The sequence below is a fragment of the Salmo trutta genome, chromosome 3 (assembly GCF_901001165.1).
Source record: "Salmo trutta chromosome 3, fSalTru1.1, whole genome shotgun sequence".
Lineage (NCBI taxonomy): Eukaryota > Metazoa > Chordata > Actinopteri > Salmoniformes > Salmonidae > Salmo > Salmo trutta.
The window spans coordinates 51,935,191-52,220,616 of record NC_042959.1 but is presented as its reverse complement, the minus strand read 5'-3'; the positions used below and the strand labels follow the sequence as shown (position 1 = coordinate 52,220,616).

Sequence of the window (285,426 nt, the reverse complement as noted above, 5' to 3'; positions counted from 1 at the left end):
AAAGGAACAGTGCAAGCTCATACATTCCGAGGGTGCTTGGTTATGGTCAGATGAAGGATTAGTGATACATTGCCTCTACTACAGTGCATTCAGAAAGTATTCAGACCCCTTGACCTTTTCCCCATTTTGTTACGTTACAGCCTTATTATAAAATGAATTACATAGTTTTTTTCCCCCCACCCTCATCAATCTACACAAAACCCCATATTGTCAAAGCAAAAATAGGTTTATAGACATGTTTAAAACTTTATAAAAATATCACATTTATATCAGTATTCAGACCCTTTACTCAGTACTTTGTTGAAGCACCTTTTGGCAGTGATTACAGCCTCTGTTCTTCTTGGGTATGATGCTACAAGCTTGGCACATGTTTTTGGGGAGTTTCTCCCATTCTCTGCAGATCCTCTCAAGCTCTGTCAGATTGGATGGGGAGCATCGATGCACAGCTATTTTCAGGTCTCCAGAGATGTTCGATCGGGTTCAAGATCGGGCTCTGGCTGGGCAACTGAAGGACATTCAGAGACTTGTCCCGAAGCCACTCCTGCATTGTCTTGGCTGTGTGCTTAGGGTTGTTGTCTTGTTAGGGGAACCTTCAACCCAGTCTGAGGTCCTGAGCAGGTTTTCATCAAGGATCTCTCTGTACCTTGCGCCACTCATCTTTCCCTCAATCCTGACTAGTCTCCCAGTGCTTGCCGCTGAAAAACATCCCCACAGCATGATGCTACCACCACCATGCTTCACCATAGGGAGCCAGGTTTCTTCCAGACGTGATGCTTGGCATTCAGGCCAAAGAGTTCAACCTTGGTTTCATCAGACCAGAGAATCTTGTTTGTCATGGTCTGAGAGTCCAAGCGGGCTGTCATGTGCCTTTTACTGAGGAGTGGTTTCTGTCTGGCCACTCTACTATAAAGGCCATATTGGTGGAGTGCTGCAGAGATAGGAGAACCTTCCAGAAGAACAACCAGCTCCACAGAGGAACTCTGGACCTCTACCAGAGTGACCATCGGGTTCTTGGTCACCTCCCTGACCGAGGCCCTTTACCCCAGATTGCTCAGTTTGGCCGGGCGGGCCCAGCTCTAGGAAGAGTTGATGGTTCCAAACTTCTTCCATTTAAGAATGATGGAGGCCACTGTGTTCTTGGGGACCTTCAATGCTGCAGAAATGTTTTGGTACCATTCCCCAGATCTGTGCCTTGATACAATCCTGTCTCTGAGTTCTATGGACAATTCCTTCGACCTCACGGCTTGGTTTTTTGCTCTGACATGCACTGTCAAATGGGAGATCTTTTGTATAGACAGGTGTGTGCCTTTCCAAATCCTGTCCAATAAATTGAATTTACCACAGGTGGACTCCCAGGTTGTAGAAGTATCTCAAGGATGAAATACTTAGGTATTTCAGTTTTTTCTTTAGCAAAAATTGCGAACAACCTGTTTTCACATTATCATTATGGGGTAATGTGTGTAGATTTGAGGATCATTTTTTAAAATCCATTATAGAATAAGGCTGTAACGTTACATAATGTTGAAAAGTGAAGGGGTCTGAATACTTTCCGAATGCACTGTATGTACAACATGCAATTGTGGCTTTGCAGCAGTCCAATAAGTGGCTGTTTTATCCTTTACAAAGAACAGCTGTTCTAAATGGACGTGAAAGGATTTGAATGAAACTACAGTAACTTTGGGCCCTAAGGTTTAAACCATGAAATTAATAACTGGTATGGCAATATCTGATTAGGAATAACTCTAGGTTTTGTATTTATTTTAGTTGAAAATGGACATAAGCATTTTAGAAGCAATCTCTGTTGGACAATGTTTTAGATGCTCGGTTGGACGATGATTTTAAGCTGCATGAATATACATAAAAACAATACTTTTACCAAAATATTTACTACTTATGCAAGTCATTCCAATAATAACAAATATCTATTTCCATCTCACATGGACCCTAGACAGTCATTTAAAGTCCAAGTACACTCATCAGTAGTATTAGCTGCATGACTTTTAATCAAATTAACTCTTGCCTGTCAAAATACATCTGGCATTTGAGGTTGACAGCCTTTTTTTTACCTGCAGTGTGGTACTTAACAACTAGAGCAGTAGGTCTATGATAGGAATGATACAGGCTTTTTAATGTTAATGTCAGTGCTGAAATTTGTACACACACATTGTAACTTTCCAGTAGGGGGACAAAGCTTTCTAGCGTATTCTTAATGATTGCCATAAGACCTTAATAGTAGACCCTCTATGTACCGTTATGTTTTTGTGTAGCGTTTCAGTTTCAGTTACATTTCTGAACTACATGTTGCATTCTGTACAACCTCGATGTAATCCAATGGAGGATGGATATATCACAATGCACTGCCTATGGATTCACGTTATGCGAGGCAGTCAACGTGAGAGCAGTCCAGAGATTGGCTTGGAGCAGTCACGATTATGTTTATCATTGTGTTAAAGGTCCAATACAGCCACTATTTGTTTCTCTATCAAATCATTTCTGGGTAAGAATTAAGTACCTTACTGTGATTTGTTTTTGTCCATTACAAATGAAAAACAAACAACTTCTCAGAAAATCGCAATTTCTCAAGCAGTCATTTTGCTAGGACTGTTTGGGTGTGGTCTGAGTGGGGAGATGAAAATGTAAAACTAGTTGTTATTGGCAGAGGGGTTTGAAACTCTTATTTGTATATGAACTAATTTACAGCCTGGTGGTGTCACCAGGCAGGCCACAAGTCTATCCCACCAAAACAGGCTGGAATGTCAGCTGGTCTTTTCAAACAGGTCTTACACTAAAAGGGCATTATCATTTTCACAGTATTATTCCAAGCTCATAGCGTGGATATACAGTGTTCGTGTTTGTGTGTATAACACAGGCAATTCACGTTTTTGAACGCAGTGAGCCTTTAACTCTGCCTCTGGTCTGTGAAAGTGTGTCACTGGGTTAAAGTGACTCTCAAGCGCCCACGCAAGTGGGAGTGGCTGACAACTGGGTCACATGGTTAACACTATGTAGAACATTGAGTACAGAACAGTCATCGTACAGAACAGTCATCCGACAGGGGAGTTCGTCCAGCGTTCCTCATCTTGTTACAGATCTTTAAATATACAAAAACTATTCGGGTTGTATTAGATGCAATTGAAAAGTCGCGGGAACCTTTTGACTGAAAGAAGAGCAGAATTTGTTTTGTCCAGGATACTGACAGTGGAGTGCAGATAATTATATTAATGCTACAAATATTTACTACAGTAATGTAGTTGAGACTAAAATAAGAAACAGTGTTGAGATTTAGATGATCGACGCTTTGAATTTGAATTTAACCGCGGTGCTACTAAGGACAATAGCACTTTGCAATCCTTACAGAAAACATCCAATTGACATTGTGAAACAGGCGAGTTATTGACAAGACATTTAGTCAGCATAGGTCGTTTCTCTAAAGATTCTCAGAATCGAGGTGCCTGCAGACATGGGCTCAATCAAGCCTGGTAAGACCGGCTTTATTATCCGTGCTATTACAATGTTACAATGTATCTTGTCATGTAATTGAAAGTGTCCACCTCTCGCTACATTGACCAGTTACTTTGTTGCAAATGTGTTTGTTACAAATCTAGTGTTACTGTTGCTGGCAATAATTAACGTGTCGTTCTAAGCATCTGTTCTAGAAAAAGCTTGTAAAATCTGGCTAATATCTGACTACATTTTATTTAGTTGTGTGATTTTTATAAGTTATATATGGACCACACTTAGAAACCTTCTAATAGATGATTTAGCTTTTCAGGTCTGCTTATTGTCAAGCCATGTATATTGGTTAGGAATGCCACTGTGCCACCGTGTTTTTTGTTTTGACTCTACAATGTTCTGCTTTGCTTCACCTCACATGGACCAAGCTGCCTAGCCATGTGCCAATGCTTCTCGACTCTCACTGCTCATTGGTCGAGAACAGGCTGTGACGCAATCATTGCATAATTCTGTTCTGAGTCCAAGCTCGAGGGCTGTATGCAGGTCCACGTGAAACTGAAAGAAACAATTTTGGTGACCTAGATTTGCTCTCTTAGACATGACAGCTCCACATGTGGGTGGGTTTTGGAAGCGAATAGTCATAGCTGGTTAGGTAATCATGGCCAGGTCTTCGAGAGCATTAACTACATTTAGGGCTACATAGTATAATATATTAATTTATGTTGATTTTGTTTCTGAGCCTCCTGTACACCAAGCAACAGGTGAGTTATTTTCCTAGCTGGGCTTATTTAGCCCATTTTTAAGCATATGGTTTAATAATGTCAACATTCTTATGTAATAACGTGATTTAACACCAAATGACTACAAGAATAACTTTGCTTTTGACAGAAACTAAAATACGATATATTATTCTGCCCTTTCAAGCAAAAGAGCAGTAACTGCTCATAAATGGAAACTTTGAAAAATGACTACAGCGTTTTTTAATTGTCGAGACAAATTAATTGTAGTCAGATCATTGGAGATGTTAACTGTTGTCTTTTTTCCGTTTAATTTGTATTCATATCAATCACATGTATTTATAAAGCCCTTCTTACATCAGCTGATGTCACAAAGTTCTGAATAGAAACCCAGCCTAAAACTCCAAACAGCAAGCAATGCAGGTGTAGAAGCACGGTGGCTAGGAAAAACTCCCTAGAAAGGCCAAAACCTAGGAAGAAACCTAGAGAGGATCCAGGCTATGAGGGGTGGCCAGTCCTCTTCTGGCTGTGCTGGGTGGAGATTATAACAGAACATGGCCAAGATGTTCAAATAATCACAGTGGTTGTAGAGGGTGCAACAGGTCAGCACCTCAGGAGTAAATGTCAGTTGGCTTTTCATAGCCAATCATTCAGAGTATCTCTACCACTCTTGCTGTCTCTAGAGAGTTGAAAACAGCAGGTCTGGGACAAGGTAGCACGTCCGGTGAACAGGTCAAGGTTCCATAGCCGCAGGCAGAACAGTTGAAACTGGAGCAGCAGCACGGCCAGGTGGACTGGGGACAGCAAGGAGTCATCTGGCCAGGTAGCCCTGAGGCATGGTCCTAGGGCTCAGGTCCTCCTCCGAAAGAAAGAGAGAATTAGAGAAAGCATACTTAAATTCTCACAGGACACCGGATAAGACAGGAGGAATACTCCAGATATACAGACTGACCCTAGCCCCCCGACACAAACTATTGCAGCATAAATACTGGAGGCTGAGACAGGAGGGTTCGGGAGACACTGTGGCCCCGTCCGACGATACCCCCGGACAAGGCCAAACAGGCAGGATATAACCCCACCCACTTTGCCAAAGCACAGCCCCCACACCAAGTATAGCCCACGAAGATCTACCCCACGGCACGAACCCAAGGGGGGCCGCCAATTTGGACAGGAAGATCACGTCAGTGACTCAACCCACTCAAGTGACGCACCCCTGCTAGGGATGGCATGGAAGAGGACCAGTAAGCCAGTGACAGCCCCTGTAATAGGGTTTGAGGCAGAGAATCCCAGTGGAGAGAGGGAACTGGCCAGGCAGAGACAGCAAGGGTGGTTCATTGCTCCAGTGCCTTTCCGTTCACCTTCACACTCCTGAGCCAAACTACACTCAATCATAGGACCTATTGAAGAGATGAGTCTTCAATAAAGACTTAAAGGTCGAGACCGGGTCTGCGTCTCTCACATGGATAGGCAGACCATTCCATAAAAATGGAGCTCTAAAGGAGAAAGCCCTGCCTCTGTTTGCTTAGAAATTCTAGGGACAGTAAGGAGGCCTGCGTCTTGTGACCGTAGCATACGTGTAGGTATGTACGGCAGGACCAAATCGGAAAGATAGATAGGCGCAAGCCCATGTAATGAGTTGTAGGTTAGCAGTAAAACCTTGAAATCAGCCCTATCTTGAAATTGACCCTGACGGCAGTTACTGCCTTCTTGCTTGGTACACCCACTGGAATTATGATTTCTTTTTCACACAAACTTGAGTTCATACATTTATTTGTATGTGGCTGTCAATGTCATATAGTTTGATACTTGTATCAACAAACAACAATAAATAATGCCATGTTAAACTACAGTAAATGCTGCCCAAAGCTTAGTGATTCAAGGTAAAAAGCAATAACTGAGGTGAGCGATTGCATTTACTGCTTTTTTTCCTTGGTTTCACTAACTACTGCAAACATGACATCCCATTTTATTTGAAACACATTTTGTCCACATGATAAATCATGTATTTAATATATAAAAAATGTCAACAAGTCATTAAGGTTTCGAGGCTGACGTTTGGCAACTCGAACCTTCAGCTCCCTCCACAGATATTCTATGGGATTAAGGTCTGGAGACTGGCTAGGCCACTCCAGGACCTTAATGTGCTTCTTCTTGAGCCACTCCTTTGTTGCCTTGGCCGTGTGTTTTGGGTCATTGTCATGCTGGAATACCCATCCACGAGCCATTTTCAATGCCCTGGCTGAGGGAAGGAGGTTCTCACCCAAGACTTGACGGTACATGGCCCCGTCCGTCGTCCCATTGATGCGGTGAAGTTGTCCTGTCCCATTAGCAGATAAACACCCCCAAAGCATAATGTTTCCACCTCCATGTTTGACGGTGGGGATGGTGTTCTTGGGGTCATAGGCAGCATCCCTCCTCCTCGAACACGGCGAGTTAAGCCAAAGAGCTCCATTTTGGTCTCATCTGACCACAACACTTTCACCCAGTTGTGCTCTGAATCATTCAGATGTTCATTGGCAAACTTCAGACGGGCATGTATATGTGCTTTCTTGAGCAGGGGGACCTTGCGGGCACTGCAGGATTTCATCTCCTTCACGGTATAGTGTTTTAACAATTGTTTTCTTGGTGACTATGGTCCCAGCTGCCTTGAGATCATTGACAAGATCCTCCTGTGTAGTTCTGGGCTGATTCCTCACCGTTCTCATTATCATTGCAACTCCACGAGGTGAGATCTTGCTTGGAGCCCCAGGCCGAGGGAGATTGACAGTTCTTTTGTGTTTCTTCCATTTGCGAATAATCGCACCAACTGTTGTCATCTTCTCACCAAGCTGCTTGGCGATGGTCTTGTAGCCCATTCCAGCCTTGTGTAGGTCTACAATCTTGTCCCTGACATCCTTGGAGAGCTCTTTGGTCTTGGCCATGGTGGAGAGTTTGGAATCTGATTGATTGCTTCTGTGGACAGGTGTCTTTTATACAGGTAACAAGCTGAGATTAGGAGCACTCCCTTTAATAAGAGTGTGCTCCTAATCTCAGCTCGTTACCTGTATAAAAGACACCTGGGAGCCAGAAATCTTTCTGATTGAGAGGGGGTGAAATACTTATTTCCCTCATTAAAATGCAAATCAATTTATAACATTTTTGACATGCGTTTTTCTGGATTTTTTTGTTGTTATTCTGTCTCTCACTGTTCAAATAAACCTACCATTACAATTATAGACTGATAATTTCTTTGTCAGTGGGCAAACGTACAAAACCAGCAGGGGATCAAATACTTTTTTCCCTCACTGTATATGGAAAAGAAATGTTAAAGTGCATACAAATTATTACAGAAACACATTCGTTTTCACATTACACTGTAAAGTGTCATGTTTTGAAGGTACACCATTCAGTAATTTAGGTCAAATGGAAGATATTTGCGATTTTGATTAGGTTTTGTTGTATCATGTAACACACCTTATCACCCTGTGCCCAAAGTCTTTAAATAAAGTATTTTTGTGAGTATTAGTGTTTTTGTTCAAACATTTTCTTCAATAGTGGGGACATGTATGACCCTGGCTGGGACTGCAGGCTTTACTGTACTATTTGGTATAACTGTACACACCCATAGAGCCAACTTGTTATGTAACAGAGGTGTTATTCAATTGCCAGGAATGAGGTAGTAAAAACAGGTCAAACACCAGGATGAATAAACGAAGGGGGTAAACGGCCTGGCATAAGTCCTGCTCTATATTGGGTGTGGCAAGGGCAAACAGGCAGATGTTTTATCAGATTTTATGGCTTATATTATGTTTATATATGGTTTATTATTTACCTTTGACCTAGTTGGTCTATTTCCATCACTATTATAACCTTACTCTGACTTACAATGGGGTAAAAACGTAGAATAATATTTTGTGTCCCTCTTAGTTGTAACAAAATATTAAGACATCAAGATTATCACGTCAATATTATGTTTTTGATATGACGTATATTTGACTTATATTCCACTAACCTTTTGTGTTTTTTTTTCCTTCTCCCCTCAGGTGGTGTAATAGCCTACATCTCTTCTGGCTCCGCCTCCAGCCCGGAGTCCTGTTTGAGTGACAGCTGCAGCAGCGGCTACCTGTGCTCCTCTCCGCCTCATCCCTCACTGCCAAGCCGGGCAGTAGGAATCATGGTGGACATCGCCCGCCCTACCACAGCCAAGCACCCACGTAGCCACGGCACAGACAAGACTGGGCGATCCACCTCCGCCAAGAGCAGCATCACCAGTGAGTGAATTTCAGCCCTGGAAATACATTCAGTATGGCAAGGATACTAGATATATTCAGAATGACAAAGGATAGGAAATGCATTGTATGAGTTGCCACACTAATCCAGGTAATAGGTGCAAGTCTACATGAGTCATCATCATGTACAGGTGGAACAGTACATTTGTTAGAGAGGTGTGAATTAGTAGTAACATTGCGGTGCGTTTCTCCTTACAGAGATCAACGGCATGGTGTTGTTGTGTAAGGTGTGCGGCGACGTGGCCTCGGGGTTTCACTATGGCGTCCACGCCTGCGAGGGCTGCAAGGTAAGACTAGTCCTGACTGCTTCTCATGGAATGCCACACTGCCAGTCCAAGGTTTCGTTCATGTTATTCAATGGCTCTGTGTCGTAAGTGTTTTGACAGTGTCATTCGTGTTTTAACTAGGTAATAACCGTGCACAAACAATGTTTTCTGTGATTGATTGTTCTCAGGGTTTCTTCAGGAGGAGCATCCAGCATAGCATCCGGTATAAGAAGTGCCTGAAGATGGAGAACTGCACCGTCATAAGGATCAACAGGAACCGCTGTCAGCAGTGCCGCTTCAAGAAGTGTCTGGCTGTGGGCATGTCTAGAGACTGTGAGTCTCCACTTTTAAATGTACATAGAAAATAATAACGGATTTTCCCCACAGCGAAATACAATGCTTAATAGTGTGAGGGGTTTCCTTTTACAAGTTGGATGGATTGACTGACTGTAGGGATATCTGAGCCCTTTATTAGTGATATATGTACTAATGTGTGTTATATTTGATTTCCTTCTCCAGCTGTTAGGTTTGGCCGCATCCCAAAGAGAGAGAAGCAGCGCATGCTGCTGGAGATGCAGAACGCCATGAACAACATGATGATGAACAACAACAGCCAGCTCCACAGTACGCTCCACGGCACCCAGAGCCCACCCTGCCCCATGGAAGGGCTCCCCAATGACGCCAGCTCCTCTTCACCCGCCTCTTCTTCCTCATCTATCTCGTCTTCATCAGGCTCCAACCCTTCCTCACCCTGTTCCGCTCAAGACTCCATGGAGACCGGCTCTAGCTCCGCCTCTTCCTCTTCGTCGGATAGCGGCGATGACGAGGTTCCTCCTTCCAGGGTGTGTCACCAGGGCACATTCGCGTACCGCCGTGAGCAGCAACAGGCCATCAAAGAGGAACCGGAGGAGTCACCTTCGCCGGTCGCCGGGGAAACTGTGAAAGACAGGAGAGACAGCCGCATGGAGGAACTGCAGGAGAGCTGGAACCGCTGCAACGAAGACGCCAGGGGTTACCAACCTAGTTGCAACAGCCATCAACACGTCACCAACGGTCCCTACCGGGAAGAGAGAGTTGTATACCAGCAGCAGCCTGCGCAGCTAAACAGCACCCCCAGTGGTAGAATGCCAGAAGACTCCTACAGCCTCCATCACAGGAGCCACAACACAATGCACAAAGTACAGACCGTCTCCAATGGTTACTGTGGACCATCATACAGCCTACAGGACCACAAGACAAACTTGGTGAGTGTCCTTTTATCATTTAATTAGCCTTCGTTGAAACATTGAGGAGATTGAAGGTCTCTTTACAAAATGTTACAGTAGAAATGCATTGTATACTGCACACCTGAAATTACCCCATAACCATGCCTAAAGCACACATGGAAAAGACCTAAAAACGCCTATCCTCTAAATCCCCTCCATTTTGTTTCTTCTGCATTATTACTCCAGTATCCTGTTTTCCATAACTGAGGGCCCTGTTCTCATCTCTCGTCACCCCAGGTCACTCCTAGTCTCTATGTGGACCCCAGCCAGCGCAGCCAGGAGATCTGGGAGGAGTTCTCCCTGAGTTTCATCCCGGCCGTGCGCGAGGTGGTGGGGTTTGCCAAGAGAATCCCGGGCTTCCGAGACCTCTCCGAGTACGACCAAGTCAGCATTCTCAAAAACGGAACGTTTGAAGTAAGAATCCCTGGACTCTCTGATACCAAAAAATAGATATTTCCCAACTCTGGCTGTCGTGTTCCAACTGAACATTGCACTCTCTTTAACTCTGAGTGTTGAATTGGCTACATATATTACAGTCTGTAGATATGTTATGGTAGAGTATCAGTGCATTTTAACTCAACATTGAATTCTCTCTAACCCAGTTAGGTGGGCATTATCACTGTTGAATTCTGCCAGTATGTTGCCCGGTGCTAGTCACCATAAACCCCCGTTCTAACACACCCTCTCTCCCACCTCGCTCTCTCCAGGTGCTTATGGTGCGCTTCGCTTCTCTGTTCGACATGGCCGAGCGCACTGTGACCTTCCTGACAGGGAAGTGTTACAGCTTGGAGCTGCTGCGCTCGCTGCGGGCCGGGGAGCTGCTCACCTCCATGTGTGACTTCAGCGAGAAGCTGGCCGCTCTGCAGCTGGACAAGGATGAGATGAGCCTCTTCATTGCCGTCGTCCTCGTCTCCGCCGGTAAATAACACTGTCCCTGTAAACAGTGTCCTTGTAAAACACAGTGTCCTTTTAAACACACTGTAATTGTAAACACACTGTCCTCATATCACTGGCTGACTGGTTGGCTGGCTGTCTTCTAGCTGACTGGTTGGGTGGCTGTCCTCTGGCTGGCTGGCTGTCCTCTGTCTGACTGGTTGGCTGGCTGGCTGACTGTATTATGGTCCTGTGTCTAAAATGGCACCCTATTCCCTATATAGTGCACTACTTTGGTTAAAAGTGCCATTTAAAACGCAGTCCTGTACATACCATTCAGCCACTGGTGTTAACACACAATACTTATGTGTATGATTAAACCTAAAGCATTCTTTAATACTGACTGTTCTTATGCTCTGTTCTGTGATCAGATCGTTCGGGGATCCAGGACTTGAAGTCAGTGGAGGCGCTGCAGGACACGCTGATCCGAGCGCTGCGGAGTCTGATCATGAAGAACCACGCCAACGAGACTACCACCTTCACCAAGCTGCTGCTGAAGCTGCCCGAGCTGCGCTCCCTCAACAACACACACTCTGAAGAACTGCTGGCCTTCAAAGTGCACTCGTAATGGGGCACTCACAATAGGGCTCATCTGACTCCTAATACCCTCCTTCCACACTTTAAAACCAGGACTGACTTCCTCTGCCACTCCTATTCCAGGACCAAGGGGAGACCTTGGGGGACCTACCGTTTGCAATCAACCAACTCAGTGTATTTCACCAGAATGTATTGAGAAGTTCTTCTTTTGGACTATGTTGATAGGGACAAAGGTCAAAGAAGAGAAGATACTGTACTCTAGTCATAGGAGAAGGCTTGAGAACTGAGCTATTGCACAGACACTGTGTGAGAGGCTTGTTGTTTTACCAAGTTAGAGGCACCTTTCCTTTCTATTTTTAAATTGAACAAATGAAGAAATACTATACTGGCTTTTTGAAATGATGAAGTGCAGAACTACTTGGTTTTGTTTGTTAAAACCATTTAATTACAAAGTGTATTGCTCACGAGCAGTGTGAATGTGGTGATTATGCTATCTATTGGATGTTTCGAACGACGCGCAATATCAATTGGTCGCTGTTTTCGACCCAATATGTTTGATAAAAGCCCTTTAAGACTCAATGTAAACATCTATATCAAAAAGAATGCTTGATTAATCAGATAATTGCTGCAGTTGCATGGCTATCCTTAAGTGAACAACTTGACGTTGTCGCTCCCAACCCTCCGAGGAAGGAGTCATTTCTTTATTTTTGAATTGTTCAACTGCATTATCATCTTTACTGTCCTTTGTGTACATAGGGTATTTCATTTGTCTGAATATTTGGAATATTTTATTTTTGCCTGTCTTTGTCAGCTGCTTCTACCACCCGTCCTTCTGGGGAGTTGTTGATAGTACACTTTTTCAGCAACGCAACTTTGCACATTGTGTTGTGGACTGTCGACCTCCAAAATCTCACATGCCAGCACAGACCCACATCATGTACGCATGATGTGGACACGATGATACTGAAGTGTCCCTTAACTGATTCCCCACCTTCCTCACAGTGAGGAGTTACTGGGTGGTTTTGACTTTACCTCCTGGCATTTCAGCACAGCACTGACTTTTAAAATTGATATTGTTTCCCATCTGTAGTTTTTTTTGGAAATGTCTGTATTTGTCTCCTTTTACTGACAAGATTGCAGTTTGTAAATAGATAGTTATGCTATATCTATAATATATGTATAAAGTAGTATAAATAAATACAAGTGAAATTATTTACGGTCTTGAGTTTTTTGTGTGCAATATGTTTGAAGTCATTTTGTGATCTAATATGAGCGTCTATGAGGGGTAAAGCATTAAGAACTGTAGGTTTGTGGTTAGTTACATTGCGATATCATTTGTAGGGGTACTGTATTGTACAGTGATTTTCCATATTACAAACCAGGTCCAATTAATTGGCTTAAACCACAGGTGTCAAACTCATTCCAAGGAGGGCCGAGTGTCTGGTGATTGATGAAGGTCACTAATTAGTAAGGAACTCCACACATCTGTTTGTCTAGGGTTTAATTGAAAGGAAGAACCAAAAACCTGCAGACACTAGGCCCTCCATGGAATGAGTTTAACAACCCTCGCTTAAAGTGACCACCCAACTCCGTAACCAAAATGTGGACCTGAAATGCAATGACTAAGGTTCCTCCACAAGGGTGCGCTGTCCACATTTTTATGTCGTACCACTATTTCCATGGTGGAAACTGATTTCAATACAGCGTAGAAATGTGCAGATGTTTATTTCAGCAGAGGAGCTGCCCAGAGATCAACAGAAGCGGAGTCTTTGTAGCTGGTTTATACGCCAGCCAGCTTAACGGATGCGTGAGTGTAAGGTAAGTAACAAAGTACACTCAATTCAATACAATTCTGACTTATGAATAAGTTATAGCTTGTATCTTAATGGGTGTAAGACCTTGCATTAAAATGCCCCTGAAGAAGCAATAATGAGCATAAATTATTTTTGTATATTTAATATTTGTGTAGTTTTATGGACAGTGATAGTTAGAATGTAGAAGGGAGACAGGAAGAGCTGAGATGGGATTCATACCCAAGTCGCCAGGGATATATGTGTTTCGGAGTCAGGGAGGCCAACCATTACGCCAGACTCCAGTACAATGAGCATCAATTCCTCCCTAGAATAACACATTTAATTTCAGTGTGCTCAGAGAATGATGTTTTACACATAGTATCAAAAGGTATTGTGCCCCACACACACACACACACCGTCTGTCAGGCTGTCATTGTAAGTACGAATGTGTACTTAATTGACCTGCCTTATAAAATAAAGATTAAACAAACACTGTCTGATCAAACAAAAAGCAAATGCTGAAAGACTCCATACAGTTTTTAGCATAAAGGTTTACCAAATTCTAGAGCGCTTTTGGTTGACGTCCTGAATAGTTGTCCAGCACCAGCTAGCTAGATTTACATTTTAGTCATTTAGCAGACACTCTTATCCAGAGCAACTTACAGTAGTGAATGCATACATTTCATACATTTTTTTTTTCTTCCATACTGGGAATCAAACCCACAACCCTGGCATTGCAAACACCATGCTCTACTAACTGAGCCACACGGGACCATGCTTTACCCCTCAGGCTTTCCTAGAGTTTCCCCTCACCACTGTTGAATTAAAGGGATACTTAAAGAAAAAAAATACCAGCATTAGCATTATTGGGCTAAAACAATGTATGTTACAACCTCAAAGTATCTTGAAACATTGTAGTTGTATGGTCAAGTGCCACAAAGAAGAACATAGGCAAATTACAGTTGGCCTAGAAGAGAGCAGCACGACTGGCCGTAAATGTACACAGGAGGGCTAAATATTAATAGCATGCATGTCAATCTCTCCTGGCTCAAAGTAGAGGAGAGATTGACTGTATCACGACTTGTCTTTGTGAGAGGTATTGACATGTTGAAAGCACATGTTCAAACGGCTAACACACAGCTCAGACACCCATACATACCCCACAAGACATGCCACCAGGGGTCTCTTCACAGCCCCCAAGTCCAGAACAGACTATGGGGGGCACACACTACTACATAGAGCCATGACTACATGGAACTCTCGTCCACATCAAGTAACTCAAGTGAGCAGTAAAAACAGACCAAACAACACTTCACGGCACAACGCAGACTGTGAAGAGACACACACACACGCACACACGCACACACACACACACACACACACACACACACACACACACACACAAACAAACGCACTCACACTCTAACATGCATTCGATTGTGGTATTGTGGATTTTATATTGTAAATGTGTAATAATAGAGAAATAATGTATTGTATGATGTATTGTTTTATATATGGCGGTTGTTGTGTTTTGTTGAGCTGTAACTGTTTTAACCCTGTTGAGACCCCAGGATGAGTAGCTGCTGCCTTGGCGGCAGCTAATGGAGATCCTACTAAATACTAAATGAACAAAGTTCTTCATAGAACCTTTAAAAAAAAAGGTTATACATAGCACAAAAAAAGGGATCTGCTATGGTTACAAGCCAAATAACCCTTATTTGGCATTATATAGAATGCTGGATTTCAAAGAACTCTTCTAAGAACGCTTTCCCATAATGCACCCCACCCGTCCTCATTCCTCACCTCACCTGACCGGTACCTAACCAAAAACAGACTTAATGCGTCGCACAGTCATGTATAGAGCCATGTCATCATGGAATGCTCTGCAAAAAGAAGTTACTGCAAATCCTGCCTGTTTGGCCCTGTCAGCAGGTATCTTTGGATGGGGCCACAGTGTCTCCTGACCCCTCCTGTCTCAGCCTCCAGTATTTATGCTGCGGTAGTTTATGTGTCGGGGGGCTAGGGTCAGTCTGTTATATCTGGAGTATTTCTCCAGTGTCCTGTGTGAATTTAAGTATGCTCTCTCCAATTCTCTCTTTCTCGCTTTCTTTCTTTCTCTCTCTCGAGGGACCTGAGCCCAAGACCATGCCTCAGGACTACCTGGCATGATGACCCCTTGCTGTCCCCAGTCCACCTGGCCGTGCTGCTGCTCCAGTTTCAACTGTTCTGCCTTCGGCTATGGAACCCTGACCTGTTCACCGGAAGTGCTACCTGTCCCAGACCTGCTGTTTTCAACTCTCTAAAGACAGCAGGAGCGGTAGAGATACTCTCAATGATTGGCTATGAAAAGCCAACTGACATTTACACCTGAGGTGCTGACCTGTTGCACTCTCGACAACTACTGTGATTATTATTATTTGACCATGCTGGTCATCTATGAACATTTGAACATCTTGGCCATGTTCTGTTATAATCTCCACCCGGCACAGCCAGAAGAGGACTGGCCACCCCTCATAGCTTGGTTCCTCTCTAGGTTTCTTCCTAGGTTTTGGCCTTTCTAGGGAGCTTTTCCTAGCCACCGTGCTTCTACACCTGCATTGCTTGCTGTTTGGGGTTTTAGGCTGTTTCTCTACAGCACTTTGAGATATCAGCTGATGTACGAAGGGCTATATAAATACATTTGATTTGATTTGAAAAGCAATACATCTGATTAAAAAAAACATATTGTATCACAGAACCTCTCCTCGTATTAAAGATCTAATTTAACTGTATTGTATATAAGAATATATATATGTATATATGAATAGTGTGTAAATAGTATTTTTGTTGGTGTCTTTAAAAAAAAGTAATATCTTATGTTGTTCTTGTCTATAACAGTTCTGTACTTTTTCATGTATTTGTAAGTTTTATGTGGACCCCAGGAAGATTAGCTACTGAGTGTCCTAAAAAACTAAACTAAACCTTGTCCCCAGGCTAATTGCTACAGCTGGCTGGTGGAAGAGACTACCCCTGACCTGACGTGACCTGCAATAACCTCACCTCACCTTCTACACACTAAAAACAAATGGTTCTATAAAGTGCCTAACAAGGGTTCTTTAGCTTGTAACCACAACGGAACACATTTTGGTGCTATATGGAACCTTTTTTTGAAGGTTCTATAAAGTACCATGCTCATCAGATTCTCAATGGAACCTGTATGTCACGCTTGTCGTCGGTGAAGGAGGACCAAAACGCAGCAGGTATGTGTATGCTCATCTTGCTTTTTAATAAATACAAAATGAACACCAAAATAACAAAGAACGAACGATCAACAAAAACAGTCTGGTAAGGCACAAGGCTAAACACAGAACAATCTCCGACAAAATACAAGACAAACACACCCAACTAATATAGGACTTCCAATCAAAGGCAACACCAAACAGCTGCCTTCAATTGGAAGTCCAACCCCAATTAACTCAACATAGAAACACACACACTAGACTAACCATAGAATACATGAAAACCAAACAGTGTCCAAAAACCCCGGAATAATTAAATCAAATGCCCCTTCAACAAACACACCACCCCGAACCACATAAAACGAATACCCTCTGCCACGTCCTGACCAAACTACAATACCAATTAACCTTATACTGGCCAGGACGTGACAGTACCCCCCCCCTTAAAGGTGCTAACCCCGGAAGCACCTTAAAAAAACAAAAAACAAACCACAACCCCAAACAACAAAACAAAATTTCCCCTCTACTAAAAGGGAGGGAAGGGAGGGTGGCTGCCGTCAACGACGGCACTGTGCTACACCCCCCCTCCCCAACCCACCTATATCAGGAGGTGGCTCCGGTTCTGGCCGTTCCAGGCAGTCGGGCCACTCTGGCAGCTCGGGGCAGTCTGGCCAGTCTGGCCGCTCGGGGCAGTCCGGCCAGTCTGGCCGCTCGGGGCAGTCCGGCCAGTCTGGCCGCTCGGGGCAGTCCGGCCAGTCTGGCCGCTCGGGGCAGTCCGGCCAGTCTGGCGGCTCGGGGCAGTCCGGGCAGTCTGGCGGCTCGGGACAGTCCGGGCAGTCTGGCGGCTCGGGACAGTCCGGGCAGTCTGGCGGCTCGGGACAGTCCGGGCAGTCTGGCGGCTCGGGACAGTCCGGGCAGTCTGGCGGCTCGGGACAGTCCGGGCAGTCTGGCGGCTCGGGACAGTCCGGGCAGTCTGGCTGCTCGGGACAGTCCGGCGGCTCGGGACAGTCTGGGCAGTCTGGCGGCTCGGGGCAGTCTGGGCACTCCGGCTGCTCGGGGCAGTCTGGCCACTCCGGCGGCTCGGGGCAGTCTGGCCACTCCGGCGGCTCGGGGCAGTCTGGCCACTCCGGCGGCTCGGGGCAGTCTGGCCACTCCGGCGGTTCGGGGCAGTCTGGCCACTCCGGCGGTTCGGGGCAGTCTGGCCACTCCGGCGGTTCGGGGCAGTCTGGCCACTCCGGCGGTTCGGGGCAGTCTGGCCACTCCGGCGGTTCGGGGCAGTCTGGCCACGCCGGCGGTTCGGGGCAGTCTGGCCACTCAGGCGGTTCGGGGCAGTCTGGCCACTCCGGCGGTTCGGCGCAGTCTGGCCACTCCGGCGGTTCGGCGCAGTCTGGCCACTCCGGCAGTTCAGCGCAGTCTGGCAGCTCCGACGACTGTTGACTGGCGGGCAGCTCCGACGACTGTTGACTGGCGGGCAGCTCCGACGACTGTTGACTGGCGGGCAGCTCCGACGACTGTTGACTGGCGGGCAGCTCCGACGACTGTTGACTGGCGGGCAGCTCCGACAACTGTTGACTGGCGGGCAGCTCTGACGACTGTTGACTGGCGGGCAGCTCTGGTGACTGTTGACTGGCGGGCAGCTCTGGTGACTGTTGACTGGCGGGCAGTTCTGGTGACTGTTGACTGGCGAGGCTGGGTTTACGCACTTGAAGCCTGGTGCGTGGTGCTGGTACTGGGCTTACCAGATTGTGAACAAGCACCTCCAGGCTAGTGCGGGGAGCAGGAACAGGACGAGTCGGACTGGGTTGACGCACTTCCGGGTTCGCACGAGAGACAGGAGCTGGAAACCCAGGGCTATGGAGGCGCACAATCGGTCTTGATCTTACCTCCTGCACAACCCGCCTTGGCTGGATGGAACTAGTAGCCCTGTACGAGCGGGGTGCTCGTACAGGGCAGACTGGGCTGTGCAGGGGCCTGATGGTAGCCGTGCGTAGAGCGGGAGTTGGGTAGCCTGGTCCTCGGAGGCGTACCGGCGACCAGATGCGCTGCGCAGGCATCCTCCTACCAGGCTGGATGCCCACTCTAGCACGGCACCTGCAAGGGGCTGGAATAACGCGCACCGGACTGTGCGTGCGTATGGGTGAGATAGTGCGCTCCTCAGCGAAACATGGCGCTCTCCACCCCATACGCTCCTCCATATAACCACGGGTAGCTGGCTTCCGGCTCTTCCTAGGCCTAGCCAAACTACCCGTGTGCCCCCCCCAAAAAAATATTGGGGGTGCCTCTCGTGCTTCTCCCTCAGCGCGTCCATGGCCTCGTACCTCCGCCTCTCTGCCTTGGCTGCCTCAATTTCCCACTGCGGGCGGCGATAATCCCCAGCCTGGTGCCAAGGTCCGGCCCCGTCCAGAACTTCCTCCCAGGTCCATTTCTCCCGCCAGTCCAACTCGAAGTCCCTCTGCTCCTTCCTCTGCTGCTTGGTCCATAGTTGGTGGGAGATTCTGTCACGCTTGTCGTCGGTGAAGGAGGACCAAAACGCAGCAGGTATGTGTATGCTCATCTTGCTTTTTAATAAATACAAAATGAACACCAAAAGAACGAACGATCAACAAAAACAGTCTGGTAAGGCACAAGGCTAAACACAGAACAATCTCCCACAAAATACAAGACAAACACACCCAACTAATATAGGACTTCCAATCAAAGGCAACACCAAACAGCTGCCTTCAATTGGAAGTCCAACCCCAATTAACTCAACATAGAAACACACACACTAGACTAACCATAGAATACATGAAAACCAAACAGTGTCCAAAAACCCCGAAATACTTAAATCAAATGCCCCTTCAACAAACACACCACCCCGAACCACATAAAACGAATACCCTCTGCCACGTCCTGACCAAACTACAATACCAATTAACCTTATACTGGCCAGGACGTGACACTGTATGGTGCTATAACGAACCCTTTCCTATGGTTCTACAAAGAAACATAAAAAAGGTTCCATATAGCACCAAAAAAGGGTTCCGCTATGGTTCTAACCCTTTTTGGGGCTACAGTTGAAGTTGGAAGTTTACATACACTTAGGTTGGAGTCATTAAAACTCATTTTTCAACCACTCCACAAATTTCTTGTTAACAAACTATAGTTTTGGCAAGTCGGTTAGGACATCTACTTTGTGCATGACACAAGTCATTTTAACAACAATTGTTTACAGATAGATTATTTCACTTATAATTAATTCACTGTATTACAATTCCAGTGCGTCAGAAGTTTACATACACTAAGTTGACTGTGCCTTTAAACAGCTTGGAAAATTCCAGAAAATTATGTCATGGTTTTAGAAGCTTCTGATAGGCTAATTGACATCATTTGAGTCAATTGGAGGTGTACCTGTGGATGTATTTCAAGGCCTACCTTCAAACTCAGTGCCTCTTTGCTTGACATCATGGGAAAATCAAAAGAAATCAACCAAGACCTCAGAACAAAATTGTAGACCTCCACAAGTCTGGTTCATCCTTGGGAGCAATTTCCAAACACCTGAAGGTACCACGTTCATCTGTACAAACAATAGTACGCAAGTATAAACACCATGGGACCACGCAGCCATCATACCGCTCAGGAAGGAGACACGTTCTGTCTCCTAGAGATGAACGTACTTTGGTGCGAAAAGTGCAAATCAATCCCAGAACAACAGCAAAGGACCTTGTGAAGATGCTGGAGGAAACAGGTACAAAAGTATCTATATCCACAGTAAAACGAGTCCTATATCGACATGATCTGAAAGGCCACTCAGCAAGGAAGAAGCCACTGCTCCAAAACCGCCATAAAAAAGCCAGACTACAGTTTGCAACTGCACATGGGGACAAAGATCGTACTTTTTGGAGAAATGTCCTCTGGTCTGATGAAACAAAAATAGAACTGTTTGGCCATAATGACCATCCTTTTGTTTGGAGGAAAAAGGGGGATGCTTGCAAGCCGAAGAACACCATCCCAACCGTGAAGCACGGGGGTGGCAGCATCATGTTGTGGGGGTGCTTTGCTGCAGGAGGGACTGGTGCACTTCACAAAATAGATGGCATCATGAAGAGGGAAATGATGTGGATATATTGAAGCAACATCTCAAGACATCAGTCAGGAAGTTAAAGCTTGGTCGCAAATAGGTCTTCCAAATGGACAATGACCCCAAGCATACTTCCAAAGTTGTGGTAAAATGGCCTAAGGACAACAAAGTCAAGGTATTGGAGTGGTCATCACAAAGCCCTGACCTCAATCCTATAGAAAATTTGTGGGCAGAACTGTTAAAGCGTGTGCGAGCAAGGAGGCCTACAAACCTGACTCAGTTACACCCGCTCTGTCAGGAGGAATGGGCCAAAATTCACCCAACTTACTGTGGGAAACTTGTGGAAGGCTACCCGAAACCCAAGTTAAACAATTTAAAAGCAATGCTACCAAATACTAATTGAGTGTATGTAAACTTCCGACCCACTTGGAATGTGATGAAATAAATAAAAGCTGAAATAAATCATTCTCTCTACTATTATTCGGACATTTCACATTCTTAAAATAAAGTGGTGATCCTAACTGACCTAAAACAGGGAATTTTTACTAGGATGTAATGTCAGGAATTGTGAAAAACTGAGTTTAAATGTATTTGGCTAAGGTGTATGTAAACGTTCGACTGTATATAGAACCCTTTTTATGGTTATTTATAGAACCAATCTCAAATTCAAAGGTTCTTTGTAGAACCATATAGGGTTTTTTATTCTGGTTTAATAGCCATATTATATTGTAAAACGTCTGTAGGTTTTAATATTGTGTTAATTAACAAGTTGAATCAGGTGTGCTAGCTCTGGAAAGGCTGCGGGTCCCTGAGGAGAGAATTGAGAACTACTGACTTAGTCAACCGTTCTCAAATGCCACAAGGCCATACGTGAATCTTTCAGGAGACACCGTCACTGGACATAGTCATAAATAACATGTACTAGCATAAAACAACAGATTAGATCAACTGGAATGACACTCACTCACGGTTGCACAAAAAGAGCTGTGAACAAACCACGCCCCACAATATTGGAATGAGACGCTCTACATTTTAATTATCACTAAAAGAGGAAATAACCCTTTTTTGAAAAGCAAATAACCATTGAAGGGCCCAAAGGATTATTTGAGTCAGTATGGTTCCACATAGAACCATCACCCCTTCCCCAAAAACCCTTGATGAAGCCTCATTTGTTTGATGTGTACCTGTTTGATTATGCCCAGGTATGAGTTTGCAACACAGGAGGTTGGTGGTACCTTGATTGAGGAGGACGGGCTCAAACGTAATGGCTGGAACGGAATTTATGGAATGGTATCGAACTCATCAAACACATGATTTCCATGATGTCATTCCGTTTACTCCATTCCAGTCGTTATAATGAGCCGTCCTCCCTCCTGTGGTTTGGAGCTTTTCTACAGGAAAACATACATCACTAACAACTCCTCCCTTTTCAGGGTTCATCCCAGCGCATGCCTTCCCTATGACTATTACTATGTGAACTTGCCCATGACCTGGGCCTAAGCACAGAGCTACTGCGGACAGAAGTATATTGACCTGGCCACCATAGACAACATGGAGCATATGACTACACTGAATAACATTACAGCTGATTATACTGACTTGGCCTAGATAGGAGTGTATGATACCATAACGAACTGGACATGGTCATTGGCTAATAGCCCTGGTGAGAAAGATACAAGGTTTCTAAACTGGTGGACCAGTCAACCGAATAATAAGCATAGCGATCAGCACTGTGTAACGATAGAGAGGAAAATGGGGATAGTAGAGACTGGAATGATGTGTCCTGTAGTGATCGAAAATCCTTTGTCTGCTGTGATGGTCAGAGCCATACACAAATGGTTCGGTCAAATCAACAGCAACTGCGGAATGGTTTCCACTATGGAAATTATACATTGTATTGGGACGAGACGGGATTGGGGTTGGGATTGAATGTCCTAGTGTGTCATTTAAGGAATTTCATTTTATTGTTCGTTTTACAGTAAGAGTATAATGTTTATCTCACTGTATACATAAAACAAGCAAAATGTTTTCGGAGGTTTGGTAACAAAATCGAAATACTAAATTGATGTGTGCAGTGGTTTCTCAAGTGTAGTCTGCAAATTGTTGTTAGCTTGTGTTGTATTTAACCATTTGTGTAAGTAATTATGTAGTTTGTACAGCTGCTTTAGATTTTTTTAATGTTTTTGGTTCATTACAATGTTGGACAATGATAATATAGCTTAGCCATTTCCAATGAAACAATTGTGTCAGACACTTTGGAAACATCCTTTGAATACTCTGCTCTGTGTCACATGACCCATGCTATAATCCATGCAACTCATCTATCTACTGGTGTAGGATCTTCATTTGATCACTCTTTTTCTTTCCTGCACCACAGGAAATGCAGATGGGCTTCACAATTTACATAAATTCACTGAAAATCTGCACTAACACATGGTTATATTAACAGTATAGCACTTTTTATGTAGCTAATAGACTAACCACCCATCAACCAACATTATGGACTAACATTTCAAATCCTGTTGCTGCAGAATTATTTTGCTGTGGCAATACCGGTCAAATTTAGATCCTACATCTGAATGAATTGTCTTTTACAAATGTGGGGCAAGTGCAGATGAATGTCAGCTTCCAGTCTTAATTCCACATAGATTATAGTTACAACATGGTCCCAAAACAGAGACAGTATGGATGTCCTCAATCCACCATTGCCCACAGATGCCCCATTTTGAATAACCATGGCAACCATACATCAATCAAGAAGATGGTTTTCCTTTGTTCGCTTCTTAATAGGCCTGACACTATCCCTTTAGAAAATCAAACACCCATTTAAAAAGAGTTTGATTGAATGTTGGCAGTTTTAAAGCCACTTTGTCCCTATCATCCTGTTGCTGGTTGTGTAACAGCCTGTATAAAAGATATATAACTCCAATAAATAACTCTTTAAAGATGTGGTGAGCTGAGTGAGGGCTAACAACAGGCTGTAAACAGCTAAAAAGCAAAGCTAATATTAAAGAAAATGTTGCCTTCACTCATAGTATCTCTTTTCCAATTCTTCCCTTTTTAAGGGTGGGAAGAAGAGTATCTGTCATTCCTTCCAGAACTAAGCTATAAGGATATTCCCTAGGCTTTGGCATGGGATGGGTGCAGTGGGACCCATCATTCAGGGCAGGTGGGGCAGAGCCCCACAGAGCCCCACATTTTGAGCCCCACATGTTTAGCAAAATATAATAATATTTCTTTGGGCTTGCCTGTTTTGCATGTTATTTTGGCATTAATACGTGTCACATATCAGTTTGAAAACAATGTAAAAAATATTTACAGTATATCATTGAGTTCATAAAGCTGCATACAAACATGTTTTATTGAGTAAGGCAGCTCCAAAATGCAGGTGTTTCAGCCTAGCTCAGTGCTTTCTGTGGTGATGGAGTGAGCCAGCAGAAAATAAACTCAGCAAAAAAAGAAACGTCCTCTCACTGTCAACTGCGTTTATTTTCAGCAAACTTAACATGTGTAAATATTTGTATGAACATAACAAGATTCAACAACTGAGACATAAACTGAACAAGTTTCACAGACATGTGACTAACATAAATGGAATAATGTGTCCCTGAACAACAGGGGATCAAAATCAAAAGTAACAGTCAGTATCTGGTGTGGCCACCAGCTGCATTAAGTACTGCAGTGCATCTCCTCCTCATGGACTGCACCAGATTTGCCAGTTCTTGCTGTGAGATGTTACCCCACTCTTCCACCAAGGCACCTGCAAGTTCCTGGACATTTCTGGGGGGAATGGCCCTAGCCCTCACCCTCCGATCCAACAGGTCTCAGACATGCTCAGTGGGATTGAGATCCGGGTTCTTCACTGGCCATGGCAGAACACTGACATTCCTGTCTTGCAGGAAATCACGCACAGGATGAGCAGTATGGCTGGTGGCATTGTCATGCTGGAGGTTCATGTCAAGATGAGCCTGCAGGAAGGGTACCAAATGAGGGAGGAGGATGTCTTCCCTGTAACGCACAGTGTTGAGATTGCCTGCAATGACAACTTCAGTCCGATGATGCTGTGACACACCGCCCCAGACCATAATGGACCCTCCACCTCCAAATCGATCCCGCTCCAGAGTACAGGCCTCGGTGTGACGCTCATTCCTTCGACGATAAACGCGAATCTGACCATCACCCCTGGTGAGACAAAACCATGACTCGTCAGTGAAAAGCACTTTTTGCCAGTCCTGTCTGGTCCAGCGATGGTGTGTTTGTGCCCATAGGCAACGTTGTTGCCAGTAATGTCTGGTGAGCACCTGCCTCACAACAGGCCTACAAGCCCTCAGTCCAGCCTCTCTCAGCCTATTGCGAACAGTCTGAGCAATGATGGAGGGATTGTGAGTTCCTGGTGTAACTCGGGCAGTTGTTGTTGCCATCCTGTACCTGTCCCGCAGGTGTGATGTTCGGATGTACCGATCCTGTGCAGGTGTTGTTACACGTGGTCTGCCACTGCGAGGACGATCAACTGTCCGTCCTGTCTCCCTGTCTTAGGCATCTCACAGTACGGACATTGCAATTTATTGCCCTGGCCACATCTGCAGTCCTCATGCCTCCTTGCAGCATGCCTAAGGCACGTTCACGCAGATGAGCAGGGACCCTGGGCATCTTTCTTTTGGTGTTTTTCAGACTCAGTAGAAAGGCCTATTTAGTGTCCTAAGTTTTCATAACTGTGACCTTAATTGCCTACCGTCTGTAAACTGTTAGTGTCTTAACGACCGTTCCACAGGTGCATGTTCATTAATTGTTTATGGTTCATTGAACAAGCATGGGAAACAGTGTTTAAACCCTTTACAATGAAGATCTGTGAAGTTATTTTGATTTTTACAAATTATCTTTGAAAGACAGTGTCCTGAAAAAGGGACGTTTCTTTTTTTGCTGAGTTTAGGAGCATTGCGCTGTGATTGGCTCAGTGTTCTGTCACTCATGGGAACACTACGTCATCACGAAGTTTAAGTCCTTAGTAAGGGTAGACATCCAAAATTTCAGCCCTTTGGGTCCTGCCATAGAGTTATATTACAAGTGCCCTTCCAAGAAGGCTCAAGGTCATTGGCCACAGATAAAATGATGTCAAATCACGTTATATGTACAGTAGCTTTGATTGGACTGATCATGTCAACATCTTACTTTCAAAGTCTTAGCTAGCAGTCATCATCATGAATCAAGTCGACAATCTACTGGCAAATGCTTTGGAATCCTTGTCATATAAAGAGAAATGATGAAGAGAAATGATAGATAAAACATATCGGTGCTCATGGGCCATTGGACCTAAACATTACACAACAAGTTGGAAATCGCAAATTTAACAATGAGTGGTTTGTAAGGAATCGTGACAGTGGCTAACCGCAAGCATTGCAACTGGGAAGTCGGGAATAAACGAGCTCAGACTGGTAAAATACATTTTGAACGGTCATCCAACTCGGAATTGGACCGCCGCGCCACCTTCCTGTTCAAGTGAGCACAGCACAACAAGGTGAGTCCATGTCTTATATGCTGCTGCATAAATGATGTAATATGCCAGGAAGATATGTATACTCACTGTACATAAGAAAGTAATAATAAGTGTATGTTGTGTGTAAACTGTTAGTAGCCCATGTGCCTCACCCTAATAATTTGGTCTATTTTCACCTCTTAATTTCGCCTAACGTTACTGTTTTGACTTAGTTGTGCACATGTAGCCTATAACCTGTTTTTGAGAAATATCATCATCTAACATTGTAAGAGCGTTCATTGTCTGCTTATATGCCCCCTTTTTTTTCCTACGGTTCTGACTTGGTGTACAGGGAAAATACTTTAAGAGCAGCCCATGTTCTGCATTCTGTCGCTGTACATTTCAAAAGTGCTGAACCCACAGTTATAGTCTTAGCTCGCTCATTAATGTCTTAATCAGAATTACGGAATGCCTCTATCCCATCATCGTTCCCTTATGCCATAGGTTGTACATCTCGATTGTCAGTAGAAACCACATTTGTTTAAGCAAGTCAGCCATATCAGCTATGTTTTTGAAAAAGGCAGTAAACGAGGCTGAATGAATTGTTTTTCTGCCAGACAAGGCTCCGCTAATAGCCAGGTGTTCACTCCATTGTGCTGGAAAGAAAGCTCTGCTGTTGGGACAGCTTTATGTAGGCCCTAACAGTTTGTGGGCACCGCTTGTCACCGTTATAGTGCAATTATTGTATTGTTTAGTGTCGTGGGGTGTAGTGGCTTTTGAGTTTGCCCCACCAAGATTTATATGCTAAAATCGCCACTGGATGGATGTAATGTAGTCTGATGTTGAACAGCAATAACATGCCAATATTTAGTAAATTATACTAGTTCATTGATGATGCAGTTTATGTGGGTAATGAGTTTGTGTAATTGGAACAGATGTATTGGATAATGTGGGAAGAGAAAGAGGACAGTCAGTGCCATATACAGGACCATAGTTATACAACAATAATAACTGATTCATCAAAAGTAAATGTACTGTGATATCAATGTTTCACTGGGATCTGAGTAGCACTGGGGGAGGGTGCATTGTGACAATCTAACTATGGTGTTAAGGTATGGAAAGCTGCTTCCCATATTAGGGCATCCTTATCCAATCAGTGCGGATTTGCTAGTAATCTGCACTACTGCACTCCTTTGAGGTGAAATTTCACAGCTATTTCACATGCGTGGGAAGACAGTGCTTATCTTGGTAGAAAGAAAATAAATTTGTTTTTTACGCTCATCCATTGGTAGATAACATGTCACGGAAACATATGGCATTTTAATATATAAAGTGATGAACAGACCCTGGTATTTTTTTTAACCTTTATTTAACTAGGCAAGTCAGTTAAGAACAAATTCTTATTTTCAATGACAGCCTAGGAACAGTGGGTTAACTGCCTTGTTCAGGGGCAGAATGACAGATTTGCACCTTGTCAGTTCAGGGATTTGAACTTGCAACCTTTACGGTTACTAGTCCAACGCTCTAGGCTACACTGCAGCTCCACAGTGGTGCTGAAGCATTTTTACAGAGAAAGAAAGTGAACGGGGATGTATGATGGAAAGGGACAGATTGAAAGCAAGGGAGTATATACTAGCAGCATACCACCCTGCATCCCACTGTTGGTGTCTGAAGCTAAGCAGGGTCGGTCCTGAGTCTGTCCCTGGATGGGAGACCAGATGCTGCTGGAAGTGGTGTTGGAGGTCCAGTAAGGGGCACTCGTTCTTCAGGTCTAAGGCGATAATACAAATAATAGAGGTTTTATTGTCACATACAATGCCATAGGGCAGTGAAGGGGACATTGCCCTCCATAGGGTGCCGTCTTTCGGATGGGACATTAAAACAGCTGTCCTGAATCTGTTGTCACTAAAGATCCCATGGCACTTACTGTAAGAGTAGGGGTGTTAACCCCGGTGTCCTGGCTAAATTCCCAATCTGGTCCTCATACCAACATGGCCACCTAACCATTCCCAGCTTCCAGTTAGCTCATTCATCCCCTCTCCTCCCACTGTAACTCTTCCCCAGGTTCTTTTATTTTTTTTCAATTATATTTTATCTAACTAGGCAAGTGAGTTAAGAACAAATTCTTATTTACAATGGTGGCCTACCCTGGCCAAACCCGGACGACGCTGGGCCAATTGTGCGCCGCCCTATGGGACTCCCAATCACGGCCGGATGTGATACAGCCTGGATTCAAACCAGGGACTGTAGTGTCACCTTTTTCACTGAGATGCAATGCCTTAGACCGCTGCGCCACTCGGGAGCCCAGTTGTTGCTGTAAAAGATATGTTCTCAGTCAATTTACCTGGTAAAATAAAGGGAAACTTGAAACTTCGAGAGTGAGAAAGGGAGATACTGTAAAGGGAGAGGGAGTGAGGCTGCCTGGGCTGGGTGATGGGGGCCAGCAGGCTGCAGGAATGCTCTGCATGCCTGTCCTCTGAATGACCCCTCCTCCCTGGAGTGTGGGAGATACTGGGTAATTAGCTTCCTTTAACACTGGAGCTATGGTCCCGTGAATGGGGTTAGCAGTGGCATTGAGGGAAACTATTAAGTGTATTTACCTGTAAAAAACTCATTCTAACATTTTAATATATATTCTCTGTCAACCCCCCCATCCGGTTTATATACATTCCCAGTTGATATTTCTGAGTTAATCCCCCACTCCTCCTATTTTCTTTGGTTTCATTTCCAGTTGATGTACACTGCAGTTGGTGCTGTTATGTTGAAATTTAGCAGATTCTTTTCCCTTTTTCCCCCCATCTTGATGGCCTAGTTTATCTCTCCTGCACTAGATTTAATTATGGTGCTCTCTCTCAGTGAATTTGTCTTCCATATGTCAGGAATGAGAAATGGAAGAAGACATGGATTAAGAAAAACGGAAGCTAAAGAGTATCGATTTTCCAGAGACATGGTAGTTTAGATAACAACATGCTAATACTGTGACATCCTCCATATTCGTTTCATTTTAGACTCATGTCATTTTATTGAATTCCCGAGCGTCCCTTTAAAAGCGACAGTTGAAGGGGCCTTTTCGGACAGTTACAGGTTCTGAATTTGCTTTAACCACCTTTTTGCTTACAAAACCACACATTCTCATGGAAAATATATTCTTAAAAACAACTACGCAAATCAGCTTTAAAGTCACACACTGTAAGATGCATAATAATGTAATGGTGTGCCAAAGGTGTGCAGTCTTTTTGGTTAGGAAAGTTATACTACTCTCATTTAAGTATTTAACGTGTCATATCTGTTCTTTGAAATCAAGGGGTATAATTCTTCATTTTAAATTCATGTACATCTTACAGACTGGGGGTTTAAGTTTCCTTATCTGAGAATGCCTTGTTATTTTAGCTTTTACTTAAAGCAGAGGAATTATGCATATTTCAAATTAGAATCAACATACCTATACAGACCTTTCCTTTCTATTTCATTCCATCGCTATCTTTAGCTCAAAGCTCTATCGTTTTCTTATCATATATTTCCTGCTGATGTGAGAGCTTAGAGAATAGCCTTTGAAGTCTTTATTATGACACTGTTCAATATTTGAACTGCTTATCTATCTCACCCACCTAAGATTTACACCTACAGAAACATTTAGTTCCATTTTTAGGTATAGATGACACAATTGGCTTTACTGTGGAAAAAAAAGAGTAGTGCCTAGGTCATTAATATTATGCCTACTTCCAGATATGAAAGACAGCCTAACTTCCACTTATTCAAAGGCTGAGCTGTAGATGATTGGAGATGGTTGCTAGATAGCTTACATGTTGAAAAGTATGCTTTTCCAAGTATCTATTTTATTTTATTCGTTGCTGTTCTGTTCTATTTCATGATATTCTATCGTATCAGACTTCTAAAATACGTGTCATTTCTATTGTCAGTAAAAAGTGTGAAATCAATGAAGAAATTCAGAATCCTACAACTTGCTCGCACACTGTATTTCTACCACCATTTGACCTAACATTCTACCCAACATTCTACCTATGCACAAAATATTGACGTCCATCACATCTGGTGAGGGAATCCTTGTATTTGGTGATGTCAGACAGTGTTTGGGTCATTTGAAGGTTAGCGGCCGCCAAAAAGGTTCATGGAAAGTTCACCAGCATATATTAGGTAATTCAATCGGTCCCTGTGACATAACTAGTATGAAGTGGTTGTGTAGAGACAGCGTAACCCATTCGTCAATAAATGGGAGCTAAGAACTCCAAACCAAACGTTGTTATGTAAAATAGCCTACTATTCTGTTTTATCGGGTTTTCACAAGGACTGACTATTTTGCTGTGCTCCCTGAGCGCAATGGAAGCAAATCTTTTTTGATAAATGCATTGATGGAAATCTTCTCGCGCATACAGCTGTAGATATTTTTTTGCATCGACTCAAATTAATAAAATATAATTTTGGTCAATTACAAACTTTTAACAAAAATGTCCATCATACGCTTGACTGAGAGGGAAAACAGAATCCTACTTGGGCGTGCGAATTAAGGACAGTTGCATTCCATTTGTTCCATTTTTACGTTTCATTAGATCCTGACGCATCTTGATAAGGACTCGGCCTTCCGCTTATGTTATAAAAAATAAACATGTTTGACTATATGGATTTTCTCGCAGTTGGTCCAGGAGAAACGCTGGACTTCTATACTGCAAGTCCTTGTATGCTCCAGGAACCATCTCTAACCGCATGCTTCACTGGACTAACAGAAACGGATTGGCAAATTCATCGGATCGCGCAATGTAGGTGAATCTTTATTTTGATTTGGTCTATTTGAGGATTTAAGTAATTATCCCTCAGTTGCCAACTGTTTTACTCTACACTAAATAAAAAAATATTTGTTGTGATCATGATACACCAGGAAATACTGAACGTGGGACTTGACATGATACATCCAGTTCTATCTTCTTCTCACACCTTTGATGCACTATTTATAATATAGCCTATTCCTTGCGTCAATTGTTCGTACATTGTAGCCTAAACTGTTCCCTGTGCAGTCCTGTATCGTTGCATATTTAATCCAAAGACAATGCAAACATATTTATTTAGGTCATGTTGTATGTAGGCTACCATCTTTTTTTCACAGGCTGTAGTTCAAGGTATTTCTTCACATATCTTTCTGAATATGTAATTGATGTCATATATCTAGTTCAAATGAACTAAAATAAATATTATTTCAGATATAGGGCTTACATCAACTTCAATATATAAGCCTGCACAGTAAAATCCAGCTTAAACAAAAAATAACACACAAAACCATTTACGTAAGCCTACACATGAAAGTTTATGTTAAAGGTGCAATCTGCAATATTTACTGCTTTTTATGGTCAATTCAGTTAATGATACCCATTGAATCTTGAAGAATAACTTCCAAATGCCTAATGTGTTTAGTACAAGTGTATTACACCACTATAACCCAAAATATAAGGTTTCTTTTTTTTACTTTTACATTTGTAAATAATGCCTTTGTAAACAATATGTAGCTTCAAAATATGTTTCAAACTATAATGTTGATATAACTGTCCTTGCATCCATAGCTTTATTGATAATTGGACTGTGGTTACATTTCTCCAGCCCAATCCCTCAGGTTTATAGCAAACCAAGTGACAGGGCTGCCATTTGGCTGAAAAAGGAATGACAGATTGTGTCTTTAAAGCTTTGGAATAGGGTCAATATCATTGTTATTTTACATGTGCACATTGTTTGCTTTGTTGCAACTGATGATTGCATTTATTTAGTTTCGGTAAGCCTACCTCCTAGTTTATGGAATGAATTCACCGTTGTGCAATCAATCAGTATACTTACTTGTTATCCTAAATCAATAATACATGGATTATTACTGTGAATCCATTGATAATGAATTGGCCATAAAATCTGCACTCTTATTTGACTCGTCACACCTACTACACTCACTGTTCCTCTGTATTATATTTTTTATTTAACTAGGCGTGTCAGTTAAGAACAAATTCTTATTTACAATGACGGCCTACCCCGGCCAAACCCGTACGACGCTGGGCCAATTGTGCCCCACCCTATGGGACTGCTAATCACGGCCAGTTGTGATACAGCCTGGAATCGAACCAGGGTCTGTAGTGACACCTCTACCACTGAAAAGCAGTGCCTTAGACCACTGCACCACTCGGGAGCCCATTTCCTCAACTAGTTGTTGATATTTACAGATCAGATTAGGAAGTCAAATTCCATTCAGATACCTTTGGTTTCCTCTATCTGATGGTTGATCTAGCTGTCTCTTCGGAGGTTTTCATTTAGCCTAACACCAGTGTGCTTCTGACAGTCAGTCTCAAGGGCTTCACAGGACATTATGCTCCTTATATTTTCTGCGATATCAAATCCGTATCGAAGGCAGCACCAAAGCCTGTTACAACATTAGACCTTCTCTGGCAGCGCTCAGTGTTTTGAGATGGAGGAGCATGTCGACCGAAGCCCATGTGGTCAGTGGTCAGGACGGTCACTGGGGGTCACCGAGGGTTCATTGGATGGTCACCAACAGGAGGTCAGACGAGACCCAGACTGCTTGGCTTGTCTCCCTCACAGCAAAGTAGTTGTGGGGAAACTCTGCAAGCAAAGCCTAATAATATATTTACCTCATTCATCACTTAGGCTATTCTACAAGCACATTAATTTTGTATGATCCAGTGATGATATCCTAATAACTATAATTATTGTTCCTGTTTACAAGTGTAATGGAAAGGGTATTTGGATCTCACTGAGCAATTAGCCTCATGTTGAGTAGCCTACTCACAACCACAAAAATTCCCTCACCACAGATTGCCTTTACTTTCAGCATCTAGCCCCCAAAAGTCCCCCAAAAGACCTCAGTGAGAGTGTGATAGCATTGTGATAGCATTGTGATAGCATTGTGATAGTATTGTGATAGCAATGTGACAGCATTGTGATAGCATTGTGATGGTATTGTGATAGCATTGTGATACTATTGTGATAGCATTGTGATAGTATTGTGATAGTATTGTGATAGCATTGTGATAGTATTGTGATAGCATTGTGATAGCATTGTGATAGTATTGTGATAGTGTTGTGATAGCATTGTGATAGTATTGTGACAGCATTGTGATAGTATTGTGATAGTATTGTGATAGTATTGTGATAGCATTGTGATAGTATTGTGATAGCATTGTGATAGCATTGTGATAGTATTGTGATAGCATTGTGATAGTATTGTGATAGTATTGTGATAGTATTGTGATAGCATTGTGATAGTATTGTGATAGTATTGTGATAGCATTGTGATAGCATTGTGATAGTATTGTGATAGTGTTGTGATAGCATTGTGATAGTATTGTGACAGCATTGTGATAGTATTGTGATAGTATTGTGATAGCATTGTGATAGCATTGTGATAGTATTGTGATAGCGTGCACTTTCCTTTGACATAGTGGAAGCAGATTGTGGCACACATCTTAAAGCTTTACTCTTTACCAGTTTCTCTCTTAAATGTTGGTGAGCGCCTCCCTCCCCCTCCAAACCACTTAGTCTAGTTTAATATTCCACTGCTTCATCATCAGTCAGTTGCTCTTGTGGCATCCTCCGCCATTGTTTTGCAGTGGAGAGAATACTTGCTAATGGGTGTGTTCTCTTGTTTGACCCGGCGAGGGTAGGTTCAACTGGAGGCCATGGGTTCAAGGGGATGGATATAAGCAATTTTTCTATTTTTGTCCCCTCAATTTGGCTTTTTTAGTTATCTGTCACTGGCCCTATGTGCTTTAACGGTGGAGGTGATAAGAAGCCAGCAGGGATGCTTGCCCTGTCGCAGTGGAGGCTCTCTTTAAAACTGAAGAGATGTCTTAAGAGTGTCTGCTGTCGTCATTTTCCCACAAAGTATGCCATTGGAATAGTATGACTGTATCTTGCCTCCTCTTCACCCTTGCGCTCTCTGTGAAAAGGACGACACAGAAATCTTAAAAGAATAACTGAACATTATCTCAGTCAGATACGCCGATCAACACAAGGCCTCAACATGTCCTCGGGAACACAAGTGGACTTGGAACCATGGGCTGTCATTACATATGTTCTCAACTCATCTACAGTAAATTCGTGAATCGTTTTCCATAGAGATAGTTCTATTGCTGAGTCACTCAGTACAATGTTTACTGGCCATCGAAAATTAGTACTTGTTCTCTGATAAAAGATGCCCAAGCGCTTTTCTGTTTGGTTAAAAAATAACAACAACAAAAAAGATTGAATGCTATGTTGCATAGTCGTTTTGCAGAATGTTTACTGACCATAGCAATAACAATTGGTCCTCGAATAAAGAGGAGGCCCAAAGACATAATCCAATTTGATATTTCAACAGTTTTTAGGGATTTAGTACTGTTTTACTTCAACACATTACTGATTGAAGAACATGAAGCTCCATAAATTCGATGTATGACTGCATTTTCAGCAGCTGCATTGGAATTTTCTCCTTCTCCTAGCTTTGTCCTAATATTACTTTCCTCTCCTCCTTGTCTTCACGTTAGAGAATTTTGCGAATTAAAGTGACAGAAAAGTGATGAAAACTCAGTCACAGCTTATGATAGAAAGACGATAAGGAAAGGAGGCTATTTCAGAGTTTATGCAGTGGCAGCCCTCATCTCACTCCCAACACTCAGTGCCTGTCTTTCTTCCCAGCGCCTCATCATCCCTCTCTCCCTCTCTTCCTCTCTCCCTTTATCCCTCCTGTGTGTCAGCAGCTGTGGAAACCCAGAGCTCCAGCTCAGAGGACCTGTTCGCCAGTCCTCTCTCACCTCCGCCCCCTCCTCGCACCTACAAACCCTGCTTCGTGTGCCAAGACAAGTCTTCAGGCTACCACTATGGCGTCAGTGCTTGTGAGGGCTGTAAGGTAAGGGACCGGACTGATCATGTACATATCTCGAGAAACCCATCTGACTGCTCAAATGATGAATAATTCCACCTTTTTCCCATCAGCGGTTTCAACGTGTTCACCATGTTCATTTCTACTTTGGAGTTCAATCCAAGATCTAATTTACCTGTGATATGGATAATGGATATGTAAAGCCAGAAACTGCAACAGGCGCCACACACACACACACAATTCCCACTATTCTCTGGGGTTCTTAAATGTCCCCCCTCTACCACTCTTTGATGGTCCTTGGCAGTGAGCTATAGTGAGTAGGAGTAAACACAATTGTTCATGAAAGTTAGGCCGATTGGCTTTAGCTGAATGCTCGGGCAACAGAAGGCTCCACAAAGAGAAGGTAAATAATTGATGGGCAGCGCAGTGAACAAGACCAAGAGCGTGGAGGAGACCATGACTACAGATAACATTCTCTCCTCTTCGTCTTTCAGAACAAGATGAAAGGCAATGATCCTAATTATAGATTACGTGTGAGATCACATCTGTGTTAGAGATGAGAAGTGGCGTTTGTTACAGAGTTGTCTCGCTGACTGTTTAATGCAGAAAGTGAGCATGGGGCTTATCTCTCTGATCACCTTCACGAGCGTGCCCCGGAGGGGGACCTCGTATAAGCAGCTGCATGAAAGAGATTTGTCGATTGTTTGTTTTCTCAACTGTAGCAGGTGGAAAGTGGAAATGGCATACTTTAGAAATATCACTTGGTATCTGTTGATACACGTATTGATCTGACCTGGCATATCTATTTAGATGTTCAAATTAAAAATCTTTTTTTTTTTTTTTACTCTAAAAGAAATATAGCATATAGATTTTTTTTTACATTTTTAAAAAATGTGTATTTAACCTTTATTTAACTAGGCAAGTCAGTTAAGACCAAATTCTTATTTACAATAACGGCCTACCAAACGGCAAAAGGCCTCCTGCGGGGACGGGGGCTGGGATTACAAATAGAAAATACAACTTCTGTTACCCGGAAGTAATCCAACTTACAATATAACTATATAACGTTACTCAACCTACTGTATTTAACCCTAAAGAGTAGACTCAAGGCCACCAGGGACTGTTTGACTGCCGTGTTTACCCAGAGCAAACACTAGTATCACTAAAGGACCTGAATCTTGGCCCTGATAAACAGCTCATGTGTCGGGATCACACGGCACCAGTCAATACTATTGACTGACTATGGACCGGACACGGCGTCAGACACAGCACGTGTGGTGTTACCCTAATACCATTGATGTGTTTCACAACATGATTCCGGTTGCATTTGGCCTGTTGTTTTTTTTCTTCCTCTAATTTCATTGTGACGGCGTGATAACAGTCATTCATTGTATATGAAGTATTTACATGTCGCTTTTTTTTTCTTTGCATATGGAAAACACATGTTGATGTTAAAGGGATACTTGTGGATTTTAGCAACGAGTCCCTTTATCTACATCCCCAGAGTCAAATGAAATCGTGGAGACCAAAATTCCGAAGTGTCCCTTTAACGTCCTCGTTTTAGAAGGATATATGTATTCAGAGGGTGATGTAATAACATTACTACGCCACCTCCAAAGTCATTAGAGCTCCTTTCAGACGTCTGTAGAATGTTAACTGCTGGTAGCTGAAAGTACAAGGGAGATGTCTTCTCTATTGAAAACATATTATTATCCTTTCCGTTGGTGCCTCCCAGGGTTTCTTCCGTAGAAGTGTCCAGAAGGACATGGTTTACACGTGCCACCGGGACAATAACTGCATCATCAATAAGATCACCAGGAACCGCTGTCAGTACTGCCGGCTACAGAGGTGCTTCGCCGCGGGCATGTCCAAGGAGTGTAAGTGTCAATAACATTTCAGTGTCTCCATTCAACCACTGAAGAGCAACATTTCTAAACAACGCCCAATCCACTGGATTATACGCCAAAACTGCAAAACACTGCTATGCAACATTCCCAAACTTTTTCATAAAACTCTTACCCAAAATACTCAGTGCCTTCAGAAAGTGTTCACACCCCTTGACTTTTTCCACATCTTCGTGTGTTACAAAGTGGGATTAAAATTGATTGTGACAATATGTAACTTTTTGGGCGAGCCGACCAAATTAACATAGAAATGTGGGTTCTAGATATATCATTCCACTTGAAAGCAAGTCTAAGAAGAGGTAGATCTGTTCTATGTGCGCTATTTCTATGCGTCCCGTTCTTAAGTTTTGTTTGTGCATCTTTTACTTTCGGTTTTGTACACCAGCTCCTAACAGCTGAACAATGATTCTCTACACTATACTATCTTATTTTGTCACATAAACTGAAATTAAGCGAACTATTAGAGTTGTAGCAACCAGGAAATGAAGGATCGATTTTTGCATAGTGCATCTTTAAATGTCACTTTTTGTCAACGAACTACACAAAATACAGTGAAATGTCAAAGTGGAAGAAAAATTATACTTTTTTTTTTACTTAATGGAAAATAAAACGCTCATATATTTTGATTAGATAAGTATCCAACCCCCAGAGTCAATACATGTTAGAATTACATTTGGCAGCGATTACAGAGTCTTTCTGGGTAATTTGACTTAAATTGGCTTGAAAATCTACGGCAAGACATGAAAATGTCTGTCTTGCAATGATCAACATCCAACTTGACAGAGCTTGAAGAATTGAAAAAAGAATAATGTGAAAATATTGTACAGTCCAGGTTTGCAAAGCTCTTAGAGACTGTTTTGGAATATTTTTTATTCTGTACAGGCTTCCTTCTTTTCACTCTGTCATTTAGGTTAGTATTTTGGAGTAACTACAATGTTGTTGATCCATCCTCAGTTTTCTCCTATCAGAGCCATTTAACTCTGTACCTGGTTTAAAATCCCCATAAGCCTCATGGTGAAATCCCTGAGCGCTTTCCTTCCTCTCCGTCAACTCCGTCAAGGACGCCTGTATCTTTGCAGTGACTGGGTGTATTGATTCATCCAAAGTGTAATGAATAACTTCACTATGCTCAAAGGGATATTCAATGTCTGCTTTTTTTACCCATCTACCAATAGGTGCCCTTTGCAAGGCATTGGAAAACCTCCCTGGTCTTTGTGGTTGAATCTGTGCTTGAAATTCAGTGCTCGACTAAGGGACCTTACAGATAATTGTAATGTGTTGGGTAAAGAGATGGTGTAGTCATTCAAAAATCATGTTAAACACCATTATTGCACACAGAGTTAGTTTTATCTCAACAAAATGTGGAAAACGTCAAAGGGTGTGAAAAGTCTCTGAAGGCACTGTACCTAAAAACCTGTCTAATCATGTCAATGCTTCTGCTGTCCGAACGTTTTCCAAGAAAACTAATTCCACCTCCGCTGTCCAAACACATGAAAGCACTTCAAACACCATTGCCCAGAAGGCCACTGACCCAGATACAATCTCTGTTGTGGGTAGGGGGATGGTGTCATGGTGATGGATGCCTACTACTCTGAATGTCATTCATCTCTTCTACCCAGCATGTCGGCATTACATAAATCCATCAGCACATGTATCAGCCTTGTGGCTGGTATGTAACGGCTACTACTACTACTATTACTGCACCATCGTCTGCCGTTGTCACTGATTGGTGTGTAATGCAGCCCCGAGTGAAGGGTTTACACAGTGATTGCAGGAAGTAGGGCAGACTAGAGTGGATTATCCATTGACTGCACAGATCCGTCTGAGGCGTGTGTTTGTCTGAGGAGACCAGGTGCAGATCTCCCTGAGATCCGGCTCAGTAAAATGAGAGGCCTGTGTTGAAAACCAATGGTTGAAGCACGTTGACGTGATTTATAGATCAGTCGGAAGGTAACGTGACTATTTTACATTACTTACACACTCACTGGTAAATGTGCACGGCTTGTTTAGAAAAATATGGTCATTTAACAGACTCTTTACTGTTAACACCTACAATATATTCTACAGGTGTTGCCCACAAGGGAAATCACACCAGAGGTATTGTGTTACAAGCACCGTGATCCAACCAACTTAGCTGTTGCAAACAATTCAATTTCATTTTTTTTTGTTCTTGACTTATCTCCGTTCATATTTCATCCTCTCTTCCCAGCTGTCAGGAATGACCGGAGCAAGAAGAAGGAGACTCCCAAGATGACCATCATCGAGACATATGAGCTGACAGCAGAACTGGGCTGTGTAGTGGAGAATATCTGTAGGGCTCATAGAGAGACATTCCCTTCCCTCTGCCAGTTGGGCAAATACACTACAGTGAGTCACAACCACTGACATGTCAGCACCGTAGATATAAATGACATGTGTCGTGGATAGTGTTCCATTTCAGCCGGTGTCTGTTGAGGCTCAGAAACACTATCCCTGTACCATAATCCATTCATCTAAATGGAACATACTGGTTGTATTGTTGAGATAATACTCGGAACTAATTGCTCTCTCTTTCTCTCTCTCTCTCTATTTTTCTTTTCCTTTCTTTCTTTTCAATTCACTTCACTGTCAGGGGAAACATATGTTTACATCGCCAAAGCAAGTGAAACAGACAATAAACTAAAGTGAAATGAACAATAAAAAATGAACAGGAAACATTACACTCACAAAAGTTCCAAAAGAATAAAGACATTTGAAATGTCATAATATGTCTATATACAGTGTTGTAATGATATGCAAATAGTTAAAAGTACAAAAGGGAAAAGAAATAAACATAAATATAGGTTGTATTTACAATGGTGTTTGTTCTTGCCCTTTTCCTGTGGCAACAGGTCACACATCTTGCTGCTGTGATTGCACACTGTGATAGTTCAACCAACACATATGGGAGTTTATCAACATTTCATGTTTTCGCTTTCTTTGTGGGTCTGTGTAATCTGAGGTAAATATGTGTCTCTAATATGGTCATACATTGGGCAGGAGGTTAGGAAGTGCAGCTCAGTTTACACCTCATTTTGGGGGCAGTGTGCACTTAGCCTGTTTTCTCTTGAGAGCAAGGTCTGCCTTCGGCAGCCTTTCTCAATAGCAAGGCTATGCTCACTGAGTCTGTACATAGCCAAAGATTTCCTTAATTTTTGGTCGGTCACAGTGGTTAGGTATTCTGCCACTTTGTACTCTCTGTTTAGGGCCAAATAGCATTCTACTTTGCTCAGGTTTATTTTGTAAAATCTTTCCAATGTGTCAAGTAATTCTCTTTGTTTTCTCGTGATTTTCTCTCTCTTCATCCCCATCCCCCTCTCTCTGCCCCCCTTCTCTCTGCCCCCCTTCTCTCTCCCTCCCTCCATCTATCCCCCCATTCTCTATCTCTCCTTTACCCCCCCCCCCCCCTCTGTAGAACTCAAGCTCAGACACTAGGATCCAGTTGGACCTGGGGTTGTGGGATAAGTTCAGTGAGCTGGCCACCAAATGTATCATCAAGGTTGTGGAGTTTGCCAAACGGGTTCCTGGCTTCACCGGCCTGACTATAACTGACCAGATCACCCTCCTCAAAGCGGCCTGTCTGGACATTCTGGTGAGTGGTGTGTGTGTGTGTGTGTGTGTGTGTGTGTGTGTGTGTGTGTGTGTGTGTGTGTGTGTGTGTGTGTGCGTACTATATGTTTGTGTGTGTATACTGTATGCGTGAGGGGATATATATGTGTGTGTACTGTGCTGTTTGGTGCAGACACTATGGATCTGCTGTTCCATTGTCTATCAGCCACGGTGTGCTGTTTGGTGCAGACACTATGGATCTGCTGTTCCATTGTCTATCAGCCACGGTGTGCTGTTTGGTGCAGACACTATGGATCTGCTGTTCCATTGTCTATCAGCCACGGTGTGCTGTTTGGTGCAGACACTATGGATCTGCTGTTCCATTGCCTATCAGCCACGGTGTGCTGTTTGGTGCAGACACTATGGATCTGCTGTTCCATTGTCTATCAGCCACGGTGTGCTGTTTGGTGCAGACACTATGGATCTGCTGTTCCATTGTCTATCAGCCACGGTGTGCCGTTTGGTGCAGACACTATGGATCTGCTGTTCCATTGCCTATCAGCCACGGTGTGCTGTTTGGTGCAGACACTATGGATCTGCTGTTCCATTGCCTATCAGCCACGGTGTGCTGTTTGGTGCAGACACTATGGATCTGCTGTTCCATTGTCTATCAGCCACGGTGTGCTGTTTGGTGCAGACACTATGGATCTGCTGTTCCATTGTCTATCAGCCACGGTGTGCCGTTTGGTGCAGACACTATGGATCTGCTGTTCCATTGCCTATCAGCCACGGTGTGCTGTTTGGTGCAGACACTATGGATCTGCTGTTCCATTGTCTCAGCATACGTTTGTGCTGAAGACAGACACAGTGGTGGTGGGTTCAGACAGAGTGTTACCGCTGAAGGCATGTTTTATTCTCTTTCATCTCCCCATATCTTCTGGTTTTCATTGTCAACTCTGCACCATCAAAGGTTGGTAGATTCTCACTAGCTGCACCATGGTGATTCACTCACGGCTTTATTTTCTCGATGGGAACTCTTTAATCTGAAATCAAAGCGTTATCATGTTTATTTTACATTACTGAGGTGGTTTCTAATGAGGCGTGCAGGGATAATTACTGTGCAGAATGATGGTGATTTAGGCCGTTTGTGAAACTTGACTCAGTGCCTTGCTGTGATGGTCGTTATTTAAGCTACAGATGTTTTTTAAGGAGTTTTGGAAGATCTCCCTCTTGATCTGTCTATCTCTATCTCTCTCTACCTGATCTGTCTCTCTCTTTCTCTATCTCTCTCTACCTGATCCCTCTATCTCTTTCTCTATCTCTCTCTACCTGATCTGTCTATCTCGTTCTCTTTCTCTCTCTACCTGATCTGTCTATCTCGTTCTCTTTCTCTCTCAACCTGATCTGTCTATCTCTTTCTCTATCTCTCTCTACCTGATCTGTCTCTCTTTCTCTATCTCTCTCTACCTGATCTGTCTTTGTCTATCTCTCTCGACCTGATCCGTCTATGTCTTTCTCTATCTCTCTCGACCTGATCCCTCTATGTCTTTCTCTATCTCTCTCTACCTGATCCGTCTATCTCTTTCTCTATCTCTCTCTACCTGATCCCTCTCTCTTTCTATATCTCTCTCTCTACCTGATCTGTCTATCTCCTTCCCTATCTCTCTCTACCGGATCCCTCTATCTATCTCTCTCTACCTGATCTGTCTATCTCTCTCTACCTGATCCCTCTATCTCTTTCTCTAGCTCTCTCTACCGGATCCCCCTATCTCTATCTCGACCTGATCCCTCTATGTCTTTCTCTTTCTCTCGACCTGATCTGTCTATCTCTTTCTATTTCTCTATCTCGCTCTACATGATCTGTCTATCTCTTTCAACCTGATCTGTCTATCTCTTTATCTCTTTCAACCTGATCTGTCTATCTCTTTCTCTATCTCTCTCTACCTGCTCTGTCTATCTCTTTCTCTATCTCTCTCTACCTGATCTGTCTATCTCTCTCTACCTGGTATGTCTATCTCTTTCTCTATCTCTCTCTACCTGCTCTGTCTTTCTCTATCTCTCTCGACCTGATCTCTATCTCTTTTTTCTTATGCAGACTCCATGTAGGTTTGTGTTTTACCTTTATGCTTCTCTCTCTCTCTCTTTCTGTCTCTTTTTCTCTTTGCCTGAACTGTCCTCTTCTTGAACATGCATCTCACCATGACCTTTTTCTATACTGACTGTACTGTCCCTTTCTATACTCTCTGTACTCCCCCTCATGTCCCCTCTGTCTCTTGTAGATTCTGCGGATCTGTACGAGATACACACCTGACCAGGACACTATGACCTTCTCAGACGGGCTGACCTTGACCCGTACACAGATCCACAACGCTGGCTTTGGCCCGCTCACAGACCAGGTGTTCACCTTCGCCGGCCAGCTTCTGCCCTTGGAGATGGATGACACAGAAAGTGGCCTCCTCAGCGCCATCTGCCTGGTGTCTGGAGGTACTGCAACTAGCCATAGCTTCTGTACAGGCAGAATGTTTTATATTGAACGTGAACTATCTTTTTTTGTTGTTTTATGAAGGGATGTACTTTTAGTATTTACTCCAATATTTACTCAAATAAATTAACCTCATTGTCATTTTTGTGTATATATACATATAGGCCACGTAGAGGAGTCACACAAACAAAATAGATGAGCTGAATTAGCAGTAGATGAATGATGTGTCGGTGTCACACTGACAATGTCTCTCCTGTGTCAGACCGCCAGGACCTGGAGGAGCCGTCTAAGGTGGAGATCCTGCAAGAGCCCTTACTGGAGGCCTTGAAAATCTACTCCCGGAAACGCCGGCCCAGCATGCCCCTCATGTTCCCCAAGGTCCTCATGAAGATAACCGACCTGCGCAGCATCAGCGCCAAAGGTTAGAGGTCAACTCCCTATCGGCCATGACACTTACTTTGACCTGAACTACAAACCTCTTGGCTTCATGACTGTTATAACCAGGTGTTATGGCATATTGTGATTTTACAACACCAGTGCACATCCAACCACATCCAAGGCTCATTTAAGGATGTAGTGTACAGAGAAAAGTAGAGAATCGGGTGACCTGTGGATGTCGGTGTAGGCAACAAGTCTAGTCAGTGTAAAAACCCTTTAAGACATGCTGGGTGGAAGTGGGTTAAATAGGAAAAAAGAAAGGAAATCTGCCACTGATGAGAGTGATATAGTTAAGCGATATAGTTAAGAGACACTTTGACTACTCTATAAAGTGTAATTGACATTTTCCCTTCTAATTACACAGGAGCTGAGCGTGTGGTGACGTTGAAGATGGAGATCCCAGGTTCCATGCCTCCTCTTATCCAGGAGATGCTGGAGGAGATGGAGAACCTGGAGAAGCAGAAGCAGTCTGAGGAGGAGCAGAGAGCAGACAAGAACATCACACCCACACACGCACCCTCACCATGTCCACACAGTACATAGACACTGGCCTGTTTGCTTGAAAACCTTACGAGAAGAAAAAATATACCTCCAATGGGATGTCCCGGAAAGGCAATGATGAGGATGGTCAAATGTGAACAATACCAGTGAAAACAGTGTATTCAGACTTGAATATATAAAGGGAATTGTAAATAGAATCATGCTACAGTACTTAGTTGTGATGTACATACAGAGAGCAAAAGAGAATACTCATAACTGGATGTGACTGGAGATATAACAGGACTAGCCTGTGTGTTGGTCAGTATCATAAGGTGCTTAGAAGATGGTTTGAATACATACAGTGCATTGCAGTACTAGAGATTAGCTTAACGTATTAACCTCACACAGAGCCTTTCTATACGGATGGGAGTGGAATTCATGTGAATTGTGAATAGACATTCCATTGTGGTGCGACACAGGGGCAAGGGCATGACAATGCATTTTTCAGAGGTCATTACTGGTTGCGTGTGGGTCACAAGAGATTTTAAAACAGGTTCCTATTCTAAAGTAAGGGGCTTCATGTTTCCATTATTTCAAGTCTTGCATGATTGGCTTTGTTAAGTAAGTGCTATTACTCTCACCATGTCAACATGTATTCTACATACCATTGTATGGTTATGTTTATCTCTATGATGAACGGCATGGTGCTTTTTTTTGTGATACTGATTATGATCATATTTCAGGTAGTTATTGGTCTATTAAAGTCTTGAAACTATATATACCCTGGGTGTGTCTGACTCATTTAAACAAAAACAAAAAAATATTTACACGATCCAGTGCTCCATACAACGGTTGATACTGCCCCCTGTGGTCTTTGTGGAGAATGACACTCAATTGCCTCAGTGGAAAAACTACTGTGTAAACACAATAATATGAAAGATTCAAGAGTGGCGCAACATAGCTTCAGCATGTAAATCAGCTAGAAAGATGTGTCGGCATCGAGTAATTGTCTCTGGCCCCCTCCCAGTTAGGGGGAGGGATAAGCTGTACAGCAGAGTCTCACAACTCAATCGCTGGTTAAAAACTGTTTTCTGTCCCTCCCAAAAGATAGAATTTGAAAATAATTGGCCCTCTTTCTGGTACTCACCCACAAACAGGACCAAGCCTGGCCTGTTGAGGAGTGACGGACTCCATCCTAGCTGGAGGGGTGCTCTCATCTTATCTACGAACATAGACAGGGCTCTAACTCCCCTAGCTCCACAATGAGATAGAGTGCAGGCCAGGCAGCAGGCTGTTAGCCAGCCTGTCAGCTTAGTGGAGTCTGCCACTAGCACAGTCAGTGTAGTCAGCTCAGCTATCCCCATTGAGACCGTGTCTGTGCCTCGACCCAGGTTGGGCAAACTAAACATGGCGGTGTTTGCCTTAGCAATCTCACTGGAATGAAGACCTCCATTCCTGCCATTATTGAAAGAGATTGTGATACCTCACATCTCAAAATAGGGCTACTTAATGTTAGATCACTCACTTCCAAGGCAGTTATAGTGAATTAACTAATCACTGATCATAATCTTGATGTTATTGGCCTGATGAATTTACTGTGTTAAATGAGGCCTCACCTCCTGGTTACACTAGTGACCATGTCCCCCGCGCATCCCGCAAAGGCGGAGGTGTTGCTAACATTTATGATAGCAAATTTAAATTTACAACAACAAAAAAAACTACGATTTCGTCTTTTGAACTTCTAGTCATAAAATCTATGCAGCCTACTCAATTACTTTTTATAGCTACTGTTTACAGGCCTCCTGGGCCATATACAGTGTTCTTCACTGAGTTCCCTGAATTCCTATCGGACCTTGTAGACATGGCAAATAATATTCACATTTTTGGTGACTTTAATATTCAAATGGAAAAGTCCACAGACCTACTCCAAAAGGCTTTCGGAGCCATCATTGACTCAGTGGGTTTGGTCCAACATGTCTCCGGACCTACTCACTGCCACAGACATACTCTGGACCTAGTTTTGTCCCGTGGAATAAATGTTGTGGATCTTAATGTTTACTACGTTTGCAATCGCAAAAAATGATCTGCTCAGACCCCAACCAAGGATAATCAAAAGTCGTGCTATAAATTCTCGGACAACCCAAAGACTCCTACATGCCCTTCCAGACTCCCTCTGCCTACCCAAGGATGTCAGAGTACAAAAATCAGTTAACCACCTAACTGAGGAACTCCATTTAACCTTGCGCAATACCCTAGATGCAGTCGCACCCCTAAAAACAAAAAACATTTGTCATAAGAAACTAGCACCCTGCTATACAGAAAATACCCGAGCTCTGAAGCAAACTTCCAGAAAATTGGAACGGAAATGGCGCTACACCAAACTAGAAGTCTTCCAACTAGCTTGGAAAGACAGTACCGTGCAGTATCGAAGAGCCCTCACTGCTGCTCGATCATCCTATTTTTCCAAGTTAATTGAGGAAAATAAGAACAATCCAAAATGTATTTTTGATACTCTCACAAAGCTAACTAAAAAGCAGCATTCCCCAAGATGGCTTTCACTTCAGCAGTGGTAACTTCATGAACTTCTTTGAGGAAAAGATCATGATCATTAGAAAGCAAATTACGGACTCCTCTTTAAATCTGTGTATTCCTCCAAAGCTCAGTTGTCCTGAGTCTGCACAACTCTGCCAGGACCTAGGATCAAGGGGGACACTCAAGTTTTTTAGTACTATGTCTCTTGACACATTGATGAAAATAATCATGGCCTCTAAACCTTCAAGCTGCATACTGGACCCTATTCCAACTAAACTACTGAAAGAGCTGCTTTTTGTGCTTGGCCCTCCTATGTTGAACATAATAAACGTCTCTCTATCCACCGGATGTGTACCAAACTCACTAAAAGTGGCAGTAATAAAGCCTCTCTTGAAAAAGCCAAACCTTGACCCAGAAAATACACTGCTCAAAAAAATAAAGGGAACACTTAAACAACACAATGTAACTCCAAGTCAATCACACTTCTGTGAAATCAAACTGTCCACTTAGGAAGCAACACTGATTGACAATAAATGTCACATGCTGTTGTGCAAATGGAATAGACAACAGGTGGAAATTATAGGCAATTAGCAAGACACCCCCAATAAAGGAGTGGTTCTGCAGGTGGGGACCACAGACCACTTCTCAGTTCCTATGCTTCCTGGCTGATGTTTTGGTCACTTTTGAATGCTGGCGGTGCTTTCACTCTAGTGGTAGCATGAGACGGAGTCTACAACCCACACAAGTGGCTCAGGTAGTGCAGCTCATCCAGGATGGCACATCAATGCGAGCTGTGGCAAGAAGGTTTGCTGTGTCTGTCAGCGTAGTGTCCAGAGCATGGAGGCGCTACCAGGAGACAGGCCAGTATATCAGGAGACGTGGAGGAGGCCGTAGGAGGGCAACAACCCAGCAGCAGGACCGCTACCTCCGCCTTTGTGCAAGGAGGAGCAGGAGAAGCACTGCCAGAGCCCTGCAAAATGACCTCCAGCAGGCCACAAATGTGCATGTGTCTGCTCAAACGGTCAGAAACAGACTCCATGAGGGTGGTATGAGGGCCCGACGTCCACAGGTGGGGGTTGTGCTTACAGCCCAACACCGTGCAGGACGTTTGGCATTTGCTAGAGAACACCAAGATTGGCAAATTCGCCACTGGCGCCCTGTGCTCTTCACAGATGAAAGCAGGTTCACACTGAGCACGTGACAGACGTGACAGAGTCTGGAGGTGCCGTGGAGAACGTTCTGCTGCCTGCAACATCCTCCAGCATGACCGGTTTGGCGGTGGGTCAGTCATGGTGTGGGGTGGCATTTCTTTGGGGGCCCGCACAGCCCTCCATGTGCTCGCTAGAGGTAGCCTGACTGCCATTAGGTACTGAGATGAGATCCTCAGACCCCTTGTGAGACCATATGCTGGTGCGGTTGGCCCTGGGTTCCTCCTAATGCAAGACAATGCTAGACCTCATGTGGCTGGAGTGTGTCAGCAGTTCCTGCAAGAGGAAGGCATTGATGCTATGGACTGGCCCGCCCGTTCCTCAGTCCTGAATCCAATTGAGCACATCTGGAACATCATGTCTCGGTCCATCCACCAACGCCACGTTGCACCACAGACTGTCCAGGAGTTGGCGGATGCTTTAGTCCAGGTCTGGGAAGAGATCTCTCAGGAGACCATCCGCCACCTCATCAGGAGCATGTCCAGGTGTTGTAGGGAGGTCATACAGGCACGTGGAGGCCACACACACTACTGAGCCTCATTTTGACTTGTTTTAAGGACATTACATCAAACTTGGATCAGCCTGTAGTGTGGTTTTCCACTTTAATTTTGAGTGTGACTCCAAATCCAGACCTCCATGGGTTGATAAATTGGATTTCCATTGATTATTTTTGTGTGATTTTGTTGTCAGCACATTCAACTATGTAAAGAAAAAAGTAGTTAATAAGATTATTTCTTTCATTCAGATCTAGGATGTGTTGTTTAAGTGTTCCCTTTATTTTTTTGAGCAGTATATAAAAAACTATCAGCCTATATCGAATCTCCCATTCCTCTGAATTTATTTTGAAAAATCTGCCTTTTTGAAGACACACAATGTATTCGAAATCCTTCAGTCTGGTTTTAGACCCCATCATAGCACTGAGACTGCACTTGTGAAGGTGGTAAATTACCTTTTAATGGCATTAGACTGAGGCCCTGCATCTGTCCTCGTGCTCCTAGACCTTAGTGCTGTTTTTGATACCATCAATCACCACATTCTTTTGGAGAGATTGGAAACCCAAATTAGTCAACCCGGACAAGTTCTGGCCTGGTTTAGATCTTATCTGTTGGAAAGATATCAGTTTGTCTCTGTGGATGGTTTGTCCTCTGACAAATCAAATGTAAATTTCGGTGTTCCTCAAGGTTCTGTTTTAGGACCACTATTGTTTTCACTATATATTTTACCTCTTGGTGATGTCATTCGGAAACATAATGTTAACTTTCACTGCTATGCGGATGACACACAGCTGTACATTTCGATGAAACATGGTGAAGATCCAAAATTGCCCTCCCTGGAAGCCTGTGTTTCAGACATAAGGAAGTGGATGGCTGCAAATGTTCTACTTTTAAACTCGGACAAAACAGAGATGCTTGTTTTAGGTCCCAAGAAACAAAGATATCTTCTGTTGAATCTGACAATTAATCCTGATGGTTGTACAGCCATCTCAAATAAAACTGTGAAGGACCTCAGCGTTACTCTGGACTCTGATCTCTCTTTTGACGAACATATCAAGCCTGTTTCAAGGACAGCTTTTTTTCATCTACGTAACATTTCAAAAATCAGGAACTTTCTGTCCAAAAATGAGGCAGAAAAATTCATCCATGCTTTTGTCACTTCAAGGTTACTACTGCAATGCTCTACTTTCCGGCTACCCGGATAAAGCACAAAAAAAACGTCAGTTAGTGCTAAACACGGCTGCTAGAATCTTGACTAGAACCAAAAATGTTTATCATATTACTCCAGAGCTAGCCTCTCTACACTGGCTTCCTGTTAAGGCAAGGGCTGATTTCAAGGTTTTACTGCTAACCTACAAAGCATTACATGGGCTTGCTCCTACCTATCTACGGTCACAAGATGCAGGCCTCCTTACTGTCCCTAGAATTTCTAAGCAAACAGCTGGAGGCAGGGCTTTCTCCTATAGAGCTCCATTTTTATGGAATGGTCTGCCTACCCATGTGAGAGACGCAGACTCGGTCTCAACCTTTAAGTCTTTATTGAAGACTCATCTCTTCAGTAGGTCCTATGATTGAGTGTAGTCTGGCCCAGGAGTGTGATGGTGAACGGAAAGGCACTGGAGCAACGAACCACCCTTACTGTCTCTGCCTGGCCGGTTCCCCTCTCTCCATAGGGATTCTCTGCCTCTAACCCTATTACAGGGGCTGAGTCACTGGCTTACTGGTGCTCTTCCATGCCATCCCTAGGAGGGGTACGTTGCTTGAGTGGGTTGAGTGACTGACGTGATCTTCCTTTCTGGGTTGGCGTCCCCCCCCTTGGGTTGTGCCGTGGCGGAGATCTTTGTGGGCTATACTCAGCCTTGTCTCAGGATGGTAAGTTGGTGGTTGAAGATATCCCTCTAGTGGTGTGGGGGCTGTGCTTTGGCAAAGTGGGTGGGGTTATATCCTGCCTGTTTGGCCCTGTCCGGGGGTATCGTCGGATGGGGCCACAGTGTCTCCCGACCCCTGCTGTCTCAGCCTCCAGTATTTATGCTGCAGTAGTTTGTGTCGGGCGGCTAGGGTCAGTCTGTTATATCTGGAGTATTTCTCCTGTTTTATCCGGTGTCCTGTGAGAATTCAAGTATGCTCTCTCTAATTCTTTCTTTCTCTCAGAGGACCTGAGCCATAGGACCATGCCTCAGGGCTACCTGGCCAGATGACTCCTTGCTGTCCCCAGTCCACCTGGCCATGCTGCTGCTCCAGTTTCAACTGTTTTGCCTGTGGCTATGGAACCCTGACCTGTTCACCGGACGTGCTACCTGTCCCAGACCTGCTGTTTTCAACTCCCTAGAGACAGCAGGAGCAGTAGAGATACTCTGAATGATCAGCTATGAAAAGCCAACTGACATTTACTCCTGAGGTGCTGACCTGTTGCACCCTCGACAACAACTGTGATTATTATTATTTGACCCTGCTGGTCATATATGAACATTTGAACATTTGAACATCTTGGCCATGTTCTGTTATAATCTCCACCCGGCACAGCAAGAAGAGGACTGGCCACCCCTCATAGCCTGGTTCCTCTCTAGGTTTCTTCCCAGGTTCTGGCCTTTCTTGGGAGTTTTTCCTAGTCACCGTGCTTCTACACCTGCATTGCTTGCTGTTTGGGGTTTTAGGCTGGGTTTCTGTAGAGCACTTTGTGACATCAGCAGATGTAAAAAGGGCTTTATAAATACATTTGATTGAATAATCTAAAGCCAAACATACAAACAGGATTCTCCACAGCAACAGATTTATTTCCCATGTAATGGAAATACATGCAATAGTTTCTATTTTCACACAGACCTGAGGACACGAATACCTGTCTGTCGAAAGTTAAACATAGGTAGAAAGTGCATCTAGCTTCACCTGAGATTTCCTCAAAGCATAGCTGTTTAGAAACAAATTAAAATGTACAATTAATAACGTTTAACATAGAATATCATCTGGAAGTAGACTATTTAACTGTGCAAAAGTCCTCAACAACAACAACAAACAAGTCATTGTATAGCGACATTAGGAACATGCCGTCTGATGCAGGTCAGACAATACCAGAGATAAAGCAGTAAAATCCCTATCCTGAGTCTACTTAAGAGTTAAAGAAAGTGTAACCTGAGAGAGAGAGATCACAAAATAATCACACAAACCTCACACAAGCACACAACACTGAGAAAGACCCTAGAAACTGTACAGATTTGTACATATAATCAATGCATGAGTACATTAGCTCAGTGCAAACTCAAAGAGGAAAAACTGCAAGTGACCATACAGCTTTAATTTCCTAGGCCATAAATAGTCCAATATGCATATGTTTTGGAGAAGTATGACTGCTTTCTTTGACCCGAAATCAGTACTCCTACCCTATTTGTCTCTGTTTGAGCCTTTCGTGAAACACTTCACTTTTATGCAGACTGTGTATCATTGATCTACTTCCTTCTCAAGGTTATCAGCCTCTCAAAGAAATGTAGTGCTAGCCCATTTTGACAGTGTGACTGGAAAACATTAGCATGCTAATAAAGATATGCTTTATAAGGGTGGTGGTCACTTGTTTGTCCCTGTTGCACCCTGGTCAATCCTCATTGCGTTGTAGTATCCATTCTCCTCCAGAACCTCCTCTATAATGGCCTGAAATAAAAGATCACTTATAGCATTCATATTTCCTAACCAGTTTCTCAGTTCCAGCCAGACATAGACATCCACATGTCCAGAAATATGTCAACTACAACAGGCTATCCTACTGTATTTATTTCTATACATAAAAAAAACAAATACTAACCTGCATTTGCTCATAGCTGATTCCCTCCTTGAGATCACCATTTTCCATATCACCTGTAGCACAAAGTTACATTTTAGGCTTCTAAACACCTAGACAAGAGTTATAGCGACCCCCGTGGGAGACAACGTGAGAACACAACACTCATCATGTAGCTTTGGTTCTTGGCTCAGTATTCTGTTAGATTGCTACGTTTAACCAGTATGCAATAGCACTGAGGTTAGGGTACCTTGCTTGCAGGGTTGGGGGGTAATGGATTACATGTAAGGGATTACAAAAAAAACGTTACCAGCAAAAATATTGTAATCAGATTACAGATACTTTGGAAAAACTAGATAATTACTTCAAGGATTACTTTTAAATTCAGAAAGGATGTTTGTGAGAAAAAAAATCTTTGACACTTCTCTGTTTTCTCAATGACGTTCAAATCAGCCTTGAAAAAAGGTGCAAGTTTAAGTTTGTTCCACCTGAGCGAGTCTGACCACAAGTCAGAGACCACTATGATGACACACCAAATGGGTTTGATGGATCGCAGGAAAAGAGCAGGAATAAGCAGTCCAAGCTATGTCTTCCAATGGTGCGACTGCTGTCGGCATCCAAAGCTGATCCAACTTGAAGGAAAGGATGACAGCAGTGGTGTAGTCTACGGGGATACGGATATCACTTGATATCTACATAGCGCATTGATGTGAATCACACTGCTGCTCTCTTATTTAGCTATTGTGGTTGTTGTGGATGGCTGTTCACAAACCTAAATGTGTATTTGAATGGTTGAATGGTTGAATTTAAGAAGTTTAAGCTGCCTATCAATCATTGTTTTTGAAACCAGTGGACAGCCAGTGAAAAAAACGTAGAAACGCCTCATGAGCTTAGTTCAACTGTCACACTCCATGAGAACCAAACATATAAGCTTGTTTTACTCCAATGTTTGTAAACACTGTATAGCCTCATAACATGGTTAAAACGATAATTGTGATATCATGGATAGTCAGTCCTTGCATCCGTAGCTCTGTCTATTAATCTGAGAGTGGTTACATTTCTCCAGGCCCATCCCTCAGCTTTTTACCAAAACAGAGGCGGGGCGACCGTTTTGTTATTGTTTCATCTGTGGATTTAAACAGCTGCATATTATCAGGATATCAAAGTGTCACCAACAAAAAGGTAAACAATAGGCCTATAGCAAATGCAGCATATGGCATTCCTTTTACACATGCAAATAGCACTTTTCAGGAGTGCTCAAAGCATGCCATTCCAAGAGAGCAGAATTTATTTTTCAACTCGAATCAATAAGCCCAATCAGTCCTCCATGATAACAATCGTAAATCATAAACAACAGAGTAGGGCTGGCTAATAAGTCCTTAGTTTTGGGGTCATGCTCAGGTAAAACAATTAGGCTAATCTATACTTCCACATTTCCAAGTCCTATTCTTGAAGATCCAGGGTGTAAAACATTTATTAGAATGACTGGAATTCTGATAGACTTTGGTTTTAATGTAAATATATAATCTAATCATATTATTATATGTAGTAGAAAGTGATTAGTTAGAAGAAGCCTACATAACCAACCCATAGAGTAAAATGTAACATCCAAGTAACTTACCCAACTCTGCTTGCTTGGCAGCACCTAGATGGTCTCCTCCAAAAGACTGGACCAGAGACCACCAGTCTGAGCTGGCAGAGCCTGACTCCATTAGCTCTGGAGACCCCTGGAGCAGCTGGAAACAAAATGGAGATCAACACATACGGATTTAACCCGTTAGATGAACTAGACTAGTATATAGGCTTACAATGCCACGCTGACTACTGCAGCGCAACTCCATAGTTGAGGCAGACCGCTCTAACGTTGCTGTAAGTTCCTGGTCTCTTGTACTTACCTTGTTAAGCTCCACCTTGAGATTGTAGGGACTGCTTTTGTAGTGGAACAGGGACTTTTTGAATCTCTCAATCGCCCGCCGTTTGACACTGTGCTGAAGAGCTGGGGGAAGCTGGACATAAAATGGTTAAAAACAGTACGATTTAAAATATAATGGCTCAAATGTCTAGACATTCTGTATACACCAACCAACTGGTACATAGTTGTCATTATTATTACCGGAACTCTAAAGCAAATGAAAATTAAAGTACATATAGACTTACCTGAGTGATGTAAATGATCTTATGCAGTTGTACCAGGAGTCGTTGGACGGGATCATCGATCTGCCGAACCTTCCTCTGAGACACATAGATTCCTGCTGACACTATGAAACCCACATGTTTATCAGTTGAGTTGAACCCACTTAACCAAAGTTGAAGGAGGAAAGAAGAACATCCTTCAAAATGACCCAGTTTACCTGGTCGAGGTTTTGGCTTCGGAACAGCAAACTCACCACTGAGGAAAACAGGATGGTTATTTTAGCCCTTGACTGACAAACTGTTGTCATGACACAAACAGTATAGGCACTCTTCAGATGAAATGATGATATGGGTAACATTCAACAACATATAATATATCAGAGTATGATCGTATATAGACTCACCCAGCTAAGTTTGGTTCATCTACCACGGAAGCGCTGACGCTACTCTTTATCGGCCCTTTAACAATAAAAAAAGATAAATTTATTCCAATCCAAACATTACACTTGGAAATACTCCTAGTAATTGAATGATCTAAATTCAAGTGAGCATTTTGAATTCAAGTGCTCACCAGCGTCTTTATACCCCGAGACAGTGGAGATGTTGGTATGAGAGGGATCTAGATCTTTATCTGAGCCATTATCTATATAAACACATAGATCATAATCAACATGGTAGCAAATGTTTTATGAGAAACATTAATTACGGCCATATAATCCAAGGAAGATTTACCTTGGCTGTGTATTTTTTTGCTTTGGTTTGAGCTGTGGCCTAAAGAGAAGTATGGTACCATGGACTCATCAGTCCTACTAGTGGTTTTCTCCTGGTCTTTAGAGGAGTGGCAGCAGCTGACCCTGCCCCTATGGCTCTCCAGGAAGTACTTCTGTGCTCGCTTCCTGTCTCGCTCCGCCCTCTTCTCCAAAGCATTCTGGGAAGTATACAAACTGTCCATGAACCTCATCATGATGTCAGAGATCTTGGAGCTGACTTCCACGATGTCTGGACGCAAGTCTGCGTCAGCTGTCAGGCACCTGAGGGGTATTATGGGAGTTATTTAGGTAGTAATCAGATAATGTAGCATCTTATCAAGCATTGTCCATCATTGATTTGAGTGATGCAATGTGTGATCACTGCCTGGTACGGCAATTGCTCTGCCTCTGACCGCAAGGCACTACAGAGGGTAGTGCGTACGGCCAAGTACATCACTGGGGCTAAGCTGCCTGCCATCCGGGACCTCTACACCAGGCGGTGTCAGAGGAAGGCCCTAACAATTGTCAAAGACCCCAGCCACCCCAGTCATAGACTGTTCTCTCTACTACCGCATGGCAAGCGGTACCGGAGTGCCAAGTCGAGGACAAAAAGGCTTCTCAACAGTTTTTACCCCCAAGCCATAAGTCTCCTGAACAGGTAATCAAATGGCTAACCGGGCTATCTGCATTGTGTCCCACCCACCACCCGACAACCCCTATTTTTATGCTGCTGCTACTCTCTGTTTATCATATATGCATAGTCACTTTAACTATACATTCATGTACATACTACCTCAATTGGGCCGACCAACCAGTGCTCCCGCACATTGGCTAACCGGGCTATCTGCATTGTGTCCCACCACCCGCCAACCCCTCTTTTATACTACTGCTACTCTCTGTTCATCATATATGCATAGTCACTTTAACCATATCTACATGTACATACTACCTCAATCAGCCTGACTAACCGGTGTCTGTATGTAGCCTCGCTACTTTTATAGCCTCGCTACTGTATATAGCCTGTCTTTTTACTGTTGTTTTATTTCTTTACCTACCTATTGTTCACCTAATACCTTTTTTGCATTATTGGTTAGAGCCTGTAAGTAAGCATTTCACTGTAAGGTCTACACCTGTTGTATTCGGCGCACGTGACAAATAAACTTTGAATTGATTTGATTCTTTGCTATCCACATCAAAGATATTTAAGTGAAACATAAATGAATTAACTTTATCATATTTGTATACTTCTATACTGTATTTATACTTACCATTTAATCATGTCTGTGACTCTCTCTGAGAAAATGCCTTCCACCACTGGTTCATAGACTGCCTCCACAATCTACCAAACACAAACCACAGTTTAGCAACAATAGCCCTAGATACATAGAGAACCTATGTGAGTAGTGTGTGTGTGTATACGTGCGTTTGCGTGTTACCTTGGTGGCGAGGGAGAGCATGTTGCTGCTGTAGAATGGAGGCCTCAGTGTGGCCATCTGATAGAGGATACATCCGCTAGCCCAGACATCAGCCTTCTCCCCATACGGCTCACTCTTCACTATCTCTGGACTACACACACACACACACACACACACACACACACACACACACACACACACACACACACACACACACACACACACACACACGCACAATGGCAGTTGTAGAGATCATTCAAATGATATTGGAGTGTCAGTAATGAAGCTTGATAAAGGCAGTCGTGCCTTAGAGACGACCTACTTCATCATCAGGACAGATCTACCTGAAATCTCCCCTGAGTATGAGTAACTATTATACACATAACTCACCAGGAGTACAGTATGGTCCCAACCACTGATGTTAGCTTGCTGTTCTCCTGTTTCTGTTTAGCCAGACCAAAGTCAGCTGAAATGGATTCAGGTCAAATGTTTTACCGACACGTATACCTTCAGGCATAAGGACATGATGTACGTAAAATGAATGATAAGTGGTTTGCGGAAGATTTTGACTCATTCATATTTACGTGTGCCTCTGGTTTTAGTACAAGATGCCATGAGGAGGGAGAAATAGAGCATGAAAAGGACAACTGTGATTGACTGACTGATAGTGACTTTGTCCCTCTCTCCCAGCATGACGTTATTAGGAGTGAGGTCTCGGTGGACGATCCTCTTCTCCTTGTGCAGGTACCTTAAAGCCAGACACATCTGAGGAATTTCATCGGGAGAAGAAAAACAAGGACATGCATTCTTTAGTAAACAACATCATAGCATTGATTGATTGATTGATTCATAGCAATTATCCAAGAGAGAATTCAAAGTCACAGTAGCTTTGTTGTCAGTGTTGTCAGACACTTACCTGGATGAATATGTTCCAAAGTCTCTCCTCTGTGAATTGCTGCTCCTTCTCTTTCAGAGAGTTGAAATGGTCCCAGAGGGGAACACCTTCTATCAACTCCATGACAATGTACAGCCTGTCACCTGAAACAGTGTTCATAGCCATTTATAAAGCTGATATCTTAATAATGTTAACTCGCTGCTTTGTGTGATGTATTGTTGTCTCTACCTTCTTGCCCCTTGTGATGTTGTCTGTGCCCAATAATGTTTGTACCATGTTTTGTTCTGCTACCATGCTGTGTTGCTACCATGCTGTGTTGTCATGTGCTGCTGCCTTGCTATGTTGTCGTCTTAGGTCTCGCTTCATGTAGTGTTGTGTTGTCTCTCTCGTTGTGATGTGTGTTTTGTCCTATATTTATATTGTATTTATTTTCATTTTTAATCCCAGGTCCCGTCCCCGCAAGAGGCCTTTTGCCTTTTGGTAGGCCGTCATTGTAAATAAGAATTTGTTCTTAACTGACTTGCCTAGTTAAATAAATGTTAAATAAAAAATACAGAAATTAAAAAAATATTGGTGTGTGTCTGACACTTACCTTTCAAGAATGTCTTGTAATATTTCACAACATTTGGATGGGTCATCTTCAGGGAACAGAGAAAAAAGGCATGAGTGCTCATCATTCAAAAAGAAGTACTGACTGGTGTGTTGTAGGTAATACTGTATATAACCACATGGTAGAATATCAACAAACAAAAGCTACGTGTGAGACATGAACTACTGTATCTGGCTGATAGTAAACCAAATGCTAACCTGTTCCTTAATGATGGTGAGCTCAGACACTATCTTCTCCACGTTGCTGTCTCTGGACTTCTTATCTTTACCAAAGGCAGGGTTGTGGAGATTCAGTTCCTTCAGAGCCAGAAGGTTCTGACCACTCTGTTTCCTCACCTGTCAGCACAACCGCACACAACAATCAAAACCAGATAGGTAGAAAATATACCAGAAAGAATGTTAAAGACATGTGTGGAGTGATATTAGTGCCAAAATACACTTCAGATTCAATTTCTTTTGCCACTAAAATCCCTCCATAGTCATGCCAAATGGTACAAATTCAAACTCAAGCATGTAGAGGTAGCAACATTCTAGTGATCATGAGTCCTTGAAATCAAAGCACAATCAGACATGCCACATCAATCACAACCACATTGTAATGGTTGTCATGTGTCCACTCATACATGCACGTTAAGGTTGGCACTGATGAATGGCTCAGTGGGAGGCTCTACCTTGAACACACTGCCGAAGGCCCCAGTGCCTAGATGGTCCAGTATGGAGTAGCCATTGATCACTCTCAGAGGAGGGCGGTTCTGGTCGACAGTCTCAATATTCTCCCTCAGGCTGTCCAATTCCTCCTGCTAAAGGCAAGCCAACACACGCCAGTAAACAATCCTCACAGAGTGGAGTAGGGTAGTAATGACGGCAGAGAATAGTTCATGTAAATAGTAAATTAATCATTCTTCTGATTATACGGGGCTTTACATTACAATTTAAAAGGAGACAGGAGAGGGCCCTTGAATGTACAGGTAACTGTCAAAATAATGGAAACACTTGAGTAAATGAGGGATAAAAAGTATATTGAAAGCAGGTGCTTCCACAATAGAGTTCCAGACACTTGTAGAATCTATGCCAAGATGCATTGAAGCTGTTTTGGCTCCTGGTGGCCCAACACCCTTTTAAGACACTATATGTTGGTGTTTCCTTTATTTTGGCAGTTACCTATATGTTACGTATAATCGTCTTTACAGTATAGCAGTTTTCTCACAGTGTAGAGAGAAACTTTTGCTTGAAGTGCTTCATAGACAGTGATGTCTCTCACATAATGTCCAACATCAATGAACAGCTCAAATAAATCTGTAGGAAAGAGCCTGAAACATGATTTTTTTTTAAATACATTTTCTGAAAGAAACAAATATGTACATTGACTTTAAGAAACAGTGTCTTATGTCATCACCTTTTAAACAGATGTCGGTTACATTCCATGCTGAAGAGGAAACGTAGGGTCCGAAATGCATAGCACTGTCAACATCAACAATAACATAATGACAATCATTGTAGTATAAGGGCAAACATGACATGATAATTGTAATTACACCATTATGTAATGCATGTGTAATACCTGTAGGGATATTGCTTTTGGTCCATTGAGAAAGCTTTGTGGCAGAATCAATTTCACAATTACATAGACCCCATTCTCCTGACAAAGCAAAGGGAAGGCATTTCAAAAATGCCCTTTCCACTAACACAATTCTGAATCAATATCATAGTTGTCACGTCCTGACCAGCAGATGGAGCTGTTATAGTAGTATTGGGGTCAGGACGTGGCAGTCTTGTGTGTGTGTGTAAATGTTCTGTGTTGGTCTTGTGACTCCTGATCAGGAACAGCTGGGGATCGTTGTTCCTGATTGGGAGTCATATATGTAGGAGTATGTTTGTCACTTGGTTTTATGGGTAGTTGTTTTGCACTGCGTTTGATTAGCCTGCAAACTGTTGCTGTCGTGTTATTTGTTTTGTCAGTGGATACTTTACTACTTTTTTTAAAATTAAATATGAGTATTCACATACCTGCTGCGCCTTGGTCTTCTCTCCATGACAACTTATGTGACAATAGTCCTATATATTGTCCAGTTCATTGGCCGTTCTAATGCCAGCCAACACTCTGTTTCTGTTTGTGGCTAGGTGCCCTTACCTGAACCACCTGATGTGCAGTGGTGTCATCCAAAACGAGCTCAGTCAGAGCCGCACAGCATGCTGCAATAAAGACAGACATTTACACAAGATCATGTTGAACGTAGATCAATCTATAATATCTATAGTCAAAATATCCAACATGTCCAGTGTATGTTCCTACCTGACTGTAGAGACATGGTGTCGTCCACATCCTCCTGTAGACTGAGCTCCTCACTGACGTGCTGTCTCTGGATGCATCCCGCTGCATTGGCGCTGCAGAGGGCCTCGATAGAGGAGCGGTCCGAAACGTACGCCCGCTCACTGGAACAGACAACATACAGTACATTACGGAACCCTACTGGTCTGAGTTGCATACCACTTTCTCATCATCTGAATTTCCTCATGGTCATAATAACCACCAACCAATGTTTCAACCACTGTCTTTGACCCACTAAACTCTCGAGTAAGTCTTGACAATACTATATTAGCTTAACCAGAGGTTGCATACCATTTTCCCATAATCACAATTTACTCAAGGTCATAATATGCACTAACCTAGGTCTCACCCAATATACTGCGTTTGACCCAGTGAACTCCTGAGTAGTCTATGCTCTCCATGAACTTTTATGATACTTCTTTAGTCTATCCAGAGGTAGCCTCTCACCTGTTGAGGATGTGGAGCAGCTGTTGCACCCCTCCCCAGGTGCGTATCTCGGCGCTGGTGTCTGGCTCCTCACACAGCTGGACCAGGACCCACACTACGCTCCACAGCAGCTTCAGGTGCTCCCCGTGCAGCAGGCTGAGCAGCACCGGCAGGCCCTCGCACTCCCTCACCTGCTCCCGCACCTGCCGCACCGGGGAAAGCAGCCGCAGCAACTCTGCACTCATCCTGAAAGGGACACAGAGAAAAATGGATATGCAAAACACATATCAAAGCAAGACATTGGAAAGTGCATCTTATTGCTAGTGATATAGTGAGTGATGTTGTTGATGGGGGTGTTATTGTTATTTTGAAGCAACTTTGTTGTGCAAAGATGAACGCATAGAGTGTGACTGATTAGGGAGGTAGGTACTGTACCTTTTGGACAGTAAGTCATAATCTTGTAGTATAACAAGAAGATTATCCACGATTGACAACTCTCCTATCTTCTTCTTGCATTCTGAACTAGGGGATAGATCAAGTGATGTATTTAAGTGTTAGCTACAGTGTATACTTTGACTAAAGGTATGCATGATGTCCCAAGGTCCCTTTATAAGAGCAGTTACCTCTCAGCCAATGAGGTGAGTGCTAGGAGGGCACCTAGTAACACGCTGCTGTCACGTGTTGATAGGAGCTTTACCAGGGTCTGAGCATGAGCATGAAATCTTACATCATTATATGCTCATTAGTTACTACTTTCCAAGACAGAAAAAAACAAAAACCTATCCACAAGTAATGGGGAGCAGACATTGGACTAACAGTCAGTTAGGAGTACAGCTCTTCATGTAACACAATCCCACTGTATATTGTATGAGGCAGTGAAATTTGTTCAATTGTTTACCTTATGAGCGCCACTCTCAATAACCCACTGCCTTTGGTCCTCCACTGCAGACAGTTTCTGAAACATATCTATTCAGGAATGAAGAGACAAGGAACAATAAGGAAGGACATTGAGGGAAATACAGGCTACTTTTTGGGGGGGGATTTGATAACTCACACGTCATGGTGACCAACTTCTCCATGGCAAATGTCTGCTCTCCACACCCCAGATAACTGCTGCACACCAACTCCATGTACTAAAGAGGGAGGAAAAGGGATAGAAAGTGACAGCTATAAAAAGCAACACAGGACTGTCAGACTAGAAGGTTTTTTAAATAGATTTAAAGTACATTTACCCTTGCGAGAAGATCGACACCTTGGAGTTGATGAAAAACTCTCTGAAAAGAGAGGATATGATGAGAATTAAAAAGATACCTGAAATCAGAGTGTTGAATTGTCCTAGTTGCTTGTCAGGTTTTTGTCAACAAGTCAAAAGAGAAAGGCAGCACGAGTCATATCTATTTTACATCATACGAAGTTGAAGGAAGAAAAGGCCCATCATTTGTTTTACCTGATAAAGTGGTTCTCTTACAAGCAATCGTAGACAGATGAGCACTCTAAGGACAGACTCAGGTGGTGCATGGTCGACCCAGTCACTACAAAGGAAGTACACACACAACTGAGCAACTTTCAAGACCTTCATCAGCTGCACAAAAATTGTTGAAACCATATGAAACTACCTGCACAGTCTGTTCTTGACCAAAGAGGTAAGGATCTCCAAAAAAAGCTGATGTTGAGGATGACTGTTGAAACAATGTTGATTTCTGTATGTTGCACTATTAGAAGGAAAGATGTGTAAGAAAAGTTAATTATGTGATCAATCATATTCAAGGAATCCTAAATGCATTATTTAGGGATATACCTGAATTTCTCCAGCTCAGGATCTTCAGAGGTTATGTGAATCTGACTCCTATTGTTGATGGCAGTATTTGGCTGAAGAGTGGTCTGGGATCTTCCTCCACTGTTGCGGACCTTACATGACTGACTCAATACTGCCACCTGGAATGTCAGGCAGACAAACCTGATCACATCATACTGTACAGTCGTGGCCAAAAGTTTTGAGAACGGCACAAATATTAATTTTCACAAAGTCTGCTGCCTCAGTTTGTATGATGGCAATTTGCATATACTTCAGAATGTTATGAAGAATGATCAGATGAATTGCAAAGTCCCTCTTTGCCATGCAAATGAACTGAATCCCCAAACAACATTTCCACTGCATTTCAGCCCTGCCACAAAAGGACCAGCTGACATCATGTCAGTGATTCTCTCGTTAACACAGGTGTGAGTGTTGATGAGGAGAAGGCTGGAGATCACTCTGTCATGCTGATTGAGATCGAATAACAGACTGGAAGCTTCAAAAGGCAGGTGGTGCTTGGAATCATTGTTCTTCCTCTGTCAAATATGGTTACCTGCAAGGAAACACGTGCCGTCATCATTGCTTTGCACAAAAAGGGCTTCACAGGCAAGGATATTGCTGCCAGTAAGATTGCACCTAAATCAACCATTTATCGGATCATCAAGAACTTCAAGGAGAGCGGTTCAATTGTTGTGAAGAAGGCTTCAGGGCACCCAAGAAAGTCCAGCAAGCGCCAGGACTGTCTCCTAAAGTTGATTCAGCTGCGGGATTGGGGCACCACCAGTACAACTTGCTCAGGAATGGTAGCAGGCAGGGATGAGTGCATCTGCACGCACAGTGAGGCGAAAACTTTTGGAGGATGGCCTGGTGTCAAGAAGGGCAGCAAAGAAGCCACTTCTCTCCAGGAAAAACATCAGGGACAGACTGATATTCTGCAAAAGGTACAGGGATTGGACTGCTGAGGACTGGGGTAAAGTCATTTTCTCTGATGAATCCCCTTTCCGATTGTTTGGGGCATCCGGAAAAGCGCTACCATCAGTCCTGTGTCATGCCAACAGTAAAGCATCCTGAGACCATTCATGTGTGGGGTTGCTTCTCAGCCAAGGGAGTGGGCTCACTCACAATTTTGCCTAAGGACACCGCCACGAATAAAGAATAGTACCAACACATCCTCCGAGAGCAACTTCTCCCAACCATCCAGGAACAGTTTGTGATGAACAATGCCTTTTCCAGCATGATGGAGCACCTTGCCATAAGGAAAAAGTGATAACTAAGTGGCTCGGTGAACAAAACATTGATATTTTGGGTCCATGGCCAGGAAACTCCCCAGACCTTAATCCCATTGAGAACTTGTGGTCAATCCTCAAGAGGCGGGTGGACAAACAAAACCCCACAAATTCTGACAATCTCCAAGCAGTGATTATGCAAGAATGGGGTGACATCAGTCAGGATGTGGCCCAGATGTTAATTGACAGCATGCCAGGGCGGATTGCAGAGGTCTTGAAAAAGAAGGGTCAACACTGCAAATATTGACTCTTTGCATCAACTTCATGTAATAGTCAATAAAAGCCTTTGACACTTATGAAATGCTTGTAATTATACTTCAATATTCCATAGTAACATCTGACAAAAATATCTAAAGACACTGAGGCAGCAGACTTTGTGAAAATTAATATTTGTGTCATTCTCAAAACTTTTGGCCACGACTGTACAACACAAAATAGAGGGTTCGACATTCAGCTGAACTGACATGTCCTTACCTGGTGTCTGTGAGCATTAGTTTCAAGCAGGGACAGTAGTTTCCTGAGACCATGTGATTCTCTAAAAATGTAACATTTTGGTCAATCCTTTTATTCCAGTCAAAACAGGGTATCAGTTGTGTGCGAATATTTTAGTTGAAAATGTCCCAAAAAAACTAGGCCTATTTTGACATTATGTATGTGCAGTATCTGAATTGACTGAAACTGAAATTACTTCAATACATCTTACTTGTTGTCTGGTCCCTTTAACTTCTGGAGTAGTTTGTCTGCTCTTCTCACCTTTTTAACTGGGTTGGGCATTATACAAATTCCCTTCTGCTTCCATGGGTCATACCTGAGGTACAACTTCTGATAATTGACACAATATAACAATGTATTCAATATCATGGCATTTGGTACATTGTAACTGCTCTCAATATACAAATAAGCATAGTCTGTTTTAGAAACATTAGCCTAGCGGTAGCTAGTAACACTGAACAACAACAGGTGCGACATAGTTCAGGAATAATGCAGCCATCCACTACAAGGAACACAAAACAAAGGAGAAACATGATTCCTTTGAGCCAATGAGCAGTCCCTTACCCTCCTTCACCATGGCAAATATGTAGGATACACCTGTTATTTTATTATTCTTTTTTTCTTTCAAGCTTGTTTTCTCCTTCAAGGTTGCAGTTTATTCATGGGCATATTATGGGAAAGTATGTGCCCGAATTGGAAAAGGTCATACTGAAATTGATGATAGTTTTAACCAATAGGTGGAAGCAACATTATTATGTGGTAGTTTCTATGGATACAACTGACGCCTTTTCGCATTCCGTCACCAGATAATTTTGTTTTTGGAATGTAGTTGTTTCTTGTTCCCCTGTTATTATAGCTCAGTGGGTGTTCCAGTTTCACCAAGTGCATAAATAAACACATTAATACAAAATAACTGTAAATTAACAAGTAGGTTAATAGCTCTTATTTTGATTAATATTTATTTTTCATACACTACTAACCTGTGTGCATCGATCTATATGCAAAATAAACTTCCGATTTTGGAAAGTTAAGTAGATGCAGAGTTTCTGTCTGGTTTCTGTTGATGGAAAATAAACAAGATGAAAACAGAGATTATCTAAACTTTTAGCAAAAATGTAACACTTTTGTCGCGATAGCATGTGGATAACTCAGGCAATGAACAAACTACCGCGAGATGTTTGGTCCTTAATTTTTGCTATTCATAATCTCAGTACGCATTGTATCTGGCGTACTCTCCGTCGTTCAGGTGTGACATTACGTCGGCCATAGTACGTAGGTATGCGCTAGTGAGAAGGGGAATGTCGGGTTGTGAATGATCGGTTTCTGAGCGGCAGCAAACGTCAACATTATGGGTGAGCCTACTTACTGTATCAAAAATGTCCGAAAACTGCTTTGGAAATTACATTTATAGCTTGTTGTATCAGAATGGCTATTTTAAAGTAATGGTTGTTCGTGGCTTTCTAGTTGTCTGAGTAACCAACGCCCAGTCGTCCCCCCACCAGTTGTTGGATGAGTTGCTAGCTGGTTAGCATTAGCTTAGGCATTTCCTGTGTAGTTATTTTGTCCCTCATCACGGATTACTTGCGCCAATTTTACCTACCTAGTGGTTCATTCCAAACGCTAATGTTTTATTTGATGTATTTGGTGTTTGTTAAGTAAACTCAATCGGGGTAACTCTAGCTAGCTTTTTTTTTTTATTGTGGCGATAACGTCATGTTCACCACTTAACGTTAGCCAGCTGGTTTGCTAGCCTGCGATTCAGAAAATGCTAACGCCATGTCCTTACCCTTAAATTAAATTATTGTCCCAGTATTCACCGAGCAAGCCATTGTTTATTGTTAATGGTTAGCTAGCAAAACAATAATGTCAAGCAATGTATTTACTTCCAGCTACTTCAAACACTTGATTTTCCCATGAGTGCTACACTGAAAAATAGATTGAAGTGTGTGTGACACCATATAGTGTAGAAAACAGCAAACCAGTATGTTCTGATAATCTGAGGGAAGGGGACAGATGAGGATAAACACTCGCTCAAACCAACACAGTTAGATTCTCAGACCTTGGATAGATCTAAGGACAAGTCAAGTCTGAAGATGGGTATCTTTGGGTGTCTGCCTTTTCAAATTGGTTTGGGGGTAGGACCAAATCAAAGCGAGCCAGGTTTTTTATTAAAGAAGGCCTATTAAATTGCGATGAAGATACACTCATGACTGTATGACAAAAAGGTGTACTCCTCTCACCACTTCCTTCAATTGACACGCTAACTGAAACGGAAACCACACTAGCTAGCATAATCGTGAAGAAAGATTTGAATACCTGTCCCAGACCTGCTGTTTTCAACTCTCCAGAGACAGCAGGAGCGGTAGAGATACTCTCAAAGATCGGCTATGAAAAAGCCAACTGACACTTACACTTGTTGCACCCTCGACAACTACTATGATTATTATTATTTGACCATGCTGGTCATTTATGAAAATTTGAACATCTAGGCCATGTGCTGTTATAATCTCCACCGGCACAGCCAGAAGAGGACTGGCCCCCCCTCATAGCCTGGTTCCTCTCTAGGTTTCTTCCTAGGTTTTGGCCTTTCTAGGGAGTTTTTCCTAGCCACCGTGCTTCTACACCTGCATTGCTTGCTGTTTGGGGTTTTAGGCTGGGTTTCTGTACAGCACTTTGAGATATCAGCTGATGTAAGAAGGGCTATATAAATAAATTTGATTTGATTTGAATCAGTTGCCAAAAACATTTTCCGTGTAACAGTGTAAAGCAGTGGATGCTTGTGGGAGGACGGGCTCATTGTGATAGCTGGAATGGAATATATGGAACAGTATCAAACACATGGAAGCCAGGTTTGATGCCGTTTCTTTTATTCTATCCATAACAATGAGCCCGTCCTCCTATAGCTCCTCCCACCAGCATCCACTGGTGTACAGATAGTGATCTCACTCATACCATGCATGGACATAAAGAAGACATACAATTTGAACGATAATTTCGCACAGACATAGGCTTTCAATTGAAAACATTTGAACAACAGTCCAAGGCTAAGGGCATCAACAGAGATTGGGCTCCGTTATACCCCATGGCAAAGCCAATAACATTGTATCATACTATCCAACTCTGTGATGTTATGCTTGCTAGACTAAGCACACATGATTTATCCCCAGGCTTTACAGTTTGTGAAATTGATTCTGAAAACAGAATTCTTTGTTAGGATTATTACTGATATTGATTGTTGTCGCCTGTGTTCTCTCCTCTGGCTCTTACCTCACTTTGGACCACATCGCATGATTATTTCCATAAAACAGCTGTAAGTATGGATGGATTGGTCAGTTAGGCCAATGTTTATTTGCCTTCTTATCAGAATTACTTTCCCATAATTTTTGAAGTAATCTTGGCCTGTTACATAACATTGCAAACGCTGTGGTGGTGATATTGTGCTCGTATGTTACTTTCCAGCAACAAAAAAATCTGGAGGGGTATGTGGGCTTTGCTAGCCTTCCCAACCAAGTGTACAGGAAGTCGGTGAAGAGAGGCTTTGAATTCACCCTGATGGTTGTGGGTAAGAAAATGCTATTCATATATTGAGGTCATGGTTCAACCGAGTCATGTTTTCAGTCATTTCAGTTCACACTACAGTTGACCAGTTAAAGCTCTGTATGGTAAGTTTACATTTGGAGAAAGGAATAGTTATGTGCAAGCAAAGTGCATGTATGTGTGTGGTTTTAACCACCTCTCAGTCGGGGGAGGGGAGATAACCTCTCTCGTTTACTTTTTTCCACATCTGCCTGCCTTTTTTAAAATAGCATTGTTTTGATTGGATTTATTAAAAACTGCGCAGTATTCTCAAAAATACGAGAGTGCCTTTGAAGTACTTGGATGCGGTCGTTGAACTCGGCCAGGACCTTCATTTGCTAATCAGTCACTGTTTGGAGGGAAAATGTTTCTTTGGGTCAAACCATTTCCTGTGGTCGGCATAGCAGAAGTTCTCCCTCACTGCTAAGAATAGTTCATCTCGCATTTCATCTGAACAGCAGCCTCTTTCTGAGCCAGTCATGGGTTTTATCATTGATCAGTTTAAGAAGTCAGGCTACACTGGTCATTCTATCTAAACATGTCTGCCTTGCCAGGCATTCGCATGCAACGGGGTTCCTCTTAAACAAGTCACCATGATTTACCCTGCTGTTTAAAATGTCCTTTAAGGCAGTGTGTTGGATGGTGCCCAAGTTGGCTGTTGGGGCCCAGAAAAGCCTTGAAGATTTTGCCAGCCTGATTGTTGCAATAATAATACGTTTTTTAAAGTCCTATTTCTGTGAATGCAAACGCATCACAAACGATGCATACTTTGCATATGTGAAGCAGGCTAGTTTATATAAATACACCAGTGTTTTCCATGTAACAGGACAGATTGCCGTGCTGCGCTCAACAAGGCATAGTGCGCTGTGCCAGTCACCGCTGATAACGCTAGCCCTTTCTCACACTACCAGTGACCTAAGCCAGTAGGGACATGTGGGCGCAAAGCTCCTCAGGACTGTGTAGAGGAGCTAGCTCTGCCTACTGCTGAGGCAGTGTATATGTAACAGTGTGTATGTAACAGTGTATCATTTTGTATCATCACATTTTAATACAAAATCTACAGAAAAAAAGAAAATGGTTGATTGATATTGCTGAATTAGCAAACTGTCTCGTACGCTGTTACATATACACTGCCTCAGCAGTAGGCAGAGCTAGCTCCTCTACACAGTCCTGAGGAGCTTTGCGCCCACATGTCCCTGCTGGCTTAGGTCACTGGTAGTGTGAGAAAGGGCTAGCGTTATCAGCGGTGACTGGCACAGCGCGCTATGCCTTGTTGAGCGCAGCACGCCAATCTGTCCTGTTACATGGAAAACACTGATGTGTTGATATAAACTAGCCATCCATATTCATAGGAGTATGAAAATGGGCATTTAAATGCACGTTGTCAAGTGCAATCACTCAACACAGAAACGGTAGCTCTCAACTCTCAATACTGTGGCCTGTAAACAGCAGCTAGTTGGCGATCGAGGTCAGTGCCAGTGGTCATTTCCACTGCCCTAATGATTTCATTCCCCAGGAGCATGGAGACCAGGCACACAATGGCTAGCCACGCTAGAGAAACGGGACCACACAGCCGGCATGATAAGAGGCATTCTCTAGCCACGTTCAGACCAGGAGCTGTTGTCCTAGCCCTTTACACAATCATTAGATGGATGGTCGTCTTGGACAAATGTCAATGGCCCTCAATCAAAGACATGACCTTTGATGGGATTTATTGGCTGGGCTTTATTAGATGCTTCTACAGTACCCTGGGATGCCTTTAAAGTTGCATGAATGGCTATCACACACTGGGATGTACCTGATTTCAACATGTATGGTTAGCTGTTTATAATGTCTTTGAATGTTGTTCTTGCTGATATATATATACTGTGCACACTAGGCCGATGTGTTGATTTGAATTGCATCGATTCAGTCATTTGAAATGACAATGATCCTAATGTGGCAACACTGTCATTATGCTATATGAGCCATGCTAAAAATAGATTGTTTTATTGCAACTGTTTTTGTTTTCTTCTTCTAGGTGAATCAGGATTGGGCAAGTCCACGTTGATCAACTCTCTGTTCCTAACAGACTTGTACTCGTCAGAATACCCTGGGCCTTCGCACCGAGTCAAAAAGACTGTACAGGTAGTTTACAACACTTCTGCTTAGGGGTCCTGGATTCTCTTGTTGAATATCCTTATTTCACTGATGACCATGTTAGTTTTCCTCACTGTTGATACCTTGGCATTTAAAACACATTCTGCGATACGGAGCAGACTAAAGTATTCATACCCCTTGACTTATTCCACGTTTTTGTGTTACAGCCTGAATTTCCTCACCCATCCACACACAATACCCCATAATGACTTGTTTTTATTTTATTTTTGCCAATGTATTGAAAATGAAATACATTTACGTAAATATTCACACGTCTTTGTCAATACTTTGTAGAAGCACATTTGGCAGAAATGTACAGCTATGAGTCTTTCTTGGTAAGTCTCTAAAAGATTTCCACACCTGGATTGTGCAACATTTGCCTTTTTAGTATTTAAATCTTTTCAAAGCTCTGTCAAATTGATTGTTGATCATTGCTGGACAACCATTGTCAGGTCTTACCATAGATTTAAGTCAAACTTGTAACTCGGACACTCAGGAACATTCACTATCTTCTTGGTAAGCAACTACACTGTAGATTTGGCCTTGTTTTAGGTTACTGTCCTGCTGAAAGATGAATTCATCTCTGTGTCTGGTGGAAAGCAGACTGAACCAGGTTTCTCTTTAGGATTTTGCCTGTGCTTCGCTTTATTCAGTTTCTTTTTTCTATCCTGAAACTCCCCAGTCCTTAACGATTACAAGCAAAGCCATAACATGATAACACCATTTTATGCTTGAAAATATGGAGAGTGGTACTCAGTAATGTGTTGTATTGGATTTGCTCCAAACATAACACTTTGTATTCAGGACAAAAGTGAATTGCTTCACATTTTTTGCAGTATTACTTTACTACCTTATTGTAAACAGGATGCATATTTTAGAATATTTGTTTATGTACAGGCTTCCTCTGTCATTTAGGTCAGTATTGGGGAGTAACTATGTTGATCCATCTCCGATCACAGCCATTTAAATGCTGTAACTGTTATAAAGTCACCTCTCCGGCAACTGAGTTAGGAAGGACGCCTGTATCGTTTTAGTGACTGGGTGTAATGATACAACATCCAAAGTGTAATTAATAACTTCACCGTGCTCAAAGGGCTATTGAATGGCTGCTTTCAATTATTATTATTATTTTTTACCCATCTATGAATAGGTGCCCTTTGCGAGGCATTGGAAAACATCCCTGGCCTTTGTGGTTGAATCTGTTTGAAATTCACTGCGCCATTCAAGACGTTTCAGCTTTTCATTTATTTAATGTAAAGAATTTCGAACAACATTATTCCACTTTGAAATTATGGGGTATTGTGTGTAGGCTTGTGACCAATTTTTTTCTCACAATATAATTCATTTTAAATTCAGGCTGTAACACAACAAAATGTGGAAATGGCAAGGGGTGTGAATACGTTCTGAAGGCCCTGGATGTCATTTAGTCCAGAAACTTGCTCTACTTGGTCTCCAAAACCCAACGTGATCTCCACACAGATGCTCGTCTGTTTTTCTGGTTCCTCTGCATAGTTGGGTAATGGCACGGTGTTAGACTGCATGTTGATACAGGCAGCTAGAATTAGCGTCACCCACCTGCCTCAATGTTGTCTTCCTGAGAGGTTGTTTTGGTCCTCTTCTTTCCCTTCATTGGGATTGGCAGTATGCTCATTTCTTCTGTGTTGTTGCAAACACTCTCTTGTGGAGACAGGTGTTGGCTCAAGGCATTGGGTCCTGCATTCTTGTCCAAAAGTTAAACAACCAGAAGTGTAGTGGGTGCTTGATATTCTTCCGACGGTTCTTAGGAAAGTTGTATTGTTCACTGTCATACACCAAATATGAACAGTAACAGTATGCATTTAGACAAGCCAACTATTGAATGCTAATATAATTCTCTGTTTCCCAGGTGGAGCAATCCAAAGTGTTAGTAAAGGAAGGTGGTGTCCAGCTCCTGCTCACAATAGTCGACACCCCAGGATTCGGCGACGCTGTGGACAATAGCAACTGGTACGCAAAGTTTGACAACTCCTCCATTTTGGCTCCAGTAAACGCATTGATCTTGACCCATTTGACGTCAGCCATTTCAGCTCATAGCTTGCGAGCAGGTTTCCAGGATGTAGCGACCATTTTTGGCTCAATGTGTGTGGGTTTGTTTCCTCCCTGTGGCTGTGTGTACCGCACAGCTGGCAGCCGGTCATCGACCACATAGACAGCAAGTTTGAGGATTACCTCAACTGTGAGTCGCGGGTGAACAGACGACTGATGCCCGACAGCAGAGTGCAGTGCTGCCTCTACTTCATCACCCCCTCGGGACACGGGTGAGTCTGGGTGGGAGGGAGGGAGAGAGGTCGGACACTGTGAATGAAGGGGGAGGGCGTCTTGAAATTTACTCAGATTTCACAAGTGTAAAGTACAATACCCCGTATTAGAAATTCCAATACTTTTTGGCTACTGCCTCTTATAGGCTTTTTTTCCACTCTTTAGGGTTGTTTTGCAGTATACATACATAGTTGTGTTTCATATGACTGTTAGTGCTAAAGGGCATTGGCCATCTGTCAGAGAAGGCTGTGTGTGTATCGTGGCTGTGGGGTAAATGGGGTGTGTGCATGCGTTCACTGTTCATCTTCTGTTCTACGGGGCGTTGTTTTTACAATCCCCCAGTCAGTGTTGAGACAGGCTCTTAGGATGAGCAGCTTATGCTGGCCTCTCACACACTGACCCCTCACACACACACACTCTCCTCACAGCACCAGCTGATATAAGCTGACTCGCACTCGAGTGCCTTGCACAGTGACACTCCTCACGGGAAAGTGTTCTGGACACAGTAGTTATTTGTGTTGTCAATGTTGATAAATGACTTGTTTGTTTACACTACTAGAACTCCATTGTAAACAATGTTTTATTAGTTAATAGATGTAAGGAAAGAAATGTGAGCTTGGTGGTTTGCTATGAAAATAGTGGACCTGTCAGGAATCTGTTCATCAGTACCCCTACCCCACCATTTATGGTATTAATGTACATTTTGTCACGTCTCCCTCCAGACTGAAGCCTCTGGATATTGAGTTTATGAAACGGTTGCATGAGAAGGTGAACGTCATCCCACTGATCGCGAAAGCAGACACTCTCACCCCAGAGGAGTGCCAACGGTTCAAGAAGCAGGTCAGTGGGCTCTGTCTGGGCGGGCTGGGCATCAAGGGTTTACACAGACCAAGACCTGATTGTTGCAGATAGAAATAGACTGATTGGGCGGTTTCCCATTCCACATACTACTCTGACGATGCCCTCTAAATTACCCCTGGGCAGTACAGTCTGAATGGAGTTGATACCACATGATAAAGAACAGTCTCACACGTCTTGTGTATGTTCATAAAACATACTGAACCTTCCCTCAGATCATGCGGGAAATCCTGGAACACAAAATCAAGATCTACGAGTTCCCAGAGACGGATGATGAGGAAGAGAACAAACTGGTGAAGAAGATCAAGGTATGACACAAATGTACCGCGAGTAGTTGTAAGCACCATGCGTGCACCAACGAACTTAGCCATTTGAACTGTTAGGCACTTAGCTACATCAGTCCCGCCTGGATATTGGGATCGCAATTGTTTTTGCAAAATCAACAATTCCCTGCTTATTATGCGAGGCTGTGCAAATTACCAATCACCGCACTATTACCACATAAAACAGTAAAATAATTGCAATATTACCGCATATAGCTCTCCAATCACTGCACACAAAAAAAGGGTGCTGGACATTTTAACCAATAATGCACTTTTACTGCATAAAATGGTTCAATCAAGCAGCACGTCAAACTTTTTTCCAAATTGGTGGAAATCATCGCAAATTGCCATGCAAAACATCCGAATTGCTGCAGCAAAACCAAATTTTTTGGCCCACAACTAGTCTCTCACAAAATTCTGGAGGGGCTGTTGCATACACACACACACACACACACTCGTCTCACACACCATTGTGTTATTTTGCTTGCAGGACCGTCTGCCCCTGGCCGTGGTGGGCAGTAACACCATCATTGAGGTGAACGGGAAGAGGACCAGAGGACGACAGTACCCATGGGGAGTGGCAGAAGGTACCAGGCATGATGGGAGATGAAGTTGGGGGAAAAGGGAACATCTGTTAAGAGGCTCCTTTTGGAGAGAGGTTTAAATATGTATTGATTGTCTTTCCTTGCAGTTGAGAACGGAGACCACTGTGATTTCACCATCCTACGAGACATGCTCATCAGGTACAGACTCAAAACATGAAGTTACAAAAATGTATAGAAAATGGGGAAATTACAATTTATTTAATTTTTGTAATGTTGTCAACCACATTGACCATAGCCTCAACTTGATAGGTTTCTAAGACTTGTTTTGTTGCGTACAGAACCCACATGCAGGACCTGAAGGACGTGACCAATAACGTCCACTATGAGAACTACCGTAGCAGGAAGCTGGCGGCCGTCACCTACAACGGACAGGACAACAACAGGGTCAAGGGTCAACAGTCGACGAAGTGAGTCCAACAGCTACCAGTGGTTCTTTATTTAACAAGGCACAGCCTAACTCTTTTTGATTCAAGGCATATTTTACCTGACAGATAATCTACTGGACATCTGAGACATTTGAAATGTTTTATCATATTGATGTGATATTTAGGCTGTATATAAATGGATGTTATTGTCGTAGTGTTCTTTTGGAGTTTTTTTCCCCCCAATATAGGTCCATCATTCCAAATGCAAGTATTATAGCTTAAAGGGATACTTATGGATTTTGGTAATGAGGCCCTTTATCTACTTCCCCAGAGTCCGATGAACTCGGGGATACCATTTTTATGTCTCTCTCCGTGCAGTTTAAAGGAAGTTGCTATCTAGCACAATGCTAACTAGCGTAAGCGCAATTGCTAACTAGCCTTGCCCATAGCGCAATGACTGGAAGTCTATCTACAGATGCCCATGGACTTCCAGTCATTGTGCTAACGCTAGTTAGCGGTGCGAGCCAATGCTATCTCGAACTTCCTTCATACTGGACACAGAGATATAAAAATGGTATCCACAAGTTCATCTGACTCTTGGGAAGTAGAAAAGGGCTTGGTTGCCAAAATCCATAACTATCCCTTTAAATTCCACACTGCTGCTCTCACACCTAAGACCCTGTTATGTACACCAACCACGCTCCGCATCGTAGCCCTTTTACTGAGAGACACCCTCACACACTGCGGTTCCTAACGCACAGCTAAGCACCAAACACATGCTACTAATGTAAGGCTACTACTGCACACTACTACTACTACTACACACCGTTTCATGCCTCTTGAAAAGTGGTTTTGTTTCTTTGTGAACTTTTCCTTGTTTACCGCGAGAAAGTAGATGTTTCGTTCTTAGTGTATGTTTTTGTTAGTGCGGTCAGTCCGTTTGAGTATCTCCGTTGTCGTAGTGCATGATTTCATCACAGCATGCTAAGTGTGTGTTTCTGTTTTTTTAGACATGACACAGGTGAAGGCATGTAAGTGGTCAATTTATGTTTCCTTAGATCATTTTTTTTTTTTTAATATACCATTTTCCTCCCTCCCTTTCCTCGTGTTCCTCTGTCTGGGTTCTCTTTCTCCCAGTTCAAGGTGTTGTTCTTCTCTCCTTTCCTCCCCCTTATGTCAGACAATGTCTCAAGGAACCCTGTAGATGCCAACATTGAGAAGTCAACTGGGAATTGATAAATATGCATATTGCATTGCAAATACTTCAAATGTAATTAGCGTAGTTGGACTGGTGGCTTCTTCTCACTTTCAATTGAGTTTACTAACATTTAGCTAAGCTAACATCCCAAAGCACCACTTTTTCACTACAGTTACTCACTAGCCTCTGCTAACAGCTTAGCTAACTCAACTCCGTGATTGCTTGGTGCTGGTATTTGAGTCCCCTGCTCCAGAGCAAATTGGGTTTCTTCTTCCCTCTGCTTTTCCACACTTCAGTCACCACATTGTTGGGTCCTACCATTCCTTTCATGCATAGATCCTTGTATGTACCAATTCCCTGTAAGGAAATGGGGGTGGCATTACTGTTCGGATTGTTCCACTGTGTTGGTGATGGAGGGGGTCGGTGCACTGTAGGACTGGTCTGACTGTTTGCGTGCATACGTGTGTGACCCTGCAGGAGCCCCCTGGCTCAGATGGAGGAGGAGCGGCGGGAGCACGTGGCCAAGATGAAGAAGATGGAGATGGAAATGGAACAGGTGTTTGAGATGAAGGTCAAGGAGAAGATCCAGAAGCTGAAAGATTCCGAGGCTGAGGTAACATCAGTCACGTTGCCTTACTAAACTACTGACCCCTACCGTATGGTTTGACTTCTTACTTCCTGATGCATAAACGCTCACTTTTTGGTGGGTGTTGATGCACTGAAAGTCTTAGTGAGACAGTGAGTGGGGTGTGTGAGCGGATGTTTGACTAGTTCTCGTGTGTGAACTTCACTGCCCCTCTCTGAAGTGTTACATTTCCAAATGCACACTTATTTAACCAGGATAGTCCTCTTAGCAACAATTGTCAGTTATTCAGTGAGTCACAGTTGTGAGCATGTCTTTTCAATTGTTTTCAAAATGTCTCTTCTTCTGCAGCTGTCGAGGCGTCATGAGCAGATGAAGAAGAATCTGGAGGCCCAGCACAAGGAGCTGGAGGAGAAGAGACGCCAGTTTGAGGATGACCGGGCCAACTGGGAGGCCAATCAGCGCCTGGAGCAACAGAGACTGGATGCCTCCAGGTAACACTGTCTGTCACACACCTGAACTGTAGTGGTGACTTTGGTTGTTACAAAAGTAGCTCTATTTATTGTTGTCTGTTGGATAGAGATAAAAGCTCAACTGGACACAAAAACAACTGTCTGTGCAGGACGTAATACCAGCGTGTCCCACTAGACGTCACTGTTGTATAAGCATATCTCAACCACTGCATCATTATATTGCCTTATATACTATATTCACTGCAACATGATCTCCTCTACAGGACTCTGGAAAAGAACAAAAAGAAGGGGAAGATATTTTAGATAGTCTGCAGAAACACCAAGTTGTACTTGTTGCCAGCTCGGACATCCGTGTGTGGCACCAAACCAACACCAAAGCTCTTGTACAGCCCAGCTGGGTCTGCATGTACTGTCACAATGACCGGAAGAGAGCTGCCTGTGGACTTCTCCAAGGAATGTGTTTACCTTAACCAAACTTACCGTCTTAGACAGGCCAAAACCATATATAACTGAATACTGCCCAAGGTTGCAATGTCTATTTAACAACTGATGTCTACAGTTTTATGCAGAGCAACAATCATGTTTCAGTGGTTTTATTCGTTTACATGCACAAAAGATCTTCCATGATGTGGAAAAGGAAATGGCATTTCCAAAATCCTTTTTGTTTAGTAAAGTGTAACAGATAAACCTCATACTGAACAGCTCCCCATGCAATGTAGCCTAGCAGGAAACAACTGTCTCGGTCTCTCAATAGGAGGAATGGGAAATCTAAAAGAGGCTAAAATGCACCTTGGGCTTTTTTTTTTATGGCTGAAGCTTTTTCCAAAATGTAACGCTTTCTTCTGTTTTTAGCAAATTTCACTAGCCTTGGACCACCATTAACTTCATAAATGTTAAATTTCAGTTAGTTTATTTTTATATATACACCGAGCCAGCTAAAGTCCTTTTTTTTTTTTTGTATGTAAGAATTCTTATGAAGATTTGACCCGTTTCCGAAGAGGATTGACTGTTTAAAATACATTCAGTAGTCGTACAAAGAGCAAAAAAATAAATGAAAGGAATATTTCTGTAACTCCACATGTCATCAGATTAAGTGGGAAAGGAAAGTCAATACCGTATTTTGCTTTGGCTATGTACTCCATCTGTATTTTTTATTAGTATTGTACAAAGTCACTTAATAAACATGTGATAGACTTGCAATGCAATGAATGCTGCTAAGAGATGCATGTTGATACTGCATTACTACGTTCAGAATACCTATTATGTAGGCCTACTGAAATGTAAACAGTTTAAATGTGTTATTTATTTTGCTCTGTCGTTTAGTATTAATCTGCTTTGTCTACACCATATCTCCAGAGGGCAACATGGGTTTCCTTTTCAGCGTTTTCTCAGTTTAGTGGTTTCACTTTTGATGTAAGTATTCTGCCACATTACATGCACAATATGATTTTTTTTCAGAGCACTAACAGGTTATTTGCCTGAATAGTTTTGACATTTCACACCACAGTAATATGCATATTCCTTAATTTTCTAAAGCAATTTTTGCTAGTAGTGTTCATTTGCTGACTCAAAATGTTTTCAAAACATTGGACATCATGCTTGACTGAAACAATAATGCAAACACATGTTCAGTGCATCCTGGTACACACTTGATTCTTTTGATGTAAAGTTGTATGTAGTTGCTTTGGAGATCCATTAGAAGGAACCTGCAGGAAAAACGGTAATCAACGGTATGTCCTAAGAGGGGAAAAAACAATCACTCAGATTGAGTCATAGATACACTAAATGCTGGTATTTTACCTTGTTCTTCTGAGCTCCTTTTACCCATCAGTCCAGCAAGACTCAAATTGTTGCCCTGGAAAAGAGGTGAGAGTAGGGCTATTTCAGAATGAAATAAGGAAATCTCCCACAGTGATCCCATTTTGACGTTACACAGCAGAGCCTCCTTGGTGGTTTTCATACCTTCTATCATAGAATTACATATTTAATAAGATCTCTGTGCCTTATTAATATCTTCATAATAGTAGCCTCAGTAAAATTGAATTGAAATGGTCATGGCGGCAGGGTAGGCTAGTGGTTAGAGCGTTGGGCTAGTAACCGAAAGGTTGCAAGTTCAAATCCCCGAGCTGACAAGGTACAAATCTCTCGTTCTGCCCCCTGAACGCCGTCATTGAAAATAAGAATTTGTTATTAACTGACTTGCCTAGTTAAATAAAGGTAAAATAAAAAATTACCAACAGTGTCTAATGCATGCAACGCTTACCTGGGATTTTGCTGCAAAGAGTGGAAGGGAAAAAGCAGAAATGCAGATGAGCTTTTATAGAAATAGAATATTATATAAAATATTGAATTATTACTAGGACGTAGTTAGCCTACCAGAGCCTCTTTTCCCCAAAGAATTGGCGTGACTCAGGTTTTCGAGTCATTCTTTTCAAGATTTCTTTATATTGCTCAGATAGTTGCCATTTCCTCTGAATAAATAAAAAACACAATTTGGCTTATTCATTTGATAGTAGCCTAGGCTAATCATGAGATGGTTATTATGATGCCCGTGGCTGCTTCCTAAACAGTCCACATTTACAAATATACGGACAGTGCTGAAACATATTTTTTTTCCAATTTGAGAGAAGTGTCCTACCGTTTCATTGTCTTCTCTCCAACTGTCATCCAAATATTTATTTTGGCTAAGGACAGTTGCCAAAACGAGGGAAAATACCATAATGAGTAGAATTATCTTCATTGTGGTAGCAGGTGTGCTGTGCGTAAAGTTGTTCCTCTTCGTGCGTTTATTTTATTTGATGAGAGTAACTGTACTGATAAAATCAGACCAATGGCCTGAATAAATACTGAATTCCTATAATATCAAGAGTTTCAAAGATGCAGCCTCCTGCAATATCACACGGAGCAAATTTAAACAGAGAGAAGTGCGTCTATCCATTGGCGCGACATTACAATCGGCGCATCTGTGCGCGCCGGTGTTTTTATGCAGAGCTGAAGTGGATGTCAATGTCAAGCCGTTTTGTTGTAACATAATTAGGTCGCATTATGAATCAGTAAGTCTGTCTTTGTGTTTCAATTTCTGAAGGGGAAAACCACTTGCTTCTGTTCAACAGAGGTCTAAAATCTAAATGTCTGGAACAAGGCTAGCCTACTTTTGGCACTGTGCTGGACTCGCAATCAATCAATTCCATCCAGAAGTACGACATATACAAGTGACGTCAAAACGTCATATTTAATACATGGCAGCCTATTTATAACGCTTTTTAATGACACAAGCCGCTTTATATAGTATAAAAGAAACACAAGAAACGTTAAACAACAAGTAGGGAGTAGGACTCAATAAAAAGAGTGTGATGTGTCAGAATGAGCGAGAAAGCAGGTGTGTGTGAGCGAGAGAAATAGACGAGTATGCGTGCGTGTATGTGTACAGTGAAATCCTTGAACCAAGCATAAGCATAAGCACACATACAGTAATAATCCTTGCGTCTGTAAGACTTTTTAGCATTTATGAGGCGCCGTACAAGTGCACGCGCCCACTGCATAAATCCCTTGGAATTAACAAAGAAGTACTCGTCCTTATATCGTCTGTCAACTCCCGGCTCAATGCTGTCACATTTCTTTTTTTAAATACATATTCTGCATTTACATAGCAATGACCCAATATACTGCTGTGTACATATTGATTTAGAAAACTGTCTGTGGTCCATTTAACTTTCATTTTTGACTATTATTATTCTATCCTGGATAGTTCAGAGTTCTCAAGGTGTCATCAGAGTTATTTAATGACAGATGGGCCATGTATTTATTCTTTTCTTTGTTCATCTTCTGGAAGTGATGTATTTATTGAAAGGTTAATTACAAACAGGGTGAAATATGCCGGTGATTGTCAAGAGACTTGATGTGCGATATGATTGGCTGATGGGTTCCTGGAGCCAGATGAAACACCAGTTGATTGATGCAGGCGATGGGTGTGAGCCTGTCCCCTCCGCTGCAGGTGCTGTTGCCTGGGCTCCTTTTTCACCAAGGTCGGTTATGAGACAGAGAGAGGGATAGGTGGAGAGATTGTGGGGAAACATTTAGCTGCCATTTTCCAGGATTAACAGAACAGTTGTTATACAGTTGTCCATAATGTTTCCCATAGAATTTGAGAGGTTGTGTAAAGACTCACAAACAGACTTTCCATGTGCTTGAACTCGACACGAAGGAACACATTGACATTGTTTGTTTCCGTCCCCAGGTGAAGAACATGACCAAGTCCAACGCCACAGGTGTCCTTGTCCATGCACGTCCTGGAAACCCGATCCTGGATATGAACTGTGTGGGAGACGAACGTTCAACGCCACTAGGCATACCTGCTGCCATAGTGCATCGGGAGCCCTCTGTAGCCCAGGCTCGTAGGTAACTAACACTGACTGAATGACTCATACAGTGTTAGGTCAAGTTGCTTTCCTCACTTAACTCACTGGAAGCCATGCTTCCTCTAAGGATGAAGTGTTCTCTCAGTAGTCTTAGATGGATTACTCATGGAAATTATCTATCGACTCCTGACCTGATGAGATATGCGAGCAATGGTCAATAGAACGTACTGTGTATGTTATTTTACACTTGTTGATTGTCAAATTCGCAACCATGAAGGAATATTGGACCAAATAAAGTGAATATATGGATGTTTATATTCTATGTTTTGTAGATATGGGCACATGGTGACCGTATCCTTTCAGAGTACCCCATCTCCAAACTTCTTCATTGGCATTGACCAGCAGGGGGCACTGTCTGAGATGGGCTGGTTCCTCTACCGTCCTTCAAGTTCATCAACTGGCAGGCCCAGTGGTAAGCAGCAAGCACACTATGGATTCCCCAGTTATTACCGAAGACATCAGGAATTCATATGTCAGGAGTATGCGAAGAAAGAGAAAGATGTTCAGCTATTTGGTAACTATAACCACTCCTTCATAGGTTTGATTTCTATGAGGGGCTTCAGACTAGCCTGGGTGGTCCCTGTGTTTGAGGAGGTCCAGATTCAAGGACAGAGTGGAGCAGTAGCCACAATCAGTGTAGATGAAGGGGGAGACAGGTTAAATAATGATTTTTAAGCCTTGAGAAAATTGACACATGGATTGTGCATGTGTGCCATTTAGACGGTGAATGGGCAAGACAAAAGATTGAAGTGCTTTTGAACAGGGTATGGTAGTAGGTGCCAGGCGCACCGGTTTGAGTGTGTCAAGAACTGCGATGCTACTGGATTTTTCACGCTCAACATTTTCCCGTGTTTATCAAAATGGTCCACCACCCAAAGGACATCCAACCAACTTGACACAACTATGGGAAGCATTGGAGTCAACATGGGCCAGCATCCCTGTGGAACGCTTCCGACACTTTGTAGTCCATGCCCCAACAAATTGAGGCTGTTCTGAGGGCCAAAGCACCCCACTGCTGTCCCAAAGGGGTGCAACTCAATATTAGGAACGTGTTCCTAATATTTTGTACACTCGGCATTTATGGTTGTGCCATACACTAAGTCGACAATAAATGCATCAGCTTTGAATATAATTAGAATTTGATAATATTTCAAAGGAATTTTGACTTTGCCATTTCACTGTGTCGGTAGACATGTTGGAATTTGACATGCTGGAGTTGGACGCGTTTCCGTCCTGTCCCAGCCAGAGGAATTACTCCCACTGGGATCACACTGTGCAGCTGTTTGTGTGCTGTAACGATTTCAGTCCCCATTGCAACATGGAGATGGGGCGCTGTATAACAGCCTTCCAGCAGGTACAGTCTGTGCATTTGTTGTCACATGACATTGATACCATTTGACATGAGTCCCCAAAATGCATTTTGGTATTCGTTAAGATCACTCAAGAAGGGCAAAGCTGTTCCATTTCCATTGACTTCCATTGATCTTTTTTATCACCATATCAAATCATTTGGGGTGGCAGCGTAGCCTAGTGGTTTAAAGCGTTGGACTAGTAACTGAAAGGTTGCAAGTTCGAATCCCTGAGCTGACATGGTACAAATCTGTCGTTCTGCCACTGAACAAGGCAGTTAACCCACCGTCATTGAAAATAAGAATTTGTTCTTAACTGACTTGCCTAGTTAAATAAAAATTCTAGTTAACAATGAAGTAAGTACCTTACTGTGATTGTTTTCAATTAAAAGGGTAAAAAATAAAACTAAATAGCTTCTTATTAAGGAGCAATTTCTCAAAGAAGAATTTTGCTGGGACTGTCTGGGAGTGGTCTGAGGGGCCTAATGGGAGGGATATGTAACCTGAAAACTAGCACTTATTGGCAGAGGTTCGAAACTCTTTTTGTTATTGGTCTACTGACTTATACCACCTGGTGATGTCGCCAGGCAGGCCAAAACACCCGTGCAAAACAAGCAGAAATTCCAGGCAGTCTTTTCAAACAGCTCTTACACTAAAAGGGTATTATAATAATCTTCACAGTTTTACAGTATTACTTCAACTTCATAGTGTGGAAATATATACTGAACAAAAAAAAAATCAACAATTTCAACTGAGTTACAATTCATATATGGAAATCAGTCAATTGAAATAAAGTCATTAGGCCCTAATCTATGGATTTCATATGACTGGACAGGGGCGCAGCCATGGGTGGGCCTGGGAGGGTATAGGCCCACCCACTTGGGAGCCAGGCCCAGTCAATCAGACTGAGTTTTTCCCCACAAATGGGCTTTATTACGGACAGAAAAACTCTGCAGTTTCATCAGCTGGTCTCAGACGATCCCACAGGTGAAGAAGCCGGATGTTGAGGTCCTTGGCTGGCGTGGTTACTCATGGTCTGCGGTTGTAACGTACTGGACGTACTGCCAAATTCTCTAAAATGACGTTGGAGGTGGCTTATGGTAAAGAAATTAACATTAAATTCTCTGGCAACAGCTCTGGTGTTTATTCATGCAGTCAGCATGCCAATTGCACGCTCCCTCAACTTGAGACATCTGTGGTGTTAATGTTCCTCCCCCAGAGGCATTGGGCGCTGGCTCACTGATGTTTCTCCTCTGGTGCCTCTGTTGAACAATGGGAGATGTACCTTCACCATGAAGACTGTGTCTTGGGCCATGGTGGTGTCTCTGAGTCAGATTCAGCCGCACAAGTCACTCAAGTAAGTTATAATGCCTACATAACAGGGTCACAGGTGTTAGGGCTCCCGAGTGGCGCAGCGTTCTAAGGCACTGCATCTCAGTGCTAGAGGTGTCACGACAGACCCTGGTTCGATTGCAGGCTGTATCACGACCGGCCGCGATTGGGAGTCCCGTAGGGCGGCGCACAATTGGCCCAGAGTCATCCGGGTTTGGCAGGGGTAGGCCGTCATTGTAAATAAGAATTTGTTCTTAACTGACTTGCCTAGTTAAATAAAAATAATAACATCTGCATAACACTGTCATAAGACATTCATACTCTACACTTTTTAATTAGTATTTTACTGATCATTGTGTATCAGAATTCTTCTCTAAAACACATGTATATTTTTTTACTGTATAGAAAATGCTAAGTGATGGTTAGGCAATAGGACTGACTCTTTCACTTTAAAAACCCCAACATTAAATAGGTTTCCAGTATGTGGGTATGCCATCCTGTTGTGTACAGTTCTACTAGTGACAAAGCAATGGACAGAAATCACTCTTCTTGAGCAATTTAGACCATTTCCTCCCTCTTTCATCATGGGTAGAAAAAGATGTGTACTTCCATCCTAAGCAAAGTGTTATAGAAAATAACAGGATGTTTGCAAATAGTTGCTGGAAAGTTGTCCTGGCAAAGGACAACCCCCCTATGAGTCTCGGTCACGACAGATTAGTCATGGAGAAAAAGTACTCCAGTATCAGCCTTTTCTCACTACACCAATGCAATACCGTCTAAAGACAGTATCATTACAGTATCATACCGTATTTCTTATATGGTAATAAGTAACAAGATGTACTCTTCAAACAGATGTTAGAACTAGATTTTCCTCTTGTTATAGACAATCACTCATACAAACTGTACCCCTTTAAGCTGATGTCATTGTACAGTGGAGGCACCTTTGACAAGGAATACAACAAGAGATCCCAACCAATCAAATTCACTGTCCCAGCCTCAACAAAAAAGGTATGATGCAGAATTGATATTTGTTCTGTTTACATTCACTCATAATAAAGGGTAATTGTCATATACTGCATGTTCTTACATTTTTTAATATGCCTTTGTTTTAGTTAGTGCTTTGGCCATAATGTGGGTAGAAACTGCTTTACAAATCAAGTTATTATTGTAATCAGTCATTGTATGTACCATATTGTGTTTTAGGTGGAGTTGTATGCTGTAATCCCAGACCACCGGAACAACGAGAACAGCTGCGGCGAGTTCTGCGTGACATCACACCACTTCCTCGTCAACGGAGCATTCAATCACGCTCGTATTTTTGACTCGGCAGGTGGGAAATGACTAACGGTCAAATTTAGTCATGCAGATTCATATAATCTTCCCATAGTCTGGGCCATAGTTACATTAGCATGATGAGGTTGTATTCCTCTGGGGGCAATTAAAATGAACCGCGGGACGATTCTTTTTTCTAATTGGATGGACTGGGGGGTGGAACATTATTGTTTTTACACCGTAAGTATGCCCAAATAGATATTGTATTTCCCAATAGCATAATCATTTCATACCTTGATTACATTGAGACACGGTCACATAGGTCTCTTCATGTATTCGTAGGAATACTTGGCAACAGATTTCCTAAATTAAAGGATTTAGCTAAATTCCTGGAAATGTGTATTTTTTTGCCCAAACACAAAAATTATAACATGTACAAAAAATAAATGTTTACTGATAATTTGGCCTGCATGCTTCCTGTTGCTGAGCCCTGTCCTCGGGCGTTTTCCTGCTTGTGTCCCTGTTCTATTCTTGTTTGAGTGAGTCAGGTGTGGGCCATGCATTCTGTTCCAAATGAATGTAGATACAACCACATCACTGCATTATACTGCATTTACCATGTTTTTAATGCAGCATTCTTTAACGATCCCATTGTCCTGACTGTTTCCCGGGGTTGTGTTATTCTCCAGGTTCAGCCCTGGGATGTGCCATGCGGGTGTGAGAGGGGGCAGTGCCCAACGAGCATGGCACCTGGCTGTACGGCCGTGGGGGCTGGTATGATGGGCTACAGGTCAACCCCTGGAGGATTGACATCACCACACAGGTATAGAACTGTCACCAGACCTCGTCATGAAAAGTTGCCCTTGCGGTTCGTCATCAGAAACCTCTTTGTTTAGCTAGCAGTGGATACGATCGCATGCAACTTCGAATGCAGCTCATGCAAGTTAACAAACACGTAATCAGATGGTTATCGTCTGCAACATCACAGATTAAATCACCATTAGAGCTAGTTAAAGCCAGAAGAATAATGCACTTGTTGAACATGGCTATAGCCATCAGTCTTGCATGTTTTCATGGTCATCACTTAGTCACTGTTAAGTTTGTCAGGGTCCTGACTTTAGCGTCGGATATCCTGCTACATAGCTTTTTGGTGTGGGGATGCGTGCGCATCACTCGAACGTGACAATTGCTACTAAACGAAAAATGGCTTTATACGTCCTTTCCATAGAAATATAATTTATCATTAGCTCTATCTAATTTAATCATTCAATTTCTATGGTTCTTTCATCCTCGCCTCATACTGGATTGATATTGAACTATGAAATGATGACGTAACAGATTTCTATTTTCCAGTTTCAGAGCACAATGTTGCCACCTTCAAATGCATACTAAATAGGCATTATTTCACCATGTAAACAAGACCATAACACATAGCCTTTGTAAATTTGCATGCCTTTTTTGTGTTTTAGTTATTTCTGACATTAAAAGAGTTTCAAGACAACAATTTTGCTAATCTTCTATCCCGCATACTGCAGGGTTTTTGACGGAAAGGTTAAGCATTCAATTTCAAAATGTTTGCTACAGTAGGCATTTGTCCCTTAGTTTGCAGTGGAGTGCCCTTCATGAAATTAGCCTATTAGATGAGTACAGCACTTGATCACTCATGAGTCCTTGGAAAGGCACACATGACCCTTTCTTTCCAAGGCTTCAGTTATATTTTATTCATTTGATAGACACACACATCATTTTCATGGCCACTTCATTTAATTACCACAGGCTTAATTTGTAATCCATGGATATTACAGTATCGGGGCTGTTGTTTATGTTTGTTTGATTACTATAGTGTTTCTCCTGAGGCCTTGAATTGTTATTTCTTGTTGTCTTTCTCAGCTGGACATGAGTGGGATTGAAGCCGATACTCTGCTCTACTTTGGCCTTTACAGTGGACAGGAGCCCAATCCGTCCCAAGACCCTGACTACATTGTCATGCTCTCTTATCTGGTGCTCTACAAGTTGTCTCCCTGACAACCAGGTTGTCTTGAATGTGAATTTGAATGACTGTGATTGATGCGAATGAAAACCAATCATGATAAAATACTTATTTTCTTATCAGACTGGCACTTTTATCCAGTAATATTGTAGCCTATTCTATGTTCGGGTGTGTCACCAACTTGCACTGTTTTCCCACTCAAGAGTTTTCACTCGAAGTTCGATACAAAGAAGACGTCATCTTGAATATCTCATTTTGCTCTTCAGAAAAGTTGAAGAAGGCTGCTTAACCTGGTCAATTGTGTGTAACTACACAAACGTAGCTTTTAGTGTCAAACTTAAACTTTCAGGTGATGACAAGACACTTTTCCTGACGCAAGATCAACCACCTTCTGCTTCTTCAATTATGCAAGTATGTCTTTTTGAACGGTTCACCTGTAAAGGTTGGAGGAGTGGGGGTTGGTTACATTTGCAAACCACAGACACGAATGCATTAAACAGTGTAATATTTCACAAAATGTTCAAATATCTGGATGTTCAAATTAACAACATTCTCTTTGTTCATTTACTTAACTTTAATGAAATTGTGCAGTGTTATAAACAATAATATCCAGCAGTCAGTTTTCATACAAATGAGTTACTTATAGAACAGTTAATCAGGATAAAGGTTAGTGTTAAGACCTGCCACATTTGCAACATTACCATTTAGTGTTCAACAGTGTTTTTGGAAATCAATACGTTTCGCACTGCCCTTATTACTCCATCTTGAACATGAATAAATGTAATGGTTCCCTCACTCTATACTTCTTTCAAAAGCCCTAAGTCTCATTCACTTACAGTTACCTCCAAGAAATGAGGGCGCTTATGTTAAAACAAAGACCCACATATACAGAGTTATGTAAATAGCTTATTGCCCCTGAGGGGATGAATTCAATTTAATTCAAGTTAAATTGAATTGGTGCCATGTTACCGCCAACAGTTCCAAGACGAGGGAATCCGAAATAACTGTGATCGAACATTTGGTCCCAACATCACCTAGTACTCTCTCCGACAAGTTTTCTATCCATTTCTATCCACATGTCAAAGTATTGGTGAAGCGATAAGGCACTGATATTGAAATTGACCCACCTTTGACCCAAATATATCATGTCTTATCAATACAGTCAAGTAGATTTATAAGCATTCAAAACAAGTCAACAAATGTGTGTATGTTAGACCTTAACACAGGTGTTTTTGCAGCTCTTCTCCGACTCAAATCGGTTTTGGTTTCCCTGACAGCCTCCGAACCAGAACTGGGCACAGGCATTAGCCGTAGTGTCATAGTACCACTTCACAAAGTAATCCCTGCAAGGCCCGGGGTCCAGAATCTGTCCACATCTCTCATCTGGGGAAAAAAGGAAGACAAATGGGGGACATTGCTTTTACTTGTACTGCATAGCGTTCAATGAAATGACAAGAATAGGAAATGGGGAAATATCAGCAAAGGCTACACAGTAGTTTGAGCTCTGGAATAGTGCTATATCCTATCAATCAAATCACCTGGTATTAAAGCATCCTGGGACAGAGGTGGAGAGGTTGGGGGAGAGGTTGCGGGGAGCCCGGGTAGCTTTACTACGGGATGGGGCCTCTGGGTGGGGGCCTGGGAGCCCGTCGTGACCACACTGTGGGAGGGGTTCTTCATCTCTGACGGAAGAAGGAACTCTGGTAGGCGCTTGAAGGGTTCCCTGTCAAAGGATGGTACCCTGTAGGTCTCCGAGTTATCTCGGTCCCCGATCTGGGGGCCCTGTGGGATAAAGACTCTGTCTGACTCTCCTGGTGGACCTGGCTGTTTAACAGAGGGTAAAGAAATGGATATATGTATTTTGTACATCTGCTATAGTATGTGATTGCAATCAAAATCTTGACACACAGGTCCATGTATGAAAGCATTTGCAAATGAACATGTGCATGCACACACACACAACACACACTCAATTCATGGCTGATTTAGCAGAAATTCAAGTTCAGACACTATCCTTATGTGGGGCCTTTTTAGCAATCATTTGGTTATGGTGAGTTGTCCTAATTTTCTTCACAATACTATATTTTACAATGACATGATATATTGTACTGCAAAGCTTAGTGACGTCCGTAAAGCTCAGTAAATGTGCAGCCCTATTCTGATCATGACAGAACCATTATGTAAAGTCGAAGTGTTGTCATTCTCACCACCATCTGTGTTTTTGTAAAGTCTCCATTGAAAGTGGGCGTGTCAGTATCAGTCCTCTCTGGGGTTTCCCTGACAATCCCGGCTTGTCCAGGGGTTCCGGGAGAGTATCTGGAGCTAGGGATGGAGCTGAATTGGGCCCCGCCATCACTCTCACAGATCCGACTCAGCAGCTTGCTCTCAAGGGCTGGACGATCCAAGACAAGACAGTACCCCAATATTATTGGGACTAGGCATTAAGACACAGCTATGTAAAACGTACAGATATTTAGGACTGCATTTTCTTTGGCTAGTTTTAACAGCACAGGTGTTTCTCTGGCTTTAGAAGTATTTAGGCCCACATTAACTATTCAAATATAACTGTGGCTTTACAAGATGTTCCTTAAAGGGAACATAAACTTCAGTAAGGATGGACATCATAGTGAAAGGTACTTCCTGCTTACCAGGAAGTGTCCTGAAGTCATCAATCAGGTAGACGTGTTCCTTGTCTGGGTCAGAGGCCATGAGGTGGAGCTCTTTCTTAAACTCCTCGTACAGTGGATCACTCTGGTTCACCACCCCGATGACAAACGTCTCAATGTTACTGCCATTGGCCTCTTTCACTGCCTCCTCCAGCCTCACAGAGTCCCTCTCGTCCGCCTGTCCATCTGTGATCACTATGGCCACTTTCCTCACCCCGAGCCTGGCCGCCCGGAACACCTGGTTGGCCTGATGGATGGCGCTGCCCGTAAAGGTGCCTTCGCCCAGGTAGGTCATAGTGCGAACCGCCTTCTTCACCTGGTGGTGATAAATATTTATAACATCTCTGATGTAGCCTGGTCCCAGATCTGTTTGTGAGGTCTTATGTGAAAATGACCATAAGAGTTGGCAAGACAGCACAAACAGATCTGGGACCAGGCTACTGTACTGGAGAGTAAGATTTTTCAATTTGGACGCTTGAGAGAAAATCACCTTGCATTGAACTGTTATGTCATATGAATTGAATGTTATCATTACAGAGGCCTCAATAAAGTTTTGAGAAATATAAAACTGAGATAGTCTTGACCTGGTCCCGGCTGGCTTGCTGGTGCAGACTGACCACCACCATGTTGATGTGGCTGTAGAGGACCACCCCGACGCGAGTGGTCTCCCGGCTCACGGAGGCACGGTCGACCAGAGCGTTCACGAAGTCCTTAACCACGTTGAAGTTGTCAGGGCCCACACTCTCTGAGCTGTCAATCACAAAGACCAACTCCAGTGGGCTCTCACGGCACTTCACCCCACAACCTGGGGAAAGAGAAAGATTCATTGAAAGTCTCTGCAAACAGCCATTACAGGTATGGTATTGTACCTGGTGTGTGAATTACCACATTACCACACTAACCACATATAGATCTGACCAGTTTGATGACCTCCTCTCTCTGTAACAGATGGTAAAACACTTTAGTGTCTAGTCATTGTAATACTACAGTACGGAGGTACAGTGTACAAAACAGACTATACTTACTGTTAGGCCAGCTTCCCCTTTTTCTCCCAGTCTGCCCTGTAATTCAGGAGGTCACTCAATAACAAATATATACATCTGATAATGTCCATGCTTTTTCCAGATTTATAGTAAGACTAGTACCAAAGGTCCAGGAGCTCCTGTCTCTCCAGTCTCTCCACTGTCCCCCTTTCTGCCTCGTTCGCCCACAAACCCCCTGTCTCCCTGTAGGAACAGCAAAACGGAATCATTTTTCTATAACTTGGAAAGCATTATAACTTTGTCAAGTTCAAGACCGTTTGTGAGACTGGATTTGGTTCTGGCTGCCGAGATTAGAGATTGGATAACATCTCTATATTTATTAAGCTACATGTTATGTTGTTTGTGTGGAGGTTCTTACCTTATCCCCTTGAATACCCTGTCCTGGGGGCCCCCTGGGGCCCGTGATCCCCTGGAATCCTGAGTCCCCCTATCAGGCAAAATCAATTCAGCATTTTGACCTGTGGAAACACAGCACTAGTATATGCCTGGCTGTACCATGACCTAACATGGCTTACTAAACGGTCCTTTAACTGTACCTTTGGTCCTTGAATGCCCTCTCCAGGCAGTCCCTGGGGACCCGGTGCTCCAATCTGACCAGCTGACCCCTGCAGAGAGAATCATGTCATCTTGATGCTCCGCCAGTCATATGGTTCCTATCAATCTTGCTCAAATCATTGATATCCTGTGTACTCCAATCATGATGGCTAATTTCTCCTCCTACACATTGATAAAATAATTATTATTGGTCTGAATAGGATTTATGACCTTGGGACCCATTAGCCCAACTCCTGGTGCTCCAGCTAGTCCTGTGGGGCCTGGAGTTCCCCGGTCTCCCTGAACAGAAAGATCCTCAGGTTAAATACTCACATAGAGATCTCAAAACAAACACATTAAGTTGCCCCTATAATTGGGTTAAGGTTATTTTGTGACCTAAATAGAGTTTATGCAATCATTACACCGGAAAACTCACCTTAGGACCAGGTAAACCTTTTCCTTCTGGTCCAATCTCACCTGTCAGTCCTGGTACTCCAGGGGCTCCCTAATAAGCATGACAGAACATCCATTCATACAGTATACATACTGAATAGTCAGCATAGATCAATGAATATGATCATAATACTAGAGAAAATGGGGATACTTACTGGGGTTCCAGGAAGGCCTTCCCCTTTAAGCCCAGGTGGACCAATGGGCCCTGGTAGCCCTCTCTCACCCTAAAAAGTGAGAGTGGTTTCACACCAATGGTCTTATGTGGTTCATTGGACATTTGAGAAATACTTGCACCTCCCAAATCAAACTGAAAGAAGCTGAATCAAATGACCTTCGGTCCAGTGATTCCTATTCCTGGTTCACCAACATGTCCGGGTGGGCCTACTGCACCAGGGTCCCCCTGGACACAAAACAGCCCAACATAAAACAGAACACTGACATCATCCTTAAGATATGGTAACACTTTAATATCCTAATAAAGTAGTAACCAACAGTGTTGTCAGTGTTCCTTCTCACCAGAACTTACCTTGATTCCGGGTAACCCCCGCCCAGGTGGTCCATTTGTACCTGCTCGTCCCGCACTTCCGGTTTCACCCTGAAACATGAAATATTTTATAACAGCAGAACCAACCATGCTTTGGGTCAGTAGTGTTGGGCATGACTGTTGTGCATGTGCTTACCTTGGCCCCCATTGGCCCCACAGGCCCTACTGCCCCTAGCTGGCCCCTGGAGCCCCGCTCCCCTCGGTCCCCCTGAGAGAATAGTCACAGCTTGATTTCAGACACTCTTTTCCATACATCCTTTGAAATAGTGAAAATGCTTTAAGATAACTGATTTGTACCTTTTCTCCAGGGACACCTTTTCCGGGTGCCCCATCAGGTCCCCTGGGCCCATGTAACCCAATGTCACCCTGATACCATGTGAAATAAATACACAATACTGTAAACAATGAACACTGTCAGTTGACAGACTGGCATTAATGTACTGTCCTAGTGATAATGACATTGCATCACAACACACTGCCCACCTTCTGTCCTATGTCTCCATCCTCTCCAGAGAGGCCCGGAATACCAGGTAACCCCTCCGATCCTGGTTCTCCCTAGAGGAGCATTTACAAATCTCTATTAACACAGTTTTACTTCATCTGGTTTAAATACTGTCTTACTAAATCATCAGACTTACTTTAGGTCCTGGCTCCCCAACACCGCTCTCCCCTGGGATTCCAGGCTCACCTGAGAAGCCTTGGCTTCCCTGTAGAACAAACAGTATATGTGACATCATATTTACTAAAGGAATATACTGTACGTTTGCGTCTTGCATTCAGATCTAAGACTTCCGTTTTTGCCTGACATTAGACTCCCTTTGATCATGTGACATTCAACCTTACCTTTTGGCCCATAAGTCCCACACCTGGATTCCCTCTGGGGCCTGGAGGGCCAACTGGCCCTTGGTTCCCCTGAAAAGAAGGGGACATTAGAAGAAAAGGAATATGAGTATAAGTATGTGTGAGTATACAGTGTGTTTGAGAATAGACAAATTGACATTATACAGAAGGATCTGACTGCAGTTGAATCAGAATGTACCTTTTCTCCTTGAATTCCTGCCCCTGGCATTCCCACCGGTCCTTGTGATCCAAGCTGTCCAGGATTTCCCTGAGAGAAACATAAGACCACCCATCAAATGTCATTTCACTGAAGGAATATGGGATCATTCTCAATGGATCATTGATCATTTATCATCATACGGACCAACATAAGACCTCAACATAGTAATGTCCAATAGTCTTAAACTTGCTTTACCTTATCACCTTTGACCCCAACACCAGTGAGACCACGCTCACCTCTGGGGCCCTCGTAGCCTCGATCCCCCTGAAAAAATAGATACTTGAGTCCACATTGATTTAAAAAACATATGACATATTAATAGCCCGTTGTACTTACACCAGACCTCCTTCTGACTTTAGGATGTGTACAGTTATACCTAACAGTATAATGCTCGGACACTCAAATATTTGCCCACCTTTGGGCCAGGGAGCCCCTCCCCAACAGCTCCCTGGTTACCCTGAGCTCCAGCAAGTCCTGGGGGTCCCTGAAATAAACAGTCTCATCATTTTAGACCCTCAAACAGTTTCAAAATGTACTGTCCAGTAAATGGAAACATTTAGTTTTGTTTTTAGATTACCATTGTCAAATCTGATCATATGAATCAGAGGTAGAAGGATAGGGTCATGTATAAAGTTCCCATAGCGATCACTGTTTAGGTATCCAAAGCTATCATCTACAGTAATACTTACTGGCTGTCCTGGCTCTCCAATTCCAATGGGACCAGGGGTTCCTGGTCTTCCCTGAATTCCTTTGGCCCCCTGAGAACAATGACACATTTCAACATTCATGTTATTTACATAAACTGTAAATGTATAGCATAATCTCTGTAATTGTTATTATAAGGTTACCTTTGGACCTGGGAACCCAATGCCAATGTCACCTGCTGGTCCAGATGCACCGGTGGTTCCTTGGTCCCCCTGTGTTAGAGGTGTACGATCACTGTGTGAATGCGTCAAAACGCCTACTGCTTGAAACCCACACCACCAACAAGTTAGTCATAAAACGCTTCTATTCCAAGTTCACACTGTAAGAGAAAACCCTTCCCTGGTGCTTCTCCACAGAGGAACTCCATCCATTCCAACAGAAGTCTACGAGGATGGAAAATGGCAATAAAATGCAGACAAAGGATCTTCATGGGATTCAATAACGCATCTCAGAATGGCATTTACGAAGAATACAGCAGTCACTTGTTCCTGCTACACATTATGTTCTTCATTGTGTCAGATTTTTAATTTTTTTATCGCTAAATAGCTAAATGGCTCTAAATCACTCTTGATTCCAAGGCCTTCCTTGTTTGAGAGGTCTGGTCAATGTCTGACAGAAAGTGAAGGATCGGTATTTAAATAGAAATGGAGAGCAAGGTCAACTCAGCTCTCATGGCTTCTCTGGCCAAGCAACACACTTTGACAATAGAGATGCTGTGTGAAAATGTGTTTCCATGTAGGAAAGTGTCATACAGTAGCACCCATGAATGTAATTGGCTGATTTCCTAGCACCCTTGAATGTCATTGGCTGAGAATTAGCGTGCCTACTTTAGGTCCTGTTTGGCCCTCCGGACCCTGGTCCCCGTGTGGTCCGTTAACACCCTGTGGAAGAAACCAAAAAAAATCCAGAAATGGCCTTAGTGAATAAAAGCACAATGAAGTTGATTTATATAATGCACTGGTTCCATTGCAGTATCCTAACAGGTCCATGTGAAATGGGTTTGAAATGGCGTCTACAACAGCCTTTTTTCTCACTGTACAGTATGTAGCTACTGTTTGAATAGAATTGATAGCCCAGAAAATCTAACTTATCCCTGATATCTGCCAAATCTATATTGTGAGGAGGTGTATTTTACATTTTACAATGTACCAGTTAGTAGCTGTTTCTTACAGTTGAACTAATGCAATACAAACGCACAGAACTATACAGAACAGAGCAGTAGTTTCGTTCCATTGTCAGGGCCTGGTGTCAAAACAACACTATCACTGATACCATGCCAGACGAGGGGCTGATAGTGAGGAGGAATAGTGCCACTGAACTGGCAACCCTGTCCTAGCAGCTAATCCTACGACATAAAGTCTGCTCCTGGAAAAGAATAATATCCTGCAAGCCTGGATTCACTGCTTTAGATACTCACATTAGCATCAGGATTAGGCATAATCCAAAATTCACATTCCATAAGTGCATGGGTGGGAAAACGACAAACTCAACTTCCATTTTCCATATTTGAGAATGAAAGGGAATAAGGGATGTCTCTGACTGACTTAGATGTCGTCTGTTCTCAATGCCTGTACTCATTTTCACCCTGTCATCAAACAACATCTCAGTTAAAAAAGTACTCAGCCCTTGCTCTAAAGTGCATCATTCATTGAGAATCAATGAACCTATTCCAGATGAACATACTGTATCATATGCATTCATGATTAAAACAAGGTCCTAAAAAGATGTGTTAATGTGTTGAAGGAGTGTTCTAATAAAAACAACAATGTTACATTGTACCTGGTCTCCTCTGGGTCCCCGTGGGCCAGGAGGTCCTCCAGGGCCCTGTAAGATGACAAGATGACATCATGCTTCCGTTGGCACACATACTGTAGAATAGATCACAATGTTGATTGAACCAAAATGGCGCAGTAATCATTGTACTTACTTCATCTCCTTTTTCCCCAGGGGTGCCACAGTCTCCTATCTGCCCCTGAAATACAGCACAGGTTCAACCAATCATTGGCAAAACACTTTAAACCAAGACAATTGTATTCTGAAATGTCTTGAAAGATGTCTCACCTTGTCACCTTTATAACCAGGACTGCCCTGTAAAGTAAGAACAACAGTGTTCAACACCCAGTACTGAAGGTATCTCAGTCAACTATGGACATGTGGCGGTTAGATGGAAGTTAATTAAAACAGAATGCCTCAGAAAATAATGACAGAATAAAGAAATACATAGTATACCTCAAGACCGTCACTTCCTGGTCGACCACTGACTCCCGGTTCTCCCTTGTAGAATTGTGACAGTGTTATAAATGTGAGATCAGGATTGTATGTAGATCACTGAGGTCATTAAAATAGTGAGAATCACTATTTTACATTTACATTTAAGTCATTTAGCAGACGCTCTTATCCAGAGCGACTTACAATCTTTTTACTACTTACCCTTGATCCTTTTGGACCAGACGGTCCTTCATATCCTGGATCTCCTTTTTGACCCTTGACGATACACAGTAAGTTAGTATATGGAGTCTTTGTTGAATGAGAGTATTCTGTATTTCTTACAAGGTTTTTGTTTTGTTTTTGTGTGGTGCGTCAGTCATACTGGGTTACTGCATAATCCTTACTGTAGACCTAGACGTTCAGTTGAAAAACATCTAGTGTACTCACTGAGTTTCCAGGAGGGCCTCTCTCCCCTCTTTCACACAAACACACTTTAGCCTGTGGACACTGATACAATGAAAAGAATACAAAATCAATCTTATCACTCCACCTGCTACTTCCAGTGGCATTGTAGTGTTTATTGTTTTGAAGTACTTACCGCCTCAAGCGCTATTGCACCCTGGATGGGGAAAAAATACAAGAAGATTGTGTGAGATTTTTACCTAGAAACAATTCCAACAGTACCACTATTGATTGAACATTGTATTGTACCTGAGCAAGCCTGTACATGAACAATGGTACAGAATAAAACAACAGGGGGTACAGGCGGTAGAGAGCTAGATCACTTCCTGTCAGTTTTGCTTAATAAAGCTGTTCTCTTTTAAACCTCTGCTAATGATGAATATGAATTGAAAAAAACTATGATGGATTTTTGGAAAATGTATAATTTATGCTATTGTTTTCCCATAGACAGGTCTTGACCTCATTTAGAATATAGACAAATCTCTGTGTTTATGGAAAATGCATATTAGGGGAAGAATTCCCCACACAGGAACAATTCTGCCATTGAGGTTTGAGCCCCCGCTTAGGACACAGACATGATAACAAGACAAGTTTATCTGAGGAGCTCAGTACTGTTGGACAGTGATGTTGTGTGGCAACTAACTTAGTTACCCTCACTTTGTACCCTGACAAACCTCTGGAAAAAGCTGTGAAGTTCTCATACTCAAATAGAAAAGACAGTGTGCAAGGTACTATCATACCCTTTTCACGCTACAAACAAATGTACCCAAACCATACTGTGCTGGCCTGGTTAAGCATACCAATCATCTTCAACTTGAGTGTAGGGTGACTTTGATAACAGAACACTCACCAACTCTTTCAGTAACTTCTCCTCTAGCTGGGGGTCAGTGAGACTGTGGACGAATTGCTTGGTCGGTGTGCTGGCGATAGCCCGGAGTTTGGCACTGTTCTGGCTCTGGCGGGCCAGGTCCGACAACCCTACAGCAAAAAGCTTCACGCCACTACCCTTAGCATCCGCCGCTGCTCCGATCACATCAGGGTTCCTCGGATGATCGGCACCGTCGGTCATGAGCACCGCCACCCTGACGCTGTCCTCCTTGGTCTCCTGGGTGAAGAGCTGTGTGGCGTTGGTGATGGCGTAGGTGGAGTAGGTACCATGGCCAATGTAGGCCATGGAGCTGACTCTGCTGTGGAACACATCCAGGTCCTGCCAGGCAGTGAAGCTGTGCTCTACAGACACGGAGCTGCTGTACTGGAGAGCAGCCATCCGGAGCTTTAGGGTCCATCCAGACAACTGGAGCATGGTGAGACGAGTGCTGAAATGCAGAACAAAGGACTTCTGCTTCTCGAACAGGAAGGTCTTGGCGCTCTCCGAACTGTCCAGAATGAAGGCCACCTCCATGGAGCATGTTGTCATGTCTGGGAGAGGGATGCATACATGTGTTTTACATGGAGATCGATTGGATAAACTTCAGGCAAATGTCAAAAGCAAATGAACATTTATACTGAAGAAAAATATAAATGCAACATGCAACAATTTCTAATATTTTTGCTGAGTTACAGTTCATAAGGAAATCAGTCAATTAAAATAAATGAATTAGGCCCTAATCTATGGATTTCTTTCTATTAAGCCTGCTTTGCTTAATAGAAGGAATTTGAAATGATTTCTACTTTGACTTTTTATACTTAAGGTTATTTTAGAAATTACATTTACTTTTGATACTTAAGTATATTTAGAACCAAATACTTTTAGACTTACTCAAGTAGTATTTTACTGGGTGACTTTTACTTTTACTTGTGTAACTTTCTATTAAGGTATCTATACTTTTACAAGTATGACAATTGGGTACTTTTTTCACCACTGATTTCACATGACTGGGCAGGGGCGCAGCCATGGTTGGGCCTGGGAGGGCATAGGCCCACCCATTTGGGAGCCAGGCCAACCCACTTGGGAGCCAGGCCAACCCACTGGGGAGCCAGGCCCAGCCAATCAGAATGGGTTTTTCCGTACAAAACGCGTTATTACAGCACAAGGTGCACCTGTGTAATGATTATGCTGTTTAATCAGCTTCTTGATATGCCACACCTGTCAGGTGGAAGGATTATCTTGGCCATGAATAAATTCTCACTCACAGGGATGTAAACACATTTGTGCGTCAGTGTCTGAATAATTATGTAAATGTGTATTTCAGTTTGTTATTTTTTGAATACATTTGCAAAAAAAATCTAAAAACCTATTTTTGCTTTGTCATTATGGGATATTGTGTGTAGATTTATTAGAAGATTTTTATTTTTTTTAAGCAATTTTAGATTAACGCTGTAACAAACAACATTTGGAAAAAGTCAATGGGTCTGAATACTTCCCGAATGCACTGTACATCTACTTAGAGTAAATCACTGTTACAATGATTTAAACATTTAGACAATGATAAATTAAAATCTTCCTGTTGGCTGAGAAAGTTGTTTGACTTCTCCAGCAGATTGTGCACCCTTTTTACAAAAGACAGAAACACCTTAGAGAGCAACTGAATGTAATAAGACATTTTTCCTCTTGAAAACGGCCTATGTGCCATCGATATGAGTCAGAAACATTTATTCTAGTGTAAATAGGATAATTTTCGTCATTAAGTCAGTCCAAAACTAAGATTTGCGAGATAATTTAGGAAAAAGACGGTATGACACGATGGTTAACTGTTATTCTCAGTCGCATTTCCTAATGAGGAGAATTGAAACCGAGGCTAAATCAGTAAGTTCAGCCCCCCACATGCACGGGGTATTTCAGATATAATGTAGCCATATAGATACAAATAATAACGGATAAGCCACGGTGACTGACCATCATCACTAACATGTGGACTTCATTTACCATTTGCTCCATCTCTGAGGACACTATACTTTCCTTTTCTTCTTTTCTGGCCTATGGCCTCGTGAAGAAGTGCCAACAGTAGAAGGAACAGAGCCACTCCTTTCCCCATGCTGTCCTTTCTCAACATTCACACCCTAAACATAGAGAAAAAAAACATATGTCTTATTCAAGTGTGACATCGTTCTATATGGCAGGTGTGGAACCGATTTCCTCCTCAATCAGGATCATTCTTGATTCTCACCCCAATTGTTGGAGCACAGAATCAATGTACAGTACATGAGCCATCTGCAGTCACTGTATCAACTATGGGCTGAAGCTGGCAACATAAATGTACTTTATGAATTCCTGTAATGTTGTCAACTATTTATACAGACCAACTAAAACAACATGCCACATCATTTATGTTTTTGTTTTTTTTTTGCCTAGAAAAGAAAGTCATCAGTGTAAAGTAATCTATTTTCATCTTTTACATTCCACAAGAGAAAATAATTGCCGAACTACTTAGAAAGTTGTCATTTGATTTGAAAATGTGGATTTGAATCATCTTACCTTAGTTCTTATTTAAATACAGCCGCCGGTTTTGGTCATAGTCATCTGGAATGGTTTAGGAAGCAGCATCTCGTCCTGATCACCACTTCGGACTAGTCCACGACGTGAAGTGCGATGTCGCTTAGGGATGGACAGCGCTCCGTTCGTCTGCAAGAATGTGTAGATTATTGTGCGCTACACGTCACTATGTATTATCTTCATGTATCTTTATGACATTTCCCAGTTTTACAGACTCACAGACACTGCATAATTTGTAGTCACCCATGGGACGTGTGTGTGAGCAATACAATTTGATTTAGTAGCGCGCGTAATACTGTAGCTCTGGGCAGCGTAGACACGACTGTCATGAATTCCTTACAACGTATTATGCTTAATTAAGCATTATAGAGGTGTAAAAAGCTGAGGATAAAAAGTTAAAACACGTTGTGGTTTCTTTAAACATTTCACTTTCCCCACAGTCTACGTTTGAATCCCGTTATTTGCTATTTAGAACTGTTTGTAACCTTTCTGCATGGTGATTGTTTGGATGTTGTACATAAAAATCCCAACTGGTACATGTTATGAAGATTTTCCTCTTCTCCACTTGCACGCCTACTAACTTGAAAAACAGACATGGTGTTTTTTTTCAATAGATAGAACCAGAACACAGGCTCCCCCGCATGTTCAAGAATAATTTAATAACGCCCACGTGGAATGAGACTTAATTTGATTTACAGTAGGATAAGGCCAACCTGTCAGTACTATGGTAAATTAGGGCTAACTTGTTATGTCCCAACTTGTTTTCTGCAGGTTTGATAAAACAAATACATAATTTAGTGAAAAATAAGGGGGCTGAATTTGTTTCTCTTTCTCAAACTTTTCTGTGGACCCCTTGCGCTTCCCTGCGGACCCCAGTTTGAAAACCCTTACATCACATTTGAGTCATTTAGCAGACGCTCTTATCCAGAGCGACTTACAGTAGTGAATGCATCCACTTCATCCATTTTTATTCCCCCCCCATACTGGTCCCCCGTGGGAATCGAACCCACAACCCTGGCGTTGCAAACGCCATGCTCTACCAACTGAGCCACACGGGACTTGATCACCTAACAGATATAAAAGCCTATTAAACATGCATATCTACTATTACAGTATAATATAAATGTAGTAGTATCCCAATATCATACATCTTTGGTTGTAGCGCCACCTTTAGGAATTGACAGTGCCGTGTTCCCCAAAAATCGAACGTGTTTGTGCGTAATCGGAACTTTCGAATAGCAATCTGCTTTTTCCGGGGAAATATTTTGGTGTAACATGAAAACAAGCACGGCTTAGGGTTGTGGTCGCCACTAGTTACCACATCCACAAAACCATAAAGGCCGCCTATTTCTACAATTTATCTTCTTAAAATGTGAGTTTAAACCTAACCACACTGCTACCTTTATGCCTAACCCTAACCTTAAATTAAGATCAACAAGCAAATGTTTTCATGACATTTTACGATATAGGCAATTTTGACTTTGTGGCTGTGGTAACTAGTGGACACCCAGTTTTGTTCATGTTGACATGTCTGTAAAAATGTGTAAGTTTCTTTCAATATTTTTTAAATCTTTATTATTAGAAACACAATTTACTCATATTTATTTGCGGTTGATCTGTTTTCTTGACACTGGTACTTCGGGAAGCTAATCTTGCGATGTCATCAAAATTGTAGCTAGCTAGCCAGATAACGTTAACTAACTACTGTAACTAGCTAAGTTAGCACACTTTCATTTTTTTTTGCTAACAAATCTGCTACAAAGTATCCTATATCCACATTTTGTTTAATTAACTATCTAGCTAGATACAATGTTGCATTAACATCTTGCAATTTAGGCCTATCGTTATTTTACGCCTTGGGATTGCTAACTAAATGTTAGCTGTGCCACTTGTCACATGTCACTAGCTAGCAGTTAGCGACCTAATATGTTGCTCCCGTGCTGCACATAATGGTAGCTGACTACATTGTGACAACATTTGTACAATATCTTCAGCTGAGTTTATAGAAAGTATGCTCAACATATTCGTTTATATAAAGTAGGCTAAACACATTCATTTGTCACTAATAGACTACTTGCTAGCTGTCAGTTGGTAACTTTCAGCTGTACTGTAAATGCTGTTTTCCCCCAGTATACCAAGTTGTAAACCGCAAGAGAATTCTCCAGGACAGCTCTTCCATTTGAACAATGAGTGGCTCAAAGCCAGACATTTTGTGGTCTCCCCACCACGCGGACCGCTATGTCATCTGTGACTCAGAGCTTGGACTGTACCGCATCGGACCTGTGGGGAGCGGCGAGACCAAAGCCGGAGCTCTCCCCCTCTCTGTGGAGACCGCCGCTACCCTATTAGCGATCAACTCTGACACCCCATACATGAAATGTGTGGCCTGGTACCCAAAGCACGAGCCTGAATGTCTGCTAGCAGTTGGACAGGCTAACGGCAGGGTAGTCCTCACTAGCCTAGGCCAGAGCCACAACTCTAAATGCAAGGAGCTGATGGGGAAGGAGTTTGTGCCCAAGCATGCACGTCAATGCAACACCCTAGCCTGGAACCCTGTGGACAGCAACTGGCTAGCCGCCGGGTTGGACAAGCACAGAGCAGACTTCTCAGTGCTCATATGGGACATTAGCAGTAAGTTCTCCCCAGAGGCTAGTGTAGCCGCTGAAAAGATCCGTCTCTCGTCAGGAGACACAGACTCTGGCCTAGTGGTGACTAAGCCCCTGTATGAGCTAGGCCAGAACGATGCTTGCCTGTCCCTCTGCTGGCTGCCCCGTGACCAGAAGCTGCTCCTGGCTGGCATGCACCGCAACCTGGCCATCTTTGACCTGCGCAACACCAGCCAGAAGACCTTCGTCAACACCAAGGCCATACAGGGTGTGACAGTGGACCCCCACTTCCCTGACCGCGTGGCCTCCTTCTTCGAGGGCCAGGTGGCCATCTGGGACCTGCGCAAGTTTGAGAAGCCAGTGCTCACGCTCACCGAGCAGCCCAAGCCGCTTACCAAGGTAACTTACTGTATGCTTTTTTTGGTCTGTTGTGAAATTCTTTTGTCCCCTGCCATCCGGTGTACAATCGACTTGCACATATCAGAAGTATACTTTTTGTGTGATCGCATAATGCATAATTGAGCTATAGCCTACATGTTTTGGATGTAAGGACGTACAACTCACTTTCCTTTCATTCCCAGGTGGCCTGGTGTCCCACGCGTATGGGCCTGTTGGCCACGCTGACGCGTGACAGCAACATCATCCGCCTTTACGACATGCAGCACACGCCCACGCCCATCGGCGACGAGACAGAGCCCACGATCATCGAGCGCAGCGTGCAGCCCAGCAACAGCCTCATTGGCAGCTTCGCCTGGCACCCCACTTCCCAGAACCGCATGGTGGTGGTTTCGGCTGCCAACCGCGCCATGACTGACTTCACAGTGTTCGAACGTATCTCTTTAGCCTGGAGCTCCACCACTTCGCTCATGTGGGCCTGCGGCAGGCACCTGTATGAGTGTGCCGAGGAGGTGGGAGGGGAGGGTACAGTAGAGAAGGACATAGCCACTAAGATGAGGCAGAGGGCACAGTCCAGGTACGGTCATGATACGGTCCAGGTGTGGAAGAACCATTTGCTGGCCGGAGGGGACGACCCCCAGCTCAAGTCCCTGTGGTACACTCTGTTCTATATCCTTTATTACACTCAATCTCAACTGGACCTCAAAGCCAGTTCCACTGTGTTTTTTCATTGTTCCCCTCTAATCAGGGACTGATTTAGACCTGGGACACCAGGTGGGTACGATTAATTATCAGGTAGAACAGAAAACCAGCAGGCTCCGGACCTCGTAGGGTAAGAGTTGAATAACCCTGGTTTATTACGTTACTGGTGCTTACTAATATCTAAACATATCTAGCTTTGTGTGATTTATGTGCTGTTCTGTTTATTTTAGATAAAGTAGTCCCTGTGTGAGAGACATGCCTGGCGTTCTGCTTGCACTGTGGTGATTCATTGAATTATCATTTGTCTCTGTGTTCATACACCTGACATACTGGATAGACTAAGTTGCTATATTGTATGTCACTGTTTGCACTGTGGTTCTTATGATGTCTCAGCGTTCCGTTTCCTATGTAAGTATCACTCATGAAGCAGTACACTGAAGACATGGAGCAGAAACAGCAGGGGAGCAAACAGGCCCTGGTCTACTCAGGCATCAAGAATATAGTCAAGTCCAGCTCAGGTAAGCAAGCTAAAGATATAGATCATCTTTAGGCCTATATCTAGGCTAAATATACAGGCTGAACCCTTGAAAGTATTATGCAACACTGCACATAGGTACTGTAAGTTATACAACTCTTTTTCAGTGTTTCTCCTAGGTTTTTCTTTGCGTTGGAGCAAAAAAAGCCCCTGAAGTAACATTTGTATGTCTGTTTCTCTCTACTCCACCAGGCACTACAGAGAACCGGCGGTGCTGGAGCGGCTCAGACCGCCAGACGGACGTCCCCAGGTTCCACAGCGAGGAGCGCAGCCTTGCCCTTCGTCTGTGCGGCTGGATCAACCGAGGCCCCGACATCAACGTGGAGCCCTTCCTGCGCTCCCTGGAGGGGGAGGGCGAGTGGGAGCGTGCGGCCGCCGTGGCCCTCTTCAACCTGGACATCCGCAGGGCCATCCAGATCCTCAACAAGGGAGCCTCCGCTGAGAGAGGTACTGGCGTGGAGTCATCTGGGACAGGGCTATGTAATGCATTTTTTAAGATTCTTTGTAAGGGCTCAAGAACTTGTTTGCAATATACACTGTATGTACTGTACACAGCATAAAGTGTGCTACTAATTACTGCCTGGTCACAGACTGACAGGGAGACTAATTAGGTATTGAGTGTTAACTTTACATGCATTACTCTCCTGTGCCCTTGTTGCCTGAGGTGTCACTTCCATCACGTCACAGCAAAAGTACCATAACATACTGCTGGGATTTCACCACTGTAAACAAAAGCAGTATACAGTCAGAAAGTATACCCACCAATATTAGGTTAGGATTTGGCTGTAGTGTACAGTGGAAGCTCATAAACCAAGCTATCCAAGCAAAATAAACCAAACTTCCCCACCCTTCCTTCCTCGCAGGGGACCTGAACCTAAATGTGGTTGCCATGGCGTTGTCCGGCTACACGGACGAGAAGAGTTCCCTGTGGAGGGAGATGTGCAGCTCTCTGAGGCTGCAGCTCAAGAACCCCTACCTGTGTGTCATGTTTGCCTTCCTCACCAGTGAGCCTGGCACCTACGACGGAGTACTGGTACGCTGGGAAGGGGGTAAACCATTGACATAAACTGGGTTGCCAGATTCATATGTGCATTATCCAATCCTTTATAACATTCATTATCATGTTAGGTTGAAGTACAAAGGGCTACAGTACCTGAATTGTCAAAAGGGGCTAGGGACCACGAGGGGGCCTCAGTGAGTTTTCAGGGAAACTACAAATGAATCCTAAATATCATCAGCAGCATGAAGAGGGCAGTGTTTGACATAGTAGTTTGAAGATTCCAACATTAAAAAAAGTACAACTTAGTCATACAAACCTTGTTGTGTTTCCCTCCTTAGTATGAGAGTAGTGTGGCTGTAACGGACCGAGTGGCCTTCGCATGCATGTTCCTTAACGACGCACAGGTAAGACCTCCAGCAAAACACACGACAACCTACACTAAATAGACAATCTTTTTTTTTTCACTGATTTACCCCGTTTCTATCTATTGAAGGAATGCGTTTCCTTTTCTCTGTGTGTTGTTATGTAGCTGCCTCGCTACATGGAGAAGCTGACCAGTGAGATGAAGGAGGTGGGGAACCTGGAGGGGATCCTGCTGACGGGGCTGACCAAAGACGGAGTGGACCTGATGGAGAGCTACGTGGACCGGACCGGAGACGTCCAGACCGCCAGCTTCTGCATGCTCAAGGTATGGTCGGAGCAGGGGCTGAATAGTCTTGCGCTGCCCGACATCACACTGTAGAACGGTTGAAGTCGAGGCAACGGGCTGACTTACCTTGTGGTTCATACTAACTATGATCACCTGTCCCGTGTTGGCTAGAATTAGACAGTTTTGCTCAAGATCGATTGTTGGATCTTTTCCCCAAGGATTTTCCCACATTCAGGCTTCTAGATTTGTTGAAATGTTAAGATTTGCTGGGGTTCAAATTCTTAATGATGCTTTGTCACTGTAAGGGGAGCTTCATTACCAAGTGTTCTTCCCTCCCAGGGTTCCCCAGGGGAGGTGGTGAAGGACCCGCGTGTCCAGTGCTGGATCGAGAACTACCGTAACCTGCTGGATGCATGGAGGTTCTGGCACAAACGGGCTGAGTTTGACATCCACAGGAGCAAGCTGGACCCCAGCTCCAAACCACTGGCACAGGCAGGGAAAGGGAACACTGCACTAAGAGATGGGGACAGTTGTTCATAGTTATTCACGTCTCTGTCTTTTGGTCTATCTGTTCATAAATCTTCACATGGAGGATGTGACTGAGTGACCAACTTGCTTGCAGGTTTTCCATACATTTAAAACACAATAATGAATATGATTATCCTGATTAATAAGTGATGCTAGTTGTTTATTTGTTATTGGTCAGCCAGATAATGATACACTGTATTGGACCCGTACATTCATCTCTAGCTTTATAATCTTAACAATGATCTCGATGCTATAACCTATTCATGTTGGCTTCTGCTTGCTCTAATTTAACCTGCCAGTCCTTATCACACTTGACCTTTTGTGTTGTTGCCTGCTGCAGGTGTTTGTGAGCTGTAACTTCTGTGGGAAGTCCATATCGTACAGCTGTTCGGCCATGCCCCACCAGGGCCGCGGCTTCAGCCAGTACGGGGTCAGCGGCTCGCCCACCAAGTCAAAGGTCACCAGCTGTCCCGGCTGCAGGAAGCCCCTCCCCCGCTGTGCCCTCTGCCTCATGAACATGGGCACGCCTGTGTCCAACTGCCCAGGTACTGGACATGGTATGCTCCACAGATAGGCTCTGGGTGGAAGTTGCCTGTAGCCACAGATCTAGAATCCTAACCATAATCATTATGGGGAGAGAATGGAAAAACTGGTCATGGATCAGTGTTGAAGGTCAACTTTACCCTACTGTCACAGTTCTGCAGCCAGTCTAACTTCCTTATTACACACCCTATTATGCAAATAGGAATGCAAGTGCATACACACACTTTAGGGTAATTGAGCGAGAGAAATGCATACATACAGTATATTAGCTTGTGATACAATGTTGTAGTATCACTAACTAATACAAATCACACAGAAAATTAATTAAGCAGATCATGAATGTGATGATGATTGTAGATACTGATCTGTACTTTAGTTGGCTTATAAAACATCAACTACGTTATTAATAGTAATTTAGTTAACCTGTATAGCGCTTTTCATTACGGAAAATAATCTCAAAGTACATAAAAAGCAAAACAAACATTCACATTTTATGGTTTAGATTAGATGTGTGTAGTCATACAGCTGTTGTTTTTTTCCAGGCACGGGGAAGTCAGACGAGAAAGTGGATCTGACCAGGGAAAACAAATTGGCCCAGTTCAACAACTGGTTCACCTGGTGCCACAACTGCCGCCACGGCGGCCATGCAGGTCACATACTCAGCTGGTTTAGGTAAGAACATTACCGGAACGTTCAGATAACATTTTCTGTATCAGAGTAGTTTTGTCAACAGAATGCATCATAGGTCTTGTAAAATGTCCTGGCAGTGTGGTGCCAGGACAACAATCTCTCCTCAATGTGAGCACGACAAAGGAGCTGATCGTGGACTACAGGAAAAGGCGGGATAAACAGGCCCCCATTAACATTGACGGGGCTGTAGTGGAGCGGGTCGAGAGATTCAAGTTCCTTGGTGTCCACATCACCAACAAACTATCATGGTCCAAACACACCAAGACAGTCACGAAGAGGGCACGACAAAACCTTTTCCCCCTCAGGAAACTAAAAAGATTTGGCATGGGTCCCCAGATCCTCAAAAAGTTCTACAGCTGCACCATCGAGAGCATCCTGACCGGTTGCATCACTGCCTGGTATGGCAACTGCTCAGCGTCTGACCGTAAACGCTACAGAGGGTAGTGCGTACAGCCCAGTACATCACTGGGGTCAAGATTCCAGAACCCATATAATAGGCGTCTCAGAGGAAGGCCCCAATAATTGTCAAAGACTCCAGTCACCCAAGTCATAGAATGTTCTCTCTGCTACCGCGCGGAAAGCGGTGCCGGAGCATCAAATCTAGGCCCAAAAGGCTTATTAACAGCTTCTACATCCAAGCCATAAGACTGCTGAACAATTAATCAAATAGCCACCTGGACTATTTACATTAACCCCCCCACCCCCTTTGTTTTTACACTGCTGCTACTCACTGTTTATTATCTATGCGTAGTCACTTTACCCCTATCTACATGTACAAATTACCTCGACTAAACTGTACCCCCGCACATTGACTCGGTACCGCCACCCCCTGTATATAGCCTCGTTATTGTTATTTTATTGTTATTTTTTTATTTTATATTTGTTTTACTTTAGTTTATTTAGTAAATATTTTCTGAACTCTATTTCTTGAACTGCATTGTTGTTTAAGGGCTTGTAACTAAGCAGTTCACTGTAAGGTCTACACCGGCGCATGTGATTTGGTAGCTTTGTGAAAAGTGTCACACTTTCGATGGTTTGTGCATTTTTTAATGGTTGTTTATTGATTAACCTTTGGTTGTCCTCTCTGTTCCCCATAGGGACCATACAGAGTGTCCAGTGTCGGCCTGCACCTGTAAGTGCATGCAGCTGGACACCACAGGAAACCTGGTGCCTTCAGACAGCCACTAGAGGGGCCTCTGGTAGGGTCCACAGCCTAACCACCAGCCTAAAACTTGCCTGTGCACTCTCACTACATTACGGCACCCACCAGTCGACACACCCCAGACTAAGCCAGGTTGCTGGGTACTGTTCTGGACAGGCCGCTTGAATTGTGTTGACACTGGGTGATCGCTTGAGTTGAATAAAAACGTAACATCTTTTCATAATCATATGGTAAGAGAGGCTAGATGTGTTACTGATGAATCAATGAATGTCTTGAAGGATTGTGGCTTGATGCTTACTAATGACATTAAGGAGATCCTTAAAGGGATATATTATAAAGGTTGTGTTATAAACGGCCTCATTTAACCAAACCTGAATCAGGATGATCCTTTAATTCCTAGCATTAGCATATAGCCTTCATTTCCCCTATGCCTTTAATCAGCCAGCAGGTAAAGGATGTGATTGTGTGCCAATATATTGTAGCTATGTTTTTTTGACCTATATTTTTTCAAGCTTTCTTTCTAGGTCACAATCAGACCGAGATATCTCGAAAAACATTGACAAAGTGATGAAAGAAGGAAGTTAGTTACCCCAGGCAACAGAAAGAGAACAAATTGACAATGCTCTCTCTCTTCTGGTTACACTGGCCTGTGCCACTCTTCATCTCACATTGTATGTTAGGGCTTACAGTGCAGGGGCAGGGAGGGGGGAAGTTGTCTGTGTATTCACCTCCCCTCTCCCGGCCTGTGTCTTGTGAAAAGAGGCAGAGAAAAAACAGCAGCTGCTCGGCACTCCAACAAGACCCTCCAGATTGTTCTCTTCATAAAGAACTTCAGCTGCCGGAACACCACTGAACACCATTGACTCAAAGAGGGCGAGAGCTGGAGAGCGAGAAGGCTCTCGGTTCTCTCTCCCCGGGCAAAAATCGCGCACACAATATGCATACTACACATCAATCCGGGATGGGTGTCCAGACGTACTCCACAGGGACGGCTATGTGTAAGCTGCATTGTAAATGTGTTTTTCTTTCTCTGCCACCCCCCCACCCCCTCCCCCCATTGGACTCTACTGCTTCGACTCGGGGAACCATTGTAAGTGAGAGGGGCCTGCACCCGAGCTGGCTAAATCACTTAGTCATGGAGTAGGGAGGGGGGCATGCGAGCTACTGTATTCTGTTTTTCACCACTGTCAGCGTCGGATGTTTTATGGTGTAACCTTTTTTTGAACCATAATGGAGTGGGGTTGGCAAATTCAGTAGGCGTGTACCGTTCTGAATAAAAAGTTACTTGAACTCAAGTCTCTTAAAAGTGTTTTTGCATTTGCCTTTTAAAAACAGAATTGTAGTAACTAATTGCTTCAATCTTTGGTGGAAATGTATGCTCTTTTAATTATAACTTTAGGCCTAAATCTTTGGTATTCTCTATCATGTATGATGCAACTGTTACCGTTTTGTCTCATATTTACATTTGTATAGAGGAAATAAAATACACAGTGACTCTCCAGTAAATATCTAGGGTGTAAACTCACAAGTCCTCATAAAACATATACATATAGGGACTATGCAAATTTGGTTTGAAAACGGTGAGGATCATATTTCATCAAATCGTGTCTTTGTCCGAGAGTCAGGTTTGTCCAACAACATTTCGTCCATATGAATTAATGTCATTACATCACACATTATGTATTTAATTGTACAGGTAATTACACAAATATTGTAAAGTGAATTTTTAAAACGAAGGTTTTGAGAAAAATTGGTCCAATCCTTATAATACATCGATGACGTTATTGGCTGAAAGTACAGTCGATAGACATCATTGGACCAATGAGTAATGTTACTGTATAAATCAGCTGTCCAACCACATGATCAGAATGAAAGACTGCAGCCCGCCCAGGTTTATCAGCCAGTAGTCTTGCGGATACAACTGTCATTTACAGTGGACATGGGGACGGTAGGGAAGCGCCAAAGATTAGGGAATATGTTTAGCTAACTGTAGAAATTAAGTTTGTAAAACAACACATATTTAAAGTTATCGACAAACATGCACAAAGAAGACTTGTTTTAGTGTTCTTCAGGTAAGTTATTGCAGTAGAATTCGCCTTTTCAAGATGCAAGATAACTGCGAGATTGCTGCAAAATGAGCTCGAGCAGCATACGAGCTAAAATTAAAGGAAGTTTATCTATCCTCTGTTTTTCCAGAAGCGGATATCTTGGCGATTTTTTTCCTGAAAGTGATACGAAGCAGCAGAATGTCCGTTCCCACCAACTCGCTTCAACAACAGTCCACAGTCAGACGTAGCAATGCAGGGTCCCCCAGTTTATCCAACAGCTGCCGTTTGCACCCCATCCGTGCTACCGTGCCCTACCAGCTCCTACGCGGGGGCCAGAGCAGCCCGACACGCTCTCTGTCTCTCTCTGTTGGAGGCAACAATGGACCGACAAATAGCCGCGGGTCATCTCCCCCAAGTGCGACACTGAATCTTGGAGTAAATTGCACTGGCGCCACGAGACAGAGACTGTCTCCTGAAAATAGGGTCTCGCACTCACCTGACCGGGGTCCAAACTCACCCATTTGTAGAGGTAAAATATTTTTATATTATCCAGCTACCACATGCTACAATATAGATGTATTCAGGATAAATGCATAATTTTGCTTGCTCTTGGTGATGGTCAAGAGATTGCAGGCCTTTTTTATTCCTGTAATACAGTGTTTGCTATGCATTTTATAGCCTAATCCATTTTTTAAATATTGATGGATTAATGAGAGTGACTGGGCCCCATTCAGTCACCTTGACATGGAAAAGGGCCCTAGGTTTCTAAGGTAAGTCAAACACATGATTTGTCTTTTTTCCGATTTAGGATTCATATAATCAATAATTTGTAAACTATTGGTCCTGTGTGGCTCAGTTGGTAGAGCATGGTGTTTGCAACGCCAGGGTTGTGCGTTCGATTCCCACGGGGGACCAGTACGGAGAAAATAATGTATGAAATGTATGCATTCATTACTGTAAGTCGCTCTGGATAAGAGCATCTGCTAAATGACAAAAAAAAAAAACTCACTAGCATGTTGGGTGTTGATTAAATATATGGCCCCAGAGTTACACAAAAGGGGAAGTAGGCCCATATGAAGGCCTACTACTACAGTACATCACTAATAAGGAAGCTTATAGTGTCCTCTCCTCTTACACGCCTGCTGCTTCTGGACTATTGACAGAAAAGGGGAGGAGAGCATTGGCAGCAAGACATGCTTATGGGTTATACAGGGGTCATAGACCCTGAGAATCGTTGTTGAACGAACAGTCAGGTTACAGGTGTATGACCTACTCCCTTTCAACTGTACTGTATTGTACACATCGGGAACATATTGTGAGCCCTATGTTATGGAGAATGGAAGTGAGTGGTGTGACATTTCATGCCTATTGGTTCAGCCTGAGCCGTTGTTCCTTTCAGGTGATAAGGAAATGGAGGGTGGACTGAAGGGGGAGATGGAAGACTAGACCACTCTAAATCCTGTTTCTGAGACAGGCTCTCCTGCCAAATATTGATGTTGCCACAGGATGTTGCCGTGAGATGCTGGCCTTCTAGGCAGAGTTCCTCTGTCTAGTGTCTGCTCTTTTGCCCATTTTAATATTTTATTTTTATTGGCCTGTCTGAGATATGGCTTTTTCTTTGCAACTCTGCCTAGAAGGCCAGCATCCCGGAGTCGCCTCTTCACGTTGAGACTGGTGTTTTGCAGGTACTATTTAATGAAGCTGCCAGTTGAGGACTTGTGAGGCATCTGTTTCTCAAACTAGACACTCTAATGTACTTGTCCTCTTGCTCAGTTGTGCACCGGGGGCCTCCCACTCCTCTTTCTATTCTGGTTAGAGCCAGTTTGTGCTGTTCTGTGAAAGGAGTAGTACATTTCTCAGAACAAGAATAGACTGACGAGTTTCAGAAGAAAGTTCTTTGCTTCAGGCCATTTTGAGCCTGTAATCGAACCCACAAATGCTGATGCTCCAGATACTCAACTAGTCTAAAGAAGGACAGTTTTATTGCTTCTTTAATCAGAACAACAGTTTTCAACTGTGCTAACATAATTGCAAAAGGGTTTTCTAATCATCAATTAGCCTTTTAAAATGATAAACTTGGATTAGCTAACACAACGTGCCATTGGAAAACAGGAGTGATGGTTGTTGATAATTGGCCTCTGTACGCCTATGTAGATATTTACAGTAGCCGTTTCCAGCTACTGTAGTCATTTACAACATTAACAATGTCTACACTGTATTTCTGATCAATTTGATGTTATTTTAATGGACAGAAAATGTGCTTTTCTTTCAAAAACAAGGACATTTCTAAGTGACCCCAAACATTTGAACGGTAGTGGAGATGTATTGTTAATCTTTCATTGTCAAACGGAAATATGGAGCTATTTTTATTTGACCGTTTCCTCAGAATTGTAGGCTATTTGCAGCAAACACACTGAAGGGAATTTGTGGTGAATTTGTGATTTTATTCTTCAAGGCATCTGACAAATTTAAGGTTAAACATTAAAGTGGACAATACACTGTGTCCTTGTCAGCCATGCAGCTTTGTGATTGGAACATTGGAGAAGTTAACTAGTGGGAATCTTCATTTCAGTCAGTCATCCTGTTCATTCGCATCACTCATCTCATCTGAGCTAGGTGGTGGGGGAAGGGTCGCAAGAACTACGGGCCAGGGTGAAGGCCATGGTGATGATCATCTCATCTGAGCTAGGTGGTGGGGGAAGGGTCGCAAGAACTACGGGCCAGGGTGAAGGCCATGGTGATGATCATCTCATCTGAGCTAGGTGGTGGGGGAAGGGTCGCAAGAACTACGGGCCAGGGTGAAGGCCATGGTGATGATCATCTCATCTGAGCTAGGTGGTGGGGGAAGGGTCGCAAGGACAACGGGCCAGGGTGAAGGCCATGGTGATGATCATCTCATCTGAGCTAGGTGGTGGGGGAAGGGTTGCAAGGACAACGGGCCAGGGTGAAGGCCACGGTGATGATCATCTCATCTGAGCTAGGTGGTGGGGGAAGGGTCGCAAGAACTACGGGCCAGGGTGAAGGCCATGGTGATGATCATCTCATCTGAGCTAGGTGGTGGGGGAAGGGTCGCAAGAACAACGGGCCAGGGTGAAGGCCATGGTGATGATCATCTCATCTGAGCTAGGTGGTGGGGGAAGGGTTGCAAGGACAACAGGCCAGGGTGAAGGCCATGGTGATGATCATCTCATCTGAGCTAGGTGGTGGGGGAAGGGTCGCAAGGACAACGGGCCAGGGTGAAGGCCATGGTGATGATCATCTCATCTGAGCTAGGTGGTGGGGGAAGGGTCGCAAGGACAACGGGCCAGGGTGAAGGCCATGGTGATGATCATCTCATCTGAGCTAGGTGGTGGGGGAAGGGTCGCAAGAACTACGGGCCAGGGTGAAGGCCATGGTGATGATCATCTCATCTGAGCTAGGTGGTGGGGGAAGGGTTGCAAGGACAACAGGCCAGGGTGAAGGCCATGGTGATGATCATCTCATCTGAGCTAGGTGGTGGGGGAAGGGTTGCAAGAACTACGGGCCAGGGTGAAGGCCATGGTGATGATCATCTCATCTGAGCTAGGTGGTGGGGGAAGGGTTGCAAGAACTACGGGCCAGGGTGAAGGCCATGGTGATGATCATCTCATCTGAGCTAGGTGGTGGGGGAAGGGTCGCAAGAACTACGGGCCAGGGTGAAGGCCATGGTGATGATCATCTCATCTGAGCTAGGTGGTGGGGGAAGGGTTGCAAGGACAACAGGCCAGGGTGAAGGCCATGGTGATGATCATCTCATCTGAGCTAGGTGGTGGGGGAAGGGTCGCAAGGACAACGGGCCAGGGTGAAGGCCATGGAAAAGGGTGACATTCCACCACATGATCTTTAGGTTCGCACTATGACATCATCCCCACACCAGGCCTTCCCAATGGTCTCAACAAAGAAACTCCCCCTCCCTGTCAAAGTGCCAGCTGTGCTGAAATGGCCTGCCTCATTGTCACACGTCCCCAAACTGCAGAGTAAGAGTAAATTGGAAAACAAGCTTGTTGTTAAACCTAGAACCCAGCCCAAAATCTGTCAACTTTGGTAGAAAGTTCACTATTTTTGAAAAGGTTGATTAGAAAATAGTGAGGGGGACCGTATGCATGCTAAAAGCCAGGAAATTATCTTACTTTATTTTGCTCTTGAGAGTCTAAATTTAGCAAAGTGGAGAGACATTGGAAAATCACTTGGGCAAAATTTGCATGCTGTGTTTGGAGAACTTTGGCTAGGAACAATATTGATGGAAATCAACTCTCCTTTCCTCAGATATTTTACCCTAGGTCATTGGGTTTACTTACTTAGCCAAAATATTTTGGTTGATATGCTCAGACTTGGCTGACCATCTAGGCTTTAGAGCCTAGGTGGTGTGTAGTGGTATCGAAAAGGAACACTGCATATGCACTGAGACAAGGAACAGATTGAATGGAGAATGTGGACCCTGGTCACCTGCTTTACCCCTCAGGAGCTCTTTGATATGGAAATCAAGGAGCTCTCATTGACTTTCAACAATCACAAAGCATAATACTGCTTACTAGCCTATGCTTTCGCCCATTTCCTCCGTCATGTCTCCCTGCTTTAGAAAACAGGGCATTTCTGTGTTTGGGTCTTTACTGTGAGTTACTGCAGGAGGAATGTTGAGTGAATGCAGGCCATATTGATGTTAATTATGGTGTGGTTGTTTATGAGTTCTTATGTGGGTGGTGTGTGTTTAACTACTTTGGCTGAGAGAAGGCAGCTCCCATGACATCAGACTGAGCTTCAGCACAGTCATATTAGTTAGGCCTAGTATATATCACTGTAGAGCACTGATAGTCAATAAGGTTAGCAATAGAGCCGTTTATGGAAAACAACAAGACGTTCCGGGGTCAATTGCTCAGTATGACAGTGTGGGTGTGTCCTATCCTGACCCTTGCTCTCCCCTCGCTCCTGTAGGAGAGAGGTCCAAACTGCAGGTGCGTAGCTCCAGTGCTATCCGGCGGACATCTTCCCTGGACGCCATTATGGGGCCGTACCTCACAGGCCAGTGGCCTCGTGACTCCCACGGACCCTACCCTTCCTGCATGAAAGACAAAGCCACACAGGTAACTGTAGGCCAAAGGAACCCTAAAAGCTAATGATGCACATCATAATCATTTATTTAAAAGCATATGTTTTCGAAATAAAATTTCTCTTCAGAAAAACACGTACTGGGTTTATTTCGACTACAATTTTCCTGGGTAGCAGCCCACACATCAGCACTCACTATTCTGGTCAACGTGATTGATCGTTTAATGCCGTTTGAGAATGGGCAGATTTTTGTGGTTATGAACCCATATTGAATATGTATGATGATGGCAGGGCCATTGACCATGGCCGCGCTGTCCGTCCTAATAGAATCCTTTCATGTGGCTGAATGAGCGCCGCCCAGCCTCATTTACATGGCTTCATCCTTTAACCCTTCATTCACCTTGGGGCTCTTTGTTTAGTCTTCGGAATGGGAGTGGCCTCCAGGTTCCAGTAGCTACATATAGAATCAACGTTCCCCTAATGATGGTGTGGACTGCTTCACTTAAACCACTTCCATTAGGAAAAGCACAAACTCCCCAAGTACAGTCACAGACTAGCTATTTCCTGTTAACAAGATCTCCCAATACCCCAAATTGCCTGTAACACTACAACAGCAAAAAACCTGGGACAAAAAGTCTTTGTTGTAGCACACAATCCAGAGACGGGCTCTTTTCAGAGCTGTAATGTAGCACTCTGTGGAGGTGAAGTTGTTTGCACCTGTCCCTCAGGCGATGGTTGGGGCTAGGAGAGGAATCCCACTGCTTACCACCTGGCCCTCGTGGCTGGCCCGTCTGCCTTTGTGTGGGAGTGAGGAGCGGAGGGCCATACATATGGTAATCACTGTTCCGGGATAGATCTGTCTGCCCTAGACCCTGTGGTTACAGAACACAGAGAATGTCTGTATGAAGATTAAACAGACACACACACACACACACACACAGGCATACCCACAGACAGACAGACAGACAGACAAACAGAGTGCAATGATTTAGTCTGGTGTGTGTGTGCACACATATACACACACACACACCAGACTAAAGACTGTCTTAATCTTTGTTTTTAGAATTGTGTTACACAGGCAGGATGTGGACGGTCTATTATCAATGACAATAAACTCAGCATGTTTTACTTCTGAGTTGTCTAAAGTGAGGAGTTATGCATTACAACTCTTTCCGTGTTCTTCAAGCAGCTTGAATCCATAATAAGCGTTTAGTCAAAGATATTTATCTATTCTCGAAAATGTTCCTCATGTTCTAGACGTGCATACTGTAAGATGGCTGTAGATGAGAAGACCAACAAGGCCACAGAACCAGAACGTAATGCCCTCATCAACTCAAATCAGACCAAATGATAGCAGTGGCATTCTGTACTCTTGCCTCAGCATGTAAACTAAACAAACCAACTTGAATGCCATTGTAAATCCATTGACGTTCACTATCCCTGCTGGGAAATCAAACAGGATTTGAAGTGGGGTGAGAATCATTTAACATGGGCTGTAGACTGTGAAAGTAAATTACGCTAACTTTATCTCACCCAGAGCATTATCTGGCACGACACCTGGCACACAACCCCACAAAACACACAAGGCAGACCGGGAAGTGCAAAAACTAAGTCGATAAAAGAGCCTTGAGGTAAACAAAGCTGGGAGCTCTGTGAACAAATCAAATCAAATGTTATTGGTCACATACACGTGATTAGCAGATGTTAATGCGAGTGTAGCAAAATGCTTGTGCTTCTAGTTCCGACCGTGCAGTAATATCTAACAAGTAATCTAACAATTTCACAACAACTACCTTATTCACACAAGTGTAAAGGAATGAATAAGAATATGTACATATAAATATATGAATGAGCGATGGCCGTGCGGCATAGGCAAGATGCAGTAGATGGTATAGAGTACAGTATATACATATGAGATGAGTAATGTAGGGTATATAAACATTATTTAAAGTGGCATTGTTTAAAGTGACTAGTGATACATTTATTACATCCAATGTTTAATTATTAAAGTGGCTAGAGATTTGAGTCAGTATGTTGGCAGCATCAACTCAATGTTAGTGATGGCTGTTTAACAGTCTGATGGCCTTGAGATAGAAGCTGTTTTTCAGTCTCTTGGTCCCAGCTTTGATGCACCTGTACTGACCTCGCCTTCTGGATGATAGCGGGGTGAACAGGCAGTGGCTCGGGTGGTTGTTGTCCTTGATGATCTTTTTGGCCTTCCTGTGACATCGGGTGGTGTAGGTGTCCTTTGTGAGTGTTTTTGGTGACAAGCCAAATTTCTTCAGCCTCCTGAGGTTGAAGAGGCGCTGTTGCGCCTTCTCCACCACGCTGTGTGTGTGGGTGGACCGTTTCAGTTTGTCCGTAATGTGTACGCTGAGGAACTTAAAACTTTCCACCTTCTCCACTACTGTCCCGTCGATGTGGATGGGGGGTGCTCCATCTGCTGTTTCCTGAAGTCCACGATCATCTCCTTTGTTTTGTTGACGATATTTACCTGACACCAGACTCCGAGGGCCCTCACCTCTTCCTTATAGGCCGTCTCGTTGTTGTTGGTAACCAAGCCTACCACTGTAGTGTCGTCTGCAAACTTGATGATTGAGTTGGAGGCGTGCATGGCCACGCAGTCATGGGTGAACAGGGAGTACAGGAGAGAGCTGAGAATGCACCCTTGTGGGGCCCCAGTGTTGAGGATCAGGGGGGTGGAGATGTTGTTTCCTACCCTCACCACCTGGGGGCAGCCCATCAGAAAGTCCAGGACCCAGTTGCACAGGGTGGGGTCAAGGGACAAGGTCTCAAGCTTAATGACGAGTTTGGAGGGTACTATGGTGTTACATTTTTTTTTTAAATTGTACCTTTATTTAACGAGGCAAGTCAGTTATGAAAAAAATCTTATTTTCAATGACGGCCTAGGAACAGTGGGTTAACTGCCTTGTTCATGGGCAGAACGACATATTTTTACCATGTCAGCTTGGGGATTCGATCTTGCAACCTTTCGGTTACAAGTCCAATGCTCTAACCACTAGGCTACCTCCTGCCTAATGCTGAGCTGTAATCGATGAACAGCATTCTTACATAGGTATACCTCTTGTCCAGATGGGATAGGGCAGTGTGCAGTGTGATTACGTCGTATGTGGACCTATTGGGGCGGTAAGCAAATTGGAGTGGGTCTAGGGTGTCGGGTAGGGTGGAGGTGATATGATCCTTGACTAGTCTCTCAAAGCACTTCATGATGACGGAAGTGAGTGCTACGGGGCAATAGTCGTTTAGCTCAGTTACCTTAGCCTTCTTGGGAAAAGGAACAATGGTGGCCCTCTTGAAGCATGTGGGAACAGCAGACTGGGATAGGGATGGATTGAATATGTCCGTAAACACACCAGCCAGCTGGTCTGCGCATGCTCTGAGGACACGGCTAGGGATGCCGTCTGGGCCGGCAGCCCTGCGAGGGTTAACACGTTTAAATGTTTTACTCACGTTGGCTGCGGTGAAGGAGAGCCCGAAGGTTTTGGTAGCGGGCCGCGTCAGTGGCACTGTTTTGTCCTCAAAGTGAGCAAAGAAGTTGTTTAGTTTGTCTGGGAGCAAGACATCGTGGTCCGCGACGGGGCTGGTTTTTCTTTTGTAGTCCGTGATTGACTGTAGACCCTGCCACATACGTCTCGTGTCTGAGCCGTTGAATTGCGACTCTACTTTGTCTCTATACTGATGCTTAGCTTGTTTGATTGCCTTGTGGAGGGAATAGCTTCACTGTTTGTACTCGGTCATGTTTCCGCTCGCCTTGCCATGATTAAAAGCAGTGGTTTGCGCTTTCAGTTTTGCGTGAATGCTGCCATCAATCCACGGTTTCTGGTTGGGGAAGATTTTAATAGTCACCGTGGGTACAACATCACCGATGCACTTGCTAATAAACTCGCTCACCGACTCAGCGTATACATCAATGTTGTTGTCTGAGGCTATCCGGAACATATCCCAGTCCACGTGATCGAAGCAATCTTGAAGCGTGGAATCAGATTGATCGGACCAGCGTTGAACAGACCTGAGCACTGGTGTTTCCTGTTTTACTTTCTGTCTATAGGCTGGGAGCAACAAAATAGAGCAGTGGTCAGATTTGCCGAAAGGAGGGCGAGGGAGGGCTTTGTATGCGTCGCGGAAGTTAGTAGCAATGATCCGGAATGCTGCCAGCCCGGGTCGCGCATTCGATATGCTGCTAAAATTTGTTTTCAGATTAGCTTTGTTAAAATCCCCAGCTACAATAAATGATCGTAAGGAATTCTAGGTCAGGTGAACAAAAGGACTTGAGTTCCTGTATGTTGTTATGATCACACCTTGACTCATTAATCATAAGGCATACACCCCCACCCTTCTTCTTACCAGAGAGATGTTTGTTTCTGTCAGAGCGGTGCGTGAAGAAACCGGGTGGTTGTACCAACTCTGATAACGTATCCCGAGTGAGCCATGTTTCCGTGAAACAGAGAATGTTACAATCTCTGATGTCTCTCTGGAAGGCAACCCTTGCTCGAATTTCGTCTACCTTGTTGTCAAGAGACTCGACATTGGCGAGTAGTATACTCGGGAGGGGGGAGCGATGTGCCCATCTACGGAGCCTGACCAGAAGACCGCTCCATCTGCCCCTTCTGCGGCGCCGTTGTTTTGGGTCGCCTACTGGGATCCGATCCATTGTCCTGGGTGGTGGTCCAAACAGAGGATCCGCTTCGGGAAAGTTGTATTCCTGGTCGTAATGTTGGGAAGTTGACATTGCTCTTATGTCCAATAGTTCTTCCCGGCTGTAAGTAATAAAACTTAAGATTTCCTGGCGTAACAGTGTAAGAAATAATACATAAAAAAACTAAATACTACATAGTTTCTTAAGAACGTGAAGCGAGGCGACCATCTCTGTCGGCGCCATTACACTGCTTTTTGCAAAGTTAGCACTTAGCATTGGAAACATTCCTTTCACTATTCATTCAGCCCTCAATGTTTGGCTCTAGCATCAAACACCACAGCAATACCATAGCCATGTACAAAAACACATCCGCCATCCAGCATAGTGGCCTCTTTATTGGAGCACAAGCACCCGTTTAAACCGTTTGTCCTTTCTGAAAAGCAATGTGCCAGTAGCCATAATGCTTCACTAGTGTTCTTCATATTACATATCATAGAGTGGGTCTTTTGTGTAACGTTGTGCGTTATAGAGGATGTTTTGTTTTTCGACAAGGGTCAAACGTAAGGCAGTACGAGGACATTGACATTTAAGATGCTTCGCTTTACTGTACTGACCACGACTCCATGGAGGACCAATGTCACTGTTGATATGCATAATCAAGGGGAAGTGCATCATGGTTGCATACATGCTTTTGAAACATCCTGTCTCTTTTTTTGCATATATTTTACATAAGTTAACCATTTCATTATTTATGTAAAGGTTGCATTCTTGTAGACACTAGGAGCACTTTTCTTTATCCGCTCTAGTGGAGAAAGAGCAGCCATTTCCCACAGACTTACAAGCTAGTAGTTAGCATGTAGTATGTCAGTCACCAGCCACAAAGTAGCCTTTGGCAGTCTGTCCTAATGTGGATTGTCATTAAAACGGTAAGGATACAACTTTAAGTAGTAGCTATCACACATGCTATTACTGTTTTGTGCTTCTGGTGAGATGCAGCCATCTTTATCCCGCAAATACAATTTTTGACTCATTTGATTGTTTCCAGATGTGTGCATCTCTGGCGAAGGCACAGGGGCGATGATTGCTGTCACCCACCTCTCTAGTCTCTCAGTCTTCCTGAATTCCATACAAACGATGGGGATTGATGTGGGTGTATTTGTTTATCCACTGCTTAGAGTATGCATATTTATATGTGTGTGTGTGATTCAGACACCTGGTCTGTGGATAGAGGAGGCTGGAGGGGAGCAGGGAAGCCCACACCAGCGGTCAGCCTCCTGGGGCAGTGCAGACCATCTGAAAGAGGTAGGTGCCAGACTCAACCTTCCTAACATATATAGCCTAGCCTACACACTCTCTGCATAACCTATGTCCCTAGCCAAAACAACTGTACGGAGCGCTATCCTATTATTTGTAATCTAATACTGTAACCAATGTCAACACCATAACTCTCTGAGGAGTTAAACGTTAGACCAGAATAGCTGGTCTGTCACAAAACATCCAGCGAGAGTTGTATTGTTGACGTTATTGGATCTGCGCTGTATGTGCATAGTCAACTATACTTCCAACAAGTTTTTGTCAGTGCTTTGAGGTTCAGCCATTACTTGAAATGTGTTTTATTTGTCAGGATACGAGGTTCAGTTAAATATTATTCTCCTGAAGGTCGGTTTCCATGCGCGTAGCCTGGCTGAATTAGTGGCTAGTTGGAGACCACATTGAGCTATTAGTTCTCTACCTCTTCCAGACCACAGTCTTTATTTAACCTTCCTTTCCCTCTGTAGTCTAGTCCGTTGCATCTCTGCAGGGTGTAACAGCCATATCATTTCCCTCTCAGCTTGGCCCTGTTGATACTCCAGTGACAAGGATGAACCTTATCTAACTCCATAAAGGCCTCGTCCTCCTGCAAACAACCCATATATAAGCGTGTTCCAGTCTGCTGGCTTTTGCTCAAGAGTAACACAGCAAAACAGTTTGTATTGAGGCTTCTGAAGTGGACTGACTTACATAAGATAGGCCTGTTGTTAGATGAGCGATAAACACTAACTGGATGGAATGTTCTCTCACTATGTTGAGATGTTTCTTTTTGTTCTTGATATGATTATGATGATATGCTACTGTACTGTATGTGCATGTAGTAACATATAGCGACATATAGTACATGTTTCTAAAGATACTAATAATCTAAGTTGATCTAAGTCGCCCATTGTAGCATATAAAAGAAGCAATAGGTACATTTGGATTTGACATATAGTCTTACATATTGTCAATGAAATGTATTATTTTAGCAGACCCAGTCATATATAGCCAAAGGCCAAATCCTCCCACCCAACAGTGAGTGGTACTATGCAGACGAGATGGGGGAGGGGGAATCAATACAGTAAGAAGGTGTATTAAAATCTTATCCTTCAAGGTCTGGATTTTCTGTTCTACCTGATAATGAATTGCACCCATCTGATGTGCCAGGTCTAAATCAGTCCCTGATTAGAGGGGAACAGAAAAACACAGTGGAACTGGTTTCCAGGTCCAGAGTTGAGTTTCAAGGCAGTAGAGTATCGCAACATTGTTTTTGGTCGTTTTATATCGATACTGTTGACTCGAAGTATTGATAGTGGTTAGAGCGTTGGACTAGTAACCGAAAGGTTGCAAGATCGAATCCCCGAGCTGACAAGGTACAAAAATCTGTCGTTCTGCCCCTGAACAAGGCAGTTAACCCACTGTTCCTAGGCCGTCATTGAAAATAAGAATTTGTTCTTAACTGACTTGCCTAGTTAAATAAAGGAAAAATAAAATAAATAAATAAAAATAAACAAAATACAAGATAGCGTTAGCTAGCGCTAATCAGGTGTACCTACCCAGAACTCTGGTATTTATCATCCTATAGCTAGTTCTTCATCTTTTTCATTGTTTTAAATGGTGAGCCAGCATGTTTTGAGCACTTTTACCTCCAAATCGAATTTTGTCATGGCTTTCTCTTATCCGTCTGCAGCAGACATATAGTGAGCAATATGTTTGGAACGTCATATATATATTTTTTTATTGCAATAAAATCGCAGTATCCAATCGCAATACATATACAATCGCAATACATATACAATCGTGATACATATAGAATCGTGATACATATAGAATCGCAATACATATCGTATCGCTCACCTAAGTATCGATAATATCATATTGTGAGGTCCAGCCCTTTAATACACTAAGCTTTACACTGCCCTGTTCTTTCTCATCTTCAGAAACCTCATATGGATTGCCTTGTCACTATTGACTCCTATCATGTCCTCTCAAAGCAAGTCAATCTAGACGAACCACACTGTATTGTTCTATAATAACCTGTATGGATGACATGGTACTGTTCTATAATAACCTGTATGGATGACATGGTACTGTACTATAATAACCTGTATGGATGACATGGTACTGTACTATAATAACCTGTATGGATGACATGGTACTGTTCTATAATAACCTGTATGGATGACATGGTACTGTTCTATAATAACCTGTATGGATGACATGGTACTGTTCTATAATAACCTGTATGGATGACATGGTACTGTTCAATAATAACCTGTATGGATGACATGGTACTGTTCTATAATAACCTGTATGGATGACATGGTACTGTTCTATAATAACCTCTGTGGATGACATGGTACTGTTCTATAATAACCTCTATGGATGACATGGTACTGTACTATAATAACCTCTATGGATGACATGGTACTGTTCTATGATAACCTCTATGGATGACATGGTACTGTTCTATAATAACCTCTATGGATGACATGGTACTGTTCTATAATAACCTGTATGGATGACATGGTTCTATAATAACCTGTATGGATGACATGATACTGTTCTATAATAACCTCTATGGATGACATGGTACTGTACTATAATAACCTCTATGGATGACATGGTACTGTTCTATAATAACCTGTATGGATGACATGGTTCTATAATAACCTGTATGGATGACATGATACTGTTCTATAATAACCTCTATGGATGACATGGTACTGTTCTATAATAACCTGTATGGATGACATGGTTCTATAATAACCTGTATGGATGACATGGTACTGTACTATAATAACCTCTATGGATGACATGGTACTGTTCTATAATAACCTGTATGGATGACATGATACTGTGCTATAATAACCTCTATGGATGACATGGTACTGTTCTATAATAACCTGTATTGATGACATGGTACTGTTCTATAATAACCTGTATGGATGACATGGTTCTATAATAACCTGTATGGATGACATGGTACTGTACTATAATAACCTCTATGGATGACATGGTACTGTTCTATAATAACCTGTATGGATGACATGATACTGTTCTATAATAACCTCTATGGATGACATGGTACTGTTCTATAATAACCTGTATGGATGACATGGTACTGTTCTATAATAACCTCTATGGATGACATGGTACTGTACTATAATAACCTCTATGGATGACATGGTACTGTTCCATAATAACCTGTATGGATGACATGATACTGTTCTATAATAACCTCTATGGATGACATGGTACTGTTCTATAATAACCTGTATGGATGACATGGTGCTGTTCTAAAATAACCTGTATGGATGACATGATACTGTTCTATAATAACCTCTATGGATGACATGGTACTGTTCTATAATAACCTGTATGGATGACATGGTACTATAATAACCTCTATGGATGACATGGTACTGTTCTATAATAACCTGTATGGATGACATGGTACTGTACTATAATAACCTCTATGGATGACATGGTACTGTACTATAATAACCTCTATGGATGACATGGTACTGTACTATAATAACCTCTATGGATGACATGGTACTGTTCTATAATAACCTGTATGGATGACATGGTACTGTTCTATAATAACCTGTATGGATGACATGGTACTGTACTATAATAACCTCTATGGATGACATGGTACTGTACTATAATAACCTCTATGGATGACATGGTACTGTTCTATAATAACCTGTATGGATGACATGGTACTGTTCTATAATAACCTGTATGGATGACATGGTACTGTACTATAATAACCTCTACGGATGACATGGTACTGTATTATAATAACCTGTTTGGATGACATGGTACTGTTCTATAATAACCTGTATGGATGACATGGTACTGTTCTATATTAACCTATATGGATGACATGGTACTGTACTATAATAACCTCTATGGATGACATGGTACTGTTCTATAATAACCTGTATGGATGACATGGTACTGTTCTATAATAACCTCTATGGATGACATGGTACTGTTCTATAATAACCTATATGGATGACATGGTACTGTTCTATAATAACCTATATGGATGACATGGTACTGTTCTATAATAACCTCTATGGATGACATGGTACTGTTTTATAATAACCTGTATGGATGACATGGTACTGTTCTATAATAACATGTATGGATGACATGGTACTGTACTATAATAACCTATATGGATGACATGGTACTGTTCTATAATAACCTGTATGGATGACATGGTACTGTACTATAATAACCTATATGGATGACATGGTACTGTTCTATAATAACTTCTATGGATGACATGGTACTGTTCAATAATAACCTGTATGGATGACATGGTACTGTACTATAATAACCTGTATGGATGACATGGTACTGTACTATAATAACCTCTATCGATGACATGCAGGGAAGGGCATCCTATAGAGTAGACAAACTCTTTTTGTTTACTGTATAGCCAGGATTATAAGATCAGCATTAAAAGACCTCGCCTTAGTCTGCATTATAGAACTGATTATGTTATGATTATATAACCAGTACAGAAACATAATAACCCTTTGACTTCACTTACGTATTGCTTTGTACCTTTTCTAAAGGCATATTCCATTGAATTATACCTCAAATATATATCCTGGTGGTCCAGTCTATTTGTGCTTTAGCCAACTTCTCTCTGCCATGTATGGCATGAAACAATAGAAGTGTTGGCTACACAGCACATGCAGTACATTCAAGGCTACCTTGAATGTCCATTGAGAACCATTCATTTTCTCCGAGGTAAACCCCTTCTTTCTCCAGCAGATTGCTAAACTCAGGCTGCAGCTCCAGCGCAGTAAACAGGTCAGCCGCCAGAGCAAAGACAGAGATCAACAGCAGGGACTACACACCAGCACCACATGCCATCCCCAGGTGAGTTATACCCTACTGCTGCCTCCCTGTGTCTGCCACCCAGATCACAGGGCATGGTAGCATGGTACTAGTATGGTATCTGCCACCCAGATCACAGGGCACGGTAGCATGGTACTAGTATGGTATCTGCCCCAATGCTATATTCACAGTGGGAGTGTCACCGTACCACGTACAACTTTAAATAAATGCAGTACTTATTATGGATAATACTTGATTGTAAATGTATAGACTAGGGTTTTGGTAGCCTGGGTGCCAGGCTGTTTCTGCTTCAGGCAACATGTCCTTCCAAAACAACAATGTGGGTCTGCTGTAATGCAGAATTGTGCAGCACAATTCAAGCAATTGTTCATATATATATATATATATATATATATAAACTCAGTAAAAAAAGAGACGTCCCTTTTTCAGGACCCTGTCTTTCAAAGATAATTCGTAAAAATCAAAATAACTTCACTTCATTGTAATGGGTTTAAACACTGTTTCCCATGCTTGTTCAATGAACCATAAACAATTAATGAATATGCACCTGTGGAACGGTCATTAAGACACTAACAGCTTACAGACGGTAGGCAATTAAGGTCACAGTTATGAAAACTTAGGACACTAAAGAGGCCTTTCTACTGACTCTGAAAAAGAGAAAGATGCCTTAGGCATGCTGCAAGGAGGCATGAGGACTGCAGATGTGGCCAGGGCAATAAATTGCAATGTCCATACTGTGAGATGCCTAAGACAGCGCTACAAGGAGACAGGACGGACAGCTGATCATCCTCGCAGTGGCAGACCACGTGTAACAACACCTGCACAGGATTGGTACATCTGAACATCACACCTGCGGGACAGGTACAGGATGGCAACAACAACTGCCCGAGTTACACCAGGAAAGCACAATCCCTCCATCAGTACTCTGACTGTCCGCAATAGGCTGAGAGAGGCTGGACTGAGGGCTTGTAGGCCTGTTGTAAGGCAGGTCCTCACCAGACATCACCGGCAACAACGTCGCCTATGGGCACAAACCCACCTTTGCTAGACCAGACAGGACTGGCAAAAAGTGCTCTTCACTGACGAGTCGCGGTTTTGTCTCACAAGGGGTGATGGTCAGATTCACGGTTATCGTCGAAGGAATGAGTGTTACACCGAGGCCTGTACTCTTGAGCGGGATCGATTTAGTGGTGGAGGGTCCGTCATGGTCTGGGCGGTGTGTCACAGCATCATTGAACTGAGCTTGTTGTCTTTGCAGGCAATCTCAACGCTGTGTGTTACAGGGAAGACATCCTCCTCCCTCATGTGGTACCCTTCCTGCAGGCTCATCCTGACATGACCCTCCAGCATGACAATGCCACCAGCCATACTGCTCATTCTGTGCGTGATTTCCTGCAAGACAGGAATGTCAGTGTTCTGCCATGGCCAGCGAAGAGCCCGGATTTCAATCCCATTGAGCACGTCTGGGACCTATTGGATCGGAGGGCTAGGGCCATTCCCCCCAGAAATGTCCAGGAACTTGTAGGTGCCTTGGTGGAAGAGTGGGGTAACATCTCACAGCAAGTACCGGCAAATCTGGTGCATTCCATGAGGAGGAGATGCACTGCAATACTTAATGCAGCTGGTGGCCACACCAGATACTGACTGTTACTTTTGATTTTGATCCCCCTTTGTTCAGGGACACATTATTCCATTTCTGTTAGTCACATGCCTATGGAACTTGTTCAGTTTATGTCTCAGTTGTTGAATCTTGTTATGTTCATACAAATAGTTACACATGTTAAGTTTGCTGAAAATAAACGCAGTTGACAGTGAAAGGACATTTCTTTTTTGCTGAGTTAATTTATTTGTATGTATATATATATATATGTGTGTGTCTGTGTGTGTATATATATATATATATATATATATATATATATATATATATATATATATATATATATATATATATATATATATGTATATATGTGTGTATGTATATGTATGTGTGTGTGTGTGTATATATATATATATATATATATATATATATGAAATTAAAAGCTATTTTATCATGTATACTTGCATGCCTTTTGGTATGTCATAGAATAAAGCAAAGAAGCTGTGAAAAGAGATGAATTATTGCTTCTTCTACGAAGAGATTCTAGAATGGCCTGGACACATTTGTTGGTACTCCTTAGAAAAGATAATAAATAATTGGAGTATAGTGATATTTGAAATGAATTTGTTTCTTTAATTAGTATCATAGTATCACACGTCTCGGATCTTGTAATCAGTCATTCAGCCTATTTAGATGGAGTAAAGTAGTCACCGTGCTGTTTGGTATCATTGTGTGCACCACACTTACCATGGACCAGAGAAAGCAAAGGAGACATTTGTCTGAGGAGATCAGAAAGAAAATAATAGACAAGCATGGTAAAGGCTACAACACCATCTCCAAGCAGCTTGATGTTCCTGTGACAACAGTTGCAAATATTATTAAGAAGTTTAAGGTCCATGGAACTGAAGCCAACCTCTCTGGGTGCGGCCGCAAGAGGAAAATCAACCCCAGATTGAACAGAAGGATAGTGCGAATGGTAGAAAAAGAACCAAGGATAACTGCCAAATAGATACAAGCTGAACTCCAAGGTGAAGGTACTTCAGTTTCTGATCACACTTTTTGAGCGAAAGTGAAGAAGACCCAGGAGGACTCCACTTGTGAAAGAAAAACATAAAAAAGCCGGACTGGAATTTGCTAAAATGCATATTGACAAGCCACAATCCTTCTGGGAGAAGGTCCTTTGGACAGATGAGTCAAAACTGGAGCTTTTTGGCAAGTCACATCAGCTCTATGTTCACAGACGCAAATATGAAGCTTTCAAAGAAAAGAACACCATACCTACAGTGAAACATGGAGGAGGCTCGGTTATGTTTTGGGGTTGCTTTGTTGCGCCTGGCACAGGGTGCCTTGAATCTGTGCAGGGTACAATGACATCACAAGACTATCAAGGCATTCTGGAGCGATACGTACTGCCCAGTGTCAGAAAGCTCTGTCTCAGTCGCAGGTCATGGGTCCACCAACAGGATAATGACCCAAAACACACAGCTAAAAGCACCCAAGAATGGATAAGAACAAAACATTGGACTATTCTGCAGTGGCCTTCTATGAGTCCTGATCTGAATCCTATCGAACATCTATGGAAAGAGCTGAAACTTGCAGTCTGGAGAAGGCGCCCATCAAACCTGAGACAGCTTGAGCAGTTTGCTCAGGAAGAGTGGGCCAAACTACCTGTTAACAGGTGCAGAAGGTACCCTGAGACAGCTGGAGCAGTTTGCTCAGGAAGAGTGGGCCAAATTACCTGTTAGCAGGTGCAGAAGTCTCATTGAGAGCTATAGAAAACGTTTGATTGTAGTGATTGCCTCTAAAGGTTGTGTTAGGTTAAGGGTCCCATAATTTTTGTCCATGCCATTTTCATCTCTTTTACTATTTACAATATTATGTTGAATAAAAAATCTGAAGCAAAGTCTGATTTCTATTAAATATGGAATAAACAATGGTAGACGCCAATTACTTTTGTCAGTTTCAAGTTATTTCAGAGAAAATTGTGCATTCATCGTTTTTTGTAGAGAGGTACCAACAAATTTGACCACGTCTGTATATATATATATATATATCTCAATAGATGTTATATTTGATTTAAAGAGCTGAGTCCCTATTCTGACCAGAGACAGAGATGAAGAAGAGGAGGAGACGTGTCTGGGCATGCCCAGTTCCCAGTACTTTCTTGACCTCACTTTAATGTCATTTAACTTAAAATTTAACCTCACATAAATCACATTCTATAGCGATACCATACACTGAAATACTGGGGAGAGCATACAATTGACAAGATGTCTGTTTAAAATGATCATAGAAAAGCTACAAAACATTTCCACCACCTAACAAAATATAATTGAAACCTTGGTTTGCCATGTTTTCCAGAATAAGGTGGTTTCTACAGCCCTGTCGAACATCCCAGTGCCAAAGTCCCTCATATCGAGAGTGCCTAGCAGCGTGGAGGGCATCAACCACGAGCTGGAGAATGTGTTCATCAGAGAGGACTGGAAGCAGGGAATACAGGTGGGCACACACACTGTATTCACACACACACACTGATTTAAATTGCTGAGAGTTGAGTAGAGCTGTAAATTGTGTGTGAAGTAGGGCAGTAAACCTTGACAGGTTAGCGAAATGGGTCTCCCTGAAGCGTGTGCACACACACACATATTTACGACCTGCAGCGCAGCAAGTCTTCCTCTGCTCAGAATCAGCTGTACCCAACAGCACAAGCAGAAGGGATCTGCACATTTTCATACAGTATCATACATTATCATCTGCTCTGGTATTCGCTTTTCTGCTTGTCATTCAAATACGTCCACACATGCTGGCGTTTACACGCATTTTGATAATAATGAAATGAACTGAATGCATTGAATTAACTTATGTACGACGATCAATAACAACTGTGAATTATATAGTGCCCTGCTGTGGTTCTCGCACTCCTCTCATCCCTTCATCCCTTCATCCTTTCCCTCCGTCTCCACCTCTGACCTCTCAGGCTTTGGACGTGTTGGACGGCCGCCGCGCCCCCTTTCAGCCTCATCGCTACGGCAATGGCGGTGACACACGTGACACGGACACCCAGGCCCCCTCTAGTGGCGGTTCCAGCCCCTGCCCATTCACCCCTGACCCCCTCCACTCCCCAGAAGGCAGCCCCTGCTCTGCAGAAGAGCTTGACAAAGGTCGTCCATTCAGATGTATTTTCTGGCTTGCATGATCTATTACTGTAGTTCAAGGCACACATTCAACAGTCTCCAGCCATTGCATGTCTCAGGAGCAGAGTAGTTGAGCGGTTGGAAATCCCGCTCACTGCTCCATGTCCTTTCCAACCGCTCCGCTAAAAAACGTTCTATGCCTACGGGGGAAAAAAACTCTAGTTCCAAATTCGCGCCATTCATTAAAATCACAATTTAACCAACACCCATCTATTTTTGTGAATAACTGGACCTACCGATTTGGTTTTTAAGTGGATTTGAATGTTAAACAGCATATAAACACTCTAAATAGGTTAGGAGCCAGACAGGGAGCCTAAGAAGGAACATGAATTATTTAGGCTGTATTATTTCAAGGCTATAGCCTACAAAGAAGCACGTTGTGAAGCATTTGCGAATTCCAAACGATAGGCTGCCAGGGACATAAAGCGCGCAGCATTTAAACAACATTTTGTTGTATTAAATCATTATAGTCTATAGATTGTGCATTTAGGCTATGACTTACTTCGAATTAAATATAAATTAAAGGAAAAATGACTTGTTAGTGCTTTTGAATTCATTTTTAGAAACGAGAGTTTGGCCAGTCTGTGGGTTCAGACTCATGCGATGGTGCCCGGAGAGCCGGCCAGCAGCGGATAATATCCTCTCCACACTTGCAGAGCCACTGGGGATGATAAACACCCTTTTGGCCACTCTTGCCAGGCTGGGCAGAGATGCAGAGTTGTTTTTTAATGTATTTTTATAGGTAGGCCTAAAGGTTTTTAGCCTAAATAACCCAATCAAAACGGAAAGCTCCTTGAACGTGGGAATATGCCAGGCCTATTGGGCCAAAATCAATGCTGGCCTATTGTATAGATAATAGAACAAAAATGAACGAAACATTTAAGAGATCTGATTTTTAGTTTAGAAATACTTTCTACAATGATGCACTTAGTTATCTACCCACTTTATTCCTTTCTTTTAGCATGTGCACGTAGTAAGTACACATTATACTTTTGGGATAAGTGTCTTTTCAGATTCCACAATGATTCTTTAGTTGTGGACACTACAGCACCTCACTCCTTCTCTTGCTATTGGTCCTCATCGTTGTAAGTCACCATGATTTAGCACCTGTGTGTTTTATCCGTTTTTTATGAAAATGTTTAACTCCGTGACAGTAGCTGAAGCATGGGGTTATTTATTCGCAGCACACAAGTAGACTACAAATGCATGCAGGGGCGGGCATGCCCTGAGCTCGTGCTGTGAGCGCTACTGGAGCGAAATTGGAGCGGGCGAGAAGGACAGTGCTCCAGCCTTTGGGAATCTTGCTCCACGCTCCAATCAAATTGGGCATGCTCCGCTCACATCCTCTGCTCAGGAGCCTAGTGATCAGGATTTGGTTAATGATAAATGGCTCACGCTGTATTAATACTGTGCCGTATTATGTGAATCACCTCATTGTCTTCTACAGGAAACAGATCTCTCTAGCACATGTTCCTTTATAGGGACATAAGATCACCACACTGACCTGCTTACATGTTTCATTCTGTTTTCAGACAGCGGCTGCGGCTCTCCCCTTCCCAAGTTTGCCACCTCTCCCAAACCCAACAACAGCTACATGTTTAAACGGGAGCCTCCGGAGGGGTGTGAGAGGGTCAAAGTGTTTGAAGAGATGGTGTAAGTCTTCTTCACTACGTCGAGGGGTGTTTCTCATTCGAATGCTTCTCAACTTCATAGTGCTACATGTTTTAGTTTCTTTTTTAAATTGGTCTGATAGTGTCCTTATGCTACTGTACAGATGTAGGATCTTCATTTAGTTCTCCTGCAACGGAATGATCAAATTAAGACCCTACATCTGTAGGACTCTCTCACTGTAGGTGTTTCATATACACACTTTGGTATGTGATGATAAAAAGATGAAGACATTCTCCCTCACTTTTCCTCCCCAGGTCTGGTGTCTCCAGAGGCTTCCCTCTTTTTTCATGCCCAGACAAAAACAAGGTGAACTTCATCCCCAGGGGCTCCGCCTTCTGTCCCGTCAAACTCCTCTGCTCCTCCCACTTCACCACAACCTCGCCCAGCCCTGGTCTCCATGGAAGAGGCAGCACGTGGCCCGAGGACGCCATGACACCCGCTAGTTCCACTACTCTGGCCTCCACTAACTGGAGCTCGTCTATAGGCACAGACATGGTCAGTAGCTCAGACACAGGCGTAGGCACCGACACAAGCACAGAGAACAGCACAGACAGTCTGAGCCCAGACACTAACACAGACACAGGTGAACTGACAAGCACAGCAGTGGTCCCAGGTGGCCTGTCTACAGATCCCTGCTCCACTACACACATCCTTCTTACCAGCTAGTTCTCAGGTACAGTCCAGATTATGAGCATTAGCCTGGTCCCAGATCAGTTTGAGCTGTCTTGCTAACTCCTATGGTCGCAATGACCATAGGAGGTAGCAAAACAGCACAAGAGATCTGGAACCAGGCTAGCTGAGTATGGCTCTTTAACCCAACATTAGCCAGCAAGGAGGGCCTATCCTTACTAACCTAGCCTTCTCTTCTGAAAGGTGTGGCAGGCAACATCCTCCAGAAAGACTTGTTTTCTATTCAGAGGGTAGATTCGATTGTTTCATGTATTGTGTTCTTTAGCAATCAGCTTTATCAAAATCAATTCAAGAAACGGAGAAAAAAAAAGAAGGGAATTAAGCAATGGGCAAGAGAGAAACATATTTTATTGAATTTTTAAAATGTTTATCTAATCAGCTTATTTAGCTGTTCTGTGTTGCTAGCCAATATTACAGCATGGATAAGCTTTTTAATATAAAATATCATGCCTGTTTATATTAAAAATCCTATTGGGATGTCCTACAGTTACAATACAATGCTCCACTTTTTCCTGAATGTTTACACTTATTTCAGGTCTCAATCCAGTTTATGTAAACACATGACAAAAAGCTAAAGAAAGACGATCTGAAAGTGACCAAACAGCCAGCTACAAAGCACAGTGTCCCCACATAGCCTTGTTTCAGGTCCCCTGAATAACCAATGAACTCAGGTCATTTGGAATGTACTACGACTCATGCATGAACTTTGACGTTGCCTTTCAGGGTTCATTCATGACATTACTCCTAAGACATTCCATAGTCTTTATACAAGTGCTGATTCTAATCTTTCAACACGACATATTAAAGGATTGCCATCGATAGAAATGATAACTTGGTGCACGGGAAATCTGTAAAGATAATTTCAAGTGCTTAAGAGACATTCCAGAGGTTATTATATTGTAGCTCCAAGATATCAGCAGTATTAGCTTTCAGAGCCTGTTCAACCTCCCTAGTGATGAAATTGATAAATATGAGCGTGTTACTGCGATGGAGCTGTCAAATCGGTGAACAAACGCTCCTGTGATCATTGCCACGAAGCCACACCCATCCCACTCGCGATAGAAGTTCAGAAAGAGAAAGTGTAGGCTATATAGAAATAATGATGCTCAAATTGAAAATCACTAAACAAAATGAGAACTTCTATCAGCCTAATCGAGGTTTAGATTACATCTCACATTCCAGTGTTCGAACTTGTAAACAAGGCTACATGGGATTTCTCTCAATGCATCTCCATGCAGCCAATGGCAATGTTCGCTTTAAGTGTAACGCCGGGAGCCGCTTGTGGATTTGACAGCTCTAATTCGGGTGTTGGCTAGTGCGCATCTGATAGAATCTAGCCCTAAAAAAAATTTTAAGCATCAACAACAAAAAAATTGGGAAAAAAGCAAAGCCCGAAAGTTACTTTTTTTAAAACTAAATAGATAAGCAATCAACAAACACTTATAATTCTGTCAAAATCGGAATTAACATCGAGGCTAATGAGATATTTTCAAAGCACTTAATTCCAGGCAGGATAATAATCAACATATAATAATATTACACAGTACTATATAAAATGTAAAGCAAATCAGATAAATGTTGAGTGCAATTCCACAAATCTGTTAAATAAACTGAGTATCTTAGTGTTGATTTGACGTTCAGTATGGAGTAAAATATTTTATTAAACTGTGTACAAGGGCTGGATTCAATCATTGTCGCGGAAGTTCCGCGGGAAAGTCGCCTTTAAATATAAAATCGAGCTATAACATGGACCTCCCCCGATTACTTCTACGATACGGATTGAATCCAGTCCCTAAGTGTATTATGTATCTTCAGTACATTACGTTAAAAGCCCTTCGCATTAATATAAAAAAATATTTGAAGTAAAAACAGGCAAAACCATTTGCAAAACAAACATATGCAACACAATCCACTCAAACCTAGATGTATATTTTGTCGGTAAAGATGACCGCTGCTCGATGACTAGTTTGAATCATACTAACATTATTTTCGAAGTTCAGCAAGGCTTGCCATGTTCGGCACTAATATTCCATGCCTGTGTATTTCATGTTTTATATGTAGACCTTGTGTTTTTACAATAAAGTAAGCAATAAAATCACACTTGATGTTTGTCTACATTTTTTAAAGCACTAGCTTCACATTATTTTAGATGTATTAGAACCCCTGTAGCTTATTAAACCCCGGCTTCCAACAAGACAGGATTTTGGAAGGCTGGCCACGTGAGACTAGGGGCTCGATTCAATCCGTATCGCCGAAGTTCAGCGCTATAGCACAAATGTAATTTAAGGCAATGTTCCTGCGTTCGCAGAGACTGCATTCACGGTAAACACTGCATATGTCATCTCAATCAGAAATGTTATTTCAAGCGTGCTAAGGCGCTGAAATGCTGCGATACGGATTGAATTGAGCCCTAGAACCCCTTAAAACCTGGCTTATTAGTTTCGTTTCGTGGTTCAGAGGAAGCCTACAGTGACAGCATATGCCTCAGGGATTCATAGTGAGATAGTAGAGAATGCACACATCCCACTATCTATTCAAAGCTAATTAACCAAAGAGGAAGAATACAGTCTTGTGGTAGTTGGAACCTGACAATAGAGGAACAGCATAGCTTTGCAGCATTCAAAATAAAGCAACAATACATAAGACAACAGGAATAAACAAGGCTTTAATGTAAATAAGGGCAATAGTTTAATTCTAATAAGTTAGTCTCATTTAGCAACATTTTTACTGACAAAATCAAAATGCACGCTTCTTCAGCACTCAACAATTAATAAAATGTAAATATCATTCTCTAATAATTTTGTTTACACACTTAAAACCAGTCACCAATTACAACGTGTATTCTCGCTCTTCCACAGGTTGCTCTCCAAGCAATATAATACAGATTGTGTACTTGAAAAGGTGCAGCTAGTTAATAAATGTACACCTAGGCTGGGATTCAATCTGAGGCGTGCTATAGAACAGACTAAGGTCATTTACGCTTAAGCCGACGTGCAGTGGTTACGGTGAATAGGATTTCCGCAAACGTCTGAGAAAATGTCTTAAAGGCGCATTGTCGGCTGTCTAGTGCGCTGCTCTATAACGCTCCTTGAATTTATTCCAGGCCCTAAAGACAGGGTATCTCAAACAAATCAAACGTTAGATATGTTATTGTCAACGGTAACATATTGTGAGTACAATCACACACACAACTAAATAAGGAATACACAAAACATGCAATAAACGTATGATATCACAAAACTGATACATATTGTACCCTTTCATACTGTATACTGATTTACTTATTGTACCCTTTTATACTGTATACTGATTTTCCTATTGTTGAGATGGGTGTAAAGGCCTCATCATTGTCACCACCAGAAAGCTTACAGGCATACGCGAATGACAAGGCAATAATTCTGAAAAAGCTCATCCTGAATCCTTCGTATATCTTTTGGTTGTTGAAAGCATCTACTCTGTGACAACTTAACTTATAAACATTGATAAATCATGTCAAACATAAAAACACATAACATTTGTTTTCTTTTGGAATTCATGATATCAAGCTCAATTGATTGATACAGTAAATGCATCATTAACAGCTGGTCCAGGGTCAAATGGTTGTTTAACTCAATGGTAAGGAGTAGGACAGGGGTTGAGAGAGATGACCCTAGAACAGATGTGAACTGCAAAATAACCATAACCTTGTTGTGCATTATGCTAACTTATAGTGTAGGATCCCTAGACGTGAAGCAGGTCTATGCGTTGTGAAGCTCATGCTCCTGCCCACTCCTGCCTACTGCGTCCGGGTTCGACAGAGGGTCCAAGTCGGCGAACAGGTTAAACCAGGCTGAAAGGTCTTTGGCGGTCTCTGGCGTCTCTGTACAATCAGAACCAGAGGTAAACCATCTCGCACAGTAAACTTGGATGTTGAACGGTAATGTCTTGTTTAATACAGGACTTCATCTGACTCAGACATTGTGCTATTCCTGGTAATATTTATACCCAACAAGTACTCCGAAAGCGCTCATAAACACATGTTCTTGCTGGAAACACATTTTTTTTAAACATTTTTATGAGCTAAACCCTTTCTTTCAATTCTATTCATATGTTTTACTCGTTTGGCCCAATCCTACCTCTCGCTGCTGTTGGCCTAGAGGGGTTCTGATTGGCTCCAGATGATTGCTCTGTTGCCTGGGAGATGGGCTGTGGAATGCTCGTGGCCCAATCTGGAAGGGAGATGGAGATTTAGACCCATCTTGTGGGGATACACATCCTTGCTTGATCCAGGAGACAATAAATTACTTTCACACAGAACTTTTGTGCAATAGACAAGAATATTACAATTATTGAACACTGCATGTCTTTACCAAATCTATGCATGTTCTCCAAAATACAATTGTCAGTCCATAACCATTTCAAAAGGTCAAATAAGGGGTACTTATTTATATTTGTCGAGTTTCACGCATGCACAAGTATGTATGCACAAGTATGTATGTATGTATGTATGTATAAGTGTGGTGTGAAATGGAAACTTATTTAATAATAAATTTAGATCCACATGAGGTTTAAAGATTACATTTCAGTATGACTGTTCACTTCACTAGCCCACACGGTGAATATAGACAAACACAAAAACAGATGAGGGACTAGTAGTCGCTGCCCAGACCCAGAGAGAAATGGAATGGAAAGAGATTAGCAATTAGCTATGGGTAAGCAAATCAAATAGCCAGTGTCAAATAGCCAGTGCCTATTACTTATACAGCTGTAGTTTAAAAAAATAATTTTAGGGCCACTTTTCTCTCAGTGTGGAAATAGTTACGCATGGTGAAAAAAAAAAGGTTTATTTGTTGAAGTGCTTATTCAGAGAGAAGAAAAACTGTCAAGGCTGACTGCACAGCCCTAATTATGTCATTTCTGGGCTCATTCATAAAATGTAACCAACCACAGGGTTGAATTTAATTACGCCAATAATACAAATTGATTCAATTGTCGCATGCTTCATACTCTGGTCAGGGCTTTCTCCTCAATTTAATCAAGGATGATCTTTTACATGCTTTCTCTCCACAAAACCCTGTGTTTTGGAAGAACTACACGGGGATGTTTCACATGGTTTGTTTTTCAATGAAGAGCAATGCAATCTGACCAATGAAGAAATATGCACAACAGTGTTGTATGATCTACAGTGTTTGACCTCTGACCTGAGAGCGAAGATTGGAGATTGTTCCTGCTCCTGTTCTGGTCCAGGAGGTGAGATGGGAGGAAGATGGAGGAGTCTTCCTCCTGCTGGGGTTCCACTAGGCCCCCTTTACTAGTGGCTCCGCTCCCCTGGTCCCCCTTACCAAACACCTCCTGCCACTCCTGTGAGAACTCGCCCTCATCCAGAGACGTGCTGCCCAGAATCTCATTTAACAGGGCCAAGCTGTCCCTCTCTCCACCTTCCTCCTGCTCTTGACTAGAGAAGGCTGAGAGAAGATCCTCAGGCCCTGGAATAACCAATCAAATACTGTGTTATTTAGAGGTGGGCAGTGGGGCCTAATAATGGGTAGTTGATTATATGTTTTTTTGAGGTGAAATAATTTCACATGATCTGTTGATATATTTTTCTCTGGTATTCATTTAGGACACATACATTGAGGTGGTGCTTCTGTACATTACCTGTCATTTGTCTATTAAGGTCAATTTCTTCAAAGAATTGTCCAGAAGGTGTCTTGGTTTGAGCTGCACAGGATGAGAGTGAAAAGTGCATGGTAACTTGGTTTAAGGCCTAGATTCAATCAAATTAAGCGTTAACCCAGATTCCATGCAGCCAATGGCAATGTCCGTGATAGGCATAATACCGGGAGCCACTTGAGGATTTGACAGCTCTAACACAATTCCACCTCAGACTGTCAACACAACAGCTATCTGGGTGTTGGGAATCTGATTTAATATAGCCCTAAATCCATCAATATAGAACAAGTGTGCGTTACAATGGCTTGTAAATTAGTTGAAATATTCACAAATACACCGTTGTCCGTTACCTTCTTCATTGGACTCTTCATTGGGATCTATTGAGATAAGTCTAAGGACAACAAAAAAACATGTTACATGTAGTGTACAGTATAGGATCCTGTGTAGCCTAATGTAAGACTTTAAATTAATTCTGTCATGTTGTACGGATTTCACTTACTGGTCATCTGCAGTCTCCTCAAGATCGGTCTTTGTTATGACTTTCTTCTCCCTCTTTTTCTTCGATCCCTGAGATGACAGTTTATCCATGGGGTCTTGGAGGCTCTGGAAGTAGAAGAATGACATACTGACAACGTCACAAGACATGACACTGACAACACCACCTTGTGCGTTCATCTAAGTGAGGCCTTATGGTGAAACACACCGTTCTTCGTTATTGTAAAGTAAAATACTGTACGGACACCTTTTGAGTATATCATAGATATATATAAACGGACTGTTCACCGTTTCCAAAATCCTGACAAAGATAAATACAGCTTTCAGAGGGATAGGACTCCTGAGTGACGCAGCAGTCTAAGGCACTGCACCTCAGCGCTAGAGGTGTCACTACAGACCCTAGTTCGATTCCAGGCTGTATCACAACCGGCCTTGAATGGGAGTCCCATAGGGCGGTTAGGGTTTAGCCGGGGTAGGCAGTCATTTTAAATAAGAATTTGTTCTTAGCTGACTTGCCTAGTTAAAGGTTAAATGAAATAAAACAAATATGATAGAGGCCTCCCTCACCTTGATTGTAGAGAACTCATATTGCTGGCAGCCCTTAAAGCTCTCATGAATGGCAGCCATAGTGTGAGACGTCTTCTCCCAGAAGTGCAACAGGGTGGTCTGAAACACACAAATACATATTAGCAGAAGGCTGTAGCCAACAATTACTATTATGCAATAATTGTTATTTTACTTTCTGTGCATACACCACTCCTTGATATTCTGGTGTACCTGGTATGTGGTTAAAACATGAGAAAGCAGATTGCAGCGGCTGGCTCCTAATAAATCGACTTTCTGGCAGACATCATTCTTCAGTTTGTCAAAGCTTGTTTTAGTGGTTCGCACCTGCACTTGAACCTGAGATGAGAGGAGATATTACTCAACAGAAGGAAGACAGGATCATAACATTGAATAAAGATCACACATGAGAATACACAGATGTTGCAACTGAAGTCTTTCTCACTCAAGATAACCCTTGAGTGCAACCAACACAAAACATGCCTTTCCCCTAGTTCCCATGAATCAGCTCCATACTAAAGAACACAATCACACACAAGTTTACAGTAAATTGCACCATCTAGTGGTGAATATAACAATTTCCATTTTCTGTTTGATTCTATGAAATTCTGATTTAAATTCACTCTAAAGAAACAGGTACAAATGCTTAATCAATCTGGCCCACCGACTTCATTCTTACTGTTTAAACGGTCCTTCGTCCTGATACGATTGAGACCTCTCTCTAAAGAGAGTATGCTAACCTTGCGGAATTTCTCCATCTGTTTGTGTGTGTCTGGATCGAGCTCCTGGGATACGTCCTTCATCCAGAGCAGTGCTCCACGGTATTCCGTCCTGGACTGTTCCATGCGGTTCACCGTCAGCCAGGTGTCAGAGATGGCCCGGTATCGGAAAGTCTCCACCTCCTGGTAGAGGCGAGACAAAGGACTACGCAGCGACAGCCTGAGGGGGGACAAAAAGACTGTCGTCAACAGAGAACAAATCCACTCATCCAAATGAAGTGCAGCTGACACAATGTGGATGAGTGAGTGAAGAGCAGCAGCTGGACGAAAATATACATTTAGAAAGATGATTGTCTGTTCACTTTTTTCCCCCTGTTGTTAACCTTATTTCTGCTCCTGAATCTTTTTGACTGGGTTATTGTCACTAAAGCTTAAAGATGGAGCGGCAAACAGTAAGTCAAAATTAACTGATAAACCTTTACCTAAACATGGATTATCATAGCACTCTCTCAATGAGTCATCAGTTTCTATTCAAACACTCTGGGTACTGTGTTGATACAGTACAGGCCCATGTCTGTCGGAATACAAAGCTGTCACTGTATGCCGTTTTCTTTCTCTTTTTGTCTCTCTACACAGCAGACTCCTAGCCTGTCCCTTAGGAGCCAATTGACGCAATCTTCTACCTTCTCCTCTGTAAGAGGGAGACTACCATCATAGGCAGCATGAGTTTCAAGTTCATTTTCACCATCAAAAAAAAAAAGTACCTATATAAATATGGCATTCCATGCATCATCACATTTGCAGACTTACGTAAGATAGCCTACTATTCATAATGTGATGAGTAGATTGAATAGTCATGATATAGGCTAATAATATAACTCAATCACTGTTCGCAAAAAAAGACTGTTCAATGCACAGCTGAGCGCGTAGTGACGTAGAGCTATAGGCTATATCAGATATGTTTCTTCTTTCTTTGCACGGGAAAAAAATGTGGCCTTTCATAAACACATTTCATGCAATTCTACTACACTTTATAAGCAGAATATTTTTCATAAATACGACTAAAGTTACAGGGTAACCTACTCTGCTGAGAATGACAAACATCAATAAAAATGGAAAGAGACACAAATACTTACAATATGACGTCCATCTAACCCAGAAGAGGTAATTATTGTCCAAAAACAAAAACTTCCAAGTGGCACTAATCAGTGAAAACTCACCGGGGATATATAGCGGATGATGCTGATAAGTGTGTTCGCTCAATTATGTTGAGAATTTTGATATCTAAAAGATGGTATTTTCAGCGTTCTCTTTACAGCAATAGCCATTTGCTTTCAAAACGATGTTTTCCCGTGATTGGATTTTGAAATGTTGCAATATGCCTGGCTAGGCCTCTGCGTTTCACTGACAGTCGTAACTCAACAATCATCAATTTGGTATTTGCCGCACAAGCTGCAGAAATTGCGGGCCCTTCCCGACTGTAGGCAATGCGATTTAAAACAATTCACAGCCAATCTTTTTTTACACTTAGAAGATGCTCTTATCCAAAGCGACTTACAGGTACAATTAGGGTAAAGTGCCTTGCTCAAGGGCACTAAACACATTTTTCACCTAGTCGGCTCAAGGATTCAAACCAGCGACCTTTCAGTTACTGGCCCAACACTCTTAACAGCTAGGCTACCTGCCACCAATTTTAAAAGAAGATAATGATCCTCTGTGGCCAAATCATGCTTTCTGGTGTAGTAGCCTATTTTGAATGATTACATTTTTTTGTATAGACAGGAGTAGGCTAATTAGGCTATATCATTTTGCCAATTTAATTCTCCTAGCCTTATGGACACGCCGCCTATGACTACTATCCTACATGTCTGTTTCACTACACTAGTAGTCTGTCTTGTCTCCTCTGGTAGAGGGAGACAGACATGCAGGATAGTAGTCTGTCTCTCTATCTTGTAATGTGAGCCCCCTATTCTCTCTGTCTATCTATCTACACTGCAATATCCAGTGTGTCGGTCTGTCCTCTGGTAGTGTGGTCCAGGTACAAACCTCTGCTGGGAGGAGAAGCAGAGGGCCTTCCCGGTAGCCTGCATGATCTTCCCAGCCCTGGTCCGGTCCTGGGAGCCCTGTGAGCGCAGGAACCGCCCCAACTCATTCTCCTCCTGGGATAGAACTGAAGAGGAGGGATAGAACCACATGGTAGAACTCAGAAGATTGAACAGGGCTTTAGAATCCGGGTCCAGAAGAACCTTGGTTATCCAGATGTAACTGGGTCCGACATGGAAGCGGGTGCCGGATGTGAGGGTGGAAAGACTCACAGCAGATTCTTCTCTGGTACTGCTCGATCACCTTCAATAGCTCCATGCACGTCCTCTGGACGGAGTGAAACACCTACAATGCCATGGAAAAATGACTTATGCCAGTCAACAAATACTTATGCATTTTATGCAAATCTTGAACAATCATCTGCCTATGTTATGTGATGAACAGAGGTTGATACTTGATATTGTCAGCTCAGGTCTTTGGTAATTGGCACAACAGTTGTCTGTATCCATGACAATGTATCCATGACAATGTATCCATGACAATGTAACAAAACAGATTAGAAGCATTTGATCTGTGAAGCTAACCTCCAGTTTGCCATCCAGGTCTGCGTCTGACGCCACGACATGTTCGTCCTCTTTCTTTCCCGTGACCTTGATGATCTTCTGTTTGGTTTTCCAGTACTTTTGCTGGAACTTGTTCACAACAGACGAGTCTTGGCTTTCAATAAAGCGGTCAAAATACTCCCGCGAGTAGCCACCACTGCAATGACATCCGAAACAGTCAAAGTCTTGTTACTTTATCAACCATAAGGCAAAGAACAAATACATTTGTGATGTTAATTAAAAGATGGTGAGTGTTTGTGTACTCACTAATTTCCCCTCTCCATTTTGTCAGGTTACCTGTAACGTAGGTTATGTGTTATGTCATGGCTTTGCAGGCCAACTTCAACTCCATTCACCAGGTAGGTCTGGACCAATGGTGTTCACAGTGGACTAAAACTGTACGAGTTTCTACCTGCCCATTGGTTGAGGTCAAATATTAACCAAAAGTAGCTACTGTGAAAACAAAGTTGACACCCAACACCATTTTGAAAAGTGCACCTGCTGCCGTGCTTGTTATCCTTGACAGTCATGGGCATGTTAGTGGACTCATTATCTTGCTCGATAGACAGTTAAAAACAAAACAATTAATTTTTTTAATTGAGAAATAGGTAGGATGGATATATATATTCAATAACCATTTACAAAATTAAACAAGGCTCAACCTATCTTGCTAGTCTAGTCTGTAGGCTAACAGTGCAGACCTGAAAGGGCCTGGCAATACTGTCACGATTCAGCAGCCTCTGATAATAAGGTACCTGGTTTTAGGCCTGTCGCTGACAAGGCAAGCACGCACCTTGTTCAATACATTATCATCATCAGATAGCCAAGGATAATGCCATAACAGAAGATGTATAATAAGATGATTCCTGCATATGAATGAATGCAATGTCCGGTTTACTCGGCCGCCGTACCAGAATAAACAGAACGCTTCGCATCATCAGCGTATGTGAACCAGACTGCCCTCTCCATATTCTTATAGCCGCCAATAAACGCCTATTGACCAAAAGCAATTAATTTACATTGAAAATCACATACCTTGCTGTGTTGATAGCCTACCATTCAGCTATACCCAACGTCCATACATTTATTCTACTATTATTGATTAGGCTACACAGTGTAACCAGCATCTCATTCTGTTGAATACAATCCTTGCGCTGAATGATCGATGACGTCATGTAACAACGCACCAAACTCGCTCCCATAAAAAGGGTGCAGTCGCGTGTGTTGATCAAATATTTGGGATTAGCAAATAATACGGAAGGCGACAGGTTTGCATGAATTTCCTCCCTGCAGTACATAAGTGTTCGTCGTGAGAAAAAAAATACGTTACAAATAATGTTTTGGGTGGAAACAATTTGCATACATTTTTTATTGTAGGCCTATGTGAACTGTTGTGGCCTTATGGACACGGTTGATAGTAAATATGAGAAATTACACTAAATGGGGACAGTAGGTAAAAATAGCTTGATGCCCACTACAGAGGACATTTACTAACAAGCTCCTATTTAATGTGGAAAAATAATAATATTACACTGCTCTGAAAACTCACCTAACTATTCCTACAATATGTACATGTTAAGCTCTGTTTATACCTGGTTCTAACTTGCATCCTTTGTCCCTCATCTTCAGACAGGTGCAGACGATTAAAAGATGCATTGTGATCGGACTTTCCAGACCTCGGAGGTAGTCAGGCACGCATTGGTCGAGATCCCCTGCTCAAACGTTGCATGGGCATCAACCAATGGTTGTGTGTTACGTCATCGACTGACAGATTGTCATAACGTATGATGTGGTTAGCTGATACCTAAAATACATGTTCTTTCCATGTAAGATCTGGCAGCAGTCAGCAACGCCTGAGGATATGGACAGTGAAACCATTTAAATCATCATGATCCCGCCTGCTAATCACTGCCAGGTGACACAATTGATTTATGACATCATTATCTGTCTTAAAATAAATAAATACATATTATTGAAGAAGGCACAGCCATACCGTAACGTTGGTGTTTTACTCAATAAATTACTGGGAGTTTATATAGAATGTGCGACACTCAAAATAATTGTATCAGGGTGTGCTCCAGCGATGCTTTTTATTAGATCAATATCTGTTTTTAAATAAATAAATATTATATATTGAAAGAATAGCTGCCAAATAACTTTCATACAGGGAGGGACCAGGAAATCTGGTCGCAATGCAGACACAGTGGACTGATATGAGACACATTTTAATACCACGTGTATACCACAGGAGGTTGGTGGCATCTTCATTTGGGAGGACGGGCTCGTGGTAATGGCTTGAGCTGAATAGGTGGAATGGTAGCAAATACATCAAACACATGGTTTCCATTTGCTCTATTCCACCCATTATTATGAGCCGTCCTCCCCTCAGCAGCCTCCACTGGAGTAGACATATTTACCACCACAAAGTGTCTATTTACCATCTATTTACCACCACAAAGCGAAGCTGGCACTAAGACCGCTCTCAACCAACTCTATAAGGCCATAAGCAAAGAAGAAAATGCTCACCCAGAAGCGACGCTCCTAGTGGCCGGGGACTTCAATGCAGGCAAACTTAAATCAGTTTTACCAAATTTTTACCAGCATGTCACGTGTGCAACCAGGGAAGAAAAAAAATCCTAGACCACCTTTACTCCACACACAGAGATGCATACAAAGCTCTCCCCCACCCTCCATTTGGGAAATCTGACCACAATTCTATCCTCCTGATTCCTGCTTACCAGCAAAAACTAAAGCAGGAAGTACCAGTGATTCGCTCAATACGGAAGTGGTCAGATGACGTGGATGCTACACTACAGGACTGTTTGCTAGCACAGACTGGAATATTTTCCGGGATTCATCCAATGGCATTGAGGAATACATCACCTCAGTCACCGGATTCATCAATAAGTGCATCGATGACGTCATCCCCACAGTGACTGTACATACATATCCCAACCAGAAGCCATGGATTACAGGCAACATCCGCATCGAGCTAAAGGCTAGAGCAGCCGCTTTCAAGGAGCGGGAGACTAATCCAGATGCTTATAAGAAATCCCGCTATGCCCGCAAACAATCAAAGCGTCAATACAGGATTAAGATTGAATCCTACTACACCGGCTCTGACACTCGTCAGATGTGGCAGGGCTTGAAAACAATTACGGACCACAAAGGGAAACACAGACGCAAGCTGCCCAGTGATGCGAGCCTACCAAACGAGCTAAATGCCTTTTATGTTCGCTTTGAGGCAAGCAACACTGAAGCATGCACGAGAGCACCAGCTGTTCTGGATGACTGTGTGATAACGCTCTCGGTAGCCGATTTGAACAAAACCTTTAAACAGGTCAACATTCACGAAGCCGCTGAGCCAGACGGACTACCAGGACGTGTACTCAAAGCATGCGCGGACCAACTGTCAAGTGTCTTCACTGACATTTTCAACCTCTCCCTGACCAAGTCTGTAATACCTACATGTTTCAAGCAGACCACCATAGTCCCTGTGCCCAAGGAAGCAAAGGTAACCTGCTTAAATGATTACCGCCCCATGAACTCACATCGGTAGCCATGAAGTGCTTTGAAAAGCTGGTCATGGCTTACATCAACAGCATCCTCCCGGACACCCTAGACCCACTCCAATTCACATACCGCCCCAACAGATCCACAGATGACGCAATCTCAATTGCACTCCACAACGCCCTTTCTCACCTGGACAAAAGGAACATCTATGTGAGAATGCTGTTCATCGACTACAACTCAGCGTTTAACGCCATAGGGCCCACAAAGCTTAGGGCCCACGTAGGGCCCACAATCACTAAGCTAAGGACTCTGGGACTAAACACCTCCCTCTGCAACTGGATCCTGGACTTCCTGACGGGCTGCCCCCAGGTGGTAAGAGTAGGCAGCAACATGTCTGCCACGCTGATCCTTAACACTGGGGCCCCTCAGGGGTGTGTACTTAGTCCCTTCCTGTATTCCCTGTTCACCCACGACTGCGTGGCCAAACACGACTCCAACACCATTATTAAGTTTGCTGATGACACAACAGTGTTAGGCCTGATCACCGACAACAATGAGACGGCCTAAAGGGAGGAGGTCAGAGAACTGGCGTGGGGGGCCTGGTGTCAGGACAACAACCTCTCCCTCAACGTGAGCAAGACAAAGGAGCTGATCGTGGACTACAGGGAAAGGCAGGCCGAACAGGCCCCCATTAACATCGACGGGGCTGTAGTGGAGCGGGTCCACATCACCAACAAACTATCATGGTCCAAACACACCAAGACAGTCATGAAGAGGGTACGACAAAACTTTTCCCTCTCAGGAGACTGAAAAGATTTGGCATGGGCCCCCAGATCCTCAAAAGGTTATACAGCTGCACCATCGAGAGCATCCTGACCGATTGCATCACCGCCTGGTATGGCAACTGCTTGGCATCTGACCGTAAGGCGCTACAGAGGGTAGTGCGAACGGCCCAGTACATCACTGGGGCCAAGCTTCCTGCCATCCAGGACCTAAATAATAGGCGGTGTCAGAGGAAAGCCCATAAAATTGTCAGAGACTCCAGTCACTCAAGTTATAGACTGTTTTCTCTGCTACCGCACGGCAAGCGGTACCGGAGTGACAAGTCTAGGACCAAAAGACTCCTCAACAGCTTCTATCCCCAAGCCATTAGACTGCTGAACAATTCATAAAAATCGCCACCAGACAATTTACATTGACCCCCCCTTGTACACTGCTGCTACTTGCTGTTTGTTTGTTACCTATGCATAGTCACTTCAGCCCCCACTTACATGTACAGATTACCTCAACTAGCCTGTACCCCTGCACACTGATTCGGTACCGGTGCCCCTGTATATAGCCTCGTTATTGTTATTCTTATTGTGTTACTTTTTATTATTACTTTTTATTTTAGCCTACTTGGTAAATATTTTCTTCTTCTTGAACTGCACTGTTGGTTAAGGGCTTGTAAGTAAGCATTTCACGGTAAAGTCTACATTTGTTGTATTCGTCGCATGTGGCAAATAAAGTTTGATTTGATTTGATTTCTGAAAATGTGGGCACAATCAAAATGTGAACTAGATCAGGACAGGAGGGGGGGGGGGGGGCGCTAGAGAGCGTGCTATGGAGTAGACGTGCTTTGCTAGAGCTCGGCTCTATTTTGAAACAAATTAATATTTATCTTTTAAACTCTCACAACCTATAACTTCAAACACTGACAATATGACAAAGGCACCAAAAAAGGGGGCGCTAAACAAGATAATTTGAATGAGATAGACAACGAACCAATTTCAACATCACCGACCCACGAGGAGTTAGCTGAAGATGCTAGCTCCCAAGAGTTCCCCACAGATCTTACTCAACGTGACATACTGGCTGCTATAAACTCACTAAGCAAGAAGGTGGACATAAGGTTGGCTGATATTTCAAAGAGTATTGGGACTTTGACTGAAACTGTGAAGGCAACTAAGGGAAGGGTGCATGAGGTTGAGCAGACGACAGTCGATCACGAGGCCAGGCTACAGGACATCGAGAACGCAACGCTCAAAAATGACAACAAACCCCTGAAAGCCCGATTGGAAATGCTTGAGTCGCATTCAAGACGCCAGAACATCCGAATATTTGGGATCCAGGAGGACACTGAAAAAGGGAAACCCACTGAATTCGTCTCGGGGCTGCTACTGGCATTGCTGGGGAGTGAACACTTCAAAACGGCCATCCTGATCGACGCGTACACAGATCACAGGCAACGAAGCCGGCCAAGGGCGCGCCACCAAGGCCATTCATTGTACGGCTGCACTATCCCCAGACCAGGGATCTCATCCTCAAGCGGGCTAGTCAAAAGTTCCCCCTTAACTACAACGGAGCCAGGGTGTCTTTCTACCCAGATATTACTTTGGAGGTGAGGAACCAATGGATAGTGTGATGAGTTACGCAACAAATGCAAGGCGGCCAACATCAGACATGAATTCCTCTTCCCAGCCCGGTTTAAGGTGACAGTCGAGGGATCAACACGTACGTTTGACAGCCCAAAAGAGGCCGATCTGTCTTGTCAAGCAAGTTCCCTGGCTGAGGATACAGAACGGCTTGGTCAACCGGCTAAATGACCAAATACAGGCCAGGAATGTGTTTGAATTTCCTGCCTATATCTTTTCGATCAGAAATTGGGACTTATATGATGGGTGAAATGTTGTGCCTTATATAGCATTATTTAGCCTATCATGTTTTACCGCCACTCACCCCCCTCACGTGAGAGTTAAGTGTTATTTAATATTAGTTTATATGCGTGTTATGTTTGTTCCTTATATAATGACAAACCGGGGCGTAGGTTTAACTACTTTTAATGAACATATACTTCAGCTAGAAAACTTCATGTTTAGCCATGCAAGCGTTAACCAGCTTTAACCAGCTGCTTCCCGCATAGCCTGCTGGGTAACGTAGTCTAAATGCTATTAACACGTAACAACACAATGCGGAGCATCTGTAGATGACGAGTTAGTTGAAGCTGTATGTCTATACACCCTAATGTTTGTGTGTTAGTCAAGGAGTGCTTCGTTTGGGGAAGTCACTCAGTAAAGGGACGGGAGGGGGGATGGGGTCTGTGTTTTATGTTCACATTTATTAATACAGATGGCATGACAAGCTCCCGCACGGAGGGACGTTTTTCTTTTGGGCTTTGTATGACAGCAACAATTTGCTCTAAAATAAGAAATGCCACATAGTGACGGAGCACAGAGTAGACCTGGTGGAATAAAGATAGTCAGCTGGAACTGTAATGGCTTAGGGCATGTCGTGAAACGAGCTGCGGTTTTTTCTCATCTTAAATCACTGGGGGCTGACATAGTGCTTCAAGAAACTCATATTAAACGCTCCACTCAGGCCAAGCTACGAGTCGGCTGGATCGGTCAGATATACCAGTCTAACTTTGATGCAAACGCAAGAGGGGTAGCAATCCTGATAAGGAAAAACATTCCTTTTGTTTACTCATCCTCGATTTCAGATCCTAATGGTCGGTATATTATTGTGGCTGGTACACTGAAATGGAAACCAATAAACTTGGTCAATTTATATGGACCCAACTTCGATGATCCATTATTTTTTCAAAGGGTATTTAAGGCCATACCAAATATCTCGGATACAAGTGTTACTGTTGGAGGTGACTTTAATTGTACGTTAGATCCTCTTTTAGATAAACAGTTATCAAGGTCACTTCAACAATCAAATGCCAGTGTCTGTCTAAATACATTGATGACAAACCTTAACAGTGTTGATTTTTGGAGGCTGATGCACCCAACAGATAGGGATAATTCATTATTTTCATCAGTTCATAATTCATATTCCAGAATTGACTAATTTCAGCAGCTGCGTCGGTTACCGATCACCCTATTCTAATTACGGACCACTCTCCTCTGTCCATGGTTGCTGAAACTCGACCATATGTCGACAGGTCGGCGACCGTGGCGCTTAGACGCATACCTGTTGAAAGATGAGGCTTTTTGTCAGTATTTGAAGGAGCTGATTGCCTTTTTCCTCGGAGCTAACGACACGGGGGATGTTGACGACTCCACCCCTTGGGAATCTCTAAAGGCTGTGATTAGAGGTTACATTATTTCTTATACATCAGAGAGGAAGAAACGCGCCAATACTAGGCTGAGAGAAATTGAAAGAGAGTTAGGGGAACGGAACGTTTTTAGGACGAATTCCTCGAATACAGGCCCTGAGAAGATCACAAAGTTGAAATATGAATACAATACCATCCTTTCGAAACGGGTGGGCTCTTTACTTGCTAGAACGCAACAAAGTTATTTTGAACTGGGTGACAAACCACATAAATTATTAGCAAGACAGCTAAGGCATGTACAGGCATCTAGAGCTATTCACAAAATAAAAGACAAGAAGGGTAAAATAGTAACACATCCGCAGGATATTAATAAATGCTTTGCGCCGTTTTACTCAGAGCTATATCAATCAAAATGCGATGCTACTGATCCACAAACTATGGAACGCTTTCTCGCTGAATGTGAACTTCCTAAACTAGACAGGGGGGCAACTGCTGCACTCGATGCTGGGATAACTTTAGAGGAAATGAACACAGCGATAGCACAATTTCCAAACAGCATGGCCCCTGCGCCCGATGGATATGTAATAGAATTCTATAAGAAGTACTGCGCCAGTCTAGCTCTACTTATGTTGCAAATGTTTAACCTCTACGGGCCACGGGGGCAGTATTGAGAATTTTGAAAAAAATATGTGCCCATTTTTAACTGCCTCCTACACCAACTCAGAAGCTAGGATATGCATATTATTAACACATTCGGATAGAAAACACTCTGAATTTTCTAAAACAGTTTGAATGGTGTCTGTAAGTATAACAAAACTCATATTGCAGGCAAAAACCTGTGAAAAATAGATTAAAAAAAATGAGAATTTTGTGACTGTACTATTTAGTGTCATTGTTTTAAAGATACCACAGTGAGAAAGGATTCAGTTCGCAACTCCTACGGCTTCCACTAGATGTCAACGATCTTTAGAAAGTTGTTGGAAGCATCTGTCATGAATACAGACCGAATTAGAAAGCTTACAAGTTGACACGTCATCACTTCATTTTTTGCGCCTGCGCATGAATCTGAGAAGAGTGTCTTCGTCATTATCGTTTATTCTAGACACTTGATAGGTTGTGTGAAAATATTACTGATGTTTACTGATGTTTCACGTTAAAAATGGACCAAAAGATGAATGCTAAACAACGTTTGACATGTTTAAACAAACGTAAATAGATTATTTACTAGGTTTTCTTTAGCTTTTCGACGTGACTTTACACTGCCCACCTCATTTTGTGGGAGCCTACTGAACGCTAACTATTTGGACATAAATTATGAACTTTGTCAAAAGAAACCACATTTGTTCTGGACCTGGGATCTCTGGCAGCGCCTTCTGATGGAGATAATCAAAGGTAAGGGGATATTTAGAATGTTATTATCGATATTAGATGATGCTAATGCTAACGGTATAGCTTAGCTTAGCATATAGCTTATTGTTGTTAGCATAGTACCCAGTTTATGCAAAATGTGATTTCCCAGTAAAGTTATTTTGAGATCTGGCCATTCGGTAGCAATTACGAGATGATAATATATTATTCTTTGAATGACAATATTATAATTTACCAATGTTTTCGAATAGTAATTCCGTGATTTGTAATGCTGGATTCACTGGGAGCATTCGAGCCGAAAAAAATTCTGAATTTCACCGCGACTGTAAATGCTGTTTTTGGATATAAATATGAACTTGATGGAACTAAAAATGCATGTATTGTATAACATAATGTCCTATGAGTGTCATCTGATGCAGATTGTCAAAGGTAAGTGCATAATTCTAGCTAGTTTTCTGTCTGTTGATGCCCTTCTTTGAATTGGCTAAACATTACACGCAGCTATTGTCAATGTACTCTCCTCACATAACCTAACTTTATGCATTCTCCGTAATGCCTCTGAAAATCGGACAGCGTGGTTAGATTTAGGAGATATATCTTTCAAATGGAGGAAAATAGTTGATTATTTGATTATTTGAAATGATTACTCTTGCAGTTTTGAATTCCCCGCCATGGTCACATGACAATGAATCCCAATACCGGGATAAGATCGGGATAAGATCCTCAACAATCCAAAGACAATGCCAAACTCCCGCAAACACTGTATGAGGCTACAATAGCACTGGTCTCGAAAAAAGATAGAGATTCCATGGAGATGCCGTCTTATCGCCCCGTGTCGTTACTCCCCATAGAAAATAAGGTGTTGACAAAGATATTGGCAAACCGATTGAAAAAATGCACTGCTCAAAAAAATAAAGGGAACACTTAAACAACACAATATAACTCCAAGTCAATCACACTTCTGTGAAATCAAACTGTCCACTTAGGAAGCAACACTGATTGACAATACATTTCCCATGCTGTTGTGCAAATGGAATAGACAACAGGTGGAAATTATAGGCAATTAGCAAGACACCCCCAATAAAGGAGTGGTTCTGCAGGTGGTGTCCACAGACCACTTCTCAGTTCCTATGCTTCCTGGCTGATGTTTTGGTCACTTTTGAACGCTGGCGGTGCTTTCACTCTAGTGGTAGCATGAGACGGAGTCTACAACCCACACAAGTGGCTCAGGTAGTGCAGCTCATCCAGGATGGCACATCAATGCGAGCTGTGGCAAGAAGGTTTGCTGTGTTTGTCAGCGTAGTGTCCAGAGCATGGAGGCGCTACCAGGAGACAGGCCAGTACATCAGGAGACGTGGAGGAGGCCGTAGGAGGGCAACAACCCAGCAGCAGGACCGCTACCTCTGCCTTTGTGCAAGGAGGAGCAGGAGGAGCACTGCCAGAGCCCTGCAAAATGACCTCCAGCAGGCCACAAATGTGCATGTGTCTGCTCAAACGGTCAGAAACAGACTCCATGAGGGTGGTATGAGGGCCCGACATCCACAGGTGGGGTTGTGCTTACAGCCCAACACCGTGCAGGACGTTTGGCATTTGCCAGAGAACACCAAGATTGGCAAATTTGCCACTGGCGCCCTGTGCTCTTCACAGATGAAAGCAGGTTCACACTGAGCACATGTGACAGACGTGACAGAGTCTGGATACGCCGTGGAGAACGTTCTGCTGCCTGCAACATCCTCCAGCATGACCGGTTTGGCGGTGGGTCAGTCATGGTGTGGGGTGGCATTTCTTTGGGGGGCCGCACAGCCCTCCATGTGCTCGCCAGAGGTAGCCTGACTGCCATTAGGTACCGAGATGAGATCCTCAGACCCCTTGTGAGACCATATGCTGGTGCGGTTGGCCCTGGGTTCCTCCTAATGCAAGACAATGCTAGACCTCATGTGGCTGGAGTGTGTCAGCAGTTCCTGCAAGAGGAAGGCATTGATGCTATGGACTGGCCCGCCCGTTCCCCAGAGCTGAATCCAATTGAGCACATCTGGGACATCATGTCTTGCTCCATCCACCAACGCCACGTTGCACCACAGACTGTCCAGGAGTTGGCGGATGCTTTAGTCCAGGTCTGGGAGGAGATCCCTCAGGAGACCATCCGCCACCTCATCAGGAGCATGCCCAGGCGTTGTAGGGAGGTCATACAGGCACGTGGAGGCCACACACGCTACTGAGCCTCATTTTGACTTGTTTTAAGGACATTACATCAAAGTTGGATCAACCTGTAGTGTGGTTTTCCACTTTGATTTTGAGTGTGACTCCAAATCCAGACCTCCATGGGTTGATAAATTGGATTTCCATTTCTTATTTTTGTGTGATTGTGTTGTCAGCACATTCAACTATGTAAAGAAAAAAGTATTTAATAAGATTATTTCATTCATTCAGATCTAGGATGTGTTATTTTAGTGTTCGCTTTATTTTTTTGAGCAGTGTATGTTTCTGACATCATACACCCTGACCAGACAGGTTTTATCCCGGGCCGACATATATACTACAATTTGAGACGCCTTTTCAACGTAATGTATCATGATCATAAAGTTGAGGCAGTGGTATTAGCTCTTGATGCAGAGAAGGCTTTTGATCAGATTGAGTGGAAGTATATGATGTCAGTTCTGGAGCATTTTGGGTTTGGAAATGAATTTATTAATTGGATAAGAATTATTTATGCACACCCAATGGCGTCCGTGGTAACCAATCAAGAAATGTCGCAGTCATTCCACCTGTTCAAAGGCTGCCGACAGGGACAATCTACCCCATTTAGAACAGTGATGGACAAGTTCACATGCCTTGGCATTGTAGTGACAAGAGACCTTGATCAGCTATTGAAAGCGAATTGGGTCATGAAAATTTATCAGCTTAAACAAAATATAGATTTTGGAAAACTCTGCCTATTTTTTAAATTTATTTATACCTTTATTTAACTAGGCAAGTCAGTTAAGAACAAATTCTTATTTTCAATGACGGCCTAGGAACAGTGGGTTAACTGCCTTGTTCAGGTGCAGAACGACAGATATTGTACCTTTTCAGCTCGGGGATTAAATCTCGCAACCTTTCGGTTACTAGTCCAACGTTCTAACCACTGGGCTACGCTGCCGCCCCTATCTCCTTGGTTGGTCGTATAAACACTATTAAAATGGTTGTCCTACCCAGGTTTCTTTACCTCTTCCAATGTCTACCCAATTTCATACCACAAAGCTATTTTAAGAAACTGGATTCAATAGTAATTCCATTTTTATGGGATAACAAGGCAGCCAGAATTTCAAAGAAGCATTTATGCAGGTACAAGATAGAGGGGGGCTTTGGCCTTCCTCACTTTAAACTGTATTATTGGGCTGCTAATCTGAACATTGTGTCTTTCTGGAGGGAAAGTTTACCTGAGATGTGACAGAATGATATGCCTTCATGGCTTTTGATTGAGCAGGCCTCCTGTCAACGTTCCTCACTCCCTGCACTTGTTAATAGTCCATCATATGTGAAAAAAAGCCACTAATGGCTCTAATCCAGTCATTTGTCATACTCTTAGGATCTGGAAACAGATTAGGCATTTTCTTAACATACCCACTGTATACATTGTCAGCCCGATTTGCCAGAATCATGCTTTCCACCCTGCATTGGATGATATGGTGTTTTCACAGTGGAGGGAGAAGGGGCTCACAACAATTGGTAATTTATACATGGATGGTCAGTTAGCTTCATTTCAACAATTACAGGGAAAGTTCAACATGCCAACAACACATTTTTTCAGATACCTCCAAATCAGGAATTTCTTAAGGACACATCCCACAGTATGGCATTAAGACAAATAATCCTACATTAGATAACCTGATCCTTGGCAAACCCCATTCAAAAGGTTCGGTCTCTAGACGGTATGATCTGCTACAGGCCCACATAGAGGTATCCACAGACACTATTAAAAGGGCTTGGGAACAAGAACTTGGTTCAGAAATCTCAGATGAGGACTGGGTAGAAGCTCTCAGGAATATAAACCACAGTTCAGTGAATGCCAGACACAACCTTGTTCAGTTTAAGGTGATACACAGGTTACATTACTCAAAAGTGAAACTGCATAAAATATTCCCGGACACCTCACCACTGTGTGAGAGGTGCAAGCAGGATGAGGGGACGTTGACCCACTTATTTTGGACATGTCCTAAGTTACATGCTTACTGGGCTCTCATTTTAGATTACTTCTCTAAAGCCTTCGATAGAGTTCTCGCCCCAGATCCATTGATCACTCTGTTTGGTTACAGTTGAAGGGAATAACCAGGAGGGGAAGGCTGTCTCTCTTTGTACTCTATTAGCCAAAAGGTTCGTATTGCAATTTTGGAAATTGGAGACTGTACCTACCTTTGAAATGTGGTTACGGGATTTAGGGAATGTAATACATATGGAAAAGATACGATACACTACCTCCGATAGAAGTCCATTGTTTTACAAAATATGGCAGCCGATACTGGCTAAATGGTCTCGTCCCGCTTCATAACTGGGTTGATGATCAGCTGCTACTCTGTGCTGTACTCCACTCAATATTTCTTTTTGGCTTAACTACACTGCTTGTAATGACTATATGCTGTCTTCTTATACATGTACCACCTAATAGGATTTTGTTTTATTTTGTGTATGTGTGAGTTAAGTTTTGTCTTGTCATCTAAATTGGCCATCCCATTCAACAGTACAATGAATGTCAATGTTTGTATTGCTGTCTTTTTTAATAGATTTTGTTATTGGAAAATAATAAACATATTATAAAAAAAGATCAGGACAAAGGACACATTACAGCACCAGGTATAAACGAGGCTTCAGAAACAATTTGAATATCAAAGTCACAAACATTATAATTACACAATTACACACACTTACCATAAAATGTGCTAATTGTGATGCTAACCATTTTGATGAACCAGGAATAAGAAATGATCAAGGTGACACCCCTACACATGTGATATCATTGAAAAGCCCAGAATGTCCTCTCAAAGGTAAAACAGGACCTAACACAGGGGCATGTATGGCCATAGAGCTAAGGAACAAAAATTAATGTCCATTAGAGAGGACAAAAATGAACTGCTGGGTCTCAGGAGGATATGACATCATGACCCTATGATGAATTGATTAACAAATAAATACAAAATATAGTCAAGGGACAGCCCTTTGAAAGACAATGAGAGCGAGAGAAAGAGAGAGATGTGAAGAATGCAACAACCTTGGAATTTGTTTTAGAAACCTAATCCAACCAAAAACAAAGAGACCCAGAAAACCTTAATTAACTTATGCCTTCACTATGGGGAAACACTGACACAGTACATAAATACCCTAAGAAAAAAAAGGAACAGCATGTCTGAAAACAGTTCAATGTGATTGAAGAATCCATAGAATTAAATCACTTCTGGGAAAATTGGAACACACTAAACAAAAAACACAAAGAGCTATCTATCCAAAACCACTTCTCCAACCTTTTCACCATATGACAAAGAACCAAGAACAAAAACATGATAATTTACAAAACTTAGAATCAGCTATATGTGCCTGCTCTGCGCACCCAGTCTCCTGTGCGTCTCCCCAGCCCGGAGTCTCCATCGGTGGGCCGCAGCCCGGAGTCTTCAGCAGCGGCCCGCAGCGGCGGTCGGCAGTTCAGAGCCTCCAGCGATGATCCACAGTCTGGTTCCTCCGGCGACACAGAAGCGGGGGGATTAGCGGGCGGTGTGGGGGCTATGCCCCGAACCAGAGCCGCCGCCAAGTATAGATGCCCAGCCTATAGGTTCAGGTTTGCGGCCGGGAGTCCGCACCTTTGGGGGGGGGGGTACTGTCACACCCTGACCTGAGAGAGACAGTTTATTTCTCTATGTTGTTAGGTCAGGGTGTGGGGTGGGCATTCTATGGTTTATATTTCTATGTTTTGGCCAGGTATGGCTTCCAATCAGAGGCAGCTGCCTATCGTTGTCTCTGATTGGGAACCATACTTAGGCAGCCCATTTCATTTACATTTTAGTCATTTAGCAGACGCTCTTATCCAGAGCGATTCACAGTAGTGAATGCATACATTTCATACCTTTTTTTTTTTTTCTCCGTACTGGTCCACCGTGGGAATCGAACCCACAACCCTGGCGTTGCAAACACCATGCTCTACCAACTGAGCCACACGGAACTTTTCCCTCCTTGAGTTGTGGGATCTTATTTTTGTACTGCTTTGTCAAGCCTGCAAGACGTGATGGTCGTTTTTCCATTGTTTATTATTTTGTTTAAGTGTTCAGAGTTCTAATAAATATCAAGATGAACACATACCACGCTGCACCTTGGTCTACTCCTTTGGACAACCGTTACAGGAATCTACGCCAGGAAAAATCCTCTGCAGTGTCATCAACAGCCGACTCCAACATTTCCTCAGTGAAACAATGTCCTGAACAATTGTCCAATTGGCTTCTTACCGAAATATCGTATGACAGATCACGCATACACTTATTGACAAACAAACAAACAAAACAAAAGCAAAGTATTCTCATGCTTTGTTGATTTCAACAAATCTTTTGACAACATTTGGCATGATGGTCTGCTATACACATTGATGGAAAGCGGTGTTGGGGGAAAAACATATGACATAAAATCAATGTGAAATTGGCAATTAAAAAACACAGATTTATCTCTGGGCCATGGGTGAGACAGGGCTGCAGCTTGAGCTCCACCCTCTTCAACACACTGTATACGGTATATCAACAAATTGGCGAGGGCACTAGAATAGTCTGAGGCACCCGGCCTCACCCTACTGGACTCGGTAATCAAATGTTTGCAGATCATCTGGCGCTTCTGTCCCCAACCAAGGAGGACTTACAGCAGCACCTAGATCTGCTGCACATATTCTGTCAGACCAGGGCCCTGACAGTGAATGTCAGTAAGACGAAAAGAATGGTGTTCCAAAAAAGGTCCAGTTGCCAGGACAACAAATGCATATTCTATCTAGACACCATTGCCCTAGAGCACAGAAATAATTTTACATACTGTACCTTGGCCTATGCATCACCACCACAGGTAACTTCCACAAGGCTATGAACGATCTGAGAGACAAGGCAAGGGCCTTCTATGCCATCAAAAGGAACATAAAACTCAACATCCCAATTAGGATTAGGCTAAAAATACTTCAATCTCGACTTTGTCCCGGTCCTAACAAAACTTGTGCCAATATATCCTCCAAACACCGGCTTCTCAGGCATTATCACTTAAATAGAATGCCCTCTATGGTTGTAAGGTCTGCGGTCCACTCACCAACCAATAATTCACAAAATGGGACAAACACCCAATTGAGACTGCATGCAGAATTCAGCTAAAATATACTTTGTGTACAACTCAAAACACCAACCAATGCATGCAGAGCAGAATTAGGACTATACCCACTAGTTATCAAAAACCAGAAAAGAGCTGTTCAATTCTACAACCACCTAAAAGGAAGCGATGCCCACACATTCCACCACAAAGCCCTCACCTACAGATAGATGAACCTAGAGAAGAGCACCCTCAGCCAACAGTGGCTCTGTTCACGAACACAAACAGACCGCAGAGCCCCAGGAAAGCAACACAATTAGACCCAACCAAATTGTGATAAAGAAAAAGGACAACTATTTGACAAACTGAAAAGAATCAACCTAAAAACAGAACAAAATGGAATGCTATCTGTCCCTAAACAGAGAGTACACGGTGGCAGAATACCTGTCTACCGTGACTGACCCAAAATGAAGAAAATCCTTGACTATGTACAGACTCAGTGAGCATAGCCTTGCTATTGAGAGAGGACACCATAGGCAGACCTCGCTCTCAAGATGTCACGATTGTCATAAGGAGTGGACCAAAACGCAGCGGGAAAATGTATACTCATCTTCTTTTTTATTTGAAGAAGGAAAAACAAAATAAACACGTATACAAAAACAAACGACTCCAAACAGTCCCGTCAGGTGCAACAAACACTAAACCAGGAAATAACTACCCACAAACCCCCATAGAACAAACACCCCTATAAATAGGACCTTCAATCAGAGGCAACGAGAAGCAGCTGCCTCCAATTGAAGGTCAACCCAATCAACACCACATAGAAAAATACCAACTAGAAATAACATAGAAATACACTAACATAGAACATAACCCAAACAACCCGGAACCACACTAAACAAACACCCCATGCCACGCCCTGACCAAACTACAATAACAAACAGCCCCTTTACTGGTCAGGACGTGACACAAGAGACGACAGGATACATCTCCACTGTCCAGAAAATTAGGTAGAAACTGAGCTGCACTTCCTAACCTTCTGCCAAATGTATGACCATATTAGAGACACATATTTCCCACAGACCCACAAAGAATTTGAAATCAAATCAAATTTTGATAAACTCCCGTATCTATTAGGCGGAATACCGCAAGGTGCAATCACAGCAGCAAGCATTGTGGCCAGTTGCCATAAGAAAAGGGCAACTAGTGGAGCAAAAACAACATTGTAAATACTTATTTATCTTCCCCACCTATTCGTACTACAACTATTTGCACATTGTTAAAAACACTGTACATAGCTGATGATATAACACTTGAAATGTCTTTATCTTTTAGAAATTATTTTGAGTGCAATTTTTACTGTTAATTTCTAATCGTTTAATGTTGATTTTGTTACATTTCTTTAGTAACACTTATGTTTATTGTTTATTTCACTTGCTCTGGCAACGTAAACATAACCAATAAAGAAGAACCATTGAATGGAGAGAGTGAGAGAGAGAAGGGAGAGAGAGAGAGAGAGCATAAAATTACAACAGAATGTGTCTTTAAATTACTAGCGCACAATGTTTTCAGAAGAAAGAGAGGCAACATCTGTACTGTGATAACATGGTTTCCATCAGCATACTGTACAGTAACAGACTATGGACTATCAAGGAAGTAAATAGCAGATATGCTGTGGTAACAGTTATGACCATAGGATGGCAGCAAAACATCAAGGAAAGGAGAAAGAATTGTCCCTCCCTTTCCATTGAAGCACTGACCAATAGATGTGATTGTCTCATCATGACAATAGTCCATTCAAGTATAGTTCCTTACATTGCATACTATTATGGAGATGATGCCTCATCAATTCAATGACAAAGATACAATGAATAACAATTTGTTGAATCCTCATTGTGAGTTTCAACATCATAAGCCTACCAAAAGGCTGATGACTGAACCAAATAACCTTTTTTATGTCTGTATCTATGTAATGTATATTTGTGTGCATCTATATCTATGTAATGTATCTTTGTGTGTATCTACTGTATATCTATGTAATCTATCTTTGGTATAGATACACACAAAGATACATTACACAGATATAGATTACATTGATATAGATACACACAAAGATGCATTACATAGATACACACAAAGATAGATTACATAGATATAGATACACACAAAGATAGATTTCATAGATATCTTTGTGTGTACACTACTACAAACGTTTGGGGTCACTTAGAAATGTCCTTGTTTTTGAAAGAAGAACACATTTTTTTGTCAATTAAAATAACATCAAATTGATCAGAAATGCAGTGTAGACATTGTTAATATTGTAAATGATTATTGTAGCTGGAAATGGCTGATTTTTTTATGGAAAATCTACATAGGCGTACAGAGGCCCAATATCAGCAACCATCACTCCTGTGTTCCAATGGCACGTTGTGTTAGCTAATCCAAGTTTACAATTTTAAAAGGCTAATTGATTATTAGAAAACCCTTTTTCAATTATGTTAGCACAGCTGAAAACTGTTGTTCTGATTAAAGAAGCAATACAACTGGGCTACTTTAGACTAGTTGAGTATCTGGAGCATCAGCATTTGTGGGTTTGATTACAGGCTCAAAATGGCCAGAAACAAAGACGTTTCTTCTGAAACTCGTCAGTCTATTCTTGAAGAGGCGACTCCGGGATGCTGGCCTTCTAGGCAGAGTTGCAAAGAAAAAGCCATATCTCAGACTGGCCAATAAAAATAAAAAATAAAAAAACACAGACAGTTGACAGAGGAACTCTGCCTAGAAGGCCAGCATCCCGGAGTATCCTCTTCACTGTTGACATTGAGACTGGTGTTTTGTGTGTACTATTTAATGAAGCTGCCAGTTGAGGACTGTTTCTCAAACTAGACACTAATGTACTTGTCCTCTTGCTCAGTTGTGCACTGGGGCCTCCCACTCCTCTTTCTATTCTGGTTAGAGCCAGTTTGCGCTGTTCTGTGAAGGGAGTAGTACACAGCGTTGTACGAGATCTTCAGTTTCTTGGCAATTTCTCGCATGGAATAACCTTCATTTCTCAGAACAAGAATATAAGACAAGTTTCAGAAGAAAGTTCTTTGTTTCCATTTTGAGCCTGTAATCGAACCCACAAATGCTGATGCTCCAGATACTCAACTAATCTAAAGAAGGCCAGTTGTATTGCTTCTTTAATCAGAACAACAGTTTTCAGCTGTGCTAACATAATTGCAAAAGGGTTTTCTAATGATCAATTAACCTTTTAAAATGAAAACTTGGATTAGCTAACACAACGTGCCGTTGGAACACAGGAGTGATGGTTGCTGATAATGGGCCTCTGTATTCCTATGTAGATATTCCATAACAAATCAGTCCTTTCCAGCTACAATAGTCATTTACAACATTAACAATGTCTACACTGTATTTCTGATCAATTTGATGTTATTTTAATGGACAAAAAATTTGCTTTTCTTTCAAAAACAAGGACAATTCTAAGTGACCCCAACCTTTTGAATGGTAGTGTATCTCTATAATGCATCTTTGTGTGTATATACAGTATGTAATGTTTGGCACCATGCACTTTAAGGGACCACAATTTATTTAACTAGGCAAGAACAAATTATTGTTTACAATGACGGCTTACCGGGGAACGGTGGGTTAACTGCCTTGTTCAGGGGCAGAAAGACAGATTTTTACCTTGTCAGCTCAGGGATTTGATCCAGCAACCTTTCCGGTTACTGGCCTAATGCTCTAACCATTAGGCTACCCGCCACCCCAATGGAAAGAACTCCTTGACTTTCTGTTGTGTCATCCCTGTCAGGTGTTTAATATGTACTGTAGGTACTGTGTGTATATGTCTTTTTTTAATCTGCCAAATAAAATCAATCAATCAATCAATTATCGATGGATTTATAACAATTATATGTGTTTAATCACTTATTTGCTTTTATGTAAAGAGGTCATTCGCATTAAAGATGTAAAAACTTTGTGTTATGTGAATCTATGCAAAGTATAATCTACGAACACAGAACCAAATCTACCTAAAGCTCTACTCTGTCATACTCTTCACACAAATCATAATATGTCTCCTTTCCACTTCATTTAAACTTCTCTTTTCTCTAAGAAGTTCCTAGCTTGACCTCTGACTTCACTGGAGGGCTCTAGGCCAGGCTTGGGCTAATCTAGTAGTGTCTCATTTTAATCTTTATCTCCAACATTTCCAATAATTACTGATGTCCTCCACCTTATCTGTTCCCCCAACTGGTCTTGTCTCAACATTCTGGATCTTATCAAACCAATTGGTTCTACTTAAACTACACAAGAAAATAGATCATGTTAAAAGAGTTTTTTTTGCAATAAAATTCAATCAGGATAGACTCTCAGAGAATGGTTATCGATTTATGAAGATCTCAATCAGACCGAGGCTTCTTAACTGATTGATTCTTTCTGTCTGACAAGTGCCATTCTCCGACTGCAGCTTCTGTCCCCACACTTGAGGATAATCTCCATTAAGATCTTGTGTCTTCCTTGTCACAGTCTTGTTCTTTGTTAAAATACTTCCCTCTACCCTCTCACAGTCTCTGCTACATTAGCAAATGTCACAATTAACGAATAATTGAGCAAATTGGGTTGTTTCTGCAACAAACAAACGCTGTATTATTTCCCAGTACACTGGGTCAACATGAAAATGAAAAAAGCTGTTTGTCACGAGAGAGGTTTCCACTCCTCCAGATTCCCTGACCCCCAAATATACTATTCCTGCCTTGATAAGACACTAACAATTGCCCAATTGAGTTTTCTCTCTGCAGTTAAGCTTGATGATAAGGAACCATGGCATTTACTGAGAACCACAATGCACTGCTCTTATCTCTGTATCTGCTGTACAGTAAAGCTATGTCCGGATTTGATGGGAAACAATTTTAGATTGTTTGTATAGATTGGTTGTTTTTATTAATCCATTGGTAGGGAGTCACCATTCCACTCTCAATCCTTATCATGATGAACCTAGGCTTTATGCCAAATTAAAACAATACAAATGAGATGTATAAAAACCTAGGCCCATATTTTACACAGCACAATTAACCACAAGACTCTCCTGACCATTCTGTTCACTTTACCAGCCTTGTATCTTTACTCTTACAGATGGAGAGAGAAGACCTGATAAAGGCTTTATGCCAAAACCCAGTGCTTTTCAAACATTTCTTTCTCTCTAGAGTAAGATTTATTTTATTTTTTTAACCTAAACTTCTCTGCCCATCTTTGTGACAAAGTAGTGCCTGTTTCTCTCTACCTTTCCTCAGTTTGTCACTAGAACATGATCCAGATTCCAAGCCGAACTCCTCAGTGCCAAGTCATGATTCATCACTTCTTCTGCTTGTGTTTGAAGATTAGTCTGTAGCACAGATACATCCTCACTGGGCATCCAGGCAGCTTAGAGGCCAAAATCCATAATCCCTTCCCCTTCATGGGAATTGTCCATGCACTTTACTATACTGCAATACGGTCCCATTTTCAGCAGGCTTTCAAGTCCCAGCCACTGACAACCAGTGATGTGTATGTTGTGTGTTTCACCAAGTGTTGATTTTGGAGGGTTAGATTGGGATATTGTACTTTGGATCCCCTACGCATCAACAGTTAATTGTTGTCGGTTACTCTCGGAACAGATGTGACAAGCACTCTTAATGTTCAAACTACTCAATAATATTTGCTTTTAATAGGCTGAATGGCATTGAAACCGCGTCCTGTTTTTATAGTTTCTCTGAATTTAACTGTACAACAAGTAGCATAAGCCTTTGTCAGGGAAAGTAAAGCACTATCTGTTAATGCCAGTGCCTGGCTAGTTCCATCCCTACACTGTTCGGCATGCTATGTGGCACTGAGGACAGAATTCACGTTACTGTGTTGGCACAGAGTTTGACTCATTCAAGGTTATGCTTTGATTTAATGGTGATGCATTTTTTAAGTGCATCATCCCTCTCTCTCTGCGTAGCAACTAGTCCATCTCTGTCACAAACACTGCCTTTCCATCTCACCTTTAGCGGTAGAGGTAAGAGGAGTGGTTCTAGAGATATAAATCAATTGAAAATTAACCCCCAGCTCAAAAACATACCGACCCTGATTGTTTCATTGCCAGAATATCCAAGGCGGGGTAGCAGCAGAGTAGTTAAAAGTAAACATGGCACCGTATGCATCAACTGGTCATGAATCATAATTACCTTTATTTACATGTTTAGATGTTTTTTTTTTCTCCTGTAATTGAAATGGGGCCAAACATATTCAGACAAAGGAGCTGGGCTCAGCCTCTTCTCCTCTCGCTGGCAATACGTAACGGTAGCAGGGAAATACAGCTACATTGTCCCTGCTGATTGGAGGGCTTGATAACGCAGACGGTGGGTAGAGGAATGTGTGAGAGGCATGTAATCCGCTTAAGCCTCATGTAACTTACAGGAGCCAATGGATCCTTAACTTAAAAAAGTCAATACTTACTTAGGTGTCGGCTTCGGATCACACGATTTCACACTTACCATTGATGCTACATCAGAACGATTCAGCCCTGCTTAGTGTAATGTGCAAATATAATAGTGCAGAGCCAGCTGTGCAACTATTACGCTAAATTGGGCCATTATCCCTATGATCAGAATGTGAATTTGATTAATACGGTCAAAATGTCCAATAGAAAATGCTTCCTCAAGTCACATTTAGATAGCCCTCTACGGAACATTTGATTCATGGCTTGATTCTCTTTATTCTATTGAAACAATAGGTTGAGTAATAGTTGACCTGCTTTGAGTTACAGTGAAAACTGTTGGAAATATCCAAACAGAGTTTGAAAAGTGTACCAGCTGACAACACGGACATGTAAAAATAGCTTGAGAAACTGCCTTAATGAATATAATGTGAGAATCTGTGCTACTCTCTGGAAGCCTACTGTTCCAGAGAGTAGCACAGACAGATGTTCATGTGGGAGTCCAATTGCACTCAAATTATGTCAAATATGAATTCTCTTCATACAGTTAAACGTTGAATAGAATTACGTCCTTCTCCAAATGGCAACAATTTGCCTGGAACTGAGTGACAAAAGTTTAGCATGTCAAATATTGCTGCACGAGCAGTTTGACAGGATTAACAGAGCGTAAACTTAATTTGATGTTGCCACAATTCATTCTATTCATATGGGCTAAATAGTATTGTTCATTTTGCAGCATATTTAGGGGCGAACTGTTCATACCTAGTTCTGCCCAGGGGCATTAATCCAGACTAATGAAACGATCCTATCCTCTGTGGCTTTTTAATCTATTCACTGGGAAAGTAATTGACAAACCACAGTATGTGCATTAGGATAGCTCCGTCACCAAAGGACAGCTGTCACTGAAGCAATTAAAAATGACAAAGTTTAATTCATTCTCTCTAGTTTTACCTGATATGAGACGTTCACAACGAGTGAGCTTTCATTTCCAGGATAGTAATGCCGTTTGGACGACAGCAGTTCATTTGTAATTCAAAAAACCACAAGCCATTGTCTGATAGTGCTTTAATATGTCAGCATTTCACACAGAAATTAACACCACAAAGCAAAACATAACATGAATCCTGCGAATAACATAACAAGATACGAAATTACATTAATGAATTACTCTGGAATTAGATGCCATTTGCACATACACAGATAAGTCATTTGACATCCCATCTGATTATCTGTTTATGAGTGATATGCTATTTGGTCACCAATATAGACGTCATATCAGATAAAGAGCTAGGCTAACCAAGTGTACCTAGCCCTACGCACAGTAAGTGAAGGACTGCAACAAGCATGATACTTAGCAGGCTTTTAGCTTAGCTTCTTGAAAAAAGACCGAGACACAATTAATTACGGAGCCAACTACCTCTGACACCAGGAGAGCCGGATCCCAATAACGTTTTTAATCCACCTAAATGTCAAGGCAACATTTACAGGTCTCCTCCTCCTCCCAGTCTTGAATGGCTGCCAAAAGGCCAGTGGTTAGTCATCTGTTTACTCCTGCAGCTGCTGGGTGTCATTGGGAGTCTGAAGGAGAAATCCCCTGATTCTATCTGCCATTTGTGACAGTTCCCCCAGACCACATTAATCAGGAAGTTCTCTGAGAGCAGGAGGAGACCGGAGGCTTGGCGTACGGCTATGGCCCAGGACAACTGCACCAACGGACTGGATCTGGGATGGGGATAATTCACTCATCAAAAGCCTTGCGTTAATCATGCAGTAGTATATTACAGATAGAGGGTTTCATTCATAGAAATGGTACCAGATTGAGCTTAGACTCAGAACCAAGCGCAACTATCGGACATGGCCCATCTAAAAGAGTGCTATTGAATTCATACATATATTTCAAAGAAATAATCATTTGCCAAAACTCAAGTACAGTATAGTGTATTCCACAAAATGAAGACAAAGAGTGTTCAGTTTGGCAACATATTTAACTGATCTTATTCAGAAAAAGACACTTTATAAAAATGGAAGACGCACTCAAATAAAATAATCTGAAACATTTGTCATCCAGTAGCCATGATGACAGATAACTGCTCTCAATTTACGAGTCAAATGTTAATGCTTATTTCTGTCAGCTTTGTTCATTCACATCATAAATCCCTGTTCACACTCTCTTATCACATAGGCCCCTCTCTTCACAGGAAACAAACCCTATTTCTTATGAAGTACCTTGTCAAATCTTCATTTCCATTTTTCAGTTGTGTCAACAACAAACGAGTCTGTGTGCATGTGTACAGTACTGAGGACCCTGCAGTAGTTGACTAGTTAGATGCACAATGCAAACCACAGAAAGAACTACACCTCAAGGTGCCTATCAACCTCATAAAGGACTTCTATTCCAGTTGTGTATCAGTGTAATTCCCAGACATTATTCTCTCACACAGGGATGACAATCACAGTGATGGTTCTCAGAGATGTTTCACAATCAGCTACAAGCATCACATTTGCATAATGAAAGCTTAATGGCCAAATCGAATATCCAGTATCATTATCGTATAGTGTTATTACATCATCATCATCCAGAATTTGCGTTATTGATGTCAGAAGTGGTTGTTATAATGTGTGGAGAGATGCCCCTGCAGTTTAATACATGTCCTCTGGCAAGCAGCACATTTTATGCTGTAACTTCCTTTGATTTCCTTGATTTAATGTTTTATAGCGAACAGAGTGGGGACTCTTTACTGTGTTTTTTCCTCATGGGGCAAACATAAATGGTTCTTTTTTAAATATTGAATTACACTTAGATCCATAATGAATGAAAGTCCTTCATTGAGCTGATTTACTCCACATTAACTTGTGTCGGATAGGATATAGCTGATGGGAAGAGATTGCTATCAACATGGCATCCATATCAGAGCTGAAAACCATTGCTAGCATTTTTTTTCTTTATCTACCGAAAACAATGTACACTGAGCATACACCACATTAAGAACACCTGCTCTTTCCATGATATAGACTGACCAGATGAAAGCTATGACTCCTCATTGAATCAGTGTAGATGAATGGGAGGAGACCGGTTAAATAAGTATTTTTAAGCCTTGAGACAATTGAGACATGGATTGTGTATGTGCGCTATTCAGAGGGTGAATGGGCAAGACAAACGATTTAAGTGCCTTTGAACGGGGTATGGTAGTAGGTGCCAGGTGCACCGGTTTGTGTCAAGAACTGCAACGTTGCTGGGTTTTTCAACACTCAACAGTTTCCCGTTTGTATCAAGCATGGTCCACCCCCCAAAGGACATCCAGCCAACTTGACACAATTGTGGGAAGCATTAGAGTCAACATGGGCCAGCATATCTGTGGAACGAATTGACACCTTGTACAGTCCATGCCCTGACGAATTGAGGCTGTTCTGAAGGCAAAAGGTGGTGCAACTCAATATTATGAAGGTGTTCCTAATGTTTAGTATACTCAGTGTATATCTGTAGGAAAAGTTGTACACATTTTTATAGAGTTGCTCTTATTAAATGTGATGTTGATGTTTCAATAATTCACTGAGACTGAAAAAGAAACAATTTGAAAGGATCTGTATTTCTGGCTGTCATACAGATACAAACACGTAATGAAATAGATGGCAAGCCTTAATGCAGTCGGACACTTTCCTTCACTGTAAGTCGACACCTACCTATTTAATTTTCCGCTTTGTAATCACCAGTGACAAACAGAAATGGACAATGAGAGAAAATGAAAAATGCTATTCCATCAACACACAGAGTTCAATTAGAAGATCGAAACAGTATCTAATAGAACAAAGTGGGCTTGATCAGTTATTATTTACATAAGGACAAATCTTCAGCGAGGGCTCCGGCTGAGTACTTTCTTATAGCTACTATAGAGGGTCAAAATACATGAGGAAAAAGTATGCCAAGCCAGGAAATGTTGCGTCCTAAATGCTCGTACAATGGCCATAGGGAAGGTCTGCTCAGTGTAGCGATCTCACAAGCAGCAGGGAAGCATTAGCTTTAATAATACCTTTTAACAGTTCTGTTCCGACAGTTAAGCATCCCCCCCGTTCTATTGAGGGCCGTGCCAGCCTAGCTCAAATCAACTGACACCTCTCAGGAGCGAATGCCCTGTCTGTCTCTGTTCCTTTCCCTTAGCTGCTCAGCCAATCACCCGGTGGGGAGGTAGGGAGTATCGCTGTGGTAGTTGTAATCCGGACACACTTTCTGCACCAGCTTGTAGTCGGTGCTGTAGAAGGAGATGTAGATGCAGATGACTTTGAAGGGCTTGGAGCACAGCCAGGACACATGGCTCTGGGTCTGCTCCTGAGGGCAGCTCTGCGAGGGGTCGTGGGAACACAGCGACTTCCTGGTGCCCTTCTCCACCTTCTCGTACTCCACCCTGCAGTTGAACAGCTTGGTGTCTTTGGGCTCGAGGACCGTCGACTGCTGCAGCTGGAACTCCACGGCCTTGGTGGGCGGCACCAGACCCACCGACACGTTGCCCTGGCCCGTCGCGTTGTGGCGGAAGTAGACGCTGAACGTGCCGTTGCCGTGGTCTACGATCTTCCCGGTGATCAGCAGGTTGAGCTTCACTGTCTTGATGTTGGAGTGGAAGTCTCCCCAGCCGAACATCTTCTTGAACTTTCCTGTCTTGACGATGGGTCTCCTCTTGGATCGGGAGCGGGGGTCTTGAAGGCTCGAGGTGTTGTGGAGCCAGTCCCAGAGCTCCTGTTTAGAGTACGGTTCCAACTTGTCATAGTTCAGATCCAGGCCAGACAGGTTCTTGTCATAAAAGGTCTGGGAGAGCAGGTGACTGATGGATAAGTCCTTGCTGGTGTCTGTTGTCCAGAGGTCCTTAGCTCTTGACTTTGGGCTCTCTGACTTCAGAACGTCTGAACTTCCAGAAGCAGACGAATGGGCACTTGTAACCTGTGGAAAACAAAGAGACAATCCTATTTCAATGATGGAACACAACAGGCATGCCGTGAATGGCTTAAACCGTTAAAAAAATAAGCCTGCTGTGTAGGATAAAAAGTGATATATCCTTGATATGCCATTGTTTTGTTTTATACCAATAGATCATACATGAACTGTAGATCTGAAATGGCAATAAAATCAATACCCATTTGAAATTCAGTGACGCTGAAGGTCATGACTAATGGATATAGAAAGAATATGAGACAAATTCAGTGCATAACACAATTGCTTCATATGAACACAGTGTCTTTTATCAAGAGTAAGGACATTCCAATCCTGCCATACATATAGATGAATGAAGCGTTTATTCAGTAGCCTACAGACGTGACGCCACACCAGACTATTACCCCCTGAATGTTCCCTGAACGGTTGATTGATGATTCCTTTACTCTGTCCCTCATAATAATACAGATGAGAGGGCTAAGATTCCCACTGCACTTCACGAAGAATGGTGACAGTGATGGCCTAACCCCATCTGTGGAACGTGACAGCAGATCTGTCTGGGCAAAGTCTTACATGTTGTACCTTTACCTCAGATCAATACTAGGAGAATAAGGTCTTCTCTCTTTCACAAAGTTCACAGGATGATATTGCGGTAGGGTAGTCTGTATATTGTAACAGTTATAGTGTGAATGCATGTTGGATTTGGACATAGAACACTTCATTTGAAAAATATCAAATCTTCTTATTTTTTGGTGCTCAAGCCGAATTTCAATCTCATCTTTGTTTTGGGCCAAATTTGACTTCATATCCATGAACAGTGCAAAAAAAATGTGCAAAAACCTAATTATAAATCTGCCAACTTGATTTAATTAGACATTTTTCTTCAACAATGTGTTATAAAGGGGGCACTATTTATGTATTGCTCACTTTAGTAAACTCTGGTTAAATAATCGCATCCTTATAACGCACATTGTTGAAGAAAAGTTTGAAATTAAGTCACACTGCGAGACTATAATGACGTTTATGGTATTTTTTGCACTTTGCAGAATTATTTTGTACTAAGAAAATGTCGCTGCAATGTTCTTTAACTTGTACATTTGCGTTCTACCTCTGAAAAAAATAGGGAAGGTTGAGTGGTTCAGTTTCATTGAATAGGAAGTATGAACCATCATTCAAATAAGCCCAATTTATTTCCCAAGGCTTTCTCTTTCCTGATTCATTAGCAGTGGGCTCTCCAATGACCAAATGAAATATAGCTTTCATAGAGCTGTAATTACCTGTGCTGCTAAATGACTGAAGCTCAATCTCAATGGATTCCCCCTACTCGGATTCCCCCTACCATTTTTTCCCCTCGTTTAACCTTTATTTAACTAGGAGAAAGACTCAAGGTTAAAAGCATATTTCGCGAGGGCGACCTGGAAAATAAAATATTGAGTTTTCCCTTTAAGGATCTCACAACATATATCCCATTTAGTTGATTCAGACATGTTTCTCCTAAGCAATCATATGCACAATTCAATTTCAAAATGTTTCTTGAGAGCTAGCTTAGTCCTTGCTGTCTTGTCATGACGGTTATTATACTGGGTTCAACACTGACGTGCAATTAGCTTTCATCTGAAGCACCTGACAGCCTGCGCAAACTGTCATGGTCGGGATTAGAGGGCTCCGTGTCACATTCGCAGAGACCCCAATTCCCGGATTATAACCAACCTGTAATCCACACTACGAGATTAGGCAAATCAAGGCACTCCTGACTAAACCAACATTTCCATCAAGGCAGCCTTGTCTGAGGAAACAGAGGAAAGGCCAAGATTACCTCGCTCTGTTTGAGAGCATGTGAGACAGAGAAGACAGAATATTATTATTTTCCCCGCTGGTGTTAAATGGAGGTGGAGAAACGGATTGTCACCGACAGCTATAATGGGGTGAATTTGAAAAGTTTGAGGCATTGCTCATTAGACAGTTCTAAATCTCACCTGTGGCCTCAAACAAACCAGAATTCCTGCACATGATTACACAAATACTGGGATGATTCTATCATGGAGGACATACCCTGTTTAAATACCCTACTGAGTCCTATTGAAAATACCCATAGACATAATGTGGTATACACAGTAGATGGATGTACCTGAATGTTATCTCTTCCTGTTAAGGAATCCTTTCCCTAGAGAGAGGAAGATACAGGCTGGTACTGTACACTAGCTTCCCTTGTGATAAGGAGGATATGCTATAGGTTAAAACCCCAATATAGCCAAAAATGTCTTGTTCTGATAAGACAACCTTGGTAGCTAAAAAAACACCTAGGAGAGACTATTAAAAATGTGTGAGCTTTCATTCACTGAAATGGTACTGCAGCTGGAACTCGTGGGGGGGGGGGGGGGGTTATGGGGCAGACTTGTTTCTTCCCACAGACTGTTACCATTTTCGCCACTAAATTGAGTGAATTCTGGGTGCTGCGATTAGCCGACACTTCCGGTTAAACAGTCATTAGAGCTGGAATGGTTGGAACCGGCTATCTCTGTCCATAGCAACAATGTCCACTGGCTTCCAGTTGAAGCTCGCATCCGCTACAAGACCATGGTGCTTGCCTACGGAGCTGTGAGGGGAACGGCACCTCCATACCTTCAGGCTCTGATCAGGCCCTACACCCAAACAAGGGCACTGCGTTCATCCACCTCTGGCCTGCTGGCCCCCCTACCTCTGAGGAAGCACGGTTCCCGCTCAGCCCAGTCCAAACTGTTCGCTGCTCTGGCACCCCAATGGTGGAACAAGCTCCCTCACGACGCCAGGACAGCGGAGTCAATCACCACCTTCCGGAGACACCTGAAACCCCACCTCTTTAAGGAATACCTGGGATAGGATTAAGTAATCCTTCTAACCCCCCCCCCCCTTCCCTTAAAAGATTTAGATGCACTATTGTAAAGTGGTTGTTCCACTGGATATCATAAGGTGAATGCACCAATTTGTAAGTCGCTCTGGATAAGAGCGTCTGCTAAATGACTTAAATGTAAATGTAAATGTAAATGTCGTCCATCTTGTTTGGGTAGTTTGGAGTTGTTTGTTTACCATAACAAAATTGCACCATGTTGATGAATCAACATGAATCATGGCCATTCCACCCATTCTATTTAGTATATAAAGGATCTTCACTGACATGACATAATTCCCTTTCAACTCTCAGCTACCATATGTGCCTCAATGAATCTCAGAGAGCACTGGTCAATCAGAACCATTCAGAATCTGTGAATCCGCAGGGACATGATTCCATCGTTCAGTGAGCAGAACGGAATTGGATCTAAGCGCAGTAAGACTGTACACATCTCCAGGGATATGTTTTAGGCCAGATGTGGCCTACTCTTCTCCTGGAGAGCTACTCCCCGCAGGGTTTTGTTCAAGCCCTAATCTAACACTTGATTCTACTAATCAGTAGCTCTCCTGGGGGAGTTGGCCTTCACTCCTTTAGGGGATCGTTTGGTTGTGCTGATATCCAAATTGATCTTGGAATATTTAGGATTTTCTTTCTCTGGTGTTTTCATGGATCAGCTATAGCATTCTCAGAGATGAACAGAGATCAACATGAAATCACCAGAAAGTTCGGTCTCCATGTTACCCCCACTGTTACCTGAGGGGGTCAAAGATTATGGGCTTTAGAGTGAGGCATCAAGACATCTCAAATAGGTGTGAAATAGAATGGTAGACTATCAAATGTAGCACACATAGGGCAGTATTATCGCCACGAGTTTTGTACAGGATGAAAACGGTCAGCAGTTGGACTGAGGGTATTACCGTGGCAACAAAAAAAAATAGCCACTATTTTCTCCAACTCACCCAGAGGATAAATACATAATCACATTATTTCACACACGAGTTGGTTCAAAGGCGTCCAAAATAAGTTTGCGAGGTTCCCATGGGTCTGTCAATCTGTCGAAGGAGCTCGAGGCTTGAGCTTAGGATGCGCCGAGCACGAAACAATTATGAGCACCCCATTAAAGCATGGCGAAGCAATTTGGAGGCGAAGCCTGGAAAAAACATTCACATCAAGTGGTACTATTGAGAGTAAACACTTTCTGTACATCCAACACTTCATGTTTACAATACTGTAATGACATTTTACAGTAATATAGTATTAGTTTAATATGATTGCATCATAATCCACTGAATAAAAGTGTTCCTTAAAGAGAAGGCTTCATTAGTTCAAGGGATAAAATGATTAGTGAGCCTAGTGAAGTGTGAAATTGAGTTTATAATTTTCAAGACTTCGAATTCAATTCGATAATGGGAATCGTATAAATAATTATTAATAATTGACTTATTTCAATCACTATGCAAATTAAGTGCTGATAACCCAAGGTAACTATTGAAGATTATTTTAACTTAATCCCACAAAGTTGACTAATGTGTAAGAGACAATTGGGCCTGTTTCTCTTGCTTGTCTGTTGACAGATTTACCTCATGCAGGGTTACTATGTACCAGAAGATTCACACAATCGGGGTGTGAGAAACTGTGATGGCAAAACAATGAAGATATTATGTCAAGCTTATCAAAAGGTGAAATGTCAAGCATTATTACTTTTCAACTGAATTGAGTGACTCAAAATGGGAGATTCATCTGAGTTGATTGATTAAATTAGATCTACAACAAATCGGGGAATGTGAATGACAAAATGTTTCCCTCTGCGCCTAACACAATAGTACATCTACTAAAACAATAGATGAGTAGGTAAAGATGTAAAGGGAAATTTCACAATTGTTCATCTTCATATTCATCATCTCCAGCACCACTCCAACATCAACATATGTGAAATGGTGCATTTCTATGTTTTGTAGTGAAAAACGATAGAGGAAGATAAGTGTTTTCAATGACATTATCAGTGTGCATCGTGTGATTTTAATAAATTATTAGTATGCATTGCCCACTAATTGTCTACTAATTGGATGAGGATGTCATTGGAAAGACTTATCTTCCTATATCATTTTCACTACAAAACATAGAAAAGCGGCATTTTCACATATGTTGATGTTGGGGTGGTTCTGGAGATGATGAATAGGAAGTTGTAGTATGGTGACATTTCCCTTTAAGAGTAAAAGCAAAGACTGGTGCTCTCCAATGTGCTGAAAAGTATACTCAAAATATATATGCAGCATATACATTTACCAAACACTTGTGAGTAAAAAAGTCTTTGGAAAAATGCTATGGCACAGGCAACATCTGTACATTTAGCTGGTAGCTTTGAAAGATTTCAAAAGAGAGAAAATTAGATTTTTACTAGATAATTGACAACAAAAACTCAACTTACCATAGAAATGAGTGACAGGAGAACAACGCACCAACATGTGGACTTCATTCCTCTTGGTAGACCTTCACTTTTCATGCCTACCTGTACGCAAAACCCTTTCTTGAAAAATAAATCAAATTGACTTGGTAAAAATGCCACAACTAGAGATAAATGACAAAGGGAAACCCGAAAAAAGACCCTGGAGCAAATAGCAGGGATCAAGCTTCAGATTGACTGAGGGCTGAAAATCAAATGCTCTGTCTATGTTTTGTCTATTGGAAGATGTGAATGATACGTTCTTTGATGCAGGATTAGTGGCGGTGTTGCGTGAACGGTACTGCTTGTAGGTCTGATTGTCAGTGTTATGTGATGTTTTATAGAGCGAGAGAAAGAGAAGAGAGAAAGAGAGATAGAGAGAGGCAGGAAGAGAGAGAGAGGGGGGGGCGAGAAAGAGTGAGAGAGAGAGGCAGGAAGAAAGCGAGAGAGAGAGAGAGAGAGAGAGGCAGGAAGAAAGAGAGAGAGAAAGACAGGAGAACGAGGGCGGGATAGAGAGAGGTAGGAAGAGGGAGAGAGAGAGAGAGGGGGTAGAAAGAGAGAGAGAAAGACAGGAGAACGAGGGCGGGATAGAGAGAGGTAGGAAGAGGGAGAGAGAGAGAGGTAGGAAGAGGGAGAGAGAGAGAGGTAGGAAGAGGGAGAGAGAGAGAGAGGGGGTAGAAAGAGAGAGAGAAAGACAGGAGAACGAGGGCGGGATAGAGAGAGGTAGGAAGAGGGAGAGAGAGAGAGGTAGGAAGAGGGAGAGAGAGAGAGGTAGGAAGAGGGAGAGAGAGAGAGAGGGGGTAGAAAAAGAGATAGAGGGAAAGAAGAGACTTCAAGAGAGCCTTGCAGTATAACTTTTCATTTGTGTCTAGAGAGACATCTAGTGGTACAGCTAACATAATGACAGTACACTAGAAAGACATCAATCAACATTTTCACTGTAACTTAGCATGTTTATAACACTTTCTTCATTTATTTTTAGTAATACTGCCGATACAATCTCTACAAAATGACGGAGTCTTATCTTTTTGTACAACACACAACTTGCATCAAGAGAACCACCATCAGTAATATCATACACCCACTTTGCAATATTCAAACTAAACATTTGTGTGCAATACAAAATAAATGTACACATATGTTGATCTTTTTTTTCTCCAAAAATTCAAAAATGTTATTATTTAAAAGGAAAACTGACCGAAAAAGTAAACATTCTCCTCATCAGCTGCTCTTCCAGCTATCAGGCTGACTGGTCGAATTCTGCCACTGCAGAACAGCGGCGTCATGTTTCCTTTGTATTCATACGCTGTAATGAAGGCTGCTTAGACGGACCTCGATATATACAGAATATATGATGTGATATTGTACGCCGGGAGAACGACTGCATCGTTATAACATGTCTAAGGGCACCTATGATATGGGTCATTGTGAAAAAGGACATTTTAAATAGTCTTAAGTCAGAACTGAAAACCACTGTCGTGTTCCTAGAGCCTTTGTCCTACAAAATGGTACTGTTTAACTTCTAAATTCATCAGTCATTCATTACATGAATCAATGACATACAGTTTAAACCTGTGCTGCACCCATTATTAAATATGTTGGTTTCATGAATGTATATGGTACTGTAGATAGCTGATCATTGACAATAAGGCAGAAGTTAGGGTTGCGTGACATTAGAAGTTAGATAAAAAATACAATAGTAGTCACACACATCGTTTTAGCTTTAGAAGGGTTTTGTTTTTTTGCGAAAACAAGTTATCTAAAAAATAAGAAAATCCATTTACCCATTTATCTTCCATGTACATATGGGCTTTGTTTCATATTTAGAACATTTAAACCATTGGAAATATCTCATTGTAAGCAAGAACAGAATCAATGGTCCTCATTTAAGTAGTCTTTTCGATTTCATCCGGGCATAGAGAGGGACAATACCAAACAAACTACAGTATATCGACCACAAAAGATACTGGACCAAAAACAAAACGAGTTGTGACAAAATAAAATCTATACATATTTACTATTGATTCACACCCCCCTGTGTTATAGAATGTGGACATCATCTCCAGTTTTCATGTATCCATGGCCTTGAAAATGCCTATTATTTTCACATTTTGTTTCCAACTGCATATGGTTGTGTCTTAAGAGAGGCAATGTTCTATGGCAATACAACGTATAACTCATCATGTGCATATCATGCTGCACTAATATAGTGCAATAATAGTGCCTGAAACAAAGCAAAAGGGAGACAGGCAATAGATCCAGTAACCAGGGATTGTTTCTCATCTTGTGTTCTCTGTCTGTATATGTTTATCCTTCAAGATAGGCCTCTGTCTAGGAATCAACCGGAAACCAAAAGTATCTCTTTGTTTGTGACCGAAGAAGGAGATTTCAGTCAAAATCCAGAAAGGAAATGAATCCAAGCCTTTTTATGGAGATTTTCTCCCCTTCCCTGCGGTGACTTTTGGCAACGTGCGAACCGTCAGTGCATCCTAAGCCTCCAGCTACTCAACGTTTCAGTGACAAGCAGAAAAACACGGCAAAGAAATGAGCTTGTGCTGTTTGTGTTCAAAGACAGAAAAGTTTGTCTCTTCGCAGCAGCCCTTCCATTTGAAAGCAAAAAAGGGCAAACAAAAAAAGGCATTTTCCTCGTAGTGAGTGGAGGCTGTGAAGGCTTTTGTTTAAGGAAATATCACAAAAGAAAATGGAAAAGGAGAACTGCTGCTTGAAATGGACTAAACCCAAATACGTCTAAGTGGAGAAATGTTTCCTCAATTCCAATCTCCATTTAACTCATGAGGACCCAAAATGGATTCAAGATGGCCGTTGGTCTTCTTCTGATCTGCAGATGAAAACATCCCTGTCCGTCCTATGATGGGATATGTCTCTTTGTTTTTACGGCAGGTGTGGCAGGTCTCTAGAGGACTAGGCTACCCCAGAGTCCTACATGTCAGCGTCCCCGTCATAGGCTAGGGTGAGAGGTTTCAATCGGTTGTTCATTTGCCTCTGTCTCTTTGGTTTCTTTGGCTTTTTGCTAAGAGGAAGAGTAGACAACATGTTACTACCCTGACTTACAATCTGTACACTACAGTGCAAGTAATACACCACCAGCACTAGAAAGTGGCTATTACTATTATGTCAGATCTAACATATCGCTGCGATTGTTCCAAATGAATGATATCTCTATAAAACGGACATTTCGGAAGACATGGGCATATCAAAAAGATAAAAAGCAAGTTAAAGGTATTAGTATGTTAATTTGCATTAATATCTGTGGCCATGCTTCACTTGACTTCTATGGCTCTGAGCTATAAAGTACCTTTTGTATTGGCTCTGACAGTGCAAGAATATTACAGAGCTATTTAGCAAACATCACCATCCTAGGAAAAGAGAAGCACTATTGCTGTCCTGCAATCGTTAATGCCTCAAAAAGATGCACGCATAAACGCTTACTTCTACTGCATGTGTCCATATTTCTTGATGGTAACGTGAACGTGATCATCCTCAACGATTGGTGTTTCGTGCATAACAAACGTGAGCAACATAATACATGTGTGTGACAATGTATGGTAAATAGAGGATAAACAGGGATGAGATGGCAGAGGGGATTTGATAAACGCAGGGGAATGTTGCTCCTGCTCCAAAATATAGTAGCTATCTGTCATGGCCACCAGAGGGCAGTATGACATCATCATTGTGCGATTTTACATTCAAGAAAAGAAATAAGTCTACAGGAAAAGGCCAGAATGAGTCTTAATAGGGGTTGAATAAGTCAACGGTGGTCACATCAGTTGTCACTAAGCCTGGTCACAGATTTTGTTCCAGGCCAACACTAACACTTCTGAGTTAACTAATCTTCATCTTGAGATGTTGATTAGTAATTGGGTGTGTTAGGGTCTGGAGACCACTGCCCTAATGGTTTAGGTTAATGATTTGGTGAAGGTAAGCTCATCCTAAAGTCGGAAGCTTACTTACGACCAGGTTCTATCCGGAGCCTACCACCTACAGTATGAGGGACCCATAGAAGGTGATTTCCTGGGACATCACCTGCACTAGCAACTTCACACAGCTGGTCAAGCGGGACATGTCATGTGACACTGGTGGAGGGGTCACAGGTCAGCGGTCAACGATTGGCACTGCAGCTACTCGTAGGGCCGCCTCTTTTTCCTCTTTAGCCGCTGCCCTGGCCGCTGCTTTGGCCGCTGCCCTGGCCGCTGCTTTGGCCGCTGCCCTGGCCGCTGCTTTGGCCGCTGCCCTGGCCGCTGCTTTGGCCGCTGCCCTGGCCGCTGCTTTGGCCGCTGCTTTGGCTACTGCTTTGGCCCAACTCTTGGCAATCGGGGCAGGTATAAGTCAACTCATGTGCATTTTGGCCCATCCAGACCACCGTCCCATTGGCGTTGGACTCAGTGGCCTGAAGACGGCGGAGGACACTGTAACTGCTGCTGGCGACAGATGGCATGAAGAAAACAAAACAAACAACAAAACAATAAATAAACCAAAAAGATGAGGGGGGATGAACCGACTAACGACTAAATGAAAAGGTTCAAAATCTAATCGGACCAACAACAACAAAAAATCACTACGGGGATTTTTAATGAACGATGAAGGGACGGATGAGTAAAAAAAGACAAGAACAGAGCGGACTCACCAAGCTAGGTATATCATAGACACTATGAACATGAGCAGTACCAGGGCTCCCGCTGCTACACCATATACCCACATCTTCAGCTTGCCATCTGTGGAGGAGGGAGAGCTGTCAGTTCAGCTGGCTACGCGGCTGACTGTGTCCGTAACACAATCAGAATTGGGAAGAATAATTCATTTGTCAAGCACTTTGCCCACTCATCAAGCAGAACTGGATTCTGGAAGGAACACAAGGTTGATGATGGCATCCTTTTGAAAGAAGTCTTCAGAGCTTCCACTTAGTTCCGCAATTTACAAAATGGACATGTTTTGTAGATTAGCAATGCAAGGCAACATATGCCAGTTTTCATTCATTTCTGGCGTTGTAAATGTTGATCTGAACTGTGCTTTGAAGGACATGTCTAGACAGTCTCAATCTGTCGAAAATACTAGAAGCCCAAGTTCCACTTACTGCCTCAGTGACATGCAGCACTCTAACCAGAAAGCACTATGGGGTTAACCAAGCATGTTGGTCTTTAGAAATGTTAAAGCAGTTAATATTAGCTAAGAGCATACAAGAAATTAGCATAATACATAGTATCTCCTGTATTGGTTACAATCCTGCTGCAGCATCTAACCAATCATCAGCCAAGTGCTTCCTTTTCATTTCATGCACTTATTTAGCAATGATGAAAGAGTAGCAGAGAAACATTCCTCTGATCCAAACTGGTCCTCCCATCACTTTACATTCTTTCTATATTTACTATTGTCAGAAGTGTGTGCAGAAATGTAACTCTCATAAACCAAAAGCCGTAAAAGCTATTTACTGTGGTCGACGTAGCTGCACCTGGAATAAATAATGCCCCCGCAGCATCGATCTAATTTTCGTGGGTTTACTTTTTGTACCCTGCACCTGCAAGTTACTGAACGTGTGTTCACTACTTCTAGGATAGTCACGTAGCTGGTTCACCTGGTCCAAAGGGCTGCAGGTACCAGGTGCGTCCGGTGCGTCCTGGCTGTATGGTGGCAGGCAGGGTGGGGTTGATGGCACGGCTGGTCTTCACGTCAGTCTTCTTGTCCCCGGCTGTGGGGATCTCCAGGATGGGTATGGGGGTGCAGTGGTCCAGCTGGCCACTGGAGGACATCACCTCGGTGTAGCCCTCCTCGCACATACACACGCCAGCCTGAAGAGGGCAGTGTTACACAAATACAGTTCACTGCTGTGTTTGAATATGCTAGTATCTGTCAAATCCTTGCTTCCTCTGTCCTTGTTTCCTCAATTCCTTTCAAAGCTAATTGGAGGAGGAGGTCAGAGGGAGGGACCTTGGATCCTCTCCTTTGATGCACTTTGAAAGGAATTGAGGAGACAAGGATGGAGGAAGCAAGGATTTGACAGGTGTTAATGCTTTCAGACACAACCACGGTTGTCAGCTTGTCACTATCTGGCCATGCTAGAACGGACTGAAGTGCAACGCGTTCAGAACACAAACCTAATCTGAACCACTTTCACTCACATACATTGACTACCCGTGAACAGCTCACCTCAGTGCACAAGGACATTGGCATTTGACACGGCGGGTCACAGGAGTTGTTGTCGTCCCCTGGAGGATTGATAGGGGGGCATCCTCCTGTAGGTCAAAGGTCACCAAAGAAGGATCAGACGGCATGTGATTGGTCAGATCTTTAGGCTTTGATGTCAACTCTAATAAGGCGTATGGAAAGAAGTGCATTAAGGCACGCACCATTGAAGGTTTAGTAGTGCCTACCTGTGACGTTGAGTCCATCAGAGCGCTGACACCAGGTGACGCGAGAGGAGCCTGACCACGTGCCGCTCATCCACTTGTACTCAAAACACTCCCCATCTGTAAGAGCACAAGACATAATGATATCGATGAGCCATTAAGCCAGGTACAGAACAGAGCCACATTTAATTCAGATCAGTTCTACTGAATTAAACGGAACTTAATCGAACAGAGGGGTGTGGTTCGATTTTTACATTCTGGATGAACGGCTCAGGCTTTTGCTAGATGGCTTAGCATGAACGCTGTTAATGTTTTATCAATATCTCCATCAGTGCTCCAAGTGACCCATAGTCTGTAGGGAGCCCTCTGTAACTAATCACCTGCACAACCAGTTCAACTCTATCGTAAATGAGCAATCTAACTAAGAATTTAGATTTTTCTCTCAGTGCTCGCTGGCTACAGTATTATCGCTACAATCACTACAATAGATTTTTTATCATCCGTCAGGGCATAATGATCTGGGCTGTTTCTATCTCTTTCTCCCTCTCCCTCTTCCCTATATTGCTTCCTCTACCTCTACCTCTCCCCTCTCTCTTTCACTCCTCTCTCTCCTGTTTTTCCTCTCCATCCCATGTATCGCTCCATCTCCGCCTGTCTCCCCTTCCCCTTCTTGTTAAAGAGCGCTGGGCCACCCCATCCCCTCATGGGCCCATAGTGATGCTTATAAACCAGGTCATCCCAGCGACGGCTTCCGTGGGGCGGCCGCAGCAGTGTGTGAGAAAAATAGGGACTCCCCAGCCAGAGCCCAGGGGGACGTAGTGGGGGGTTGGGGATTCACATAACACTGTATGCTCTAGTCTAGTCCAACCCATGAATAAAATGCCTGAGGGACCATGCTAGTACTGTACAAAAACATGAGGAATTTGTTTTGCCACATTTTGACCTAGTAAAATAAATTCCTCATGGGGAATGTTATTTGACTTCGGTGAAAACATAAAACATGGGTTGTATTCATTAGGCACCAAATGGAAGAAAACGGACTGAAGTGGGAAGGGACTACCTTAATTGTCCAATAAAAAAAAAAAAAAAAAATTTTTGTCTTCCGTTGCAAAACACTTTGCTCGTGTGCCCTAATGAATACAACCCTGTTTTCCCAATCTCACCAGTTCTCACCAGTGCAAGGTCGGGACTCCCAATCCTGGTCAGGACACAGCTGGACGTTCTCGGGCTCCTGGGCCATGACGGCTCGCGAGCGCACCTGGACAGAGCCAAAGTCCACGCCGGCCCCTTTGGCACACACACTCAGACACGGGCTCCAGTCAGACCACTCCATCAGGTAGCATTCACCTACAGAGAGAGAGAGAGAGAGAGGAGAGAGAACCACACAGCTGTTAGCTTCTTTGTTCCATTTGGAGTGATATACCTAGAGAAACAGAGCAAGAAACACAACTAAAGCTAACCAAGTCAGGCTTATTAAACTCTTCGGGTTGATGAACATCTATTACAGCTCAAAGCAGATTGTTGTTGAAGTGATGTATGGGTACATCTGCATATAAAGGAGATGATAGGAATTCACAATGTGTTGTGCTGTTTTTTTCTCTATGCTTTTCTTGTACAGGAATAGGTTTAATCTAGAGCTATGCTGCCACCCACACTGTACCATGAGGCACAATATAAAAAAAACAACACATCTACATAAGACAGGAGCGCTGTATACAGTTAGCTGGTTGTTTACCTGGACAGGGCAGAACACAGGTCTCCTTCAGTATGATCAGTTTGTCTCTGTTGACAGCCAGTTCCAGACCCCCACACAGCTCCTCCTCCACCATGCTGCCCTCTCCCTCTCCGGAGCCGTCCGACACGAAGCACGACAGGTTCCGGTAGCGAAGTCCCGCTCCACATACCACCTCCTGGGGGAGACAGACACACACACAGAAGCATACACACACACACACACGCACGCACACGCACGCACACGCACACGCACGCACACGCACACACACACGGAAAAGTCAGATCATATCCTCTGTGTAGGTTAACTGAGTAAAAGAGTCAACGAGAGAATAAGACAGTGTGTGGTGTAGCCTACCTCCACTCTGCACTCAGACCAGGGGCTGTACTGCCACCTGTAACAGGGTCTGACAGGACAAGGTTTCCACTGCTCCAGCTGAGAGGGACAGGGGCGCCCGTCTCCCTGGGACCCCTGCACCACCACCCTGCTACGCCACATCCTCCCTGGAACACAAAAATGCAGTGACATCATTAATGTGAGACACTCACTGGACAATTAGTCTTGTACAGAAGTAGGATCTTAATTTGATCACCCTGTTGCAGGACAACTTTCCTGCAACGCAGTGTAGTGTATTCGAGGTTTAAAAGGCTCCTGAAGTTTGTAATTTTCACTTTGAAATTTCAGACTTCATTTTTCCCCTTATGAAAAAATCTATCAACACCTTCAAAAATGGCCATGAATTATAATCCAGATAATAATTCACATTTCCGGTTGGTGAGGATTATTTTCCCGCTGAAGCTAAACTGACTCAAGTGAAGATTCTACATCTGTAGTAGTTACAGTATCGCGTCTACCTAAAGACGTGTAGAAAGTCTGCAGACGTAGGGACTATTTCATTCAGAAAGGAAGCTTTGACTGTGATTTACATCAACATGTGACTGATGTCTGAATAGGGAGATGCATGAGCTCGGGCTACAAACCAAACGCAGCAGTGATCTCCGTCTAGACAAACGCAAGACAATGATGCGTTGCTCCCTCCTGTATTCTTTTCCTTTCTTTTGAATGGAGCAGTCTGCTAAAGTTCATCCTTTGTTTTAATGTCAGGTCATTCACCATTCAGTGCATTCAATTGGCAAAGAAATGTAATTACAGTATGGGCCTACAAACAGTTATTGTGTGTATTTATGTACATGTGTATTCGTGTGGACTCCTGTGCGTCTTTGCGTGTGTGTTACTACATTATTTATAGGTTGCTGTATTAGTCGTCCCTAACTACTTGACAAAGGCAGCTCTTGAAAAAGCCTGCTACACTGTTCTGTGCTCCAGCCATATTGATTACCTCTCTACTTCCACTCTTCCACTTGAGCAAAATGACTTTTCCTTTCTGTTCTGACAACTACTGCCTTCCTTTTATATAACACCAGTACAGCACCATATGAGGTGGTGAAGTCTCTTATGTGTAATGGATCTGCTGCGCTGCAGTTTGAGTATTTGTAAGCTTTCTTGATTCTAAAGGGCTTTGCAATGTGATGTATACAGTAGATATACTAAGAGTGCATCATCGCAGATGAAGTATAGGCATTAAGTGAGCTAACACACACACACACACACACACACACACACACACACACACACACACACACACACACACAGGGATTGTGATTTGCTGTAAAACACTGGTACTTCATGTACTGCAGACTCAATTTCCACCTCTCCCTCGCATTCATTCCTCTCTTTCCACTGCTCTCGTAGAAATCCATCTCCACTGCTTCCACGCCACATGCTCTTTCAAACCCCTTACCCTTTCTCCGTCTCTGTTTTGCAATTGGTCACACATAACAGCTCCTTTTCCAACACAGAGCCAGCAATCCTCTCCCTCAACCAAACAACAAAGAGCACCTGCTACCCTTATCAGACAGTAAAATACAGCATTCTCTCTCAGACATAATTCTACCTCACACCCTGTTCTAGCCAACAGGACATCCTCTATAGATCAGGTGAGGATCCCCATTGCACCTTTAGCCACTATTAAAACACTTATCTCTTGCCTGTGATTTAGCTGCAGGTGCTAGAGGCTACAGGCTGGCTGTTACTTCAAAGGGCTCCCCACAGAGCCGCTAGCAGACAGACATAATAGGACAGAATCAATTGTCTGATGCCGCACAACAAACAAACAACAAAGGACAGAGCAGTCACTTTACAGGGCGATGTATGAGGCAATCTCTCTCAGTTCAATGAGCAGTCTTTTTTTTTGGGGGGGGGGGGGGGTTCTCCCAACCCATTAAGAGTGTGATGTGATGTGTCTCAAATGGGCCGATGTAGTTTTTTTGGTGCAGACGGAGATCCCCGTGATCGTTGGTCATCTGACAGCGGAGAGGAGCTGTTGATCTAACATGGGTTGATAGCACAGCGAACGTAGGGAGATGTGCATTCTATTATGTAAGGAATTGGTTGAACGGAATAGAGTGAGATTGAAGACACTGTATGGCTGTGTTTTAATGCCGTTTGTCTGGTTTGCGATCTTTGTTTTTTTCCCCAAACCATGGCCGCCTGAGATATTCTGGGATTTCAGCTTGAATAGGATGTTTGTGGCAAACAAAGCATTCAATTGCAGAACATGCAAACGTTCCTTCTCTAACTCATGCACTGTATCTCATATTGAACCAATATTCACATAACCACCAAGATGAGTCTGGTTTGATGACCCTCAGGAGAAGTTAACCCATTTAAGTGTCCTTCACTTCTTCTTCTTCTTGATCATCTCAGACGTTCAGCTAGGAGCCGTTGACAGAATAAGGATATAGGAGGAGCATCAGGTCTTTGCCTTACCATCCAGCCCACACGTGTGCGAGCATTCCGACCAGGCCGACCAATCAGACAGCTGGCAGTTGACGGGACACTCCACCACACAGGAAATGTTCATCTGCCACTTCCTCTCCAGGCTCAGCTATGAAAGAGCGGGATCATTATCACTCAGTAACAGTATCAGTCACAACACCTATCATAGTGGGGTTTTGCAACAGACTGGTACAGCCAGCCCAGACCCATTACTTCTTACCTCTGTCTGACCCCTAGGTAAACAGCCTATAATTCCCAGGAGCTGCTGGTTCTGTTCTGGCACAAGATGGGCACCCGGCTTGTTTAAACCCTATTATCCCTGATTGAGCCGGACTGAAACTGGGCCATGGGTTCAATAGCAGTGAGGTTAGTTTTTCCACTACAGCCTGCAAGGGACAATTTCAGAGCGTCTGAATGGATTATGAATGAACTGAGTTGAATCTGATGGGGCAACAGCAATCCTCATGTGTAAACACTTCTAAATGTTTTATGGAGATGCTGTACATGCCTGTCATTTTATTTGCCTAGAATCACTTGTGGCTGATACTGATCCATATTATGTTACTGCTGCTCTGCTGAGCTAAATTAGTAATACTCCAAGGACACACAACTTCAAAATATTGACAGTACAGTTGGTTCAGTTACTCTGGAAACAGTCCAATTTCAATATCACTAGTATTGACTTTCATCATAGTGGACCTGAATGAGGGCAAGGGTTGTAATCAGGAGTTGAGGATAGAGCGTTTAAGAGGGTCTCACCTCCTTACAAAACTTGAGGTCGACAGACTTGCCGTCGCTGCGTACACAATCCAGCATCCGCGTCTTGATGCCATTCCCGCACACAGCATTGGCACTTAGCTGACATGTGCTCCAGTCTGAGGGGAAAAGGCAGATCAGTATGAAAGTCACACTCAAATTCAAGACAAACTCACAAACATACACTGAGTATACTAAACATTAGGAACACCTTCCTAATATTGAGTTGCACCACCTTTTTCCCTCAGAACAGCCTCAATTCGTCAGGGCATGGACTCTACAAGGTGTCGAAAGCGTTCCACAGGGATGCTGGCCCATGTCGACTCCAATGCTTCCCACAGTTGTGTCAAGTTGGCTGGATGTCCTTTGGGTGGTGGACCATTCTTGATACACACGGGAAACTGTTGAGCGTGAAAAACCTAGCAGCGTTGCAGTTGACACAAATCGGTGTGCCTGGCATCTGCTACCATATGCTGTTCAAAGGGACACATTTTTTTGTCTTGCCCATTCACCCTCTGAATGGCACACATACACAATCCATGTCTCAATTGTCTCAAGGCTTGATTATCCTTCTTTAACTTGTCTCCTCCCCTTCATCTACGTTGATTGAAGTGGATTTAACAAGTGGCATCAATAAGGAGTCATAGCTTTCACCTGAATTCATCTGGTCAGTCTATGTCATGGAAAGAACAGGTGTTCTAAAATGTTTTCTATACTCAGTGTACAGTAGGACCCGAACCAATAATTTATATATACACTAGATGGCTAATAGGTGGCGCTGATTTGAAGCCACCACACCACCATTTTACTACCCTGCCCACCGTTGTAAAAATAAGCTATAGAAATTCATTTGAATTCATTTCTACATTCGTTTTTACCAAATTGATTCTATTACAGACACCTTAATGCATACTTTGAAATTATATTATGTGAGCTAAACATACAAATAATAATAAAATAAATATGCAAAAACATTTTCCTTAAAGTACAATGTTTTGATAGTAAAGTGTTGCTGTCCCAACTACAATATTTAAATACTTACATCCATGTAATTTTGTCCTTGAAACATTTAATAGAAATACTGTAAAGAGTTCCCTTATATTCATACGGAGGACTCGTTCTTCTGGGGAGTACCAATATGTCCGACCGGTACCTTCAAAGCCTTTCATTGGCCAGTAAACAGCATCCATAATCTAGTGTTTATATACATCATTGCCCCAAACCAGACTTGAGATACACGTGCAAAGCTTCAATCATTAGGCAAAGGGTACATTTGATGTTAAAGCCTGTTTAAGGCAGTGCCAACCCCAAGCCCTTTTCTAAAGATAGGATATTTACTCAGTTGAGTTTGATGGCAGTTGATAAGTTTGGCAACAGATGCATAGAGAACACCTCTAACACTTGAACTCATTAACTGAACAGAGTCATAACCGCTTGTAACACCTGCTCTGCCGTGCTTTTGACAGCTGAACTAGGACACGTGACGGAGGAGCACGTAAAAAGATCAAGAGAAATGGCCACGCCTATTTCAAGAGAAGCGGTGGAATTGTCTCACTTGCATAAAAAGAAAGATACCTTAATAGAAAATGACTCAAGTAAAAGTAAAAAGTCACCCAGTAAAATACTACTTGAGTGAAAGTCTAAAAGTATTTGATTTTAAATATACTCAAGTATCAAAAGTAAATGTAATTGATGAAATATGAAAAGTAAAAGTATATTATATTAAGCAAACCAAATGGCACACTTTTCTTGTTTTTTTAAATATATGTATAGTAAGGGGCACACTCCAACACTCAGACGCCATTTACAAATAAAGTGTTTGTGTTTAGTGAGTCCGCCTGTCACGCCCTGATCTGTTTCACCTGTCCTTGTGGTTGTCTCCACCCCCTCCAGGTGTCGCTTATTTTCCGCTTATTTTTCTTGTATGTTCAAGACAACCAGTGTGGTTTTGCCTGTGCGCCTGCGTTTCTATCCTCTTTTACTAGTCCTCCCGGTTTTGACCTTTGCCTGTTTTTCTGGACTCCGTTCCCACCTGCCTGACCATTCTGCCTGCCCTGACCTCCAGCCTGCCTGCCATTCTGTACCTCTGGAACTCTGAACTGGTTTGGACTTTTTGCCTGTCCACGACCATTCTCTTGCCTACCCCTTTGGATTGTTAATAAACATCTTGGACTCTAACCATCTGCCTCCCGTGTCTGCATCTGGGTCTCGCTTTGTGCCCTTATACCGCCAGATCAGAGGCAGTACAGATGACCAGGGACGCTCTCTTGATAAGTGTGTGAATTGGACCATTTTCCTGTCCTGCTAAGCTTTCAAAATGTATGGAGTACTTTTGGTTGTCAGGGAAAATATATGGAGTAAAAAGTACATCATTTTCTTTACAAATGTAGTGAAGTAAAAGTAATCCAAAATATAAAAAGTAAAGTACAGATACTCAAACTTTACACCAAAACGTAGGTGCTTTACACCGCTGTTCAAGAGAGACATCAAGTTGTGTGTTGTGCCCTTTCACATCTCCCATCACTAATTTTTCAGACACCACCTTGACTTTGCAGTTCAACCTGTTTAATACAGACCCAAAATAAACGAGCCTCTGAAGTGAAGCATATCATTTGAATCCAGAGAAGTTGGAGTCCCAGAGCCCCCAGTCAAATAACCATGTGGCTCTAGTTAATGCCAGGAAGCCTGTCTACTGCTGAGGGGCCCGGGGATCATTCAAACGCCTGCAACACTCTGACAAAGATGAGTGGCTGTTTTTAAGCGGCTGTTTTGAGAGCTCAACTCCTGCTGCAAAGCTTTGTGGCACTCGGGGGAGTCGAAGAGGGAGATTGTGGAGAGAGAGAATGATTCAGACAAGCAGAGGCAAGATGGTTCCTGGCAACATGAAATAGAGCATTTCCAGTAATGATCTCTACTGGTATTTTATTTACATAGTTACTGTGTGGCCCTGAAAGGCCTGGGTGCCTCTGGGAGCGGAGCGCTACAGATTAGCAGTGAAGTGAGCAACAGACAGAGTGGAGAGGGAGAGAGAGCTACGATATTGAAGATAACACTACAAATCTCTGGAATCACAGAGGAGCCACCAAAAAAGACTGTGCAGTTTAATTGGAGCAAGTAGTTTTGGAGTAGCACTAGATAGAGTATGCTGCACCAAGAGTGTGCAATATTAATACGCTACCTTATAGTGTGTATATAGATTTTTTTTTTAAACTGTATTGGTTGGGTAAAGTTATTTCAGTATGAGTAAAAGTAGAACACTTATAGGCCCAGTGCAGTCAAAAACATGATTTTCCTGTGTTTTATATATATTTCCACCATATGAGGTTGGAATAATACTAGGAATTTGTGGAAATGATAATGCCCTTTTAGTGTAAGAGCTGTTTAAAAAGACCACCTGAAATTTCTGCTTGTTTTGGTGGGATGGAGTCACCACTTGGTTAATAAATTAATATACCAAGAATTTGCTCATGCTAAGAAGCTAGTTTTGTTTCTTTTTGACCATTTTGATTGAAAACAGTCACATTAAGGTACTTAATTGTTACCCAGAAATGATTTGATATTGAGGTAAAAACGGCTGCATTGGGCCTTTAAGTACCAGTGTAAGTAGATAACCACTAATGAGGGAACGTAGCTACTTATAGACAAACTAAATGGAAGATGTCAAAGTGAGATGTTCTGCGATTCATTCGTTTTTTTTTTTACCTGTGATGTTGTAGAAATAGTGAAAGCAGTTCAGGTTCAGACTACATGGCTCCTTCTCTGTGGTGTCCGGACATTGTCTCCCAGCTCCAGGTGACCGGATGGGGTAGGCTGTCCGTTTCCTGCTGTTGTTGTAACTGCATGGCTGAAAAGTAGGCACAATTTCACGTCAACAAGGAGGGGTTGAGCAAAAAGGTGGAGGGTCGTTCATTTTTCTTATAGCGTAAATGATATACAAATCCATATTGCAGCAAGTGATAAGAATTCTACGTAGACAGATCACTGAGCTGGAACTAAGCCCTTTTTCAATGGAGAGCCCTTGCCGCCGCGATGTCCATATTTATTGAACATAAAAGTCGATTCAACTGTGTGAATTTGCAGGCTTCTGGATTATTTCCCAGTTCTTTCTCCCAGTTCTTTGTCCTAAATAAAAGTGGATTAAAATTCCATGTTCTGATGTCATGCCATTCCCAATTCCCAGGGCTGCCAACTTTTCCACATCCTCTCTACTGGCATTCCTAGAATATGGGAATTCTTAGAAATTTTGTGGAAAAACGTTGAGGATGCTTCTCGAATAGATTTTCCATCCTAACATTCCTTCCATTCCATTTACACAGTGTGAGAGTGGAAAAAACACTGCCTCTGGAATATCTCCATCGCTGTAATGTTTTATTCGTCATGAATAAAACATGGAACAAGTCCCGCTGGTACCAGCACGACTCCATGTTGAGATTGGAATTGTGGGAAGTCAGCATGTCAAGCACTTAAAGAGAATGGGGTGTGATTAACAATGGCTGGTGCCCTTTCAGGAAAACAGCAGGTGACGTCAAAACAGTTCAATCGCTCTTTTACAACCAATGAAATGTGTCAGAGGGGGAGGAGTGGACAAAGGCAGTATCCCCTGTTACTGCGGTTAACTACTGGACTACTGGTAGCCTCACAAGTTCTCAACTGGCAGCTTCATTAAATAGTACCCGCAAAACACCAGTCTCAAAGTCAACAGTGAAGAGGCAATTCCGGGATGCTGGCCTTCTCAGGCCAGGCAAGGATATGCATATTCTTGGTACCATTTCAAAGGAAACACTTTGAAGTTTGTGGAAATGTGAAAGGAATGTAGGAGAATATAACACAATAGATCTGGTAAAAGATAATACAAAGAAAAAAACAACCGTTCTTTTGTATTTTTTTTGTACCATCATGTTTGAAATGCAAGAGAAAGGCCATAATGTATTATTCCAGCCCAGGTGCAATTTAGATGTTGGCCACTAGATGGCATCAGTGTTTGTGCAAAGTTTTAGACTGATCCAATGAACCATTGCATTTCTGGTCCAAATTTTGTATCAAGACTGTCTAAATGTGCGTAATTTGTTTATTAATAACTTTTCATGTTCAAAATTGTGCACTCTCCTCAAACAATTGTATGGTATTATTTCACTGTAATAGCTACTGTAAATTGGACAGTGCAGTTAGATTAACAAGAATTGAAGCTTTCTGCCCATATCAGATATGTCTATGTCCTGGGAAATGTTCTTGTTACTTACAACCTCATGCTAATCGCATTAGCCTATGTTAGCTCAACCGTCCCGTGGAAGGGACACCGATCCCGAAGAAGTTCAGAACAACAGTTTTCAGCTGTGCTAACATAATTGCAAAATACTTTTCTAACGATCAATTAGCCTTTTAAAATGATAAACTTGGATTAGCTAACACAACGTGTCATTAGAACACAGGAGTGATGGTTGCTGATAATGGGCCTCTGTATGCCTATGTAGATATTCCATAATATTCCAGCTACAATAGTCATTAACAACATTAACAATGTCTACACTGTATTTCTGATCAATTTGACGTTATTTTAATGGACAAAAAATGTGCTTTTCTTTCAAAAACAAGGACGCTTCTAAGTGACACCCAACTTTTGAACGGTAGTGTAGTATTTATTTTTTATTATTTTTCTGCTTCTGTGGAGGAAGAAATATCATACTGTGAAAGATTCACAATCCATTTATACTAAGACAAACTCCTTATGTTAGGTTCCAGTCTCTTTCAAAAAGTGAGACATGGGTTTCACAGTTTCAATCCCAGGACTTCATATCACAGAATCAGTGGGTGAATAAAAACAAAACTATCCTACAGATCCAGGGTCAGTTCTTACCACAGACGTGTACTAGTGGTTCTTAGCAGGCTGCAGCAACTCCAGAGAGGCCAACAATTTTGTACAGATCCAGGATACCTCTTACCACAGCCATCACATACACACCATACATACATGAATAAAGATGACTGGTCTCAGACCAGTTATTCTTACCAGGCTGCAGCGGTTCCAGCTGCTCCAGTCAGAGAGGACACAGTCCTCGGGGCAGGGCAGCCGGCTTCCCCGCGTCCCCAAGGGCATGTCCTCCGGGTCACACAGGTAGTCCTCCACAGACTCAGATGGACCGTCAATAGTGTTCAGCATACACCTACGGGATTGGCCCAGAGATGTGTTCATATGACCTTACACACTCAAAACATTTTCCATTAAAATCAACTGTCAATCAAATGCAATATATACAGCATATTTACATGCATATGTTGAGGACCATGGATTTGTAGTGTGTGTGACACAACGGTCTTCATATGAGGGAGTAGAACATTGCTTGGGGTGGTTTTATTTAGCGTACAGTAGTGTGATGTAGTGAAATGGTATGGTACCTGACTTTGCGGGTCTGGACGCCCTCTCCACAGTTCTCCTTCAGGTCCAAGTTGCTGACCTTCCATACACTCCAGGGTTCAGCCACCCACACATACTGACTACAGTCACTAATACATGGCACAACCTCATACACCTGGGGGAAGGCACCAGGCAAGGGGTTTGACATGAATATGTCTATGGTTATTACCTCCGTTATCATTGAAGTTTGGGTGACAACAATAGCGTCAATGATATTACTGTGTTGAGATGATTAAGACATTACCAGAGGTGTTTTGTTAGTGCTTAGGTCTGTCCTTTTTGATCTTACCTCGCTACATCTATGAATGTTCTGTACATTACTACGCACAAAAAGAGATATTCTGTATGTGGGACATTGTTGACAATATGAATTCATAATACTGAAAAGGGTCTTACCTGGGCCTATTGTGTTCATCCGTATCCAGTGTGCATTGTGGAATGAAAGTGGCATAGATTTGGTATAATTGGTATAAATGCAAATATTTGGTATATTTTGGTATAAATGCAAATATTGAACTGCTACGATCAAACATTTGATTAATGTGACATTGTAAATAAAGGCTTCCTCCGTGAAGTCCCCTTTAGAGAATTCAAACACTGAGAAACAGATCAACATGGCTTGAATTTAATCCACTTCTCTGAATCTATTTCTATTCATATTGAAGGTAAAATATTTCACTTCTCAAATCAGGAATCAGCCAGCTCACAGGGGCATTAGTGTGGATAGTTCCATTTATAGCATCCATTCCTCTGGCTCTCTATTCTACCCAGCAAAAGCAATTTGGCAATCTAGAGAGAAAGTAACGGAAGGTAATGCAAACTGAATATTTTCATGAATATTTAATTTGTTTCTCTTTCTCCTATGTGTTTGTAATAATGTGTTTCTAACACAAAAACGGTTTTATTTATCACAAACAGTGCCTGAGAAAACAGTATTTATATTAGGAAAAAATGGCATCCATATTAGGAAGTCCCTCAGCTGTCAGACAAAATTCTTACAAGTAAACATGAACTCATTTCTACATTAGACAGTCTTGTGAGTGTTTTTTCGTGCTGTACCTGGTTGATGTGGTCCAGTTTGGGGCAGGGTCGCCCTCCGTTGTAGGGTTTCTCCCGGAGCCACTTGGAACGCACTTTTACCCCACTACCACATGACTTGCTGCAGCGGGACCAGTTGGACCACTCGCTGAGCTTACAGTCTGACGGACAGGGGATGATGCACGCCTCCTCAATGTAGCCTGCATGGAGGAGAGAGAGAGTGGTGTGAGAAGGGCCAGGAAAAGACAGGGGCCCATAGAGGCCCTCAGGAGCCCTTCCTTTCCATGGTATAGCATCTATTTCGGTCGGATTGCGATCAGGTTATGACATGTTATAAAACTTAATGGCATGTTCATGACATTTTCACGAAGGAATTAAAAGTACTGAGCAAAAATAAAGTGTTACCCATTTTGTTTTTGTTTACTATAATCGACAATAATATAATAATAAACTCTTGTGTCTTGAAAATATTGTATGTGCAACTTGGAGAAAATCCAAGGTGTACCGATATCACATGACCAGAAAACCGATACGAGCACCAACAACATGAGCAAATAATGACTCAACTGTTGATTCACAGAGACTGTCGCTTTTGTGCTAAAACAATAGAGCTCCACTCCAGGGTCTCATATGAAGCTGTTATGTAAAGTCGAAAAATGCACTTGAGCAGTGGTTTGGGTCGACTGTAAGCTTTTTCATGTAATCTATGTTTCCTCAAGTGGCTGACAGGGTCATGACATGGTAACTGGGGCTGGCTGGCTTAAGCATCTCACTCTGCTTATTACTCCTGTTTATCTGGGTCCCTACATCCCCAAGCCTGATATCCGGTGTCTGTCTCGACAAGCACACAGAGGTCGCAGGCTAATTCACTGGAAGAGGTTATCCATGTGAACCACTGGCTACATTTCAGTGGAGAACGACACTTTTCTTCTCTATGCTTTCACGAGACAGTTGTTAATGAACTGGAATGTACAGTGTATTGTATACGTTTGAGGGCTGGGTCTGAACTAAAGCTTCAGGGTTGAAGGCCTGAGGCTGTACTATTGTGCAACAGCATTTCCCTGTGGTCCCATCCAGATTTAAATGGAAAACATGTAAATCAACAAAGTGAACACGCATGGAGACACAATGAAGTGTTTGTGCATAAAATTCACTTTTTGACAACATTCTGTTTTCTTGAAGACTCTCTAGGTGCTGGATGTGTGATTGATTGGAAGCCCTGGCTACTAAACTGCTACCATTGTCAGCAGTACTTAACCCTGGAATCCTGTTCAAACATAGGAGCTCCCTGAGTGATGGGACAGACCACGTGACAGGAAGACGGGGTGGCAGGGAAAGAAGCCTCTCCGATCCCAACAAGGGTGACCCTAGTGGCACAGTGATACGCCTTACTGTCATGTGACATCACATACACCAGTGGAGGCTGGTGGGAGGAGCTATACAGCTATACAGACTCACAGACTCATTGTACAGCTATACAGCTATACAGACTCATGTAATGGCTGGAATGGATGAATGGAACGCTATCAAACACATCAAATCCATATGGAAACCACATGTTTGAGTCCATTCCATTTATTGCATTTCACAATGTAAATGGGACAATATTTTAATGTTGCACATCTTTTAGTTCTCTCATTAAACGCTTTCAATGTTTCTATATGAATTTCTATAATTTATAGTTGGTTAGAAATGTTTAATTTATAGAAATTTGGAGCTATTGACATTTAAAAATATTGTAACATACACACAGTGTGATCTACTGATGGTCCCTAACTAGCCCCTTAAGGATAACGAATGTCAAACCAAATTGACCATGGGCATTACGATTGGTCGCGTGCAGCTGCGCGTTCCTGAGTTGCTGATTACTTGGGTGGTGCCGGCTGTGGGCAGGATTGAAATAAACCCAACACAAGGAAAACGTATACGCTACCCTTCGTTCCGTGACGTACCATTGTTTTCCTAATTATCTCTCAAACCTCAGTTTGGACGTGACTGACTTTATGAGCAAAATTATCCTATTTACACTTCGTAGTAAATTTTGGCACTAGAACACATTTTTATTTGTTAACAAACTAATATCGACGCCACATAGGCTATTTTCTACCAGAGAAGTTGTTTATTGTTTATTGATTTAGCACAACCCATTGCGTTCACCAGATTTTTTTTTGCTGCATCATTTCAGCAGTTTGGAAGCGCCCCAATCATCTCTTAATACCACGGCAGCCCCTCCTCCTCCCACTACATTAGCTAACCCAAATCCTCAGCAGCACTCTCCTGCTCGTGTAGAGAAGTTCACTAGCCCTTAATAATATGTCGGCCCCCGATCGCGTCCAACTAAACCACATCACCACCACAACCTCACACACTGTGGTTACTGGTCCTTACCAACATGTCCGCCTAACTACAAGCCTTCACCAGCGCAGATTCCCACAGTGACCTCATTCCCTCTTTACCACCCATTTCCTGTCAAGCAAGGCCAAGCCTCTCAGAGCCATCCCCATAGTATATAATCATAGAAAAGGTCATGGCCGAGTTACAAAGTACAGAATCCATACCAGGAACGTTGTCAAGGTGAGGCGTGAGGTCTAAGGAGGAGGAATGGCAAGGTTCCTAATATGGATTCTGTGCACATGGTCACTAGTCAGTATCCCAACCAACACCTTTTAACCCACCATGGAGACTTGAACAATTCACATGTGAAACATTAACCCCCCAAAAATTGGGGAAACTCCATAGACTCCAACAAATCAGCAATAGATGAACTTGTTACGTCAAAGCATCACCACTTGAGTCCAAGACTTTAAAAAAGGTGAACACTAAAAGGACTGTGTATGTCGTCGCTGTGAGCAACACAGCCTTTTAGTGTTAATCCTCGCCTCTATTGATATCTGGGGGGAATAGAGATAACTACATTCGATGATCTCTATCACAGCCTGGGGAAATATGTCACCATACACACAGTGATGGAGAGGACAATGTTTCCTCTTCTATTAATATTAACCCTGATAATGGGAGGAAGATAGAGGGAGAGAGAGAGCAAGAGATATAGAGAGAGAAAAAGAGAGAGGGAGATGACCACTGTGACTGACCCAAACTTAAGGAAAGCTTTGACTATGCACAGACTCAGTGAGCATAGCCTTGCTACTGAGAAAGGCTGGCTCGCCAGAGAAGACAGGCTATGTGCACACTGCCCACAAAATGAGGTGGAAACTGAGTTGCACTTCCTAACCTCCTGCCCAATGTATGACCATATTAGAGACACATGTTTCCCTCAGATTGCACAGATGCACAAAGAATTTGAAAACAAACCCGATTTTGATAAACTCCCATGTCTACTGGGTGAAATACCACAGTGTGCCATCACAGCAGCAATATTTGTGACCTGTTGCCACAAGAAAAGGTCAACCAGTGAAGAACAAACCCCACTGTAAATACAACCCATATTTATGCTTATTTATTTTCCCTTTTGTACTTTAACCATTTGTACATCACTATAACACTGTATATATACATAATATGACATTTGAAATGTCTTTATTCTTTTGGGACTTCTGTCAGTGTAATGTTTACTGTTAATTTTTATTGTTTATTTCACTTTTGTATATTATCTACTTCACTTGCTTTGGCAATGTTAACATATGTTTCCCATGCCAATAAAGCCCCTTGAATTGAATTGAATTGAGAGAGGGAGAGAGGGAGAGAGGGAGAAAGAGAGAGCAAGAGAGAGAGAAAGAGAGAGGGAGAAAGAGAGAGCAAGAGAGAGCGAAAGAGAGAGAGAGGGAGAGAGAGAGAGAGAGAGAGAGAGAGAGAGAGAGTCAGAGAGAGAAACAGAGAGAGGGAGAGAGAGAGAGAGAGTCAGAGAGAGAAAGAGAGAGAGAGAGAGAGTCAGAGCGAGAGAAAGAGAGAGAGAGAGAGAGAGAGAGAGAGAGAGAGAGAGTCAGAGAGAGAAACAGAGAGAGGGAGAGAGAGAGAGAGAGAGTCAGAGAGAGGGAGAGAGAGAGAGAGAGAAACAGAGAGAGGGAGAGAGAGAGAGAGAGTCAGAGAGAGAAAGAGAGAGAGGGAGAGAGAGAGTCAGAGAGAGGGAGAGAGAGAGAGAGAGAGAGAGAGAGAGAGAGAGAGAGAGAGAGAGAGAGAGAGAGAGAGAGAGAGAGAGAGAGAGAGAGAGAAACAGAGAGAGGGAGAGAGAGAGAGAGAGGGAGAGAGATAGGGAAGTGATATTGGATGTATTACCACACATAATGTAATGAGACGATATGTGTAATCTCACATTATTCTAGAACACTATCAATAATTCCTTCCATAATAATATACAGTACACCTTGTCCCACAAACACACACATATTTTCTTTCCTAATACGCCCCAAAGTTGGGCTCCAGTCATACCCACTGTCAGGCTTACTAATGTGCAACTGAATCTCTGAGTCGTAGCTTAGGCTCTGTTCAGAAATGCATGACACTGATATGTTCATTTCTACATCTCGCTCTGCGCTACGGCTTATATCAGTGCATGTCTTCAAAAATGCAACTTTTCTAAAAGCAATGCGTCTGCACGTGTCAAATTAGAGATGGTATCGAGTGTTCCTTTGCGCTTCATGTTTTAAGAACATGGAGATAAGAGCGATTCAGATAAGAAAAGTTCAGACAAGAACGTTAGAGAAACGAAATCATGTCAAATTCAGTTTGAAAAAAAATTCCGTTTAAAAAATGTTAATGTTAATGAGAGTCAGAGAACTTTGAAAGTGGTGAAACAACTTCAATTCTAATACAGATATTGCAACGTTTTGTACATGCAGTGCTTACTGAATCACTGAAATCATCACGGGAGAGAAACCTAACAACCCAGTCGACCCACATCCCCTCCCTTGGCGTCAAACCAAGCACTGTAGCTGTGATTTGGGGAAGATTTGGTGCTGACAGTCATTATCAGAGATCAGGGGTCATGGTTAACGGAGCAATGCATGATGCCATTAGGTCGCACTCTCTCTGTGTGTGTATTAGTATGTGAGTATTAGTGTGTGTATTAGTGTGTGTGTATTAGTGTGTGTATTAGTGTGTGTGTATTAGTGTGTGTGTATTAGTGTGTGAGGGGCTCAGGGGGGATTACGGCTAGTCAACTTCCCCCTGGGGGGTACACACAAACACACACACACACACACACACACACACACAACCCACACCCCCAACAACTCCAGCCCACCGTGGCTGTTGCATCGTGAGGTCTCCACCAGTCTGTTGTCCTGGTCGTAACACACCATGGCCTGGTAGCGGTAACCCTGGCCACACTCCTTGACGTTCCCCTGGACCTTCATGCCCAGGAGGCTCTCCACCCGGTCTCCCCCGGCCAGGATGCAGTCGGACCAGTTGCCCACGGGCTGGGCGTTGTACTTGTCACACGGGCAGTACTGGGTCTCGCTCAGAGGGTACATCTGGGTGTTCTTACACTTGTCCTTCTTCTTGCTTCTCCCTGGGGTGGAGAGAGGATAGGGGTTAGTAGGTATGAAGGTTGTGTTTGTGTGTGTCTGCCTGCCTGCCTGCCTGTCTGTCATGTGTAATTTAAAAGCCGAACTCCATCCTGTCACTAGGCATTAATATGCATCATTATGTTCTCATTGAGTAACATGTAAATATTCCACATCCAGATTAATTGGACCAGACCTCGTTAAAATTCTCAGGCTGCTCCCCAGAACAAGAGACTTGATCTAATAGTTGCTAATACCATCTATGCTGCACCCTAGCAGGCTACATGCTACTTACCCTTCTCGCAAGGTCATAGCGTAAACTAAATCAGTCATGCTGCTTATAAGCTATAGAACTTCCTTAATGGACTGCCACTGTGCAAAGGTGCGATACTGCCAAAAGTCCACACATTTTGTTACTATTCCTCACCTACAAGTAACCTCTTCCTGGTTCGGACCCCCACACAGTCAGCTGTGCAGGACGAGAACTTGGACCAGTTGGTGAACTGGCAATCGTCCTGGCATGGGAGCTGGCACCGCTGAGTGATGGGGGGCATGGTGTTGGCAAACTTCAGACACTCTCCAATGTCTGCCTGCACTCCGTCCAGCTGGCGACAGGACACGGCTGTGGGGGGAAATCAAAGGCACAGTGTCCCTTAGAGGGTTGGTGGCCATTTTGTCTGGGTCACAGAGATTTAGCAGGAATGGAGGCATTGATTGGTTCGGTAGGGTTGCAGAAAAGGTGTACTATGTAATACAGGGTGGTTGTCAGTTGAACACAGCCTCAGGCAGCCAGTTTGTTTATACTGCCAGTATAAACAACTCAGACGGAAGAGTTATGGTAAAATATAAATAACAATCAATACAGGTCGATGTTAATATGTCAAATATGTTGTGTTTTGATTAAAAGGACATTACTGGAGATATTGCAATATGTGCTTTTCGTTATGCTGTAGACACTCAAGATAAGATTATTTTTCTACCCCAAAGTAACCTACAAGCAGAGTTCTGCTCAAACTCCCTTGGGCCTCTGGTGACTCTATACGTTTGGATTGCTGTACTCTGTTGATATGTGTGGGGTTGTTTGTGGTGGCATGTGTGTTGACAGTGAGTGTGACTGGCGGTCAGGAGTGTTCCAGGTCCCTCCAGGTACACAGCAGTGAGACGCTGTGATAAGCTGTGAGACGCCCCTGGGGTAAAGAGGCACTATGTCTCAGCATGTCTCAGAGAATGACAAACAGTGACCTGGATTCTTTAGAGCCCAGGGAATGTTAATGTCTACTATCACAGGCTATGAGAGTCAGCCCAACACTACAGGAGGATTGTGGATGTCAGATCATTTGTATCAAGAAAAGGAAATTGTAACGTGTCTCTTTCCATTTATGCACATTAGCACAACATTGCCACTGATAATAGTTCTCCATTGAAGCTATACAACAATGGAATTATTATGTGACCTGAAAAAAAAACACTTTTACAATTCTTTGTAGTACAGCTTCTTTTATCTACAGTAGGCGAGCCGTTCCTGTACGCAGATAAAAAGTATGCTTCGATATGCTGTCGTATGGTGTTTGCTTACAATTGAAACATATTTACAGGTTGTAGTTAGCCAGAGGGGGAATGTAGCAGTTCTCCCAAATGGAGCTGTGATTAAACCTGCATGAAAAGAGCCTAAGGTACCTGGGTACTAAGAAACACCAACTGTCTCAAGCAATGTGGATGCCTAGTCATGAACACATTGACATCCTAAATTCACTGAGGGGTGACAAACGGGGTCCTCAGTGCTGTGGGGAGTGTCAACCCCAGTTCACGTCTTCGTCTAAAGAGGGGAATTTGACAAGTGGCTTAAGAAGCACAATTTGCCTCCCCTAACCTTGCCAAATCCATCTGTTTTCTCCTGGCTGAGATTCAGAGGCCACAAAGAATGTCATTTTCATTGTGGATGTTTAAATTGGATAGAAGAGAAAGTAATAGAAGGGGATTTGTGAAGGAAAAAAAGAGACGGTTAAAGGATGTCCTTTCACCTCTTGTTTGAAGACCTGGTCCACATGTCTCCTGAGCCCCTGGGCTGTCCTCCCTGATGTACCATGGCACCAATTGACACCTTCTCCATTTGTGTGACTTCCACCTGCAACAGAGGAAGTATTGTGATGATGATGATTGTGATAATGATAGTGATGTTGAACGTGATTATGATCATCAAGTCAATGTCAACATAATCATTAAAATCATCATATTCAACATTAACATTAACAGCAGACAGTAGAGGTAATTAGTGTATAATACCAATACACTTTATGAGTAAGAGTTGCTAACGATAGTAGCAATAGTATCACCATTGGTGTAATCATATCCATGTACAGTGACTTCCGAAAGTATTCATACCCCTTGACTTATTCCCATATTGTTGTGTTACATCCTGAATTCAGAATAGAGTAAATCATTTTTTTCTCTCACACATCTGCACACAATACCCCATAATGACAAAGTGAAAACATATTTGTAGACATTTTTGTACATTTATTGAAAATGAAATGACAGAAATATCTCATTGACATAAGTATTCACACCCCAATACATGTCAGAATGACCTTAGGAAGCGATTACAGATGTGAGTCTTTCTGGGTAAGTCTCTAAGAGCTTTGGACACCTGGATTGTACAATATTTGCACATGATTCTTTTTAAAATATCCAAGCTCTGTCAAGTTGGTTGTTGATCATTGCTAGACAGCAATGTTCAAGTCTTGCCATAGATTTTCTAGCCGATTTAAGTCAAAACTGTAACTTGGCCACTAAGGAACATTCCATGCTGTCTTGGTAAGCAACTCCAGTGTACATTTGACCTTGTGTTTTCGGTTAATGTCTTCTTGCTGGGTCCATGCAACTTATTATGTAACTTGTTAAGCACGTTTTTACTACTGAACTTATTTAGGCTCGCCATAACAAGGGGGTTGAATACTTATTGACTCAAGACATTTTAGCTTTTCATTTTTTATTAATTTGTAAAAATGTCTAAAAACATAATTCCACGTTGACATTAGGGGGTATTGTGTGTAGATCAGTGACGCACAGTCTAAATGTAATCAATTTTAAAATTCAGGCTGTAAAACAACAAAATATGGGAAAAGTCAAGGGGTGTGAATACATTCTGAAAGCACTGTATAACTGTCAGTACTCTTGGTACTGTGCTGTACCTGTAACCAGGGCAGACTTTAGGAGCCTCACAGTCTTTCTCCTCCTCCAGCACCTCAGGACAGTCTTGGCCCCCGTTGGCTGGCAGCTGGAGGATGACGCGGTTTCTTGACTGCTTCTTCTTCTGAATGTTACCAGCTGCCAAAGCAAATGGAGTACATGGAGCGTTACTTTAATTCTATATTATAATTCGATTTTCAAACACCGGAAATGTGTCACAGTCCCAAAACCTGTCTGGCTCAGTGTTGGACTGTCTGTCACAGTGTACGCCTCTCTCACTCATGGAGAGTGAAGTAGAGCTAGGGCTAGTTCACAAGGTTATGCGACTTTCCCCCTCACTGCGGCGCTAGATAGAACTTAGTGGAATAACGCAGATCTATGAAAAAAGAATCTATGTTCTTTCACAGAGAACAAGCTTTATTCGGGAAGCTCATTCGATTGTGAGATAAATTTGGGTCGTGGGATCACAATTCTTACCTTTTCTAAGATCTCTGCCAAGCAGGGAGGAAAAATCTACCCAGGACTTACTGCACATGCAACAACACATGCACGAGGGAACTCCTCATTAACACTACACTGTCACCGGCAGTTTTGTAAATACATTAGGACATCATCCTTTTACTATATTGTCAGAAGCATCATCAGACCTTGGTAGTAGCCTATTTCATATCTCTCTCTCAATGCATTTCTTTGGAAACCAAGCAGACGCTTGAGAAACATGGATAAATGTCTAATTCTGATGTGAGACTGTGAGAGCTGGTAGCTTTTATGAGCTCGAGAAATGTAGCAAACTTTCCCCCACCTTTTAGATAAGAAAATATCCGTCTACCATCCATCCAAATCAAATAATTACGTGTCCGCCTTTGTCTTTCTAAACGTTCACTCACGTAGCCTATTCCATGATATGGGATAATCCGAAGAGCAACACAGCAGCTGTTGATTGCCGGTGATCATCATTCATCACATAGCCTTTGCTATATCTAATCAACACCCAATTTTCAAAGAGTATGGTATTTGATGCAAACATATAAAAATACTTTTGCATTTGATTAAATCACATCACATTCTCTTGTTCACTCAAGGAAGGCAATTTGGCCCTGGCTTGCCAACGAAATATGCAATTTCACTGTCATTACAGAACGTAGATTATTTTTGTAGATTTGCGTTATTCCACAAAGTTCTATCTAGCGCTGCAGTGAGGGGGAGGGTCGCATAACCTTGTGACCTAGCCCTAGCTCTACTTCACTCTCCCTGATTGAGAGAGGCGTACACTGTGACAGACAGTCCAACACTGAGCCAGACAGGTTTAGGTACTTTGACAAATTTCAGAAATTTGCCGTTGTTCCCTTTTAAATTACTTTGAGACATTCCATGTCAAACTGACATATTCAGGGCAGAGTGGGCGAATGTTGACTGCTTTATAGTTGCAGTAAAATCAACATAGTCGTCAAGTCCAAATCTAATGATGAAGCAACATCAACAAGATGGATGCTTTCTCCACGATCAGCGGTATTCCCAATAGACACACCCGTTGAATAAATACAATTAAGAACTATAAAGTTCTGCCAGAGCTCTGACTATAGACCAGTGGCTCTCAATCCTGGTCCTGGGGACCCAAATGGGTGCACATTTTTGTTTTTGCCCTAGCACTACACACCTGATTAAAATAATCAACTCATAATCCGGCTTGGATGAATTGAATCCGGTGTGTCGTACTAGGGCAAAAACAAAAACGTGCACCCCTTTGGGTCCCCAGGACCAGGATTTGAGAACCACTGATCTAGACTGATTAAGATGTAGTTTTATGGTCCAGGACTGGCGAATCATATTATATGAGTGCATTACAGGCTCTGTGTATCCCTGACCTTTAGTTTCAACCAGTGTGGGTAGGTGGCGGGTCATCCTATACAGCAGGAGAACATCAGCACTTCTATCAAAATATACGGCTGCGACTGTGTGTGGCGAGGGCCAAAGATTTATGCTCTCATGACAAATAAAGAGGTCATCAAAATCTGAACGATGATGATTTCATCCCATAAATCAATGTAATATATTCAACAATGTCCTCCAGCTGTGGCCAGGGCTGTCTGACAAAGGTGACCTGGTCTGAAGGCGTTTTTTATTACAGCATGAAAACAACAATAACAACAACGTGGCACCCTGTCACTTGTAGCCTCAGGCTAGTATGTTTTCTGGGTTGCACTAAACTAGGTCATCTTAAGGTCATCCTACATGTCAATCTGTCAAATGAAATATCCGTAATGAAACGAGAGTAATACAATTTAAGGAAACTGTAATGAGTCATTTACATTGCATGCATCACCCAATTGGGGCCAGTTTCCTTATTCGTCCCAGTTTTACATTGGTTTATAATATAAATGATCTCCAAATGATGCTTCATGATAACAGCTGACATGCATAATATTCATCCGAGCAGTTGGATAAGCAAGACATTCCTTTTAGGAGAGCATTTTTGGTCCATAGTTCTTAGTTCCCAAGAGACTTACAATGAACAGGTACAGATGTATGATATTAATTTGAGCCAGTTTGCTACAGCAGGAAAATAATCCTGCAGCAACAGAAAATGTGAATTATTATTATGTAAATTATAATTAATAGACATTTTTTGTAGGGGTTGATATGTTTTTCGTAATGGAAAATGAAGTCTGAAATTTCTGTGGAAATTATAAACTTTCGAAGCCTTTTTAAGCCTCAAATACACCACATAGCAGGTACGTTCTCCTGCAACAGGGCGATCAAATGAAGATCCTACATCTGTAGGGTTGTTATTTGTGTGCATGTCTTTGCACAGTAGCTTGAATTCTTCTTTCATACCTGCATCACAGGTGGGAGAGCACTGGGACCAGTCGCTGAAAGGGGTGAGGATGCAGTCCTTCTTACAGGGCATTCGACAGGGCCGCACTGTACCTGGACGAGGACTCTCAGGACATCTACATGGTAAACATACACACACGACTGGTAACACATGCAAACATATAGCTGGTAACACACAGACGCAGGCTTCTCACTTTGGCTGCAGGAATTCAAATGACTCATCCGATTGGCCAAGAGCCATGGAGCTATCGAGGGACAGTGGTAGATTCTTGGCTTAGAAGATAGTCCTCTCAGAAAGTACGGTAACCTGCTTGGCTTCCTACTATGTTGTTTTTTTGTTGTTGTAAAACCACTTGGCTTTTACAGAGAGAAATCCAGTGTTTTCTGAAGCACAAACTAGGACCACAGGAAGCAACTGTCTGTTAAGAAGTCCTATATTTTATGTCCATGTCAATCTATGGTACCACTGACAGATAAGGAAAGAGAAGATCATCTTATGTTTAATGTAGGGCAATGTAAACATTACCTACGGTATACGGCTTTGGCAGCCTTTGTTAATATTCATTCCTCTTAAATGGAGAATCTGCATTTAATTCCTCCAGGCTAGATTCAGTTCACTATAGATAAGACCCTCCATGAGAATCCTTCCCGTTTTAAATTGATTCTATTACTGGACGATAATCCATTAGATCGCTGGGATTGTGGTTGGAGCTGGTCTTCATATTTAACGGACAAAGGGTTATATGTAATCTTCAGCCTATCGTTAGTTATAAGTACCTCTGATCCCCAGTGAATGGCCACTGGATGAAGATAAACGGGGGGAAATTGTCGGTCTAAAAGACATCAAGTAATCTGATTTTTCGGAACATGGGCTCTCCTGGGGCTTTTTAAGTGACGTTCCGGCTTTATTTCCTCATCCTGTTGCTGAGATAGCATAGACAGCCTAGCTAGCGCTGATCATCTGGCTCAGATTTACACACTGGGAGTAGGAGCACTGTCTTTCTTCTGCGGTTGCTCCACTTGTTAGCACCGTGTCGTCAGGGAGAAATAGGGTGCCTCACACGCACAATGTAATAATGCAGCAGGCAGCCATGCGAAGAGAGGAGAGATTTATGTTTAATACCAATAGAGAGAGAGAGCTAAATCCCTCTTTAGTGAGACAAATCCTCTGGCACGTTCGTACACTGTTTCGACACTCCAAAGCAGTGCTCATGGACGGAGAACAGAGAGCTGCTGATGATGATAAATATGGGTCAGGCTTGGATCAAATCAGTTTCTTATTTCCTCTTTGGGTTTAAAGAGTTCACACAGATGAACTGCATTAACAACAGGTGTAACGGTCATGGGAACAACCTGTTTAAGGACAAGCTACTTGAAAGACTTCAAAAGAGAAGCCTACAGGTAGTAATCATCTAGGCAAAACAATAAACGATGAGACACAACAACATGACCCAGATTGAGCTGAGCATTAAGCACCTCACTACACCTCACAGAACTAACGCTGAATGCCTCCCAGCAGACAGAAACATCCCAACTGTTCCTTTTCAGCTTTAACGACGTTCCAGACGAAACCCAGTCAAATACGAGACACAGCAACATGACCCAGATTGAGTGGTTGACCCGAGCACTTACCTACCTCGCATAACTAACGCTTAACTAACGCTGAACTGACGCTGGACTAATGCTCCAGCAGACAGAAACATTCCTACTGTTCTCTTTTGAATTGTATTTTAGGCCAGGTGTAACGATAGGTATTATGCGAATTTGGATGCTAAAAATGTAATTACATTCTCATTGGAAAAAAACAAAACCCGGCCATGTTGATGGCCAGAACACAAAACCGACGCCACAGAAAACTCAGTCTTCACTCCTATTGAAGTACGCAGACTTTTCGACTAGTCATTAGATTATCCAATTAAAGCATCCTCTGGTTTTAGCCGACTTGTTATTCCCTGCTAGTGTTATCGAGTCTTAACGATCTTTAAACGTAATGATTTGTAGTGAGGCAAGAAACACAACATTTACTCTGAGTCTGTCCCACAGCACATCATTAAGGAGAGTCTGCTAGGGTAATGTCACTGTTCTGCTATTTGCTATTATCGCTTCAATAATCTGTTCGGCAAGAGATTCTTCAAAACGAGCATACTGTGTGGTTGAACAGAGAGCGAAGAAACATTGCAACCCACAACATTTTAACAGCCTGCAAAAGGCACACAAAGCCTGGCACAAAATGATAAGCACTAATTAAATTCAGTATTAAAAAGTACAACAGCAAATAAAACATCATTTGTTTCATATTCGGGGAGAAAACAGCTCCGGCTTTGCGTACGTTTCTTTGGCCTCTGTCTCGACAGCTTTCGACCATCTGTCACTGTCATCCACAGGGACTAAACACAGTCATCGTTAGGACACATTCGCGTAATTGACTACGACTGTCAAACGCTATCACAATTATTCATCCCAACTCCTTTTCCGACAGTCCAAGTAAGCGTCAGTGCGGTCATACAAACGTATCGAATGTCAATCCCCATGCAAATTGTCACAATCAATAAACCAAGATGTTTTAGTTCCAAATCCCACTGCAGTACTCTGTATATAGACTGATAGAAGCGTATGCCTGAGGGAGTGACATATTTGTCTCCGAGAGTCTCTCTTCTCTATTGGGCTTTGACAGTGTGTGTGGTGACACTGTGTGAGGTTCACTGCCTCGGGGTGTGTGAAGATAGCTCTGAGCCCTCTGTGAGTGAGCTGGAGCACATCTGCATACACACCAGCGAGGCAGACGTGTGTTGTTCGCTCCGCCGGGTTCCCGGGGGAGCAATCAAACCTACCTGCCAAGTAGGATGGTGGGAAGAGAAGACACAGGTGGAAAAACAACAACTAGAGACCATGTCAAGTCACAATGCAGCGCACTGAGTGCAGGCAGGGTGAAACCACCTCTACACTGAAGCTAGATAGCTGGTGGGCTTAGTGGTTCAGTTTCGAGATGAGTCCACACCATCTCTCCCAAGCAAATGGAAAAGATTGGCACCAATTGGACATGGACGCACCCTGACATAAGACCACTTTTGAAGTCTTACAATGACTGACAAATATTGATTTTAGAATGAACTATCCCTTCACAACAAAGGACTTAAAGACAAAGCACTGAGAGAAGGCACTTTTGGAGCTTTGCCAGCTTTAGCGGTCTTAACCTAATCCACCATGACAGGGGGCAGCCTCTTTAAGAGCAACAGTGGCTTGAAAGAATGCAAAACATGCAGGAAAGTCATTTCATAACAAAGGCAAAATACAGTGGCCTTAAAAGGACATGGACTCCATAGCAAAGCCTATAATGGCCCAGCACCTTGGACTGGGAGGTTTTATCCTGCCAGGTGAAAGTTACTTCAGGACCTTGGATAGCAGATCCGTAAACCGTAGACTTACGGTTAAGATTTCTGGATCTTAAATACAGCAAGTTAATTCGTTAAATAAACATAACATCCCACCTAGATAAGCCTAGCAAAGCAAATCGGCACCCCATGCAAGAGCACAACTTTAGGCTAACTGTAAAGTAAACTTATTGATGCATTTTGAGGCTGCGGTGTATGTTCTGCATTGCAAACCATAGACATCCTGCATCTCTCGTCTTGTGGTGATTTAATTGCCTCAAAGAATCAAAGCCACTTAATTACTGTCATTATCATCAGTGGGAAATTACACAGGCCTAAATGAACACGGTTAATTAGCCTGTTTGGGACGGCACATATATTTATTTATCTGGGTTTGCCTGTGGAGTAGAGATAGGGCTTGAGAGCTGCTCTTCATACTGTATGACTTCTTGTCATACCTTTCTAACTAACTTTCTAACTCTCTCTCTCTCACACACACACACAGACACACACACTCAAGCACGCGTACACACCTAGGGCCTAAATGTTCTTACTTCTTGGGCGGCACCTGTCCCACGTTGACCCGGACACAGATGACCTTGCGTGTCTGCATGCCCTGGGAGCAGGGGCCCTGCCCACTGGTGTTGGGGCCGGCAGCAGACCTGGGGCCAGTGGTGGTGTTGAGGGCTGAGGCTGAGGGGTCTTCAGTACAGGGGCCCCAGGGGCCAGTCTGCCAGTGGTACACCGTACATGCATGCTCGTTGCAGTTACGCACCTCCTGCAGGGAACTGCTGTTGGGGCACATGCCACCACCTAGGAACATGCACGCACACATGCACACGCACAAACAAATGCACACACATAGAAAGGGCAAGCTGATGAGTTACTTGATAGAGGTTCGGCATCGTGCACAACGACAGTGCAACATATAAAAAGCAATACGTTCAAATTCTCTACAACACCACACACATATACAGGGTAGTCCCAATGTCATCAGTTAGGGAGGCTCTGGCTTATACACGAAGCCCTTATTAAATAATGACAGATTCTGCCATAACAAAGTCTGAAAGATTTAGCCAATTACTGATAGTGACAGTCCATGATGGTGTTGAAAGGCTTGACCTCCCCCGGTGATTGACAATGTATTTTAATCCTCCAGCCCACTTTGAGGCTCAGACGATTCATCTCCTCCTACTGCTAGTTGCAAGTCTGATTACCAACCCACTTCTCCACCTCTGTTCGATTTACAACATCCAACACATCCAACATCACTCTGTCCCTTCCTCACCTCTCTCTATCTCTCTCTCGCTCTCTCTCATGCGCTCTCTCTCTCTCTCTTCTGTCTGTCAGTCACTCTCTCTCTCATCTCTGCTCAGTGGAGGCAGGTGGGTTGCTTCAGAGCCCTTAGTGCTTCAGAGTAATTGCAGACACTTACAGGTTTGGGCAGTGATGAAGGGGCATTGTGGGACTGTAAGTCCTCCACACCTGCAACATCCTGAGATGAAAACCAACCTATTCCATAATGAGCAGCAGTGGTGTTGTTCACAGGCCAGTCTATGTGGAATGCCAACTCAGACTAATCTAAACCTGATGGCAAATGAGCAGACCTCCTCCTCCTTCCTTTCTGCTGACTAACCATGTCGGTTTGCTGGATCTGCCAATAGCGTAAACTAACCAGACAAATAAGCCACAGATGTTGCCCAGACTGACCTAGAAAAGTGGTTTGGGTTGGGCAGAGGTAAAGGTCTACGTCGATTCTACAGGGAGTTGTAGTGGATGATTTATGAATGGTGAAGCAACATCAGTCCAGTCTTATTGTGACAAGTGGGATCGCTTTACTGCTACTCAACGGATGCGGCTCATAGAATATGGGTTCATTCATGTTTGCGGTATGAATTTCATCACTTTTCTGACTTATTCATAAAATGTACTCGGAAAGACATCCATAATGTATTGGGTGTCTGAGCTAGCGCGGTTACATTTAGTATGCGGATTATGACATGCTGGAGCTTGGGATCACCTAACAGACGGCACACTTGCCTGCTAAAATATCTATCTTTTGGGAGGTATTCTTCGAGAGTAAAAGGCAAAAAAAAAGTATTGAAGTAGCATACATAATGATGTGAAGACTTTCCACATTGGTGGGGAAGAAAACCAATCAGAAAAAATTTAAAGGGCCAATATGCAGTGTCTGTATCCATTTTTGGACTTATAAATGAATGATATGTACCGACTAGAAGAATATAACTTAAAAAATGCCTAATAAACTTAGTTTAACTGTCGTACCCCATCAGAACCTAAATTCTAAGCTTGTTTTACTCCAATGTTTATAAACAAAGTAAATGTAAACAAACACTGTACAGCCTCAAAACAGGTTTAAAACCATAATTTTGATATAATGGATAATCAATCCTTGCATCCATAGCTCTGTCTATACATTTTAGAGTGGTTACATTTCTCCAGCCTCATCCTGCAGCGTTTCACTGAAACAGTGACGGGGAGTACACTTTTTTATTGTTTCAACAATGATTTGTCCCTTTAAATCATCTACCCAACTCTCTACGCTTACGATATCTACTACTCATCACCTGCTACTACTACTACTACTACTACTACTACTACTACTACTACTACTACTGCTGCTACTACTGCTGCTACTACTGCTGCTACTACTGCTACTACTACTACTACTACTGCTACTACTACTGCTACTACTACTACTACTACTACTGCTGCTGCTGCTGCTGCTGCTGCTGCTGCTGCTGCTGCTGCTGCTGCTGCTGCTGCTACTACTACTACTACTACTACTTTTAAAGATAAAAATAGAATGTACCAAAAAGCTTTGGAAACTTTGGCACCCTTGAAAGACCTTTAGAAAACATTGATATAGAATGTTAAAATTCTCAAATCAAGATATGAGAATGTGTAAATACATTTGAAGAATTAGTTATACTTACAACAACAAAACCAAAAGCAACTACTTATTTCACTACATCTAGTGCTACAAGGATTTTAAATCAAAGCTATGGTGCCCAAAGGCTGTCGAGGTATACAGTTGAAGTCGGAAGTTTACATACACATTAGCCAAAAATATTTAAACTCAGTTTTTCACAATTCCTGACATTTAATCCTAGTAAAAATTCCCTGTCTTAGGTCAGTTAGGATCACCACTTGATTTTAAGAATGTGAAATGTCAGAATAATAGTAGAGAGAATGATTTATTTCAGCTTCTATATCTTTCATCACATTCCCAGTGGGCCAGAAGTTTACAAACACTCAATTAGTATTTGCTAGCATTGCCTTTAAATTGTTTAACTTGGGTCAAACGTTTTGGGTAGCCTTCCACAAGCTTCCAACAATAAGTTGGGAGAATTTTGGCTGGTGTAACTGAGTCAGGTTTGTAGGCCTCCTTGCTCGCACACGCTTTTTCAGTTCTGCCCACAAATTTTCTATAGAATTGAGGTCAGGGCTTTGTGATGGCCACTCCAATACCTTGACTTTGTTGTCCTTAAGCCATTTTGCCACAACTTTGAAAGTATGCTTGGGGTCATTGTCCATTTGGAAGAACCATTTGCGACCAAGCTTTAACTTCTTGACTGATGTCTTGAGATGTTGCTTCAATATATCTGCATCATTTTTCTTCCTCATGATGCCATCTATTTTATGAAGTGCACCAGTCCCTCCTGTAGCAATGCACCCCCACAACATGATGTTGCCACCCCCGTGCTTCACGGTTGGGATGGTGTTCTTCGGCTAACAAGCCTCCCCCTTTTTCCTCCAAACATAATGATGGTCATTATGGCCAAACAGTTCTATTTTTGTTTCATCAGACCAGAGGACATTTCTCCAAAAAGTACGATCTTTGTCCCCATGTGCAGTTGCAAACTGTAGTCTGGCTTTTTTATGGCGGTTTTGGAGCAGTGGCTTCTTCCTTGCTGAGCAGCCTATCAGGTTATGTCGATATAGGACTCGTTTTACTGTGGATATTGATACTTTTGTACCTGTTTCCTCCAGCATCTTCACAAGGTCCTTTGCTGTTGTTCTGCGATTGATTTGCACTTTTCGCACTAAAGTACGTTCATCTCTAGGAGCCCTTCTTGAGCGGTATGATGGCTACGTGGTCCCATGGTTTTTATACTTGCGTACTATTTTTTGTACAGATGAACGTGATATCTTCAGGCATTTGGAAATTGCTCCCAAGGATGAACCAGACTTGTGGAGGTCTATAATTATTTTTCTGAGGTCTTGGCTGATTTCTTTTGATTTTCCCATGATGTCAAGCCAAAAGGCACTGAGTTTGAAGGTAGGCCTTGAAATACATCCACAGGTACACCTCCAATTGACTCAAATGATGTCAATTAGCCTATCAGAAGCTTCTGAAGCCATGACATCATTTTCTGGAATTTTCCAAGCTTTTTAAAGGCACAGTCAATTTAGTGTATGTAAACTTCTGACCCACTGGAATTGTGATACAGTGAATTATAAGTGAAATAATCTGTCTGTAAACAATTGTTGTTAAAATGACTTGTGTCATGCACAAAGTAGATGTCGTAACTGACTTGCCAAAACTATAGTTTGTTAACAAGAAATGTGTGGAGTGGTTGAAAAACAAGTTTTAATGACTCCAACCTAAGTGTATGTAAACTTCCGACTTCAACTGTAGCTACAGTAAAGTCTATAAACATTGATAGAAATCCTATTATTTTGTCATGTGTCAACATATCGCTAAGGTTAAATGTAGCTAACAGCTAGTTTCAATCACAAGTGTTACCCTCCATCACTGTGATCCATGCCACTACCATTGCAGTTACTGTGGGGAGGTAAACAACATGCAGATCAACTTTTAGCCAAATGTTTCAATGAAAACAATAAAGACAGACAGACAGACAGACAGACAGACAGACAGACAGACAGACAGACAGACAGACAGACAGACAGACAGACAGACAGACAGACAGACAGACAGACAGACAGACAGACAGACAGAGGGACAAACAGTAACATACAGTAAAAAACAGAGAGACAGACAGACAGGCAGTAACAGACATAGGGACAGACAGTAACATACAGTAACAAACAGAGAGACAGACAGACAGGCAGTAACAGACAGAGGGACAGACAGTAACATACAGTAACAAACAGAGAGACAGACATACAGACAGTAACAGACAGTGTGATAGACAGACAGTGACAGTAACATACAGACAGACAGACAGTAACATACAGCGACATACAGAGAGACAGACAGACAGACAGTAACCAACAGTAACAGACAGAGGGACAGACAGCAACAGATAGTAACAGACAGCGTGACCGACAGACATACAGACAGACAGACAGACAGACAGACAGACAGACAGACAGACAGACAGCAACAGACAGACAGACGGACAGACAGACAGCAATAGACAGACAGACAGCAACAGACAGATAGACAGCAACAGACAGATAGACAGCAACAGACAGACAGACATACAGCAACAGACAGACGGACAGCCAGACAAACAGACAGACAGACAGACAGACAGACAGACAGACAGACAGACAGCAACAGGCAGATGGACAGACGGACAGACGGACAGACAGCAACAGACAGAGGGACAGACACTTTGAAGGTCAGTGTGACTTGAAAGCTATACAAAGAGAAAGACCCCCTTAACATGGTGTATTACCACTCCAGTAGATATACAACACAGACCGTACAGAACGGTACACCATCTACAGTACATAGTCTCATAGTCACCTTCGCCAGCGTTGTAGGCCAGTATGGAGCGGGTCCTCAGCTGCTTGCCCTCGATGGTTTTGCTGGAACAGGTTTGGGAGCAGGAGGACCAGGAGGTCCAGTCGCTGAGGACACAGTCCTTAGGGCAAGGCACATTACAGGCGATGGGCTCAGGGGCAGAGGCTCCCCCACACAGCTCCTTGTCCACCATGTCACCTGGGTGGCACAAAGAACGGTACGGTCAACAAATGCACACCATTCTAACAATAGAAAAACAATAATTGATTGAACTTTTATATACCTTTTCAATACAGAAAAAAATCTCTAAGCTACAACAGAATCTGTAATTGTACTACACTTTATATAACTTAGCAGACTCTTATCCAGAGCTATTTACAGGAGCAATTAGGGTTAAGTGCCTTGCTCAAGGCACAACGACAGATTTTTTCATCTAGTCAGCTCGGGGATTCAAACCACTAGATTACCCACCCCCCCATTATAATGTCTACAAAACGATAAACCACCCCACAATGTCCTAGTCTATTGGCGGGTTTGTTTATATATATATATTGTTTCCTTAGTGTCATTGAACGCTAGTCAATTTCAACCCACACAATTCATTAACATAGACATTCAACTTGATCTGTTGTCTTCCTTTTGACATCACAGTTGGATCAAATGTTTGGTAACTGTTTAATAGCGTGCAAGGATAATCTCTACCGTGTATTAATAATGATGTCGCTATTCTCAACGCAACTCGATCTGAATACTGAATTAGCTTTGGACAAAGTAAGTACAAACTCACATGGGACTTAAACATTTTCCACTTACACATTTGTGATTCCTGACCGGGTTATACTATAACGCCACATATTCTGTATGTGCTTTTAACAGGTTAACCTTTTACTGTAGTGGGCAAAATCAGGGTCACACAAACCGATCTTCTTTGCATCCCAATATTACACTTCATATACGTCACAGAAGACTGAAATATAACAAAACCGTTTGACATAGATACACCGGATTTTCTGTTGTTTAAAAAAAAAAAAGAAGATGTTGATTAATTATGAAATTAGGAAAAATATTAGGAAATATTGTTGCAATGAACTTGAATTCAAAACATTTCTCAGCACTCCAAATGAGCAACACAATGGCTCTGCATTGTGAATACGTATCTTCCGACGGTTGATTTGTGCAATTTCAGGCTGAGGATGAGTTGAGCTTCAAACCCTCCGACCGGCCTGCCTTTACATTAAGATGACACTTTGAGGAGTGTTCAGTGAACCAATCGTGACTGAACCAAGACAGTGTGGAAATGCGAAGTGACAGGGAAACCCAGTGGCTCTCACGGTGGCGGAAACACGAACGAACAGAACACCCTTTATTAGAAAAACTCCAGGCTTAGTGAACTGAGAAAAACGGTTCCTATTAAATGAGTCAGAACAATATTAATACCAGTACAGATCAGAAACGCTCAGTATCGACAGTGGAGTTTCAATGACATTTGTATAGACTTTTGTCTGCGGTGTAGCTGTTTGTTGTTGGTGTGGCAGTATCATACAATTCAGCCTCAGTATGGCAGACAGACATTGAGCCCAGAGTCTCTAGGGCAAAAAGTAGCACGAAATCATAACACAACAAATCAATTTCCATCAGCGGAGACAGGGGAAATCGGTCAACGCCAGTCAAGATAGGCAGAAAAACACATAGAGGTTGTGCCTCTCACAAAGCTACTAGGAAGACATCACCTGACCTGGCAATAACCCTGAATGCCACTAGAGGATGTACATGTACAGTATGTGTCCTGTATGAGGTGAGATGACAATGTAACGTAGGATGAGGAACTTTATAAATATATTTCAGAATTAGGAGGATGACAAGAGGTCATTGTCAAAGGAGTATCGTAGGAGTATGATTTGGACTCAATCCATTACGGTGCCTGTGTTTATCTCTCTCTCTTTGATATCTCTCTATATCTCTTAGTTAACACTCAAACTAGGAATGGTGACTATACTTGGGATTGGTAACATAGCATCTTTGTCAATTACACCCACATTCTGAAACCTGCTCAAAAACCCAGACAGCATCTCTCTGCAACGACTGCCATTGTCTTTAGTCAAACATTCTTCAGTAATAAATTGGAACAGTAAAACCACGTAGCTGCAAAGTTAAGGGAGTCCCCGAGACTCAGGGCCAGAGAGAATTGATTTGATTTAGTGCGAGCATGGTTTAATTGCTCTGGCTGAGAGAGTGAAAAGGAGGGAGGGCAATATGTGGCTATGCTGAGCTAGGGAAGCGTTAAAGGAGACTGGGAGGGGGATGTGAGGTGGGGGAGAGCGTCTGGAGAGAACTCCATGATAAATGGCAGCCATGATAAATGGCAGGGCGGCTAAACACCATTCTCTCTCTAGTCGTCTCCAGCTCTTCACTCACTTACAGTATAGCCGTAAGTTAGAGGGTTGGTAGAGAGGTCACCTTGAGCAACATGATTTTTCATCCAGAGGGTGAGACCCTGACTTAAGGCGTCATCATGCTTCAGTTCTGCTGGTGCCTAGCCGAACTAAATGAGTGTGCTCGCATACTCCCTTAAAAGACCTTCGCTTGAAAAACAAGAAAACTGAGGAGTAGCTTCCATCTGGCTACAACCATAAAGGCCTGATTGGTGGAGTGCTGCAGAGATGGTTGTCCTTCTGGAAGGTTCTCCCATCTCCACAGAGGAACTCTAGAGCTCTGTCAGACCAACCATCGGGTTCTTGGCCACCTCCCTCACAAAGGCCCTTCTCCACCAATTGCTCAGTTTGGCCAGGCGGCCAGCTCTAGGAAGAGTCTTGGTGGTTCCAAACTTCTTCCATTTAAGAATGATGGAGGCCACTGTGTTCTTGGGGACCTTCAATGCTAAATACATTTTTTGGTACCCTTCCCCAGATCCAGATCTGTGCCTTGACACAATCCTGTCTCGGAGCTCTACGGACAATTCCTTCCACCTCATGGCTTGGTTTTTGCTCTGACATGCACTCAACTCAACTGTGGGACCTTATATAGACAGGTGTGTGCCTTTCCAAATCACGTCCAATCAATTTAATTTACCACAGGTGGACTTCAATCAAGTTGTAGAAACATCTCAAGGATGATCAATGGAAACAGGATGCAACTGAGCTCAATTTCGAGTCTCATAGCAAAGGGTCTGAATACTTATGTAAACAAGGTATTTCTGTTAATTATTTTTAAGAAATTTGCGAACTTCACTTTGTCATTATGGGGTATTGTTGTAGATTGATGAGGACACATTTTTATTCAATCAATTTGAGAATAAGGTTGTAGCGTAACAAAATGTGGAAAAAGTGAAAGGGTCTGAATTCTTTCCGAATGCACTGTATGCACAATCTTTCCCGAACTGTTTCGTCTGGGAAGCATGCGGATACCTTTACTCATCACAGAGGTAAATAGTTAATCTGGAAGTGGTGGGCTACTCTTGGGGGGGGGGGGTGTATCAGGGAGCTGAGCTAACAATGTGGTGGATTCTGAGCATAATAGTATTATAGAATACTAGAATACAGTTTTGTTGTACTATGCTTGCTTAGCAGGCAATACTGGTTGAAATAACTTCTTAACGACGTCATTTCAATCAGTTTTGCCTGTTGGCAGTGTTCTACATTAATTAGTCATGCAAACTAAAAATAAAGGACTGTAATGAGCATTAACCGAATCAATAAACCCATAGACTGCAATCACAGAGCTTTATCTACAATCACACAGCAACGATTATGGAGACTAAGTTTAATGGAATTAAGGAGGGAAAAATCCAATTGAAATAATCTTTTTCCGATAATTGGTTATTACTATGATTTTCCTCACCAGTGCTGTTGACACACTGGACCTGAGGTATCTGTGTCCCTGGGCCACACGGCAGCTCCCCGTCGGGGATACACTCATCCAGGCTGACCAGGCGCCAGTCCCAGCAGCTGGGTTCGTCACATGGGACAGCCTCCACCAGGTGAGGACAGTTCCCTGGTCCACCTGTTGGCTCATTGCTGATCTCCCGTTTCCTCAGTTTAAAACCTGTCGAAAGAAAAATACACATTATTCCATTTAATATGAAAAATATATCATGAAAAATACATAAAACCATATGAAAAAATATATAATAACTCTGAAAAAATACATAATATGCCTAATTGTCCTCCTTTGGAATTGATCTCTTAAAAATAGAATAATTGGATATGTTACTATGATAAGATTGGGATTAGTGTACAAGTGCAAGCAAATAATTGCCCAGTTAATTGTTGGCACTTTACCAGATACTGTGATCATACTGACCATAAATTGATACAAAAGAGAGGATTTCATTGTGAAGAGCCAGCATGTAATTATCATGTGGGTGTTGGACCACCCACAGATGTTAGATACTACCTTCATGCCAGAATATCTTTATTCAAGAGGACCTTACAATGGCTACAATAACACCAACTACTAGATATGCACAGATAATTACTGTATAATCTTCTGAAACAACGCCATGTTCTGTAAATTCCATAACACCATGCATACCTGACGGCAAATATTTATCATATAAGAATCATATGACATACCGTATGGCAAGTTAACACTGTTTATGCTTCATAACAGTGGTATGGCAGTTGACATTAGTTTGATAAGAGGAACATGCAATGTATATTAAAACGCATAATACCACATATGTGTTATGCTAGCATTACGACATCAAATATATCCACAGTCACCTGAAACATTCCAACCCGTACCCACTAAGGCCTTGCAGCGGATATACAGGCAACACTTCATTTGGATAGTCCCAAGTAGATGGTTTATAACTGTTCAATAACTGTCAACAACATTTCAGCTCACTATCAGTGGACAGTAACCCCAGCCCTAACCTTAACCCTTATCCTAACCCTAAACTTAACTTTTACGGAACCTTTATTCTAACCCTAACCCTAAACCTACCCTAACCCTAACCCTAACCCTAATCCTAACCCTTATCCTAACCCTAAACTTAACTTTTACGGAACCCTTATTCTAAACCTAACCCTAAACCTACCCCTAACCCTAACCCTTATCCTAACCCTAAACTTAACTTTTACGAAAGCTTTATTCTAACCCTAACCCTAAACCTAACCCTAACCCTAACCCTAACCGTAGCAAGCATTTGTTTATTAACAGAGAGTTTGTTAATAATATGACCATCCGTAGATCATCTACATGGGACTATCCAAATAAAGTGTTATCGACATACGATAGTCCCACTCGGAGCCTTATCCACACACCTTTCTTCCCTTCTTGGACATCACAGTTCTCATAGGTGCAGGGTCCCCAGGCCCCCCATGGGGACACTTCACACTCGATGGGACAGAGGATGTGACACAGCTGGGACGTGTTGGGGACGGGACCCCCACACAGCTTGCTGTCCACAGGACGGGATGCTTGGGACATGGAAATAAGGAACATTCAAATATACTTACATTATAGTCAGTAATATAATGATATATTAAGAAATATATGTACACACCCCTATGTATTTATTTGTACAGTGAAGCTAAAACATTAAATTTGGCTCTATACTCCATCATTTTGGATTTGAGATAAAAAATGTTTCATATGAGGCGACAGTACAGAATATCACCTTTAATTTGAGGGTATTTTCATGTTCATACAAATGAAAATACCCTCAAATTAAAGGTGACATTCTGTACAGTCGCCTCATATGAAATGTATGTAGTCCCCCCATTTGAGTGACAACGTTACAGAAGGCACAAATATCACTACTATATCACTACCCAAGACATGCTAACCTCTCACCATTAGCATTTTTTGGGGGAGTATGATATTTACACCTCTGTAACTTTCTCACTCATCATAGTTCGGGATTATCCGTAATCAGGATACACATGAAATCAAATAAAATTGGATTTGTCAAATGCTTCATAAACAACAGGTGTAGACTAACAGTAGAATAGCGGTGCCTTTTCCAACAATGCAGAGTTAAAGATAAAGATACATTATTTACCATTCATTTCTATTGTGCACAACATAATCTGAAACACAACCAAAACAAACTGCAAACGCTTGATGTAATTATTTCATGCTAGAAATATGGCTTTTTTGTTTTTAACTACACATAAGTTAATTTGTCCAAATACTTGACACCTTCAAATGGGGGGACTAGATACATAAAGTATTTTACATTTCTTAATGGTAAAACAGATATGTATGGAAATAACCTCAAACAAAAAGTGTCATTCTGTGTGAAACATTTGATCTCAAATCCAAAATGCTGGAGTATAGAGCTAAATTAAACGTTGTAGCTTCACTGTCCAAACAAATACTTTGGGGAGTGTACATACCAACATGGTCATAAATATACTGATATAATCTGAAAAATACCGATATAACCAGACAAATACTGAGAAATAGATGAACTGTTAGATTAGATCCACCTGTGGTACTGTATTTAAGTATTTTCTTGGAATCGGCTGAGTATATTTTCCATTTATCTGTTTGATCTCATCCCGTACTTGTCTTCATGCAGAATGTTTACTAGTGTGCTTGGTTATGACAATGCAGAGGAGAATGCCAAACGGGGAAAAAAACATTGGCTTTTCCTTTTAAGCACGCCTGCACGGTACATAAGGTCCCAGAAGAGAGCACATGAAACCCACAGTAGAGGTCTACAGTGTGTGAAGTGCTGCCATATTCCTTCTAATTTCCCTTTGTTATAATCGCCCCACTGTTAGCATACCTTTAGCATTTCAGGGTGATAAATGAACTCTAATGAACCTTTCAGTGCTATCTAACACTTGAAACAACATGAAGCAAGGCCTTACACTCTCATTGAAGACACATGAAGGCTGTACCGAAGGTGTGAGCGAGCTGCAGTGTCTCCTCTCATACATATTCTATGAAGAATAATCCAGTGCTATGATTCCCCTGTTGTAAACGCTTCAGATTTAGAAGCTGTACACACAATGCGTATATTCCCGCAGAGGAACTTCACTTCACGCAAAGGAACAAAAGAGAGGTTGTTTTTCTCGGCAGGAGGATAAGTGAAGCCGACTGTGAGACGCCATTTTCTGGATGTTTCTTAAATGCACTTGAATACATGGGTTTGTTTGGAGTTGGAGTGGAACGTTTGGTGGGTGGTTTTATGTGTCTGTCACATCAAAGCTGTTTTGGGATGCAGCAAAGCGCCGGTTGTTCTGGTTGATGCAACAAAGGCTCTTGATCACCTGACAGATTGTCCAAAGCAAAATCCACTACCATTGGCTACACTGTCTAATTGGCACCCCTCTGCCACAGCATATGAACACACACACACGCACAGATGCAATGTGCAGAGGCACGTGGGCACACATGTGGACACAAACAGACATACACACACACACGCACAAATGCGCGTACGCACACATGTAGACACAAACACCTGTAAATATGCACATACACGTACAGACACTCAATCTATGATCCAAACATTGCATCAACGGTTGCAACACTTTCAATCAATTGCACTTGTACACAAACACACTTTCTCACTAAGCAGGATGTGAAGACCAAGATGTCCTCAAACGTCTCTCTCCCAAACTCTGACAGCTCCAACAATCCATTCAGCGCTTCAAGTCTTATCAAGTCAAGAGAGCTGAAAAATAATTATACCCAACGTACAGCGAAAGCAAGCGCAGCTTTGAAATTGATATGCAAAAGGCATTATTCCCTTACAAATAGTCAAATACTGCATTTGATAAGCCTGATAATCCTTCTATTATTAGTGTGTAGAACAGATTTAAATCTAAGTACATCAAACCATTCTGAATAGAAATTGTCGACCAACAGATTAGTGGTGTTTGTGATAAAGAAAAACCCAGCATCTTCATTACACAACTTATACAATGTGCTTGTATTTCCTGCATTGCAATGAAACTACAATGGCAAATGTCCCCTAGTGTAACTAATGTGAGTGTTGCTTATTGTGTGCCAGAGTAGAAAAACAGGAGGAAAAACGTCTCACAGATGCTTTGCATATTCCATTTGGAAAAACAACACTGAGTTATTTCGCCATTCCCACAAAAGCTTAAAAACTCGTCCCGACGTGCCAGGCAAATACTTTGTTGTCCTTTTCCCATACCACTTCTTGAAAGCTTTTATGCTCAAACTTAGTTGAAACCACATGTTAGTGTTTCAGAAAACTACACCACTTGAGACGCAAAATCTGCGGAGAGGCCAACCTATCAAAACACCGTCATAGTATCATCCATCAAAACAGAAATGCATGTGTACAATACCCACTGCAACTGAGACACATTATTAGGAAGGAAAAGGGGAAAAGTAGAAGACAGAAGCAGCAAGGGGGAGAAGAATGCGGTCGACAAGGCAGAGAGAGGAGGTTCAGATTGGTCTAAAGCACCTACCTGTAACTTCAAAGCTGATGGATAGAAGAGGGGGAACACTAGGCTTCTGCTGGTTTGAGGTCTGACCCTCTGCAGGAACAGGGAGACACAACTATTAGCAACACAGTCACTGGAAAGGGAGAGGGTTTTGGAAGTTGAGGCATACGTTAAGCGCTATTACAGGAGTCGAGCTGTTTTCCAATATGAGAATGAGGCTTGTAGAAAAAGGATGGGAAGCGCTGCAAGGATACACTTGTCGATCTTTAATTGAAGGTGCTCTAATAAAATCAGTCTAGTTACTCCTAGAAACTGACCAACAGTCAGTTTTGGATTTTCCCCCTCTAGAATGGTTAAGGTTTGGATTTAGGCAGGGTAAGGTGATCCTGGACCTGTGCTTAAGGATGTGTTCTAAGAGCGTGGTGATTTAGTTTATGCATGCAGTGGGGGTTGCTGCAGACTTCATTGAGGCACTGTCTGCCTGTGTCTGTCTCTATCTATGTGGCAGCTGGGGAGATTACCCCCCTGATGGGGGACGAGGAATCCTGCGCCAGGAAGATAAGAACACTCTCCCTTCTAACTCCCACACACACGCACGCACACACACTCAGACAGGCACACACGGGAACGCATGCACATGCACGCACACAACGCACGCACACACACACACTCACACACGTGGGAACACAAACATACACATACATTTCAACAAAATCGTTAGTACATTCTCCTTTAATGTCAGTCAATCTTTAACTGCTTACTAAAGCAACGTGTTTGTCAACATGCACGAGGAAATGATGTGGTTTCAGTATAGAATGAGAGAGAGACTGTTGTCAATGCAAAGAAGCCCAAATTGCGGTAGTGACATAAAGGCGTATGACAGTAGTGACAGAGTATAGATAAACATTTATTCAGAAAGTATTCACACCCCTTGACTTTTTCCATATGTTGTTGTGTGACAGCCTGAATTGAAGATTGATTAAATTGAGATTTTGTGTCACTGATCTACCCCATAATGTCAAAGTGGAATTATGTTTTTAGAAATGTTAATATATTAATTCAAAATGAAAAGCTGAAATGTCTTGAGGCAATAAGTCTCCAACCCTTTTGTCACGGCAAGCCTAAATCAGTTCAGCAGTAAACGTTTGCTTAACAAGTCACATAATAAGTTGCATAGACTGCAATAATAGTGTTTAACATGATTTTTGAATGACTATCTCATCTCCGTTCTCCGCACATACAGTTATCTGTAAGGTCCCTCAGTTGAGCAGTGAATTTCAAGCACAGATTCAACCACAAAGACAAGGGAGGTTTTCCAATATTTCGCAAATAAGCATGGTGCAGTTATTAATTACACTTTGGATGGTGTATCAATACACCCATTTACTACAAAGATGCAGGCACCTTTCCAAACTCAGTTGCCGGCGAGGAAGGAAACCGCTTAGGGATTTCACCATGAGGCCAATGGTGATTTTAAAACAGTTAAAGAGTTTAATAGCTGTGATTGGAGAAAACTGAGGAGGGATCAACAACATTGTATTAACTCCAAAATACTAACATAAATTACAGAGTGAAAAGAAGGAAGCCTGTACAGAATACAAATATTCCAAAACATGCATCCTGTTTCCAATAAGGCACTAAAGTACTAACTTTTTTTGTCCTGAATACAAAGTGTTATCTTTAAGGCAAATCCAACACAACACATCACTGAGTACCACTCTTCATATTTTCAAGCATGGTGGTGGTTGCATCATGTTATGGGTATGCTTGGCATTGGCAAAGACTAGGGAGTTTTTGTTGGGGATAGAAATAAATGAAATAGCGCTAAACACAGGCAAAAACCTGCAGGAAAACTTAGTTCAGTCTGCTGTCCAACAGACACTGGGAGACAAAGTCACTTACCAGCTGGACAACTACCTAAAACACAAGGCCAAATATACACTGAAGTTGCTTACCAAGACAACATTGAATGTTCTTGAGTGGCCTAGTTACAGTTTTGATTTAAATCGGCTTGAAAATCTATGGCAACACTTAAAAATGGCTGTCTGGCAATGATCAACAACCAACTTGACAGAGAGTAAATCATTTTTAAAAGAATAATGCGCAAATATTGTACAATCCAGGTGTGCAAAGCTCTTAGCTACTTACTCAGAAAGACTCACAGCTGTAATTGCTGCCAAAGGTGATTATATAATGTATTGACTCAGGGGGTTGAATATCTAAGGATTATCTAATCAAGACATATTAGTGCTTTATATTAAATTAAATTAAAAAAATATATATAATTTTTCTGCCACTTTGACATTAGAGTATTTTGTGGAGATAGCTGACAAAAAAATACAATTACATCAATTTTAATCACACTTTGTAACCCAACAAAATGTGAAAAAAGTCAAGGGGTGTAAATATATTTCTGAAGGCACTTTAGATGTCACTGCTGTGTGTACTGTGTATGATATGACACACAGAGTTTGTGTCCGTGTTTGTGTCTTGTGGTGCGTCGGTCACAACAGGAGAGATCTTCATCATACTTGAAGGGGCAATATGCGATTTTTACATAGGTTTTTGGACTTTTAAATGAGTGATATATACACATTGATCCTTGAAGAATATAACTTCGAAATGCCTCATGAACTGGTTTACCCCATGAGAACCCGAAAATATAAACTTGTTTTACTTCATTGTTTATAAACACTGTAATTGTAAAACAAAACCCTGTATAGCCTCAAAACATGGTTGAAACTAAAGCTACGGTAGTCAGTCCTTGCATCGAATTTGAAAGTGATTACATTTCTCCAGCCCCATCCCTCAGCTGTTTACCAAATCAGTGGCGGGGTGAACACTTTGTTGTTGTTTGAACTGCAGATTGCCCCCTTCAAGCTCAAGTTAGCACTTTCTCCTGTGCACTAAAAATATTGGCTGAATAAAATTATCACTCCACCAACAATTACCGTTCCAACGACAGGAACATCTGATATAATAGCTAATTACGCTTCTCGCGTAATGGAAATGCTTATTGTTTTTCTCACACCATCTCCACTGGTGGTGCTTAGCCTTAGAATCCTTGCTAATATAATTACCAGTGCAGCATTGACTTAAACTGGGCTTGACAGGTCAGAGTGTCAAAGCCGGAGTGCTCTCACTTTTCTAAGGCTCAAGAGTCACACCAGGACAGTTGATGATGCACAAACCAGGTTATGTTATGAAAGCAGCCCCACTTCCCTTGTTGCCTCTCCCTGTAGTATGCAGTGTTCAAGAGTTGCTATGGTAATTCTGTAATGGCTACACTAATTGTAGAGCACAAAGTGTGATTTTAATGGCGTTATTCAGATACTGTTGTTGTTGTTGTTAGGAAATGTCGGAATGGACACAAGGTATGGAACTGTGAATACTGTACATGACAATATGTGTTACTGAATTTGTTTGACACAAGACACTGACGTGTCTCTGATGCTGAAATAGTTTGTAACAATTTTGTCTTTGTTGTTGTGAAATATTTGGGACTCTTTTGTACAACCTTTACAGACTTGAGAGCGGCAACAATATCAGATGTGGTACTACATTTGTCATGTTATAGCAAAGTCTTCTTTGAGGTTGATTATTACACATGAGATGGCTGGAAGGTTTAGGAACATAACACCATCAGATATGCATCCGTTTTTTGGTATTGGGACAGTTTTACATAGGAAAGACCTTGTTATAGGAACGTGTTAGGGACAGATCAAAATTTACTTGGGGGAGGGTGGTCCAAAATGGGGGAAGGTTGTGTGTTTTTTTTAATTGGGCAGTGTTTTTTTCCCCCTGATTTACATTTGCTCTTCTGCTTGTATTTCCCCTATAAATAATGACTTGACTTACTTTTGACATTACCCTAATAAAATGTTGAAACATTTGTGAAGGTTTGTTATGGTGTGGCTGTTATTTAGCTTTAGCTACTGCAGGCCTATGATGTAAAGGCAATGCGCCCCGGCGCTCCAATCGGACTCTGACAGTTGAACTTGAGGCGAGGAAGACTTATTTCAGACCTACCAGAGTTACTTCTATAATCTAACAATATAATGCTTATCTTTATACAAAATATTCGGATTGAAAATGAACAAATTACCCTCCTTCTGCACTCTATATCTGTATAGCAGACGCAGTAGCCGTCTCACATAAAGAAATGCAGGTCGGTGTTGTAGCATGTCACAGGCATATCTCTCTCTATCGCTCTAGGGTTAGGTCTAAGCTTCTCTTCCTTTATATAGGCTATATGTATTTATTCAAATGTTCATATCGTACAGTGGACACCTAAGCCCATGGGCCTTATGCATGCAATGCCCTGATACATGTAGTGCTCAGATGTCTGACAGCTGAACCGTGAGGTGGACAATTCATGTTTTAGCAAATTAGCCTAAAAACCAATAAAAAAAATAGGCTATAAAGTTTTGCATATGATACACATCAAAACACAAGGAATAGTGTTTTTGTCATAGGCTGTTTAAGGACATGTAAATGTGGCTCATTGGGCCAATATCTCTTGTTTATTGATGGAGCTGGATGCATATGGATGCCTTGTAAAATGTCTTAAATGTCCAGTAAATTAAGATCTTCCCTTCCCTTGTTTCCAAAAGAAAACTCTGAGATGGCATATTCTTCTTATGAAGATTTTAGAATATTGCACAAAAATCTGTCGCCAATTGGATGGAAGCCTAGCTAGTGTGCTAGTCCCGTGTCTCTATGATTATGCCTGCACCTCATGGTTCACCAGCAGCCCTAAACATCGAAAGAATCCGCTACTAGCCAAACAAGCTGGTAAGAATTGGACTTAAACTCCTCCCTCATACTCATCTGGAGGTTGGGTATTTTTTTCATCTTTATCTCTGTAATTTGTCTGTATCTCTGTAATACATCTCTATCTCTGCAATGTGTCTGTATCTATGTAATTGTATATGTAGAAAATAGGGACCACAGTGGAAATAAGTCCCAGACTTATTTTAAAAATCTTCGTGTATATATGTTTTTTTTTTTTTTTACTGACAAATAAAATCAATCTATCAATTCAAACTGTGCAGCGACCAATTGATGAATGGAAAGACTCATCTGTTACAAAACACCAAAAAGTTGAATGTCATTCAGAGATTGTCAAGTCTTCTTTACTGAGTAGAACTACAAGGTAGGGAGGGAAGTATTTTCTGTTTGTGGAGATTGACATAGTCTATTTATTGCGGTGTTGAAAACACAAACCATGATATCGAAGTGCCAGAAGTCGGTATGCTTTGTTTACTGGTTGTGGCGGCGCACTGGCACAGAAAGCTGTCAGCGGAAAACTCTTTGCATATGTCTTATATAATTATAAATATGGCTCGTCCGGGGTGGTCGGTAAACCCCGAACCTTTTGGCCCATCGACTGTGAAACAAAAGTATGCAGAAGTCGATATCCATGTTTATAAACACAGGGTCGTAAACATGATTTTTAGTTCATTCTACGATAGGGGAGGGTGTTCCATTTATTTTAATGTACAAGGGGTGGGTCATGTGAAAAGATTTTTTACCTTGGGGAGGTGGGTGCATATTTTTTTTAACGACACCTTGAGTTGGACCAGCCCCCCCAGTACATTTTGGTCTGTCCCTTATATATAGGAAAGACTTTGTTATAAAAAAAAGTGCTATATAAAGAAAAGCCTCATTACCATCTTTGTCTTTGAGGTTGTTGAGGTAGGTCAGTAGTTCGGCGTTGGCCTGGACACAGTACACCTCTCGATTCTGGAGCCCTCCCCCACACAGGCCGGTCTGGTTGCTACGCCGACGGTCCTGTTGGCTTAGCAACGAGTCCACTCTACAGTCGCTCCACTCTGTAGTCCTCCAGGTGTAACTGTGACAGTGACAGAGATGGGTGTGTGGGTGTTATGCTGTCAAAACACATTTAAAATCTGACTGAGGTTTCTTTAGCTAATCAAATCCCTGACCTGTCTGTGCTATAAAAACACATTTGTCAATTGTGTGTTGATCTGTTCTACCTGCATCTGAGGCTGCAGCTGCCAAACTTGAATTACACTAATCCTCATCGTTCCACTACAACTTCAATTGCTATCAGCTCCGTGTTCGGCTAATTGCTTCCAATCCATGTAACACATGAGTAATGCGAAAGATACATTTTAGTCCTAGAAATAATCCATTTTAAAGGCTATGTCTCGACTGATAGTTTTATAGATGGTGTGGTTTTGAAGTATTTTGCAGAATCGGAACAGGAAAGCTCAAGTGTTATTGGAAGGATTGTGTAAAGACGGGATACAATGTCAATGAGGCCAATCTGTGCGTGCGTGTGTTTGCCTGGCAGGTTACAGGAGAGACAATATTGTCAGAGACTCCATTTGAGTCTGTGTCTGGCAAAAGCTCAAACACACCAATCTTTCTCTGTATGTTCTCTCCTCCACCACACACACACACAGGCCCATACAAACCAACTCCTACGGGCCACCCAGGAGAGCAAATTAGCTAGGTGAAGTAGCTAATGGGAAATCAACAGGAGGAATGTATCACCTCTGTCAGTGAGAATCCAGTAGACTTCGGAAAGTTAGTGCACTAAATGGTTCCAATTTGTTGAAAACTTCCTGGAGGCCTGTCAGGTTCCTGAACTATGTACGGTAGTATCTTTCGACACACTGATACTACTGTGTAATACATTACATTTGGACATGACATTTTATTATTTTAAATTCCACTAATACAACATTGCCTTCACCCACGTTCAAGCTCTAGGCCTTCCATAAATGTTCTGTATATTTCTTATCATATATTTAGTGTAAAACTATAACTTCCACACATACAGCCACACATCCTCATGACACTAAGTGACACTCACGTGGCGCAGGGCAGTACTCCATCCCCCTGGGGGTCACATGGCTCTGTCTCCTCCAGCGGTGGGCAGTCCTCCCCCTCCCCCACGGAGAACTGGTGCACTCGTCTGGTCCTGGAGCGTTGGCCCCTGGAGGACTCAGGGTCTGGGTCTAGACAGGCCTTGGAGCAGGGGCCCCAGTCTGCCCACTCGCTCAGTTTACAGTCCTTAGCGAGGATGCAGGACTGGACTGTCAGAGGGAGGTCCCAGGGCAGACACAGACTGGAACACAGAGGTAAGGCGAGAGCAGAAGTGGCAAGGTCAGTAATCTGAGATCTGTCTGCGATCTGCTTGCAATTTGCGACAGTGGATGTGAAAGCTGGTGCTGAGGGAGCCCTGTGTGTGTTGGTGGTCCTAGAACAAGTGGTCAGTGGGTTTCGAAGTCAGTTGAGGTAAATTTTGAGGTAGAATTTGGCGTATGTTGGTTGAATTTGTGGAATGTTGTTTTTTGTCCTGTCTATTGCAGTGTATCACTCATCAAGGAACATTGTCTTACGTCAGATAGATGGTTGTGTAGGATTGACACCACTACCTATCGGAAGACAATGGGAAGCCAGGGGTCATTCATCAATGAGCTGGATGTAAGTACATGATACTAATACTATCATGTACTATAATGTATTAATACTTGTACTATAGTAGAATCTACACTACCATTCAAAAGTTTGGGGTCACTTAGAAATGTCCTTGTTTTTGAAAGAAGAGCACATTTTTTGTCCATTAAAATAACATCAAATTGATCAGAAATACAGTGTAGACATTGTTAATGTTATAAATGACTATTGTAGCTGGAAATGGCTGATTTTGAATGGAATATCAACATAGGTGTACAGAGGCCCATTATCAGCAACCATCACTCCTGTGTTCCAATGGCACATTGTGTTAGCTAATCCAAGTGTATCATTTTAAAAGGCTAATTGATCATTAGAAAACCCTTTTGAAATGATGTTAGCACAGCTGAAAACTGTTGTTCTGATTAAAGAAGCAATAAAACGGGCCTTCTTTAGACTAGTTGAGTATCTGGAGCATCAGAATTTGTGGGTTTGATTACAAATAACTTTCTTCTGAAACTCGTCAGTCTATTCTTGTTCTGAGAAATGAAGGCGAGAAATTGCCAAGAAAGTGAAGATCTCGTACAACGCTGTGTACTACTCCCTTCACAGAACAGCGCAAACTGGCTCTAACCAGAATAGAAAGTGGAGTGGGAGGCCCCGGTGCACAACTGAGCAAGAGGAAAAGTACATTAGAGTGTCTAGTTTGAGAAACAGACACCTCACAAGTCCTCAACTGGCAGCTTCATTAAATAGTACCCACAAAACACCAGTCTCAACGTCAACAGTGAAGAGGCGACTCCAGGATGCTGGCCTTCTAGGCAGAGTTGCAAAGAAAAAGCCATAGCTCAGACTCGCCAATAAAAATAAAATATTAAAATGGGCAAAAGAACACAGACACTGGACAGAGGAACTTTGCCTAGAAGGCCAGCATCCCTGAGTCACCTCTTCACTGTTGACGTTGAGACTGGTGTTTTGTGGGTACTATTTAATGAAGCTGCCAGTTGAGGACTTGTGAGGCATCTGTTTCTCAAACTAGACACTCTAATGTACTTGTCCTCTTGCTCAGTTGTGCACCGGGGCCTCCCACTCCTCTTTCTATTCTGGTAAGGGCCAGTTTGCGCTGTTCTCTGAAGGGAGTAGTACACAACGTTGTACGAGATCTTCAGTTTCTTGGAAATTTCTCGCATGGAATAGCCTTCAATTCTCATAACAAGAATAGACTGACGAGTTTCAGAAGAAAGTTCTTTGTTTCTGGCCATTTTTAGCCTGTAATTGAACCCACAAATGCTGATGCTCCAGATACTCAACTAGTCTACAGAAGGCCAGTTTTATTGCTTCTTTAATCAGAACAACAGTTTCAGCTGTGCTAACATAATTGCAAAAGGGTTTTCTAATGATCAATTAGCCTTTTAAAAAGCCTTCTAAAATGATACACTTGGATTAGCTAACACAACGTGCCATTGGAACACAGGAGTGATAATGGACCTCTGTACGCCTATGTAGATATTCCATTCAAAATCAGCCGTTTCCAGCTACAATAGTCATTTACAACATTAACAATGTCTACACTGTATCTGATCAATTTGATGTTATTTTAATGGACAAAAAATGTGCTTTTCTTTCAAAAACAAGGACATTTCTATGTGACCCCAAACTTTTGAACAGTAATATACATTATACTAAGCATATTGTAATAAGCTGTATTCAAGAGTCCTTAGGGAACTGACTGGCATTGAACCCTAGTACTCAACCCTTCATTCAGAATCATCACACCTTAATAAACAATGCAGAAAAAAAGCTGGGAAGCCCCCACATTTAGGTAGTGAATTGGTTGCTGGTTCAAATCCGGCTCAAAGGACCATGAGATGAGGGGTTTTGTACATGTAATACAATACAATACATAAAGTCTGAAGGGTTGTGCCTCAAAAGCATCAGAATAGTAACCACAACTGATCAATCACCAAAAGCAATCACTCTGTAATCATTCAACTTGCAATTAGAGCTAATGAATAAACGCTGCCTCTTTAAGCTCCTTCAAATGATTAGGAATTAAATCCGACTATTTTCTGTTCCTTGCACCGCAGTGTGCATCGCCTTTCCCCTGAGGCGCTGCAGCTGACGATCTTTTACTGCTAATTACAGCTCTGCTTCATTTAGAACCCTCTAATTTAGACTATGCCGATGACACACTTCACCTCTAGCTTCTCACACTTCTGCTAGAAACGAGTGCAACTGGTTTGAAAAACGCTTGGAAAAGAGTCTGAGTTGTGTTTTTAACCCCTCTGTCTCCACAGATTAAGATACCTTTGAATTGTTTGATGTGGTGGGCCTGCAGGTGTGACGTCACGACAAAGATTTGTTGTGCTGCCAACAAGGCACGCAGTTAGAGTTCGTTCTCAGTGAAAAACATTCAGGAATTAAAACAAAGGTTTTGTGACTCAGTGAGGATAATGGCTCGCTTCCTGACTCAGATGAAACTTCACACATGCTTAAAAAGCCTTAAAGCATCCATTGACCCTTTTCACGGCAAGTCGATCTCTTTCAGTATTTGATGTTTTTGTTGTGTCAACTTTTTATTATATTCTGCATTGTTGTGGGGGTTTTGAAGTCTTGAAAGTAGTCATATTTTATTTTTTATCTCCTTCAGACAGATCGGGGACAGACAAACAATTTCACTTGAAATAAGGGCGTAATATTATTTCAAAAACACTCAAACTCTCATTTTAAAACCACTAAAGGTTATTCAACTAACAACAAGAAATTCCATGAAATTCCACAAAAAAAGAGTTTGGTTTCTGTAGAATATCCACATTGAACACAAACATGCTCATTACACGAGGCTTTGGCTAAGAAACATGTGGTACAATTGAAGCCAACAACACTGTGTGGGTCAGGGAATGTAAAACCCTGGGAGAAATCTTTTAACCATCTTTTTTAGCGCCTTGATGAAAACACAGTTTAGAAAACAGAGTGAAATGTTTGGAAGGCCAGTGAGGCCAGTAAAGATAAACATAAGCATGGTAGCATATGGGAGACTCAAATTTGAACTAAGAGATGTAAAGTGATACTTTCTAGAAGTGCTTCTGGTGGTAAACGGAAACCTCAGAGGCCACCATGCAAGCTGGAACCTACAGTAAATAGCCTACACATGCATGCTGATTTCATATGATTACATGTAAAGCCTGCCACTATTCTACAACCAGACTAAAACAAAGTCTAATGAGTCAAGAGAAAGCTGTGGCCCAACGAAGACAGATGTACATCAAACAAAATGGCAAATGAAGTCAGCAAGATGTTCAGAGGACGACTGCCTAGATTCGTTGGATATTGCTTCAGAGAGAACCCAGTAAACCGGGAACATTCCCAGAACATTAGCTAAGATTCTCATTAAGTTCTAGTTGGGTTTTATATAACATTAGGATGATGACATCTCAAAAACATACTTAGAATGTTTTTGATAACAAAATGTTTATTTTATTCAGAAAATGTTTTAAAGGAAATATTCTTGGAATGTTTTCTTAACATTCACGAAAATGTTGTGCACAACATCTGTAACAACCACCACAGAACATTCCCCCAAATGTTCTCATTAGGTTTCCAGGTAATGTAATAACACAATGTACCAGTAATGTTTTTAGAACATACTGCCACAACGTTCTGGGAACGTTCTTGCAACATCAGGCAAATGTTTTATACAAACATTGTATAATCATCATCGCAACTGGACAGTTTTTGTGTTATGAGAACATTGCCGCAACCAAACGAATGTTCTGGGAACTTTCACAGAAACAATTTTGGTTTGCTGGGAAGTTTGTCCCACTTTTCTGAGGTGCCAAAAACAACGATGAATATTTCAGAACCAGAAATAAGCAAGTCAAAGATTAGTATTTACCTTCCTAAGGGCATAAGATTTGTTTTCACGGTTCTTTTGAAATATTTGATCCCAGCCACTGCTGAGAAGTTGGCACCAACAGCGCATTAATTAATAGATTTAGTACATAATTGATCACATCTGTGGCATGTAACACATACATCATGTGGATATAAGGCTATATAACGGAGACTGTAGCTCTCCTTGCTAGAGATGAAAGACCTCATGGATTCTAAGATGAGAGATACCGTGCTGACATTTGCTGTTATTGTCACTCAGCATAAAACAAAGACATCATTCAATGCAAAAGAAAGAGCTTCAAGGCAAGACAGGGTTAGGGACTTGCCTCAAGCCAAGACAGGGCCCAAGGAAATGTCAGTTTACTTGAAGGGTACGCATGCAGTCTTGTCTACTGTATATTGTATGTAAGATATAGCATGTGAAAAACCTGAATCATTGATAACCTGAACCATACTCCTAATGTGAAAGATTATCATAAAAAGTATTTGGTCAAAAGCAAAATAACTGTACTTTAAAAAAAAGTTGAACTGAAATTACTGTTAGTAATCAAGCTTTTTGATTTGAAATGCTTTTATCTTTCCTCACCTGCACATGTAACATTACCAACACAATGATGTACATTGAGAAACTCATCCTGCTCTTTTACAGTCAAAGATCACAGAAGACTTTTCAAAGTGCTTTACAAAGCGCTGGCTAAGATTCAATCCCTGTCACGGAATGAGCACCAGTGAATATAGAGTTGTCATCTCCACCGTTGAAAGTAGACACCAGAAAGTGGGAGTGCTCCATTGCTTTGACAGCAAAGCAGAGACAAATAACCATTCCCCTACCTGTCATCCACTGTACATCAGTACAGTACATCACATCACAACATAATACTGTGCTTACAGTTCTGAAGAAGATAAAAAAACAACCCCTTACGAAGGCCTGTTTAGACATGTGGCAGGTTTGTGCCTATTTTAAGATTGAGTTTTATTTAAGGACAAGCCAAGAGATAACTCACTATGATGAATTACAGTTCTGAAAGGACAAAAACGCATGGTTTCCAATGACCAATGAAATATCATGGTTTGCCCATTTAGACTAAAAGTACCATTTTAAAGGACAACCAGCACACAGACACAGATTAAGGCACCAGTATTACCCCAGACCCTGAAATACTGACGCTGAGCCACTTACCTGAGTCCCACCGTGCTCCCGTTCCTGTGTGCACAGGACACCGTGCGACTCTGGTATCCCACCTGGATGTCCCAGAAGGGGCTCTCCTGCCTGTTGAGCCGGTTCCTGGTCCGTTTCTTCTGGATCAGCTCCCTAGTATCAGGGTCTTTGACCCCAGGCCTCTCCCTGGCCCCCCCTTTACCCTTCCTATGCTTGGCCTGCCGCACCGGCCGAGAAATGGGGAGAGAACAGGGCATCCAGGGCCCCACCCTGAGGCTGTACACACCCTCAGGCCCCTTACAAGGCCCTGGCTTACAGGTCTGGAACTCGGTTAGGTTTGGGCAAGCTGAACCCCCGAAGAGTGGAGGCACCAGGACACTGCGCACCCGGTTCTTTAGGCCGGTTCCACAGGTTTTTGAACAGGATGTCCAGGGAGTGAATTCAGACACTACACAGTCCTGAGGGCAGGGGATGAGGCAGGCCTGTTCTAGTCGAGGCTTGGGCTCAAAGTACTCACAGATGGTGTCGTCTCCGAGAGACTCGTCTGACTTTAGTATGCAGCCCACCTCCCGGGTCTGAATGCCCTCCTCACCCCCATTGCATACGTATGGCCGCATGCCCCCAAAGGTTCTTGCTGACACGGACACACACTGGTTCCAGGCACCGAGTTTCCAGTCGTAAAGGTCCTTGTGCCAGTCGCACACACGGAAGCAGTTCTGCTGGTTGGAAGGCCGCTGGGACTGGTCACAGTTGGTGTGGAGGGTGGTCCAGCCGTCCACGTGGGCACACCACACAGCCCGACTCTGGCTGCCTCCTGGGCCACAGTCACTGCCCATACATCTGCCCCATGGCCCTTGGGAACACAACACAGACAGTGTTAAAATAACTATGAAATAGGCAAGAACTAGGCTTTTTATTTTATTTTTTACATCAAATGGTAAAGTGGATACAGTGTACACTATACAGTATATCAATTGATGGCAAATTGATTATTTTAGCGGCGGTAGTTTATTGATCATTTGGAAAAAGCAAACCATACAAATATCAACCAGGACGTAGAATTAACCCACATCAGCAGGCGCAGTGGACGGATCGATGGAGACCAATAATGTCATAGAGAACCCAGACCGCGCCTTCATACCCGCCGACGGAGACATACGGCATATTTACAATTCATGCACTGAAAGATTAGTACATCAGCTATTCTACTATAGCTCCCCTTTCAGCTCCACGTTTTACTCTGAATGAAGTCTCCATTGCAGCCGTAAACACAAGAACTTTCTCTGACTTTTATCCCCACACCAAACCTCATCACAGTAAAGAATCTGCGGCTTAGTAGCAGTGTTGTTCATTGAGTCATTCAGCTCAACCTAATCCGTTACCATGTTGTGCTCTGCTGCTGTTATCCACATGCTAGTGACAGCACAGGACAACCGAGAAAGAAGAGGAGACTAATGTGCAGCTTCACCTCAGACCAACCCCTTCCATCTACAGCCAATTGATTGTGTTACATGATCGCCTCTGGCTGAGTGGTATCCGGGTGAGGGGGCCTTGTGTTTACCCATGTTGCACCCCTGAACCGATTGCCCCCCTGTGGAGGACGAAGAACTCTAGTCTGGCTGAAACAGGCTGAAACATTTCCTGCAATTATCAGACCCAAATGCCTCAGATGACAGCCTATTAGTGGACTCATCTCCTCGCTCAGCTGCTGATCTCGCTGGCAGGAACTGGCTTCAATCAGTGTGTCATCATGTCGACAGAAGCCTCAAAGCACATCACACATGGCTGTTTTATTTCCCCCTATATCAACACAAGATCAATGCCCTGCTGTCAGACTACGCATGCATCATATATACCGTGGCAAGAAAAAGTATGTGAACCCTTTTGAATTACCTGGATTTCTGCATAAATTGGTCATCAAATTCGATCTGATCTTCATCTAAGTCACAACAATAGACGAAGATAGTGTGCTTCAACTAATAACACACAAATTATTGTATTTTTCTTGTCTATATTGAATACATCATTTAAACTTTCACAGTAGGTTGGGAAAAGTATGTGAACCCCTAGGCTAACGACTTATCCAAAAGCTAATTGGAGTCAGGAGTCAGCTAACCTGGAGTCCAATCAATGAGACGAGATTGGAGATGTTGGTTAGAGCTGCCTTGCCCTATAAAAAACACTCACAAAATTGTTGTTTGCTATTCACAAGAAGCAATGCCTGACGTGAACCATGCCTCGAACAAAAGAGAGCTCAGAAGACCGAATTGTTAACTTGCATAAACTGGAAAGGGTTACAAAAGTATCTCTAAAAGCCTTGATGTTCATCAGTCCACGGTAAGACACATTTTGCAGGAGAATGTAAGGCTATCTGTCCCCCAATTGAACCTCAACAGAAGTTGAGTGATGCAACAGGACAACGACCCAAAACACAGAAGTAAATCAACAACAAAATGGCTTCAACAGAAAAAAATACGCCTTCTGGAGTGGCCCAGTCAGAGTCCTGACCTCAACCCAATTGAGATGCTGTCGCATGACCTCAAGAGAGCAATTCACACCAGACATCCCAAGAATATTGCTGTAATGAAACAGTTTTGTGAAGAGGAATGGTCCAAAATTCCTCCTGACCATTGTGCAGGTCTGATCCGCAACTACAGAAAACATTAGCTTGAGGTTATTGCTGTCAAAGGAGGGTCAACTAGTTATTAAATCCAAGGGTTCACATACTTTTCCCACCCTGTACTGTCAATGTTTACACCGTGTGTCAATAAAGACATGAAAACCCATAATTCTTTGTGTGTTATTAGTTTAAGCAGACTGTGTTTGTCTATTGTTGTGACCTAGATGAAGATCAGATCAAATTTTATGACCAATTTATGCAGAAATCCAGGTATTTCCAAAGGGTTCACATACTTTTTCTTGCCACTGTAGTTGTGATTCAGGGGATGTCTGGGCATCCTTTAGCTACCGATCAGATTGGGGTTCATTTAATAGCCTTTTGAAATGGGGAATCTGGGGTATTGGGCACAAAAGAGGCAGGGGGTAAACTATCTGGAGCATTCCCAAGGCTTATCCCTATATGCTGTTTGCCTGAGTAAATGAAACCCTAGCAAAATGATTTCACCAATAGCAAAAGGAGCTTACTTTGAAGTTTTGTTAGACACATGGTGTGAGCGGTGGGATCTTAGCAGTGATTAGGTTGTTGGCACTCAAGACAGTATGGCATGAAACATTCATTTTGGAGCTGTAGCTACGTGCCATGGAAGCCAAAATGACCCTCCTCTCATTAAATGCTGTTAAAAATGTGAAACAGCTCTTTAATCCTCAATCATTGTAGGACAATATCATCCATGTTGGTCTGAGTTATGGCGTTGTGCTTGATGAAACAATGAAGTACAGAACTAACATTTAGTATATCAACAGTTAACATCAACAGTCTGAATAGTATACTATAAATTATAAACTGGGTGGTTCGAGCCTTGAAATTCTGATTGGCTGAAAGCTGTGGTATATCAAACCTTATACCATGGGTATGACAAAACATTTATTTTTACTGCTCTAATTACGTTGGTAACCAGTTTATAATAGCAATGGGGCACCTCGGGTTTGTGGTATATGGCCAATGTACCACGGCTAAGGGCTGTATCCAGGCACTCCACGTGGTGCTGTGCTTAAGAACAGCCCTTAGCCTTGGTACACTGGCCATATACAATACCCCCTCGGGCCTTATTGCTTGAATATATAACTCAGGGGGAGATTTTAACATTTTCACACAATGTCCAAGAGCCTTAACAGATCTCCCGTAGGCTCAAGTGCACATACTTCCCTCTCTAAGCAGCAGATTAGGCTGGAGTAAAAAGTGTTATATCCCAACTGTTGGAAAGTCAGTTGGATCTCTCTGTCCCAATGTGTTCATTAACGAACAGACATGTTTTGGTTCCCACAGGGTCATCCTCACTAAGGATGGTGTCACACAGAGCTGTACACTTGGTTGTGTTTGCTTGTTATTGATCCATCTAAGACAGGAACTACTTACTGCCAAGGTCAGAGATCATTTTGAGCTGTCCTCGCTGTCTGACAGACGTTAAAGTGGTGGTCCTATTGCCAAGAAATCCCTGTCGTTACTTCTGGTTTAGGCGTCTCATAGAGCACTCATAATGTCTGTCATTCTACAGAATGTCAGGACCAGGGTGGACAGGTGTTATTATGAGCAGATTAGGTTTGCTTTATGAAAACCGCTTAAAATAATAAAGTGCAATCACATCTCAGATGGCCAAAGCTACAAAAAGAACTGTAAAATGAAAGCGAGCAAAAGACCTTGTATCCCCTAACTACCATACCCAACTCCTAATAAAGTTCAGTTGCAGCACAGAGTGAAACGGAATACAGAAGGCCCTCTTAAATACAATTGCACATAACCCTTGGCAGAGATGAACGTCAACACATTGAACATGCCATGTCGAGTTCCTGTTAAACCCAGTAGAGGAATTAGTTAGCTAAAAGGTCAAAAAGCTTGCAAACAATCTGATGAGCATGACACAAGGTCAAACTGTGTATCGCTTCAGAGAGACCACATAGTCCTAAGGGGTAGTACAGAAGTCTGCATTTGAAGAGAATGCATCATAAGTTCTTAAATTACTAAGTGTAGCCAGACACTTCATTTCACTTCCACATGTTTTATTTTTATTTAACCAGGCAAGTCAGTTAAGAACAAATTCTTATTTTCAATGACGGCGTAGGAACAGTGGGTTAACTGCCTTGTTCAGGGGCAGAACGACAGATTTTTACCATGTCAGCTCAGGGATTCAATCTTACAACCTTACAGTTACAAGTCCAACACACTAACCACTTGGCTACCTGCCGCCACAAATGAATGAACAAATGAACATTGCCCTTTTTTTTTATCAACAACACCAAATTGTAAATCATGGGTTATAATAAAAAAGAGAAAAATATGTCTGAATAGAAGGAAGAGACCAGAGGCTACCACTTAATGTCTGCTGAAAAACTTTGAGCTGCTTAAAATTCATGGATAATTACCAACCCTATGTTCAGTGTGATCTGTGCCCTTGGCCGTGTTTCGCTAAGCTACAATCCATTGACTAAAGCTCTTCCTCTCACAATTGACCTGAATGTCATTAGCTGAAATACCACAATGACACTTCCATCGTTTAAAGGGCTTTTTGATGACTCTGATTCATCTTGCACAACATACATCACTGCACATAACTCTAAGGCAGACTTTCGATTTATCCCATACAATGTTAAACAGTTTCTTCCATTTAATGATATATTTCACAAATAGGAAACATCGTGCAGGCTCTGTGTCATTATTGATGCCATGCCACCTTTATGAACTAGTGTCATGGTTACCATCTGCAAGTCATCTCATTGGATTCAGCTAATTAAATCACTAACTTCGGTGATCAATAACAAATCGAAGGTGGAATACTGCACTGCAGCTTATAGGAGACAGACTCATTTGTCACTCCTGCAGTGACAAGATATTTTTTGGCATTCTGCACAAACCACCCATTCGTGTGTGTGTGTGTGTCAAAATCCAGCTGTCAACGCATTCAACAGCAGACAAATTTCAAAAGGTCAAACGCAATGGTCCATGCACCACTTGGAAATCTGTCCAAGCTGTCAATAACAGTAAGAACGCAATCGATAAAACCTCACAATTTCCTTGACGCTCAAAATCCACCATCAATTCAGCAACCTGCCAGAGGCATAAAGGTTGCCCTATGCATGCTAACCAACGTCCTATGATTTCACTAGCTGCCACTAAAGCACCAAACGCCATAAAAACAACATGTTCTACAGAAACACGTCTTGCTCTACACTCTAACTAACACATGGATCTCTTATGTGTGTTGTGGGAGTTTATCTTGTTTCTCAAATGTTATTTTGCCCCAGTTTGAGGCAGGATGTTGTGGGAGGGGCAGTCAGTGACCTTTAAATAATGGGATAGGGATGGGAGTGTCCCGCCTGCTTTGCAGTGATATTTAACATGCCCATCATGCAGCTCTGACAGGCGTGCTTTATGAGAACACAGGAAAGGTAACCAGATAGCCAACAGTAAATCCTACCACAATTAGTCACAATTCACTGAATCATATTTCAATGAAAGGGAGAGAGCTGTTTGCAGATAGCACGCGTATGTTATCTATTGTAATGTGGTCTGACACAGTAATTGGACCAAATCAACAGTCTACCATTCATAGCATTGATATGTTGACATTTGAAGTTCAGAGGTTGGACATTTTGATTGATTACTTCCACGAATTCTAACTGATTCTGTCGCTTCATCTGGGAACAGTCTGCAGTGTTTTTGTTAAACAATAATTACAGAAAGGATAAATGGCAGGAGGACATAATGAACACATTTCATAGCGGAATAGACTTCCATTATGCAAAGTAATAGAATGGAATGGGTTTTGATTTTGATGTATATTTTTGACTTTCATCAACACAAGCGCTTATTGAACTGGGATGCAAATAATCGCACGTGCTGCAATGTAGCCTATATGCTGATCACTTTACGAGATTAAACAAGTTGTAAAAAAAAAAGAAGGTATGTACTAACGTCATCTTTATTTATACCGAAACACAAAATGTAAACCACTAAAATATGAAATATAATCCAGGAAAGAATGAAACAGAGGGCATCGCCGCAGGTTTTAGTTAGATATCCTATTTCATTTAAAACATTTGAAAGCCACTGCAATACGAAAACAAAGCCCCTGAAATTATGCCAGCAAAACTGCATTTCAAGCAAAAAAGTCCACCATATTGGAAAAAAGAGTAAGAACAAGACAAACCACAGAGAGAGAATGTGCCCCTTGGTGCTTGGCACTGCAGTTAAATATTAATATGATGCCAGTTAGGAGCACATTGTTGACTCCAATCTAAAGAGGCACTTCCATGGAAGACTTCCTTGGTGTGGCAGTGGATGAGGGGTGGGAGGTGGGGTTTCATTGCCTGTAATCTGCCCTTTAAAGAATCCAGCCATTAGTCTGTGAGGAAGAGCTGCACTGGCTGGCTTTACATGAAGTGAGCTGTGTTGTGAAAACAGTTGCATGTGTTGCTAGGAAGCCTGCACAGATACCAAGAAAAGAGGCATTGTTTGCATTTCTCCTTCAGTAGGGAAAATCCTAGTGTCTCTGTTATTGCTATAAAACCTGGGTGCATATACAGTCTATACAGGCATATACAGAATATCATATGTCTAATGTTATGCTAATGCTTTATGTGACTAACTCTTTGCTACTGTGTCTGCTATTGTTGTGTTAGTTAATTTTGTATCAATTTGGGGTTAAAAGTGCTCTTGGCATGAATGTGTGCGCCAGTACATCTTTGTTCATGTGAGTATGTTTCTGTTGTACGTGTGCACGTGTGTGCATGTGTGCGGACGTGTGGGGGCATGCACAAGCGGGCGTGTCTGCATGAGCCGTGTTCCCATGTGATTGCCTGCACGTGTGTGTGACTGTTGCTCCAGGGCCAGAGATTTGATAATGTACCTGCCACTTTATTGAGATAAATTCTCCAATCACATGGTGAGATCTCCCACCCTCTGGAGCGTCTCTGCCAAAGATTAGATTACTGCTGCCTACGATGCATCATTCTCTACATCTCAATTCAATAGTAAAGTAACACAACACTGGGAAACTTCATAGAATAAGGATTTGCAACTGGCACTGAGGAGGTGTCCGCCAAAACGAACACACATGTTCTAAAAGGCAGCCAAATGCAGCATAATTAACAGCAACATGAAGGTTTAACCTTTTCATTTTATAGCTGACAGTCCACAGCAGGTCATGGATGAAAGTAGAAATAGGAAGTGAAATGATAATTATTGTTTTGTGGGCCCGGAAACTCAAATCAAATCAAATTGTATTAGTCACGTGCGCCAAATACAACAGGTGTAGACCTTACAGTGAAATGCTTACTTACGAGCCCCTAACCGACAGTGCAGTTTCAAAAAATACGGATAAGAATAAGAGATAAAAGTAACAAGTAATTAAAGCGGAGCAGAGTCAGTGTGTGGGGGCACTGGTTAGTTGATGTACATGTAGGTAGAGTTAATTAAAGTGACTATGCATAGATGACAACAGAGAGTGGTGGTGTTGTGGAGAGGGGAGGGGGGGGCAATGTGAATAGTCTGGGTAGCCATTTGACTAGATGTTCAGGAGTCTTATGGCTTGGGGGTAGAAGCTGTTTAGAAGCCTCTTGGACCTAGACTTGGCGCTCCGGCACCGCTTGCCGTGTGGTAGCAGAGAGAACAGTCTATGACTAGGGTGGCTGGAGTCTTTGACAATTTTCAGGGCCTTCCTCTAACACCGCCTGGTATAGACGTCCTGGATGGCTGGAAGCTTGGCCCCAGTGATGTACTGGGCCGTTCGCACTACCCTCTGTAGTGCCTTGCGCTTGGAGGCTGAGCAGTTGCCATTCCAGGCAGTGATGCAACCAGTCAGGATGCTCTCGATGGTGCAGCTGTAGAACCCTTTGAGGATCTGAGGACCCATGCCAAATGTTTTCAGTCTCCTGAGGGGGAATAGGTTTTGTTGTGCCCGCTTCACGACTGTCATGGTGTGCTTGGACCATGTCAATTTGTTGGTGATGTGGACACCAAAGAACTTGAAGCTCTCAACCTGCTCCACTGCAGCCCCGTCGATGAGAATGGGGGGCGTACTTGGTCCTCTTTTTCCTGTAGTCCACAATCATCTCCTTTGTCTTGATCATGTTGAGGGAGAAGTTGTTGTCCTGGCACCACACGGCCAGGTCTCTGACCTCCTCGTCTTGTTGTTGTCGGTGATCATCACTGTTGTGTCATCTGCAAATTTAATGATGGTGTTGGAGTCGTGCCTGGCCTTGCAGTCGTGAGTGAACAGGGAGTACAGGGAGGGGCTGAGCACGCACCCCTGAGGGGCCCCTGTGTTGAGGATCTGCGTGGCAGATGTGTTGTTACCTACCCTTACCACCTGGGGACGAACCGTCAGGAAGTCCAGGATCCAGTTGCAGAGGGAGGTGTTTAGCCCCATGGTCCTTAGCTTATTGATGAGCTTTGAGGGCACTATGGTGTTGAACGCTGAGCTGTAGTCAATTAATAGCATTCTCACATAGGTGTTCCTTCTGTCCAGGTAGGAAAGGGCAGTGTGGAGTACAATAGAGAATGAATCATCTGTGGATCTGTTGGGGCGGAAAATCGGAGTGGGTCTAGGGTTTCTGGGATGACTAAACTGTGACTAAGCGCATGCTTTGTCTGCTACAACAAAGCATACGTTTAGAGAACAATACAATTAAGTCCCCGCTTAGAAATTACATTAATCCTATAATCTTATAACGTTCCCTTTACAGAGCTCCGAAGACAAACTACTAGTAATTCTCAATAACACTTAGAGGTTATTCTCTATGATTCCAGCAAAGGTTGATAGTTCATATCAACTAAGTTGCATTTGTTGATCAAATGACAGGTAACTTCAAAGGGGACGAAACATCTGTAAAGGCGGTGGGAACGTCTACAGTACTATACTTCAGACTAAACATCGCTCTTCAAAGGTCGTTTTGGCAGTCAAAGGCTAATCATAGATTAGACAAAGCTTAGAGTTGCTAACGATCCTGATCCGACAGAGGCGTTGACATGTTAATGTGAACAAGATCTTTGTTTCGATCAGGACACGAGGAAAGACAAGGACAGGAATAGGCTGAGCGGTCCTCAATTTACGACAATGTCGTGGGGGTCCACAAAATCATCATGTGACCTGTTATGATTGAGAAGGATCTAAGATTGATGTTAATAGATGGAACATGTTTCTTATCAATTACTGGCTATACAATACAACAGAAATGGAGAGAAATTGTTGTGTTGGGCTGATAATTAGTGTAACATGGGAAAATAACACTTCTAGGACACTAGTGGCTAAACTTGGAACACAAGATGTGGACTCTCTTTCCTGGGCCTATGGGGATCCCTCTTGGATTGTGATCCAGCAGCACTACTCTTTTGGACTGAGTTGGAGTGTGGGAGGTGTTGGTAGAGAGTGGATACCCCAGCCAAGCCAAGCCTAGCACAGTACACACACTCAAACACACACATACACATTCACACACACACAGTGGGCCAAAACAGAGAGACAGCCTTCTGTCAACTCTTTTCATGTTTGCTTTCATTTCATATCAGTTGTGAGATGTACGATGTAAACAGCAATAAAAAACACACCTTCGGGGTGAAAATTATTTCGTATCATGTCTCCTAATCAAAAATGAACGACTATTGAGTGCACGTACATGCAATACTACTCTTAAAAGCCCTCAAACCATTAGAATGTGCTCGTGTGAATACCAAATCTGAATGTCAGATTATGTAGTACTGTACATACTGTATTTACATGGCATGTAAGCCCTGAGATCAAGAATAGAAACGTGGCACACTATAATTCACCATCATATTATTGAACCATCTAAGGCCAGATGACCTAGATCTTGTCACTCACAATACAGAGACAACATGCCAGATGACAGATGCAAAGGCCTATGAATGCAGGAAGTGTGTGCCAAAGAGAGTGGTTTACCCTCACACCTGTTATTTCTCCGGGCAAACTAATTCTACCTTTTCATTTCTTGATTCTAAAACCAACAGCAAGGGTCAGGTAGAGGTAGCTACAGTAGTGGTCCCTTGGGTGATCCAGTTGTAATGATTTTTGGGGGAACGGTTTCAGAGCGCATGACGGTGAGGTTGGGGGAACGGTTTCAGAGTGCATGATGGTGAAGTTGAAGGAATGGTTTGAGTGCATGATGGTGAAGTTGAAGGAACGGTTTGAGTGCATGATGGTGAAGTTGAAGGAACGGTTTGAGTGCATGACGGTGAGGTTGGGGGAATGGTTTCAGAGAGCATGACGGTGAGGTTGGGGGAGCAGTTTCAGAGTGCATGATGGTGAAGTTGAAGGAATGGTTTGAGTGCATGATGGTGAAGTTGAAGGAACGGTTTGAGTGCATGATGGTGAAGTTGAAGGAACGGTTTGAGTGCATGACGGTGAGGTTGGGGGAACGGTTTCAGAGAGCATGACGGTGAGGTTGGGGGAGCGGTTTCAGAGAGCATGACGGTGAGGTTGGGAGAACGGTTTCAGAGAGCATGACGGTGAGGTTGGGGGAGCGGTTTCAGAGAGCATGATGGTGAGGTTGAAGGAACGGTTTGAGTGCATGACGGTGAGGTTGGGGGAACGGTTTCAGGGAGCATGACGGTGAGGTTGGGGGAACGGTTTCAGAGAGCATGATGGTGAGGTTAGGGGAGCGGTTTCAGAGAGCATGATGGTGAGGTTGGGGGAGCGGTTTCAGAGAGCATGACGGTGAGGTTGGGGGAGCGGTTTCAGAGCGCATGATGGTGAAGTTGAAGGAATGGTTTGAGTGCATGATGGTGAAGTTGAAGGAACGGTTTGAGTGCATGTTGGTAAAGTTGAAGGAACGGTTTGACTGCATGACGGTGAGGTTGGGGGAACGGTTTCAGAGAGCATGACGGTGAGGTTGGGGGAGCGGTTTCAGAGAGCATGACGGTGAGGTTGGGGGAACGGTTTCAGAGAGCATGATGGTGAAGTTGAAGGAACGGTTTGAGTGCATGATGGTGAAGTTGAAGGAACGGTTTGAGTGCATGATGATGAAGTTGAAGGAACGGTTTGAGTGCATGACGGTAAGGTTGGGGGAACGGTTTCAGAGAGCATGACAGTGAGGTTGGGGGAGCGGTTTCAGAGAGCATGACGGTGAGGTTGGGGGAACGATTTCAGAGAGCATGACGGTGAGATTGGGGGAACGGTTTCAGAGAGCATGATGGTGAGGTTAGGGGAGCGGTTTCAGAGAGCATGATGGTGAGGTTGGGGGAGCGGTTTCAGAGAACATGACGGTGAAGTTGGGGGAGCGGTTTCAGAGTGCATGATGGTGAAGTTGAAGGAACGGTTTGAGTGCATGATGGTGAAGTTGAAGGAACAGTTTGAGTGCATGATGGTGAAGTTGAAGGAACGGTTTGAGTGCATGACGGTGAGGTTGGGGGAACGGTTTCAGAGAGCATGACGGTGAGGTTGGGGGAGCGGTTTCAGAGAGCATGACGGTGAGGTTGGGGGAACGGTTTCAGAGAGCATGACGGTGAGGTTGAAGGAACGGTTCAGAGCGCATGATGGTGAGGTTGGGGGAGCGGTTTCAGAGAGCATGACGGTGAGGTTGGGGGAGCGGTTTCAGAGAGCATGACAGTGAGGTTGGGGGAGCGGTTTCAGAGAGCATGACGGTGAGGTTGGGGGAGCGGTTTCAGAGAGCATGACGGTGAGGTTGAAGGAACGTTTCAGAGCGCATGACGGTGAGGTTGGGGGAGCGGTTTCAGAGAGCATGATGGTGAGGTTGAAGGAACGGTTTGAGTGCATGACGGTGAGGTTGGGGGAACGGTTTCAGAGAGCATGATGGTGAGGTTAGGGGAGCGGTTTCAGAGAGCATGATGGTGAGGTTGGGGGAGCGGTTTCAGAGAGCATGACGGTGAGGTTGAAGGAACGGTTCAGAGCGCATGATGGTGAGGTTGGGGGAGCGGATCCAGAGAGCATGACAGTGAGGTTGGGGGAGCGGTTTCAGAGAGCATGACGGTGAGGTTGGGGGAACGATTTCAGAGAGCATGATGGTGAGGTTGGGGGAGCAGTTTCAGAGAGCATGACGGTGAGGTTGGGGGAGCGGTTTCAGAGAGCATGACAGTGAGGTTAGGGGAGCGGTTTCAGAGAGCATGATGGTGAGGTTGGGGGAGCGGTTTCAGAGAGCATGACGGTGAGGTTGAAGGAACGTTTCAGAGCGCATGACGGTGAGGTTGGGGGAATGGTTTCAGAGAGCATGATGGTGAGGTTGAAGGAACGGTTTGAGTGCATGACGGTGAGGTTGGGGGAACGGTTTCAGAGAGCATGATGGTGAGGTTAGGGGAGCGGTTTCAGAGAGCATGATGGTGAGGTTGGGGGAGCGGTTTCAGAGAGCATGACGGTGAGGTTGAAGGAACGGTTCAGAGCGCATGATGGTGAGGTTGGGGGAGCGGTTTCAGAGAGCATGACGGTGAGGTTGGGGGAGCGGTTTCAGAGAGCATGACGGTGAGGTTGGGGGAGCGGTTTCAGAGAGCATGACGGTGAGGTTGGGGGAGCGGTTTCAGAGAGCATGACGGTGAGGTTGGGGGAGCGGTTTCAGAGAGCATGATGGTGAGGTTAGGGGAGCGGTTTCAGAGAGCATGATGGTGAGGTTGGGGGAGCGGTTTCAGAGAGCATGACGGTGAGGTTGGGGGAACGGTTTCAGAGAGCATGACGGTTAGGTTGGTGAAACGGTTTCAGAGAGCATGACGTTGAGGTGGAGGGAGGTTTTGCTGCAGTCTCTCAGCAAAGTGTTGAGACGTTTACTGAGATCTCACCTCTCAAATTGACAGCGACACTGACTGCAAATCCACTGTGAGGTCTTGTTAGGATGTTGGGAAATAATTGTATATTATGTTTACAAGAGAAGCAGATAGTGAAAGGGCAAAGCAGTGATGATAGGTTTATCGTCCTCTGACTTCTTCGTCAATATCCTCAGATCCCGAAAACACCGCAATTAAAATGGTTAGTGAGCTTTCACTAAGCATCTGTACCACTGATTCATTACAGTAGATAGAGCTTGTTAGCTATTCTCACCCATCCAGACATTGCTCTGATGCTAAGAATAACATTAATGATTGACAGGTCCCGTTCCCGGAGGACCCGAGGTTCTCTCTCCCTCTAATTTGAGCCGTTTCATTGACACGTAGAGAAAGAGAGCATGTCAACATCAGAGAGGCTCATAAATTCTCACAAGCATTCATTCAGCTTCAAATATCCCACCCTGGATCACGAGAAAGAACTTGTGTGTTTGTGCAAGAGCTCAACCACTTAAAAAGGCTTTAAACAAAGACTGAGAACTGTACAACAGTATTATATTTATTTAAAAACTGCATCATTTGATTTGAATGAATACTCCGAAAAGTTATGATAAAACCAGAATATCTTCTTCACGTGTTGCATGAGCATACTGTGTGTGTACGTGTTGCTTTAGATAATGTTTTTTTGCATGAAGTGATATTTCCTGCATAGATGCGGAGGAAAGGACAAATACAGCAAGAGTAGGATGCGGTAATCATCTCAATGTCAACTCTGTAACTAAGAACAAATGCTTTGAATTATGAATCAGGGACTCTGCAGCAAGCTATGCCAGTGAACATGAATGCTGTTCAGGCTATGGCATCTTTGATGATAAAATAGAGAGAAAAGAAGTATCGGGTGTACTGCATTGACACTCCAAAGAACTGCTGGAAAACTGTCAAATTGTTTAAAAGAGATAAAGGTATTTTTCAAGAGAGTGAACTTGATCCAGCAGCATATTGCCTAATGATCCTGCCATGAGTAGAAGACAAAAGAGAACATCATTCTCTACAAGAAATATCAACTTCCTCAGAAAGAACTGTACTCCGTTCTCACGAAACCAATGTATTTATCACGTAAAGTTTCTGCTTCAGCTCTTGGTTTAATTAGACACCAGAGGTAAGCTCACTAAATGCAATTTCATAGCCTTTTCCATCCCCATGTCGCTTTTACAGGAACACGAGCCCAGTTGGTATCTGCGCTACACCGGAGTGACGAGTGGCGTTGCGCCTAATGAAATCATGAGGCAGGGAAAAAAGTGTTAACCTGGAGCCACAGAAATAGCCCCCGTGTCAAGTGGAGGGGAGAGAACTGTGATCCCAATCTCAAGCATTTCCATCCCCAGTGCTAATGCTCCAATCCCCTTCGTTTCTCTCCTCCATGTTCCCTTGACAGCTCCTCCCTCTGTTAATTGGCCAGATGGGGAGATTATGGTACCTCTGGGACACGGTTGCTAGGATATGAATGGTGGTCACGGAACCGACACGGATCTCGTCATTTCTCGCTTCTCTTTGGTGTAAAGGCCTCAAATTAGATGTTCTCGAAGGTGTTGGTTTTCAAACATTGCACAGCATTTGCTGATTTTGTCCATATGGTTATTTACCAGTATAGCCATACTGTATGTCCCATATCAAATCAAATCAAATGTTATTGGTTGCGTAGACATATTTTGCAGATGTTATCGCAGGTGCAGCGAAATGCCTATGTTCCTAGCTCCAACAGTGCAGTAATACCTAGAAATACAAAACAATACACGCTACTACAAAATATAAAAAGAGAGGAATTAAGAAATATAGAAATATTAGAACGAGCACTGTCAGAGTCCGGAATAGAAATATACATTGAGCTCCAAAAGCATTGGGACAGTGACCGTGTTTTTTTTGTCTTTGGCTCTGTACTCCAGCACTTTGGATTTGAAATGATACAATAATTGTGAGGTTAAAGTGCAGACTATCTTCATCCATATCGGTTGAACCGTTTAGAAATTACAGCACTTTTTGTAGATACTGTAGTCCCCTCATTTTAGGGGACCAAAAGTATTGGGACAAATTCACTTATACTGTATGTGTATTAAAGTAGTTCAAAAGTGAAATATTTGGTCCCATATTCCTAGCACACAATGATTACATCAAGCTTGTGACTCTACAAACTTGTTGGATACATTTGCTGTTTGTTTTGGTTGTGTTTCAGATTATTTTATGCCCAATAGAAATGAATGGTAAATAATGTATTGTGTCATTTTGGAGTCACTTTTATTGTAAATAAGAATAGAATGTTTCTAAATACATCAATGTGGATGCTACCATGATTACGGACAGTCCTGAATGAATCGTGAATAATGATGAGAGAGAAAGTTACAGACACACAAATATCATATTTGTGCGTCTGTAACTTTCTCACTGATCGTTATTCACGATTCATTCAATTCATTCAGCATTATCCGTAAGCATGGTAGCATCTACATTAATGTAGAAGTGTTTAGAAGCATGTTATATTCTTATTTACAATAAAAGTGACTCCAAAATGACACAATACATTATTTACCATTCATTTCTACTGGGCACAAAATAATCTGAACTCATGCTCAATCCATGTCTCAATTGTCTCAAGGCTTAAACATCCTTCTTTAACCTGTCTCCTCCCCTTCATCTACACTGATTGAAGTGGATTTAACAAATTACATCATTAAGGGATCATAGCCTCCACCTGGATTCACCTGTTCAGTCTATGTCATGGAAAGAGCAGGTGTTCTTAATGTTTTGTACACTCAGTGTACATACAAAGTGTTTAAAACAGTATTTAAATATTATTAAAGGGACCAGTGTTCAATGACTATGTACATAAGGCAGCAGCCTCTAAGGCACAGGGTTGAGTATCGAGTGGTAGCTGGTTAGTAACGGTGACGTAGGTTCAAGGGCAGGATACTGGTCACAGGCCGGCTAATGGTGACTATTTAAAAGTCTGATGGTCCGGAGATAGAAGCTGTTTTTCAGTCTCTCGGGACCAGCTTACATGCACCTTTACTTTCTTCGCTTTCTAGATGGCAGCAGTGTGAACAGATTGAATGATATTGATATCAATAGCATTCAATGTGTCAGTTTCGAAAGACACAAGCTTGACAAAAGCCACACGTATTTTACATACACTGCATTGGTGGATGTATGCAGTACCATTTGGAGTTCATACACTCTGTTTGCCCCTGCCAGCTGTGCAGCTCTCTACCCTGTATTTTCAAAGAGCCAATGTAAGGAATCAATATCAATAATTGATACTAAACTGTACAAATCAAGGGCCCTCTGAAAGATTGGCCTGTGGCCAGTACATCTTGCACAATCATATCGCTTGAGAGAGGAGGTCCTAAAAGAGATCCCCAAAGAATTCATTAGTCCCAAGAAAACGTACCAAATGGGGGGGGTAAATAATTGAGAGGTCTGTTTGTACACCAGAACAGTAGCATAAATCAGCATACACCAACACATGAGCCAATCTACTAGAAGGATGTTTAGTGAACCATAGGAATGATGAAACTGTATGAGGGCTGTGCCTGCTTGCCAGTACATCCACATGGCTAAACCTGTACAGTGTCCAGGACCTGGACCACATACTTCCGAAATGAGAAATACATCTGAATTCGTGTTGCTTTGAAAATGATTTGAGAACATCTTTTACAACGAACCTTTTGCTTTTGATTGAGATCCAGACTAGATCTAAAGAAACACACGTTGGGGTTGTATTTATAGACCATGAGCATCTTCCATATTCCATGCATTCCTGATATTTATCCGAGCACTGAATCCTCTATGAAGCAACGGAAAGCTACATGAGAGAGAAACTCATTAGCCACAAATAAACCACCCACAGTTCCTCACATCTGTTCCAGCTCCACACGTTAGAAAAACACCACCTTCATCGAGTCACAGCATAAGATGCTCCATTCTCGGCTCGCTCTTTGGTGATGTCTTTGCGGGATTGCAGGTAGAGACTGCAGCTTTTGCTGGTGTTTCCTTGTGGAGCGGGAGGCCTGAAGTGAGGCACACGCACACACCTCGCAGGTGGCACACACTCTTCGCTGTGATCGCACCAGGGGTCGGGTGCAATAAAGGCTGCCACCCTCAATCTGCAGGCGAGGAGATGAATGAGAAAACCTCTCTGTTTCTGCTCTTTGATTCCACCGCTGTGCTGAGCGAGGTTAACATGAGAGGAGAGGGGAGAGAGGGGGGGGGCTTCTGTCTTAGAACACACACACACACACACACACACACACACACACACACACACACACACACACACACACTTAGACATGTGCCCAGATGAGGGGTTTATTTATGTGTGCCCTCCATAGTTGCTTCTTTTATTCATTGATCAACGGAGTCTGCTTTGCATCTGCAGCTTGATACGCCATCATCATCATACTTACATACATATCCCTCTTCCTCCATCCACTCACAGTATTTCTCAGCTCAGTGACAACCCACAAACTGCGTATTTAGATTCAATACGAGTTAAGACAACACAATCATACTAAACACACATCAACTAATAGCTTTCGTGTATCTGGGATAGAACACGAACCCCAAGGGCAATACAAACGCAGCCAGAAATGCCGGGACTCATCTCGTCAAACATAGGCACCTTTCCCTGTCACAACATCTGGAACTTTCCACAGTTGAAGGTTTAATCATGTTGCGGTGGCAGGGCATCAGGACGGGTGGAGAGAGAGTGGCAAATCCATTAAATATGGATTACAGTGGTAATCAACAGAGAATGGGACAGGAGGGCAGAGGGGGTGGAGAGCTGCCAGGTAGGCAGGATGGTGTCACACACAGTGGGGAGCAGCAACAGCATGGACATGGTGGTACTGTACCCAGACAGACTGACAGACATACAGACACAGATCCCCCTCTACATGCTGCCTCATGGTTCCATCTGTTAGTGTTAGGGGGCATGGGTGGAGAAGAGGGGGAGAGTAAATATGACGACGGAAGCATTTCTGTTTCCAGTAAGCGTGTGTGTGTTTGGGGGGATTGTGTGTGTGTTTCTGAGTGGCACTGAAGACATTCAGTGTGACAACTGTGAGTGTGATTTGGGAATATTGTAGGGTAATGTTGTTGCAAGCCAGATGTTGAAGGCTACATGGGATTTTTTCCCTCCCAAAACATGTCGTATTTTATTACGTTTTCTGAGCAAAAAAATAAACCAAATGTTTTTTGTTTTTTTAAAAATAAAATACTGTAAAAAAAAAACAGCTTCAAGTGATTTACATTTTCTAAATCTGTTCCAAAATATTTCACGCATAATAATGAGATACATGTGATCGTGTACAACTCCGAGCAAGGTTTGAAATTATTATGTTTTAGTCAAATATTATACCTGTCTGGGCTTGCAGTCTACAAATGATTTGTAATTATGTTCCGGCCCCCTGACCATCCACTCAATATTTTTTTTTAATCTACAGTAGTTGATGATCGCTGCCCTACTTCATGGTTTATTCATTTGGATGGTATTCCTGCATTTCACTCTATTACTATTCGAGTATACGAGTATATGAAAGGATATAAGATCGTGTTGGGGCTCAGAAATGTAACCACTACGAGACAATCCAATAGATCAGATTGAAATTTAAGCGACTGAGTGGATAAAACGAAAGTGAAGACATGTTCTGATGGGCCGAAGTCGAACTCTGTAAAAAAAAGGGTCTGAGGGAGTCATCTGGTAAAGACAGTCTCTTAATTTGTAGCTGTGATCCTTAGCTTCGCCTTTCCAGGGTCAGATGACTTTAATCCAAAGAGAAGTGTTCAAAGAGACCCCAGTAGGTGGACAGATCAAAGAATCGCAATACCAGCCAAGGTCCGTGTTCTTTAATACTGCATTTCCTGGGAATCAAACACTACTCTGCCATACCCCCCACGTCTCAAAGAAAGATGGGAGAGGTTTGGGGAAATGTAAGGATGAGAGAAGAATGATTCTCCCGTGGCAATTCTTTGATATATGATTTGAGGAACATAAAATAATGCAATTTTCTAGAAACGATAAGAGAGATAGGGAGCTGGATGTTGAAGTTGCTACAAGTGTATTTTGCTACAATGTGGAAAAGTAGTTTGAGTTTAGAGACTTGTTTAATATACACTTTAAAATACAATCCTCTCTTAGGAAGTCGGAACATAAGATGGACTGGTAAAGTAAGTCACCTGGTTTTCACAACAAGGCCGAAACACATTGGGATATAAGCTACATTTGAGAATACATTTATTTTGATGGATGGAAATAAATGCCATCTGAAATTGAACAGCGCACATCACTTTCGAAGCCAAAGTCGTGTAGCAATACCCAGCCACTGAGGTAATAAAGAGGGAATCTCTGACTTAATCAATCTTCGGATTTGGCAACAGCCTGGACTTAAGAAGCCACATTATTCCATCCTGAGATTCTGCATCCGTTTTCACAAGGGTCTTCTGTAGCTACTTCTCTGTTCTTCTTTCTCCCTCGTTCTCTTACTATCTTCTCTCTCTCCTCTCTCTCTGAATGTCTGTCACTCTCGTTTCTCTTCCTCTCTGCAGTCTCTCCATCTTTCTCCCTGACTCTCTCTTTCTCTGTCCTTCTATCCTTCTCTCTCCCGCTGTCTGCTACTTTCGCTCTCTTTCTCTTTTTCACTCTAAAAACAAAGGTACCCCAGACGAGATAGATCGTACGTGAGGGGCATGTGAAATCCACTCAGACAACTGAGCATTATAATGTCATGCACCCTTAAAGGTTAATACAGGCTGTTCCCATGCAATAGACTTAAGCCTTTGATGATAACCAATTCATTTCATAGAGATAGTGGCGCAGTTGAAGGGAATTGATGCCACTGGGGATAGCCTCTCTCTCTCTTCCCTCTCCCCTACTTGTTCTCTTTCTCCTCCTCTCTCTTTCAAATCAAATCAAATCAAATTGTATTTGTCACATGCACCGAATACAACAGGTGTAGACCTTACAGTGAAATGCTTACTTACAAGCCCTTGACCAACAATGCCATTTTAAGAAAATACCTAAAATACCTAATCACATTTTATTTATTTTTTTAAATGAAAAAATACTAAAAACAATAATACAAAAAAAAATCCTCTCTCTCTCCTGGTTTCCTCTTTAGCAACAGCTTTGTCCATCTTTCACACTGTAAAAAATGGGACGACGCTGCTGTTCATCTGAAGTGCTTTTACTGATTGGAATGATTTGAAAATTACGCTTTAGTTCGTTCCACCTATTCTATTAAATTTGTCTGAAATCAAATAACTAATTCGACAGATTAATGTGATTTTTTAAAATTGAATAAAGGTTCTAACAGCGGTGGGACAATGTAGCGGTGGCAGCCTATCAGAAGAGTTTGAGGCGTAGCATATTGGGGGTGTGGCTTTCAGTTTGTTCTTTTTGCCCACCCGTGAGGGTAAATGTAATTCCAGTTAATTTAGTATATTGTATTCTTCTTCATTCTACCTTGTCAGCATCTGTAATGATAATTGCGTAAGTGCGATGGGTCCCCCACAACACCCACAGCCTGACAGCGCTGCGGCGCCTAGGGCGTTGCGCCTAGGGGAGGCATCTCCTCTGGGCCCCGACGGACAGAACGGTAATTGATTCAGAGGAGCAGGAGGAGGTGAGCTTGATAAGGACTCACCCCGTTCCTGTACAAAGGACCAAAGACAGCCTTTTTAAAAAAGTGACTTTTTAACATGTTTTTCTTGTCTTAAAAATGTTTTACCTTTGTTAAATCATTTGTACACATTTTAAATCATTTTTACAGGATTTGATGGTTTTTTTTACAAGAAAAAGTACTTTTATCCTATTGTTTTTAACAACATGTACTTTTTAACAAATATAAATGTAATATTCAAATGCTGTTTTTATGCTTTTATGCAGTTTTTATGTGTATAAAATGATGTACAAACATATGAGCTGTTTTTAAAGGAAATGCAACAATGAAACTTTTCCAAAAGAAAAAGAGGTGCATGTGATACTAAAGATAAGGTAGGAAATGTTTGGTTAGGATCTTGTTGCAGCTAAATGTGACAGTCTTGTGTAGAGAACATGGAAATATTATTTATATTTATTGAACAAACTTAATTTCTTGTTTGATAGGGAATTTATTTAATTGCTTGTAACCCAATTGAGGACATTTGGATAGCTTATTCTAAACTAAAAAGTGAACTTGGAACAAGATTAAAAAATGGGTTTTATTTATGTAATTTAGCTATTTATTAGGTTTAAACAAAGGGGAAAAGTAAGTGTTGAAAGAAATAGGTTGCAACTTGAGATATACTTCGGTAATAATAAAATAAAACAGTTGGCATTGAATCACATACAGTATTCGGTCTCAACAAATGTAGTATTTTCAATTGAGAAAACCTAACTTATTTACTTGTAACCAGGAAGTCTTTTTTTTTAGGTTGATCCATTTTTTACAGTGTTTCTCTGCATACTGTATCTCCTTTTTCATCCACCTCTCTCTTGTTTCCTTCCCTCCATCTCTCTCCACTCTCACCCTGTCTCTCCACCCCTCTCTTCTCTCTCCCCCACATGGTGTCTCCTCTCCAGTCTGTGATCATGTAAATACCAGATGCAGTGGGGTCCTTGGGCCAAAGTGCTTCACACTAGGGTTCGGGCAGTCAACCAGAGAGGCCCTGAGCATGGAAGAGAGGGCTTCAATGATATTAATCCTCTGAAAATTGCCATTGGCCAGGGTAAGATTTTATCCAAACCAGACTTTCTTTAATGGAGTGCAATAGCGGTATAGTGCTGATCCAGTGCCTTCTTACAGTGATTTAGATGTGTTATCAGTGGGAAACATCTATTTTTAATGGTGGCGGCGGTGGGGGATAGATGAAAGGATGTGTCCGCATGCAATAACCCCACGCTGTACACAGACAAGCACACATACACACACACACCCCCCCCCCAGCCCCTTCAGATCTGCAATAGTCTCACCCGAGGGTTCACCAGTGGGGTACAACAGCAGCAGGGCTGACCTAGATTTTGCACACATATATAATGCAATGCGGTCGCACGTACACACACACACACAAATGCATGCACATACTCATGCACGCACGCAGGCACACACACACGCTCGAGCACACACACAAACCTGTCTGTGTTCTGTTAAACTGAAGAAGGGCAGAGAAGAAACAGCTCTTCCCTTTTAAGTATTTATTTTGTTGCTGTGTTGATTGTTTTGCACTGTTATTGTCACTACCGCTTATTTTAAATAATCTTGCTCATGATACTTTGTTTTCTACTGCGGTAAAGCTATCACTTTCTGCTAAATAACAGATTTGAAAAAAGTTAAACTACAGCATTTTTGTCAAAATTTATTTATTGACATAGCCTTGTTCTGTTCAATGTTCTCTACCTATATAGTATTATAAGTACTCTAATTCATGTTGTTGAGTAGAAAAGAATACAATATAAAAATTGCTGACACCATTCAAGTGAAGGAGGCTTCGGAAATTTAAAGCCAATTATCTCAGAAACATCTTTTTACAGATAGAACCTTAGAGCCAAGCTCTCGACTCTCTCTCTTGCCATGAAGCAGTCTAAACTTTGGGTCTGCACTACCACTCTACAACAGGGAGCCAGAATTAAACAGGTACAGGTGCGAGGGGTTTACGTCATCACATAAAGCCGTCGTCATATCACTGTTGCCATGGCTACAGCTTTCTAGCAGCTCCAGAAGGGGTGGAGGAATGACTGACAGCTGTGACAGCTGTGTAATCCCACCGGCCCCTCTCTGGAAAAACACAATCTTCATTAAAGCCCAGCCACTCAGCCTTGCCGTCCGCCACAGATCCACCAACCAAGAGAGATGAAGACAGGGAGAGATGGGAATGGAGTGGGAGGACTGAATGTGGATTCGTAGAGCCAGCACTTGATTAGGATTATTATGACATATAGAAATGGAGGGAGGTTTCAGGTACAGAGGGCTCGGGCTGTCTTATTTCTGAGCCCAGATGAAGGCACAGACGGAGGCATGGTGAAAGACGCAAGATTTGTAGCTCAAATAAATTACAAACAGTCCAGTATTGTTTGAAATCTCTAATAACCAACCAGCTGAGAGTTCAGAGGTGATGAATGGAATGGAATTGCAATGGTGATGCTCACTGGAGACATATGACAGATACAGATGGTTTAATAGCCAGTACATTAGTGGATAGAGCCATGGATAAAAACAGGCCTCACCCTTGTAATCAGTCGTGTTTGGTCCATGTCTCCGTGACAAATGTCATCACAGAGGTCAGCACCGACTCATGTCATCCCTCATTATCTTGGTCTCTATGACATGCACTGTCACAAGCGTCGAAAGGATTAGACCAAGGCACAGCGTGTTGAGTGCTCATCTTGAATCTTTAATGAGAAACACTTTACAAAATAACAAACGACCAACAGCTCCGTCAGGTACAATAACTAAACGGAAAATAAACAACCACAAAACCCAAAGAAAAACAGGCTGCCTAAGTATGGCTTCCAATCAGAGACAACGAAAGACACCTGCCTCTGATTGGAAACCATACTCGGCCACACATGGGAAATTAAACATAGAAACAGAAAACTAGAACAAATTCCCCTAGAAACAAACCAACCCCAAAACACACAAAACAACCCCCCTGCCACGCCCTGACCATTCTACTATGGCAAAATGACCCTTTTCACTGGTCAGGACGTGACATGCACGTACATCATCATACTGTGTTCATCCTAGGTATTAGTTGTAGTCGCTGTTATTTAGAAATTAGTCATTGTCCAAGTTATTATTGACAATAATAGCCACTTGTATCATTGTAGAACGGACAAAACAATCAAATCAGATATCCAAAATAACAAGTTATCATTTACCATAGACAAGTGAGACAAACTGCTTATATGACCGAAGAGAGTATAGCGAGAAAACCCTGTGGCACATTCATGAGGATTTCCTAAAAGATTCTAGAGAGGTCAAATGTGCCATGATGAATTACAGTGCCCTGTGATGCCTGGCTGCAGGTTTGCTTCATGACTTCTCATAGAGGCCTGTGTAGCGACAACACAAATGATACCTTCTGATAAAGGTTTTCCATTGTGTCAATAGCAAATTGTTGTGGTTTCACTGGTTTGTGTGCGTAATTTGTATAAAATACAGTTTAAGTCGGAGGTTTACATACAGTCGTGGCGAAAGGTTTTGAGAATGACACAAATATTAGTTTTCACAAAGTCTGCCGCCTCAGTTTGTATGATGGTAATTTGCATATACTCCAGAATGTTATGAAGAGTGATCAGATGAATTGCAATTAATTGCAAAGTCCCTCTTTGCCATGCAAATGAACTGAATCCCCCCAAAACATTTCCACTGCATTTCAGCCCTGCCACAAAAGGACCAGCTGACATCATGTCAGTGATTCTCTCGTTAACACAGGTGTGAGTGATGATGAGGACAAGGCTGGAGATCACTCTGTCATGCTGATTGAGTTCAAATAACAGACTGGAAGCTTCAAAAGGAGGGTGGTGCTTGGAATCATTGTTCTTCCTCTGTCAACCATGGTTACCTGCAAGGAAACACGTGCCGTCATCATTGTTTTGCACAAAAAGGGCTTCACAGGCAAGGATATTGCTGCCAGTAAGATTGCACCTAAATCAACCATTTATCGGATCATCAGGAACTTCAAGGAGAGCGGTTCAACTGTTGTGAAGAAGGCTTCAGAGCGCCCAAGAAAGTCCAGAAAGCGCCAGGACCGTCTTCTAAAGTTGATTCAGCTGTGGGATCGGGGCAACACCAGTACAGCGCTTGCTCAGGAATGGCAGCAGGCAGGTGTGAGTGCATCTGCACACACAGTGAGGCGAAGACTTTTGGAGGATGGCCTGGTGTCAAGAAGGGCAGAAAAGAAGCCACTTCTCTCCAGGAAAAACATCAGGGACAAACTGATATTCTGCAAAAGGTACAGGGATTGGACTACTGAGGACTGGGGTAAAGTCATTTTCTCTGATGAATCCCCTTTCCGACTTTGGGGCATCCGGAAAAAAGCTTGTCCGGAGAAGACAAGGTGAGCGCTACCATAAGTCCTGTGTCATGCCAACAGTAAAGCATCCTGAGACCATTCATGTGTGGAGTTGCTTCTCAGCCAAGGGAGTGGGCTCACTCACACTTTTGTCTAAGAACACAGCCATGAATAAAGAATGGTACCAACACATTCTCCGAGAGCAACTTCTCCCAACCATCCAGGAACAGTTTGGTGACGAACAATGCCTTTTCCAGCATGATGGAGCACCTTGCCATAAGGAAAAAGTGATAACTAAGTTGCTCGGGGAATAAAACATCAACATTTTGGGTCCATGGCCAGGAAACTCCCCAGACATTAATCCCATTGAGAACTTGTGGTCAATCCTCAAGAGGCGGGTGGACAAACAAAAACCCACAAATTCTGGCAAACTCCAAGCATTGATTATGCAAGAATGGGCTGTCATCAGTCAGGATGTGGCCCAGAAGTTAACTGACAGCATGCCAGGGCGGATTGCAGAGGTCTTGAAAAAGAAGGGTCAACACTGCAAATATTGGCTCTTTGCATCAACTTCATGTAATTGTCAATAAAAGCCTTTGACACTTATGAAATGCTTGTAATTATACTTCAGTATTCCATAGTAACATCTGACAAAATTATCTAAAGACACTGAAGCAGCAAACTTTGTGGAAATCAATATTTGTGTCATTCTCAAAACTTTTGGCCACGACTGCACACCATAGCAAAATACATTAAACTCAGTCTTTCACAATTCCTGACATTTAATCCTAGTAAAAATTCCCTGTCTTAGGTCAGTTAGGACCACCACTTTATTTTAAGAATGTGAAATGTCAGAATAATAGTAGAGAGAATGATTTATTTCAGCTTTTATTTCTTTCATCACATTTCCAGTGGGTCAGAAGTTTACATACACTCAAATAGTATTTGGTAGCATTGCCTTTAAATTGTTTAACTTGGGTCAAACACTTCAGGTAGCCTTCCACAAGCTTCTGACAATACGTTGGGTGAATTTTGGCCCATTCCTCCTGACACAATTGTTGTAACTGAGTCAGGTTTGTAGGCCTCCTTGCTCGCACACGCTTTTTCAGTTTCGCCCACAAATTTTCTATTGGATTGAGGTCAGGGCTTTGTGATGGCCACTCCAATACCTTGACTTTGTTGTCCTTAAGCCATTTTGCCACAACTTTAGAAGTATGCTTGGAGTCATTGTCCATTTGGAAGACCCATTTGTGACCAAGCTTTAACTTCCTGACTGATGTCTTGAGATGTTGCTTCAATGTATCTGCATAATCTTCCTCCCTCATGATGCCATCTATTTTGGGAAGTGCACCAGTCCCTCCTGCAGCAAAGCACCCCCACAACATGCTTCACGGTTGGGATGGTGTTCTTCGGCTTGTAAGCCTCCCCCTTTTTCCTCCAAACATAACGATGGACATTATGGCCAAACAGTTCTATTTTTGTTTCATCAGACCAGAGGATATTTCTCCAAAAATTACAATCTTTATCCCCATGTGCAGTTGCAAACTGCACACTTTTTATGGCAGTTTTGGAGCAGTGGCTTCTTTCTTGCTGAGCGGCCTATCAGGTTATGTCGATATAGGACTCGTTTTACTGCGGAAATAGATACGTTTGTACCGGTTTCCTCCAGCCTCTTCACAAGGACCTTTGCTGTTGTTCTGGGATTGATTTGCACTTTTTTGCATCAAAGTACGTTCATCTCTAGGAGACAGAATGCGTCTCCTTCCTGAGCGGTATGACAACTGCGTGGTCCCATGGTGTTTTACTTGCGTACTATTGTTTGTACAGACAAACGTGGTACCTTCAGGCGTTTGGAAATTGCTCCCAAGGATGAACCAGACTTGTGGAGGTCTCCATTTTTTCTGAGGTCTTGGCTGATTTCTTTTGATTTTCCCATGATGTCAAGCAAAGTGGAGCTGAGTTTGAAGGTAGGCCTTGAAATACATCCACAGGTACACCTCCAATTGACTCAGATGATGTCAATTAGTCTATCAGAAGCTTCTAAAGCCATGACATCATTTTCTGGAATTTTCCAAGCTGTTTATTAAAGGCTCAGTCAACTTAGTGTATGTGAACGTCTGAACCACTGGAATTGTGATACAGTGAATTATAAGTGAAATAATCTGTCTGTAAACAATTGTTGGAAAAATGACTTGTGTCATGCACAAAGTAGATGTCCTAACCAACTTGCCAAAAACTATAGTTTGTTAACAATACATTTGTGGAGTGGTTGAAAAACATTTTTTTTTAAGTTTTAAAGACTCCAACCTAAGTGTATGTAAACTTCTGACTTCAACTGTTTGTAATTTCTGAGTCTAACAGGTTCCGATTGTCCAAACCGCCAAAAGATGACAAAGTTTAATTTGCAGATGGTCTGATAGCACAGTGAATGTTTTGATAGGACTGAGAGAAGCATACAATTACGTTGCTGCTTAGACTGTGTAATCACAATGTTATACTTTCTCTAATATGAAAAATAAGAGCAAAGAAATACACCAAGATAATTGAAAATGATTATCTGATATATAATTTCAGTTCATATTAATCCCACAGATAGTTCCCCTTCGACACTGGAATAATTGTTTTAAATGTTGGTTGAGCCCTAAGCCTCTTTTCATAACACTCTCTTATCAGTCATACAACTTTTGAAGAAATCCATAAAAATCTAGTTACACCAAGTTACTGTAACAATGTTCTGGAAATATTCGTGAAAAACAGAGGGAGAAAGTAAAGGGAGAGAACAGAAGATAGCAGATCCCTCACCCTGAATCTATCACGTGTTTGTAGTGAGCTATAAGTGGAAGTGTGATCTACAGGAATACTCTTCCTGCATTCCTAAAACCCATGCATGAGCTATTAGCAAGGGGTTAGAGGCGCAAAAGCCAGTGAACGCATCTCTCTGTAGGTGTGGATGTGGAGTTGCTAGTGCACGTGTGTGCATGCGCGTGTACATGCATGTATGGTAGAGCATGTGTGTGAGCGAATGCCAGAGACCTGGTGTGAAGTGCCATGCGTGAGTCCTGGACACATGCCCAACACCCACGTGAGCCAGGAAAGAGGGAGTGTGGAAACAGAGAGAATGGATGGATGGATTAATAGAGGAAAAGGAGAGGAGGAGGAGGAGGAGGAGGTGCAGAGGCAAGGCTGCCAGCTCCCCAACACATTGACAGTTGAATGGATGGATGGACGGATGGATGGATAGATGGATGGAGGGAGGGATTACGGAGGAGAAAAACCTCAAGAAAGAGCAATGAATCAGCCATGCAGAATAGATACTGTAGATTTATAAATGAATGGATACCAGAGAATTAGAGTGAACGAGTGGAGAAGCCAGAGGAGGGATCTAGCTAGCAAGGGAGCCTGAGCAGCCCTGTGTGTTGACCAGGCCCTGTGTGCCCTGCCCTGCCCTGCCCCGCCATGGCTCTGCTCTGCTCTGCCTGGGGCCATCTGCTGTCCTCGCTCTAATCCAAGGGATTGTCACAAGTGATTAGCCCGTGCATGTGTGAAATTGACATTAAAGATGGTAGTACCGTGGGGAAGGACCCTACAAGCCTCACATCTCAGACACCAACAGTTCTTCCTGTACAAACACCATCTTAAAAGAGCTAGCTGGCCAGGGATTCATGTCCCAGTATCACCAAGACAAGGTTAAAGAGTGGCTAAACAGAGGCCCAGCCGGGTTCAACTGTATGTTGCAGAGTGTTTTTTAAGCATACGGGATCTGCTTGCTACGGTTCGGTTAGAGCTACAGTAGCACTTGAGAACTGACAATTGTTGTCAGCTAACCACTTGACGGACAGTTCAGCATCCTACCTCAACACTTATAACCAATATGCAAAGCAACACTTCAGTACTAGATACTGTGGAATTATTGTATAACACATGTGTAATACATGCCTGTGGTTCTCACTGGTAACCATATTATCATCATATTCCATTCCGGCAGGCGGCAGCTGAGATGGTCCTTCATTCTCATGCAATGTCTGACCCAGGAGGCTTGTAGTGTATGATTCCACTACCATAGATTAAATCAATCTGTATTTACACATGATTACACGGAGTATATTAATTCACCCTGGGATCATTGAAATAATGAAAGCAAATATTATCTTGTGCAATATAGTAGGCCTTCATTACTTTGTATATCCATTGCAGCCTAGCAAAGAATAGATTTTCAATTACATTTCCACCACGTCATTGGTAATATGATACAAATAAGATAAGTAAAACCGAAACCAACACAAATGTATAAAAACGTAATCAAATACGGTACATCGTTGGGCCTGTGACGCGGTACGATGCAGTCAATGCCGTAAATGAACCCATCACGGAACTAAAACTACATTTCCCACAACATTCCAATGCAATGAACACACAAGTCGTGCTCATCCTGAAGTAATACAACTGAGCAGAGCTGAGGGATGGGTGGATGGAGTGATGAATGGACGGACGGACGGATGAGCGGATGGACGGATATTTCTCCACTTCTCCACAGTATGCCTTTATTACCATCAGCAGAGCAGAGCTGTGTGGACAAGAAACTCGTCTCACCAAAGGAAACGCCACTGCTCCCTCTCAGAGAGCCCATTCTCCTCTCAACCCACTGAAGCTGCCTTATTGCTTCCCACAGGAGATGACAGTCTGTTTCGAATGCCACTCCCAGAGTCTAAATAGCATGTGTCCCCGACGTATCCACTGACTGAATGAGAAGAGTTCACCATGTTTCTGCTTTGACCCAGTATGGCGGAAGTAGTTGTCAGTCAAGGTACTGGGAGGACACGACCCTATGTCCCCGCACGATGTGTCCCCCTCGTCGCCTGTCTCCCCTCCTCCTCTTTGAGGGGGCACTTGAGAAGATTAATAGGAAAGTATAGGTCGGTCTATTCAATCATACACTCATCCCTTTAAATTGATAGAGCTTAAACAGCAGTCAAGGGATAGACTTTCATCAGAATTCTATAATATCCCACAATTTATCATCTAATATTACCATTAATCTGCTTACTCTCACCATACAAACACTACTATATACAAAGTAATAAATACCAGTAAATACACATGAAATACATTTATGACCTAGCAACCGTTTAAATATCATATGTTGTGAGCCGTTGGAATATTGCAGAATATTGTGTAAATGTGCAAATCCTCTTAAATCACTATAAATACAGTTTTGGGTATAAAGTGTAATCTGTAATCCGTTATATCAGTAATGATCAGGTCTTAGTGGTAACTCTAGATTAAAGGTAGACTCAGCGATATGACGTAGATGCAGAAAGTACATAACATAGTGGGTCTATTTCCGCAACAACTGAGAGCGTTGAAGCGCGAGGCTCAACCTCTCCGTTGTTTTGGGTCCGTGGCCACTACGCTGTGACGCGAACCCGCGAAGCGAACCCGCGAAGCGAACCCGCGAAGCGAACGCGTGCACATGCGCAGATACTGTGTGTGACCGTGGGAGAGCGAAGTCTTGCACCTTGCTCATCACAATCTATGTCGAGCTGCTCGTGGCAACGTCATTTCGCTGAGTCTACCGTTAAACAAACTCTTGTGCTCCCTGGCCTGCACACTGCTGCATCTACGTGGGACTGGACAGCTTTAGGATACAGCTTAATTTGCTCATGCAACATATAGGTGTAAAATAACCCCCCAATGTGGGTCAAAAGAAGAGATTTTGATCACAGTGCCAAGTATACTACCGGTTCTCTATGAATCTCTATCATCAAACAAGTTTCTATGTGATGAAATAACTGTAGGGTTCAAAGGTGCTGTTACAAATGTTACAACTGGGGCAAAACAGCTTGGATCTTGAAATCAACCCCAAACCACTCATCTTGATACGAAACTTTGAAATGTTTCAGCCTCCCTTTCAAAGGCAGAAATCTGCTGACGCTGTGTGTAAGTTGTATTGCTGTTGTTGCCGCACTCCAGAAATATAAATACACCGTGGGCTGCAGTGCTGCTGAGTGCTCAGTTTCCAATCTGGATATGAGACCGGTCACACACTATTGCTTCAGTTATCGCCCATTAGATCCAAACTGAAAAATGGAATATACAAGAACAACACTTGCGTGCCACGATCTCCAACTCCCAAGGAAATCACCTTCATTTATTCATAGACTAAATATGCAGCCTGTTGCTCTGGGTCTTAAAGAGTGGCCAGCCAATTCTATCACAGAAGCTGGTATGCCCCCAGGTACTATTGTAATGAGGGTCAACATGGGTCATATTAAAATGCAGTCACTAAAATGAAGCTGGGCTCCGTAGGGATACATTCAATTGGGATGTTGCCAGAGATATCCCCCATGGCCATATCTCCAGACAGTATCTTTACTGAGGCAGCTAGATGTGGGCTTGTTTCCTGCCGGAAGGCACTTGTCGATCTCCAACACTGTACATTCAGATGATAGTACAAGGCTATTAAAAACCAGGCCTTAATGTTTTTTCAGTACTGCTGTTTTTTTTCCTGGCAGTTCATTGATTGACTGATTGATTTCTTAATTGATTGGCCAGATAGTCCACTCTCCTGGAGTCCGAGGTCTGAGTCAGATCCTGAATAGAGAGGAAGGAAGAACACCAGTCGCTCTATGGATCTTGGCCCGGGTTTGAATTACCCTGGTCTAGTGGAAGTATGGGAGAGTGGGACATGCTGCGCTTGTTTGACCATGATAATGACCTTAGGTTATGGTATTGAGCTTCTGACCTTTTCCCGCATATGCTTTCCAGGCAGGCTGTTCACTCTAATACGTACTACACTACATGACCAAAAGTATGTGGACACCTGCTCGTCAAACACCTCATTCCAAAATCATGGGCATTAATATGCAGTTGGTCCCCCCATTGCCGCTATAACAGCCTCCACTTTTCTGGGGAGGCTTCCCACTACATGTTGGAACATTGCTGCGGGGACTTGCTTCCAGTCAGCCACAAGAGCATTAGTGAGGTCGGGCACTGATATTGGGTGATTAGGCCTGGCTCACAGTCAGTGTCCCAATTCGTCCCAAAGGTGTTCGATGGGGTTGTGGTCAGAGCTTTGTACAGGCCAGTCAAGTTCTTCCACACCAATCTCGACAAAACATTTCTGTATGGACCTCGCTTTGTGCACGGGGGCCTTCGTCAAACGAGCCGTCCCCAAACTGTTGCCACAAAGTTGGAAGCACAGAATCGTCTAGAGTGTCATTGTATGCTTTAGCGTTAAGATTTCCCTTCACTGGAACTAAGGGGCCGAACCATGAAGAACAGCCCCAGACCATTATTCATCCTCCACCAAACTTTACAGTTGGCACTATGCATTCAAGCAGGTAAAGTTCTCCTTGCACCCGCTAAACCCAGATTGGTCCGTTGGACTACCAGAAGGTGAAGCGTGATTCATTACTCCTGAGAACGCGTTACCGCTGCTCTGGAGTCCAATGGCGGCGAGCTTTACACCACTCCAGCCGACGCTTGGCATTGTGCATGATGATCTTAGGTATGTGTGCGGCTGTTCGTCAATGGAAACCGATTTCATGAAGCTCCCGACGAACAGTTCTTGTGCTGATGTTGCTTCCAGGGACAGTTTGAATCTTGGTAGTGACTGTTGCAACCGAGGACAGACAATTTCTACGCGCTATGCGCTTCAGCACTCGGCGGTTCAGTTCTGTGAGCTTGTGTGGCCTACCACATCGCTGAGCCGTTGTTGCTCCTAGACATTTTCACTTCACAATAACAGCACTTACAGTTGACCGGGGAAGAAATTTGACAAACTGTCTTGTTGGAAAGGTGGCACCCTATGACGGTGCCACGTTGAAAGTCACTGAGCTCTTCAGTAAGGCCATTCTACTGCCAGTGTTTGTCTATGGAGATTGCATGGCTGTGTGCTCAATTTTATATATCTGTCAGCAACAGGTCTGGCTGAAATAGCCAAATCCACTGATTTGAAAGGGTGTCCACATACTTTTGTATATATAGTGTATGTTGTCATAGCAGGTGGTTGGGACTGGGAGAGCCGCTAACAGCTAGGTCGGGTGACATCCCTCACTGCTGGAGCCATCGTTAGGTGGAAATGTATTCAGTAACAATGGCCTGTCAGTGCTCTTCACACTGGCCCATCTCATTGAGGGATGACATCAGTCCAGCATCATGGTTACACATACAGTAGCTTCAGTATGTCCACAACACTACAAATGGAGTAGTGGGCTACTAGGTTCATTTGTCTTCTGAGTTGCAAGGTCAACAAACATTCACAGATATACATGCACATCTACATTTCCTTCCTAGAAACCCACATATTGACACAAGCGGTTGCGAGGCGGGCCAACGGTGTGTCGTCTGTAGGCCTATAGGCAGGGCTCCATTTTGCAACCTTTGACTTGGCTGTGTGAGTTAAAAATCGGACGCACTGGTGTGAGATGCAGATTCTAGCATCTAGCTGGTCACCGCGATCAAAACATCCTATTTGTTAGGTGGCTAAAACCAGGAATTTGTTCAACAGTAAAGTGCATTATCCTCACGATTCCTGTAATAAACGTGCCTGCCCTGCAGCTGTGCCTGCCTGTTTCGCTGGCACCGGCTGCTGTAATGAGCGAGCCTCTCACACTCTCTCTCCCCTCTCGCGTGCCCCTCGTGATTGTATGACATTTCAAAATGCAATTGCGGGGAAAAAAGACAACAACTTCGCAAGCAATTTGTTTTCCATATTAAAGAGAGGGTCTCAGCTTTTTATTTCTCAATGATCATTACTGAGCTCAAAGCACACTGTTTTACAGTCAAGATAGAGTGACCTGGTCAGTCTATGTCATGGAAAGTGCAGGCGTTCCTATTGTTTTGTACACTCAGTGTAGCTAATGTGTTTTGAGCTTCCACTTCTTCAGGTGGTGAATTAGCACCGATTTCATTTGGCCTATATATAATATTAGTGCACATACAGACGAAGGCAAATGAATCTCTATTGAACAAACCCAATTTTGACAGTCAAATATAACAAAAATAGCCTAATTGTCAACCCAAAATTCGTGGCAATCACTGCATATCCAAATACATTGAACTCCTGCTTGGACATGTTAGCTGTTAACAACGTTTTTATTAAATACCATCTCAGTAGTCTATTATACTTGTTAATAAAGCATTGTGAATCACTTTATAATTACTTTATAAGGTGATGACTCAAATGTACTCTATTGTTTGACGTTGCGGGGGGGGGGTTTAGTCTGTACTGGAGCCCTGACAGGTGTTGGCTGAAAGAAGTTAAAATCAATCATCAGAATTAGCGATAACCATGCACGTTTCAGGTGGCTAATAGGTCTAGGGGAGGAAAACGTGGTGTAAACCATGAGTAGGCCAGAGAGAGAGAGCCAGTCTGGTAAAAGGGGATTGGGATGATCAGAAGTCAGGGACGATGCCTACGTAATCTGAATAATCTGTTTCCCAGTGACAGATTAGGACCTGGAGAAGCGCAAAGGGGAACGTTGGAGATGCGTCAGGCTCTCCTGCTGGGTTGTGCTGTAACACAGAGAATAGTTCTGAACCACACGGATGAACATCTCTACTGTCAATGTCAATGGTTTTTTGAACATTTATTTAACTAGGCAAGTCAGTTAAGAACAAATTCTTATTTTACAATGATGGCCTACCCCAGCCAAACCTTCCCCTAACCCCTAACCCAGCTGGGCTAATTCTGCACCGCCTTATGGGACTCCCAATCACAGCCAGTTGTGATACAGCCCAGGATCGAACCAGGGTCTGTAGTGATGCCTCTAGCACAGAGGTGCAGTGCCTTAGACCGCTGAGCCACTCAGGAGCCCTTTGTAAAGCCCTTTGTAATGTATTCATGCTTCCCTACAACACAGCAGGACATTTGCCAACTGCATTTCTACATCATTACAAATTGATTGGTGGTATTCAAATTATATTGGTGAATAGTTGATATGATGTCACAAATGAAGATATCTCTTCACATTGGAAGAGTCACACCAAACACTGTTGGTTTGATGGTGTCATACCAGTACAAGCCAGGACAGTTGGAGTATCCTCATTTAAATCCCATGGTGTCAGAGTGAGAGTTCAAGGAGTGGGGTAGCGTAGTACAAAAGCCTCATTTGCTGTGGAGGTGTGTACTCCAGGTTGATCTCTGGCCTTGAACGTGACCCACAGTCACACTGTACACACACTGATAATTGCCTTGGCCTCTGATGGGCATACATGCTGGTGCAATCCTGACAGTTCCACCCTACAGACTACAGCAGTACTGCCACTTCACTAACGGAAACTAATGAAGCGCACACAGCACCAAACTGCGAAAGGAATTCCACCCACTGTGTGTGTTTCTGTGACTGTGTGTGTGTGTGTATGTGTGTGTGTTTGTGACTGTGTGTGTGTGTGTGTGTGTGTGTGTGTGTGTGTGTGTGTGTGTGTGTGTGTGTGTGTGTGTGTGTGTGTGTGTGTGTGTGTGTGTGTAAGTGAGTGATAGCGAGGATAGAAATAACTGTGTCATAGAGAGCCATAAACCCTCCAAGGATCTCTTCAAGGCTTGTAACACTACTATACTTTACCATATTATCCTCCTACTCCTTCACAATCTCCTCATTATTGTCCACATCAATATAATCATCATCATCATAATTGCCTTCATTAACCTTATTCTCAACAGGTTGCTCCTCCTCCATCACCTCATCATCATTGTCATCATCAACCTTATCTTCTTCAATAACATCATTATCAAGACTGTTGGCAGCCAGTGCCTGTTTTCACTTTGTCATTTAAATAGAACCTTCCAGAGGGAAATATCCCTGGATTCTCTGCACCTCTAAACATAGATCATATTTTCATAGAAGCCAATAAAAGCAACGTGAGCCAATTCCCTATAGTTTGAAGACAGGGCTGTCTTTCAGTAACTCATCATTATGCAAACATCACAGCAGCATTTGTCACCAGAATATTCCCTCCACTGACTGCACTCACTGAAATGTGCACAAACATAATCATATTTTATGAAAAGAGCTGAAATGCAAAAAAAGTGGTATGCAAAGATATCACATTTGAGTCATTTAGCAGACACTCTTATTCAGAACAACTAACAGTAGTGAATGCATACATTTTTAATACTGGTCACCTAGTGGGAATTGAACCCAAACCCTGGCCTTGCAAGCACTGTGTGCCAACAACTGAGCCACAAGGGTCACATTTTGATAAAAAGCGCTTGAAATCCCAGAAATAAATTGCTCTACTGTAGGTTATCTCCAAGCTCCGTGGCATCGCCAAACCAAAGAAGAAAAATATTTTTTTTTGTTTTTATTCTACAATTGTAAAACAAATAAAAACTTATATCCTAAAATCAATAGTCTTCATTTAGTTAGAAAGAACAGAAAACCTCCTAACAGAGGGTTACATATCACAGCACAGACCTAAACCCATGTGGCTATAGGCAGTATGAGGAATGTGTGTGTGTGTGTGTTTGCGTTCTTGTGTTTGTGCAGGTGTGTGTGTGTAGCGTGGGAGAGAGGGGTGCAGTAGCGTGGGAGAGTGGTGTAATCGTAATGATCTACACTGGGAAGGATCTAGCCCGACGCTCCATTTCTTAGGGCAGGGCTGCTCCCTGAAACGTCTTTCTTGAGTAAATCCCTACTCCTTTAATCTCCTTACTCAGCTACATCCTCTTTAGAGATGCAGGAGCGCGAGAGACAACGACATCCCATCGATTCAGGACTGGCGCTGGGCTGAGCTGTCCAGTGGGTTGGGAAGGGGAGGGTTATTTACCCCTCATCTAGTCCCATGAGGGGGAGGGAGGTGGTGGGTGAGGTGAGAAAGCGAAGAGTTAACTAACACCACGAAGGCCAAGGAGATTTGCCCATATATATTTAAAGACACACGTAAGTGCGTCAAGTCTCCCTGGGCATGATTATTCCTGGCTCAGATCTTCTAATTATGTTAGAGGAGCCGTACATTACTAATGCATTGCACTTGTTCATACCAGAGGTTATCAGAAAACACTCTGCAACCACCCATCCCATTTCATCTCATGTTTGCGATCAACTCCCCATTTTTTGTGTCTACTATTGTGCTCCAACACATATACACATATACAAGCTATCGTGCAACCACACACACACCCCAACCACCAATTCAGCTAAGAGACAGAAATGTAAGTAATCCAGTCAAAATGGATCAAGCCAGCTTTTGGTGCCAAATTCAATGCACTTACTAATAGACTTCTTGTGGATTTATTTTATCGTTCTCTGCCTCGTTCTCCCATGATAGCTTGTTATTCAAGACTTCTAGACTTCAGTTACAACGTGCAAACGATCAGCTTGTGAGACTAGTGGAATGGACCGGGAAAATGAGGTAATGAGATGACGAGGGTTTTAAGGACCTTGAGACCTGCTCTAATTTTTCAAAAGGTTCACAAAGAGGAAACGAGAGCAGAGAATGTCTTGTCCACAAGCTTTTTCAATACTGAATACATAGTCACCATTGACTATTGAAAACATACTCCTTGAAACACAATATTCGGCTTCGACTTCAATATCGCAGATTCTTTATTCTGATCGCCATTAAAGTCAAACAGTACAAAACAACAACCAATCTGTCCCTAAGTCTCTCATAGTACAATAGGAGTCCAGTACCTGTTTCCCAGAAGTACACAGACTTGGTGTTCTCTGCCATCTGTGTGTTAGCCCTCCAGGTACCACAGAGCAGTAGTACTGTCACCCAGAGGAATGTGCTTCCCCCTGTCCTTATGCTGGGGGTCCCTCCTGCACCCCTCCACCTCCACCCTAGCCCCATGGTCCTCTCCAGGGTCAACGTAAGTCCACACAGTCGAGAAGGTGACCGCAGGTTAAAGATAGCCCAAGACGTACACAGGTCCGACAGGCAAAAAAAAGGAATAGTGTGTGATTTGTCCCACTAGAGTAAGGGACTGGTGCTTCCTCTCCTGAAGGGCAGATCGAGAGAGTCCTCCCCTTGTCCTCTATCTCCCTCCTCTTCTCTTCTCTACTCCACTCTTCACGGGGTATTCCCAGAGGAAGGTTGTCAGTGAGAAGGGTAGAGGTCCAGGTGAACGATAGAGTCTTGCTCCTCCATGCTCTCTGGTGCTGCTGCTGTTCACTGCCGTTCCTGCCTCTGTCCTCTGGCTGTGGAGCTGTGACAGTGGCTGCGCGTCTGCAGTGGTACCTCCTCTCCTCCTCCCTCCTTTCCTCTCTCTCGCTCGCTCTCTTTCGCTCACTCACTCTCTCGCTCCCTGTCTCTCCAAGCTCCAGCTCCGTCTCTTTTTTTACACACACAGTCTCTCTCTCGCCGAGGGCACAGGGACGGACGCGTCTTCTGTTCCACTCCTCGCGAGCAGCGCTGAGAGGACAGCTGGAGACCAATGTTCACATTGAGCAGAGGAGCTATTGCAAGCAAAGCTTCCAGGATCAGAGACAGTGCAGCGCGGAGAGGGAAGAGATATAGAGGGGGGGAAGTGTGTGTGTGTGTGTGTGTGTGTGTGTGTGTGTGTGTGTGTGTGTGTGTGTGTGTGTGTGTGTGTGTGTGTGTGTGTAGACTGTGTGAGAGAGCGAGGGGGGAGTTGTAAAAGCGATCAGCGAAATCAAGCAGATATAGATTGTTGAGTGACTGGGTTTTGTCTCTGTTGTAGAGGCTTATAGTTAGCACTGCAGTGCTTCAAAACAGAACAGAACAGAATAATACCACGGTGTGCATAATATCAATTCCAGGCTCTTTGCACATAATCTATTGGGTTAGTGTGTTGGCGTTCCATTCTATTTTGAGACTGAAAAGCGTGACACAGACTTAACAAAGCAACTTCACAATCGTTTGGTGCCTAAATATTCCAGTGACGCTCCAATGACGTAGTGTTTGTCAGACAGACTGAATGTCAGACGGGGAGAGAGAGAGAGAGAGACAGAGAGAGAGAGAGATTTAAACAGTGGGGAGAGGCAGACAGGTAGACATCCTGTAGTCATACGGCATGTTCCCTGGCCAGGAGACCAGCCTAAGACCCTGCCCAGGCTTCTGACCTGCAGACACGTGGGTCTGCTGAGTCGGTTTGCTTTAGCTAGCTTTAGCGTTAGCTTAGCGAGGACAAGAGAGGCTCCTAAACAGCTTCTACCCTCAAGCCATAAGACTCCTGAAATGGCTACCCAGACTATTTGCATTGTCGACATCCCCCCCACCCCCTTCTATGCTGCTGCTACTCTCTGTTATTATCTATGCATAGTCACTTTAATAACTCTACCTACATGTACATATTACCTCAATTACCTCGACTAACCGGTGCCCCCCGCACATTGTCTCTGTACCGGTACCCCCTGTATATAGCCCCGCTATTGTTATTTACTGCTGCTCTTTAATTATTTGATATTCTTATCTCTTACTTTTTTAAGGTATTTTCTTAAAACTGCATTGTTGGTTAAGGGCTTGTAAGTAAGCATTTCACTGTAAGGTGTCTGACCTGTTGTATTCGGATCATGTGACAAATACAATTTGATTTGATTTGACAACCACTTCAGAGGGAAAGCCTGCGTTAGCTACATTTTCATTGACTGAGGGCTGCCATACAGGAAAAAACATTTGGTAGACCAACGTTTAGAATGGTCGTGCCCAGCTTGGTTGGTCGTCAACATGGTTTTGTGACAAGAAAAGTTGAAAGAATAGGTGGGTCACAAAATAAAAAGCTTAGGAAACACTAAAGACCAGTATTTACAACTCATCTGGGATTAGTCGAGAGAGGCCATTAAGGACACAAAAAGGGCACAAAAGGTGAACATACAGTATAACCTCAATGCTTTACAGAACAAGCAAACGTCAAAATGTCACAAATATCTTCTGGGTGAAACGTAGCCATGTAACCATTTATCAGAAGTGTTACCTGTAACCATGACATCTAGAGTTTATTTTTGGCTGAGCCCTAAGGGGACAGTTTCATTTCAGTTCACCAAGCACAACCTAAATAACCTAAAAACCAAGGTGTCGAAATTGGATTAGACACAGTGGGTAAATTCATAATGGTGCCGAATTCATAAAACGAAATATTTGTATTTTGCATTCTACCCTGTCTTGACACTTCCATTGGATATACCATACTTCTGCTATTGTTTTCACATTTTTCAGTGTATGTTTTTCTATGACTTTGGTTCCTGGACAAACGATAATGCATGATTAATGAGGGAACAGGGTAATCGCCTAGCAGCACTGGGGCATGGCAGTCACATTATGTCTCTCTCTCTCTGTGTGTGTGTGTGTGTGTAATACAAATCCAACCAATCCCATCATCTTTATGCCAACGTTATACTCGGCCAAATATCCAAGAGGGTGATCATTACTGCAAAGAAATCGATTCAGGGATCAACTAATGGACTCTGATAATGGAGTAATGGAATCTACACTTTGTTCACACTTTGACCGGTGATTAGGGTTGAATATTTTCCCGGTATTTTACAAATGTTCCATCCCGAGAATAAATCGCTTTTCTCCCGGGTAACCCGATATTTCCCAGAATTGTCATTGAAAAGTATCATAAAGCATATAAATAGGTCTATGTCTGGATTTGATTAGGTCATTGATTAAAAATTCAAGCCTGATGCAACCTGAGCCTGATTAAATACATTTTATGAGCCCTACATTAAAGACATTTACTGAGCCCAAGTCCAAAAAAGGCCAAATTATTATTCCGTTATCCAATACATAAGCTATATGCAATACGTACAACAGAAACGCATAAAATCCCATAGATACAGGCCTAGCTATGCTCTCTTGGGTAAATACATTAAACAATCTCCAGTAGGCTATTATTTTTGAGGTGTGAACTGTATGAGTGTACTGTATTGTATTATATAGACTGGAATTATGCACCTCGTTCAAAGCATGATGAAGCAGGGAGAGAACATGTGATTCTGTTGCAGCACATGCTGCCTACAAAGTTACAAGTATAGACTAGGTAAATAGATTTTAATTTGTCATAATATTTCCCCTAATGCACACATTTTGAAAAACCGGTTTTCGATTAGATTATATATATTTTTTATCAATTTTAGAATAAGGCTGTAACGTAACAAACTGTGGAAAAAGTCAAGGTGTCACGCTCTGACCTTAGAGATCCTTTTAAGTCTATTTGGTTAGGTCAGGGTGTGACTAGGGTGGGCAATCTAGTTTTTCTATTTCTTTGTTGGCCTGGTATGGTTCCCAATCAGTGGCAGCTGTCTATTGTTGTCTCTGATTGGGGATCATACTTAGGCAGCCTGTTTTTGGTACTGTGCTGTGTAGCCCTACTGAATGTTACGTTTTGTTTGTACTTGTTTTTGTTTCGGTGTTCATTTAATAAGTATGCCTACCACGCTGCACCTTCGTCCGATCCTTCCATCGACAAAAGTGTTCAGACTCCTTGACTTTTCCACATTTTGTTACAGCCTTATTCTAAAATGGATTAACTTGTTTTTTTCTCCTCATCAATCTACACACAATACCCCATAATGACGACTCAAAATCTGGTTTTTAGAATTTTTGCAAATGTATTAAAAATTACATTTACATAAGTATTCAGACCCTTTACTCAGTACTTTGGTGACGCACTTTTGGCAGGGATTACAGCCTAGAGTTTTATTGGGTATGACACTACAAGCTTGGTACACCTGTATTTGGGGAGTTTCTCCCATTCTTCTCTGCAGATCCTCTCAAGCTCTGTCAGGTTGGATGGGGAGCGTCGCTGCTCAGCTATTTTCAGATCTATCCAGAAATATTTGATCGGGTTCAAGTCCGGGCTCTGGCTGGACCAGTCAAGGACATTCAGAGACTTGTCCTGAAGCCCCTTGTCACGTCCTGACCAGTGAAAAGGGTCATTTTGCCATAGTAGAATGGTCAGGGCATGGCAGGGGGTTGTTTTGTGTGTTTTGGGGTTGGTTTATTTCTAGGGGAATATGTTCTAGTTTTCTGTTTCTATGTTTCATTTTCCATGTGTGGCCGAGTATGGTTTCCAATCAGAGGCAGGTGTCTTTCGTTGTCTCTGATTGGAAGCCATACTTAGGCAGCATGTTTTCCTTTGGGTTTTGTGGGTGGTTACTTTCCATTTAGTATTTGTACCTGACGGAACTGTTGATCGTGTTTGTTATTTTGTAAGTGTTACTCATTAAAGATTTAAGAATGAGCACTATCCACGCTGTGCCTTGGTCTAATCCTTTCGACGCCTGTGACACCCCTCCTGTGTCATCTTGGCTGTGTGCTTAGGGTCTTTGTCCTGTTGGAAGGGGAACCTTCACCCCAATCTGACATCCTGGAGCAGGTTTTCATCAAGGATCTCTCTGTACTTTGCTCCGTTCATCTTTTCCTTGATCCTGACTAGTCTCCCAGTCCCTACTGCTGAAAAACATCCCCACAGCATGATGCTGCCAACATCATGCTTCACCGTAGGGATGGTGCCATGTTTCCTCCAGATGTGACGCATGGCATTCAGGCCAAAGAGTTCAATCTTGGTTTCAATAGACCAGATAATCTTGTTTCTCGTGGTCTGAGAGTCCTTTAGGTACCTTTTGGCAAACTCCAAGCAGGCTGTCATATGCCTTTTACTGAGGAGTGGCTTCTGTCCTGTCCACTCTGCCATAAAGGCCTGATTGGTGGAGTGCTGCAGAGATGGTTGTCCTTCTGGAAGGTTCTCTCATCTCCACAGACGAACTCTGGAGCTCTGTCAGAGTGACCTTTGGGTTCTTGGTCATCTTTACAATAAAAAAATAAGGTGACCCACGAAATTCAGAGATATGTAAATTAGACACGCATTTGGTCTTTGTATTACTGTAGCAAAGGCTATGCTGCAGCAAATGTAGGTCTATCTGTCACAATAAAAAAAAATTACCATGATAAGATGATAGTATGTAGACCTGAGATGGGCTTGTCGGTGCCCATCCTGAACATTGATGATTATTGCAGCAGTGACCAGAGAGAAGGCCACAGAGAATCCAGATTTAGACACATATAATTTAACAGTTCCATTTCACATCATGCTGTTCATATAAATAATTTATTATAATTGATCAGTTTCTCACAGTTATTTATCCTGGGAAAAGGGTGTGGGTTTGAGCAGTAAATCTCTATAAATCTCGGTAACCGGGTAACTTTATGTCACATGCAGCAGCCAATCAAGGTGATTGTCCAATGATGATGATCAGCACGAGTGTTCTGAACAACATTGGTTTGAAGCTCTAGTCAAATTAAGAATAACAGCCACAATCAGCTGTGACTGACAGATCAAACATATCATATCGTAAGAGTATCATAATCACAGTAATCATCTAGTACTACCTTGGAAATAACACATAGGCAAGGCCCAGGACAGAGAACAGAAAAATCCCAATGAGGCCAAGCAAGCTACACACATACTGTATACATTTCTATTTCCGCAGAAACTTTATTTACCTTTTGTATTGGGGAATTTTTTAAAGACCACTTTATTGATTGCAATAATGTTATGACAAACCAGAGGATCATTCTCCCCTTAAATATTATATCACCAGGGAAACCAACCACCAGCGGAAATTCATTAGGATTATTAACATGGATTAAGCAAACACTTAGCATCCATGGAATCAAAGAAAACCATTAGTGCATGCCTCCTAATGAATAATAAATTACCACTTCCGGCTACAAATTAATCAGGAGACGAACAACAACAAAACTCCTACTGTACCAGCAGAAATCCCAAACTATAAGAGTCATAAATGTGCATGTAAAGGGTTTTTCACATTTCTTGTCAGGAATTGATCAAAAACCACACATTCTCCTAAAACATCTTTCAAATCATTTGAACAGGCTTTCTTGTCGCATAAACCCACAACATATTATCTTTGATAGAACAGGGCCAATACATGTTTGAATCCTTGTTTGGTTTGCAGTCTGGAGAAAAACATTTTCAAGGGAATATCAGGTATACCTGACGAACCAAGATGGCTAACCCTTCAACTAACCCGACCATAAACGTTTTGCCAAATGGTTCATACCTCTCACATCCCATCAGGGTGAAAACAGCTTCATTGAGAGAGACAGGCTGCCAGCTCCAATCCCCGTCCCCGTCCCAGTGCTCCAGTCCTGTTGAATTCTGCTTCATTGATTAGAGCTCCGTAAAGGGATTGTGAGCAATGTCATCACAGTAACCTCGTAGACTCCAGCACCATTTTAAGATGGGCTGACTGGAATAACGGTGTGGTGGCAAAATGTCCCAGTGCAGCCCAAGCACTTTTATTTCAGCGGTGACACTATGTGCTGTTTTGGAAGACACTAGTCTTGCTGATGCACATAGTGTCATGTGCATCAGCAAGACTAGTGTCTCCCAAAACAGCACATAGAGAGGCAGGGTTCATGCATTAAATATCAGGACAGATGTACTGTATCAATAACACATTCATGATTGAAATACAGCATGCCGTATAGGAAATGGCCCCCCGCTGGGTCGTTCAAATAAACTCACCGTTCACAACCACATAGCCTACCCATACACTCACATTCATAAATACATATACGAACACACCTGCTAAGAAAAGCAGAGCACACACACACCTGCTATAAAAAGCAGAAATCCTCTCTAAATATTAGACAGTTCATTACAGCTCTATACTTCACCTTAACATACTACATCGCAACCCCCAGTATCAGAAATGGCAACCCCAGTCTTCCTGTAGGTGCGTATTCACTGTGGGATGACTATGAGTCATAAAGCACGGGACGATGACAGCAGTGCCAAAGTCAAACAGGGCTGCCAGCCTACGAGGCCCCACAAGCAGAGCTCAAGTGTCTGACTCACAGCAGGGAGAAGGGAGATTATGAAAAAGACTACGCCATGAATTGTCAAGAGTCAAAATACACAGACACACATGCAAACAAACTCAAATCATGCAAATTACAAAGTATGCATGTTCAAGTACTCCTCTGGGACATTTTTAATTTCCCTCTGATCAGAGATAGTACTATTTTTGCTTTAATAATACAGTATATTCCCATTTGGGACTAAGTAAATGTACTGTACAGTTCATGGGAGAAAAAAAATCTCCCCAATCAATCTCTAGAACTACTTGGCCTATATTTCAGATATGTCCTTTGTGGCCACATGCTTATAATGTACAGTTGTACTCTATATGAGTACATATTGAACTACTACAACACTACACCGTAATAAACACACACAATTGAAGTGGGTGGAATGGTTAAGTCTAGCTCTAGGAGTCTATTTGACATTTTCAATAACCAAAATAAATTCGTTTTGAGTCTAACTGATCCACGCTACAAAACAATTCCTCCTCATATGGGTGAAATACAATATTGCTCAGCTGCAAAAAAACAACATTTTTGATCTTTTGTCTGCAATGTTGTGGGAATTGATTAAATGCTGTGAAATTTTCCCTATACATCTCCACTGGATCAAGCTGTCAGAGACTGTGTGGTGAAATAAACCACTACACAACTACAATCGCCAGGGACCATTTCACACTCAAGTCTACACATCAAGGTTAATAGAAACCATAGATCCCTCCAATGGATCCAGATTATTCATATCAACACCATGCCCCCAGGGAGAGAGAGATGGAAATACACCTCTCATCCTCCATGCTAGCTGACCAACATTAAACCTGGGTTGAAATACTATTTGAAATCTTTTATCTTTTGCTTTAGCCTGCCAGGAGTGCCTTTTAAATGACTTCAAATACTATTTGAACCCAGGTCTGACATTAGCTTACCAATTGGTACAACGAGCGGAAATCTGATTAGGGTTGGAGACAATTACAATGCCGCTACGTCACTTTCCCTGGGATGTAACGAACCCCGTTGTTTCCTTCTGGCTGTGATCCTATTCTGGTAAATGTATGGCGTAATCCACCCTAAACAGTCCTCATTGGCTTTAATGAACGTGCCATGAGGGCCCAGGTGGCTAATGGCTTAATGATATTAAATCTGGGGTCAGCTCACGGCAGTCCTTCTTTTTTACAAGTCCTCTGGCACACTAGCAGAGATCCCGGCATGCCAAAAGGTAAAGATATTAAGTATGCACACAAGCAACCATACGTACAGTGGCTTGCGAAAGTATTCACCCCCCCTTGGCATTTTTCTTATTTTGTTGCCTTACAACCTGAAGTTAAAATGGATTTTTGGAGAGTTTCTATCATTTGATTTACACAACATGCCTACCACTTTGAAGATGAAAAATATTTTTGGGGGTGAAACAAACAAGAAATTTAAAAAAAACTGAAAACTTGAGCATCATGCATAACTATTCCCCCCCCCCCCCCCCCCCAAAGTCAATACTTTGTAGAGCCACCTTTTGCAGCAATTACAGCTGCAAGTCTCTTGGGGTATGTCTCTATAAGCTTGGCACGTCTAGCCACTGGGATTTTAGCCCATTCTTCAAGGCAAAACTGATCCAGCTCCTTCAAGTTGGATGGGTTCGGCTGGTGTACAGCAATCTTTAAGTCATACCAGAGATTCTCAATTGGATTGAGGTCTTGGCTTTGACTAGGCCGTTCCAAGATATTTAAATGTTTCCCCTTAAACCACTCGAGTGTTGCTTTAGCAGTATGCTTAGGGACATTGTCCTGCTGGAAGGTCCCAGTCTCAAATCTCTGGAAGACTGAAACAGGTTTCCCTCAAGAATTTCCCTGTATTTAGCGCCATCCATCAATCCTTCAATTCTGACCAGTTTTCCAGTCCCTGCCGATGAAAAACATCCCCACAGCATGATGCTGCCACCACCATGCTTCACTGTGGGGATGGTGTTCTCGGGGTAATGAGAGGTGTTGGGTTTGTGCCAGACATAGTGTTTTCCTTGATGGCTTAAAAGCTACATTTTAGTCTCATCTGACCAGAGTACCTTCTTCCACATGTTTGGGGAGTCTCCCACATGCCTTTTGGCGAACACCAAACATGTTTGCTTATTTCTTTCTTTAAGCAATGGCTTTTTTTCTGGCCACTCTTCCGTAAAGCCCAGCTCTGTGAAGTGTACGGCTTAAAGTGGTCCTATGGACAGATACTCCAATCTCCGCTGTTGAGCTTTGCAGCTCCTTCAGGGTTATCTTTGGTCTCTTTGTTGCCTCTCTGATTAATGCCCTCCTTGCCTGGTCTGTGAGTTTTGATGGGCGGCCCTCTCTTGGCAGGTTTGTTGTGGTGCCATATTCTTTCCATTTTTGAATAATGGATTTAATGGTGTTCCGTGGGATGTTCAAAGTTTCGGATTTTTTTTATACATCAACCCTGATCTGTATTTCTCCTCAACTTTGTCTCTGACCTGTTTGGAGAGCTCCTTGGTCTTCATGGTGCCGCTTACTTGGTGGTGCCCCTTGCTTAGTGGTGTTGCAGACGCTGGGGCCTTTCAGAACAGGTGTATATACACTGAGATCATGTGACAGATCATGTGACACTTAGATTACACACACATGGACTTCATTTAAATAATTATGTGACTTCTGAAGGTAATTGGTTGCACCAGATCTTATTTAGGGGCTTCATAGCGAAGGGGGTGAATACATATGCACACACCACTTTTCCGTGTTTATTTTGTAGAATTTTTTGAAACGTTATTTTTTTTATTTCACATCACCTAATTTGGACTATTTTGTGTATATCTGTTACATGAAATCCAAATAAAAATCCATTTAAATTTCAGGTTGTAATGCAACAAAATAGGAAAAAAGCCAAGGGGGATAAATACTTTTAAAAGGCACTGTATAAAGTATACATGAGCACTGAACATACAAACAGATACA

At 42.7% G+C, this 285,426-nt stretch overlaps 10 protein-coding genes, 1 long non-coding RNA gene and 1 pseudogene across 24 annotated transcripts; 6 read left to right on the top strand and 6 right to left on the bottom strand.

The window, feature by feature from the left end:
- Positions 1-3,001: 3,001 nt before the first annotated feature.
- Positions 3,002-12,671, top strand: LOC115178077 (nuclear receptor subfamily 1 group D member 2). Its single transcript, XM_029739118.1, has 8 exons — positions 3,002-3,479; positions 8,213-8,440; positions 8,657-8,745; positions 8,913-9,057; positions 9,244-9,968; positions 10,227-10,403; positions 10,697-10,907; positions 11,294-12,671. The coding sequence occupies exons 1-8, from the start codon at positions 3,461-3,463 to the stop codon at positions 11,488-11,490; spliced, it is 1,791 nt and encodes a 596-aa protein (XP_029594978.1). The 5' UTR covers positions 3,002-3,460; the 3' UTR covers positions 11,491-12,671.
- A 17,550-nt stretch (positions 12,672-30,221) lies between these two features.
- Positions 30,222-44,517, top strand: LOC115178067 (retinoic acid receptor beta). Of its 2 annotated transcripts, XM_029739095.1 has the most exons (9): positions 30,222-30,778; positions 34,745-34,896; positions 36,605-36,746; positions 38,841-38,870; positions 38,983-39,140; positions 40,207-40,383; positions 42,620-42,824; positions 43,085-43,243; positions 43,625-44,517. In XM_029739095.1, exons 1-9 carry the CDS (start codon positions 30,628-30,630, stop codon positions 43,801-43,803), a joined length of 1,353 nt encoding a protein of 450 aa, XP_029594955.1. In that variant the 5' UTR covers positions 30,222-30,627; the 3' UTR covers positions 43,804-44,517. The 2 variants fall into 2 exon arrangements, with proteins under 2 accessions (XP_029594955.1, XP_029594964.1); XM_029739104.1 differs by lacking the exon at positions 38,841-38,870 and having other exon boundaries at positions 34,748-34,896.
- Positions 44,518-50,727: 6,210 nt separating this feature from the next.
- nek10 (NIMA-related kinase 10) lies at positions 50,728-65,059 on the bottom strand. Of its 4 annotated transcripts, none has more exons than XM_029739064.1 (34): positions 64,853-65,059; positions 64,084-64,188; positions 63,855-63,915; positions 62,098-62,234; positions 61,916-62,011; positions 61,747-61,831; positions 61,532-61,573; positions 61,354-61,432; positions 61,198-61,265; positions 60,923-61,002; positions 60,735-60,821; positions 60,321-60,545; positions 59,838-59,977; positions 59,676-59,737; positions 59,106-59,183; positions 58,941-59,005; positions 58,752-58,854; positions 58,216-58,344; positions 57,743-57,880; positions 57,528-57,573; positions 56,957-57,078; positions 56,703-56,805; positions 56,431-56,506; positions 56,062-56,191; positions 55,894-55,964; positions 54,609-54,907; positions 54,448-54,519; positions 54,281-54,335; positions 54,095-54,132; positions 53,901-54,001; positions 53,639-53,749; positions 53,365-53,479; positions 51,768-51,820; positions 50,728-51,616 (listed from the first exon to the last, which is right to left on the bottom strand). In XM_029739064.1, exons 2-34 carry the CDS (start codon positions 64,152-64,154, stop codon positions 51,533-51,535), a joined length of 3,222 nt encoding a protein of 1,073 aa, XP_029594924.1. In that variant the 5' UTR covers positions 64,155-64,188; positions 64,853-65,059; the 3' UTR covers positions 50,728-51,532. The 4 variants fall into 4 exon arrangements, with proteins under 4 accessions (XP_029594924.1, XP_029594906.1, XP_029594915.1 ...); XM_029739046.1 differs by lacking the exon at positions 64,853-65,059 and adding an exon at positions 64,437-64,714 and having other exon boundaries at positions 64,084-64,202; XM_029739055.1 differs by lacking the exon at positions 64,853-65,059 and adding an exon at positions 64,437-64,714.
- A 31-nt stretch (positions 65,060-65,090) lies between these two features.
- On the top strand, positions 65,091-77,490 carry LOC115178049 (septin-7). 2 transcript variants are annotated; one of them, XM_029739073.1, is made up of 15 exons: positions 65,091-65,224; positions 67,181-67,182; positions 67,332-67,434; positions 69,469-69,575; positions 71,473-71,573; positions 71,750-71,884; positions 72,608-72,725; positions 72,959-73,051; positions 73,557-73,653; positions 73,758-73,809; positions 73,950-74,078; positions 75,047-75,067; positions 75,712-75,847; positions 76,169-76,311; positions 76,554-77,490. In XM_029739073.1, exons 1-15 carry the CDS (start codon positions 65,221-65,223, stop codon positions 76,591-76,593), a joined length of 1,281 nt encoding a protein of 426 aa, XP_029594933.1. In that variant the 5' UTR covers positions 65,091-65,220; the 3' UTR covers positions 76,594-77,490. The 2 variants fall into 2 exon arrangements, with proteins under 2 accessions (XP_029594933.1, XP_029594941.1); XM_029739081.1 differs by lacking the exon at positions 75,047-75,067.
- On the bottom strand, positions 77,235-79,477 carry LOC115178060 (uncharacterized). Its single transcript, XR_003872543.1, has 5 exons — positions 78,929-79,477; positions 78,667-78,761; positions 78,554-78,564; positions 78,091-78,145; positions 77,235-77,996 (listed from the first exon to the last, which is right to left on the bottom strand). It is a non-coding gene; the product is annotated as an uncharacterized LOC115178060 (long non-coding RNA).
- A 176-nt stretch (positions 79,478-79,653) lies between these two features.
- On the top strand, positions 79,654-87,192 carry LOC115165567 (uncharacterized; annotated as a pseudogene).
- A 22-nt stretch (positions 87,193-87,214) lies between these two features.
- Positions 87,215-99,987, bottom strand: LOC115178016 (collagen alpha-1(XXVIII) chain). 2 transcript variants are annotated; one of them, XM_029739028.1, is made up of 36 exons: positions 99,742-99,987; positions 99,193-99,326; positions 97,177-97,745; positions 96,463-96,483; positions 96,312-96,371; positions 96,087-96,140; positions 95,886-95,930; positions 95,718-95,744; positions 95,584-95,628; positions 95,436-95,480; positions 94,484-94,537; positions 93,800-93,868; positions 93,641-93,709; positions 93,367-93,435; positions 93,147-93,215; positions 92,931-92,999; positions 92,735-92,803; positions 92,530-92,598; positions 92,375-92,446; positions 92,189-92,257; positions 92,028-92,099; positions 91,874-91,942; positions 91,679-91,747; positions 91,503-91,571; positions 91,331-91,399; positions 91,126-91,194; positions 90,897-90,965; positions 90,719-90,787; positions 90,463-90,543; positions 90,343-90,378; positions 90,220-90,256; positions 89,902-90,122; positions 89,300-89,633; positions 88,859-89,043; positions 88,190-88,475; positions 87,215-88,034 (listed from the first exon to the last, which is right to left on the bottom strand). In XM_029739028.1, the coding sequence occupies exons 2-36, from the start codon at positions 99,317-99,319 to the stop codon at positions 87,862-87,864; spliced, it is 3,579 nt and encodes a 1,192-aa protein (XP_029594888.1). In that variant the 5' UTR covers positions 99,320-99,326; positions 99,742-99,987; the 3' UTR covers positions 87,215-87,861. The 2 variants fall into 2 exon arrangements, with proteins under 2 accessions (XP_029594888.1, XP_029594893.1); XM_029739033.1 differs by having other exon boundaries at positions 99,226-99,326.
- A 1,044-nt stretch (positions 99,988-101,031) lies between these two features.
- LOC115177992 (GATOR complex protein MIOS) lies at positions 101,032-109,865 on the top strand. 3 transcript variants are annotated; one of them, XM_029739020.1, is made up of 12 exons: positions 101,032-101,302; positions 101,890-102,764; positions 102,947-103,430; positions 103,883-103,981; positions 104,191-104,445; positions 104,862-105,031; positions 105,337-105,402; positions 105,528-105,686; positions 105,987-106,139; positions 106,516-106,720; positions 107,261-107,390; positions 108,506-109,865. In XM_029739020.1, the coding sequence occupies exons 2-12, from the start codon at positions 101,946-101,948 to the stop codon at positions 108,594-108,596; spliced, it is 2,631 nt and encodes an 876-aa protein (XP_029594880.1). In that variant the 5' UTR covers positions 101,032-101,302; positions 101,890-101,945; the 3' UTR covers positions 108,597-109,865. The 3 variants fall into 3 exon arrangements, with proteins under 3 accessions (XP_029594880.1, XP_029594866.1, XP_029594873.1); XM_029739006.1 differs by having other exon boundaries at positions 106,516-106,732; XM_029739013.1 differs by having other exon boundaries at positions 101,034-101,131; positions 106,516-106,732.
- Positions 109,866-110,485: 620 nt separating this feature from the next.
- On the top strand, positions 110,486-135,771 carry LOC115177952 (glucocorticoid-induced transcript 1 protein). Of its 2 annotated transcripts, none has more exons than XM_029738961.1 (9): positions 110,486-110,642; positions 110,767-111,147; positions 115,569-115,717; positions 121,549-121,641; positions 126,433-126,540; positions 130,478-130,615; positions 131,094-131,277; positions 132,843-132,963; positions 133,236-135,771. In XM_029738961.1, the coding sequence occupies exons 2-9, from the start codon at positions 110,817-110,819 to the stop codon at positions 133,645-133,647; spliced, it is 1,536 nt and encodes a 511-aa protein (XP_029594821.1). In that variant the 5' UTR covers positions 110,486-110,642; positions 110,767-110,816; the 3' UTR covers positions 133,648-135,771. The 2 variants fall into 2 exon arrangements, with proteins under 2 accessions (XP_029594821.1, XP_029594812.1); XM_029738952.1 differs by having other exon boundaries at positions 126,430-126,540.
- Positions 135,772-136,316: 545 nt separating this feature from the next.
- Positions 136,317-144,935, bottom strand: LOC115177965 (islet cell autoantigen 1). 4 transcript variants are annotated; one of them, XM_029738971.1, is made up of 14 exons: positions 144,782-144,935; positions 144,014-144,043; positions 143,729-143,903; positions 143,417-143,489; positions 143,148-143,271; positions 141,123-141,321; positions 140,596-140,721; positions 140,386-140,484; positions 139,823-139,926; positions 139,674-139,714; positions 139,309-139,371; positions 138,852-139,136; positions 137,787-137,879; positions 136,317-137,530 (listed from the first exon to the last, which is right to left on the bottom strand). In XM_029738971.1, exons 2-14 carry the CDS (start codon positions 144,028-144,030, stop codon positions 137,409-137,411), a joined length of 1,521 nt encoding a protein of 506 aa, XP_029594831.1. In that variant the 5' UTR covers positions 144,031-144,043; positions 144,782-144,935; the 3' UTR covers positions 136,317-137,408. The 4 variants fall into 4 exon arrangements, with proteins under 4 accessions (XP_029594831.1, XP_029594850.1, XP_029594857.1 ...); XM_029738990.1 differs by lacking the exon at positions 144,782-144,935 and adding an exon at positions 144,540-144,713; XM_029738997.1 differs by lacking the exon at positions 144,782-144,935 and adding an exon at positions 144,502-144,516.
- Positions 144,936-169,987: 25,052 nt separating this feature from the next.
- LOC115177943 (neurexophilin-1) lies at positions 169,988-177,040 on the bottom strand. The gene is made up of 2 exons (XM_029738942.1): positions 176,638-177,040; positions 169,988-171,349 (listed from the first exon to the last, which is right to left on the bottom strand). The coding sequence occupies exons 1-2, from the start codon at positions 176,710-176,712 to the stop codon at positions 170,588-170,590; spliced, it is 837 nt and encodes a 278-aa protein (XP_029594802.1). The 5' UTR covers positions 176,713-177,040; the 3' UTR covers positions 169,988-170,587.
- A 559-nt stretch (positions 177,041-177,599) lies between these two features.
- LOC115177928 (thrombospondin type-1 domain-containing protein 7A) lies at positions 177,600-275,893 on the bottom strand. Of its 2 annotated transcripts, XM_029738925.1 has the most exons (28): positions 275,320-275,893; positions 237,265-238,096; positions 231,607-231,861; positions 230,435-230,616; positions 224,787-224,855; positions 221,652-221,807; positions 220,225-220,428; positions 216,391-216,585; positions 211,202-211,460; positions 207,277-207,392; positions 204,444-204,579; positions 203,274-203,377; positions 201,680-201,874; positions 200,991-201,257; positions 195,811-195,990; positions 194,734-194,872; positions 194,348-194,501; positions 192,043-192,184; positions 188,344-188,459; positions 187,576-187,693; positions 185,104-185,249; positions 184,750-184,924; positions 184,188-184,361; positions 183,039-183,134; positions 182,815-182,900; positions 182,243-182,456; positions 181,298-181,385; positions 177,600-179,683 (listed from the first exon to the last, which is right to left on the bottom strand). In XM_029738925.1, the coding sequence occupies exons 1-28, from the start codon at positions 275,477-275,479 to the stop codon at positions 179,593-179,595; spliced, it is 5,049 nt and encodes a 1,682-aa protein (XP_029594785.1). In that variant the 5' UTR covers positions 275,480-275,893; the 3' UTR covers positions 177,600-179,592. The 2 variants fall into 2 exon arrangements, with proteins under 2 accessions (XP_029594785.1, XP_029594793.1); XM_029738933.1 differs by lacking the exon at positions 181,298-181,385.
- Between the last annotated feature and the right edge of the window lie 9,533 nt (positions 275,894-285,426).

What these genes read in the sequence shown, in the direction of transcription:
- LOC115178016 (XM_029739028.1), bottom strand. Translation starts at nt 99,319, where the DNA reads ATGTTGAGAAAGGACAGCATGGGGAAAGGAGTGGCTCTGTTCCTTCTA. An exon ending in AGAAGTTACTGAAAGAGTTG is followed by an intron (nt 96,484 to 97,176) that starts GTGAGTGTTCTG and finishes TTCCCCATCCAG; the next exon opens with GGTGCAATAGCGCTTGAGGC. An exon ending in TTGGGGAGCCAGGACCTAAA is followed by an intron (nt 92,447 to 92,529) that starts GTAAGTCTGATG and finishes ATGCTCCTCTAG; the next exon opens with GGAGAACCAGGATCGGAGGG.
- LOC115178077 (XM_029739118.1), top strand. An exon ending in TGTGGGCATGTCTAGAGACT is followed by an intron (nt 9,058 to 9,243) that starts GTGAGTCTCCAC and finishes TTCCTTCTCCAG; the next exon opens with CTGTTAGGTTTGGCCGCATC. An exon ending in CGTCGTCCTCGTCTCCGCCG is followed by an intron (nt 10,908 to 11,293) that starts GTAAATAACACT and finishes TTCTGTGATCAG; the next exon opens with ATCGTTCGGGGATCCAGGAC.
- LOC115178067 (XM_029739095.1), top strand. Translation starts at nt 30,628, where the DNA reads ATGTTTGACTATATGGATTTTCTCGCAGTTGGTCCAGGAGAAACGCTG. An exon ending in AGTTGGGCAAATACACTACA is followed by an intron (nt 39,141 to 40,206) that starts GTGAGTCACAAC and finishes CCCCCTCTGTAG; the next exon opens with AACTCAAGCTCAGACACTAG. An exon ending in GCGCAGCATCAGCGCCAAAG is followed by an intron (nt 43,244 to 43,624) that starts GTTAGAGGTCAA and finishes CTAATTACACAG; the next exon opens with GAGCTGAGCGTGTGGTGACG.
- LOC115177965 (XM_029738971.1), bottom strand. An exon ending in ATGAGTTCTCTACAATCAAG is followed by an intron (nt 139,927 to 140,385) that starts GTGAGGGAGGCC and finishes TTCTACTTCCAG; the next exon opens with AGCCTCCAAGACCCCATGGA. An exon ending in TGAAGAGTCCAATGAAGAAG is followed by an intron (nt 139,372 to 139,673) that starts GTAACGGACAAC and finishes CATCCTGTGCAG; the next exon opens with CTCAAACCAAGACACCTTCT.
- nek10 (XM_029739038.1), bottom strand. Translation starts at nt 64,241, where the DNA reads ATGATATTGAATACATTGTTATATTGTGTCAATTATCAGAAGTTGTAC. An exon ending in CCTGAGCTGGAGAAATTCAG is followed by an intron (nt 62,012 to 62,097) that starts GTATATCCCTAA and finishes TCCTTCTAATAG; the next exon opens with TGCAACATACAGAAATCAAC. An exon ending in CTCGGGGTATAAAGACGCTG is followed by an intron (nt 54,336 to 54,447) that starts GTGAGCACTTGA and finishes TTATTGTTAAAG; the next exon opens with GGCCGATAAAGAGTAGCGTC.
- LOC115177952 (XM_029738952.1), top strand. Translation starts at nt 110,817, where the DNA reads ATGTCCGTTCCCACCAACTCGCTTCAACAACAGTCCACAGTCAGACGT. An exon ending in GCACCACATGCCATCCCCAG is followed by an intron (nt 126,541 to 130,477) that starts GTGAGTTATACC and finishes CATGTTTTCCAG; the next exon opens with AATAAGGTGGTTTCTACAGC. An exon ending in TGCAGAAGAGCTTGACAAAG is followed by an intron (nt 131,278 to 132,842) that starts GTCGTCCATTCA and finishes TTCTGTTTTCAG; the next exon opens with ACAGCGGCTGCGGCTCTCCC.
- LOC115177943 (XM_029738942.1), bottom strand. Translation starts at nt 176,712, where the DNA reads ATGAAAAGTGAAGGTCTACCAAGAGGAATGAAGTCCACATGTTGGTGC. An exon ending in TCCTGTCACTCATTTCTATG is followed by an intron (nt 171,350 to 176,637) that starts GTAAGTTGAGTT and finishes TGTTTTCCACAG; the next exon opens with GTTACAAGTGCCCATTCGTC.
- LOC115177992 (XM_029739006.1), top strand. Translation starts at nt 101,946, where the DNA reads ATGAGTGGCTCAAAGCCAGACATTTTGTGGTCTCCCCACCACGCGGAC. An exon ending in AGCCCAAGCCGCTTACCAAG is followed by an intron (nt 102,765 to 102,946) that starts GTAACTTACTGT and finishes TTTCATTCCCAG; the next exon opens with GTGGCCTGGTGTCCCACGCG. An exon ending in GGGAGCCTCCGCTGAGAGAG is followed by an intron (nt 104,446 to 104,861) that starts GTACTGGCGTGG and finishes CCTTCCTCGCAG; the next exon opens with GGGACCTGAACCTAAATGTG.
- LOC115178049 (XM_029739073.1), top strand. An exon ending in GAGTCAAAAAGACTGTACAG is followed by an intron (nt 69,576 to 71,472) that starts GTAGTTTACAAC and finishes TCTGTTTCCCAG; the next exon opens with GTGGAGCAATCCAAAGTGTT. An exon ending in CTACGAGACATGCTCATCAG is followed by an intron (nt 73,810 to 73,949) that starts GTACAGACTCAA and finishes TGTTGCGTACAG; the next exon opens with AACCCACATGCAGGACCTGA.
- LOC115177928 (XM_029738925.1), bottom strand. Translation starts at nt 275,479, where the DNA reads ATGGGGCTAGGGTGGAGGTGGAGGGGTGCAGGAGGGACCCCCAGCATA. An exon ending in CATCAGCTTTGAAGTTACAG is followed by an intron (nt 221,808 to 224,786) that starts GTAGGTGCTTTA and finishes CCATGTCCCAAG; the next exon opens with CATCCCGTCCTGTGGACAGC. An exon ending in CTATTTCTACAACATCACAG is followed by an intron (nt 188,460 to 192,042) that starts GTAAAAAAAAAA and finishes TTTTCCCCTCAG; the next exon opens with ACTGGAGCACATGTCAGCTA.